The sequence below is a fragment of the Podarcis vaucheri genome (assembly GCF_965113315.1).
Source record: "Podarcis vaucheri genome assembly, chromosome: 16".
Classification (NCBI taxonomy): Eukaryota; Metazoa; Chordata; class Lepidosauria; order Squamata; family Lacertidae; genus Podarcis; species Podarcis vaucheri.
In genome coordinates this window covers 10,856,783-11,097,039 of record NC_138754.1, presented here as the reverse complement: position 1 = coordinate 11,097,039, position 240,257 = coordinate 10,856,783, and the positions used below count along the sequence as shown (strand labels likewise).

The 240,257-nt window shown below is 45.8% G+C and overlaps 9 protein-coding genes and 1 long non-coding RNA gene across 19 annotated transcripts in view; 5 read left to right on the top strand and 5 right to left on the bottom strand.

Moving 5' to 3' along the window:
• Positions 1–11,310: 11,310 nt before the first annotated feature.
• Positions 11,311–25,519, bottom strand: RAB1B (RAB1B, member RAS oncogene family). Its single transcript, XM_082202580.1, has 6 exons — positions 25,363–25,519; positions 18,504–18,576; positions 15,968–16,063; positions 15,654–15,749; positions 14,714–14,845; positions 11,311–13,199 (listed from the first exon to the last, which is right to left on the bottom strand). Exons 1-6 carry the CDS (start codon positions 25,374–25,376, stop codon positions 13,005–13,007), a joined length of 606 nt encoding a protein of 201 aa, XP_082058706.1. The 5' UTR covers positions 25,377–25,519; the 3' UTR covers positions 11,311–13,004.
• An 8,546-nt stretch (positions 25,520–34,065) lies between these two features.
• Positions 34,066–54,795, bottom strand: KLC2 (kinesin light chain 2). 2 transcript variants are annotated; one of them, XM_082202218.1, is made up of 16 exons: positions 54,674–54,795; positions 48,638–48,894; positions 47,649–47,879; positions 46,155–46,227; positions 44,700–44,922; positions 43,788–43,875; positions 43,364–43,465; positions 41,896–42,069; positions 40,852–40,951; positions 40,199–40,248; positions 40,016–40,089; positions 38,786–38,894; positions 38,157–38,306; positions 37,825–37,949; positions 37,438–37,498; positions 34,066–36,518 (listed from the first exon to the last, which is right to left on the bottom strand). In XM_082202218.1, the coding sequence occupies exons 2-16, from the start codon at positions 48,884–48,886 to the stop codon at positions 36,438–36,440; spliced, it is 1,890 nt and encodes a 629-aa protein (XP_082058344.1). In that variant the 5' UTR covers positions 48,887–48,894; positions 54,674–54,795; the 3' UTR covers positions 34,066–36,437. The 2 variants fall into 2 exon arrangements, with proteins under 2 accessions (XP_082058344.1, XP_082058345.1); XM_082202219.1 differs by having other exon boundaries at positions 48,638–48,888; positions 54,674–54,779.
• A 3,624-nt stretch (positions 54,796–58,419) lies between these two features.
• On the bottom strand, positions 58,420–128,417 carry PACS1 (phosphofurin acidic cluster sorting protein 1). Of its 3 annotated transcripts, none has more exons than XM_082202104.1 (24): positions 127,820–128,417; positions 98,275–98,362; positions 97,597–97,686; positions 95,817–95,942; positions 94,857–95,001; positions 90,560–90,651; positions 89,186–89,266; positions 88,064–88,120; positions 87,113–87,273; positions 83,665–83,758; positions 82,717–82,797; positions 82,490–82,605; positions 79,846–79,984; positions 78,817–78,924; positions 77,404–77,510; positions 73,039–73,193; positions 71,927–72,037; positions 71,135–71,237; positions 70,098–70,140; positions 65,610–65,652; positions 64,818–64,953; positions 64,117–64,343; positions 63,797–63,916; positions 58,420–63,383 (listed from the first exon to the last, which is right to left on the bottom strand). In XM_082202104.1, the coding sequence occupies exons 1-24, from the start codon at positions 128,191–128,193 to the stop codon at positions 63,271–63,273; spliced, it is 2,910 nt and encodes a 969-aa protein (XP_082058230.1). In that variant the 5' UTR covers positions 128,194–128,417; the 3' UTR covers positions 58,420–63,270. The 3 variants fall into 3 exon arrangements, with proteins under 3 accessions (XP_082058230.1, XP_082058228.1, XP_082058229.1); XM_082202102.1 differs by having other exon boundaries at positions 88,064–88,123; positions 127,820–128,416; XM_082202103.1 differs by having other exon boundaries at positions 78,817–78,921; positions 88,064–88,123; positions 127,820–128,416.
• Positions 128,418–131,592: 3,175 nt separating this feature from the next.
• Positions 131,593–136,899, bottom strand: UQCRQ (ubiquinol-cytochrome c reductase complex III subunit VII). Of its 2 annotated transcripts, none has more exons than XM_082202681.1 (3): positions 136,743–136,899; positions 135,582–135,749; positions 131,593–131,803 (listed from the first exon to the last, which is right to left on the bottom strand). In XM_082202681.1, the coding sequence occupies exons 2-3, from the start codon at positions 135,733–135,735 to the stop codon at positions 131,709–131,711; spliced, it is 249 nt and encodes an 82-aa protein (XP_082058807.1). In that variant the 5' UTR covers positions 135,736–135,749; positions 136,743–136,899; the 3' UTR covers positions 131,593–131,708. The 2 variants fall into 2 exon arrangements, with proteins under 2 accessions (XP_082058807.1, XP_082058808.1); XM_082202682.1 differs by having other exon boundaries at positions 135,582–135,744; positions 136,743–136,896.
• A 176-nt stretch (positions 136,900–137,075) lies between these two features.
• NDUFS2 (NADH:ubiquinone oxidoreductase core subunit S2) lies at positions 137,076–154,171 on the top strand. The gene is made up of 14 exons (XM_082202339.1): positions 137,076–137,258; positions 140,366–140,469; positions 141,468–141,658; positions 142,327–142,447; positions 143,417–143,529; positions 144,726–144,800; positions 145,023–145,100; positions 146,075–146,160; positions 146,304–146,423; positions 147,820–147,949; positions 148,391–148,486; positions 149,659–149,742; positions 152,559–152,616; positions 153,932–154,171. The coding sequence occupies exons 1-14, from the start codon at positions 137,173–137,175 to the stop codon at positions 153,967–153,969; spliced, it is 1,380 nt and encodes a 459-aa protein (XP_082058465.1). The 5' UTR covers positions 137,076–137,172; the 3' UTR covers positions 153,970–154,171.
• A 5,684-nt stretch (positions 154,172–159,855) lies between these two features.
• On the top strand, positions 159,856–173,960 carry FCER1G (Fc epsilon receptor Ig). The gene is made up of 5 exons (XM_082202656.1): positions 159,856–160,092; positions 167,784–167,875; positions 169,960–170,007; positions 170,762–170,782; positions 172,381–173,960. The coding sequence occupies exons 1-5, from the start codon at positions 160,038–160,040 to the stop codon at positions 172,480–172,482; spliced, it is 318 nt and encodes a 105-aa protein (XP_082058782.1). The 5' UTR covers positions 159,856–160,037; the 3' UTR covers positions 172,483–173,960.
• Positions 173,961–178,435: 4,475 nt separating this feature from the next.
• KHDC4 (KH domain containing 4, pre-mRNA splicing factor) lies at positions 178,436–199,416 on the top strand. 5 transcript variants are annotated; one of them, XR_014214255.1, is made up of 14 exons: positions 178,436–178,569; positions 179,521–179,761; positions 181,567–181,695; positions 182,615–182,694; positions 183,213–183,265; positions 184,630–184,796; positions 185,844–186,055; positions 186,536–186,596; positions 187,447–187,504; positions 188,778–189,028; positions 191,261–191,419; positions 193,712–193,796; positions 195,845–195,930; positions 197,843–197,906. XR_014214255.1 is itself a non-coding variant. In XM_082202223.1 (14 exons), the coding sequence occupies exons 1-14, from the start codon at positions 178,523–178,525 to the stop codon at positions 198,040–198,042; spliced, it is 1,848 nt and encodes a 615-aa protein (XP_082058349.1). In that variant the 5' UTR covers positions 178,436–178,522; the 3' UTR covers positions 198,043–199,416. The 5 variants fall into 5 exon arrangements, 3 of the variants coding, with proteins under 3 accessions (XP_082058349.1, XP_082058348.1, XP_082058350.1); XR_014214256.1 differs by having other exon boundaries at positions 197,852–197,898; XM_082202223.1 differs by having other exon boundaries at positions 193,684–193,796; positions 197,852–199,416.
• Positions 199,417–200,179: 763 nt separating this feature from the next.
• Positions 200,180–211,743, top strand: RIT1 (Ras like without CAAX 1). Of its 2 annotated transcripts, none has more exons than XM_082202573.1 (5): positions 200,180–200,255; positions 205,580–205,636; positions 206,607–206,680; positions 207,209–207,400; positions 208,540–211,743. In XM_082202573.1, exons 2-5 carry the CDS (start codon positions 205,582–205,584, stop codon positions 208,771–208,773), a joined length of 555 nt encoding a protein of 184 aa, XP_082058699.1. In that variant the 5' UTR covers positions 200,180–200,255; positions 205,580–205,581; the 3' UTR covers positions 208,774–211,743. The 2 variants fall into 2 exon arrangements, with proteins under 2 accessions (XP_082058699.1, XP_082058698.1); XM_082202572.1 differs by lacking the exon at positions 200,180–200,255 and adding an exon at positions 202,908–203,166.
• A 3,928-nt stretch (positions 211,744–215,671) lies between these two features.
• Positions 215,672–219,247, top strand: LOC309520761. Its single transcript, XR_014214387.1, has 2 exons — positions 215,672–215,765; positions 219,217–219,247. It is a non-coding gene; the product is annotated as an uncharacterized lncRNA (long non-coding RNA).
• The window catches only part of SYT11 (synaptotagmin 11), a 33,721-nt gene continuing 9,234 nt past the window's right edge, over positions 215,771–240,257 (bottom strand). The window contains exons 2-4 of the mRNA XM_082202356.1: positions 237,706–238,520; positions 222,544–222,667; positions 215,771–219,725 (exon numbers count right to left, since the gene is read on the bottom strand). Coding sequence (XP_082058482.1) covers positions 219,415–219,725; positions 222,544–222,667; positions 237,706–238,520 — 1,250 coding nt within the window. The 3' untranslated portion in view covers positions 215,771–219,414. The remainder of the gene's footprint in view (positions 219,726–222,543; positions 222,668–237,705; positions 238,521–240,257) is intronic.

The following is a 240,257-nucleotide window of genomic DNA, read 5'->3' as shown; positions in this document are numbered from 1 at the left end:
CCCATTCATTTCAGTGGCTCTGCTTTTGAGTAGAACTTCGTTGGAATCCGCACTTCCCCATTTATTGCTCGGAGCCCCGGAATGTTTTATGTACAGTGGTACCTCGGGTTACATACGCTTCAGGTTACAGATTCCGCTAACCCAGAAATAGGACCTCAGGTTAAGAACTTTGCTTCAGGATGAGAACAGAAATCGTGCTCCAGCGGCGCGGCAGCAGCAGGAGGCCCCGTTAGCTAAAGTGGTGCTTCAGGTTAAGAACAGTTTCAGGTTAAGAACGGACCTCCGGAACGAATTAAGTACTTAACCTAAGGTACCACTGTAGTGGCTAACAAATCTGGATGATAAATGCATAATACAAAAATGAGAAGGGGAGGAAAGAAATTGGGGAGATGCATGAGGAGGCAACTGGCTTGCCTACGCGCCATACGTTTAAAGCACATGACTCCCCACCACCAAATAAACTGGGAACTGTTGTTCGCTAAGGGTGCTGGGAATTGTAGTTCTGTGAGGAATAAACTGCTGTTCCGAGGATTCTGTGTTTTAAATGTATTGCAGGTGTGGGTGGGTGTCAGACAGAGGAGAATGGGGCACATATCCTGTCAGGAAAGAGTGAATGGGAAAGGCTTGTGTAGGAGTGTGGATTATGAGGAGAAAAACAGGAAAGGCAAATGTGAGGAAGCAGTGTGCTTGTGCTATGATGTACCAGGCTCTTCCTCACACCTCATTCTTCTCTTTCCCGCCCAAATCCATTCCTATGTCTCCTCCTGCCTCTCACCCGTATTTTCAGTAGCTCCCTCATATTCACGGTTTCCTCGCAACGTCTCTCTCATGTATGCAGTTGTTTCTTTCATCTCTCTCTTATGTATGCAGTTCTTTCTTTCACTTGCAAGCGCTCTCTCTCTCTCTCTCTCTCTCTCACACACACACTCAGTGCCTTCACCACAGGCAGGACGTGTGAACAGACAAGGGTTGGGGTGGAAAACAAGAGAGGGGTGTGTTTGTGTGTGTGAGAATCGCACGGGGTCTCTGTGTGAAGGAAAAGGGAGCCGAATGGGAGGCCAGGGCAGCTCCATTTTGGTGTGCATGGGCACACTTGTGTAAAAACATGAGGGAGACAGTGTTGTGGCTGGCAAGGAGGGAGGGAAAGTGGTGCGACTGATTGACAGAAGCGCAGTGTGAGAGAGGAATGTGTGGTGTGTTAGGACCGAAAGATGTTATGAGAACCCTTTTTTTTAGTCAACAAATTTTTAAGCCAGCAAATATGTACACATAAGATAGGTACACGGCGTGTTTTATTCAAGAATTCCTACATAGAAGTGTCTTCTGTAAGGTACAAGGGCAGCCAACATGATGCTGACTGGATGCTGTTGAACTAAAACTCCCACCAGCACCAGCCAGCAGGAATAAACTACAGGGGTACACTACAGTTCCCGGGATTGTCAGGAGGAAATAATGTGTGTTCAGTATTTGGAGTGTCCACAGCCCTGGTCACTGTGTCTGTCTCTCAGTGTGTCCTTCCCCCCATAACTCTTAAAAAAGACAGACGGCTCTTAATACACACATTCAGAGCTTCTTTCCTCACATGCTGATGAAATCTGACAAAATGTTCTATTCTGTCAGAAGCATCGATCAGTTGTCAACAGGAGCTGCCAAAGCAAGCTGTTGGATCCCTTTTTGGAGATTTGTGGGTTTTTTTAATGGGGTGGTAGTGTCTGAGTGTTTGTGCAAACCCCCCCCCCCTCCTTCAACAGAACTTCAATAATACATGGTATTCTAATTAAGATTATTGCTCCAATGAATCAGTGGGTAGTTACACACAATAATGAATATTTTATTCATTTAAGTTGTGATTGGAATATGTGTGCCTGTGTGTGTCTCTCTCTCTTTCCTCAAGGATATTCCAGGCTCCTTCCTGAACGTTCATATTCCATTCTAAACAAAAGACAAAAGTCTTGTCCTACCGCAGTTTAAAATTCCAAATCACAACTTTTTTAAATGGAGGCAGCCTTAAGAGGTATGTGGTATAGTGGTTAGAGCGCTAGACTCACAACCCCAACTTTGACCAGGGTTCAAATCTGCATCCAGCCCATGATTGTGGGCCATTCACTGTACTTCAGCCTAAATTATCTCACAGGGTTGCTGTGAGGATAACATGGGGAAGGGGGAGCCATGTATACCACCTTGAGCACCTTGAATGAAAGATGGGGGTATAAATGTTATAATAACTGAGGGCTCCTTCAAGATGCAATTCTTTATTCCATTTATAACTCTTTCCTCCAAAGAGTTCAAGGTTGTTCTCTCCATCCCCACGTCTTTTACCCTTCAGTCTTCCGAACAGTCTTATGAGGTAGATTAGGCAGAGAGTTGGTCCCTGGCCTGGGATCACCCGATGAGCTTCGTGGCTGAGCGGGGATTTGAACCCAGGTCTCCCTAATCCTATTTTGACCATTCCAACCACCTGCCTCAGAACCAGGGTGATTCTATCGCCGCATTTTAATAAATGGGGATGAAGCTTATTTCAGGGAGGCCATTTTGGTTCTGGTGTGTTAGTCCAAAAGAATGGGAAATGGTAATGCAAGAGGACTATCCCCTACAGCAGGCACGTCCAACAGGTAGATCATGATCTACTGGTAGATCACTGGACATCTGTGGTAGATCACTGGTCGATGACTGGCTCCCCCCAAAGAACCCCAACCACTCTGGCTCCCCTAAAAAAGCCCTCCCTCCCTCCTAAAAGAAGCTCAACAACTTTGACCTGAACCCCCAAAAGGGGGGTAGATTACTGACAGTTTTTAACTCTGTGAGTCCCTTGGGAGTTGGCCACCTCTGCCCTACAGTAACGTGCAGCAGCTTCTGCAATTCACTTGTACCTTCTCACACTTCTTCCCAGTACCATGTTTCTAGAGATCCTTTGGACAAGACCCCATGGCCTCTCTCCTTCAGTGAGTCACTCCTTTACAGCAAGCCTTGCTCAGACTTCTGCCTTTGCAACTGGAACCTCAGCGTTCCTGAGGACTAGAAACCTTCTTTGAAAAACAAAATGCCCAGCCATACCAACCATTGATGCCAGCCTTGCAGCACTCAATTATATCAAAAAGCTACCTTTACAGCTTGGGACCAGGATACCTGAAAGATTATATACCCAATTGATCACTGTGCAGCAGGAGAGGGCCTCTGGCAGATATCATCTTTTGATATAGGAATTGGGCCTGTGTTGTGTTGTGTGGTAGCTACCCCTTTGGATCACCCTCCCATTAATTATGGTCTCTCTTGCCATTCCAGCAGCTGCTGAAGACCCTTTAACAAGCCTTTTAAGATAAGATATTTCCCATCTGTACAGTACTGGGATTGTTTGGAAGGTGTTTGTGTGTTTGCTGCCCTGGACTCCTTCAGGAGGAAGGACCAGATGTAAACTTAAATAATAACCACAATAGAATCTCCCTCTTTTAAAGGCTTAGAAATGGATTCAGATTTTCTGCATGTGTGGGTTCATATATTGCAAATGTTTCATCACAATAACAACAGCACTGATATATATATATTGGTTTGGGTGGTACACATGTGCATTTAGCTTTATTAACTGATTGATCAGCTGCAAGTGATCCAAATTAAGTCAGCCAAAAAAAATAAAAATGCCCTAATCAGTTGACAGGCCAGGGAGGTGGGGTAGGGCACACACAAGAAGATGCGGTTTTCGGCACATAACATACCTTAGAAAAACATCGGCTCTAAACCCCATGCAAATCCCTGGAATCTGGGCTTTGTACTCTGGAGGCTTTGTCTACTTGTTGTTGTTGTTGTTCAATTTGTCAGAAACACATTGGGGCTCCCCCCCCCCACCTTCCCCCAAATCCCTCAGTATTGTTAATTCAATTTTGAGCCGTTCTTTCACGCAGGTTTTAAAGGAACTAATCCCATCTCTTGGATTACACGATGCAAGAACAACATCGAGATCCACCCACCAGCCCCTTCCTCCCTGCCCAGAGCGCCAAAGTGAGGTAAGAACCTTAGGGAAACAGCAGTCGCTGGCTTTAAGACCATGTCACTAACCGAAAAGCGATGGGGTTGGGGGAGAGGAGGCTCGGTTTAGGTTGCCCAGGCAACTGAAATCCTCGACTTTGCAACCTTTATAATCTCACAGGCTTTGTTCATGCAGCCAAGTTCGTGCGGATGCATCCGATGTAAACAATGGTGACTGGTGTGTCATGGGGACTTGTGGGGCAGAAGGCAGGGAGCCCCAAAGCAGGTGGAGTCAGAGCCAAGGACAGGCAGAGCCAGCTAATTCCAGCATTGCTCACATCCTCTTCGCTAAGCAACACTAAGACTAAGGAGGAAGGCGGCAGGCAGGACCCACCATCTTAGGGACTCTGGTTTCTGTAGGGTTTACTCCTTAGCCCAGAGGTTTTCAACCTTTTTGAGTCCATGGCACCCTTGACCAACTACATTCTTCCTGTGGCACCCCTGTGGGGCTCAGGAGCCCAGTTATGTCACCCCTTGCCTGCAATGCTGGCAGTCTCTCATCCTTTTTTGAACACCCTTCCCTTGTGGAGTTTCCTCAGTCTCCTCTCTTATTGGGAGTCCTCTGGGCAGCAGCTGTTGCTGCTGCTGCTGCCGCCCCTGGTCTCTGATCTTAAAGGTAAAGGGACACCTGACCATTAGGTCCAGTCGTGGCCGACTCTGGGGTTGCAGCACTCATCTCGCTTTATTGGCCGAAGGAGCCGGTGTACAGCTTCCAGGTCTTGTGGCCAGCATGACTAAGCCACTTCTGGCAAACCAGAGCAGCACACAGAAACGCTGTTTACCTTCCTGCTGGAGCGGTACCTATTTATCTACTTGCACTTTCCTGTGCTTTCAAACTGCTAGGTTGGCAGGGACCGAGCAACGGGAGCTGACCTTCTGAACGCCAACCTTCTGATCGGCAAGTCATAGGCTCTATGGTTTAACCCACAGTGCCACCCGCGTCCCTGTCTCTGATCTTACCCCACCCCAAAGAGATGTGGTGTTATGTGTTCAGTGGTCTGTGTTTGCCTGAGCTAGAGTCTGGACTAAGGATTCTGAGCTCCTGTGTTCTGATTCGATACATGATGTCCAATCACAGAACATTTCAGGATCTGGGCCTCTTCCATTGGCCCTTGAACTCTGAGTCGTGATTTGCAGCTTGGAAGTTTAGACAGCCAATCACATTGTGAGTGGGAGTGGCCCAAGCTTTCAGAAATGTATATAAGCGATTGCTTTGCCTGTTTCCCAGTTATGTAGTTCAATAAAGGTTCCTGCTGTTATGATTGTGTCTTACCTTGTGGGAACCCACCTACACTTCATGTGCCTCACACTGTCCTTTCCCAACAGCAAGGGCTGGAGGACTGGCTGGCTGGGTTCCCTTGCCTGCCTGCCTGCTTGCTTACTCCGAGGCTGCCTCATCTTCTGGCAGCCAGCACCCCCTCCCAAGCCCCAGAGGCACTATTCACTTGTGGAGCTTGTAGCCAGGGCCGCTGCAACAAACAGCTGTGCAAGCCTTGGGGAGGCAGAGATACGAGAGGGCATCAGAAGCGGGAGGGAAAGAGGAACAGAGTCCAGTGTTGCCTGTGGCACCCCTGACCATCATTCAAGGAACCCCAGGGTGCCACGGCACACTGGTTGATAACAACTGCCTTAGTCTTTTCTTCTCCCAAAGATATCTCGCAAGAGTCAGAGCTTTCCTTTTCCTAGATGGGCTACCTTCCCAGCCCCATCTGCCCCCCACTTCCCTCTACCATATTGGGCACTACAGTGGTACCTCGGGTTACATACGCTTCAGGTTACGTACGCTTCAGGTTACAGACTCCACTAACCCAGAAATAGTGCTTCAGGTTAAGAACTTTGCTTCAGGATGAGAACAGAAATTGTGCTCCGGCGGCGCAGCAGGAGGCCCCATTAGCTAAAGTGGTGCTTCAGGTTAAGAACAGTTTCTGGTTAAGTACGGACCTCCAGAACGAATTAAGTACTTAACCCGAGGTACCACTGTACATTGGCTACGCTATAAAGAGTATCATGCTTCCTATCTGTATTCTTCTCTCAAGTGTTCAAAGCACTTCTCATGCCCAGATGTTGTGCAGCAACACTTCCAGAACCAAAGGTTCCCCAGCCCTGATAAGCACTGTGCCTGTTGATAGCAGCAGTAGTTGTGTTGCCTTCACTCTTTCTAGCTTTGTTGCCATTAACATCCATAGCAGCTTCACTTATTTCATGGAAAATCTGCTGGGACTCTCGTAGCACCTTTACTTTTTTTTTAAAACAGCCAATGCTCTGGAACGTTATGCAGATACATAAGCACTGGCACTCAAGAGAACTGCTTATTAGGGCATATTACAGTATTCATTAGGGAACAACTAAAGTAGCAGTAGGGAATCTTTGGCTCGCTGGATGTTGCGGAACTACAACTCCTATCATCCCTGACCGCTGGCTGCGCTTGCTAGGGCAGATGGGAGTTGTAGTTCAGCAACATCCGGAGACCCAAAGGTTCCCTGCACCTGAACAAAAAGGTCACAGTGAAACAAACAAGCATTAATTTATTTATTTTAAAAAAACAAAACCTTGAACACAAAAGCTGGCTTTCTCCTTTCTCCTATTTTAGCTGGTCTTAATAGAAAGTATTAGCAGTGGTGTAATGACGAGGGAAAACAGCTCTGGGATTACTTCTGCCCACTAGAGCAGGAGCAAATGATGTAACCTGCTGGTTGAAGCATTGGCAGTGTTAACTTTTCTTGTTCTGGCAAGTGAGTGAAGTGTTAACGAAGCTTTCAAATTTGAAACAGATTAGAATACAGTGGTACCTCGGGTTAAGTACTTAATTCGTTCCGGAGGTCCGTACTTAACCTGAAACTGTTCTTAACCTGAAGCACCACTTTAGCTAATGGGGCCTCCTGCTGCTGCCGCGCCGTCGGAGCACGATTTCTGTTCTCATCCTGAAGCAAAGTTCTTAACCTGAAGCACTATTTCTGGGTTAACGGAGTCTGTAACCTGAAGCGTCTGTAACCCGAGGTACCACTGTAGAGGGAAACAAGAGGCTAGACACTTCTTTCTTTTCCTTTGATGAGGTCCCAGCTTCATGCCAGCAGTTTAGATAATAATGCCTATTTGCATTTCTAATTAAAAGCTAGAGGTTGCATTTCAGTGGGATGAAGACCTTTAAAAGATGCCTGCTTCATAAGCTGAACCCATTCAGTCAGAACTAACCAACACTCCTAAGAAGCTAGGATTGCAGTTGTTCTCATCCTAATAATGACTATATGGGCTACCAGAATAGGCACCTGCAATTCAAAATTTACTACTATGCCCTCCATCACTGCCGGATTGCTCAAGGTAAAGAAGGCAGCTACATAATATTTCTAACAAATGTCCAGCTACTTGTTTAGAATTAGCTGGCATAGTTATATTCTGTTACAGAGGATTTTCATACTATGCTACAAACTTTCCATACGGTAGTTTTTCTGGTTTGGTATTCTGTTATATTGCAATGTCATTAGACCATCATGAAAGTTGTTCTAAATGTTGCTTTTAATGCTGTAACCTGCTCTGGGACCTTAGGGTGAAGGGCAGGTAATAAATTAACAATAACAACAAGTATTTATATACCTGCTAAACGAGGATAACCCTTTATGCAAACTGCTACATAAGCTTTCGCCATCATAAGCATCTGTTATTTTTTAAGCTGCTACAAAACTTTTAATTAGTTTTGCTGTAATTCCTCTAGAAGGTTTTGCCTTGCAGGGTATGGTGTGTTTTGAGGGTACAGAAAATATAGTGTGGGCATCACTGTGGACATGTAGACTTTTCCCCTGTGTAGAAATGCTTTGCTGAGTCTGCTCCCATTGCCTTGAACTGACCTTAATACTTGCCGGCTGAGGGCTTAAAATAGAGACTTGGGGAGAAACAGGACAATAGCATATAGATCATTCACACTACCAAAGGCAGCAGAAACAGCCTGTTCCGCGGCGGCCCAGTCCCTCACCGGCTGTTCTGAGGCACCCTGGCACAGGACGGGCAGGCTGCAGGTTGCTGAGCAAAGCAAATTCTTATTCTCTCCCATATTCAGCTTTATTTCCTACCTAAGAGCAAATTGGGTTCACAATGGGGCAATTAAGATTTGGTTGGAAAACGTTGCTGGTGGGTTGGCACCCTCTAGTGGCTCCTTTGGGGACAGCTTAGGACAAGGCTGTGTACACACTGTACATTCCCGCCCCCCTCAAAGAATTCTGGGCGCTGTAGTTTATTAGGGGTTGCTAGGAGCTGTAACTCTGGGAGAAGAAAATTACAGTGCCCAGAATTCTATGAGGGAAAGTCTCTGTTTCAAATGTGCTTTTAATGCCAGTGTGTACAAAGCCTATACAGTGGTACCTCGGGTTACATACGCTTCAGGTTACAGACTCCACTAACACAGAAATAGTGCTTCAGGTTAAGAACTTTGCTTCAGGATGAGAACAGAAATCGTGCTCCAGCGGCGCGGCAGCAGTGGGAGGCCCCATTAGCTAAAGTGGTGCTTCAGGTTAAGAACAGTTTCAGGTTAAGTACGGACCTCCGGAACAAATTAAGTACTTAACCCGAGGTACCACTGTATACTGTTACAAAGGTTGCACACCACCCCAATCGCTGCCAAGCGGCAGCAAATTCCCAGGGGGTTCCAGGTGCTTACCCGGGTCCTGTTTCCGTTAGGAATTCAGGCATGTAAGAGACTGTAGCATTTTAAGATATATGGTTTTACACCTCTATACACCTGGATCTAGGTAGAGGAAGAGCATTAGCGGGGGGCTTGTTCCTCACAACAACACAGCACTGGAGCTCATGGCATCCGGCACAACATTTCCATGCCTTTTTCTCAGCCTGCCAATATGGTTCTGCCCACCTGGCCTCTGCCTGGAGCTCTGGCACCTCCTTCTCCTTCCCAATAACACTTGCTAAGCAGCCTCTCTGTTTTAAAAGGGGCACATTTTTCCTGTGTGGCACCTTGCCACTGCCCCCCATCACTTTGGGCAACCGCCCAAATCTCCTGTCTGCGTCTACTCCTCAGAGCAGGAGGGAAGGGTAGCTTTTTGCATTGCCAATGGCCCTTAATAACCCATTACCTGACTCTCCATTGTTTCTCAACGACTCTGCATTTAGCTAGCCCAGCAAGGCTCATTTGTGTAAACCCAGGAACTTCTGTGTGTGGCCCACTTCAGAACTGCTGCAGCCTGTATTTTCCATTCAGTATCCCAAATAGTACTGTATCTAAATTCTACCATTTTACTAATTTCTGACATTCACTAACTCTTAGCAGTTATGAGTGCCCTTGCATCCCTAAACTCTGTTACCCCTAAATCTGTAATAATACATTAAGAGCTTTGTGGTACCCTAAAGGCTTTGGTCGCCTCCACACCATATATTTAAAGCCCATGGCTTCCCGCAAAGAAGCCTGGGAACTTTACCTCCCACAGAGCTAAGTTCCTAGCACCCGTAACAAACTACAGTTCCCTCTAACTGAAGGCATGTGCAATAAACTATTTTGGATTTAAGGGTAGTTCAACAACAGCACGCGATGAAGGCTGATATAGTGCAATTGTTGCCTAGTCTAGGGGTGTCCAACATCGTCCCTGAAGAAATCTAAGCCCAAGGTGATCCATTTGGTCAGAAACCCTGAAGGCGTCGCCATGTCGTCCTCTCAGTTCTAAGCATGGCCAATTTCTTCCATCACCCTGGCTGCTTCCATGAGAGTCTCCTCAGCTATTTGGATGGCACAGTGCATTATGGCTCCTGGTTTGAGGACACCAAAGTCTGACTGAGCTGCAAGGAGGAGCTGGAGGTTTCCCATGCCACCTATGATGATCTACATGAGAACCTGGAGGACTGTGCAGCACGACTGGGTGCCTTCCTGGATTCCACCTGGAGGCATTGCAGGTTCGTGAATGGTACATGCATCCCTCATGAGATGATCGATACAAGCCTGTTCATGAGGAAAGGCATTGCTGGAGACTGGAGGAACCACTTCTCCTGCCCACTGCAGGCTGAGCTCTTCGACAAGAAGCACCAGCAGGTAACAGGAGACCACTGCCTAAATTTCATTGACGGCTGCATGATCAAGGAGCTTGACAAGTGGCTGGAGGTTCCCAGTGTGTTCCGACAGCCACATCCTGCACAAGCTTTGCCAGAAGAGCAAACCCCCTGTATGGAGGCTTTGAAAGCACCTTTTCCCATGCCTGATAACAGGTAGGTCCGTGGTCCACATAACCAGAAACAGTCTACTTCATCCTTTCCTAGGCTGGTGTGCTCCAGATGTTTTGGACTGCGGATCTCATCAGCCCCAGCCAGCATAACCATTGGTGTCAATAAGAGTTGTGGTCCAGGGCTTCTGGATGGCACTGTGTGGAGCAGGGGTGGGGGAAGCCTACCATTTTTCTCTCATTCACACACACAGGTTTGACATAGCTTTGAAGTCTTCCCTGCCCCTAAGTCCATTATACCACATTGGCTACAGCAATTCTAGGGTGCGACCTGGAGGATGGGCAGTGAGAACCTGAGCTCTCTGAATCCCACTTCATGAAAGGCCAGGAGCCAGCACAGTCAGCCCCGAGCCACAGTTAAAAAGATAACCGGGTTTTGTTAGCAAAAGCCACAAATCTACAGATAACCTGGAAGTGTTTGCCTAATCCATCTTGCACAATCAGGCTTCCTGCGTTCTGCTTTTCAGCAGTTCTGTGGAATCATGAAAGAAAGAGTACCCGAGCCGCACCCTGGAGTATCAACTCTGCCTTGCACAATAAAGTCACAGATGGAGGCTGATTTTACCAGCCAGGATGAGGCACAAAAGCTGACACGGCACTGGCTACACCAAGCTAAAAATGAACATTAAAAACTAGTGGCTCTCAGCTGGAAGGCAAATCTTGCCATAGGGAGCCCAACAGGATGCAGAGACACGTTCCCACCCACAGTTTACTCTCCTCAAGAAGATGTTGAAGACCCAAAGGAACCTGATTTTTCCTGATTGAACCAAGAAAGGGACACAAGACTCTTGTCTGGCACGCTCTTTCAGCTGACACTTATTTTCCTGCAGCCAGAAATGAGATGGCAACATTTTTTCAAATTCAGTTGATGGCTTTTCATCAGGGCAGGGAAAGGAAAGAAGAGGAGATGCCTGGGGTTACCAGCATAGCTGTGGGAGTTAAGACCATTAACATCCACCACTCCTTGGGTGCAACATTTCAAGAGTGCAAACACACCACCACCCCAACAATCCATAAGCACAGCTCAACCCTTTTGAATCCCTTGCAGGAAGGAAGATAAGGACTACACAGCCAAGCCTGAAAATCCCTCATTTTGCAGAGGCTGGTTATGTTTTATTGGATTTTTTTCTCTTTTCCTCTCATTTGTGTTTTTTTAATTTCACTTGTGGAAAAAGAAGAAGCTGACGAACACCTTCCACCCACTTCCTGGCCCAGCGGGGTCCCTGACGTTCCTTAAATAAAGTGGGGGAAGGGGAAAGACAATGGGATGAATGTAGTAGTGAAGCAATATGGAAAATGCAGCTTCCTGGTGCTAAAAAAAAAAAGATGATACAGCATTCTTGGGAGCCAGAGCCCAAAACCGGGGGTAGTGGGGGCGACAGGGGGGGACGGATGGGCCTTGGTTTGGTCATGATCCAGGGAAGAAAGATGGGTGGGTGGAAAAGAATAGGGTTTGGCTACACGGACCTGCAATATCAACAAGGGAATCAATGGGTGGTGTGGGAGGAAGATCAGGGCCAAAGCATGCCAAGATGGCCATAGGTGAGCGGGGTCCTGCTCAGACCACACCTGAAGCAGACTCACAGAGTTTGCCCAGCTGTCCAAAAGATACATTCATCAACTGTGGAATGCAGGAGCTGGGAAGCCCCCCACGACCCACCTTCCTCCCTCCCAGTAGTTCAGTCTTGAGGAAGGATTAAATTAGATCAATAAACCACCCGCCACTTGGGCGAGGGGAAGAAGCAGCAGCGCTAGTGATGGAGGGATGCCATATTACACATTTCTCCTCCCACTAGAGGCCAGCAGGATGTCTGTTCCTAGAGCAGGCTGGGAAAAACGGGGCACAGCAGGGAGAAGACAGCTAGGAAAGCGAGGAGCTGTGAGACAGGGTGCCCTGAGAGGAAAGGTTTTAGGGGTGGCCGGGGCGGAAAGGATGTGGTGGTTGAAAAAATGGCAAGGAAGCAAGGGACACCAAGCCCCCGCCCCTGGCAGAAAAAGAAAGCAGTTGCTACATGCAGGGGAATGAGTGCGGTGGGCCACACAGCATCTTGACCAAATGGGGCCTGGAGACAAGGGGCGGGGGGAGATGCACAGACACTTCAGCCCTTTGCCAGCTAAACCCTGCCTGCTGACAAACCAGACAAATGCCAGTAAGAAGGACAGGACACAGGAACTCAGGCTTGCCCTAGCAAAGTCCAAAGACTCATGGGGGCAGGAAGCAAAGGGAGACTGAAGCGAAAGATAACCAACGCTCTGCCCCGGATTAGAAACACAGTTTTGGAGGTGGGGGAAGAGAAGGGAGGGCAGCGTAACGAAACCAGCAAAGAGAACCATTGCCCAGGCCTTGCCTACCTTGGGGGGTGCGGAGGGGGAAGGAGGGCCCCAAGGCAGGCGAGCATGTCATCACCCCCCACTTCCCCCTGTTGTAGGGAAGCTTGCAACCTGTACAGAGCCCACCCTCAGCCCAACCCACTGCCTCCCGCAACCCCAATACCCCTCCCACACAAAATCCCCTACAGAGTTAAGTGACAAAACAAAACAAAACCCCAAAACCAAAATAAACAGGCCGAGGATACTCAACAGCACTTGGAGCAGCTGAGCTGGAAGGGGAGGGAGGTCCCGTCCCCCTCCGGCGAGGTATCATCCGGGAAAGCCACCTTCGGAGAAGAAAAAGAAGCAGGAGGTGGGGCTGGACCAGAAGGGGAAGGGCAGGCCCCCTCTCCCCACAGCCTGCCCCCCGCCCCCCCCCCACTATCCTCATGTCCCTCCTCCTCAGCAGCAGCCACCGCCTCCTTGTTTGACCGGAGTGCTGTCAATTTTCAGGTTGGGTCTGTCGCCTCCAGCCGTAGCACCCGGGCCCATGCGTTTCTTGATCTCAGCCGCCATAGTCATGAACGACTGCTCCACATTGGTGGCATTCTTGGCGCTGGTCTCCAGGAAGGGGATCCCAAGCGAGTCTGCGAATTCCTGCACGAAGAAAAGAGAGAGGGAAGGTTAGGAAGGAGCAAAGAGTCCCAGGTTTTATTATATAGGTCAGAGGCTCCTTGCAGGACCTCAACTGCAAGGCTAGCAGCTGAACCATCTCCCATAATTAATCCACATGTACAATGAGATTGTTGCCTGAGGCCTTTCTTCACATTCTCCTTGAATTTGTTGCTTTAATTTGTTGTATTTATACTACTACTACTACTACTACTACTACAATGTACTTTGCTTCTTACTATTATTGTTAGCTGCAGTTCTTTGTTACAGTTATTTTCCTCCAAGGAGATTCAGGTAGCGTACATGCTTCTCTTCCGCCTCGTGTTATCCTCACAACAACCCTTTGGGGCAGCTTAGGCTGAGCATGTTTTGCTGAGCAGGGATTTGAACCCTGCTCTCCCAGGTCCTAATCCAACACTCTAACCACCATACCACCACTGGCTTTAGGTTGAAGGTGTGGGATATAAATAATGTAAATCTGCAGTAGCCAACATGGTGCCATCGATGTATTGCTATACTACAACTCCCACCATCCTTAGCCTTGCTCACTAGGGCTGATGTGCTACAGTCTGGAGAGCACAATGTTGGCTATCCCCGATGTAAGCAAATAAAAGCAAATATTCCAGAGAAGGGCCGGGAGGTTCCCAAGGCATTCTGACATTCAAAGATATGACCTAGACACCTGTCTGTGCCATAAGAGCAAGTATAGTTTGAAAGCTAAAATAAACAGAACTCTGCCTCTATTCGGAGCATCTGAAAGGCAAAAGTAAATAATAATTAATTTGCTGATCCAGGACAGCTGTTTACAATGGGGCGTTTGAACTGAATTGCTTTGCCTTCCTTTGCTGAAGTGTTACATGCAAGAACCAAGCCTATATAGAATTCTGTGTTTTTAAAAACATTTCCCCCCACTAAACTATGCCTATGGCTGCTAGGTGTTTTGTTTTTCGTTAAAGACTATTTGTGCCTAAGCTGCCTGCAGGGTTATGCTGAAGTCCTTTCAACAACATTGTACTCTGTCACATGCAGACCAGGCCTGATGATGCGGTGGGGAACTTCAGGCCTGGAGTCAAATGTGCCTCTCCAGGCCATCTACCTGGACCACTGAATTCTCCCTAGGCTACGCTTCTCCCACATCTTCCTGGTGTGCTTTTGCCTGGCTGGAATTGTGTTGAACTCTGTTTGGATTGAGGTTAAAGGAGGGAGAGTGCCTTGAGGATGAGAGGGAAAAGGTTGTTGATTTGCAGGGTTTGCTTGTGCCTGCCTGAAGAACCTAAGAAATGCCTGAAGAGCATAAGAAGAGCCTGGCTGCTAGATCAGGTCAGTGGTTCATTTAGTCCAGTGTCCTTTTCTACCGGTGGCCAACCAGATGCCTGTGGGAAGCCCTAAAGCACAACAGCCAACTTGCTATTCTTCCCAGCCACTGGCATCTGACGAGATCGGGCATGTTCAGGGTAGTATGGCCGTAGACTGCATCTGCCTTGCCTTCAGCGGCTCACCTTGGCAGTTGTGTAGTCCACCACTTTTTTTGTGGTCAAGTCGCACTTGTTGCCCACGAGAAGCTTGTTGACATTTTCACTGGCGTAGCGCTCGATTTCCTGCAGCCACTGCTTCACGTTGTTGTAGGATTCCTGAAAGGTGGGAGCCCACAAGAGGGAAGAGGATGAGAGGCAGCAGAGCTCAGACTTCCAAGCCTGGCCATCAACCTGATTATCCCTTGGCACTGGAAAGGGCCGCAGGCAGACTAGACAGCTTCATCAATGGAAAGAATCTCACAGAATACTTAGTGCAAAACTCAGACCCCCCAAGAACTTCTGCCTTAAGGAGAACCTAGGAAATTATGAGCTCTCCGAAATTATGGCCCTAGGGTTGTAGGCAACTTTAGTCCTGTTCAGAGAACATCCACTGAAATTGATGAGCATGACAAACTTAGGTCCATTCATTTCAATGGGTCTACTCCAAGTAGGACATCATTGGATCCAACCCATGCATCAATTCACAAAATACATCAAGAAGAGAGGTAAAAATGTGCTGGAATGGAGCTTTGCTCACTCACTCCAGTTAACTGTTCTGCTTTCATCATTTTGGGTGTTTTGACTTTACAATTTGAATTGCTCCTGTTAATTGGGGATGGAGAGATAATTGCTTCTCATGGTCTCTAGTTAGACAGAGCTGCCTTTTGATTCAAGACACCACTACCAACACAACCTCTGGAAATGGGAGCATTTGGTCCACCCTTCTGAACAGATGTCAGCCGTAGACCAGCTTCTGTAGAAACGAGGTGGGTGATTGGCTTTTACACTCATGGTCCCTCTTTCCCACTGTTCCTCCTCACCCCCGGAGCTGGATACCCTAAACAAACACACACAGATTTTTTCATCTTCCCCCAACTCATCTCCCACCCCTGCTCTAACCACCACAATGCAGCCATTACTCTACCTGATCCGTTACGTCGTACACCACAATTATTCCATGTGCCCCTCGGTAGTAACTGGAGGTGATGGTTCGAAACCGTTCCTGCCCGGCCGTGTCCCACTGGAGAGGGAAGAGATGATAACAGTTGTGGCTCAGCACCATTAGATTACAACCCATGGATGAAACTGGATCTTGCAAAACCTTTAGACAGAGCTATAGGAATATGAGTCATCTTCTCCACAGAAGAATCAATGAACAACCCAGAATTCTGGGATTAGTTCCCACATCCAAAAACTCCTCTAAAGACACTTTTGAAACCAAGAGATTTACAGACTCACAATTTGCAGCTTGATAGTTTTGCCATCCAACTCAATGGTGCGGATTTTGAAGTCCACCCCAATGGTGCTAATGTAGCTTTCTGTGTAGGTGTCATCCTAGGAAAGAGAGTGTTTCATCAACAATAAGAAGTTGCAGACAGAAGTCACCGTTCCTGTTCTCAATTCTCTTTTTTTGGGTGGGGGAAAGGTGTCTCAAAATGCAACCAACAATTCTAACACTCAAGATTCCCAAACACACATGAAACAAAAGCAGTGTACATTTTAGGTAATGGCATTCATATCCAACCAACCTCGGCCAGCACATCCATGCTGGGTGGGGTTATTGGGAGTTGTAACCCAAAACATCTGAAGGGCACAGGGTTGGGGAAGGCTGGCATATGCCTAGAATGCCAACTGGCGAGGAACAACTGTAGTGTGAGACCACTGTATAAACCACACATTACACAGTGGAAGGAGGGGGTGGAGGAATGCACCAAAACCAACTTTTCCCATGTCTTCCTGCGCAGTCTAGACCAATGATTCCTCACCCCAGGACTGTTCCAAGTTCAGAGGTTCTTCAAGATCCCATTAGGGTTTCTCAATGGGAATAAGTTCAGCAGCAAGAACATCACAGTTAATAAAGGTTTTCTTGTGGCTTTCGACAATCAGTGTCTGAGTCTGAAGGTTGGGGAGGACTGCAGGCAGCTAGTACTGAAATGGCCACCCAACTCCAGTGCAATGGCTATTCATCCCGGCTTTCTCCAGTTTGATTCTCCTCCACCTCCTGTTTTGCTTCTACCTTCTGACTGTAAGCCTGCAGGCAAGGTGGTATGTCTAATACAGCACTCAGAAATGGGAGATCTCTTACTGGTAGTAGTACCACTGTGATTGCCTTTAAATGTTTTTAGATAATTTTTCAAATGTTTTAAATAGGTTATTTTATTTTAAATTGCATTGTTTAAACTGTTTGATGTTTGCCACCCTGTGCTTCTTTGGCAGGAGGGGTGGGATAGAAATTTAATAAATAATAGAATTTTTAGGCTCATGACAACTACTCGATTGTGGGGGGAGTCTGTTTCTTAATCTGTGCTCAGCTCACGTGAGCAATGCATTTAGCAAAACTCTCTACACTGCAAACTAGGGTTCCTTGGCAGACATGTTGGAATGGAAGAGGGATTTCCTAAAGACCAGAAAAGTTTAAAAACTGTATCACTATAGCTGCTCATCCTGAGGGGCAAACAGAGAAAACAAAGCTTCCTCACAATGGATGTTGTATTTTTGTGTGTGTTAAGGAGGGGGAGGGGTGAGATAAGAGATTCCAAGGGGATTAGTCACAGGTCTTGTGCCTCTTCTGTTGGCTCAAATCTCCTGAAAAGCTTTAAGAAAACTCATCACCAGGAGGCAGCTCCAATCAGTTGCTTTCTCTTAGGCTCACTAACGATAGGCTAGGACAAGGGTTGGGGAAACCCCTTCACCCTGAGGACTGCATTCCCTTCTAGTAAAGCTTTTGGAGGTGACATGCCAGTGATGGGTGGGGAGAAAGGCCAAAGTGAGCAGAGTAGCCTCCATCCAGAAAAGAGGGATGTGCAGAGTCAGGGGTGGCCCATCCCATTTCACCACCTGAGGTGAAACAGGAAGGTGTCCTCAACTCCTACTACTGCCCCTGCTGAAGTCTCACTTACTAGGGATCAAACTCAGATATATAAGCTAGGCACCAAATGGCTCCTTAAGTCCCCAAAATGGAATGTCTAGTTGCCATTTTGCGGACAGATGGCTTGAAAGTCATATTATTCAATACAAATTTTTGGTTCCTGAATTTTTTTCTGATTGTGTAGATAAAATATCATGGATAGAATTATACATGATGTGTGTGAAAACAGGCAAGATCCAAGGATCCCCTGGCGTGCATCTTCAGATGGTGGAGATGTCAGGTGCCATCCTGGTGCCTGGGCATCTTCACTGGGTCGCAAGTGGCTGGTAGCCAGGTGCAAAATGCACTGCTGGTGGAGAAGCTACGGTTTTCAGTAAAATCCTGCAAGGCTCTTGTGAGATCTTGTTGGAAGCTGTGGTAGTCAGCACAACTCTTCTCCTATGGTGGGGCACCACCACTGGAGAAACAAGAAGAGGCAGTGGCTTCTGGCATGATCTTGTGGACCTCTCAAAATGCACCTGGCGTGTGGCGAATTTCAAATGCTGCATTTTGAGAGGTCCACAAGATCTTGCCAGAAGCCACTGGCTCTTCTCCTTGTTTCTCCAGTGGCGGTGCCCCACCATGGGAGAAGAGTTGTGCTGACTACCACAGCTTCCAACAAGATCTCACAAGAGCCCTGCAAGATCTCACCAGAAGCTGCAGCTTCTCCACCAGCAGTAGGCAAGGCACCCATGCGGCACCCATAGTGCCATCACATGGATTCCGCCACTTGAGGCAGCTGCCTCAAGGAGGATGTGGTCTGGCCTGGGAAGCATGCCATAGACCAGACAGGGAGCCCTGGAGGGTTGCATTTGCTCCCCAGGCTAGGAAGAAAGGTTGCCACTTATGGCAAAAGTAAATACTTACAGCAAACCGCAATAAGAGACATGACTTCCCCACACCGGAGTCACCAATCAGAAGCAGTTTGAACAGGTAGTCACTGGAAAATAGAAAGAGGAGAACAGACAAGTTTTGTATGGATAGAAAAAGTATCGCTCATCATCATCATCATCTGAGCTAATTTGTTTCCTCTCCAGACACTGTACCTGACTCAGCAGTGAGGACATTCTTATACTAAGCTTGAGTATTCTGAATATTACAGTAATATAGCACAGGATCTGGCTGCCCCAGAAATCCAAGTTCTCTTGTGAAATCGTTCAAGGGAGGTACAAAAACATCTTGATTGTTATCTACTGAAGAAATCAGGAGCCAGAGCAGGCCAAAGCAGAAACCATTAGGTCCCAAGTGGTACTGCCCCCCCGGCCCCCAATTATCAGCCTCCTCACTGTTCTAGCTCATGTCCCAGCTCACTCAACAGGAAACTGAAATCTGTCTTATGCCAAGTCACACCACTGGTCCACATGGCTCAGTAGCATCTACACTGCCTGGAGACAGGTCTCCAAACTTTCAGGCAAGGGAATGTTCCCAGCACTATCTAGAGATGTCAGGGATTAGACCAGGGACTTTCTGCATAAGAAGCAGGTGCTCTAGCACTGAGATATGGCTATACCCCAGATTATCTGTGGCCAGGAGGTATTCTGTAAAGGAGCACCTCTACACAAAGTGAAACGTGTATTTGAAATGCAGCAAATTGCATTAAATACCCCACCACATTTGTTTCTTTGACAAGGTTATCATTTAGATGAGTTTGCTGTGTATGCACAAGCCTTGAGCAATGTTTGAATGTTCTGTTTGATTGTTCAGGTCTGACTTCACTATCCAAATAAATCATCTTTGCAGGAACTGTCACAATGCACTACTCATCGAAAGCAGATACTTCCTTGGAAAGTCATAGGGTAGGGCTCTGTGTATACGCCATGATTGTGTACTCTGCTGGGTTTTAGAAATGTTGCTTGGCCTCGGCACTCACCAGAGACCCAGCCCTGCCCTTATCCCAAGGTGTGGGTTAAGGTCTCCGCTCCAATTTTCCAGTGAGCATTGGAGGACCAGGGAAGGAGGGGAGGACTTATAATGCTAGCTTCAGAAGTGCTTAGAACAGGGCAGGGAGCCTGTGTACTCCAACCCCCATCAGCCCCAGCCAGCATAGACAGTGGTCAGGGATGATGGGAGTTGTAGGCCACAACATCTGGTTTGCCAAAGATGGGTTGTGGTGGAGGCACTAAAAAAGCAGTAAGAAGTTCCACTGCTTTCTGAGAGCCTGAACTTCAAGGTGAGCATCTCCTTCCCTTTTCCAGATTTGACAAGAGGGGCAGAGCCCCTTGCCCAATTAAAAGATGCAGTCGCCAGTGACAAATGCAGCAGTGGACTTCTGGCACTATGTCTACTAATTCCTATGAATCAGTATGGTTAACTGGCACTAGGGACAGTAAGGCCCAGTAGAAACATAATTCTCTCAATCTCTTACTCATGGTTAAGCAACAGGGAGTGAGTCAGGGATTCATGCACTCTCCTCCCCACACACCCTAGTGAAAATTTATCCCTGCCTTGCTTCACTTTTGTCAGAGCTAACCTACAGCAACATCAACTCTAACCATGGTTAGCTTTAACCAGTGTTTGCAAACTGTTTCAAACACAGGCTCAATTTTAAATCATGGCTAACTCCTGCCACCTGGAGCAGCCTCCTCTAACCTGGTGCCCTGCAGAAATGTTGAACTACAATGTTCTGGCTGGGGCTGATGGGGAGTTGTAGTCCTCCACAGAGAGACACATCTAGCACCATCACTATACATCTTTTATTTGTAGGCTGAAGATGCCTGGCCTTTTTGCACTTAAGATATAGATATTTTAGGACCCACACCCGTTGTGCTTGTAAATTGTTTTAAACTGTTTTCAATGTTGTATTTTACATTGCTGTGACCTGCCCTGGGACTTTGTGATGAAGAGTGCATAATATATCTAAGCACCATCATGCTCCCAGCTGAGTCGCTGGGCCTTAGAATCAGAGAATTGTAGAGTTGGAATGGGACATCTAGCATCCATGACAGATGGTCATGCAGACTCTGCTTAAAAACCTCCAATGAAGGAGAGTCCACAGAGGGAGACAGTTCCACTGTCTTACTCAGGCCCTCTGTCTTACATCGTTCCTGTTCCGAAAAGCCCCAGAATCACTTCCCATTATCCTCCAACTCATCTGAAGTTGCAGCTCAGGGGACTACCACAGAAACCTTCTGGAATCTGTTTCACAACACCACCCCTTTGCCACACCACCAGCACTGCTGCCAAGGATCCCCCTACCCCAAAAGCACAACAGGGCACTTGACTATCAGGCTGTTCTCTCCCATGTACCAAACTGTAAGTATAGCCAACAGTCAGAAGGAAGGAAGTTTCTTAATTGGAGTGTTTGACTAGTGTGCGGGAGAGGTGACAGGAAGCAGGCGAGTCACGAGATGGTGTGCTGGCACTTTTCCTGATTAAGCACAGAGGGAAGGGACTATCCCTAATCTTGGGGGGTGGGGGAGGCAATGCCATTCACAAAGCAAATGCATGCCAATAAAATCTAAAGTCCCAAGCCTCAGTCATGGACTCAGGTGACCTTAGGAATGCCACCAATTCCCAGCTGTTCCTCACTCACTGCAGGTTTGAGAAAGGAAGGGCAAGATATAGACAAGCCCTGGGCCCAAAGGGACAAACAACTGCGAAACAGACTTCAAAAGGTTTTAGCCTGAGCTAGAGGTAGCCCCAATTCTGTTGAACCTAAATTCAGATTAAAGGCATCTGACCCAGATCACATGCTTCTGATCTATTTGCCAGATTGCACCACAACCTAGAACGCATCTGTTTTTCCCCAGCCAACTCACAGCTACCAGGGCAGGGGAGTCAGCAGCTGCTAAAGAGGCAGTCAACAAACTTGAACTGTGAAGACCAAGGTGTCCTAAAAAGTTAAGGGCAGCCAGACAGCAAATCCATTCTGCCAGAAAAGGATGGCACATGATCTTCAGGTCATTTCTTTGAACACTTCCCATGAAAGAAGACCCTGGAACTTAAGAGAGACCTCAAGATTGTTTTTCAGAGTAGTTATGACAATCCAACCACCTTGTTGACACTTTATATACACTTATCTCTCCCTGCAAGACCGAAGATGATTTCTCCTTTCTCCTTATTTTAAAACTACACCCCTTTACTTCAGAACACCAGACCTCTATAGGACGTAACCAACATCCTTTCAAGGCTAGAAACCTCTACCAATTTAAGAAAAAGGTCTGTACAAAGCCAAAACCACCACTGTAGTTCTTAAGGTGCCATCCATAGTAAATGTTTACAGATCTAAGCGTCGAGCAACCCAATATTTCTGCCAATGCAGCATCATGTTCCACCTTCACCCCTAAAAACAGGAGGTTCCTGTTGTAATGTGGGTTTACCAGCAGAAGATGCTTTCTGGATTTGTGCAGCCAAGCACTTAATGCGCTGATTAGCATGTAGCAAAGTGCTACACAGACATCTTATCAGTAATGTATACATCAGTCCTGTAAGGTAGATCAACATTATGATTCCCCACATTGCAGCTAGAAGGCTGAGAGTGTCTTAGCTTGCCCCTAATGAGTTAACAGAAGAGGCAAGATTTGAATTGGGAACTTCTTGTTTCCACAGCTCAGTTTCTTGGCCGCTATGCTAGGTTAGCTCTCCACCACAGTAAACTATATAGCCTGGGCTCAGCATTCAGAAAAGATACTGCTGTCCTTGGCGTCAATGAAACAAAGTCTGGCCACTGAGTCTGCAGCCACTACCAGTTTTAACTTTGCTAACACATTACCTCAATGGTAACGGCATTCATGACCAGCTAAGTAAGAGCTGATAGAGAAGAAACTCCTGTTTTTTAAACCAAAGGTACCAAAGCTGACCCGATAAGCTACAGTAGCCTCTGCAGAGGCTATGGCAACCACAGTCAACCCTGGATAATGAGGGTGAATGTTTCTGAGGATGGCTCAGAGTAGCCATTCCCAAAAGGTGCAGCAGATCATCCTGATGGGTAGCTGTTAATCCTTTGCAAACAAAGTCCACAGAAGAAACTGGCCCAAAGAAGGCTGTTCTAGCCTGCTTGCCCACACTGGAAAACCAAGAGCTTAGAATAAAACATATGCGGGGAACCTGTGGCACTCCAGATGTTGCTGAGCTACAATTCTTTTCAACCCTAACCATTGGTTGGGGCTGATAGGCCACAGGCTCCCCATCCCTGGAATGAATGTAAAACCAATGATCTCCTGGTTGGTCTCATGGAAGCATTATTTATTCTCTACAGAACATCTGGCAAGTAATTCTTTTACAAGTCAGAGCTAGCCAGAGATGCAGCAGAAAGGACCAAAGATCCCAAAACTATAGTGGCCTCAGGCCCACTATTGCCGGGCCTGAAGATTTCATGAGCCCATTTTGAGATTCATGAGTCTCCCGTGCTACATACAATGGCCAGAACTCTGTATCTCCAAGAAAGTGTGCCTTTGAGCACCTGCATAGTGCTTTCCCTTCACACTCAGTGACTAAAAGCCCAACTACTTGACATCTGGGAATTAAACAACAGCATATTCTGCTCAGAGTCTTAAAGGGATGTCGCTCAATAGTTAAGTACATGCTTTGCATGCAAAAGATCCTAGGCTGCATGGGAAAGTCTGAAGAGCCGCTGCCAGTCAGCATGGACAAAATTGAGCTGGGTGGACAAATGATCTGAGCTAGCTTATGACAGTTTCTTATCTTCTATGTACGTTCTTTTGTCCAACCTTGGTCCAATGTTGGTCGTATACAGTAATGCCAATGGGTCTACTCTGTGCAGGACTAGCTAAAACAGATGGGTTTGAAATGTGATTGTGCTAGCCAATAAAAGAATAGCTTTCAAGCCAGTGCCTCCACACAGTAGTGTGTTAAGGGGCTCTCCCATTCTGAGCAGATGGGAATACAGATGCTCCCAAATACCTGTGCTTATTTGGTACACAGTTTGAAATTACTGTTTTTACAAACTACTTCAGTTTAACAAAACTTGTTTCAAGTTCTTAACAGCTTGAAAGAAGCAGGAGTTTGAGTTAATGCCTGAATCCCTGCTTGCTTGCTTGCTCATGAACTTTACTTGTAAAAGCCCCCCCCCCCCCGCTCTTTTCTACCACAGTTGTAGGACTATTTACACAGCAGAGAAAGTTACCAGAAACAACTTTGGGATAACCTCGTAAGGCCTTAATGAATGTGGTCAGATGAACAGTGTCAACTACAGAAGCTAGGCCAGGCCAGGCCACCTAAATAGCTTCTACAGAAGACAAACTCCAGCAAACACAGAGCATCTTGCAGCACCTTAAAGACCTTAATTGTTCACTGTGGCATAAGACTTCCTAGGTCAGAAACCACATAATGTGGCAAGTGGTCACTTAAGGGGGCAGGTATATAATATAGGAGGATCTAACAGCAGATTTGGAAACAACTACTCACCTGATTGGGTGGATACTTTCCTGTACAAAGTAAAAAAGACATGACAATATAGTGGGAGCACATGATGGAGTTGGAAGATGTTTATATGAACTCGAAGACTATTCCACTGAACAGAAAGTGAGATAGACACAGGAATTTACATCCTGATTCTATGCTTCTTTACTTGGAAGCAAGTGTCACTGAGTAAAACAGTCAACTTTCAAGCAAGGGTGAATAGGATTACAGGTGTTTTTTTCTTTGAAGGGGTGTATAAGAACAGACTCTTCTTAGCTAATGAGGACATACACAGAAGCTTAACTTTATATGGGGTAGGGATCCTACAGCCCTGCAGATGTTGTTAGACTCCAACTCCCAGCAGCCTGCATCGTCAATGGCCAGGGGTGATGGGAGTTGTAGTCCAGCAAAATCTGGAGGGCCAGATTCCCCATCCCTGCTTTACACACACACACACACACACACACACACACACGTACACCTATATATAACATTTATGTATACCTCACTTAATCAGTAATCGACCTTTCATCTTCCTCTTCCACCATCCGTTTGTCTATCATACATCTTAAGGAAACACTATCTGCTTTCAAACACCCTGTGAACCCTTAAAAACAGGCTAAATCTCTCTTTTCTTAACTGCACACATTGTTTTAGATATTTCACAAAACAAGTGAACTAAATGCATTATAAGCGAAACAGAGTGGTATGCAGGTGTGTAAAAAAGAAATGGAAAGGGGGGAAATCATGAACACTGGGGGTGGGAATACTAGCACAAGATGCTAGTAGTTGCAAGGGGAGGGCGGAGGCAGAGGAGTGGTTGTGGGAAAACACAGCAGAAAGTTAGGGAAAGACAGACAAGGCAAGTGGGCAATTTGGGGGCAGGAGGAAGAATGGCGCAAGACCAATGTGGGGTGAAGAAGACTAGCAGGAGACACATAGTGGGAAGTTGGGGACAGACATTAAAAAGCCACCAAGGACAGGAGGCACCATAGCGCAACAGGGCTAAACAGTTCATGGGAGAGGAAGGGGTTGGCACAAGAGTCGAGTTTCTGTCGTTCCCTCCAACCAGTTATATGTATACTACTCCCCACACCTATAAGGAATGGGCTAAGGTGTATGTACATGCGTATTTGTGTGTGCATATATGTATATATTATATGTATATATATTCAGCCTCTTCTCCCCCACTCGACACCTACTGTCACCGGCGCCCTTAGGAGAACCGGGGGAGGGAGTCTATCTAGGCCTCATATGGGGGGGAAGGAAGAAGAGAGCCCGGAACTTCAGCCCCTCCCCTTCCCCAAAGTAGAAGCCAGCCCGCCCCCTCCCTCCCTCCGGCCAGGCCCAGCAGAGAAACACTCACTACTCGGGGTTCATGGCGGCTCCTCCGCGGTGGTGGGTCGGCGGCTGACTAGCTGCTTCCCTCCCTCCTTCCTTCCTTCCTGGCTAAGCTGGTCCGGTCTCTCCCTCACGCAAGATGGCGGCCGCTCCCTCCTCCCCTCTTTCCCTCAGGTGCGACTTCTCACCGCGCAGGCGCCCGGGCGTAGAGCACGCCGGGAGATGTAGTCTTTTCCCCCCCTCCCGCTCTCCAGAGCAGTTTTCGAGGCGCTTTTGCTCCCGCAGCCCCACCCGTCGCCCTCCTGGCCCCGCGAGGCATTGTGGGAAAGGGAGTTCTAGGCCGTTCGCATCCTACGTCAGCCTCCCTCTCGCGCACGCCCCGCCTCGAGTCGGCTTTCACACCGCGTGACCTGGGCGCTCGCCCCTTGCCTGCGCAAAGGTGTCTGGGAGATGTAGTTCGCGCTGCAACGCTCAACTGAGCAAAAGTGCAGCAGACTCTCTTTCTGGGAGTGCAGAGTTGAAATTATTTGACCTTACAAACGCAGTACTAAGAATGTCTACTCATACATTTCTGACTTGAGGCCAATATAAAACTGGAAAATATAACAAATATAGGCATGCAGTTATCAAAATTAAAAAAATGGGGGTTTTGCTAGACAAACTATCTCTGCTCCAGTACATGTAAAATAATTCAGACATTGGGATGCACTGCCCTTTTGATTTTTTGCAATAATTGCTGTTGTCTAGTTACATGCTGTATATTGACTCTGCTGCATCTGCAGTCCACTGTGCTTGTTATAACAGCTTATTTTCATCCACTAGAACAGTGTTTCCCAACCTTTTTTGGGCAAAGGCACACTTGTTTCATGAAAAAAATCTCGAGGCACACCACCATGCCAGATGGGGAAAGGCCACTTTTTACTTATGAAAAAAAAAAAAAAAAGTAACAGCATAGAAGGTAATGGTTAGGCTAGCATCCCTCTTCCAAATATGCTAGGTTTTTATTTGCAGGGACTGTTCTACATGGGAAGGGGAAAGGAAAGTTAATAGAAGGAAAGGCGGGTGGGAGAGAAAGAGAAAGAAAGAGGGAAGGAAGGGGGGAAGAGAAGTGGAAAGGAGGGAGACCGAGGCGGGGGAGAAGCGTCTGGAGAGTTGCTCCGAAGTTTGGGGGGCCGCGGGGGTGGGCGCGCGTCCCAGGAGGCGGAGGCCAGCCCGGGCTGGGAGCCGCGCCGCAGCCCGGGGGCGGAAGGCGGACCGCGGCTCCTAGGATGTGGAAAGGGGACGGCGGCACAGGGGGAGGAGACCCGCACGGCTAGGGCAGCGCGCAGGGGGAGGGGAGCGGGCCGGAGGCGGGCGAGGGGGGCCGTGATCCCGCGCGCTGCGAACATGGCCTCCTTCCCCGCGGGCCCCGCCGAGCCCCCCGGCCGGGGAGGGCGGCGCGCCCCCACCGCCGGATGAGAGCAGAGGCAGGAGGAGGAGGACAAAGGCGCTGCCGAGGAGGCGCGCCAACTTCTGCCAACTTCGGCGCCCGCCCCGTCGCCACAGGCTCCTCCCGGCCGAGAGCCAGAGGACGGCGGCGGAGCAGGAGGAGGAGGATCGGGTTTGGCGACGGCTGCTGCGTCCTCTCCAAGCGCGGGGCTGGCCTCCGCCGTGCCCGATCCTCCGCGCTCGCCACGCTTATCGGCGGAGCAGGTCTCGTGCGTGTGCGAGGCGCTGCTGCAGGCGGGCGACCCCGGCCGGCTGGGCCGCTTCCTGGGCTCGCTGCCGCCCGACGCCGAGGCGCCGTGCCTGGAGGCGCAGGCGGGCGAGAGCCTGGCCAAGGCGCGCGTGCTGCTGGCCTTCCAGCGCAGCGACTTCGCCGAGCTCTACCGCCTGGTGCAGAGCCAGCGATGGGATGTGGGAGGGAGCTCGCTCGCCCGTTACAGCCCCGTGACGTCAGCGCCACGCAGGCAGCCGGCAAGAGCCCCGCGCTGGGCGGCCTCTCCTCGCTGCCGCCGCCCCGCCTCTCGCCGCCCGACTCGCCCGCCTCCCTCCCACGGCACACCACGCAACGTCTCACGGCACACTAGTGTGCCGCGGAACACCGGTTGGGAAACACTGCACTAGAACCCTTTCAGTTGGGAGGGATCATCTGTGACTCATCTAGCTTGTGCATTGGGGTAGAACTGATTTAATTATCTTTAAATATCACTGATAGATGGGTGTCAAGAGAGAGAGCTCTGCTTTGAATCTCTGCAGAGTTGCTATCCAGAAGTGCCCTTGGCAATTTGTCCCACTGCCTGTCACCAAGTGATTTTGTCACGTTCAATGTGTTTTTATTTTTGTGGTATGAAGGACTCCAGTCTTGTAGGCTTTTTTATAACCTAGCAAATAATACCCTTTCCTTGATGTAGGGCAGTGGATCACTTCCAAATTGCAGAGCCCAACTGATTTCATTTGGGTCTAGCCCATGGGAAGGCAAACTAAGGCCCGGGGGCCGGATCTGGCCCAGTCGGCTTTTAAATCTGGCCTGTGGACGGTCCAGGAATCAGCGTGTTTTTACATGAGTAGAATGTGTCCTTTTATTTAAAATGCATTTCTGGGTTATTTGTGGGGCATAGGAATCCGTTCTTTTCCCCCCTTCAAAATATAGTCCGACCCCCCACAATGTCTGATGGTCAGTGGACTGGCCCCCTGCTGAAAAAGTCTGCTGACCCCTGGCTAGCCTATGCATAGGTGTCTAAAGGATAATGTTTTAATGATATATAATGAGAAGCTGTAATTCAGAAACTGGATTTTCTGTGCCCAACTGGCTAGATGAGATGAGTGCTCTTTAAGTTAGTTTTAACATTGTTCATGTTATGTGCTGAAGTTCTCACCCTGGGCCAGCAGGGGGATACTGTAGATAGTTTTCACTCAGGTCCACATATGCAAGTAAGGAATTGAAAGTGACGTTCAGTGATTGGATAGTTACAGAAAGTTGTTACTGTTGCGTTGTAGTGGAGCTCTATATAAGCAGGCTGGCTGAACCCTTCAGTTCAGTTCAGTTCAGTTCTGTGAATAAACAAGAGCTGTTGAAGAATCGCTGTGTTCACCCACAACTTAACAGTTCATAAGTAGGTTGTTTGAGAAACATATAGCTACCACCAACATCACAGCTTTGATGGTACGGACATGTTCTGGAAGCAGCTATGCAATTCCAAATGAAACAAACGAGAATTCTGAAAGAGCATGTAAGCACATACAGAGAGGGGTAGCTAATGTGGCTGAAGACAGAATCGGGATTCAAGATGACCTTAACAGAATGGAGAACTGGGCCCAAGCTATCAAAATGAATTTCAATGGGGACAAATGTAAGGTTCTATACTTAGGCAGCAATAACCAGCTGCACAGATATACAGTAAGATATTAGACACCTGGCTTGCCAGTAGTGCATGTGAAAAGGATGCTATATTGTATGTGAAAGAAATGAATGAATCATTGTGTCTTATGGGAAAGGTTGCTGGCTCTCAAGTTAAAAGACAACATAGGAATCTAGATAGGAAGCTGGCCTTATATCATAGCAAACCACTATTATCTACCCCACTGTTATCAACACTGGTATCAGCAGCAGTTCTGCGGGGCTTCAGACAGAGAATATACCCATTCCTACCTAGAGATGCTGGGGATTGAACCTGGGACCTCCTGCTTGTAAAGCAGTTTGCCTAATGCTAATTTATCAACATCCTTAAACCTGGGAGATGTGCGTTTCATATTGCATTTAAAAGGAGATTGGGGTGGTAACTTCTCTTAGAAATCAGGATAATCTGAAATGGAGATATGAATATGAATAGAGATGTTTCAACAAGGTGTTTCAGATCAGACAAACTATCAGGTGCCTCAAAGTTCTGAAGAAGCATCAAGACTGAGGAGCAGTTGGGTTGTCAAGGTAACAGTGACCTGCCCTCCTTTGTGACATCTCTTTGAATTCTGGCTTAGAAGTCACAAACCAGAGGTGTCCAGTCCAGGAGTCAGGAGTCATAGGAGCAGTGTGAGAGTGTGACTGTGGGTGTGTGAGAGAGGATAAGAGGATTTATATTTTGTTTTGGTACTTACACATTTTCATTGATATTTTTATATAATGCTTTCCATAGCTTTGTATATTTTTAGACTGATATTTAGGGGTAGGGGTTGGAGTAGCTTACGTGGTTTTTAGGGAGGTAGAAAACATAGGTGCTGGTTGTGTGTTTTAAATTACCTTTCTACAGAGAAACTTCATAATGTGAACTTCAAAATGTAAGTAGAAAGAAAATGTAAGTAGAAGAAACTTCAAAATGTAAGTAGGATTTCTTCTACTGCTACTCAAAACTTGGCGTGAGAGGACAGGGGTCACCCATGTTGCCTTGGCTCTCTCTTGGCCAGTTGCTCCCCTGTGATACTGAGGCCAGACTTCATTTAATGCAGTGCTTTCCAAGGTGTATGCTGCAACAAATTAGTGTGTCGGCGTGTCATACAAACGCTCGCTTGCTCGTCCTGGGGCTGGAAATGGGTTAGTTTAACCTCCAGTTTGCTAGTAAATCTGAATTACTGTGTCACGAAATGACGCATATCTAAAAAGTGTGTCACCAACATGAAAAGTTTGGAAAGCTCTGATTTAATGATTCACATGAGGCCTGCCTGCACCACCTACTGAGCTACAGAGACCAGTAGAATTATCCCGCCATCTTTTTATTTGAGATCTAGATAAGACATATAGAGTGAGATAGTCTACCTGCCTGAGGCGGACCTCCCAAGTCACAGGGACCTCAAATCCCAACCTGTCACAGAGGTGTTTCTCTGAGGAAGCCTCAGGTGTGGAATCTGTATTCGCCACCCCCCAGTGTAAAACCCAAACCTTAAAGGCTCATTTATTGATGCCATATGGCCAATGACACTCCTGCCCCCTTGCTAAGTCCAGGTTGGCATCAGGCTTAAACAGACCCTTGGCAAAGTGGTGCTGACCAACCTGGGCCCCCAATCCCATCAGGCAGTTGCTCCCACCATCACCAATCATACGCTGGATGGGAAAGTAGGTGCTGGGGTGGGGGTGCTGCCACATTTTCTTTCCCAAAAGGCAGTCTCAACATCACGGTCAGGCACTGCGTCTTGCTGGCTGCAAATGGAGATGCCTGGGGTAGGTGGCAGCCCTAGTGGGCCCAGTGGGGTCATTTTCAACCGAGCAGCTGCCTGAGTCTGGGCTTGACTAAGGTCAAATACAATTTTTGAACATTTGGTTTTAATTTTATGTATTTTTATCCTGAGACCTTTGAGTGAAGGCCAGAACATACATATGGTAAATAAATAACGATTAAAGCTGATATAATTCAGTCTCTTTTTCTTCCATCCAGAGGAAATACTGTTCAAAAACACTGAAGATTATAATGAGATCTGAATCTGACCAAAGTGGACCCTAATGTTATACAGTGGTACCTCGGGTTACATACGCTTCAGGTTACAGACTCCGCTAACCCAGAAATATGTTCTTCAGGTTAAGAACTTTGCTTCAGGGTGAGAACAGAAATCTGGCTCTGGTGGCGCAGCAGCAGCAGGAGGCCCCATTAGCTAAAGAGGTGCTTCAGGTTAAGAACAGTTTCAGGTTAAGTACAGACCTCCGGAAGGAATTAAGTACTTAACCTGAGGTACCACTGTATTTGCGTGGCTGTGATAAAGAAGAAACAATCACCTGTTTGTTGTTTGCCCGCCAGGGGGTGCTGCACCCTCCCAACAGGCAGTCAACATCCTGAAATTATATACCACACACACAATTAGGTACCTATCACTTTTTTCTAAAAGTGTATTATCCCCTAGTAGGTTTATATATAAATGAAAGAATAAATGAGCAGCTTAAAAAGGTGGAAGCCAAAACGTTTTGCTATAGAATTTAAAAGTCTGTTTTGTTAGTCACCATGTAAAATAAGCACCCTGCTATAATCCTATAATATCCTTGTAAAGGATAATGGGTTGCTTGCAAAATCAATTTTAGCAACAACAAAACACCTCCCTTCATAGCAATTAAATTTTAATTAAGTTATCATACAATGTCTTAATTTCACTTGTAAGAAAGAGGGGTGAAATAATGTCCAAGAGTTAAGATTCCTTGCTTTGAAATTGTGAATAATGAAAAATAGTATTATTATTTATTTTTTTTGCAGCACTGTATTAAGCCTATAAATGGTGAAAGCTGAACGGTATCTCATTGAATTATGGGTACAGCAGAATTTGGACAATTTCATTGTCAGAAAAATGAACTGATGTGAGTAAAAAGGTTCAGGGAAGGTCAGACAAGGATCCTTTCCTTACTGATTGCTTGCCTTTTATTCAATATATTAATAGTTCTAATAAAGCAAGGAAACCACTTCACGCACATGGCCAGCTCTGGAGGGATCTGAAGAAGTGTGCATGCACACGAAAGCTCATACCAAGAACTAACTTAGTTGGTCTTTAAGGTGCTACTGGAAGGATTTTTTTTATTTTTATTGTTATGGTTATTATATCCCATCTTTCCTCCCAAAGGAGCCGAGGGTGACAAACAAGATGTCATTAAAACAATAAAAATATATTTAAAGCAACTCCAGTACAAATGCAAACCGGGAAAGCTCTCAGTTTAGATTTGTTGAGCAAAGAAGGTCTTCAGGTGGGTACTTGGGCATGAAATGGATGCCAACCCTAGAGCCAGGGTGAACTTTTAAGATTGTTGGCTTAGTGAAGGGATACTGTATACATAGGGGAATACTTATATTTACATTGGGGTGTTAGAGATGCTTGACAACAATTTCTATAGACTCCACCGTTGCCCCTAAGTGGAATTTACCTCAGGCAAAATCCCCTAAACCTCCACCCAGCCAATAACTCCCGCAGACCGTTACCAGCCAAGCATTAACAACACACTGATCACTAATATATTATTAATTTTCAATTATTAATCCATCCCCACCCCCCTCAGCCGTTCTCTGGTCGCATTCCCTCACATTTCCCTCCTCAACCACTTTATTTCCACCGACTCATCAACTGCCAAAATCTCAACGGTCTCTCTCAGTTAAAGCCCAACTGACTGGAGGCTTCAGCCAATCAAAGAGTCCGTTGACACCCAGACCGAATTTACCTGATTCAGACCCTGCCTAATAAATTATCTGAAGTCCCTTTGGGTTATTCTTTGAGAAAAGCGACTAACAAACTTAATAGTACAATAGTCTCTCTCTCCTGTCAGAATTAGTCATCAAGAACTACTGCCACATAGGCTTGCAATGTTAAGAGTACAAGGCCTCAAACTCGGTCATGGAACATTTCCCGCCTTATGAACACAAGAATAAGAAGAGATACTTTGTGTGTGTGTATATATATATGCACATACATACAGGTAACTCTCAACTTATGTGGGGGTTACGTCCCAGGGATAGCGAATTCAGCCAAATTTGCATATAGTCAAAACATATTGGGTGCAATGGCAGGTGGGATTGTAGTCATCCCCCCCCCCATCCCAGATGCCCACCTCCTTTTATTTTTTATCAATTGCCAAGCACATAAAGCTGAATGTGCACACGTTAAATGTGCATAAGTTGAGAGTTCCCTATACACACACTTCCTTGCCCAAAGGGTGCAATTCTACACATAATTCCATATAGTTCACCTGGGATTAAGCCTCAGTAATTGCAACAGGACTTAAAACCGGAAAGGGGGTGTTCTACAAAAGCTTTGGAGGCACCAGATAAGACTCCTAGGTCAGCAACCCACCCCACTATGAGTACATCCCACTTTTCTACAGGACTTTTAACACCCAATTTAACACCCAAAGTAAAGTAAGTTGTATAGTCATTGTCAACCGATATGGCTTGCTTTTCTCTAGAATCATCCAGTTTATCTCTCCGCCCACCCCTTTGTCAGCTTCTTTGCTGTAAGCTGCTCGGAGGCACACAATTGCCTCCAACTAAGTCTTCCTCAGGGCAGCTGATCCTTGTTGGCAGCCGTTCCCTGTTGGCATCCCCCTGTCATGGGAAGCAATGGAAGAGAGCGCCTTCAAGTGTGAAGCCAAACTGTTGTGAGAGTTACAGTGCTTGCTGTGGCTTTAGAGATCAAATACATGAGACATGTTTTGTTGCATCCAGTTCTTCAGATGCAGGCACAATATGGTATTTCTTCTCTCTGCGCTCCTCCCAGTGGTCATTCCTCCTCTGCTCACTACTATGGACACACAACCTGTCTGTCTCCAGGAGCTGTGGTCAAGTGCAAGGGATTCCCACATGGCAGGGCTAACGTTGCCAGCCTTTGTGTCACATTTGCAGACATCTTTGGAAGCAGTTGGCTCTGCCAACGGACCTGGTGGCTGAAGCCAGCTCCCCACAGAGCATGTCCCTGGGGATCCTGCCATCTTCCATTTTGTGGACGTGACCAAGTCAGCAAAGACGTTGCTGAGACAGGAGTGTGAACATGCTGGGAATGTGAAACAGCGATGGCTTTTACAATTGCGATAAAGGTCACACCCACACATAGTTTATAGCACTCATATCATGGCTTCTTCCCCCAAAGAATCCTGGGAGCAGTAATTTGTTAAGGGTTTTGACCTTCCAGAGCTACCGCACTTACTCAGCACACTTAAACTACAGTTCCAAGGTTTTCCCATGACATTTAAAAGTGGAATAATAGTGCTTTAACTGTATGGTGTGGATGTGACCTGAAAGAATGGGGCAAAGTTGACTACCAGAGAAGCAGGAAAGAAAAAACCAGGTACAGTAAGGAGCTTTCATTTTTTTATTATTATGTTTTCTACAGCAACATCATTAAATACAGAGCAAAATTTGCCCCATCCCATTTATTCCCTTCATCTCAGCCCATCCCACCCTAGAGCAGCTATCAGGCTATCCACCCCCACCCCCCTCACTCGATGTTAAGTCGCTCTGGGCCCTGCCCATTTGTATGTACTTTCCTGAAAGAGAGGGATACAGTCAGGTGAGAGGGCCTGGTTGTATTATTGTCTTCTTTTGTTGGTTTAAATAACATTTTCTCGCTTAAATACTGAGCTAAGAGAGCAACTAATGAAGAGGCAAATTAAAGTCGCCAGCTTTAAACTGCAAGGACCCCCCACCCATGCTTTTTAATAGCTGTGCAGGAAGGAGCAACGCCAGCTGAGTTTGCCTCCCGACCGAGGCAGAATGGAGAATTTGCAACCACTGAAATGCTCGCCTCTTAAAACAGCTACTAAAAAGGCACACAGATCCTTGGCCTAGAAACTCTAGGATAGCAGCAGACTCAAAGGAGAAAGCTCTCCTGGAGGGGTGGGTCAATTTAGAACAGAAGTGGTGATCTCCCCCCAAGCACTGCTGGACTCCCAATTCCCCATCAGCAAGTCCAATGGTCGGGAATGACTGGGGTTGAAGTCCAATGTCACATGGAGGGGGCAAGCTTGGCTGCCACTGAGAGAATGGCTCAAATTCCTTACTCTTCCGCCACACATGCCAGGTTGCAGCTGCAGCTTAAAACCTTCACCAGGAAATAAGGCAGCTCCATTTATAGTGCTTACAGGTCTTAACGTGATTTTTAATAAGGTCACACGATAGAGTGAGGGGTTGGGCTAATATTTTCCAGCACTGATTTATGGGGATTATTACAAGGAAGAACTTTAATTTCCACCGTCCATCACCCCATACCTTCATGCTCCCAATGCCATACTCCTCCCAGCAGACGGGAAATGCCTGGAATCCAAAGTCCCCTACACTGCACTCCCGTGCATCGGTCTGATAGAAACAGAGACAAATATTCCAGGAAAATTTGTTGTCCAGTGTAGAATGACCCAGAAAGTGCAACGTCCAGCGCTGAAGGCCAGCCATTCCTGCTTCACAATGCCTTGCTATTGCTCAGTCCAGAAGGAAGGGGAAACAGCAAATGCCATGTGGTCAAGTTTTGTTGATAGAAGAGCGTGGGTGGTAGTTTTGCTAGCTTGACAGCACCAGCATCCATGACACAGGAAACTGTGGAGCTAGATTCCACAGCTGCCTTCTTCCCCTGGCCCTAAACTATTTTAGGGGGGTTGGAGACGGAAAGGGCAAAACTGGCAACAGCTGTTCTGTGCACAAATGACATAGCCCCGACCGAGCAAAACAATTATGAAAAGCCAAAAGAATTCTTAAGAGGCTGCTGTACACAGGCAGAGTAGAGACTGGGGAGGTTGGGTAGAGAAGAAGAGGAGGAAAAAATGGGGGAGAAGAAGTGAATAAGGGGGGGTTGGGACTTTGAAAAGGAACAGCGATTCCCTGAGGCCAAAACAAGAATGCAAAGCAAAGAGATGGGGAGAAGACCATAGCGGGAAAATGAAAGAGAGACTTCACATGGCAAAGGGTAACTGTAGGTGCCCTGGGAAATGCAATTCTTCCTCTTCTGGGGACAAACAAATCAAACTGAATTGTTAGGTAATTCAGCCCAGGCACAGTTCTCTCAGAGGTTTGCTACAGTAGGGCATAGCATTGCTTATTTAGGAGCACTGTAAGAAGCCTCTCTCTGCCCACTCATTTTTTTTTGGGGGGGGGGGTTCTGAAAGACACAGATTCCTCCTCCCCACCAAAAGAGATACATTCTTAGCATTCACAGGAAGGGGGCACTTGAAAAACATATAGTGCATACAGTATATGCATGAGGAGTGCAGCCTAGGGGTTCCTTGGCGCAGGTGGGATCACCTTATCCTTTACAAGAAGCTAAACTGCTGGCAGAGGAGATGGACAGATGGCAGAGTTAAGAGCCACACTCACCCTAGCAAACTACAGTTTCTTTTCCAGTAGCGAAGTACAACAACGAGGGTGACAGCAGCATGCTGCAGTGGAGAGGAAGACATAGGCTGTGTGTGTGTGTGTGCATGCGTGAGTGCATGCACACGTGTGAGAAAGTGTGTGAGAAAGTGCACACTGCTCCACACAGGGCAAATTGTGACGGGACATCCCTGTACAAGAGGGTGGGCGATTCTTCTGCTGCTAGACATGGGGGCAAGTGGTCACAGGCAGAGCAGCACAGAGAGAGAGAGAGAGAGAGAGAGAGAGAGAGAGAGAGAGAGAGAAGGCAGAAGGTCGGACGTGGCCCAGGTCTTCAACAATGCAACGTAAGTGCAGGCCAAGCTGATCCTCACGCCAGCAGAGAGTTCCGCCGAGAGAGGTCTACGTTGCTGGCGCTAAGGCCACGGCTGTCAGATAGACTACTGGATGCCTGGAAAAGGGAAAGGGAGACAATGGTCAACATGTCAGAGCAGGGGTGGGGGACCTTTTTCAGCCAGAGGGCTGCACTGACTTGTGGGCAACCATTCATGGAGACAACAACACATGCCAGTGGGTGGAGCTATGGGTGCAAGGCATACTTTTGTAGAATAGGCCAGCCACTCAAAAGCCAGGGCTTTATAAACATCTTCCCTGACCCTTGGCTATGTTGACTGAGGCTGATGGGAGCTGTATTCCCACATCTGGAGAACACTACATTGGCTACCTCTGCCTTGAAGGCTCCCAAAGATTTAAAGCAGGGGTCAGCAAACTTTTTCAGCAGGGGGCTGGTCCACTGTCCCTCAGACCTTGTGGGGGACCAGACTATATTTTGAAGGGGGGTGGGAAATGAACAAATTCCTATGCCCCACAAATAACCCAGAGATGCATTTTAAATAAAAGGACACATTCTACTCATGTAAAAACATACTGATTCCTGGACCGTCTGCAGGCCAGATTTAGAAGGCGATTGGGCCGGATCTGGCCCCTGGGCCTTAGTTTGCCTACCCATGATCTAAAGCACCCAGTCTTGGGTGGATGAGTCTGTTTGCTGTGCCTCTGCATGATCTTTTGATCTGAATGTGCCTTCTCCCTATCAGCCTCTGCTAGGGATGGACAATTCTGTGGCGCATCTGCACTGAGTTTCATTACAGAGATGCAACATAAATTACCGGTACTATCCCTTGTATATGAGGTTGCCTGGTGTGCTTCTGGATGGGTCCCTGCTCTGCCCTTTCAATCAGGGCTTTGGAAGTGGTTGGGAAAGAACATCCTGTGATGTCTCAGTAACCACACTTCCTTCCCCTACCCAACAGAGAAACAACTCAGAAGGGAGAGAGAGGCGGGCTGTGATTTGCAGTCTGTGTGTATACCTGGCTTGCCTCCTCTTCCACGCTCTTGTTGAGGAAGTTAAGAGAACTGGCCCGCTTCATCCTGCAGGGAGACAAAAAATAAGTGCCAAAGGAGTTAGGCCTTTTGGTCACCGATCTATGGCCTTCTCTAGGGTTTCAGGCATGTGATATTCCCAGGCCTGCCTGAAGATACCAGGGATTGAACCTGGGACATTCTGCATGCAAGGCAGTTGAGACACAGCCCCTTTTGATATTCACTAAGGGTGTTGTGGGTTTCTCCAGAGAAAAGCAGCTAGCTATATACTGCTGAAACAATAATAAAAAATATTGGGCTGGCTAGACCTTGGGTCTGCAGCACATCCTGCCCACCCCAGGTCCCAAAGCAGAGCCACTAGACGGAAGAGTTACCCTGGGTTCCGGGGCTCCTGCGGGCTGCTCCCCTGCAGCTTCTTCACCAGCATCTCGCTGCTTCGTCGCAGGGCGTCACGCAGCTTCCCAAAGGAGCCGCTGCGTCGCAAGGCTCCGGAGCCAGCCTGGGAAGGCGGGGAGAAAAGAAGAAAAGGGATCAGCACCAAATGTCTAAATCAGCATCCTGTTCCCAGAGAGGCCAACCACATTCCTTGAAGGGAAGCCTAAACACAGGGCCCATGGGCCAAAGACTCCCCACACCTTGTTGGATAGGATTGCACTGAATTGTCCTCCATTTTAGGATTAATTTGTAAAGTTTTGCTGCTTCTTACCCCGGACCACTCAGCCGCTCTGTCTTCCGGGTCAATCCCGTTTTCACACTTGTTGGAGCTGAGGACCCCCTCGCAGTTTGATCGGTGCTCGGAGCGGTTCCCATCCTTCAGTAGTTCTACAACCTTGCTCTGGTTAATAGCGTCCATGCCCTAGTTGGAATACAGAGATTATCTACTGGGGCATCCAAGAGCTAGATGGCCTAGCATGGGGGAGCAGAATTTTTTTAATATCCCCCAGCACACATTTCCGTCCCACTGCTGGAACAACACTGCCTATCCTCAGGGGCAGTGTGTGTGAAACGGTAAGTGCTGTTTTGCCTTGCTTCTGCTGCCACTGCCTGCTCTGTCACCACTGCACACCCTGCCACATCAAAATAGCACCACCATCAGCGCTGATTTGAGGAGAGATCTCACCCAAAATCACTTGAGATCTTGCGGAGCACACAAGATCTTGAATGAGTTTGGGTGAGATCTCATTCCAAATGGCTGCGATCTTGCCCCAAATCAGTACTGATGGAGGCAGGGCACCTGTGAGCGTTCTTCTGTCTGAAGCAGCGGCCTCACCCTGCCTAACAGCTGGGCAGGTTCTGCCTATCCTTCTACCGCCAACCACCTGATGCAGCACTTGCCTGCTTGCGGGTTTTCTGGGCACACTCCTCCAGCGTCTCTGCAGCCTCCAATTTTCCCTGGCGCCGGTAGAGAGCACCCAAGCTTTTCAGAGTCGTGTTGACTGTGGGGCTGTGGGTGGAAAGGAGAATGCGAAGACAGATAGGTCAAGAGCGTTCTTTGTACCCCTTGCACTTTTGCTGTCCTCTTAAGGAACTTTTCACAAAATAAAGTTTCCATTAAATGGTCAAATTTCTGTCTTTAAAAAAAAAAAATCAATCAATTGTCATTTATGCATCTTATAACTGTTCTAACATAATTACTGTTAGAACTGTTCTAACATAATTACAGTTAAAGCTACTGTGTTAAGACAGACACACTGGGCTAAAATATCGTCTCAATTTAAACCACTGGATTGCTTTGCCCAGCAATAGGTCACCTATGCTGTTCCCACACTTTGCTCCAGCCTTTTCTCTGCATTACTGCTGCCAATACTGTTGTACTTGTGTTGGTTCTTTTATGCAGAAACTACAGTGGTGTCTCGCAAGACGATCCGTTCTGTCTAGTGGTTTTTTCATCTTGCGAAGCAAGCCCATTGAAGGATTAGCAGATTAGCGGCTTTTAGCGCCTTATCTGCTGATCGGATCAGCTGATAAGCGGCTTAGTGGCTTAGAGGGGGGGGGGGGAGGAAAAAAACCAGCAGGAACTCGCAAGACATTGTCGTCTTGCGAAGCAAGCCCATAGGAAATTCGTTTTGCGAAGCACCTCCAAAACGGAAAACTCTTTCGTCTAGCGAGTTTTCCGTCTTGTGAGGCATTCGTCTTGCGGGGCACCACTGTATCTTAAATGATAAGCTGTAAAAGCCACCTGTTAGATCACACAGTTAAGTACCAGTTGCTGGAAACCACAGGAACAGCGAGGGCTCTTGTGCTTGGATCCTGCTTACGGGTTTCCCATGGGCATTTCATTGGCCACTGTGAAAGCAGAATACTGGACTAGATGGGCCACTGACCTGATCCAGCAGAGCTCCTCTTATGTACTTAAGTTCACTCGTCTTATCAAGACAATCAATGAATCCTAACCATTGTGAAATAAGGAAACTACGTCAGCCTTAACTTGCAGCAGCAGCAATTTCACTCTTCTTCTTCTTAAGCCTCTTGCTTCTCTTTCATTTCAAGCTCCTAGCCCCAACTCAAAGTCAGGAGCAACCTTTTTAAAACCTTTAAAAAAAGAAAAGGGGGGCTACCCCTTACCTGTCCACCTTGCAGGCTTTGTACCAGCTGCCATACTCCCCATAGGGGGCGCTGTCTTTCTCCTTGCGCTTCTCCTAAGGGGGAGGCAAGGTTAAAGGTTAAAGGGCAGGGTGTGAGTCAGACGGCTTGGATCCACCCCCAAGGGAAAGTCGGGTTCCCTTCTCCCTCCCAATGCAGAGGTACCTTGCTTTCCTCTCGCTCTTCTGCATGCATCCAGATCGGCTTATTCTCTCCTACAAAGAACGGTGGTTGGGGGAAGAACAGAAAAGAACTTACAGCAGTGAAGAACCTGCCTTGAACCAGGGCAGACCATCAGTCCACCTCGTGGGACTCCTCAGGACATTAAAAATATTTCTTGTACATTTGCATAATTATAAATAAAAGTTTGACATAAATTTGTTATAAATAAAACTCAGGGGTGTGTGTGTTATGAAATATCCACATTTCAACGCACCAACCAATTTGCCAGTCACGCTCTCTCAGCCTAACCCACATCGCAGGGTTGCTGTGAGGAAAAAGGGGGAGAAAGGGGAGAACTGTGTATGCCAGGTTGAGCTCCTTAGAGGAAAGATGGGATAGAAATGTAATAACAAAAAAGTCATTAAAACCATGTGGGCAAAGGCACAGTGATTTGCCAGCCCTGCCAATCAGCTGATGGTCAGTGCTAGCAAAGGGCATGCTTTTAGAGGTGCCCCTGATCAGTTGATTGATAGCAGCCACAACCCCTATTTTGTCCCAGCTGTGTCTTTTCCTGCCCCACACCTGAAATGCATAAAATAAAAGGAAGCAACCCTTCTCTGTACACATGAGGTCCCACCACCTGTTTCTGCACTCACCATTGACTGAGCCAAACTCTCTCTCGTGTGCTCGGGTCAGGATCTCCTTGTAGAGGGCCTCAGCATCCTTGTATTTGCCTTGTTTGAGGTAGCAGGAGGCCTGTGGGGGCATATTCTGAGGTCAGAGGGACAGGCTGTGGCAACAGGGATCAGGAAGCATTGATGCCTAGCAAAAGCTGGATGTTACATACACCAGGATTCTCTACTAGCAGCATAACTCTATGAAGTGCTGTCCTTTCTCTTGCAGAGAGAAGAGGCAGACTGCACAGACCATTATTCAACCCAGGTGGTCAGTCAGGGGATTAACCTGTCTTCCAGTGGCATGGCCAATGATTGCAAAGTAAAACAGCAGAAAGGCACCAATCAGGAGTAGGCAGGGGAGGAGGATGGAAGGGCTCCAGGGGCACCTGAAAGTTGCCTTCCTGCCTCCCTTCTTCCCCCCAGCACAAAGGCACTGATGTAACTGATGAGCACTGTGCAAATCAGGGGCTACAGAAGCTGCCATTGTCTAGAACAGGCTTCCTCAACCTTGGGCCTCCAGATGTTTTTGGCCTACAACTCCCATGATCCCTAGCTAGCAGGACCAGTGGCCAGGAATGATGGGAACTGTAGTCTCAAAACATCTGGAGGCCCAAGGTTGAGGAAGCCTGGTCTAGAAGACATTGAACTAAAACTCCCATCACCCCCTGCTGGCTGGGATTGCTGGGAGTTGTAGTCCAACAACATCCGGAGGGCTGTAGTGCCCCAAGCCCTACAGTAAACATCATACTGTTAAATGTCACAAAGTTAATACGGACTTTAAAGCATTTAATACAAACTTTATAGCATGCTATCCATGTTCTTCAGCCTTGGGCCCCCTGTTGTTGGGACTAAAGCTCCCATCATCTCTAAACATTGGCTAAGGTGTCGGGGGATAATGGGAGTTGTAGTCCAACCAAAATCTGGCATGGAAGAAAACTGCTTAGAATAGATTCCACCCCCCGCTTAAACCATCCCCACACCCCCAAAGGTTTCTCTTGGACTTTTCCAATCAGCCCCTCTCACCAGGTTGTTTTTAGTTTTGGCCACATTGGGGTCGTCTGGCCCGAGGCGAGACTCGTAGATCTCCAGGGCGCGGCGGTAGTAATATTGAACCTCCTCGTACTTGCCCTGGTTCTGGCAAAGGAGAGCCAAGTTGTTGAGCTGCTTGGCCACATCTGGGTGGTACTTCCCCAGCACCTGGGAGGTTGGGAAGAGGAGACACTGATCACTTAAAAAGAAAGAAAGCAAAGTTTGTCCATGCTTCTGCCAAATCCCAGTTCCCAGTGCCGATCGCCCAAACCATCAATTTCACATAGGAAATTACTTTAAACCAGATCAGGCTATTCATCCCATCTGACTGGCAGCAGGGGTTATTTCCTGAAAATGTCACTGAGGATTGAACCTAGGACATTCTGCATGCAAAGCAGATGCTCTGCCACTGAGATATGGCCACTCTTCCAAACAAGATTCTAGTCCTCAGTGTTCTGAATAAAGGAGGACAACAGACAATGAAGAGCAGGGTGGGGAAACAGACAGCCTGGAAGAGACGGGGTTAAATAGAAGCAACTTGTTTAACAAGCGCAGTGCATGTATTGCAATTTTTGTCAAGGGAATATGACTTTGAGCAAAAGGGTGGGGATGAAGATCCCTGACAACAGAACAGCAACAAAGGTGTGTGGAGTGGGGAGGGTGAAGCCATAGCCCACAGGCAATGGCTCTGCAGGCCAGGGACTTATCAGATCTTCCAGCATTTTGTTTTGTTTAATAGGTTTTTTTCATATATTATTTGTTTATATCCTGAACATTTTCCCCACGCAGATCAGGGTAACTTGCATCAGAAAATTTTCAGTTTGCATTGGGAAACCATTACGATATCCTAGAAAGTGATCTAATTTACCATGTTCATTTCACTTGAATTTAGTACAAGCTAAAAACTTGTACAATTTAGTACAAGCTAAAAACAAGGGACACGGGTGGCGCTGTGGGTTAAAACCTCAGCACCTAGGACTTGCCGATCGAAAGGTCGGCGGTTCGAATCCCCGCGGCAGGGTGCGCTCCCGTCGTCCGGTCCCAGCGCCTGCCAACCTAGCAGTTCGAAAGCACCCTCAGGTGCAAGTAGATAAATAGGGACCGCTTTCTAGCGGGAAGGTAAACGGCGTTCTGGGTGCTGCGCTCGCTCGCCAGATGCAGCTTGTCACGCTGGCCACGTGACCCAGAAGTGTCTTCAGACAGCGCTGGCTCCCAGCCTTTAGAGTGAGATGAGCGCACAACCCTAGAGTCTGGCAAGACTGGCCCGTACGGGCAGGGGTACCTTTACCTTAAAAACTTGATCATTGAGAAGTTTGCCTTATATTGTGTTCATAGTTAGCATCCATGCATTGTAACAGATGAACTTTGGAAACTGCAAATTTTCTGCAGAAAAAGAAAGCACGGGGGGCGGGGCGGGGATATGCCCCAAGTATTGCTGCCTGTAGCGGCCTTCTTTAAGTACCTTCTCTCGGATCTCCAGAGCCCTCTTGCACAGCGGTTCCGCCTCCTTATACTTGCCCCGCTTACCGTACAGCACGGCCAGATTGTTGAGGGTAGCAGCCACCTAAGGATGAAAAGGTACATTGTACAACTCAAAACTCTGGGATATGATTGCTGTGTGAACCTCAGAACTCTACTTCAGAACAGGTTATCACAGCAGGCTAGCAGATTCAGAATCAAAGGTGATCCATTAAAGAAAAAGGAGGCGAAGAGAAGATCTAAGGTGCTAGTCCTCATCGTTATCGAGGGGGAGGGGGAACCTCAAGCATCCAAATGGTTTTTGCTAGAGGCTCTGAAATGATTTATTTATTTAATAAAATTTATACACTGCTTGATTGTCTTAAAAAAAGACCTCAAAGTGGTTTGCAAAAAATCAGGGTGCTTACAGCAGGGTGGTCCTTTCCCAAGGTCTTCTCCCGGATGGCCAAGGCATCATTGAGAAGATGAGCAGCCTCCTTGTACTTATTTTGATCCCTAACAGGAAGAAAAATAAGTTATTATTTTGGCCAGAGAGAATTCCAAAGCAAGGAGTGCCTATTACTAGTTTAGGCTGGTGCACCAACTATGTCCTTTCCTGGACAGAGGTAGCTTAGCCACTGAGATTCAATGCGTTAGGAACCTCATGACTGGACTACTGTAATGAGCTCTATGCAGGGCGTCCCATGCGATTGGTCCGGAAGCTGCAGTTGGTGCAGAAGGTTGTGGCCAGGGAGCTGAGTGGCTTTCCCTGACCCATAAGACTGGGCCTATTTTTATGTAACTGAATGCTCTGAATTTTTGTTTCATTTGTTTTTAATATGCTTTTACAAGTCTTTAGACTGCTGTTTTATTGGTTTCAGGTTGTACTTTTATTCTGATTATATTTTTCATTTTTATACTGTATAGATTAAAAATATATACAGTATATGAAGCTGTTTACAAATGCTATTAAGAACATAAAATAAATTATAAAAGCCCACATCTGAATGTACAGTACACAAAAGGCATGGGGTACAGTCCTTTCTAGACTGCACATTGTCAGGCTAGGGGGTGGCTTCTGATCACGTCTGAATACTGTTCTCCAAGGAACTTGGAAAGCTAGTCATCTTCCTAACAAGCTAACTTTCAAAAAGCAAGGAGCTTTTCCGAGTTTCTTTTATTTCAGCATGAGAGCCTGCAAATAAGCAATTCAGTAACGGCAGCCTAAAGTGATACAGTCTCAGCAGGGCAGCTCCACACGCTTTCTCTGCATGTCCAAGTTAGATCTAAGGTCAAAAAGCAGTCCCCTGCCCTCAGCCCAAGTCAGCCAAGCCTCACACCTGTAAACCAGAGCAAGAATATTCAGCATGGTAGCCACATCGGGGTGGTCATGTCCTGAGGTCTTCTCAAGATCCTCCAGTGCTTGCTTGCAGAGCGGTACAGCCACCTCGTAGCGCCCCTGGGAAGCATATTGGATCACCAGGTTGTGGAGTGTCCGCAGCCGTGCCGGAATCTCGTAGCCACCATGTTGGGCTGCTGCGTCTCCACTACCATGCGTCTGCCCTGGAGAAATACATTGGCATCATCAAAGGGGGGTGGAATCTGCTGCCCACACCCTCCACAAAGCAGTTCTTCAGTATGCTATACATACACACTCAAAGCAGGTGTATATGCACATGCAAACACAAACACCTAGACACGCTTAAAATGAATAGGCAGCAGGCTCAGGACAGAGAGCTAGTAGACTTCTCCACATAATGCGCCATCATCCTATGGAATTTATATGATCACAGTGTTTCATGGCTGGAATTAAGAGCTACGTGAGGGAAGAGAAGTCAGGCTAAGAATTTGGTAAATGCACGGGACAAGGGGCCTGAATTTGTGTATTCTCCTCTCCCCTTCCCTCCCCTCCCCCTTTTCACTTTGTGTCGGGTCTTTGAACGTTGTACACATGAGGGGCAGGGATTGTCTTGTTTGCAACTGATATGTAAACTGCTCTAGCAGCCTTTTCAGATGAAGAGCAGGGCAAAACAGCTTTCAGATAAATAAATAAATGATCATTCCTTTCTTCTGTCACGAGTATATTAGCCAACCTATCTGTGGTTGAGATATTGAAAAGTATTTATGTCTGCTAGACATGGGGTGATGCCCAACTAAGTTTTACTCAGAGTAGGCCTACTGGAATTAACAGGCCTAAGTTAGTCATGTCTATTAATTTCAATGGGTCTACCCCAAGCAGGACTAGCACTGCCTACAACCCTGAACATTTTTAGTTTCCTCAAATTTTGGTGGAATTCCAACAACTTTGGGGTTTGCCCATGTCTTGTACTTTTTACTCCAGTACCTGTGATCATCTAACTTGAGAGCGGGGGGGGGGGGGGGCTCCTGACCTTCTAGATGTTCCCTCCTTCCCATCACCTTGCTGGATAGGGCTGATGGAAGCCGGGAGTGCAGCAACATCTAGAAGGCCACAGGTTCCCCATCACTAATCTATTTCCCTGGTGATCTCCTTAGCCGGCAAATCAAGTCATTATTATACAAGATATTTGCTCCTAGGTAAGTATTTCTGGTCTATTGACGTTAACGAAGATGATGACTCTGATACAGAACACTCCTAAACAGAACAATCCTTGCCATTCTAGCTTTAAGGAGCAAGCTTCTAGTCCTCATGCAGTTATTGACAGCCTGGACGGATATGCTACAATCTGAAGGCCACTATCTCTAGTATTCTGACTCCTTGCTGTAAGAACTGACTTGCTGGATCAGAATGGTCTACTTAGCCCAAGGTAGCTCACCTTGTCCCTGGTCATCATCGTTTGGGAACAGATCATCTAAGGAGTCTTTGCCCGTCTCCCCATTCTTCTCATCCTGGGCAGAAAGAAAAAAGACAATCAGGGCTTGAAACTCTCCTACCATTTCGAAGACAAAAGAAAATGGTAAGAATGCCCAGCACCATCCTAATCACCAAAGCTCACATCTCTGATTCAGTCCTTGGGGATTGCCGAACCTGCAGTGTTCCACTCCCAATTTGCTGACATTCATGTATAGCAAGGATGGGGGAACCTTTGGCCCTCTAAATATTACCGGACTACAATTCCCATAATCCTTAATCATTGTCCATGCTGGCTGGGGCTAATAGGAGTCTGACAACATCCAGACAGCCACAGGTTCCTCGACCCCTGATTTAAGGTAGATGCTACTGTTGAGAGGGCTGGAGCGGGACTTCTCTTTACCCATTTTCTCCACTCCATGCCTAATTTTATATACTTCTATTATGTCTTCTCCTACTCGCCTTTTCTCTAAACTTAAAAAGCCCCGAACGTTGTAGCCTTTTCTCCCACGGGAGTTGCTCCAACCTGTTGATCATTTCCCGTTGCCATTTCTCTGAACCTTTTCCAGCTCTACAATATTCTTGGTGAGGTGAGCAGAACTGTACACAGATACTGGGCTCTCTCAGGTACAAAGACAGTGGAGGACGAACACAGCCACTGTGACTTTTATTTTATTTTATTTATTTATTTATTAATTACATTTTTATACCACCCTTCATCCAAGGATCACAGGGTGGTTTACAATATAAAAACACAACAGTACAGAACATAGTAAACAAAAGCAATACTCCCCCCCCCCCAGCCAAAGGCCTGGGAGAAGAGGTATAGTTTTGCCTGGTAACCTTATCGTTCACAAATCTGTCTGCCTGTGTTTGTTTCTGCATCCAATTCAAGGTGCTCATATTAATATTTAAAGCCCTACATGACTTAGGCCCCAAATACCTGTAATACCGCCTCCTTCCCTACAGATCTTTCTCGGCGGCTGAGAATGGCAAAGGAGGCCACCTTGGCAATTCCTCTGCCCTCAGGGGTTTAGGGGCCTTTGACACATGAGTTCAGTGGCCTAGCGTGGGGGGTGCAGGGGGGGCCGGCCGCACCGGGCGCAACATCTGGGGGTTAGGGTTAAGGGGCACAAATCCACGAGTTAGGGGGCGCAAATTACTTGCCTTGCCCCGGGTGCTGACAACCCACGCTATGCCACTGCATGAGTTCTGTGCTTTTAAGACATACCTTATTTGTATAATGTTAAGTTGTTTTAAATTGCTCTTGTGTTTTAGTGCTGCAATCTGCCTTGGGACCTTCGGGCAAAGGGCAGAAAACAAACAACCAATCACCCGCTTTTAAAGCCATCTAGGTTGGTGGACACTGCAAGCGCAGCTCATTCTCTAAATATGGAGGGTCACGAGTAGGAGAGCGTAGGGTTGAGAGAAATCAGAAGAAGAAAGAGAGAAGGCTCACCGATGGCGAAACATCATCATCAAATTTCTTAATCTGGTTCATGAACTCCAGGTGCTTCTTCTCCTCCTCCAGCTGGGCCACGGACTGCTCGCTCCGCTGCAACTTCTGCTGGGTCCCCGCCAGCTCATCACGCAGCCACTGGTTCTCCTGCACCAGGCGCCGCACCTGAGCCCGCAGCTTCTGCTTCTCCGACTCCACCGCGCTCAGGTGACTGGAGAGGGCAATGATCACCTGTAACCGGAGACTTGGTGTGAACACAGGCCTGTGAAATTCCAACTAGGAAAGGGGACACAGGTGTCAAAGCCCCAGGAACCTTTGTGTTAGCGACACTCTGGCCCTCCAGACACTGCTGTGACTCCCATCAACCCCAGTCAGCTCAGCAGGCACCGAGCGATCCAGTCAGTAAGTCACTCAGTTGAAAGTTGGCGTTAACTCTTTATTAGTAAAAACGTGATCTTTGCAGACTTGGCTGAGTGCCAGGCCTAACGAGCGCAGCCATTCATTCCCTTACTCCACGAAACTAAAGGTCTCCACCTCCCCACAGCCGTTTAGATCTCCTCCTCTCCAGGGCTTTTTCCAAACAATCAGAGACTGTGCCTGCGTGCAGCCAACCTCTCCTCCATGCTTTTCATGACTCTTCTGGTTCTGGGAGATAAGGGGGGAGAGGAGCTTGTCACAGCAGGTGGGAGAGACACCTGTGACTCTTCGCCAGCCTGACTTATCTCTGCCTCTTGGCCTCCCTCATCCCACTCCCCTGCTTCGGCTTCTGTCTCTGATTCTGAGCTTCTCTCTGCCACAGACTCTCCCAGCTCACTAAGCCCTGTTACCTCTTCAGCTCCTCTCCCTCTGGCCACTCATCGTTATGCCGCCACCACCACTTCCCAGGCTCTCAGCCTTCTTCCCCCCAGCTGGTTCCTCCCACCATTTCTCTGCATCCAAACATCCAAAGGGCCCACAGGGTTCCTCATCCCTGAACTAGTGGCTGTTACCTGAGCCTCCCCAAGGCCCAGCTCGATGGCTTCCAGAGATTTGCGCAGGAGACTGGCCTTCTCCTGGGCGGCGCTTGTTTCGTGCTGCTGCTCCAGGCGGTTGACGGTGTCGAGAAGGGCGGCCAGCAGCGAGTGGTGCTCAGTGCGCAGCGTCTCCAGGCCTTGCACCACTGCCTTGGTGCCCAGCACAATCTCATCCTGGCTCATCTTCTCCAGCTTCTCCTCACGGGGGTACAACATGGTCGCCATCACTGAGCCTTCACAAAGCGAGAGAGAGAGAGAGAAAAAGAAAAGAATATGGGGGAGAGAGTTGGAATAGGTCCACTAAGCCAGGCTTGTTTTCTTTGTTTTAATAATGATGGCTCTATCACACTCTTCCCCAGAGTAGGTCAAGGTAGCACACATGACAACAATCCTATGAGGTAGGTTAGAATGAAAAAGGAAGCGCAGAAGCATCGCACAAGTTGGTTTTCTTGTCTTAGAAGAAATACATGACTTTTGCTGGTATACGAGTGCATGTGAACAAGTGAATTTGTATGGGTTAAGTAATTATTATTATTATTATTAATTAAATTTACACCCCACCCTTCCACCCCAAGGAGCCCATGGTGGCAAACAGACAAGCAATAAAACAATGAGAACTTAAAAACAGTTCTAATACAGATGGAAACTGGGATCTTAATCTCTATTTAAAAGGCTTGTTGGAAGGTCATCCCTAGCTAGCAGGATGAGTGGTCAGTGATGATGGGAGTTGTAGTCCAAAACCAGCCAAGTTTGGGAAACCCTGCTCTAAAGCATAGGCACATGAGAAAGAACATTACTACCTGCTATTCCCACATGGGGAAGCCACTCGTACCCTTAGGCAGCAATCCTAAAACATACTTACAAGGGAGCAGCCCTACCATCAAACAACCACAGTGGGATTTGACTTCTGGAGTGCAAAGGACTGTGCTCTAAGTGACCCAGATGACACCTGAGCTTTGCATACCTGCGGCGAGGATGTGGCACAGGGTGGGGTTTAATTTGAGGCCAGGCTGAGCACCAGAACCTGTTAGGTATGCTCGAGTTCAACTTTGGAATGGTTGTAGTTACAACACGGGGGCGATGAGTCACAGCCCCATCATAAATGAGGGAAAAGGTCTGGCAGAAGGTGCAGTTGCCCCCCCCCCCCAGCATTTCGGGAATCAAAGAACATCAGAGACTGTTGGATCAGGACAATGGCCTATCTAGTCCAGCATCCTGTTCTCACGGTGGCTGCCCAGATGCCTATGGGAAACCTGCAGAGCAGGACCTGTGAACAAGAGCACTCTCTCCTGCAGCTGGTATTCAGAAGAATCACTGCCTTTGACTCTAGCAGGGGTCAGCAAACTTTTTCAGCAGGGGGCCGGTCCACCGTCCCTCAGACCTTGTGGGGGACCAGACTATATTTTGGAAAGGAAAAAAATGAACAAATTCCTATGCCCCACAAATAACCCAGAGATGCATTTTAAATAAAAGCACACATTCTACTCATGTAAAAACACACTGATTCCCGGACCATCCGCAGGCCAGATTTAAAAGGCAATTGGGCCAGATCCGGGCCCCGGGCCTTAGTTTGCCTGCTCATGCTCTAGAGCAGGGGTCAGCAAACTTTTTCAGCAGGGGGCCAGTCCACCGTCCCTCAGACATTGTGGGGGGCCGGACTATATTTTTTTGGGGGGATGAATGAATTCTTATGCCCCACCAATAACCCAGAGATGCATTTTAAATAAAAGCACACATTCTACTCATGTAAAAACACGTCCGCAGGCCGTATTTAGAAGGCGATTGGGCAGGATCAGGCCCCTGGGCATTAGTTTGCCTACCCATGCTCTAGAGGCAGAGCATAGCCTCCATGGCTAGCAGACCCTGATAGCCCTCTCCTCCATGAAGTTATCCAATCTTCTTTCAAAGCGACCCAAGTTGGTTGCCATGCCTTCCTCCTGGGGAAGCGAGTACCATAGTTCCACTATGCGCTGCGTGAAAGAGGACTTTCTTTTCCCCCAACTGAACATTCAGCATCATTGGATGTCCACGAATTCTAGTGTTATGAGAGAAGGAGAAAAACTTTTCTGCATCTACTTTCTCCATGCCAGGCATGATTTTTCTAAACTTCTATCATGCCACCTCCTCCTCGGCTTATATCTCCAAGCTCAAAACGTCCCAAATGCTGCATCTTTCCTCATAGGGGAGTCACTTCACCCCCCTTGATCTTCTCAGTTGGCCTTTTCTGAACCTTTTCTATTTCTACCATTTTTGAGATGAAGGAAAGGAAAAGTGGAAGCGGCAGGGAGAGAAGAGGGGCAGAGAAACCCCCCTTTTTCCCCCTCCTGTCCGGCTGTCATTGCATTTCCCGGCTCCCCCAGTAGGTGGCTGGCTCAGGCCCCGGCAATCGAGACGCAATGCGGCGTGGAGTCCCGTGCCCAGCAAACCAAACTGAAGCCGCAGCGCAATAGGGATCGCTTTAACCTCTCCCACGCACACGCAGGATAGAACCAGACACACTTCTTTTCCCTTTAAGTTACCAGACTGCCATTTCTAACAACTCACTTTGCCCGTCTCTACTTGATCTGAAAGAGAGCTGAAACTCAGAAGTCCTTGTATCCAAATGTTGAGAACTGCACTGACCCCTGCCCAAATATGAATGAAGTGTGCTCTGTCGTCCGCCCCCCCCCCCGTCATATCTGCTTATAAAAGGATTTCTCCCTCTCAGCCTACCCTTTTATTTTCAATCTCCTTTCCATTGCCCTTTTAACATTCTCTTTATCAAGAGGAGAGGGGAAAGGATGAATGATGGACTGGTGCAACGTAACATCCCCGCCCCTTGAAATAAGGAAGGAAATGCTTTCGGCCAGAGGTTTCAGAATCTTTCAAGGAACTTTGGGCAGTATCTCCCATTTTATAAGATTTGCTATTTACCTAGGGCAGGTACAGAAGCAAAAAAAAAAAAGGAGAGGGGGACACAAGAAATATCCACCCATCCACTCCACATCACAAAGGGCAGGGAAGCTTTGCATATCTGTTCTTTCACACAAACCCACCCACCTCAGTTGTAAAGTATTCTGCAGATTTGATTTTACACTCTGGGGCTTTCTTAGGGCAAAAGTAGAGACCTCTGTACTCTTTTCATCTTTAATTTTGTTTAAAGGAAATCCCTCTTTACCAACAAACAAGCATGTCCGTCATTTCAAGAAACTGGATAGTCAGGATTTCTGATGAAGATCACAACAAAGAAAAAAAGGAAGAAACAAGACTTGAACTTCTGACTTCTGAACAGATGGCCCTTCCTTGCTGTATGATCACACAGGCTCAAGGTGCACATATATACATATACATACATACACACATTAGGCCCACACAACTGTAGAGAAGCACCTCCAAAATCAAGTGTAAGATGCAAGGGAGATATAGCCAAGTCCTCAAGAGCATTCTATGTGCCTTTTCCAGAATTCTTGGCCTATAAAAATACCTCTTGTCCAGAAACTCTTCCTTTTAGCCTTGGATTATTTCTGGGAATTGGGGGACATGGGACTACTTTTTCGTTCCACCCTCTCAAATTTCTCCCCTTCCACTTGAGTTCTTTCCAGAGCATTGAAATGGTACTGACTCTGAGGCCTTCACAGATTTTTTTTTAAAAGAGTTGGGGTTCCACTCCCCTTAACCCAGATTGTTTCTGTCCTCTGATGTTCAAGGGATGATCCTAATTCATTCAATATTATCTGCTTCATCTTCTCCTCATCTCCAATTAGACTGGGTTGTCTCCTTAGCCTGATCTTCAGGCTGGTAGTCTTCATGAATTATGGGGCTCACCCCTCTCACCTATTCCAACCACCCCTTAAACCTTTAGGAGGGTCATCTCATTGATTGAGTTACCTCCTCTATGCCTTTGAGGCATTGCAGAATGCCCTCTAATTTATTGGGGGGGGGGTTTCAATCCTCCTGCTTTCCCCCCTTTCTTTTCCCAACTTCTTAACCAACCCACCATGCCTCCTTTTCTCTCAGCCGTCTTTGCCCAACCAGTTAGCAACATGCCTCCTTCCTCCTCTGCAGGCCTTGGCTGTGCTCCTTCAAGGTACATCAAGTCTCTCCTCTCTTTGATCATACTGAAGGTAGGGTACTACCTTAACCTCTACCTTAACTTTGTGGAGATCCTAATAATGCCTCCCACCTTCTTATGGTAAGGCAGGAAGGAGGGCGATTCCCTTCTCCTTCATCACCTCCCTAGACACCTGTCTCACATTTTGAAAGGGAACTCCTTGTTCTTTTGTTTATTTTTATTTAGGAGTATTTATACCTGCCTACTAACCAAAGTTCCCAAGGTGGTTTATATTATATATATTTTTAAAAATTAAAATAGACGGCGATACAAGAGTCACTACAGCAGAGCAATGATGTATACAAGTCTCCATTCCTCTTCTCTGGTGGCCCAGCAAATGCCCTTCTGCAGGTAGATCTCCTGCTATTCAAATATTTTCTCACCTTCACACATCACCTATATAACACCCCCCCCCTCCTGGGAGCCTCCATCTCTTCTTTCTGGGATAAAAGTTTCTGAAACTACACCGGATTCTCTACTTCAACTCCAGAAGCATTTTCATCCATGATTACTTTGTGGCTGGGGGAGGGAGGGAGAAGAGTGCCACACTTTACGTCCGTCACCCTTTCCTTGAAGGGGGTTGTCTCAAATCAACCCATAAGGTATCCACACTCCCCCCCCCCGAAGATACACACAATACGTTAGGTCCCATATTTTGGACACTCTGCAGCCCCTTGCTACAATAGTGCCCCTCCACTCTCTTTTTATCAAGAGAACTCTAATAACTTCTATCTCCCTCTACTCTATTCCTGCTCGCAGAAGATTTGCAAAAGCCTCTTCCGACATTTCAGTGTTTATGAGGGACTTAGGGGGTCCCCTCTTCTACCTATTCCTTTTGGGGAATAATTGTCTCCTTTTCTCAGGTACCTCTTGTCTTGAGAGGACTCACCTCTTGACCAACTCCTCGTCCAGCTGGTGGAAGGAACCCCTTTTGGTTTATAGAGGCCCTCGTTTAAAAAGTGTCTAATTAGCTCCCCCCCCCAACTTCTGAATACCCAACCCTGTATTTTTTTTTGCTGTGTGGGGGAATCCCTTACAAGGCTCCCCTATAACCACATTCCTCATTCTTGTGGCTTGGGAAAACTCATCCCTCCATTTAAGGAGGTTTTGCCCTTGCCCACCCCATCCCACCCCCATCTTTTTGGAAATACAAAGGAACATCTATCTTAGGTCCCTCTCTTTCGTCTGGGATAACTCACCCCCCCCACTTTCTGCGGGCACCTTTATGAAATTGGTGGGGGTCTCCTCTGCCTGCCCCATTGGGCTTCTTGAGAAGCCCTTATAACAAGCCGAAGGAACTCGCCCACCAGTTGGAGGAAGATTTGAGAAGGACGGACCACAATTTACTTATGGGGGGGTTAGCAACACCATACATTCCTCTGCTGTGGGAATTCACTCACCCACCTGGCCGCCCCCTCATCTCCATCTTCTGCCAAGGGGCAGTTTTTGCTCAAGTATCCCACTAGCCACCCTGCATTTCATCCTGGGGGGGGGGGTGCTGTCTGACAGGCCACTTCTCACTTATATCCTGGGCAGCCACCCTCCCTCCTTTTCACCCTAAGCGGTGGAGGGGGGGTCATGCAGAGAAACACCCCCCCTATTTCCACCCTATTGACGTAGAGGGGGGAAGGCTTTTACATGGCAGAAGGGAGATTCCCTGCCCAACCAACCAGCCACTCGGGTACCTTTTTGCTTGGGGGGGGGCACAAGATGACTCGACGAACGACCACCCACCCACCCCTCATTTCATCCTATAGGGGGATTTTACTTGGGGGGGGGAGGACGACTCCTTACCTGACCCCCTCCCCTCACTTACTCTCGGCGCGAACACCCACCCCCTCGTTTCCGCCATATATGGGGGGGGGCTCTGTCGACCGAGGAGGCCCACCGCCCACCACCACCGCCGACACGACGCAACGCACCTGCGCGCGCCTCCCTCGTCCTCGCCGTCGCCGCCGCTTCTGCTCTTTCTCCAGCCACCGGCGGCCTCACATCCTTCCCGGCAGGCACTGCGGCACCGGCAGCCGCGCGGCCCCGCCCCAAAACAACCGCCTTAAAGGGGAGGGGGCAACCTGGCCGGCCGGGGAAATAGTGCCGGAGGACAAATCAGGAGGAGCGCCGCCGCCGCCGCCGGTCGTGCCTTCCCGCCTTAAAGGGGATGGGAAGGATGCCTTGGCTTCTCTTTCCGAAGTTGTTACCGGTTTACTTGGTGCTTTCCCTTTGGTATTTTTAATAAGTAAGTCCTAGCACGTGTTTTTATATGTCAGTAAATGTGGCCGGAAAATAATAAATAAATAAATAAAAGTAAATGTGGCCGGGTGGGGCAACGGGCCCCTCCACCTGGAGGGGTGATTCCCCCCCACACACACACTTTGTTAAATGAGCGGGAAGCGGTGCGTGTTTACGAAGAGAAGTCCCGCTGTGTTTAAAGGGGCGGGGGGGGGCTCTCGTTTTATTTATTCGCTATATTTTATGGTTATCGCCTCATACCAGGAGTTCTCTGGAGCAACAACAACAAAACGCAAACAGAACACAATTCGCAAATTAATTCTTAAAACGGTGAGCCAACCCGGCCGCAGGGCGATCCTATCCTAGGCAAGTTTGCTCCGAAACAAATCTCCGTGTGCGATGCGGTGCATAGATCGCCTCCTCCTCCATAGATCGCGTGCAAAAAGGTCTCCTCCCAAATCTCTTTTTTAGGGGGAAAGGAGCCTTTTCTTCCCTTTGGCTGCGTTGAGGGGAGGACTCTTACTCTGGCGTCCGGTTAACCCCCTTGCTTAGGAATTTGTTTCTTAGAAGGCGGGCGGGAGGGTGGGGGATTGCATGATCCAACGCAGAAGGACCGCTTCCGTAGGTCGGGTGACTTAGTTACAATTGATTTTGGTTAAGTTTTCCCTATGAAGATCAAGTGATTGTTAAGCCACTCTGAAAAGTGTCATTCTGGTAGGGGAATAAGGTCTCCTAACAACTTTCAGCACCCTTAAACTACAGCTCCCAGAAATGCTTGAGCGAACCCATGGCTGCTTAAAGTGGCATCATAGTGCTTTATGTGTACAGTGTGAATGCGGCCACGTATGCTGAGAGAAGTGGCTGGCCCAAGGTCACGCAGTGAATTTCATGAAAGGTTAGTGGGGTTTTAAACCTGGGCACCCCCTGGTCCTAGCCCAGTGCTTTAACCACGACACCACACTAGCTTCCATGTACCAGTTTTCCCCTGTCTTCACTCCCTCAATGTATACCTGAATGAGTACAGCAACCATCCAATTTAAATATCTTCTTGGTTCACAAAAAATGTGCAGTCTTTTTTTCTTTTCCCAAACCGTAAAGTCTTTTTTACATTTGATGTGAGACATTATACAGAATAAGGTGGGAGAAGCAGGAGGGGAGAGAGAATGGGGAGAAGGGATTGTGGTGGCAATATTTAGTATGTTTGTGGGTGAGCCTGCACTTAAAAGTAGGTAAGAACTTAGTGCTTTTCCTCCACTTCTTTTAGCTGCCTACTGCTGTTGCCCCCCATTTCTTTTTATTTGCTCAGTGGCAGCCCCCCAGGATGGGATTTCTCTTTTTAGAGATACCAAAGACAATAATGCCAAACACACTAACAAGAGAATCAGTTTCGTTGAACTCTGAGAGGTTTGCTGCTTGCATAAACGTTTGTGGGATTATACTGCAAGTTCCTCTCCTCCTATGCTTATTATGTGGGAAGTTTAAATATTCTCTTCAAAAGAAGCTCCTAATATCTACACAGCAGGACCAGTTTGTTACTTGATTAGAAAACTTTCTTATAATCTGAAAAGGTATTTTAGTAGACAAGTGTTTTAAGTCTTTGTACTGAAATAATTATCCCAGAAACCCCATAGGGCACCTGCAATTTTAAAAAAGGCAATCCCATTCTTTCATGGGTGTGAGGAGGAGTGTCAGGATAACGTATGTGTATGTTGCTAAAGGAATTATCTAGCACTGTACACTCTTTCCTACAGTAGTTTTATTTGTGTGCCTTGTTAGCTAACCCAACGTGAGTTTTATAACATGCATTACTGCTGCTGCTAAGTTCATATCCTAACACTTCTTCCAAAGGAACCCAGAATGGCAAACAAACCAGCAATAAAAACAATGTAAAATTCATTTAGATAATGGACCTAGCAACGTGGTTTAATATTGCATATCTTTTATGTATTTATCTAGATTGCTTTATGGCCATGTTTATGGCTTCCTGACCATATTAAAGATAAGGATAGTTTTTGACTGACGTGTCATGAAAACTAGTTCAGAAGCAGCTGAAGGAACATTTGTTTCTTGCGGAAGCATACAATCATGATGAGCTCTGCTCATCTGGGCTGAGGTTCTACAGCAAAGGGGAACTTTTCCTACTGTGCGGGTTCCCAATTCTTTCTAGACTGGCACCAGTGCAGGCAAACACCTGTTGTATAAAGCTGTGGTTTTCAACCAGAGTGCCATGGTGCCCTAGGGTGCCTTGAATGATGGTCAGGGGTGCCATGGGCAACACTGGCCTCTGTCCTTTCCCTCCTCTGATGCCCTCTTGCATCTCTGCCTCCCAGAGGCTCGCACAGCTGTTTGGTGCAACAGCCCTGGCTACAAGCTCCACAGGCAAATGGTGCCTCTGGGGCTGGCCACAGGGTGCTACCCAGACCCTTGTGGGACAGTGGGAGGAGGCACCTCCCTTTGGGGTGTGGTTGGGGGAAAGCTCAGAGACCGGGGCAGGAGCTGTAACTGCCCAGAGGACTCCCAAGGAGAGGGGAGAGGAGAGGAGGCTGAGGGAACACTCCACAAGGGAGGGTATTTGAAAAAGGGTGAGAGACTGCCAGCTCTGCAGGCTAGGGTGGCATAATTGGGCTCCTAAGCCCCACGGGGGTGCTGCAGGAAAATGTAGTTTGTCAAGGGAGCAGTGGACTCAAAAAGGTTGGGAAGCTCTGGTATAAGGTAAAGGTAAAGGGACCCCTGACCATTAGGTCCAGTCGTGGCCGACTCTGGGGTTGCAGTGATCATCTCGTTTTACTGGCAGAAGGAGCCAGCGTACAGCTTCCGGGTCATGTGGCCAGCATGACTAAGCCGCTTCTGGCGAACCAGAGCAGCGCATGGAAACGCCGTTTACCTTCCCGCCGGAGCAGTACCTATTTATGTACTTGCACTTTGACATGCTTTCGAACTGCTAGGTTGGCAGGAGCAGGGACCGAGCAACAGGAGCTCACCCCGTCGCAGGGATTTGAACCGCTGACCTTCTGATTGGCAAGTCCTAGGCTCTGTGGTTTAACCCACAGCGCCACCCGCATCCCCTGGTATAAGGTATAGGAGAGCTTTAAATTCCACACTGCTGTTACCCATGGCCAAAGTGTTGGAATATTTTTGCTTCTGTGATTTATAAGCTTTTGTTTTCCCCCAGAGGACTGTTGTGCCAGTTGCAAAGTATTCACATTCTTTGTGCATTTCCTTAAAGCAAAGAAAAGCAAAACATAGCAAGTTGAAATGCAGTTTCTCCATTCCAACTATAAGGCCTCCCGCCCCAGTTCTCTGCTTTTAGATTTTGGAAAAGTGAAGTCTTAGTGGCTGGTTCTCTCGTATTGCCCCTTTGTTTTTCTCATGTGGACCATATCCAAGGAGCTTTGAGGAGAAACTAAAGCGTAAAGTGATCAAGCTTGAGATTTTAAAGTATTATTTTAAAAAACACAATTTATTTAATGAAAAACTCCAAAAATAGTGAGTGGGAGTGGGGAGACAACAGACCCCACCCGCCAAGGATAGAATGCATCAAATACCAACAAGGCTCCAAAATTTTAACAAGCAGAGATTCTTAATGTGGATCGTTTTGGAGCCTGCAGTACAAACCAAGAGAATCAACACACTTACAAAAAGAAAGGAGAATAAAATGAGATTATATACAAAACTCATATTTATGTACAGTGGCTGGGATACATAACAGACACAAAAATCCAGATAATCTGAATTTATAGACAAAAGTTCCAGAATGTGCAAAATCCACACAGCAAAAACAGGAAACACAATGGTCCTCAGATGGACACACTTACTGTAACAGTCGAGACATGAGAAATTAGGCCTGAGGCAAGGCTGTACGGAAGCAATGAACAGAGACCTTGGACAGCTCCCTGGAGCAGAGTGCCTCCCCACCGTGGCTCTTTCCTGGGAGTGTCATTCCCTGGGGAAGAGTGTACTCTTTGGTAGGCTCTTTCGTGGGGGCTGGCTCAGGAGTGGTAGGTGGGTACTGGGGCAAGGAGGAACCAAGTGAAATGATGCTCAGGGAATGAATATGATGTGTGTGGTTCTTGGAGTTGCTAGCCCATCTGCATGTCCCTGAGGCAGGGTGATTTTCCTTCCATGTTAGGAGTCTGTGACTTTCACCTTTTGCTAGGCACAAAGGACAAAGTGCTTAATGTGGGTGCGACTCCTGCCCATCCATCCTCGGAGACACATCCATTCAGCTTAGCCTGCTGAACCTGCATTCCTCAGGGAAGAGAAAGGGCCACCCACTTAAGAAGGGGAGATGGTAAGCCAAGGGACTGGATAGGGTGTCAGGATCCTTCCTACAGTGCCAACATTTTGCACTGGGAGGATGCTGCATGCACACCCATTCCAAAGCAAGCAGCTGCAGGACTTGGTTTCTAGAGCTATCTGGACAGCTGCTTCTTGGAATGAACTTCCCTTCCACTCCCTTGTGCATTATGGGTGAAGGAAGGTTAAACACTGGGGACCATAAAGGGAAAGGGGGGGGGAGCCAAGCCAGCTGTCTGCCCCTAGTCCTGCAAGTGGTTTCACAAATTCTAACAAGCCCAAGCTTAACAAGCCCTCTCTGTCCCAGACCACAGCTGTGAGAGCAAGAGTGTGTGTGCGCCTTTGCAAAGCATGAATCTGAACAGCCAGGCCACAAAGAATAATGCAACACGTGTGAGGCGGTCCTGCGCTGGTTTGACTGACAGATGGGCACATACGGTGTCAACACTACACCAATCTGACTTGTGGAGTGGGCGGGGGCACTAGTGTGCACTTCTACAGAAGCCCAGGATGCAGCTACAGACACAGACTTCTGTCACTACTTGCCCTTCTCCCACATCCATTTCCGATTGGCCAAAGGCAACCAAGAGGAGGTCATGAAAATTAAACCATGGTGAAGGCAGAGCTGATTGGCTGCTGAATGAATCCCATCCACTCGTAAGTTCCACCCTGTTCTTGACATGCACAGCTTGTTACCCTGCCCACCACCACCACGGACTGTAGCCTGCCAGGTGCTCAACAATCTCTCCATTTTTAAAGTTGTGAACAACAATAGCAAGCTTACTGAGCTCCTGGTGGGCTACCACGTGCTGCTGGTGGACCCCACTCAGTTTAGGGAAGGTTGTAAGTTTCACAGGCCGAACCTAAAAAACCGGGATCTTAAAATGGAAGCCCATTAGGGTGGATGTTTCCATGGCAAAGTGTCAAAGAATCCTGGACGTTGGCTACTTGGAGCCAAACTGCTCCCTTGCTTCTCCCAGCTTGGAAATGGGTTGCCTTTTGCAGGCTCTCTCAGACCCTCGACCTGAAGCAACTGGACTGGAAGTGACATTTGCTTATGGATGAAGGCAAATGAATATGAAAATGAGACAGGAAGCATTTCTACAGAGCAAGTAGGAAGAAAATATTCAGAGTTGTGCTTATTTAAATACCCCGTGTTCTGGGTGGCACCCTGCTCCCTTTCATGCAGAGGAAGCAGCACCTGCCCTCAAAGCCCGTGGGGTAAGTGACATATCGCTATAAACCTCCTTTCTCACATTTGAGCCAAGGAGTTTATTCAGGGGAGGACACAAAGAGAGATCTAACTCAAAAGGAAATATGTAGCATGCCAAGATATCTGTGACATCTCCTCCTTGAGGCAGGGGGCTGCAGTGTTTAGGACAGACGCACAAGATCAAGTTCACTTTGTGGCTCTGAGAGCATTGCTTGGGACAGAGTAGTACAAAAGCCACATTTGTAACATAGCCACAGCAGCAGGAGCCAAGAGAAGGAAATGGGGGAAAGTGCACAGGTTTTTTTTATCTGCCACCGAGAATCCACGATGAGGGGGATGCAATCCAATCCAGGGGATCACTGCCAGTTAAGCCTCGGAGGGGACACCCCACCCAGGGGCATGAGGTGAACGAAGCTGCTGGTACTTATGGTCATTCTTCTTGGGATCTCTCTCTCAAGAAACAGCTGCAGTGGCTCAAGGACAAGCCTAAAAGAACTGGCCTCGGGGAGAAACTTTTTGAAGGCAAACAGCTTGCCTGGGTCCTCTTTCAATCTGGGAAGCAGAGCAGATTGCTCAAGAGTTATTTATAAAGCCAGCTCTCTCCCTGCCACCTCCACATTTCCCCTTCCACTGTAATAGCCTAGAAACCAGAATCACCACTTCCAGCTAGACAAAATTTCACTCTGCTTACACACACAGTTACTTTAAGCTGAATTTTGGGGCCTCTGAAAATATATGTGGATTCAAAAATCTAAAAACCATCTAAAAGACTGAATGTGGATTGTATACTCCACTGTTTGACAGAGCCACACTGTATGCTACGAGCAGTTAAGTGCTTAAGCATTATGATGGCCCCAAAGCCGTTTCGAACAGCCAATAAAGTGGGCTGATGATGTGTTGCCAAACCCCACAGTAGGGGTGGTTTGATTTATTGCTGGTCAGGAACAGATAAAAAGCAGCACAGCTCCCTGGAAGCACCTCAGAGCTGCTGACAAAGTGCTCTAGGAGAGGAGGCAAGGTGGCTCCCATTTGTCCCCTGCAATACCAGCTTCAGGGGCCCCTGTTTGTTTTCATGTTTTACTACCTTAGCAAAAAAAAAAAACAGAAAACAAAACAGGAGTGCCAATGCTTGGAGAAGGAAGGAGTGAAGGTCTTTGAGGGACAGAAGTGCATATCAAGCACACAAAAACTGCCCTCTGAAGTGCAGGCTTACTACACAAAAGTAGCCTTTTCTCCAGCCTTCCTTAAGCATCACTATGTTGCAGTTGGTAAAGCTATTTTGCATCACTGTCAAGGAACCTCTGGTCTCAGCCATGCATCCAACCCCTGCAGCTATTCAACTTGCTCCCTTCAAGACTCAAGGCAAAGGCTGATCTCTTGCCTGCCAAGGCGAGCGCTCAGAAGATGAATGCTTGGCAAAGTCTGCTGCTTCTGGTATGGCACATAGAGTTCCCAGAGGCTCTGCAACATGGGGCTACTTCAAATAAAAACCCCAAAACTGAAATGCCAAAGGGGAAGGAATGTTGCTGGGATCCCAACCTTATAAATGGCTGTGACAAGCAGACTGCACAGATGGCTGAGCAGATCCCCCCAAAGTATCTCCTTGTGCTGAGATGCATCACACCACAAGGCAGGCTCAGGAGCTAGAAAGAGGGCAGAGGAACAAGGTGTAGCCTCTCCTCTTGACTGTGGCATGTGGCTGGGAGTACACACCTCTCAGAACTGTTGCCAAACACAGATGAACAGGGTGAGTTTCAGGACAGGCTGTCTAATGAAGTTATCCAACTCTTCAGTATGGTGGACAACCTTCCCCACCTCTCACTGCACTGTGATGCCACACTAGCAAATGGAGTCTTACAAAGAAATGGAAATGTATCTTAGGTGACCTAAGTTCTTTTAAAAGAACTTGTGGTTCTTTGAAGGTGAGATGAGGGGAAGTCTAAGAAAAGAGCAGTACAAACATGACAGAGTGAAGGGACACAGCCATGGGAGAGCAGTGGGTGTGCCTGTTCAAGAAAAGTGTCTGCTTCTAGCTCCCTACAACTGACTTTTCTGCTCCTCATCTTTGCAAGGAATGGCAACAGCGCAAGATTGCTGAGGCTCCTTCCACCATCCTGGCACGTTTGACCTAGCAATGTGACACAGGGTGGGTTGGCAGCAGGAAAAAGGGCCTTGCCTACTAATGGCAAGAGCCAGATGGGGTTGAGTTTGGTTGCTAACACAACAGCCAATGTGGGCTTTGCAAGCTTTGTGCTTTTGGAAAGGCTGAGGTTGAAAAGGAGAACTTTGAGAGTGGGTGCTCAGTAAAGCTCTCGGTTGGCTCAGCAAAAGCTAAAATGTAAAAAAGAACAATATTGTTAAAGGCGAAGTTTTGTGGACCACAAGTTCTCAAACACATTCTTCAGGAAGACACAGGCATGCCAGCTCAGAGAAGGAGTGTGCGCCAGGAATTATGGGAAACCAGGAGAATCCATATATTTGGGGATTCGTTCCCAAAATGCAATGCACTCAGCACAGATGGAGGCTGGACACCCACGACACGATGTGGCAGAAAAATATGAGAAAGCAATTGGCGGGCGGCTCCTTGGCTGGAGACAAAAATGTAGCATCTCTCTTGGCACCAGAGGCTGGTCCCTCCCTGGCGAGACCAGATCAACACACAGTAATGCAACATGGGTGAAGTTACCACAGGACAGCTCTGATTTGGCTGATGGTTTGGACAGAGGTGATGCCGCATTGCAGCAAAGTGATGAGGACACAGGAGGGACCACCGTGTTGTCATCAGGCCGGTTTCGAGCCAAAGAGTCCGACAGGGAAGTGTTTCACATGGGTTGGCCACTGGGCAGCTAGCTGGAAAAACTTGATGTCACTCCACTCCACACCATCAATGGAAACTAGAGAGAAGAGAGACGATTCCTATGAACATAGGAAGCTGTCTTATACCAAGTATTCTTCATTGGTACATTGAACTCAGGATAAACTGTCTAGCAGTGGCTTTCCAGGATGTTTGGGGCAGGGACCTTTCCCATCCCCTATTGCTTGGTTCCAGTTATTGAATCTGGGACCTCTTAAATCCACTGAACTCTGTTCTGTTCCCCAACAGAACAGCTGTGCTGAGAAATGAAGAGTTGGTCACTTCTGGATCTGGCTCTTTGGTTGGATCCAATTCCCTACCCCGCTATAAATTATTATAAAGAAATAATATAATGAAATCCCTTCTAGTTTATCAAGTCCCTCACCATTTTGAAATCCTTCCCAGTCACCTTCAGTACCATCAGGCATCCCTGATCCCAGGGGCAAGCATTACCTTTCAGCATAGTTTGCTGCTGTTTTGCAGAGCAGATCAGCCGGCTGATTCCATCAATCATTTGGCTCTTGGAATCTACTTCTCTCTCTTTGGGTTTCTTGCTCAGAAAAATTGTGGGAACTAGAAAGCACAAGGACCCCCAGTTAGTGAAAACGAGTCTCTCTCTTAAAACACGAAGTAGAAGAGTTGGCACGCTTATGGCAAGACTTGCAGGGTAAGTCTTCAGCAGTGCTAAATGGTTCAAGGGGCAGGCCATCATGCAAAGGCCTCCAGGAAGGAGCACCCCCAGTAAAGAGGAAGTGCCACTCTCCATAACTCACCTTTCTTGTTCTTCTCTTTGGTGACAACAGTCATGGCCATGGTCCCAGACAACTGGGTTTCCCCACTGTTTGGAAGCCGTGACACCTGCACCGAGCGGAAGACACTCTTGAGTGTATTTTTGGAGCTGGCGTCTTTTTTCTCCCCTTCCTTCTTTTTTTCCGTGGCCTGAACTAGCCAATAATCCACCTGCAGCCCAATGACATCGCCATAAGGGCTATTGGGGGACCTGTGATCAAGTGACAGGAAAAAGTGGAAAGAAACATGAGCAAGTTTTGCATTGTTGAAAAAGCTATTGCTAACTGACATATTTGCATTGACAACACAGATATTTGAAAAGGGGACTTTCGGACTTTCGGGGGAAGAACATGGCGGATTGAATGTCTTTTGTTGGCAGGCTGCCAATGGAGATAATTATGTGGTGACTGATGATAGGCAGGCATAAATCTTGGCTACTGAATTCACTCTGGAGATAAGAGTGAACAGGGGATTAAGCTCTGATGCCATGATACTTCGGGAGACTGACTAGAATAGTATTTTAATATATGATCACAGTAAAGAGACAGTGGTGTGTACACCGTCTGTGGCATTTACTTTGCTCTTAGGATCTTTCATAATTTATTTTCCCAGCAAATGTGTCCATGATAAGGAGAAATAGCACAACCACCACCCACACAAAGTGTCTTCATACTCAGAGACTTACCCCATGACAGCCAGTCCACTAGTCATAGAGGGAGATGATGGAGGGGTGGCAGTGACGTCTCTGGAAAGCCCAGAGGAAGAAGGGGGAGAAGTGGAGGGAACTGTGAGGCTGATGATGGGAGAATCATCTCCCTCTCCTGCAAAGGAAGGAAATCATGAGATGGAGAAGGAGAACACATTTTGCTTACCTGCTAAATAGAAGCAATGTTAATTCTCAGGTTCTCTTGCTGAGCCTTTCAGTTTTAGTTACAAGGCATTTATCATAAGTTACTCTGGCACTAATACTTATGCCAGCATTTCCCAAATGCTCTCAGGAATGGGATTGGGGGTTTCTGAGCAATAGATATGCACGTGGGATTTATTCCACACTTTTCAGCTGAATAGCAGGCTGCATCCCAGGACATCTTTATCCCCACCCGCCTCTTAAGATGCCCTTGCTCGGTGGCTGGCAGAGAGAGGTGGGATCAATGCTGCACGATGACCTCCCCACTCTAGGCATAGAGTATTGGATGGATCCATCCTGGAAGCTTAAGTTTTTACAGGCACTTTTAAGACCCTTCCTAGCACTCCAGCTGGTGAAATCACTGCTGGCAGATACTGTACAGCTATAGCATACTATAAAAAGCATAGGTTTTTCATGCTTTGTCAAGCTGTGTCAGCTATTTCCTAGTCAATATTACTGAAGCAGATCACCCAATTTCATGCTTGTATTCACTTAACGGAGGAAGTAGAGTAACTAGGATAACCAGTCTTTGCTCTAAGCAGCACAGGGATATTAGGGTGTGTGTCATACCTGTAGCCGCAGGCGAGTCTTCAATGAGGCCCACTTTAACCACCTGCAGGGGGCAGGGAGTGAGAAGGAGAGCGCAAACAATGAAGGCAAATCACTTCAAAAACAAAGCCTGACAAATAATTTAGCTACAGGTGGAAAAGAAACACATTTGACCTTCCTGAGGAAAGTCACTTTATCTCAAAGTTATAGAAGAGAAGCACAAGACAGTTAACCCTTCCATAACTATAATGAAAACATGGCATTCATAGTATACGCCTAGGGTGTTTCTTCCCACCAGCTCAGTATTTACTATTAGCTGTTTGAGGCCTGAAACTGAGACCTAGTCCAGGAAGCTGCTGGAGCATAAAAATCTATCTCCCCCTCTCCCCCTCTTTCTTATTCTAAATAGTAGAAGTGTGGCCCTCTGCTCTTGGCCTGATCTGTTGTTGCTGGCATCCATCTGTCTTAGGAGACAAATGGAAGAGTGCGCCTTCAGAGAGCCATTGGAGAGTTACAGTGCCTACTGTGGCTGTAGAGACTGATACGGGAGAGACATGTTTTATCGATGGTGGGGCAGATGAAGATGTCCAGTTTGGCTGCTACAGGTGCTCTATGGCATATCTTCTCTCTGTGCTCCTCCTAGTGGTCATTCCTCCTCTGGTCACTGCTGTGGATACAAAACCTGACTGTCTCCAGATACTGCAATCATCTACAGTGGAAGGATTAATGTTGTCAGCCTTCATGTCATGTTTGCAAACATCTTTGCAATGCATAGTTGGTCTGCCAACAGGCCTACTGCCTGAAGCCAGCTCCCCATAGAGCATACCCTTGGGGATCCTGTCATCTTTTCCATTTGTGTACATGACCAAACCAGCATAGATGATGCTGAAACGGAAGTGAGAACATGCTAGGAATGTGGGTTTAGGTCAAGCTGAAGGCATAGGAGAGCAACAGGAAGAAGAACAAGCCAAGGAGAGTTGGAGTGAGAACACAGCCCTGTTTCACACCACTCTTATAAAGGTGTCTGAGGATGAACTGTCATACTGCATGGTGCTGTGCATGTTCTCATGGAAGGACATGCTCATCTTGTGGAGCTTAGGTGGGCATCCTATCTTGTTGAGAAGTGGACAGTCCTTTTGGGCTGACAAGGTCAAAGGCCTTTGTCAGGTCTATGAAGGCGATATACAAAGGTCCTTTCTGCTCTTAGCATTTCTCCTGCAGCTGGCGCAGTGAGAAAATCATGTTGATTGTTCAACATGAGCTCTGAAGCATTGTGACTCAGGATAGACCCTGTCAGTGAATAACACAGTACTCAGCAGGAAGATTCCACGGTAATTGTTACAATCATGGTGGCCACTTTTGCTCTTATAGAGGGTCACAATGCTGGGGTCACACATCTCTTGTGGCACAGATCCTTTCCCCCAACTCTGCAATAGAAGACCATGGAGGTGCATAATGAGGGAGGAACTGAGACCTGCTTTCAGCACTTCTGTTGGGATTCTGCCCTGTCCTGGGGCTTTACCACATGCCTGAGAGTTGATGGCATTCTTCAGCTTGCCAAGGGAGGGAGAGACATCTAGCGCTTCCAAGACAGGAAGAGTCTGGATGCTGTCAATTGCTATGTTGGAGACCATGTTTTCCCATGAGGACAGTTCTTGATAGTGCTCTGCTCATTGCTTCATCTGCTTGCCGCAGTTTGTGATGATCTCTCCAGACAAGGTATTCAGTGGTGCAGTCTTCCTGATTGTTGCTCCAAACTCCAAAGGCTGTTTTCATGCATTTGTACATTTTTTAAGTGTTGCCACTGTCAGCAGTGACAGTGTAAGCTCTGACACAGCTTTTAGCCAGTGGTCACTAGCACATCATCCGGCAATCTGCTTGGCACCACTCCTTGTCTTTCTCAGTGCAGCAGGCGTCTTGTCACAGGCTTCATGCTTGCAGTTCACAAGAGCCTTGCTCTCTGCAGCAATAACAGGCATAATACCGGCCTCAAACCAGTTGGAGATCTGCTGCTCCCTTTCGCCAAAAGAGATCATAGCTGTGTTGTAGGTTACATCTTCGGTGTAGGTTCCACCTTGTTTCGACACTGTCTCAGGTGCAGTTCCTTAGAGCTTCTTTGATGGAATGAGAGAAGTGTTCACAAAGTTCAGGTTTGGTTGTTCTGGCAGTGCTGATTCAAGGCCACACTTTCTGCTTTGTGCCATGAGTCCTCTTTGGCTGGAGAAGGATTTTGCTTGCCACCAGGTGATCTGTGTTTCAGATGTGCCCCGCAACCAGGAGGTCTGCCTGATATACTTGCCAAGATTTCTAAAAAAGCTAACAGCCTGAAATGTGAAACTCTCAGGCTCCCCACACTGTTCCATCAAATAATGCACAGATTTTTACTTTCCTTCTGTAAATAGCACGGGGGCTTGAGAGCATTCTAAAAACTAATGCATCTGAGGTTTCGCCTTAATTGGTTGTCATCACATCAGCAGTTCCAATGCACACTTGTGGGTCACAGTCTGCTGAGTCACTCCCTCCACCCCTGCCTGGTTCAGATTGACTCATATTTCCTCTGTGCTTTAAAAAGGAGAGCAAATAAGCTTTTTGCAGGGTTTTTTTTTTGGGGGGGGGGTATTGCCTTTCTTGCTAGGCACACCAGTTCCTTTGCAGGGAAAGAGTTGTCCCCAGTGGCCAGTATCCCTCATGTCTACCTAATGGTCACACTAGCAAACACAATGAGCTTTCTTTAACCTTTAAGATCCTCCTCTGTGTCAAAGCAGAGGTTAGTTTGTCAAACATAGCCCAATGTGTTTGAGTGAGGGTGGGAAGAGAAAAGGGAGAGCAATTTTGTTAGCAGAGACTTTGAGTGCCAGGCAGGAGCTTATGCACAAGAGAGGAAAGATAACTTTTTGTTTGCAGGTGCCCTCCCTTGGGAGATCTGTGCTTTGAAACAGATTTAATTATTGAGGATGCAGCAGAAGCCTGCAAGTAACAAATCTCCAAAAGATTTATAACACCACAATTGCAAAAGCTGAGACAGAGTGCCTTGGCAAGAGAAAAGGTTTCTTCCAAATAATTATTTGTGACCATCTACCCCCCCCCCCAAAATCATGAGCAATAAAAGAGTCAAGATAATCCTAGACCAGTGGTGATGTAGGTGAGGCAACAGTTTCCCCTCTAACCATTAAAATATAGTCAAGTACACCCCGCTTGGCCTTCCTCAGTCACTATCAAAAATCACAGACAGACAGATGCTTCAAAAAGCCCCCACTTCATGCTTCATTAATTGTACAGGATGTATTTTCATGTAACATTTCAATTTAAAGTGAGCTGCCTTGTATATTGCAATTGTATATTGCAAGGGCACAAAGTGGCCCATGGAAACAAAAGGGGGGCATTGATCTCAAATGTGCAAGCTTATTTATTTTATTTGAAATGTTTACTTTCTGACTGACAACAGGCACTTTATAATAAAAACAGAAATGCAAACCCAGTAAATGTTAAGAGCTTTTTAAAAAAAGGCAGTGGTGACAAAAAGGCTACAAGCACTGCCCATCAAAGGTTGCACAGTGGCCACAAGGGAATAAAGCCATCTTTTCCCAACATGATTTCATCTTTGCTTGGGGCTAGAGCATCTCCTCATAGGCAGCTGCATAGTTATTGACCTCTGGCATTTTCTTGGCAGCAGTAACCAGTGAAGTGTCAAAGGGATGGTGATGTTAACCAATATCTAGCAGATTGCAAGTGGATTGCAACAGTGCTGCTGTCATCATTTCCTTATTTTGCTTCTGACCGTCAGGGATGAAGTGAAGTTGGGTGTTAAAAAAAAAGAGCTACATTCACTTTACAGCGATCTGCAAACTTAATGCTTTGCCCCCTGGTGCAAACATAGCTGTGGATAAGGATTACCCACAAACCAGGAGGTGAAACCATGGCTGGAATGTATGCAAATTAACTATGGCATTCATTAATTTGCACTAAGGAAACCATGTTTCAGGTATGCAGCCTCTCTATTTGCAAGGTGACAAACTGGCCAACCGCCCCCAACATTCTGCTAGCTGCCTGAATTTAGGGACAGTGAAACTGGTATTTAAAAACCAAACAAACAAGTCTAATTTTATGAGATCTTCAACACGGGAAGCCTGCTTTCACTTGTTTATGACTTCACCACTCATCAGATGGGATCCAGTCAGGCTTACTGCCAAGTCCTCGACTCAGAAAGATAAATTTAGCCCAAGCTAAATTACACAATGTCATTTGATTAAATACCACCACATCTGAATTTTAACCACAACTTCCGTTCAGCATCAGCAGGATAAGGAACACAGTAGGTGAAAATGATAGTTCTGCAAGTGAGGTGGCTGCCAAAGTTAAACTACAGCTACAGAAATGCACACACATTTGTTTTCGAAAAGTAGGCTTTATCTAAGTAACCAGAGCTATAAAAGAGTTCAGGTAAACTGGCCCTGAATAAAATAAGTTCGTATTCAGAGATGAAAAATCCAAGATATGTAAAACTCTTACCCCAATGAAAGGGATGAACTTCTGGTAAGAATCTTCATCTTGGCTGTGGGTAAAGAAACAGCCATTAAAAATCCAAATGACAGGAAAAGAGAGAACAAGCAATGCTGAAAGGCAAAGGCTTTCTCCACCTTCTTTTCTATTTTACGTATCTGACAAATGAAAAGAACATAAACTTAGGGCTTCAAGACACAGCATTCTGCAGGCACACGAACAGACAAAAAAGAACATGAAGACCAGAAGGTCAGTCCTATCACATTACAGCCTCAGTATGGAGGATGCTTCCATTTGGCAACAGGTTTCACATTGGGACTCTTGACTCTTGAAAAAAGGGTACGACATGGGCCCAATAATTCCATATGCAAGAGATTCCAAAAGAATTTATAGCTCTGATTGTTTTACAGCAGCTTCACATGGGGAGGGGCACACAGTTAACTTTCTCCCTAGCTAACCCCCCTCCTCAGCCACACACAATTAGGCTTGAAAGAAACCTTCTACTGGCTCCAATAGAAGTTCTTTTTTCAGGCTTAATTGCTGTGTGTAAGGAAGTGACCTTCCTGGAAGCTGCAGCTGAGGAGGGAAGAGTGACTTGTGCCTCCCTAGCAATACTCTCCAAGAAGATAATCTCTAGCTGCATTAGGCTTGGGGGTGGAGAGAGAAAGCCAATGCACTTTTTTCAAACCTAATTGCTGTCAGGGAGGAAGTGAGTACGCGTGTGTGTGATTGCAATGTGCCCACAACACTTTCACTAGGACATCGCAATGCACAGAACTGCCTTCCTTGAGAATCACCAGCAAGCCACCTTCCACTTTTTTACAGTGGTTTGTCTCAGTCTTGCTTTGCATACAAACAAAATGAAGACTGAGAAAGGGCATGCCAAAGGGGATTCTGAATGAACTTGCAATAAATACAGACACAGCAAACATTATAGTTCACATTTAGGGTTCTTCTAGCTATGTGGGTGAGGCAATTTCAGCCCACTCACCCACCACGCTGAAATCCAAAGCCTGTGGCAGAGGGGTGGATGGGGAAGGACTTACAATTTGTGTTTGCAGGTCAGCATGGCCTCGGCCACAGGCAGCTGGTGGGTCACGTTTGCTCCACTGACATACTGCATGATCCGGCCAACCACATCAAAAGGCTCTGAGAAAGAAGATAACCCAAAGAGAGCGTCAAGCAGGAAAGGCACACAGAGTATTCATCATTACCCAAGCCAGCAAGTGGGAGAACCTTCAAGATGCTGGCTTTAAGATACACATGAGTTGTTATCTGCACTGAGGCACAAAGAGTGACAAGTCAGAGAAGTGGCTGATGGGGAGAGGCAGGCAGGAGAACTTGGATTAACAAAAAGACGCACAAGCGTTAAGTATGGACCCCATCCTGGTGTGGTAAGCATCAGTGCTAAATGCCATTATTTCGCCCCACCCAATTCTAGCTGCCCAAATTTGCCACCTAGTCCATAATCCTGCTGATCAATGTGTAGTTCACTGTTGTCCTCAAACTTGCAAGGGTTCTGGGAAAGGTGACTTTGCATCTTGGCTGGAATTGCTCATTCTAGCAAATGACATTATGGTCTACCTTTGACTGCCAATGACAACATTGTCTTATTAAACACTAGCTGGACACAGGGAGGGGTCCACATCAACCAAGCACTGGTTTGGTGTAATACCAAAGGCCCATACTAAATCTTTGGCTTCTCACCTTAGTTTGATTCTAACTTACATAAAAGCAGCACACATACAGAAGAGTCCTCAGTCTGGCAAGACAGAATGAAGACCTTTCTGAAAGATGTTACTTCCATCACTCACTGTGAACTGAAAACTTGCTCTTACCTGTCATAGGTGGCTCAGATTTGCTGAAGAGTTCTCGCCAGGTGGCATCAAGAAACATACCACTGTATCTGCTATCCACAGAGCCCATGTACTTGGCTACCGGGTGAGAACCTGGTGGAGAAATGAGAGGAAGGCCTATTTATTATTATTATTTAAATCTATATACTGCCCTACACCCGGAGGTCTCAGGGCAGTTCATAACATAAAATCACAATATAATAACACAAAATACCTAATAAAAACAAAAACAACCCAATAATCCTGCCTCTCCCTTTGTGTTGCTATGATTTTCCTTGGCAAGCTACACATATCTAGCACCGACAGATGGCTGCTGAGGCAACAGACCCTTTGGCATCAGAAAGCCATTGACTCTCCAAAAAATAGAAACTGCAACTGTCTTTACCACAACACTCCTTTTGTAGAGTGATTCTTATTATTCAGAGACAAAAGGGGTAATCTCTCTCTTTCTAGCGAAAGAAAACTACCCCCAATGATTGGGAAACTCACTCTCCTTTAAGTAAACCATCGCATATTTCACTACAAAAAAATGAGGCTGTTCAGCAATTATTATTTTTGTAATTGATTACCAGCTTTAGCTTAAACCTAAGCATTTTCTTATTCCCAAATACTCAACAAAACTGACTTTAGAAAATACTTAGGTATGAGATAACAAAAGATGTCACTCATTATTAAAAGGAAACATCCTCCTCAACATTTTGCCTTTCATTCCCTACTTCAGTACCACATCATAATGAAAACACAGCCTCAAAAACTGAGCAAGCATGTTTTTAAAAGCTCAGACCCATCAATTAAATTTTGCCCTCAAAAACTGAAACTGAGTCCACTGCTTCTGAGGAAGGGTATCATGGGCTGTAAAAAAAACCAGACAAAGAATGTTGCATTGAGTGAGCTTTTGGCAAGTATTGGTGGCTTCGGTTCTTGGACTGAGTGGAGGAAGGTAGGTCAGTTCAGCTCATTCATTCTGTTTGTAAGAAGAGAGCTACTACACCTGGTGGCTTTTGGGTCACTGAAATGTAGAACTATTGGGTTTCAGATGTGTAACTCAATAGCCACCTACCAAGCGAGCGAGCCACAGGCACAGGTGGTATTACCTAGTGGGATGATGAGAAACTTCATATAGCTCAGCCAGTCTGATGTCTTGTTTGCCAATTGCTTCACAAAAAACCTCAAGATGGAGCTGAGATAACTCTGCCCTCCGATAGACACCACCTTGACAGGACGTGGCATGGAGGAATTACAGTTGCAGCTGATGGGTGGAAAGAAAGAAGAGGGCAGTTAAGATAGTGGTACGTCAGGCTCTGCATTTATAGTAGTATCTACTTGTAGAAGGCAAAAAACAGAAATGGTGCAACTGGGAATTCTATCTTAGTGTTGAAAAGAAAACCATGCATATGATCTACCTACAGCCCATCCAAGCAGGGAGTTGCAAGGAACTGTCCTTAAAATAGGAGGTGCCACAGCAATACAACTCTGGTTTCTTCAGACTAAGGACTATATAACCACAGACCTTAATACATGCCAAGGCTTAATGAAAGCACAGTCAGATCTCTCAAAGGGACCTTTATTTCATTTATCTCCAATTTTTCCTTGTAGACAGCCCTAAAGGACTTGCAAGGTTCTCTCATTCAGGCACTGATCAGGACCACAGTCACTTACTTCCCAACAATCCTATGGCTCCTAGGCCATTAATTTAAATGCACTGTAATTTACTAGCTTGTCAACACCTACACTCAGCTAGAAGGCTGTTTCATACTTTACGGGAAAACATGAGCTCTCATTTAGCCACCACAGGTTCCCATGGTGTCCACTAATGTGCATAGGCCAGGTATGTGTGATATCACATATGGTAAACATGCACTCAGAAGCTATGATCTGCACTGTCCAAGCACATCTTAGGAGATATAAATATCTCCCTGTCACACATTACAAGCCACACAGTGGTGAAATGGAAGCTGCACCTTTTTTTTTACAGTGTGCCGACAACCTTCTGCAGACCATATCCCAGCTCTTAGAAACCTTGCATGCTCCATACATCTGAAGGAGCAATTTAAATGTATTTTATGAGGGTGGGATGGATTCACTTTTTGTGAACTCTAAGCTCCTTCATGCTGAACAAGTGAGCACTTCTTCAAAGCTTCAAGCATCCATCCTAACATGTAAATCAGCAACATGACCAAAGGCCACTAGAGGGCACTGACGAGCTGGAGAAAAATGCATTTAAACCCTCAATGATGCCTACAGCTTTACTGCTTCTAGACACAACAATGAGAACACGTAACACAGTATTTTTGTTTTAAGCAGGACAAGGAAAGCTTGCAAACTCTAAGAACCTGAACATTTACTTTTCCAGGTGTCAGCAAACTTTTTCAGCAGGGGGCCAGTCCACTGTCCCTCAGAACTTGTGGGGGGCTGGACTATATTTTGAAAAAATAAAATGAACGAATTCCTATACCCCACAAATAACCCAGAGATGCATTTTAAATAAAATCACACATTCTACTCATGTAAAAACACCAGGCAGGCCCCACAAATAACCCAGAAATGCATTTTAAATAAAAGGACACATTCTACTCATGTAAAAGCACGCTGATTCCAGGCCTCGTCCGTGGGCCAGAATTAGAAAGCGATTGAGCCGGATCTGGCCCCTGGGCCTTAGTTTGCCTACCCATGACTTTTACCCTCAGTGTGCAGTCTATGAGGATCAGGAACTTCAGGGAGATATGAGGCAAGAGCCAAACCTAATCCTTGACCTCCAATCCCACAAGCACAGAGATGTCTTCTACCTTGAATTTCAGTAAGGTGTAGTCTCAGGCAAATACATAGGCATCTTTACTTTATAATGCAGAATTTGAAATTAACAACAGCCAAATTTCTGCATGTATTGCTTAATTTCTAAGAGGTGCTGGGGCTCAATCCTGTATGGCATTGCTTTTAAAGATCCGTTTCATGTTTGGTAGCTGACAGTGGGCACTCAAGCACATGCTCAGAAGGCACTCATTACTATTCTGTATGTATTGAGGCCTGTGCCCTGGCATTAGACAGCCTCCAGAGCTAAGTGATGACTCCAGTTAACCTGACAAAACAGTATAGTGTGAATCATGTCCTGGGAGACTTGCACTTTGCCCTCTCCAACCACTGTCATCTTGCAGTGACAAAGAATACAGTGAAGAAAGGTCCTTCTAATTATATGGGCATTGACTTCCCATCATGGCTGTGAGAGAGGAAGATGCTGGAATTTGAGTGCAGAGCCTCTTTTGTAGGCAGCCAATCATGCTGGGAAAGCAGACCTGCATTTCAGCAGCTTCCAGGATGACTCTGGCATGAAAATAGCAAAGAAGCCCAGGGGAGCCAGGAGCACACAACTAAATCTTATTTCTTGGATTATGTTGCTGGGTAGAAAGAAAAATTGAGAGCTTGTCTTTATGTTACTGAAACAACGTAGTTGCTGTTCCTCTGGTGACTCAAGCCCATGTAACAATAGAATGTGCTAGAGAAAGGTTGCATCTGCATTTAAGCTTAAGAACTTCAAGGCCCTTTCCTGAGCACTCTCATTTTCTGAAGTCAGGCAGATGGCAACTGTGAAGCAGTGGTGTAGGAAGGGGGGCGGGGGTCGCCCAGGTTCCATCCCTGACGGGGGTGACATCACCGCGGGCGGCACCCCTATTGGGACGCTTGTGCGTGGGTGGCATGCCACCACCACCCCGCTCCGGGTGGCAAAGCCCCTAGCTCCGCCACTGCTGTGAAGGGTGTATTTTTGGATGTAGAACCCACCCTGGAGGCTGACCTGACTCTCATCCTCACTGTCGTGCTGGGTTAAAGCCTTTTGTTTTCCCAAGCCTTTCAAAAGCAACTGTGTATCTGAAGTGTGTGTGCACACAAAAGCTTATACCCAGAACAAACTTAGTTGGTCTCTAAGGGACGCGGGTGACGCTGTGGGTTAAACCGCAGAGCCTAGGACTTGCCGATCAGAAGGTCGGCGGTTCGAATCCCCGCGACGGGGTGAGCTCCCGTTGCTCGGTCCCTGCTCCTGCCCACCTAGCAGTTCAAAAGCACGTCAAAGTGCAAGTAGATAAATAGGTACCGCTCCGGTGGGAAGGTAAACGGCGTTTCCATGCGCTACTCTGGTTCGCCAGAGCGGCTTAGTCATGCTGGCCACATGACCTGGAAAAACTGTCTGCAGACAAACGCCGGCTCCCTCGGCCAGTAAAGCGAGATGAGCACTGCATCCCCAGAGGCGGTCACAACTGGACCTAATGGTCAGGGGTCCCTTTACCTTTAAGGTGCTACTGGACATTTTTTTTAATTTTTTTATTTCAAAAGCAATTTAATTATTCTAGTTAGCCCCACCAATGATGCTGTGTTTGCTTCTGTGGTTTTTAATAGATGGTTGCTTTTTGTTAAAATATTTTCCAATAAGTTCCACAGTGGCTGTCCTGGAAGCTGCTTTTACCGAAGGTGCAAGAACTAATGATTAAACAAATAAAATATTTTTAGGAATGAGGGAGAACACTAGGGGGAGGCCGATGTATGTGTCTACTCCAGCTGCAGCAATGCCCTCAAGCTGCTTTGCTTTTCATAATACTAGAGCAATGTGCAGTGGAGCCATCAGAGATCTGTGACGATGCCAATCCTGTATGGTAGGAACTGGGTTGTCATCAATGAACTGTTGTTTGGCAAGGTGTCTGCTTTGCTTGACCTGCAATGTGTCCTCTTTGAGTTGTGGTCATAAGAACCGTAACTTCAGAACACATATTCTCAATACTGAGTGTCCTGCAAGAGGCACTGGGAAGAATTTGAGACTTTTAAAATGTGGAGAAGGGGCACAGATGCTCCTCATCTGCAGCTCATCTATGTATAGGTTATTGACTACAAGGCATCAAACCCAGATGGGAGATTTGCGCGCTTACACTGAATTCTTCCTCCCTCCCCCTTTCTTACTCTGCATACAGGCAGCTTTCACTATAGGATTGTGCTCCCTTCCTATGGCTGAAGTCAAAGCATGCCTTGTACACAACCGTTACCTTCTCTCTGTGCAGGCGCCTTAGCAAGGAAGCAGGCACCTTTGTAAACACATTTGAGTACTAATAAAAAAAATTCCTTCCAGTAGCACCTTAAAGACCAACTTAGTTGGTCTTTAAGGTGCTACTGGAAGGAATTTTTTTATTTTGACTATGGCAGACCAACACGGCTACCTATCTATAACATTTGAGTACTGAAACCTTGCAGATATAAAGACCATCCTTCCCCCATCCTTCCTGCCAGAGAAGAGTCTTTAGTTCTAAGGATTAAGTGATGTTTCAGTTATTCAAGTGCAGACAAGGATGGACAGCCCTAATCAAAGTGGATTGAGGCATCCTTTTCAAGCAATTTGGAATCTGGTTTTCTTTCCCATTTTCTCAGGGCAAATTCCATAGTATAAAAATGGGGACACCACAGATATAGCTTTGTGCACTCACTATCGCTGGATCCTCGTGAGGATTGCAGAGAGGACAGCTTGCACTTCAATTGTGGAGCATGTGCAAACAACTGGCTTCTTCTGGTCCTGAAGGAGATCAGCTACATACTGGAAGTAAAACAAGTAGTAAGCAAAGCAAGCAAGCAGTGGAGGGATTTGGTGCTCTGTTTACACAACTGCCACACAACACCCCTTCTTCCCTGATTAGCAATCACTGGCCACATGACCTCAGACAAAAGGTTTGGTAACAGAGCACCATTCAGCACCCTGGATACAAGCTTAACAAGACACAGTTACGACTCAGGTGATGGAAATCTGAAACTCATCTTATTGCTGCCCTAGTAGGTACGAGTGGGGGAAAGCAATCAAGGTGCAATGGGACAACAATGGGTATGAAATATTGTGTGACAGACCCATTTGTTTTAAGATGATTCCCTCCTTTTGGAGGATCTTGTTCCAGTCACTTAAGGTCCTGGCTTATATGAAGGAGGGTTCAACAGGACAAAGCAGAATCCCAAGATAATCAACCCAGGCACGGCCTCTCACTAGCCCCAATGTACCCTTCCCCTTTTCCCATTGGCAGAAACATTCAGTGACTGCATGGCATTCAGTGAAGAATCTGGGTTAGCTGTCAAATTCTGAATATGCTAATTTTCATTCTATATAAGACACCTGACTTCTAACCAAATGGCCTCAATGATATAGTTAAGATAAATAGATTTTCTCTACATATTGACATGAGACAGGGCTTGGGATGGATTTTAATGGCCAGTTGAAGGGGCAAAATTTCTTCCTGGCTCTTCATTCCTACTGCTTATCCTCTTGCCAGTATTGCACAGTCCGCTTGGTGCTTAATTTTCCATGTAGCTTAGCTTCAGTGACACAGATTAAGCACAACCACTTCCGATTGCCAATAATGCTAAATTGAGTTTACCTAATAAATCAAACAACAATGAAAAAAATGTGCTTAAAGTGAATAATTTATTCTGCTGGGACTGAATTGCAGGATCTGGTTCTGATGGTTGGGGAAATCACCTTTATTAACTAGTAATAATAGGACATCCCCACCCATTATCTTAGTACTGTTAAACATTTGTATTGGAAGCTTCATGGGGTAGGGACCTACCTATTTTTTATGTTATTATGTAAATTGTTACATTTACCAATGGTGCATAAGAGTATTACTCTTGTTTTATTATTATTAAATAATAATAATGACAATACTTTGCATTCCTTAATATTTGGGGAGCAAGTCTAGGTTTCTACAGGCAAAGCTACATTCTGCACTCAGAAAATGGAACCAGTTAGGGACAACAGCACACATTCTTTTTTCCAATTTACTTAATTCTGTTGACCAGAGACTGGGATGGTACAAAGAACAGGACAGACACACGGACAGCAACAACCTCCTTACCTGGCCTTGCCAGTCAATAGTATTCACTAGGATGATGTTTTCTGGCAGGGCTGAGTCTGACACCAAGATTTGATTCAGCTGATCATAAACAATCTTGCGAGGAATCTGCTGGGGGAAGTTGCATGGTTTTTTAAGCATGGTTCATTGACATAACTCCTAACTCAAATATAAAGCAAAATAATCTTATCTCCAACATGGAGCAGGAAGGCATATGTCATGAGAGGGGATTCTTGCTGTATGACAATACTTCTAAGATCACCTTTTAATACTATGGGAAATTACATTCTCCCCCACAACTTATTTACTCCTCAGCAGGTCACTATTATTTGAGAAATGCATATTCCTCCTGCCTATATTTATTGGGCAGGTGAAGGGGAAAATACTTGTAGCCCTTGTGGCTGAAAAAAAGAAAAGTTCAACATAAGTGGTTGGTATCTGGAGAAAACTCAGAAAATAAAAAGAGGACTTTGGACAAGCTTCCAAGTCTGAGGGATAGTGGGGGAAAAGGTTTTGTGTCTCTCATAACAAATGCGCTTAACCCTTTACTAACCATTTGGCTCCAATCTCCTTCCCTTCTTGGATTTAAATTTAGAAGCAAAAATTCCAGTGTGGTGATTAGAATGCTAGACTAGGAGGTTGGATACCAGGGTTCAAATCGTAAATCAGTCATGAAGCACCCTAACGTGACCTAGGATTAGTCACTGTCTCTCAACTTAACCTACCTCATAGGGTTTTTGTGAGGATCGCATGCATGGGTGAGAACCATGTATGCCACCTTGGAGCTCCTTGGAGGAAAAATGGGATATAAATGCAACAAACAAACAACTTTGTCTACTTGATTCTTTAGAGCTGACTACATACAACTGGAAAGATACTGCAATACTTCAAATAAGCTTCCAGCAACTAGCTACTCCAACAACAGTTGGCTTTTATAAAGTCTGTATTTAAGGAATGCCACCTCCACTCCTCCTCCAAAATTAGGGAAAGAGTGTTTAAGCTCCAGAGCTGCAATCTCTGAATGCTGGTTACCTGTGTACTATGACCCAGATCTGGTGACCTTTCACTGTCTGAACTGTTGGTTCTTTCACTGAGGGGTTTTGACAGCTGACGCTCTTTGAGTGGGGTGCTGCGTTTCTGCCGGGGTGTGTGTGCAGCACTGTCCATTTTGCTGTGAGCGGTAGAGAAACAATGATATTAATGCATCATCTTCTCCAAACTTACTGAACATGGAAAGAAGAATGCAAACCGTGTTATACCTGCAGGGGAACACAGAAACTTTGATCCAAGGTCATTGCAAAGAAACTAGCAGAGTCTCAGAACTAACTGATCCCATCTTACATTTAATACTTGTGAGGAAGCAAGCCAGCCAGCCAGCCAACAGAGCCTTGGATTTTTTTTTCTAGCTCCACTAAGTTGAGACAATAAATTATTTGCAAGGTTGTGTTTGTGCCTGCAGGCTTACTACCATCGTGTGACATCTAATATCTAACATCTTACAACCCCCAAAAACAACACACACTGCCTGGTTTTTAGCCCTCATTACTGCAGAGAAAAATGAACACCCTTAAGGCTATATCAGCTATGTAAAGTGAATGTTCAGAAACATAAGGAACCTCATGGCAATGGGAGAGAAAGAAGGCTGCACACAACCTTGGGTATCAATTATTGCAAGTTCATGATATGGAGAAAGAGAGCAACTCTCAGAGGAATCACAATGCAAGCAGGTAGAAAAACAGCTGTAGATTCAGTCTTGAATTGGATGCTACAAGGAAACCCCCCTCTATCCAGTGACATTTCCCAGAATGGTAATGAGCCTGAGGGAGCCCGAAGGCACACCCAACCTTCTGCTGCCATCTGAGGCATTCAGCAAAAGGTGCAAACTGAAGGACAAAACCATGTGCTTCATTCTGAGAATTTGCTGCCCTCTGGAAATAAGTGGATCATAGAGCTGCCGCCACTGCTGAACAAGGAAAAAAAGGAAACAGAGAGAGGAGGAGCTGAGCAAACAAACATATAGTGCTGCCAAGCATGTCTGTTACTAAGCGTCTGCTTTGCAAAGGGAGAAGCAGGAGGGGCCCTGGAAATGTACCACTTTTGCATTTAAGCAGCAGTCATCTGCTGCCTCCCCAAGCACCACAGAGAAAGGCAAATGTGGCACATTTCAGGTAACAACCAAACAGCAAAGACTTCTAACAGAGCAGAGCACTTGGGGGTCAAATTCTTATCCAGGTGCCTGAGTCACAGGAATTTAGCTGAAGCTGCAGCGTTTGCTATCAGAAGCTGAGTGCTGAACTCTTGTGATTGAAGAGTCACTACTAGCCACAAGAAAACTGAACAATTCAACTGAGAAAGACATGAGGAGCAATGGGTGGTGAAGGCCCACTTCTTTTGCATCTAGGCCATGGTTTCCATTCCTTGGCAGCACTCCCACAGTGCAACATTTAGGCTTAGCACAAGTGAGGCCTTCCTTCTAAAGCATAACTGCCATGCTGGGAGGAAGGAGGTGGGAGAAGAGGAATGGAATAGGGACAGTGTGAAATGAATGGAAGGCTGATGAATGGGGTGTGTGGTGGGATGGGTGTAAGTGTGTGGGAAGCTGCATGGGTTTGCCTTACCCACTAAGGGAACACAGCTCTTGGGAGAGGGAAAAGATTCTCCATGCATGACATATGAGCAGCTAGTCACCCTCCTCACTCCCACTCCAAAAATATATACATTTCCATGAACATTCAGAATGCACAACAGGGGGCAAGTTCTTGAGCAGCCACCAGCCCAGTGAATCTTTCCATGCTCACCCACCACCACTGCTCGGTAGCAAGCATTCACTGGAGAACACAGAATGAATCAATCTTGGGAGAGGCAGGTATGGTTTACTCAGTGTTGATAGAAAGCATTCTGAAAATAAACTCTGCCCTTATGCCTTGTTATACCTTCCCTCACCTGTGACCTGCCCTGGGCTTCCTCCTCATTTATACAACTCACCCCTTTCTTCCTTTTATGCCTTGACAAGGCTACGTAAGCCATGCCTCTTGCCAACCCCTCCTCAAAACCCTCCTTTTCTGTGCTGCCTTTGGTTTACACCCCCCCCCCCCAAATCCTCAGCTCCTATTGAAATGAAACCTAAATATGTGTGTCTGCAGTTTGCTCATATTTCATTCAGTGCATCTTCCATTGTCCCTGGTTGTTGTGACTTAAAAGTTCATTGAGGTAGGGACACCTCCCCCCCCTTTGTGTTACTCAAATCATGTATGTATGTAATCTAGGTAAATTACTCATGAACAATTTAATAAAATCTCTTTTCAAGATAGCTAAAGAATTTGATGCTAACCTCCCAAGAAAAGATGGCAGATGCTCTTCAATTGCAGGGAGGAGGAAATGGCCTTTTTTATCCTCATCTTTATCCCTTTGGCAAAAATACAAGCTGCTAGTTGCCCTGCCACAGGAATTTCAGATATACTGCTGCTAAAGGAAGGAAGGAATCTGTGGCCCTACAGATGTTGTTGGACTACAAACTCCCATCATCCCTGACCACAGGCCATGCTGACTGGAGTTTATGGGAGTCCAGCAACTTCTGCAGAGCCACAAGTTCCCCAAACTTGCTGTAGTTGACAGAGTGCTCTGACCAATTTTCAGAATAGCAATATGTAAGCAAGCAAAACCTGATGCATACTACCTAGGTGATGCCATGCTCTGAAGATCTCCCTTGCTGGTCTTCATAGGTGTCTTGACTTTTTCTGGGATGACCAAGGTGGTGGTTGAGTCTCCAAATGTATCCTGACCGTTTCCTTCCTAGAGAAGGGAAGAGGAAGAGCATTCAGAATTAATATTAGTCATAAAAGTCGGTGATTACTGCTGTTAGCAAATGTCCTCACCAATAGTATAAAGGACAAATGTACCTACCAGTGTGTCTCCTTCGTTGATACTATCATCTGCGTTTTTATTCCGGGTAGGTTTCAGTTTGTCCCCCATGGATGCTTCCATCTGGATAAAGAACAGCATTGGAGAGAAATAGGGAAAAAATGAAAAAAGCAAGCTGTGATTCAGAAGGATCATATTTACAATCACTAGGTGATTTGTTGTTTATGCAGATTATAAAACTAGGACCTTTTTACTTCCTTGGAAATGACAACAATTGCTCCTTAGCATTGAAGGTAAATCACCCTTCAAATCCCTGAGAAACCCAGTTTCCAAACAGAGGTTTCTAGTCCTTCAGGAAGGGAACTTGTGTTGGAGTTAGAAGAAGAGGAAAGGCAAAGAGTTTTGAGGTGTCATGTGGCCCTGCAGTAGTTGTTGAACTACAACACCCATCACCACTGATCACAAGCCATGCTCTAGAGGGGAGTTTTCTATGAGAAGAACCTTCAGTGCTGGGGCAAGTTTTCCCATTTTCTTTGTTACTAAACTTTAATTGTAGGATTAACAGCACCTAAAGAACTCCTTCCAAATTGCCCTGCTGCCCCATCCCCTTTTAAATATTAAAATAATAAATATAAATATAAATCACAGGAACTGTTACACCTGGCCAATTTGCCCTTCATTGGAATACAGGTGTGTGCATGCAAATACACACACAGCTAGAGGCAGATTGGGGTTCATCTTAGCTTTGCAAGCAGCATGTAGACAGAAGACAGACCAATCTCATTCATTTGAGACAGGACACAGCAATCAGTTCACAACAGTGGTTCTGAAAAACATTGTTTCCACATGGACACAACCAGTAGATTATGGTAATACTTCTTGTAAAAGGCTGAGATTGGTTTCCTTCTAAATTAATTACAATTCACCATAATCATAAGGTTGGTAGAGTGAACAAGAACAATCTATGGCTCCCCCATCCTTGTGACTTACTGGGCTGGTGGCATCCTTGCCGAGGCTCCCTTTGCTGTTAAGGCTTCCAATTTCAGTCTGGGAGCTTGACTGTGACATTCCCTCAAAGAAAGGCCTAGTATAAAACAAAGCAGTGAAATCAAGAGGGAAGTAGAGAGAGACATTCTTACGGGGGGCAGGGTAAAAAAGGCTGACTGACATTCTTAAAAAACAAGGTAGTTAGATCACAGCAGCTATTCTTCTCCGTTTAGAACTTCCACCTGCATTAATGGCGGAACAAACCATGACTTTCTTTTATAGATGATCTACAACAGGGATGGGAAACCCTTTTTATACACACCTCTCTCTGGTCTCCATTCATGAAAGGAAGAAGCATTATCATAGTTCAAGAGCAAATTCCAACCAGGCAAACATGTTTGAAGAGGCTGTGGAGCAGGGACAGTGAGAGATGTGGCACAGAGAGAGCCCCAAGTGACAGAGAGGCCTGGAGGGTTGCATTCAACCCTCAGGCTTGGGGTTCCTCACTCCTGTTCTACAATATTGTTTACTCCCTCCGAAGGGCTGAAATTTGACTTCTCAAATAGTGCACTGGGGGAAATACTACTGCAGAAAGCCTCTGCCAAATTTTAACTCCTCACCCCACTGTTTCATTTCTTTATAGCTGATGACAACTCCAAACTCTTGTTTCAGAGTTCCGATTCTCTCAGGGTGGCAAATAAACATAAAATGGGGAGCCAAGGCAGAGAAAATAAGCTATCTGGGACAAACTACAGCTCTGATGCCTTAATACAAGCATAGGAACCTTCAGGTAAATCAGGTCCACACTGTGCATGACAACTTTCACCTTGATCCTTCCCTGTTGGGTTGTTTGTTTGTTATAATCCAATTTAGGAAGATTCATCTACCATGAACTAAGACTTCTGAAGAACAGGAGGGGGTTTCCTAAGGAAAAATCCTGGAGATGGGAGGGACCATGGCTTCAGGAAAAGGACAGAAGCTGTCTTGTTACTAGGGAGAAACTGAATCCTTTTCAGCCGTGAGATCATTTTCACCAGACAACCCATGAGAAAGTTGCTTTGGCTATTGCTGCTTTCTACTGTGACCAGGTACAAGGCAAAAACAACAACAACAACCCAAACCTGCCCCAATCTACTTTTGAGTCTCAAGCTTCATTTTCCTGTCTCCAACAGAAAGGAACTCTGCTAGCTAAACAAGGAGCTGTAACTGTACTTCTGCTGGTGCTGGTCCAGACTTCCTCCATAGTAACTTGCATGCGTTTTAACCTCTCCATTGGGAGCTCCTGTTCTGCTATATTGAAATTTGGTGGGGTGTTCATGGTAGGGGTTACCAAGGACCTTCTAAAGAGTGGCATGGGTGGTTTAGAAATGCCACTCCCTTTCAGATTCATTTTTCGCTATCCTATTCCACAAGACATTTGGGACTTTATTAGTTTGTAGGAATCAACTTTCCTGATCAAGTTTTATCTTTCTGCTAGGTGTTTGTTTGTTTGTTTTTTGTTTACTGTTGTTTAATTAAATAATAATAATCAACTTATCTGTACTACATTTGTGTCACATCATTATGTATTTTGCTTTTATTGCGCTTGCTGCCTAGTAAACAAAAACTGCTTTCTAATGTAACAAACCATCCTTGGTTGAAAAGGGGCAAGACACAAATAGCTAATACAAGTGTGCAGTAGATATGGTTGTGTTTCTTTTCACTTTTTGTTTTCTGCCTGGTCCACTAGCTACAATTAAATAGTGGCAATGTGGCCTCTAGACCCAAATGGCATGCCTTCCCAACCTAGCAAAAAGCAGCTGTTCCTTCTCTTTCATCATCCACATCCCAAAGAAAAATGTTCTGTAAGCCTGACTGACATTTAGCTGACTTTAGCTACACACGTGTGTGTGTATAATAACAAAATGAAATTACAGTGGTGCCTCGCAAGACGAAAATAATCCGTTCCGCGAGTCTCTTCGTCTAGCGGTTTTTCCGTCTTGCGAAGCAACCCTATTAGCGGCTTAGCGGATTAGCGCTATTAGCAGTTTAGCGGATTAGCGGCTATTAAAGGCTTAGCGGCTAAAAGGCTATTAGCGGCTTAGAAAAAGGGGGGGAAGCGGAAAAAAATCGGAACACTCGCAAGACGTTTTCATCTTGCGAAGCAAGCCCATAGGGAAATTCGTCTTGCGAAGCAGCTCAAAAACGGAAAACCCTTTCATCTAGTGGGTTTTCCGTCTTGCGAGGCATTTGTCTTGTGGGGCACCACTGTAAATATATTTTTAAAAATCAGCAATTTTTTTTATTTTATTTAGCTGACTTCTTAAGTATTCAGTTCAAGTGGATAGGAGGTAGAGACATAGGGAGAAAGCTTTGACTGGCTTCAATTATCTGGGTAGGAAAAACAGGAAATCAGAATGGCTCACAGGCAAGCCACGCATGCTGAAGTTGGGATCAATTGTTTTTTTTGACAGAACTGTAACATAATCCAACCACAAAGATTAAGCTTCAGTTTAAAAGATAATCACTAATATGATTCTGTAAAAGGAAAGGAAACAGGAGAAATACAAATCCCAAAATCAGGGAGGGGTGCAAGGTCCACCCTTCAACACACAGACAGACAGACAGACACACACACACACAGAGGGAGAGAGAGAGAGAGAGAGAGAGAGAGAGAGAGAGTGCTATGGAACAGAATGACTGCACAGGGAGCTGAGTGGGTTGGCAGCTACAGTGGAAGAATTCTGTTGGAAGAGAATGTGTTTCCTTAGAATAGAGGCCAGAGGAAGAACTCTCCCCCTCCCTGCCTCAATTATGCACAAACTTCACTTTTCTTTTTCCTATTGCATGCTTAGAACTACAGAACAAGGTTCTGCACATTTCATGCAGCCATCCAAATATGACAGGGAATGGAATTTAAGAGAGACACAGGAGTGCTTGAAAATAATCCACCCCTAAAAGTGGACAAGTCTGAATATATGTCATGCATGTCAACAAGCATATCACACAGCATGCACATATATTTTCCACATAATTCAGCTTTATGAAAATCTTGGGGCTTTGTATTTTAAAGTTGCTGGGTCTCAAGGTGGCAGGGGAAAGCTTTAACAGTAGTGGGCATTATTGACAAAAGGTTCCAGAATCAAACCATAGAAGTCAGACAACACTTTCCCAAGGGCTGATATTTGGTTAAAGAGCCCTAAAATTTTAACAGCTGACAGCAACCCTGTATCATCTTTATGCATAGTGATGCATTCTGTCGCCTCATTCAGTCAAAAATTGAAATCTTTTTGATGTTGAAAGAAAACAAAACTTAAGCATAGTCACTCAGGCTTCAGATTTTTGTGGAAGAACAGCGTATCAGCAATTTTATATCTCGCACAGGAATCTTGGTTCCCAACACACTCTCTCTCTCTCTCTCTCTCTCACACACACACACACACAGGTGTCCAACTTATCCAGTCACACTTACTTCAGTTTTGGCTTTGGTGTGCTGAGGATGCTCTCTGTATCTTCCATCTCAGGGCCACTGTCACTGGGGTTGTACATCTCCAAGCTATCATAGAGCTCATCCAGATCCTCTTCTACCTCCCGAATCTGCTCCCTGGAGACATGTTCCAGTCCAAAGCCGACCTGTTAAAAAAGACATAGTTACCAGGGTGCTCAAAGCTCCTATGTTCCAAATACACTGCTTCCTATTCTTTAAGACAGACCCAGAATTATTTGCTTCTCAGAGGGGCAACTTTCTGTTAAGTTCTATGCTGTATCTTCTTTCTGCATAGTGATGCAAATGTGTGGTATTTGAAACTGGGGCATTGCCAAGCAAGCATCAGTCAGCCAGTTTCACCTGAAATCTTGCGTCTTCCTTCAGGATCACACAAACAAAACTATATTGCTTTGTATTCTTAAATAGGTAAGTGACAGACACATCTTATAATGAAAATGCAAGACAAAAGCAGCAAGGCAAATCATCTTTTGATTGTACCCACACATGCAGACACCTGAACCATACTTTCCAGAGGTAAAAGGAGCTCCTGCTGCTGTGATGTAAGCAGGGTTCCTCCTGTTTTCTCCAGGCCATACCAATAATCCCAAAACTGCCCTCATAAAACTGCTTAGGAACTTTGGAAGCTGCCTTATACTTCCAAAGTAATCCATCTAGCCAGTATTGCCTACACTGACTGGCTTCCAGGGGTCTTTTCTCAGCCCTACCAGACGCCAAGGATTGAAACTGGGATCATTTCCAAGCAAAGCATGTGCTCTACCACTGAACTTCAACCCTTCTCTTTAGACCAAACATTGCCAGCTACATTTCATGTGGAAATTGTCATCATGGAATATCCACTTATTACCACGGTTTTTTTGTAAAATAACCAGGAACCACACTTACAGGAATCTAGACCATAAATGTTGTCATACCTACCTCATCCGATACCTTGAACCGCTTCAGTAAAGCCACAAACTTCTGCTTAATATTTGGCTGCTGTGAAAAAGAGGTACCATTTACTTATTAGAAAGGCCACCTATCAATTGACTAGGACAGGCACAAGCAGAGTTCTTGAGACACAGTGCATGATGAGTACTGAGGCTGGGAGAGTGAAACACACACTGAAAATCCTAAGGCAATTCTCCCCACAATTTAGCACCCCAACCACAAAACATGATGGTAGCAGATTTGTCAGAACACCACGCCATATATAGCTGAACCCAAGTACCACAGTGTGTTCAACAAGTCCATAAACCTACACCAAATGGGAGGGGGAAATAGTAGCTCTGCAGCACAATGCCAGAAAAAAACACCTCTGCAGAACCTCTGCATTACTCAAACTCTTCTTCCAGTAACTGGTCCAGAGCAACACTGCTTAGCTTGCAAACTTGATAAGAATGCAGCTCTCAACAGTTCAGCTTTAAAGCGTACATATTTCATGAAGGTAGCTCAGAAAGTTAGTTCTCAAAGACTCATCTTCAAAGCTAAGCATTAAGGAGCAATGCATACAAGGGAGGGAAGATCTTATAAGTGCTTAATTTATTAAAAAGCAGGTCAAGACTGCCTGGAAACTCTGCAGCTACCCCCTGAGGTGTGGGAATGTGGTGGTCAACTAATGGTTGTTCTCATTAAGCTCTGCTTGAAAAAAGCTCACAGATTCTTTTTGGTAGAGTATCAAAACTCAACATCAAAGGTCAGCTACTCATTCTGTATCTTGGTACTAAAACAAATCTGGTAACAAGTCAATTAGGCAGGTATGGCTGAGTACCAGCATGGGAGACTCCTTTTTAATACAGCTTCTAATCACACACAAACCAACAGAAGTTTAATATTTGGCACATTGTGGCCACACAATACAGGAGGTAAACATTTGCTCTTCTTGAGGCTATGAAGCATCTTCACCTCAGTGTGTTACAGCCACATAGTGGGTCTCACCTATGCCTGGTCTCTTGGGATTACCAAGCAGACAGATACAAGATGGACTGGAAGATGGGGGGGGGGGAGAAGAGGCAGGCCCCAAACTCCTCACCTGACAAGTCCACTTGCAGTGCTACTCACCCGAGTAATTGCAGAAGCTGAGGTCAGTTTCCTCCTAGTCTTCTTCACCTTCCTAAGGTCCTCCTCTTCATAAAACAAATCCTAGGGGGTGCGGGGGAGAAACCACTTCAGAACACAAAGAACACCCAGCCACAGAGTTATGAACAAGGTCCTCCAAAGCAGGACAAAATCTCATTCTTTGCCCATGAAATGTTAGGGATACCAGGCTTGGCATTTTGATCTGGCTTCGAATGACTGAACACAGCCAGACATGAAAATTCCAAGATGGCCAACACTGGCCAAAGCTACTTAGGAAGCCTACGTATCTTATTCTCAGCCATTCCTATTCAGGATATTAACTGGTAACAGGTTTGCTTCTTTTGTCTTTTAGTTAACCTCTTCAGATCTATGACACTTTGAGTTGGCCTTCAGTATTAGAAATGCCATGGTCTTGTCCCACTTTTGGCTTGATGTAGTAACAGAAAAAAAATATGTAACAAGCTGTTCTTTATCAGTGGATCCATTAATCCCTCCTGCTGGGTTATGTTAAAGATTCAACTTTAACAAACAACAAGAGATGGTTCTTCTTTTGCTGAATGCTGCTCATATAACATTTGCTTATAATATGAAGAATTCCTGGCTTCCAGTATTGGTTGGTTAAATAAAGCATGGAGTATAGTTTGTATGGTCAACCAAACCATCAAGAGAGAAGGCAGACAGCATTATGATAAATTGGCTGAAAAATTAATCACTTTTGTTATCTATTAAGTGAATAAGGTTCAGGAATATATAATTTGATACTCATTGTTGGGAGTGCATTAAAGCCACGTTGATTTTTTTTATATTGCAAACAATGCCAAAGGAATCAAAATAACATACAATTTTGTATTCTTTGTGTACTGTGTAAGTGAAACTACTTTGTTAGAGATTTGTAGTGAATGATACAGCAGTGGTTAACTGCTTGTTGTTGCTGTTTTAATTATTTGTGTTATTATGCTAATCTGGTTTTTGTGTTCATGTGGTATTTGTATAATTTCGGTTGGAAGACTCACTTTCTTTTTTAAAGTGCCATACAGCCAACTCCCATGAACTCTTTTCTGCTACACTTTGTTCTTTCTAATCAGCTTACATCAGGATTTGGTGAGCAACTATTTTTAGAGGGCTCACCTGGCTCCTCCTCGGGTTTCCAAGTCAGCTTTAATAAACAACTAGAAAAGGTTAAAATGAATCTAATGCAATAAGGGATATTGGAGAGGGAAGTAGTACACAGGAACTATGATGTAATCATCTGTGAACAGGTGTCAGAGTTCCCAAGTTCCTTTAGGAGTCTGCTGAGCAATCCATTCTCAACATGCCCTCACAGAAGGGACTGACTAGGTGAAAAGAGAAGCTTACCTGTCCATGTAGGGGGTCATCACTCCCCTCCTGTTCAGAAGAGAAGCTCTCCTCTTCCTCCTCTGAATAGTTGTCAATGTCAGGAGAGCGATCTGGAGGATAGTTTGAGAGTTAAGAAATGCCAACTTGCCAAACTTGCAAATAAACTGAATATATTTTCATTCGCAAACTGGAGTCAAGGCTGCCCCAGTGTGAAGGTTCAAGGGACAAAGGTCATGCAAATTCAGCAGAATGTAAAGCAAGAAGGCAGCTGGTTGTTGAGTGGCCAGCATGTTGTGCGCCATCATAATATGTAACTTCCCCCCACTTTTCATTGGTCGTCTTGTCTTACTGATTATACATGTCATGAAAATCAGTTCTAGGAGTCTCTTGGTGGATTAGTAAAGTGTTTCCTGCACACAGCACAATAAAGTGGTAGAGTCCCAAGGTGTACCACTTCAGGGTGCAGGTGAGATATATCCCTTTTTAAAAATTCTTCTCTTATATAAAAAAAAATCCAAGTACTTAAAAAGTTTATTTCAATATGTGCATGCTGCCTTTCTGTGCAAAGTCCTCCCAAGGCAGAAAGCATAAAACAAATAGAAAACTAACTAAACAGGGAGTGAGCTGGATGAATCTCTCTCTGCTTGTTTTCTTTTTCCACTTGCAGGGAGGCGGGCACTGTTTGTTATCAACTCAGATAGCAGGTGAGAGAACGCCCCCCCCCTTTATGCTCTCCAAATTAAGCAAACAATCTACTCTTGTTACTTCAGGATCCTATCACCTCACTTGACTGCTTGTGCAGACTAGATTAGATCTTAATTTTTGAACTGTCAGGAATGCCAACAATTTTAACATTCACAGAGTCCCAGAAATACAACAAACACATTAGGTGAGCCAGTAATAAATAAAATTGCCCCATTAGTACTTGACAGCCATAGTTAGGAACTCCACAAACAAGCAGCTTCAACTCATGGTTTGCTTAGAGAAAATATGAATGATGAGTACTGGGCCACATGTAATACTAAGCCAGTTGCTCTATCATTTGTTTTTCAGCTCTAGGCGGGGCAGAGCAAAATGGGGATAACTGAGGAGTTTGCACTAGCATGCTGCTTGTTGGCAGGAAGCCTTAGCTTGTTTCCTACTATGGCTTACTGTGTCCTTCAAATCAAACCAATATGAGCCTTTTGAATCATAACTGAAGAACATGATATTTCTGCATCATATCAGGGAAATAAAGCAACCGGAGGGATCTGCAGTTAAATATTCATCCAAAGGGTCAATCCAAGTCGGACCAGACAGCATAAGTAGCTATGAAAATCATTGCATCTGCATAGCCCCCATGGGTGACCTCAAACTTGATATTTCTCATTCACACTGACAGCTAATCATTCATTCTTGAGGATGGGGCTTACCAGCAAAACAGCACAATTCAAGATTCACAACTGTCCTCTCCAATCAGCCAAATGCTTCATTAAGCCTAATACACAGTCACCAACAGCAAACATTTCCCAGATATTTAGGGGAAGTAATTAAAGAGACTATAAACATAGGCTAGAGCCATTATTTAAGGCAGACATTTCACAAATGAAATCTGCTTTTATGGTGAGCCTGACAAAAGCAGATCCCCCCCTCTTTTCAGTGTGTCCATGTGCCATTCAAGTGACTTCAGCTATCTGAATGAGTTTTACAATTTGAACTTGCTCGTCTGCTACATTCAGTAGGGATTAGGAAATGGAAGTATATTATGCTGGCCTTAGTGGGATACCATCTAACACATGGGCTTAAAGCAGGACTTTTGAATCTGCTTGACTGCTGCCCCTTCAACTCAGACCTAAGTCACCAAAGTCTATCCCCAAGTCTGGCAGTAGGTGTTGCTTTTAACCAAGCTTGAATCCTGATTAGTGAACAGTATTTGAATGACAGGCTTTAAGTCTCACAAATGCAGACAAAAAGGACAATTGTGCCCAAATCCAACCCCATCAGCATCATTCTCACTGAAGATGGCCTATATGGAATAGAAAGAATACTGGGCTGGGTTTGCAGAGATCTGGGTTCAAATCCTTACTCAGCCAAGTAGCCCACTGGGGAAACCTTGGGCCAATCACTCACTCACTCATTCTCTACTTAGCCTAATTCACAAATTGGTTGCAAGGGTAAATATCACAATACCGTATTGGCCCGAATATAAGCTGCACCCAAATATAAGCTGCACCTTTAAAATTGATGGGGGGAGGGGGGGAAAGGAAACCCCCCCCCCCGGATATAAGCTGCTCTATTTCTTGCTGTTCCTGGCTGCATGCTGGGGGTGTGTGCGTGCGCAGCATTGTCGGCAGCCTTTCCCCTTCCTCGCTGTCTCCCTTCTCAGCCTTGGGGGAGAGAGTGGGGTACTACGCGCAAGGCAGGCACGACTTCACCACGCTCCTGCCATGGTTTGCCCTGTGCTCCTGGCTGCATACCGTAAGGTCACAAATAAAAGCCGCACTTCAACTTTTCATGTTCAGAATTTTGGGGGAAAGTGCGGCTTATATTCAGGCCAATCTGGTACCTCACCACCACCAAAGATACACAGGCATGCCACCCTCAAGAACAATACACAAATGTAATTTTTAAAAAGCTGTCCCCATCTATTATATCCATTTAACAGTGGATATTAGTTTACTGTATCTTGCGTCTTTCTCCACTATAAAGAGTATAAGATCATTTTTAGATTAAAACTCTGACACTATGCAACTAAGTGAACCCATTTCCATTATTCTCAGATAAAGGCACTAATAACACTGGAGCCTAGTGTAATGACTTCATCTCAGTTCCCAGCTTTCCCTCGCATCCGGTCACTCACAACATTGCTGGTAATAAACCCAAATATTAGAATAAATCCAGCACAGAGTCTACATCTCCATCAGTTTCCTTAGCAACCAGATTTATTGCCTAGGCAGCCATCCAGGAGGGAGTAGCATAAAGCAGAAAAATCCAAGACAGAAGGCTAAATATAGCAGTGTTTGAAGGAATTAGGTTGGATTGTCAAAACAAGACACAGCAAGAGTGGACATTACTGTACTAGATCCAAAAAGCATTGGGATTGCTCTCCTGAAAAATTGCACACTTTAAGACTAACAACTGAGCACACCACAGGCTGCCAAGCACCAGCTGTAAGCTTGCTGCTACAAGCACTCCTTTGCTTTCACTGTGCCTCAAGCATCCATATTATTGGCACTAGGACAAAATCAACCACAGCAGGGAATCCAACACAAGATTTCCTCTGCTTTGTATGGATACATGTATGCACTGGAGAACATATGAAGTTGACTTATAACCAAGTCAGCTCAGTGCTGCTCACTCTGATTGGCAGCCCACTGACTGGCAGCAAATCACTAAGATCTCAGCCACAGGCTTTCCCTAGTCCTGCTACCAGATGTCTTTTCAACTGGTGATGCCATAGATTCAATCTAAGATTTTCTGCATGCAAAGGCAGCCCTCAGCCACTGAGCTATGGCTTAGCCAATCAGCACAAAACAAGAGGGGAAAACCAACAGAGCAGAATGCAGCTTTGACTGGCATAGCAGCTATATAACACTGCACATGGGCAGAATAAGCCAACTGTATTTTGGAAAGTCACAGATTTATAATTTCATTTGGGCCACATTTATCACTCCGAACCTAAAGTGGTTTAATAGGCATGGTCTCCCTCCCCAACACAAGGAACTGTGGGAATTTCAGCTCTTAGAGAATATTGTGAGTCCTCTCTGTAATAACAGATACTTTATGTGTCCCATCCCCTTCTCCTGCTCCACTACAAAAGACACCCTAAACATTTGGGTGCTGTGGAAACCAAAGGTGCATACTCAAAGATGCAGCAAACAACAAATTTCTTGTGAAAAAATGATGAATCATATTTCAGTCCAAATACTGCAGATATGTTTTGGTTTGCTTCTGTTGAGAAAAGGTTGTTAAGATGGCCATGGAAAAATGGTTGCTCACTCTTGGTTCAATGCAAATATCCAAAGGAAGCAGAGCAACTGCACCAGGAAATCAGAAGCAGAAAGCAAGATACAGGGGTAGAAGTCTGGGCAGAGAACCTTCCTGCATCTAAGACCTGGAGTTTCCCATGGTGTTTTTATATTGTAAACTGCTCCATGATCCTCGGATGAAGGGTGGTATAGAAATTAAATTATATAGAATGGTAGTATACAAATTAAAAGTGAAAGAAATGAAATGAAACTTTGACAACTGTTTGAGGACTGTGTCCTGCATTAGTACATGTCAACTACTGGGACTGCTCAAAATCCAGAAACTAAAGTCTTACAAACATTCTTACCAGATAATTTTGATTTTAGTCCTTCATGGTCTATTGGTTGGCTGGACAGGGAATAGATTTTAATTTCAGCAACAGGGACAGAAACATCTTTCACGTTACTGTGGAGTCCCAGCACCAGGGCTCCTTCACTTGGATGCTGCATAACCTGGAGAAGAAAAACAGTACAATTTCAGGAATGCAGCCAGAAAGCTTCAATACAGAGAAAACAGCAATAGCAAAGTGGCTAGATGATCTGATTACATTTCCTGAAAATTGCAAAACTAAAATGCACAGCAGGCAATTTTGTAAGTCAATCTTCTAAAGAAGAGAGATTGTTACAGCAAGGAATGTGAAGCACACACCAATGTGAGCCTAAGACAAAAAGCTCAACCAACTGGGAAAGCTCATTCCTGTAAAGGAGACTAAACATGCAAAATAGTGATGGTGGAAGGGAGAAGATAGGCAGTGCTATGGATGCAAGTGTCTCCAACCTACATTTGGCACAGCATTGCTAGCGACTGAACTTAATTTGATGAAACCTTTTGAATTCCTACCCAAACACCATGAAACAAATTTACCTCTCTTTGCTTCTCCAAATATCTGTTTATAGTGCCACAACTTTTGTGGAGGGAAATATATAAGAATATAGGAAGCTGCCTTACACCAAGTCAGGCTACTTGGTCAGTTTAGCTCAGTACTGTCCACACTAATTAATAGTGATTTCAGACAGAAGTCCCTCCTAGCTCTACCCAGAGATGCTGAGGATTGAACCTGGGGCCTTCCTGCATGCAAAACCTCACTGTCCAAGCCTGCACTTCCCCAAATCAATTCTCACACTGTAGTGGTGGTGGGGAGGTGCTCACTTTTTAAGTCCCCTTCAAAAAATGTAGTGTGCTTTCCCAAGAAACATGATCCAACCAGGAGGTATAAACAACATCTATTATTTTTCTCAAGAAAACCAGTTCTCTCAACTTCCCTTACCTCAGCCATGTTAATAAGGCCAACAGCTAGAGTTTTGTAGCCCAAAATGGTCCTGTTTTTGTACCGTTTCCTTCGCTGCAACATGATCTGCAGCTTGTTGGCATCTCGCTTCAGGAAGTGGGGATACTGCAAGAGGAACCCAAAGGAAATGGCATGTAAATAAGTTGCAGACCAAACTTGTACAGCAGTAAGTCCCGATAGAAGGAGATCAGGCTGAGTGTAATGTTTTCTTGAACCAACTTTAGTACAAGAATTGTAAGTCTTCAGGTTATAGATCGCTCAATACTAATCTGTAGCTATTAACAGCATTTTTAAAAAAAAATAAATTAGGAATTTAAACAAAACATACTATCTTAAATCATATCATCCTTAATTCCCCCCCATTTCCCCCCTCCCCCTCCCATAAAACAACCCACCCTCCCCACCCTCCCCACTTCCCTCAGTTCCAATCTCTGGTTTCTCTATAAATGCTATTATATTGACAGCATATCAAGATGGTCAAGACAGTAAGCTTCAAAGCAGTACTATCAGCCAGCTGGCCCCACGTAACTTTCCCAAAACTCATAATCTTTATTAGCTAAAATACTCTCCAGATGATTAGGAAACCGTTTCAAATGGCCCAATCAATATATTCCATTCAATTCATGCCTTCAAAAGGATTTTAAAGTGTGAGGAAATGTCCCATTGTATAGTTGCTTGCCATTTCTTAGAGTCAGGAATGACGTTCCAAAAATGGTTGCCACTTCAGTATAAAGGACATGGTCTAAAAATGGATCCAACAACTGTGCAAGTCAAAAACTTACTTCCCCATGCAAGACAGCTGGTTCAGGAAGAGGTAATGTCTGAACTATTCTGAAAGAAAACTCGTTAAAACAAATTGCACGTCACCATCCCCCAAACACCCAGATTCATCACCTCCTGGCTTTGTGATTGCACTGGATTTTACTAGCAAGGAGAAGAGGATAACATATAAATCCTCTCCGTCCCATCTTAGATAAACACTTCAGATGCTTTAAGAATGTAATTCACCCCGTAAACAGCAGTGAAGCTGAACAGTTTAATACAGATTGCATACATTTTACAGTTCTCTACAGGTCCAATGCTTTTTAACACCATGTGCTGAGAAATGGCTATTTATGTAGCATGAAAGGGAGAAAAAGAAGTTGAGCATTTTCCCTGAAGAAAAGGAGCACAGAAGAGAAATCCACTGGAAAGCTATCTTTGACACATTGCATAAGCCTCACATTCTCAATCTGAAAAGCTATCATGCTAGGCACACAGCAGGAAGAGTGTGGCATTGCTTCCTAGGAATATGAAAGTGTGGGTGTAACGAGATTTGAAATTTCACAGCAATCTCTCTTCAAATATCCCCAAACCACTGTAAAGTTATTAAGCTTCTTGTTTAGAAAATCTGAAGCACACTAACACTATGCTATTTCCAAAGGAGTAGCCATGTTAAACCTATTACATTAAAAACAACAGAAGTTTTGTGGCACCTTAAAGACTAAGGATTAGATGCTAAGGTGTGTTTTTAAAAGTTTTTTTTAATAAAGATTTTCTTGGTTCACAAACGTACATGCCTTCTCGCTTTTTTCAGGTTGTACAGTCTTTCTAACAAATCACTTACATTTCTTGTGAGATATTAGTGTTGAGTACAGTATTAGAGAAAGATCCTAAGGTATGTTGATGAAGTTTATGGAGAAAGGGTCTTCTATCCCTTCCTTCCCCCAGCATCCCTCCCCTCTATGCACCCCCATTAATTTAGTTAAACTGTATTTACCTGCAAGGAGAAAGTCAACTGAAGCTCCGTTTCCACAAGTCCACTGACAGGTAAGACAATCTCGTTGGACCTCAGAATCCTTTTTGAACCCTGCAACTCGCACAGAACAAGAGGCGTGCATCATTGTTTTCAGTCTTCAACATGGGGATACTTGAGCCCCAAACAACATACTGAAGAAACTGGCACAAGAACACTAATACAGTATGTACTAATTTTTTAATCAATCCAGGGAATTGGTCTATTTTCAGAGCCATTTTCAGGCATTCCTCAGGGTGGGTGCTACTACCAAAGAAGCCCTCTGCTTGGATCTCTGTGACTGCACTTCTTGCAGTGAGGGACCCGCCAGAAGGCCCTCTGAGCTAGATCTCAGTGTCTGAGATGAATGATGGGGGTGGAGATGCTCCTTCAGGTATATAGGGCTAGGATGCTAGGCACGGCACAGTAAGTTAAATTTGAACATGAAGTTCCACATAATGAATTAGAGAGTCCAATGCTCCAAGCCAGACATTTTGCCCATTCCACAGGAAAATGGAAAAGCTTAACACTACCACCACCCCAACCCCAAGAACAGGAGAAAGGGAACTGGGTCTCTCCAGAGCTATACACAATTGGCAAGCCTTGCAATTGCTATGGCCAATATACAGTTTGAAAAATTCCTTGCTCCCTTATTACACGTACCTGCAGTTTAACTGCAATCACCACAGAATTTAGATCTTTGTCCATCTCTTTCAGCATGATTAACTTTTTCAAGGTCAAGCTGAACAATCTGTCAAGTAAAATGAAATAAAAAACATAGATTATAGGTCAGGAACTCCTGAAACAAAAACCTTTACATAAATACACTTGCCCGTTGTGAAAGAACACAAGGTTTACCCTTTCTTGAACTATAAAGCAGCTGGAACAGTCTCTCCTCTCCACTTCCAGCTCCCCAAACAAGGCTGTTGAAATCAGTATTTTACTGTATATTTCTACTAAGAAAATGATCAAGAACAGCACACTCTTCCAGCCTTCCAGAACACAAGGCAGCTTAGGAGACAGGGCAGTGCTACCAACTTTGTCCTTTACGTACCATGAATTCTCCATGTGTAGGCAATCTGAATCCATTTGGCTCAGATTGAAACTTGAGTGAGACAGACTGTTAGCTTCAAGTATGCCAAGAGGCACAGAAAACAGATTTCCAAGTGGCACTTGCCAGGAGGATAAGTCCTTTTCATTTCATTTTTTCAACACATACATGCACATCTCTTTCTATGTGTACTAGAAAGCTTTCCATTTTGTCAAGATTATAAAGTTAATATAATAATGTAAGCAGAAGCTAAGAATTCATGCTGGAAATGTTATATAAAGGATAATCTCTTGTTGCACTATTAACATTTCTACAATAATAAGCCTTTTATCTGTTTAGAACTTTCTCGCTTGCTTAACCCTAGAGGTTCTGAAATGGTAATACTAGGTTTAAAATATGGTACAACATTTCATTTGGATGTTTTATGCATAAAGTATTAATAATTAATCAAGTTATTTGCGTGTGGCTACTTCAGGACCTAGATGACTACAGGGAAAGTGGAGGTCAAATTTGAGAGTCAAAAATGCAACCTCACACAACACAGAAGGAGAGAACTCACGTGAACAGGAAGGAAACTGGGTTCCTAACTTGAACACAAATGTCATCACAACATTTCAAAACTTCATGAGATTTAATTGCTCACCAGCAGGAAGCTTGTTTTCACAGGTTTATTTCCTGGATAAATTAATGTTTAAGTCATTTGGATATTATGCAAAGGAACTTTATTTATTCAATTTCTATTCTGACCTTCCTCCTAAGGGAACCCAGAATCTCTGACCTCGAGACTAGAAGGGAAGTTTCCCATGCCTGGATGCTAAAGTTATGGTTGCTCTTGTTTTCATTATTTTAATGCAGTCATTACTAAATCTGCAGGCATATACTCTCTCCTGGCGTTTTGAATTTGCCCCATTCTTCCTTGTCAACAAGCAGTCCTTGTCAACAATACTGACAATGGTGTAGCAGAGTTTTCAGAACATAAAAACAAGTCTGTGGAAAAGATGCTATTATCAGAAATAGCTGTACAAATTTTGGTTGGAAATAGGTCTTAATTCCTCCAGCTGCCAACCTAATTCTTCCTGGGTCCTGAACTCTTGATACTGTCTTGGGATTGAATTGACAAATCCTGGCTTTGAAAAACCTGGATCCTTGAAATATAGTCTGAGTGGAAGCATATTTTCCTCATCGATGGACCACCACTGGAGCCAACAGATCAACACCTTCACCTTTGCAAAATTACCCTTTGGAACCTCAACACCACAGCACAGGTTTTTGCAGCCCTTTCTATTACTCTGCCCATTCACTGCCTGATACAAAGTTCACAGTTCCCACTGGTATTGAATGGTCTTCCTTCAATGTTACATAGCTCAAGTCAATTCTTCCACACTTCTGGGGTGGGCTCATTGTGATCAAGGTTAAAAACTTATAGTCCAACATAAAAGCCCAGACATTTTTGCAGGAAGTGCAAAGAAAGAATGCAGCTATGACAGAAAATTCAAATATGTCTAGCTCAAATTGGTAAGATCCAGACAAGTGCCAGCAGGATTTGAACACAGGGCGGAAACTCAGTACAGGGTGGCTCCAACTCCACCCAGAAATTACCGGTACTACTGTACTTTGGTCCCCAAAGCTTTCATTTAAATTAAGAGCAAGGTCAAGTGTAGGTTAGCCGACAACTAGCCTTTCCCTTGAGAAGATGCAGTTAATTACTGTAAGGCATCTTTTAGGAATGTACACTTTAATCTACTGATTAATCAACTGAAGCATTGATATCCAATTAATGATATCCATTTATCAGTGGTAATGAGAGCAAAGCAGAAATTCAGGGCTACAAGATTCACTCAGGCCACACAGATGTGCCGTCTTTCTCCTCCCTACATCCAATTTTATGCAAAAGGGAACTAAAGTATGACTTCTTTCCAGTCTGTATCCAAAGTGAATTCAACTTTCAAGTGATGTTTCTATGGCTTCTCTTCTAAAAATAAGACCAGATAGCTAAAATCCATATTCATCTTAAAACCTCAAGTCTCCCATCACATTGAAGGGCCTTTAATTTGCTTATTTGTTGAGTCAATATTAACAGTGTTATTTTCTTTTAGCAGGACATGCAATATATTCTGTTGTTAATCTATAAATAAGTTCTCACACTTAAAGAGGAGACACAGTTTCTTTCAGAATCCCCAACAGGTATTTTTCATTAAGGTTTTTTGATGTGTTTAAAATTAATAAAATTAGTTTAAAAGCCAAAGGGCTACAGAATAGTGTGTGTTACTCAACAGCAAAAGCTAACAAAAACAGAACTGAGTGGGAAGTGCTGCAAGTGACTATCCTGTTTTACTTTTAGCATTTTTAATTCCACCATTTTATAAACAATATATTCAAAGTAGTATACAATGGAACCTTGGTTCTTGAACGCCTTGGTACTCGAACATTCCAGCTCCCGAACACCTGAAAACCCAGAAGTAAGTGTTCCAGTTTTCAAACACTTTTCGGAAGCCGAACATCTGATGTGACTGTCGGCTATTGTTTCTAGGGCCCCTGCACCAATTGTTTGCAGGGTGCCTGCACCTTGGTTTCCGAACATTTCAGAAGTTGAATGGACTTCCAGAACGGATTATGTTTGAGAACCAAGGTACCACTGTGTAAGAATAACATAATGTATCAAAAATCAATTTTAAAACCATCACAGAAAACAAATCAGTCTGCGACAGACAGTAGCAGTAAAACCTCTGCATTAAAACAGTATAGCAGATAATGCCTGCCAGAAAACATATTAATCATTTTTTTAAGGTTAGAGGCAATGAGGCCAGACAGGACATTCCACTGTCTCTGTGGCACCAAAGAATAGGCCATTCTCTCATATTTACCCACCGTTCTTCCACTGACAAGGAGAACGCATAGCAAAATCTCACTAGATCTCAAGGGTTAGGTAGATTCATATAGATGGAGGTGACTTTTGATGGTCCATTAGGACTTGGAAAGCTTAACACTTTATACACTGACTAACACATTCTCCCTTTAGGAAAGAGGTTTTTGGATAGATGGCAAGTTGACAATAGCTAGCTTAAGCCTAGGTCTAATGTGTGGACCACAGGAAGGCCGTGAGGAGGAAGGGAATTTTTTGTTGTTGTTAAGGGTTCTGTTATCCATCTTTGTCAGTGAAGAGGAAAAGGGGTGGGTAGGCTGAAAAGGAAAAGTTTTCTGACTGCACCATTTATGTACCAAAATCATACCTAAGCCTTCCATGGCCCATCTTTCATCTGCTCAAATTCATGAACCTATAACAGCAGCAAATTCTAAAGGGCAGACAGGGAAAGAGACTGATCAACACCAAGAAGCAGGGAGGCATGGAGCTGCATAGTGAGACTGAACTGCAGAACAGATGCTCTGCTAACCTACATCAAACATAAGTCAGAAGCTGACTGCAGGAGCAGAACACTGCCCTCACTGCCCATTGTAGCTTGTCAAGCTGTGGATTGTGTACCACAAGACTCAGGATTATGTTTTCAGATCAACCACAATTATCTACATATGCATTTCCTACATATACATTTTCTAAGGTATTTGTGCCTCATGTATGATTATTGTTTTATTTCTAATTTTATTGTTTTATCTTTTTTGAAAACCACTTAGAGGTTTTCTCACAATCAAGAGGTGTATAAATTTTAGGAAGCAGGCCTTCTCTGGAGTGGCCTATAGCCTACAGAATTATCTGTCCTTTGTAGAGTAAGAGCCACCAAGCTACTTCCTGGGTTATATTTTGCTGTCAGAAATGTTTGTTTAATTTGCTTTCCACTCAGACAACAAAGTTAATGCCATTTTCTTGTTTTTACTATGTTATTTGGAATGCTATTGTTTGTATTAAAAAAATGTTGATTGCTGTTTTTGCTGTGATATCTGGGTTTTATTTTCAAAGTTGTTGTGTTTGACACAAAAGGAACATGTCATATAAGTGAAAGTACCAACACCACCACAGGTTGATATAATAGACGAAGATTGGGATCCACCCACCGCACCCCGCCCAGCACTTTAGAAACTGAGAGACATCTCAAAATAGTTTGCTACATGGCTCTTGAGCTGGAGATATGTGTGTGTGTGTGTGTGTGTGTGTGCGCACACACACACACACAGAGCTTTAATCTGTGACAATTGGACTGGGCGTGTCCCAAGTAGCTTTTTGGATCCTTGCCAAATCACTCAAAGAAACCACAAGGTAGTTCTGTGAAAGTTAAAGGCTTTTATTCAGAATCACATAAATACTCAACCTGTAGTTCACAAAAATACTCAGCCTGACATCCTGAAGCAACTCTATATATGAATCTTTTATAGTAACCCAGCCTGAGTGTTTCTGTTGAAGAGCGGTATAAAGTGGTACCTCGGGTTACAGACGCTTCAGGTTACACACTCCGCTAACCCAGAAATAGTGCTTCAGGTTAAGAACTTTGCTTCAGGATGAGAACAGAAATCGGGCTCCGGTGGCGCGGCAGCAGCAAGAGGCCCCATTAGCTAAAGTGGTGCTTCAGGTTAAGAACAGTTTCAGGTTAAGAACGGACCTCCGGAACGAATTAAGTACTTAACCCGAGGTACCACTGTAATGTTTATTAAATAAAAAAACAGGGTAAGAAACCTAATATTGGAAGGTTGGGGAATGCAACCCCCAGTTATTCAAAATCAAGAAAAGAGCATTAGAAACACCTGATCTGATTGAATTGCTTAAGGGAAAGATGTCTTAACATCCACCTTTGTTATCCAATCTAATAATATTGGAACAATGCTTTTCTATCACTTTGAGGGCATTTTGAATAAGAGAACACCACAGACTTACTTAACAGATGGGAAAACAGGACCATTCTGAAACATTGGGTTTACAGCTGTCCCAGCAGTCATAATTCCCTAAGGGCTGATCTTAAATATAACTTGATTTAATATAGAAAATGAATGTCTCTCTGCTTGGAGCACAGCTTCCTCCGGTGTTCTTCAAACTTGGGGCTTCCGATATTGTTGGACTGCAACTCCCATCAGCCCCATGCAGTTTAGCCAATGGTCATGGATGATAGGAGTTGTAGTCTAACCACATCTGGGGACCCAAGATTGAAAAACATTGCAGGTGGTGCCCTATTTGATTTAGTACATGCTACAGATTCCCAAAATCATGTTTTCTCAGATCCTGGGTCCAGGACGACACAACACGCCAAACCATGACAACCTTCCAAACATAAACATAAAGCCATAGTTAAGAGCTGTTTACCTGCTTTCATTTTTTACCAGGTCTGCTCTCCTGATTCTGTGGTGCAATTGCATCCATGGGAACAGCAAAAAGATACTAACTATAGTTTCTCCATTCAAACATCACGCCAAACCATGCGTAACCCTCCTTAACCATGGTTTGTTGTGGCATCCAAAATTGAGCCATGATGAGTCTCATCAGCCAAAAAACCCCACAAACCTTGTTCTTACTGCAGTTACTATATTTCTTTTTATTGGATTGAAAGAGGGGTTTTCTGCAAAAACTTAGAACCCCTGTTCTAGAGCAAGCTGAGAATTGGACCCAGGCTTCTTTCATATCGAAATCTAGTAGGCCAATATATCTGCCTCTCTCAAGAGGACCTTGTCTGTGCCAGTTACTGGTTGATCAAAAAGAGCAAAATCCAGACCTTATCAATCAAACTCTTTGCTCACAAGGCTACGTTTATCCTTTCTTCCATTAAAAATGGAACGTAGAGCTTTGGGGGGGGGGGCGGGAATTAACCAATGCTCTCTTCACACTTCATTAAACCTCAGGCTTGAGAGAACAGCCATTCTGGCAATTTTTACATTTTAAAAGGGGAAACTGGCTAAGTGGATTTTGAAGGGCTGGCATTCAGCCACCTATGTTTAAGGGCAAGTGAAAGTTAAATATAAAAGAAAGAAGGACTTGGGAAACAGCAGCACTTAAAAACAACACCATGCTAAATGCTAAAAAGAATAACCCACGGGCAGTGTCTGGGACAAAGATTTCATAGGGCAAATATCCCGACAAAGTGCATCCTCATCACATGCAGCACACAGGCAAATTTGCATTAAGCACTGGCTGAGAGGGACTTGGTACTAGTAGGCTATGTGTGAAGTGGTGGCTGACTGCCCAAGTCTACTATCTTGTATACATAAAGGCTTTGGGGAGATTTAAAAACGCTTTCCCCCTCCCAGTCAGTTCAAAATTAATCACTTATGATGGCTCCCCCACTTCCAGCTCAAACCTCATGTTTTGTCTCTTGTGTTTTCCCTGCATAGGCCACATAGCCTTAGGAAAATGTAGCTAAAGTTGTTAGATCATAGTACAGGCTTGCAAATGTTGTTCACCTGGTTCCCTGTGGTAAGTAAGAACTGCCTTCATGCATTCAGGCAGAGAATCTTTAAAGTGACTTAGGATGTTTTAGGCCACAAAATGGCTAGCACATGTGCAGGCAGGTAGGCTAGTCCACTTTTTAAAAAAGACGTCCACTGCAACACTCGTATGCTAGCAATGAATTCGAATTGCAACAAATTTGTTCAAAGGTACACAAACATTTACAGAGGCAGGTAGTTAACATTATATTATAATCTGAAGGGAGGGCCATCCTCAGCCTAACCAGAGCTAACATTCTGTCTTGTGACCTGCTTTTTAAAAAAATCAGAGAAGACAAACTAATTGTTGCCTGTCCTGGGTGGTATTCACTGAGCCTCTTTAAACAATGTTATATGGTTGCCTGTTATGGATTATTCTTGTTTATCCATTTACTTCATCTTACTCCCAACCAGATTCATTATTCACTTCAATCTGACAACTGTAGCCACAGATGGTAACACATATCTCTTGTAGTAGGTGGAGAAAATTCATTACCTGTATACATACTTCACATGTAGTGGCTTAAGCAGCAGAGAAAGATTAAAGTCAAGTGCTTGTCTTCTATTTGCCAGCAAATGTTTAAGTAAATTTGTCATTGTCCAAGTTGGATGTTACGACTCCCAGATGTAGCAATTTGTGTTTGTATGTTGGTATATCCGTTGGTCATCTACTTCAGATCTAAAGTGGACAGACTTGGCATTGCTTATAGTACACTATATTAGGGTTGCCATATTTCAAAAAGTTTTTGAGCCTTTTTCAGTTTTGTATACTTGCGGCTGCAGTATTCTGAATATGTCCGGGAAATTCCGAATGTATGGCAACCCTAACTATATATCTTCTGCTCTGGCTCCAGGATAGTAATAGCATAACAATGTCCCCCAGCTGAGAATCCTCATTTAAATGTACAAGTGCATGTTTTACTCCACTCAAAAATCAGTAGTTTTGTCAATAAGATGTGACAACAATGCATTCGTTGCCATTTTTTTTACCACCCTACTCCACATTTTGCATAGAAATATGAAGCTGCATTGTACAATCAGAACATGAAACCATCTAACCCATGGATTGGGAACAGCTTGCCAGCAGGTTTAATTAGGTCAGGATGTGCCCCCCTGGGCTCATGACACCATTTCCCCCAAAACACACTCATATGTGATGTCAGGGGCAGGGCAGGTAAAGACATGGCTTGAGCAACTGGGTTCGTAAACTGAGTGCCCAAGTGTTGATCTGCAAGTGGTACTTTCTGCTAACAAGCCCCAAAGGGAAACTCCCTAGTGCAACCGAGGAAGCACAGCACTTTGCAACTGCTGACCATCATGGCATAGGGTTTTCCAAGGGCTCACGATCAGCTGATCACGAACACCTGCAACTAACACCATGTGCTTTTATCCACATCAGTTTTTATTTCAAACCATGCAGGAAAGGAAAACTTTCCTACGTGTCAAAGTTTGCCTGTTGCTGGGGGTAGAGTGAAGGAAATAAGGATTTGACCCACCACTGGCCAGATCCAGTTCTCCACCCCACTTTAAGATCATACATTTGTGAGTAACACGCTAAAAAATAAACAATGTATATATCTGAATACTTATCAGGAATAACAGGAAAAACAAAAACATTCTGCTACCTTGAGGAAGCACAACCAGATTTTTCCAAATACATCAACTTAATTCTGCCTATACATGGTCTTGTCATTTACCACACAGCAACAACTGTTCCATTTTTGCACAACTAGCATTTAAAAGCTGGTTCTACCCACATTGTAGATTATGATTCCATTACTGTGAGATGTGATCTAGAATCAGAGCTCATAAAATCAGTTTAGAAGATAGCATTAAGCTTAGGCAAGTCAAATTTGCTAGTTCCTCCAAAAAATAGTGAAAGCAGTGAAAGCAGAAGAAGGGGGTATGTGGTGTAATAGGAAGGTAGCTGTGTATCCTTCCAGGGTCAAAGAAAATTCAAGGAGAATGGAAGAGTGCCATTTAAAAGTAAAGGGGGAGGAAAATTTTAAAACAAAACCAAAATAGACTGAAGAAAATAAATACCTTCCTTCCTTTGCAACATTCCAGCTGTGATAGACATGCAGAGTTTTTGTCTTGTGCTAAGCATGCCTTAGATTATAAGGAGAGCACAACAATTGGGAAAACTGTTGACTGGAATGCCTACAATTTTTTCAGACACTTACAGTCTAATTATCCTGTAAACTTCGAAATGCTTTTCATTTGAGTGTAGCAGCAGAAATGGGTTCCTGAAATGGAAGCTATTTTAATAGCTGCATTAACTTTAGAGCTGGGGGGAACAGGACGTGGCTTGAGGGATAAAAGTGACAGATTTTATGTTAAATAATATAAAATTATTCAAGTCATGCCCTGTTGCCCGTAAATGTAGACAAAAGACACATCATCAACACATCATCTTGTGCTGTGAATATACATCCCAGTTAACTACAGTATTTTTTGGTTTATAAGACTCACTTTTTCCCTCCTAAAAAGTAAGGGGAAATGTGTGCGCGCCTTATGGAGCAAATGCAGGCTGCACAGCTATCTTAGAAGCCAGAACAGCAAGAGGGATTGCTGCTTTCACTGCGCAGCGATCCCTCTTGCTGTCCTGGCTTCTGAGATTCAGAATATTTTTTTTCTTGTTTTCCTCCTCCAGACCTGTGGTCTGGTGCGTCTTATAGAGCGAAAAATACGGTACATTGCTCTTTCTCAAACCATAAGGAGAGCAAACTGAATTCCATCTCCCCTAAGGTATTGTACTTTAAATTGATCATAAGGGACAAAAAAGCATCTTGCCACTTTTGGGTAGCAGTGTACTCAAGGTCTCTTCTATAATGAAGCTCTTGAGAATGTTATCCTCAAATTCAAAGAAATTTGTTTGCAGAACGTACATCAAGCAGTGCAATATTAAATTCAAGATCTTTACTTAATTTCTTGATTCTAATCCTTTAGCAAAAATTTTGCTCCATCTTTCCACTAGGCATTCCAAATATTGCTCACCCTGGCCTAGGATTACTCTATAGAGCAGAACACAAGCATCAGTAAATTAGGACACAATACTGGAAAGCAGTGAGATACTAAGCATCAAACACAAGTTCCACTTTTCATCTATGCTCAGGGATAAGACAAATTTGAAAAACCACCATCACAAAACAAACTCTGAAATGAAAGGCTTCCCCCTGTCCCTAACAACATGAAGAGTTGTAACACACAACTGGGCATTCATTTGTCCTTTTGAAATAGTTGAATTTAATTCTTACAAGAAGGTGATGCCTAACACAGCAGGCTCAAAGAAACAAGCCAGAGGCCACTGAACAGCCTTTATTCAAAAGCTTTGCTTTGTATGGCCTATACCAGGGGTCAGCACCCTTTTTCAGCCGTGGGCCGGTCCACTGTCCCTCAGACCTTGTGGGGGACCGGACTATATTGGGGGGGGATGAATTCCTATGCCCCCACAAATAAGCCAGAGATGCATTTTAAATAAAAGGACACATTCTATTCATGTAAAAACATGCTGATTCCCGGACCGTCCAAGGGCCGGATTGAGAAGGCGATTGGGCTGCCTCCGGCCCCCGGGTCTTAGGTTGCCTACCCCTGGCCTATACAGTGCATTCACCATGATGCATTCAACTTCTCTCCCGGCTCCCCTCTGCTCCAATATTAATCAGGAGATCAAAAACTGGGAAATTTATGTATGGTATATTCTATGTTATTTTTGCTACCTCCTTCAAAAAGAGTTACTTTGGTATTTTAGTTACAGATAGGTAGCCGTGTTGGTCTGCCATAGTCAAAATAAAAAAATTCCTTCCAGTAGCACCTTAAAGACCAACTAAGTTAGTTCTTGGTATGAGCTTTCGTGTGCATGCACACTTCTTCAGATATGTATCTGAAGAAGTGTGCATGCACACGAAAGCTCATACCAAGAACTAACTTCGTTGGTCTTTAAGGTGCTACTGGAAGGAATTTTTTTTATTTTGGTATTTTAAATATTCAACTATGTTATGTTGCTCTGTTTTCTCCTCCTGGTTCCTCCCCACTCCATTAGTACTACTCTGTCGCACTAGGCATGACATTTTAATTCCCAGTTCACAATGAGACAAGAGACAACTTACTTTCTCATGTTCTAAAGCAACATTTCCAAAGTCAAACACAACTTCCACATTAAACAGCTGCCAACAAGGTCATTTCAAGGACTTCTCTTCCCTTGCATTCCAAGCTATGACAAAGCCAATTAGCCACACTAAGCCAAGCCAAAACATGTCCTGAATCGGCAACAGGGCAATTCACAGATCAGGATACTGAACAGAAGGTCTGTTCAGACTTGCACGTTTCTGCATCAGAAGAAAACCCCGTGTCTCAATATCTTTTGACTGCTGACAACCATGGAAAATAGAGCAGGCAGAGGAGAAGTTCAGAATACTTTACTTTTCTGAAAGTGCAGATTTCCCACCACCACCCCATATACAAATAGTCAGTAGTGGTGACTGGTTTGATAACCTAACCTAACAAGCTTAATATTTTCAAAAGTCATGCTGTATATAAGAAGGCAAAGAAGTACAGCTTTTAAAGAGACTCTCACTCTTTGTACTACACATATGAAAGATCCTGAAGTCATCTCCATTGATTCTTAGATCTATTAATGTGGGTGTAGAAAATACCAACAGGAGTTAAGCTGCCACAAATTAAAGGCTAATAGTAACTATTATTTAAGTTAATTTAAATATGATAATTGAAAACTATCTCAATGCCTCACAGGCCTTCCACCTTGTAGTATCCCAAAAAAAAAACCACAATTTTAACATTGTGTACTGGCTTAAGTCACACGCTGTTAGACTTAAGTTGCCATCAACCTGTCTCTTAATAAAATATTTTCCAGATCCACATGAAGTATCTATAACAGTCCTCAAGACCTAGATCACCTTTGCCCCAAAGTAGGGAACTTTCAAAACCACACATTAGCCACTCTGCTCCCAAGAATGAATTCTTACTATCTAAACTGCAATGTACCAAAAGGAGAGAACACAGGAGTCCCAGATATGTCTCTAAACCTCAAGAATTATACAAGATGGGCAGCTGGTTTCTTCATCACATGCTGTAGGGGAAGGCACATACAGACTGTGGCTCTGTAGATGAGAACCCAGTTTGCAGAGCTACCGTATTTTTCCATGTATTAGACAAGGGTTTTTGACTCAAAAATCATGTAAAAAACCTGGGGTCGTCCAATACACGGATAGTGGCGTGAGGGGAGGGGGGAGCTGGTTGGCAGGCACGCAACTCCCCTCATGCCGCTGCTGCAGGAGAGCGTTTCCCACAGCAATGTGGGAGGGAAGATGTGCACCCGCCAGCCAGCTGGTTTGCGGGCACACAACTCTCCCCCATGTTGCTGCAGGAGGAGAGTGTTTCCTGCAGTGGCGTGGCAGGGAAGCTGTGAACCCGCCAGCCAGCTGGTTTGCGGGCGTGCAACTCTTCCCCATGTTGCTGCAGGAGGCGTGTGCTCTAGGGAGCGTTTCCCGCAGCAGCGTGGAGCGGAAGCGGCTAAATCCGCCTAAAAAAGCTCAACAACTTTGGGGCATCTCCCCTCATTTTCTTTAAATTTAGTCCCCAAAAATAGGGGGCCTCTGTCTTATACACGGAAAAATACGTATATGCTGCTTGATCAAGTCCTGCTTTGGCTCTCCTAACAGCATGCATAGTGGTCAGTGCATTAGAAACTGGGTTCAAATTTGTGCTCAACCACTACTGACCTTGGGCCAGTCACACACACACACACACAGCCTGACCTGCAAAGATAAAATAGGATCATCACAAAAATATACACACAACTGGAGCCAAGGCAGTCTCTCAGATGTGGCATTACATCGATGAAGGGGAGTTTAAGCGATTGAATTTAAGCTACCACCTGTTTCTTGTTTACATAAACTCTTCATTATTCTCCCTCTGCACAGGATCTGTACAGAGTCAAGTAACCTGCTCTTAATAATTAGAACTGATACAAGTCAGCAGGATTCCATTAGCTTCGAAATAGCATGTGGCCATTTTAGAAAACAAATCACATTTCACTCAGCCAACAGTAGCTCTTTTTAAGTGTTGAGGGTAAATGGAAGAAAGCCAGAATCAAATACACACCAGCACAAAAATTATGACAATTGAAACCAATGTCTTAACAATGAACACAGAACCCTTTTCATATTAGCTCTTATTTGAAGAAATATTAAGTGTGGGTATGTATCAAAGGTGGGAAGAGAACTGCATCATTTTAGAAGGAAATTCAAGAGTCTTGGTCTCAGCAGCTGCATACAGAAGTTAAAACAACCATGTTATAACAGCTTGAATGACAGTGATTTAGTAGTTTGGCATGTATACCCCACCAGCTTTGACACCTAAAAGGCAGAGAGCCTGGTCAGTCCTTTTTTGTATACCCTGTATAGAGAACAATACACTTCATATGCACACCTGCCCTGTTCTCACCTCCATTCCAGGTAGAAATTCATGCTCCTTTCTATCCTGTTATCTATTTCTGTAGATAGCTGTATAAAAATTACTTTTTACCCAGGGAGAGGCATGGACACACCAGAACAAAAGCCTCTCTTCATCTCTTACTAGAGGTTTAGAAAGTGACATTCAACCAAACCACACAGAGAGAGTTTACCCATTGTAGAAATGCAGATACTTCATCTGGGACATGGAAGCTCCCATTTTCAGCTGTTCAAGCCATATTCCCAAGGTCCCCATTTGCTTGATTAAGTTTCAGACCTGCCGATCAACCATACTCTTGTGAAGCTCTTGAGGAAAATGCTGCTTTGACTCTTTTGTACACCACTTCACACACCAATAGCAAAAGGCCAATGATAAAATGCATGATTAAGCATTAGCAGTTTCTGCATGATTACTACACACCTCATATGCTGACTACCAGGAAGCAACTGAATGGCCTATGACTTCAGCAACCTCAAGAGTTCACGCCTTCACTATAGCTGCACAAAATATATAAGCTAACCAAGAACAGTGAAGCACTCTGCACTTAAAGATCTGTACTATGTTCACTGGGAAGGCCCAGAGGGACATTTAATAAGCAAATCCTTCCACTTCAGGAAAAATGAGCTATCTAATACATGTCACCTGTGTCAAAACTTTATACTGTGGTCACCACTGTGAGAATTAATCTCATGTTAGTGATAGTTTGGGGTCTACTTCCAGGTAAGACTTAGTGCGGCAGAGAAAGTTTATGCATAATTATTTTTGTACTAATTTTGTTTCCTGTAGTCAAGCAGCTACTTTCAGTTACACAACATATCTTAAGGAAGCTCTTGAGCACAGTCAATGCTTCACCACTGAATCTTGAACCAACACATTACTGCCTAGGTTTAGCCTAAGAATCTCCACTGGTCCCTATGATTTCCCAGGCCAGTTTAATATTTTAATCTGAAGAAAACCAATACATTTCAATCCTTGCCACCATCCCTTGCCTAGGGGATCTCCTACTCTAGGCAGGATCTTCAATCATACCATTACTGTATAACAAAAAATACTTGCCCACACATGCTTATGCTTTTTATTTATGGCGTAAATGAAAGAGCTAACCTTTGAAAAATGTTTGCTTGCGTGGTTAACTGCAGAAGATTCCTACTTGTCATTGGGGGACTAAGGATTTTTTATTTTTTTTTTACAAACCTACCACATTCTCACAGAAAGTAAAATATATGCTTTATTTCAATACCCTCACAGCTTTGAGGCCAGGTTCCACAGCACTCCCAAGAACAGATGCTGCATGATCACTTTTTGAAATTCTTATCTCATGACCCTACTGGGGAAACACACACAAAATAGTAATCATTGCATTGTTGGAGAAACTTCTTTGACCATATACGTGCAGCTTAAGCAGTACCGTAAATGATCCATCACACAATACCATTTCACCCATCAGCCTATTGTGTTTGTGGATTTACAGAATCAACGCAACATATGTTGTGTTGACTCAGCTTATGATGCACAGAAAGACAGCAAAGCTCTGTAAGTAAACTCAGGTAGTATTGTTCATGCTGTTTCTCGGAAAGTAGACTACCTCAAAAATAGCTAATGGTTCCTTACCATTTCATCATCCAGGGTGAGTTGAGGCATGTTTTTAGGATCATTGGCAAACAGCAAGGATAAAAAATAACCACCAGGAAAAAATTAATTTAGAGCAGTGCTCACCAAACCACAGATCATTTTTTAAAAGACAAAATAAAGCAATTCTGAAAGCTAGGGTTTTTCCACATGCCTAAAATCTCAGGAGCCCATTTCTGCAGAGTCATTCTTGCCATCTAGTAATAAACTTCATAAAATGTTTTAGTAATTGCAGTTTCATAAGTAGTACATTAAGGTTGGCTGGAGAGCTGCTGCATCATTTATTCATTGCCAGATAGTTCTTCAATAGTGCATGGCCGCACCATTATACAAACTAGAAAATTTGCAAGGTGGAATCATGAAATATGACAGCCAAGAAATTGTAACAGGAAATGTTAGGTAGAACAGCACTCAGGAGGTTCTGCTTGGCCAAGAAGTGGATGAGCTCAATACTGTTTTCATGCCTGCCAGGATAGCAAGTTGGAAACTGTTCCTTGTTCTAATTTGGTTGTTTCTCACCACACTTCTAGCCTCACCATTATTGCTACATTGCTCTTTTGGTTTCTAGTGAGTTTAGAAGTGGGAAGCCTGCTTCAAGCTCCACATGATAAAGGTTCCAAACCATGTGGGGAGCTGTACACAAGTACAGCTGACTTCCCACTACATATACTTGCCCTGGGAAGTCCGAAGAAGCTGCATGTTAAAATGGAGTCTGGGCAAAAGGCATGGCCCTACAACCCCTTTGTATACTCCTAGATCCTTTTCACATGTACTTTTAAAGTGAACTCATCTAATTTAGCCAGTTTAGTACAGAAAATCAAGTTTCTGAATTACTAATTTTTATTGTACTTCATTAAAAACTTATCCTGTAGACACATATGCATGGACTAGACCCAAATGAAGTCAGTTGGGCTCTGCAATTTGGAAGAAGCCTGTGATCCACTGCCCTAAATCAAATAAAGGACATTATCTGATAGGTTATAAACAAGCTTGCATGACTGGAGTCCTTCATCTGAAATATCACAATAATAAAAACATCTCGAACGTGACAAAAATATTTGATGCCAGGCAGTGGGACAAATTGCCAAGGGCACTTCCAGATAACAGCTCTGCAGAGATCCAAAGCAGAGCGCTCTCTCTCGACACCCATCTATCAGAGATATTTAAGCATAATTAAATCAATTCTGCCCCAACGCACAAGCTAGATGAGTCACAGATGATCCCTCCCAACCCAAAGGGTTCTAGTGGATGAAAATAAGCTGTTATAACAAGCACAGTGGACTGCAGATGCAGCAGAGTCAATATACCAAGCTTGTAACTAAACAGCAGCAAATGTTGCAAAAAATCCAATAGACAATGCAACCCAATGTCTAAAATATCATACATGTACTTGAGCAGAGGTTGTTTGTCTACCAGCACCCTCATTTTTAATTTTAATAACTGCAGAGCTATATTTAAGTGTGGTATTTTCCAGTTTTATATTGGTCTCATGGCAGAAATGTATGTTTCAAGCAGCTTTCTTATCTTTAAAAATAAGGAAAGGACTCTCCATGCAAAATTACTGTATATACGCAAAGCCCTGCAGGAATTCTGGGCTTCCCCAATAAGGAAAAAAGTACAGTGTTTTAAAATTATAACAAAGTCACTTCTGCTTTAGTGTCTCTTCAAGCAATATGAGAACGCTGTAACAGATTAAATTGTGCTTAATGTCATGATACAATCTAGTTCTGTAACACTGATTAACTAAGAGCAAAATCCCAACCTCCACTGGAATGCTTTACAAAAAACCTACAATTCAGTCCTCCTGGTTTGAAAGGCAAGTTTAATCAAAAGGGTATGAAATTACCATCTCCATTGCACTTTGAGCAACTGCACACTTCTTGTCTCTACATCAGGGGTCAGCAACATAGCACCTGAAGGTACATTTGTGCTTACAGAGGTCTTCAATAGTACCCACAGGATTACCCCTTCTGCCCCTCCTCCCACTGAAATTAGTACATTGAAAGCAGCATTCTGTTGAACCCAACACAATAGATTGTGATGGGAGCTTAGGTTAAGATGAGTACCTTGGGTTAAGAATTTTACTTCAGGATGAGAAGAGAAATTGTGCTCCAGCAGCATGGTGGTAGCGGGAGGCCCCATTAGCTAAAGTGGTACTTCAGGTTAAACAGTTTCAGGTTAAGAACGGACCCCCAGAATGAATTAAGTTCTTAACCCGAGGTACCACTGTACATGTGTGGTGTACATCAAAGTCTCTCCAGTTTGCAAATGTGCCCATGGACCAAAAGGGGTAGTAAACCCTGCCATATATGATTAAAACATAGCTAAAAATGGACAAAATCCAGTGCATCCCACTTACTCATATTAACTCCATGGGATATGTTTGTTTCTGGAAGCAACAAGTGGATACAAATGCACTTTCAATGATGAAAGCCAATACCACACCAGAGGCAAACTAAGTTGCAGCACTGTCATAGCCTTCATGTTGAAACTACCCACAGGGAGGATTAACAGTGAACTCTTGCTTTGTATGAAGGCAAAAAGTCCAGATTCAGAGATATAGTTATAAAACACAATCAACTAAGCCACCAACATCAGAACAACAAAACAGCAACACAGAACAGTAGTGCACGGCAATGCTCAGCAATATCTGCTACTCTCAATATATTAACTAAACATTGTACTTATTTTAATTAAATTTTTGTAATGTCTTGGAATTGGAACCTTTTGATGAAGGATGGACTATAAATACAAATAATAAAATAGCTGTAAAGCTCTTTGTGCTGTGATGAGTAGAATCAGCTGAAATCTAGCAACAATTTTCACTAGAAATGTTCATAGTGGGTGTACTCCTAAAGAATCTCAAATATATGCAAGAGCAGCAATCAACATAAAGCAGAACAGTTTCATTTTCAGTATCTGCCTCTTCAAAAATGGAATGGGGGAAGTCTGGCAAGCTAGGGTTACAATTTAAATAACCCTATTACAGCAATCTATTTTCACTCTACATCACAACCAAAGAGGGATTTTAGAAATGCAAACCTTCAAATCAACTGCTGTTAATTATCATTTTCCTTCCACAACATCCATTTCATTATTATGTTCTTGTGGTGTCACTGGGCTAAGTAGTTCCGACCATGTATTTCTCCCAGAGCAGCTTAAAGTCATTTGGGAGTATTTTGCCAGCCAAAACAAATCCCTGTCGTTTTTGGCCCTATCGGTGCTATGTCAACATGATGTTATTTGAGTCTTCTTTTGTTCACATTAACAGAAAATGTCAGAATAAGCACAATGCGATCCTAATTACAACATCTGCTAATATTCCAGAAAATACACATGGTAATTGAAGTATAGCCGACCATGTCAAAAAGTCTAAACTGGTGATGCCCAGAAAGCCATTTCTTTTGAGAAGATGATTTATCTTAATATACAGAGTATTCAGACATGACGGGTCTGGTGAACTCATGCCGCCTTATTCTCCAATATCTTTAAATTCTTTCCTTTCACATTTCTGAAAAGCCTTAAACACCACTATAGTTACTTGAGCTTGTTATCTTATTTAACTGTGGAATATTAATATTTGTTTTTAACTTCTGGGTGAAAATAAGTATTCTTTGACCTTGAGCCATCTTTACTTTATTCCTACGTTGCTACTTCCTAATATAGGCTTTCAGGGAAACAACAAGAAGCACTTGAGTGAACCATAGAAATGTGAACTATTTTTCTAGCTCTGAAAAACTTCCATTATGTTTTTAAATAAACAAACCATTTTTGTATTGTAATCTAAGCACACTTAAAAAATAAATTATAACATGACATTTAAGACTGTGCACCTTAATCCTCACTGAAATGACCTTAGATTCAGAAAGAGCAGCCTTTTAAACAAATGTTTAGGCTGTAGTTCTAGTTTAAATAGATATTCAAATTAAACTGGATCAAATCTATTCAAATTCATTACCAGCTACCATTCATCTTCATATTTTCATTAATCCTGCATAGCATTTTTAAATACCTAGGCTAAACTGTAAGTTCAACTTGCTTTGAGAAATTTATAATTTAGCAAAGCCCCAAATAAGACCTGTTAATATAGAAGGCATTGATTTTTTTCCGTGGTTGCATGCAATGCTAGTCCATGTGTGAGAGGAACAAATTTCCACCTATGCAACAGAAGTTCACTTTCCTCTCCTCTCTTCAGGTTCTCCATGTGCCCTCAAAAAAATGCTCCAGAGGGTTGATGAATGCACTGGAGCCAATTTGCAGGGCTTGCAAGGGGGAATATGAAGTCCTGCTTGATTCCTCCCCAGAAATTTAAATTTCAAGGTTTAGAAATGTTAACTCACAAAATGTCTATCCGTGTTTGACAGACAAGGTATCTTTATCAATATCCAAATTCTTTTATAACAAATACTTAACCCTTCTGGGGAAAAAATTATACCCTTCCTTGCCCAAATATTTGTTTTGCCTAACACAGATCACATAGGTTATTTTATTTTATTGTTTTGTTGGAAGCCACCCAGAGTGGCTGGGGAAACCCAGCCAGATGGGCGGGGTATAAATAAAAAATTATTATTATTATTATTATTATTACTACTACTACTACTACTTTTTGTGATAAAACAGGAGACATTCAGTTCATGTATTATATTTGCATTCAATACTACAGTTATGAATGTGAAGCTACAAAGTGAAGAAACCTCTCTAGAAGGCTTTCCAACGTATCAGAAAAAAGGATGCACAATGGCTCTTATTACCTGTACATTAAATTTTGCCTTCCACGATTTAGAATGGAGATGAATATCTGTCTAGTGGTCATTCTCCCAAAGACATTTTTTTTATTGGCAATGGTACTAAATTATAACAAAGGTTTCCAAAAGTTGTGAGAGAAAGAGAAAGATCAGTAAAGTACTTGTTTCTTCAGGTTTTTGTAGGGACCGGCAATGGGCACGAAACAGAGGATGGCATGAAATAGAGATGGGGAGTCATTTACCTCAAGGGAGGTAAAGTTTTTGGGGAGGTCCTCTATTTTATCCTCACAAGCACTGACCCAAGGTCACCAAGCCTGCAGGGCTAAAAGAAGCAGAAGTGGTGACATGGGATGCCATTTTACATCCCACAATGCTGCATCATAACAACAGAGGCAGATTTAGGGTAGTGTGACTGATTCAGCCACACAGTGCATGTGCCTCAGGGACAGCACAGGGATTGCCACAACTATGATAAAAAATGGAAGGTGAGAGGCAAGGGTGCTGAATTCTGGTGTCACACAGGGCACTGCTGAAATTTGAGACCTCAAGGTTCGCCTCTGGTAATAGTGTCGTTGTATTTTACTTTATAGTTCTGTGATATGACTGCTGCCCTGTGCTAACATTTTGTGAGTGGTTCTGCCTCTGTTCCACCATTTCAGTGGCGAGGGGGGTAGAACTTCTGAGAAACCCTGTTATCACTGGTGGAGGAAGAGGAGTGCGGGGAGAGCGCACCGCCCCCAGCAGTGCGATCCTGGCAGGCTGCCATCGCGGCTGCCCCCCCCCCCCGTGCTGGGACCCCCGCAGGTGGCACCCCCAAGACACGCACCACCACTGCCTGTTATATCCACGTAACTAAGCAATTCTTACTGCTAGATGGCTCCATCTCAGAACTTGATCTCCCATGTGGGATTAAAACATGCACGGCAATAAACACTTCTGGGCCTAAGCAGGCATGTCCAACAGGTTGATCGTGGGGTGCTCCTGGTCGATCTTTGGGCCCTTAGTGATATTCACCCCCAAAAAAGCTCAACAGCTCTGACTTCCTAAAAAAAGCTCAGCAACAACTCTGGTCCATCCTCCAATGACAATGGGTAGATCACTGCCTTTTTTATATACTGTGAGTAAATCGCTATCTCTTGGGAGTTGGACGTGCCTGTTCTAGAGCATTTTGATATTTAACATGAAGGGTTTGCTTTGTGTCTACTAATGCTACTGCAGTGCAAACGTTCCTGTAAACATAGCCTACTATTAGTTGGTGGAGAGAGCATCCAAAATGAATTTTCCAGCAAAAAGCCATTGCTTTCCCAAGATGTCTGTAGTTAGGTTAATTACGCGTAGGCTAAAAACTGCTCAAAGTTTGAGAGTGGCACGAGAGCTCTTTTCTTTTCATCTAAAATGAAAACAATTAATAGATCCCATTTACAATGTTAGGCCTATCCATGCCTATGTTTAACTTCAAACACTATTGCTCCCTGAACAGAGGTCAAATAAAAACTGAGTCACCAGAAAGCATTGTTGAGGATTAATTGTTCATTTTGAAGATTAGATACAATATCAGAAAAGCCACTGGCCTCAGTTGAATTAATTGTTATCCAGAAAGTCTATCCACAGCAAAGAATTCAAAAAAGATCCAAGGCAAATGAGACACAAAACGATAGGATGAAAACAGGATTCAAGGGATATATAAAAAAAAATTAGTAACAAAAGCTTCTCAAGTCACATAAACACAGAATTTTGACAACAGTTGTGTATACATTTTATGGTATATTTATTGCTGGATCACGGGTGGCTAGCCTGCATTAAACCCACTTTTAGTTACCACTAGAGTAAGATCTTAATTCACAAATCTTGTGAACCCTGAAGGGCCCAACTCAAAACACTTAACATTCATATATTTCCATTTACCTCAGAGGGACCACACCAATGTAAAATGCCAGTCATTACCCTAAGCCTGAAAGGGACACGGGTGGCGCTGTGAGTTAAACCACAGAGCCTAGGACTTGCCGATCAGAAGGTCAGCGGTTTGAATCCCCGCGATGGGGTGAGCTCCCGTTGCTCAGTCCCTGCTCCTGCCAACCTAGCAGTTCGAAAGCATGTCAAAGTGCAAGAAGATAAATAGGTACCGCTCCGGCAGAAAGGTAAACGGCGTTTCCATGCACTGTTCTGGTTCGCCAGAAGCGACTTAGTCATGCTGGCCACATGACCCGGAAGCTGTACGCCGGCTCCCTCAGCCAATAAAGCGAGATGAGCGCCACAACCCCAGAGTCAGTCACGACTGGACCTAATGGTCAGGGGTCCCTTTACCTTTACCTTAAGCCTGAAGGCCTACATAACCTGTTTCAGAATAAGATTAACTGAACCCAATAGACCTTATTTTTAAAATAATTTTTATTAAAGACTTCTGAACTTACAAAAATATGTGCATCGCCTCTTTTTTCAACTTGTTTTTTTCCTACAGATCTGTTTCATTTTTGGGGAGACATTAGTGTTTAGGCTTGCCATACATCAGGAAAATTCCTGACATGTCCTGGCTTTGGTGTATAAAAATAGCATTGGGGGGGGGGAGACACCTGGATGCATGCCAATGCGATGGAAACAGCAGCAGAAAAATCTCCGAAAGCTGAAAATTACTATTTTAAGTTTTAAGTGGAGGTTTCCCCAAAAAAGCTCAACAATTTTGGTGGGTTTCTTAAAAAAACAAAAACAAACCTCAGCAACATCCTGTTTGAAATATGGCAACCCTATTAAGTGTTCATGCAGTATAAGGTTGGGAAGGAAGGGGGGCAAAGAGGAGAAGGGTGGGGATGGTGCATAGGGTGGGGTGGGTGGCAATGCTTATATCCTTTTACTTAGTGTATGTGTGGGGTTTTGTGTCAGGATCACTTGTGTGGGTTCTCTTTTTATTCGCTTGCTATATTTCTTTGGTGGAAATAGGCCTTAATCTGAGTAAACATGTGCAGGATTGAGGTGCCAAGAATAGGCCTTGTTTTTCCTTGATTCAAAACACTTCCAGAACAGATTAATTGGCTCAACAATAAAGTTCCTATCACTAAGCTAACAACAGACAAGGTCATTCAGGAGAGCAATAAGTTACTACAATAATATTGAAACACACTGTAGAAAAGAGTTACTGTTAGGAACTGAACATGTGAGAAAATTAAACTAATGGAACCAAACTTCTAAGCCAATTTGCTTATTTCTTAATGCAACTTTGAACTTTCACAACTCCTGCCAGAAAACATTTATGGAATAGGACTGCAAGCTTTAAAAATCAGCAAATCTGATACTTTAACAGGGTTAATTTTAATCAAAAAAAGAACAATTTAATTGTATTAATAAAAGCAATTGGTGAAACCAAAATATAAGGGCAAGTTTGTTTATTTTTTTGAAGCTATTTTAAGCCTTGTGTGCTTTTGTTGGGAGAATCAAAATATTAAATGCAGTAGCTTCCATTTACTAATTTCTCATGTACTGTACTTCACTATCAAAGAAAAAAAGTTTTTCTTTAATACACATATTTAAAATTGGTTAAAATGTAGGTGATTAATCAACTAAAAATTAACTAGGCATGCATCTTACTATAAAAGCTTTCTAATATTCACAAAATCAGCAACTGAAATAGCACCTGGCAAAAGATCTGATCTGCCCATATTTCTTATCCAACCCACTGATAACTTACAACTATTTTTATAGATGATTGGTTAGATCATAGACAGCTAACATATGCTCCTCCAGGTGTTATTGGACTCCAGCTCCCATCAGTTCCATCCGGCATGGCCAATGGTCAGGAATGCTGAGAATTGGAGTCCAACATCTGGAGGGCCATAGGTTCCCCATCCTGGGGTAGATGGCCATATGTTATATGGAAAAAGATGTAATACTTAACATGCTGTGAAGTGCACTGACCTTACTAAGAGTTTTCTTCATTCAGTGTGACAAAATCAAACCAACAAACTGTGTCACCTCCTTAACAAGAAAAATCGTTATGGAAGTAAAGTATTATAGCAATACCTTTGGGGTGTTAGGGAAAACTCACTCTGGTGGAAGTAAAAGCAACATTTAAATGCTATTTGTTCCACAAAGCACACAAAATGTGCCCTGTATATGCCAAAAGGTCTTGAAGAAAAAAAATTAAATTCCAGGTGGTCCCAAGTCATGCCCCATATTCCACCCCAATAGTAAAGTTGGTAAGTAAATTACAAATCATGATCACTGAGGGAAGCCACCCAGCCACATACATAATGGACCAATTAACCATCAAAATTGCACATCATATCTGACACCCATTTAATTAGTACAATGAGAAAACAGTGATCCCCACAGAATGGTGGTCTGCCACATTTTGCTACCATAATTGCAACATGTCAAGAAGGAGAAAAGCTCCCCATATTATATGCAACAAACCAGGCATTTTTTCCAGGGAGAAAAACCAAATCACAACCTGAAATGGCCTGATCAGTATCAAGCATAACCATAACTAAAGACTGCAACAATGTTTGGTTAAAGCAACTACACTAAGTATCTAAATTAAAAGGGCCAGATCAAATCTATATTCCCTGCTTTAGAAACCATCAAGCACTTTGTTACAACTTTCTGGAGTAGTGGGGAATTGCTGGTATGTTGTTTGTCAAAGACTTCATAATATTGTAGATTATACTAATACTAGACAGTGAAACCTTTCAAGAATCATAAAAGGTTTTAAATTTTAAAAGGAGATTTAGATAATAGTGTGGTTCAAATGCATGCACACTCTGAAGAAATTTTATCTCCACAGAAAGTTTCTAATATTACTCTAATGCTCTCACATGTAAAAGAAGAGTCACAAAAACATGTAACTTGGATAAATTAAGCTGTTCAGACTCTGAGTTATATTATCTACTATAAAAATATGTTGAAGTTCTATTTACAAGTGAATAAACTCAATGGAAACATTAAGAAGTTACTTTTTACTGAAAGGGGAAAATGTAGCATTGACAGAACTTGTCTTTCCACCTGCTACAGTTACTTTTGCACTAAGGAAATCAGCGGAGCCCTTCAGCTGGGAGGAAACGATGAGAACAGCAAATACATATTTTATACCAAAAAGTGCAATAGGAGAAGAAACAAAAACAAAAAAGGAAGTGTTGTCAAATTCTATTATCCTGGAACTACACAAAGAGGGGATTGATATATTGAGCTAATGTTCCAAATGACCTAGACTGAAATTATCTACCCTTACCTGGGTGTACATCTGATGTAACTCAATGAGAGTTATTTTTGAGTAGGCATGCACAAGATTTTACTAGGCCTATTATGCTCAGTAAGACTTACTCCCAGGTGAGCATACAGTATAATAATGACATGAGGTGTCAGACAAGTGGTTGGATTAATAACAACACAAATATATGTATTTGCCCTAGGCAAAGGATTTATTTCAGGCCATCTCAACTGTGTCAGATACTGCACATCCAAATTCTTTTAACATGATGTTAAAATATCCCTATAAAAATGGCAAAGTGTAAGAGTCAATCACTACTGACACCTCTGGAATGGGAAAGACAGTAACTTCCTCTGTGGCAGGAACTAAATTCCTGTATTAGTAAAGCATGCAACATGCTTTCCGGTGTCATGTAATAGAGCTCAAGAGCCATGTGAAATAGGAGGAGCTTATCTATGAAACTTTTGGCTGTTTCATAGATCAACCAGAAGCAATACAGAACACAGGAGGACCAATTGCTAGTACAACTGAGACACAGACAGAGATCACCCAAGAAAAAGAAAATAGCTCACACCTCTCCAGTAACCCTCAGTCTCAGAGCTATTGCTTTCAGACAGAGAATTGTGTTTTATTCAAAAAGTAAACATGGCAAGATATTGCACTGGAATGACTGTTATGACCCCTTGTGGCCTTAAACCAATTTCTTATTTAGAGCAGAAGCCCTTTTTTTTTTACAAGAATACCATCTTACAGTAAGTGTACTTTTGATTACTGTAATCACAGGCAGATTCTTGAGTCATAACAAACACAGCTATCTCAGAAACAGGGTGAGGGAACTAAGCTGCATCTGCAAAATAAGCCCAAATCATTAGTTAGTCCACCCCTTCATTATAAACAGACAATAGACATGGATCGCAAAGCCCATCTGGGGTACATTCAGTACTCTGGACACTAATTAATCATTCTGAATGCAACATTAAAAATCAGGATACTGGAAGTTTTAAAATAACCCAAATTTCAGCAAAACAAATGATTCAGTTATATGACCACAACTGGTGTGTTTGTTTTAATATGGTGAGAAATAATTGTTAATATATTGGACCTTTTGTTTTTGCATGCTGGATGAAAGGGGTTTGCTCTTTGCTGTATTTCAGTTCAAATCTGGCTAGGATTATTCCCTACAGCTTTCAAAAAGCTATTTGAACTATGTACTGTATTTAAAAGGTCCTCCCCCAAATGGTGACTGAGCAGGGAAACAAAACCATTAATTCAAACCAAGGGGATGTAAAAAAAAAAAAAAACTACAGCAAATTAACATTCAGCTTTTGAAGCAAATTATTCAGCTATTGAGACAAATCCTTCAATTAAGCTTTGTCTAAAGATTAGCAATAGACCCATTATTGTTTGATTCTTGTTTAAGAGGTGGGTTGGAAAAATACTGCCCTTGAGACAAGTCTCAGCTGTCACAACACAGCATCATAGATGTTAGAAACATGCTGATATTATGCTTGTTAGCAGAAAAAATATTGGCCAAGTCTCATGTAGGTTCTGAACAAGGGATTAGCATAATAATTCCTGTAACAAGCATGGTGTCTGTTTGAGAGAAGAATAATCAGCCACCTGGGCTCTTCAAGATCAAACAGGTATAGGCAGACTAAAAATAAACAGTAATCAATCAGTTTGAGCTAGCGGCTCATCTCCCAGTAGACAAAAACTGCTGTTTCCTACTTATGCCAATTTTTTGCCACCCAAAGAGAACAGAGTGGCCAGTCTGTCTATCTTGGCTGTCCTCAGAACAGCAGTAGTTCAACACAAATAATAAATATCATTTAACGAAGAGAGACAGGGGAGGAGTATGTCTTTGCTTTAAGCACAAGGAGGAAAAGGAGGAAAGTTGATCTTATAGCTTAGCCGGTTTCACTTCATGCAACTAAAAGGGGATATATAGACAAAGTCATTACAAGGACATTAAACTATACAGGTCATTTAGGATAGAAGAAACTCATTTAGTGGAACAAGTGCTCATCAACACAGGTGAGGGAGACTTTCAGTAATTGCAGAAGGCATTTCATTGTTTTTTAGTTCATCAGGTTTTAAGTTCTGCGCACTACCCACAGTATATCCAGATGAAGAAAATAAAGCTACAAATGCTGTAATAAAAAGCAGCCATACTCATGCAAAATGTTCCATTTGGGGTTATGTTGAGCCTATAACCTGCAGACAGCAAACTCACTCTCACAGGCGATTGGAATAGCAAGGCGATTGGTCCATAACCAACCAAGTCCTATGTACAGGGCTTGTTAGATACAAATGACAGGAATAAGGGAATGACCATAATGACAGCTCTGTTGGACAGCGAAGTTCTTAAGGTTCCCTTAAATTATAGAACATTATAAAATAATTATAAGACAACTCCACATACGGTAAGCTCTTACCTTGTTGCACAGTAAAAGTTCTGTTGTAAGACAGTGACATTTTTGGCTTTTGAAAGTGGTTTGATTTCTGGATGAAAATACAAGACTGCACAAGACTGCCTTGGGGAGGGGTACTGAAAGGTCTTAAAACTAAGACAGCATTGGGTCATTTTACCTCTTCTACACTCCATAGATGGAAAGATCCAGGAAAGCCACTTTTACTAATTCCCCTGTCAATGAGGCAGTAAAGTGGCATGCAGAATGGTTTCTAGAGGAGCTACTGTTGCATATATTTCAGCTGAGAGAAGCTCAATGGAGCCAGAAAAGTTTTGTTTTAATGTCTTAGGTGGTTCTTTTCATATTTACCTGAGAAGCATCTATCAAGCAAAGAAGAGTATATGGAGAGTTACCATTGTATCAATAAAGCATCTTTATCAGTGGTTGTTTTAGGAACCTCACTGGGAAGTAGCTGCCTTTATAAGATTTCTGAAAGAATCATCACAGGGAAAGGGCAGAAGTCCCAGTATCCCCTAAGGGAAAGTTTAAGTGGTAAGCATTCTTACTAACACCTAATGGAAAACCCCCACAGGAAGAACAGAGCTCTGTTTCACTTCAAAAGGCCAAGGTCACTCATTTGGAATAAATGAAGGCAAAGATGGGGTGGTGCAGCTTGCTTTCATAATAAGGAAATGATTTTGCTCATGCCTTGAAGCAGGGTATGCGTATGCAAATCAGAATATAGTATCTACGTGAGTGAAGACCTTACTCTCACCAGGGAAATCATGTCAACTTTACCAAGTGAGTGGGCTGTGGATAATTTCCTTTTATTAGGCAGAACATCTTCCTACTTAGTCAAATTATATTCTGGAAAAGGGAGAAATCCTCTTCTTTCCTAACAAAGAGGGGTGGGGTGTTAATTCTCCTTTTGATGGGGGAAAAGCTAAACCTTGAAGGGTAAAAGGCAAGTTCTCCATTATGTGAGGAAGGCTGACTTGTCCTCTATTATATGTGGTCAGGGACACACATGTTTTAAAATGAGCTGCTTCTTATGTGTATGGATGACTGTTGAAGGAGAAACAACTCCTCAACTTTGAAATTCCAACGCCCACCCTCACTCTTATATATTTCTCTTAAATATCATTTAAATAACCGCTCCACTTTGAAAAACCTACATCCCCAGCACACATAGGGGCAAGCCCCTCCCCCATAAGCCTACTGACTTCTAAAGGAGGAGAACATCCCAAGTCCTTTACATTTGCTGGGGGAGGGTTCTGGTTAACAGAACCTCATTCACCTTTACATGGGTGGGGACAGAAGTAAGTGTTCCAAGATGAAGGGGCTGGTTCTGTTTTACGTGTACACAAGGGGTTAATTTATTCTGTTTTAGCCTTTTCCAGCTTTTCTTTCAAAATATGCACTCAAAGCAGGATACAAATGTTAAAATAGCTACACCCACACACAGGATGACACCCCCTTCTTTATGCACAAGGAGGAAGATGGTAGCTAAAATATAGTAACTCATTCTCTTTGAAGGCATGCAGGCATAGATGGAAGGGGGTATTAGTTCTCCGCAAAGGTCGAGGACCCTAACATATACTCATGTAAGAAAACTTTTGGGTGCAACTGCCCCCCATGGAGAGGAACAAGCGACCTCTCACTATGTACAGCCTCCCTCGATTTCCCACTCCTGCTTAAACATCAACCCACAGCCCCACATAAAGGCAAACCACTCTAACATTCAAGTGTGTGCGATTAAAAGAAGCAATTTGCTATCATCCCCCCCACACACTTTGTAAATATGGGGAACAGATAAATGACGTCTAAGGGTTAGGTTTCATCCTTTATTCCCCAAGGAGGAGGGACGTAAATACTTAAAATAGGGAGGTGCCTTCTCTCTCTCTTTTTTTTCTCCTTTTCCCTTTTTGGCAGGCGATAGAGCAAGTAGGTCTTAGGGAGTGGGTGGGGTCGGGCTTGACTACCACACCTGCGAAGGTAAACGGAGGGAGATAACGGGGTGAGACGCGGGGGGGGGGGGACGTGGAGAAGAAGATATGAGGTTGGAGGGAAAGAAACCTTGCAGCCCAACAAAAGCAGATAAACGTGCTAAGCCTCCAGCTTGCCCACAAAGACGACTCCTCTTCCTCCTCTGGTGTGTGTGTGTTGCTGCTGCTGCTGCTGCTGCGACACGGCTACTACTTACCCCTCAGGGAATCGGTTGATTAAATGCACATTTCTATGCCACTGAATTCATAAAATCTGTACGGTGGCGGTACCAAAGAATGTAAAAGGAAGGAAAGAGTCCCTCTCTCCTCCCCACCCCCCACCCCCACTTCCTCACCTGGGCACGCAGCTGGGCGAGCTCCGGTCCACCTCCCAAGTGGCGTAAAGGTTCATCTGGACCGGGCGCCCCCCTGCCGCCGTCGCTGCCGCGCCTGACCCGGGAGCCCCCGAGCCGCCTCCCCCCGGGGCCAGAGAGCCTCCTCCGGGGCCGAGAGCGGCCGGCTGAGACAACGAAGGCGCCGCCGCCGCCGGAGGAGCAGGAGGAGGCGCCAGCTGCTGCTGCTGCTGTAGCACCGCCGTCGGCGGCGGAGGCTGCCCCGAAAGGCTCTGTGCAGCCGGGGACGCCGAAGAAGCTGAGGCGCTGGATACCGGCTGGTGCAGCGAAGGCGTGAGCGAGCCCCGCTGGCCGCCGAGCGCCCCTCTCTCCGCCATGGCTGAGGAGGAGGACGACGACGACGACGACGAGAGTCTCCCTCAATCCCCGCTAGCGCCTCAGCCGCCGCCTTCTTTCCCCTTCAGCCGCGCGGCTGGGTTTGACTCCTGTTGCCCCTGCAGGCGCGCTCCCGAATAGGAGGAGGAGCGAGCGCGAGGCCGCTGGCGGAGGAGGAGGAGGAGGAGCGCGTGCGCGAGAGGCAGCGAGCTTGAGGAACGGTTGCTTGGCAAAAGGGCGGGGAGATTTGGGGGGAGGGCGGCGGCGGCGGCAGTGGCAGTTGCGGGGCTCAAACCCAAATTAAAGGGGGCGCTCGCGCGCGCGGGAGGACGGCGATTGGGCGCCTTGACGGCTCTGCGCGCGCTGATTGGGTGGAGCGATCTATGGCTCGCGCTCGCGCTTTTACAGTGTGTATTTCTCTCTCGCGCACGCCTTTTCCCCGCCCTCTTCTCTCTCTCTCTCTCTCTCTCTCTCTCAAATTCTTTTCTCCTCCAATCGACCCTCACTTCTTTCCCTTCCCTCTTAACAGGGCGAACTCGACGCCCTCCTGGCTTAGGGGGAAAGCTCACGACACACGTCCCTGTATACACGTTAAATTAGAAACGGGTGGGGGTGGAGGGAATCCGTATTGTGAAGGGGGATAGGGTATATACTGTATTGTATTATTCTTTAAAAGGCATTTATATACTGCTTAGCATTACAAAAAAAAAATCTTAAAGCAGTGTACAGTATAACAACAACACTGAACCAAAACACAGCCAAAAACCAGTAAAATACAATAACAAAAGAATAAAACAAATTCGGAAGATTCAGGGAGGTAAAACAGGGTCCAGCCTTGCAGGTCAGGGAAAGCAGGGCAGAGAGAGAGAAGTCTTCACAATATATCTGAAGCAACTTGATCATTGCTGCTTCACCCATGGCAGAGAGGGAATGATGATTATTTTTTATGTATTTATATGCTGCCCATCTGACTGGGTTGCCCCAGCCACTCTGGGGGGCTCCCAACAAAAAATAGTAGGGAATGGCATACTGTATATTTCCCACTTTCTGCAAAAGCCTTCAAAGCCAATTATGACATTTATAACGTACATAGACTGTGGCGGCGCAAGAAGAAAATGGGGGGGACACAGAAGAACCAAGTATATTTCTAGGTGGACAAGTTGTGTCCCACATGTTAAGATCTCTGAGAGAAAAATAACAGTCTATGTTGAGGTAGGAGCACCACTTCCTAGTTTGATTTGCTTGCCCTCTCTCCTCTCCTATGGTACCACCCAAGTGAAAGGAAAAGGGGCAACTGAAATGTAAATGCATAATTAGACATAAACACAGCATATATTTGACGCCGGAAGGGGGAACAATACAGTACTAATGGTGATTTCCACCCCCACCCCCCTCAGTCCAGTTAGCACTACTTGTCCTCAAGAGCGGGAAACAGTTAAAAACATCAACACACATTGCTATTATGCAGTGCCTATAGGACCAAAGAGGTTTCCAGCATCTTAAAACCTCTCAGTTTTCTTATGATATAAGCCGGGGTGGCGGACCTCAGTGCCAAATGTGGCCCTCTGAGCTTCTCTGCTTGGCCCTCAATACTCTCCCAAGGTAACCCTGCCACAGCCCTGCTCTACACACATTTGCATCAAGGGCAGCAGGAGGAGAGATAAATGTGTGGCAGGTGTAGAAATTTATGGCTTTTGTGTGTCTGGGAATGTACCCTACTGTAAAAAGGGCCAAAGTCACACATGTTGCTGCATCTACTTTTGCCGCTTGGCCCAACCCACCCCTGGCATATGGTCCTCATATGTGTCAAGAGCCTGTTCACCAAGGAGAGGATCCCGATTGGCCCAGGATCCCTCTTGCATGGTAGAACTATATATGTATGATGTATAGCCATGTATAGCACAATGTGGCTGCCAGGCGTCACCTCACCCAACCTAGTTATCTACATGCTGCCAGGTATAGTCATAAGGAGTTTTTCAGTGTATTGTCATCAGTCTACCACTGATACACATAACACTATTTTTCAATTTCCTCCCCTGTAGGTGAGGTGATAGATGTACTCACTGATCATGTGCCTAGTCACAATGATGGACTAAACGAGGACCAGTCAACTGAGGCTCAATCCAAAGATGCTGTTAATAGGTGGTTCCTCTGGTCAGATGAGTGGTGTACAGCCCTACCAGGTTCAACTGGTGGCCCAATTGCTCCTCTATCAGGACAGTAACCTGTGCTCTAGTAACCTCCCGATTAGATTACTGAGATGCATTATACATAGGGCTGCCTTTGGTGAAGAATGCAGCAACAAGATTGCTGACAAAAATGAGGCAGTATTGAGCATATAATGCTAGTTCTGGCACAGCTGCAGTGGCTGCCTATACATTCCCAAACCCAATTCAAAGTGTTGGTTTTAACCTACGCAGTCCTGGAAGCCTCTGGAAATCAGTCTCAATTCAAAGCACCAGTGATTTACCTTTGAAGTCCTATATATGGTTCGCAGCCAAGATCTGTAAAGAACCACATGATCTTGCCTACCCAATTAGGCCACCAACATAAGCCTCACAGCTAAAAGAAGTGTGGTTATTTGGAACACAAGTGTTTTTTGGTCTCCTTACTTGGAGAGACCCATTCATCAGCATTCAGTTCTTCAGCATTCAGTGCAGAACAGTCCAGCTTTGATACCTTTTCAGTTATTAAGTTTTGTTCAGGACAGAAAGGAGGGAGATAAATATGCACCAATGAATAAAGTAATAAAAATTGCCCTTTTTAGATTTCATTTACCAAAAAGCAGAACAGAGATCAGGAACCCATAGCCCAGGGGCAAGGAGCCTTTTTCAGCCCACATATTCCCTTATGGGAGTCAGATACCAGTGGCAGGAGGGGTCAGACATAAAAATGGGTGGACCAACAGATTTGATTTGATATATTTCTATTCCGCTTTTCCAACAACAAAGCTCAAAGCTTCAAATGTGAATCTTACCTTGGCACATTGGGTTAGATTCTACACACATTTATACACCCTCCTCTATACTCCATCCAGGCATGCATTACAGCAAGGTAAAAATACCCAAGGCAGGTGCCTAGTGAGTTACAGGACCTGGGAAGTGGGTGTGGCCTGGGGAGAGTACCAAGGACTAGCTAGAGTTGCCTGGAGGGCCACATTCAGCCTCCAGGGCTGAGGTTCCTCATCCCTGCTGTAGCCCTCCAGATGTTGCAGGACTGTAATTTCCATCAGCCCTGACCACTGGCCATGCTGGCTGGGGCTGATGGGAGATAGAATGCAACATCTGGAAGGCCCCACAGGTCCCCTATCCCTGGAATAGCTGAATACTAGACAGCAGCAAAAACAGCCCCATGCCTGCAAATTGAGCTTTTGGCAAAGCTTGAAGAATCACACTCACAAGTAGAACAGGAAGAGAGGTTTATTGAACCAGTGTTATTTTAAATATTTGCGTATTCATGTCAACAAGCTGAGGCCAAGAATAAATGCTGGCAACTGTTTTCTTTGTTATCTGTCAGATTATTCATCATTCTCATAGTCAGCTGGGTTCTTCCTTTTAAGACGTTCAAATTCTTCGGTTCCCCAGGAATAGATGACATAGGCCGCGACAAAGGCTTAGGAGGTTAAAAAAGAAACACAGTTAGCTTTACAACTACAATAAAAGCAACCAATACTTCTGTTTATCCAGTTCCACCATTCTCAGTGGTCCCAAAGGTCTTCTTGCTCCCTTGCACATGACTCTGCCCTGTCTCCCTTGCTGTCCCTTATACCTGGAATTGCATCCCAAATCACCTGAGTGGTATCTTTCTCTCTTACATCCTTCAGAACCCTTATCAAAATCACTTATTTATCACCCTATTGGCACAGCCCTTAAGTTCCCATAGTCTACTGTAACAAAGGCTAAATACATGTTACTAAAATAATAACATATTCTTCTGCTATGAAGTACCATTACAGGAAATAGTTGGGAATGCAGTACCATCTTTTATAAAAGGGATGGAGAACCTGTGGCTCTCCAGATGTTGGACACCAACTCCCATACACCCTGGACAGCATGGCCAGTGGTCAGGAATTATGGGAATTGTAGTCCAGCAAGATCTGGAGTACAAGAGGCTCCCCCACTCCTGCTTAATAACATGTACAAGTAGGAGTTTTATAATCATGACAGCCCAGGATATGTGGGCTCTGACATTCCTCTTTTCCTTAAAGATGCACTGTTAGCTCTACATATATTTGTGTGGCCTAGCCCCATCTGTCTTTTTATTTCTATCCCCCTCTTTGGCTAAAGAGAAAGCCATTTCCAATCATTGTTTTTAAGAAAGAAGAATAGTGTTGTTTTTTAAGATGCCAGTTTGTTTGTTGCCATTTTCTTCTGCATTGATGAGTTTTCCAAGAAAAGTACTGCAATGGAAGCAAATAAACTTATGTATTCACACATGAGTAGCCAATGTGGTGTCCTCCAAATGTAGTTGGATTACAGCTCTTCACCCCTTACCACTAGACCCTTAAAAGTTACTAACCTGCAAAAGATAGATAGATGATAGATAGATAGAGGTGTGTGCGTGTGTGCTGGGGGTTCGCAGAGAGTTTTTTCACTCTTGCAAGAGCATGGTACATTTCTTTTTTAAAAAGTGTTTTATTGATTTTCAGTTACAAATGAGTTAGATATAAAAAAGAGAAAAGAAAAAAGAATAACAATAACAAGTTGGAGGAGCCTAGCAATGTTTTATGCTGCAAAGAGGAGGTTTCTCTTTTATGGCAGCCCACTTGGTTTCAATTCTTGGCACAGAGAAGGAATAGAATCTGGCCCCACTCTGCAAGCCCACTCACTCGCCTGCACAGAATTACTTGTTGCCTACGGCTACCAGGCTGATACATAAAGACAGGGGTGTGGAATCTTTTTCAGCTGAATTCCCTTCTGGGGGCCACCAGTGGTGGGTGGAATCAGAGGTAAAAGTGGGTGGAGAAATGAATGTAAACGTTTGCCTCTGTATGCTAATTAGTTTCTAAACGCGCGCGCACACACCCTCTCTGTCCTCCATCCTGACATGCAAGAAGTGGTGTCAGAATTCAAGGATATAATCCAAGCCAGGGAGAGCCAGTCAAGGGGGGTGCAAAGCAGAGCCAGGAGGCGAGCGGTCTGGAGAGTCCCAAAGGCCAGAGAGTGCCTGAAAGGCTGCATTTGCCTCTCAGCTCCAAGCTTTCCCACCCCTGCATAAACTACTAAGGCTGGATCCATCTTTTCACTGAATTGTTTGCTATAACCTGTAATCCAAAATACTGTACTTTTAAATAAGTCCACCATCATCACCTCCTTCCACTGGTCCCTGTCAACCTGGCCTTCCCATAAAATTGGCTGCTGACGAGTAACATTTTGGTATCAATATTTTTAGGGGAATGATGAAGACTTTATTATTTTTTCTTTGTAGCTTTCAGTGGCTTGTGTAAAGTGGGCTGCAGTGATGATGTTCTAAGCTGCCGACAGAATGCTGAGCTTGTGCCGTACTAGTTCATTTTTTTGTGCTGATTCTTTAAGATCACCACAAAATGTGATTTTATCCAACTCACTTATAGCAGCCAAGTTCATTGATTTCCGTGGGTCTACCACTCCAAGTATGTGTTAGTTGGATGCAACCCAGTGTTTTAAAAATATAATGAAATGTGGTTGTATCATATTTAATTCTTTTAAATGGTATTCAGACTGGTTGTCTCTGCTGTTGCATTCCACTTTGGAAATATATATATATATACAGAGAAAGAGAGAGTAGTTTTTCTCTCTGTAGCATTTTTAGTGGTTGGTCATGATGCTGCGATGACAGTACGAGACACTAGACAATTTAAAAGATACTCAGATGGAGCAGGGGCTTGGAAGCTGGTCCTTACAGGGACCCACCTCAGAGCCTGAATAGGTCATCTCAGGGTTGAGGAGAGTACAGCGGGAGAAGGTAACACTATGCAAAAGGCTGCTAGCACTAATATAAAACCCGAAGACCTCAGGACTTCATAAACTGCTGTCAATGGCTGCAACAGCATATGAATTCGTTGAACTATTGAAATGCACTACTTAAATGCTAACTATCATTGTCACTAAGGCTAAAGATGACTAATTGCTAACGAGATTTTGTAATTACACTAAGGAGATTATAATTCCAGAACACGTGGGAGAGTAGACTGTTATTGCCACTGTGTACTGACTAAAGGAGATTGTCACCTTGCTCTGCTCTCTTGCTCCACCTAGTGCTTCCAATGTAGAGCAAAGAGAACTGTCTTTTGTAAATTGGCACAGGCTGCCCAATAGCCACCAGGCTAAGTTCAAGGTGTTGGCACAAAACCCTGTATGGCTCAGAACCAGGATACGTAAAAGAGTGGTTCATCCCCTATATACCCAGCCAGTCACTGTGTTCTACAGGAGAGGGCCTTCTGAAGATAACCATCTCATCAGCAGGTCTGTCCTGAGCAATGCCAGAACTGGGAACTTCCCCCACCTACATGTAAGACAAGCATCATCTCTATTGTTTTTTCAGTGCCTGCTGAAAACTTCTCTATTTCAAGAAGCCTTATAAGTGGAATTTTTTACCCCAGTTGCTATCTGCATTGGATCTGAAATTCTGGGTTCTTTAAATTCTGGGTTTTTAATTTTATTAATTACCTGCTCTTCAACCCAAGATCCCAGGATGTGTTACAACAATTTAAACAATTTATAATCCAGCTGGATACTATCCTGGATTGAACATTTGACCAATTTGAAGAACTCTAATATATATAACCGACAGATGGATAGTTGGAAGTCCTTTAAACCTATTTCTTTACTTCCTTTATTAGTATACAGTATTATTCCTTTAATATTCTTATCTATTTGTTATCCTTTCTTTTCTTTTCTACTTTCTTTTTGGGGTTAGCATGCAGATGAAAGTGATGGATAGTGGATAAAAAACCCTGTTTGGGAGGCAGGGAAGGGAAGATCTCTCATGATGGGAGGCTGGGGAGAAGAAAATACCACTGTTTTAAAACGGGGCTATGTGAGATCTAAACAGTACTCCATCTGATAGTCTGGCTGAAGCATTCTGGAACAACTTAAGTTTCCAAAGTAACTTCAAGTTAATTCATAGGAAGCTATTCATAAATGAAATAAATAATAACAATAATGAAGTTCATCTAATCTGCTCGATGCCCTCTTTGCAATATGATGGCAATGAAGAAACTGCTCCCCCCCATGCCATATGTTGCTCCAGAGATTGCCTTCTTCTGAAACCAACATCCTGAGTACTTCCTTTGATCTTCACATTGAACATCAATGCACTAATCCTGGAGAAAGAACCAGCCCTCAAGGGTAACACAGCGCACACAAGCAAGAAGCAGAAGAAGGAGCCGCCTAAATAATTTTTAACTTACGAGGCACCACCCGGAAGACCTGTGTACTGAACCGCCTCCAGACATTAAGAATTCCTTTGGAGAAGAAGTGTGGGAAAGCTCTTTGTTCAAATGGAGACAAGCTGTAGGTGATCACATGCCTTACTCTCTCCAAGTTTCCAAAGTGAATACCCATCTTGGCAGGCTGTTCTGCAAAAGGAAACAGGAATGACAGAAAAGTATAGGATTAGCAAAACACTGCTGAAGTGGAGTGCATTCTCCCAACATTTTAACTTTGCATAGGGAGGTTTCCAGTGACTCACTTGCAATACAGGCTGAAGCAAGACCAAGTATCAACCTTTGACTACATCTGCATGACAAAAAGAGGTTGGCATCTCAGAACCACATGGACCAGGAATGGGGAATCTCTTGCCCTCCAAATGTGGTTGTGCTACAACTCCTACCAGTGCCACCCAGCAAGGCTAAGGGTCAAGGACAATGGGAGTTGCAGTTTTTATTATTCCTGCAATTTATTACCTATTCTTCACCCTAAGGTCCCAGAGCAGGTTACAACTCTTAAAACACCACTCGTAACATTAAAAACACAACATTACATAACATTAAAAACAACTTTAAAATTCCAGAAATAGGGTGGGCCCTAAAAAAGATACACATCAAGTGTCAAAAGCCAGGGTAAAGAGGTGCATTTTTTCCAGCATTCACCTTGGTGGGGGAAGCTGCCCTGCTTGTAGTCCAGTAACATCTGTGTAGAACAGCCTTTCCCAATCTTGGGCCCCAAGGTGATGTTGGACTACAACTCCCAGTAGCCCCAATAATCAGGGATGATGGGAACTGTAGTCCAACAACGTATGGGGACCAAAAATTGGGTAAGGTTGGGGAAACAAGACAGAGCCAGACGGACTCATGGTTCCGGGAAGCTTCTAGTGCAGGCATCCGGCCCTTCAAATGTTTGGGACTACAATTCCCATCACCCCTAGCTGACAGGTCCAGTGGTCAGGGATGATGGGAATTGTAGTCCCAAATATCTGGAGGGCCGGAGTTTGCCTATGTCTGTTCTAGTGGGTGCTGTTTACACCGGAGTAAAGAGAGACCGAGGACCCTTAACAGGGGACTCCTGAATCCTGAGAGTATAAAGGCCGGCGTGATAGAACCCTTTCCAACCACATTCCCGCTTCTACGCACCCGCTCAGCTCCTTGCAGGAAAGGTCACCGCTTCTCACTCCAGCATCAGAAAAGGCAACAGGTCCTCCTTTCCCTTTCCGGTCCCAGAAAGGTCACTTCCGGTTTAAACGACTCTATAGAACGCTATCAGGTCAGCCAGCGCTTGACGTATTGCTGGGCATGCTCACTAGCAACCGCTGAAGTCGACTCCCGGCCCTCACACGGCGGACGCGCAGAACGTCGGTTTACGGCAACTTCCTAGTGCTCTTACTACGCACGCGCAGCTCGCTCCGCGGCCGCTGTGAAGTCGGCTGCCCTTCTCTCTCCTTGGCATCAGAGGGGAAGGATTTCCCCCTTTGCCCTTACCTGCAATGGCGGCTCCGAAGCTCTGCAGTAAAGGGGAGCATGCGCGTATTTGACGTCTGTGGGTTGCCGCAGCCCCGCAAGGAAGATGGCGGCGCTCAGGGCTTTGTGGAGATTGCGGGCACCTTCAGGGTCATGGAGACAGGGGATTGCGCTGGGGGCGGCGCCCAGCAGGTAATACCCCCCACCCTTTTCACACCACCCTGGAAATAGCTTTTCCCTCTTTTCGTTTTAATGGCTGAGGGTCTACCGTTACGGCTACACGGCTCCCTTCCCACCCCGGTGAATTTCTAGAGAAATGTCAAGGTCCTAGTCCTCATGGAAGCCGTGCTATGACGTGAGACCTCTGCCCTCCAATCGCCTTTGCTGAAGGACGCTTGTGAGGAAAGGCGCCGTCTGCATATGCTCAGAGGCAGCGTCTCTGTACGTCGCACCGTGCGTTTCTGTTCAGAGGCCAAAGACTGAAACAAGTTTGGGGGAGAGAAGAGATGAACCTCAGTTCAAATGACGTTCTGGGTTGCATGTAGGGCAACTGCTTTTGTCGCTGGGGGTGGGAGTGGGGAACCATATGTTGGACCATAGTTCTTAACATAAATACAGCGGTACCTCGGGTTACAGACGCTTCAGGTTACAGATTCCGCTAACCCAGAAATAGTGCTTCAGGTTAAGAACTTTGCTTCAGGATGAGAACAGAAATCGTGCTCTGGCGGCACGGCAACAGCAGGAGGCACCATTAGCTAAAGTAGTGCTTCAGGTTAAGAACAGTTTCAGGTTATGTACGGACCTCTGGAACGAATTAAGTACTTAACCTGAGGTACCACTGTACACACACACCCGTCCTGCATAGCTGTCGATGTTTTCCTTTTTTAAAGGGAAATTCCCTTATTCCAAATAGGATTCCTCGCAAGAAAAGGGAAAAGTTGACAGCTATGCTGTCCTGACTGAGGCTGATGAGAGTTGGAGTCCAGCAGCATTAGTCCCCGGGCCTGGATTCACTTTCTATATGCTCTTGCATGGTAAGGTAAATGTATAAAGGTAAAGGACCCCTGGATGGTTAAGTCTAGCCAAAGGTGACTATGGGGTTGCGGCACTCATCTCACTTTCAGGCTGAGGGAGCCGATGTTTGTGCCAGCCTGAGTAAATCGCTTCTGGTGTTTGTGGCCAGCCTGACTAAACCGCTTCTGGCGCAACGGAACACTGTGATGGAAACCAGAGCCCACGGAAACGCTGTTTACCTTCCCGCCATGACGGTACCAAACGCCGTTTACCTTCCCACTTCTACCCACCCACTCAGCTTCTTGCAGGGATAAAGGGGGGCCAATTCTCTCCCCATTTCCCAACTTCCTCTCTAAGATTAAATTCCAAAACAAAAAGTCCTTTCCCACCAAAGAAAGGTAATATTTTGGCTGTATCAGTACTTTGTCAAGGCCAATTCACTATGCTCAGTAAAGGAAACCAGTACTTTCAGCCTCTTCCCTCCCCCCCTTCCACTTTACTCACAAAGCAGATTTTAACAGTTATATATTCCCGTCTTTACACCCATTCACATCAAAATGATTTTTGATTACCAATGTAAGTAAAACTATAATATTAATGTTATTTTAAAGTCTGATTTAGTCCATTATTAACAATGAATATTATAGTCCTCTTTTTTATCTTGATTTTTAACCAGCTAATATCTTTTAATAAAATAAGTCCACAATTATAATTCCATTAGGTTAGATGTCTTCAACACTCTGGAAGATCAAAAATTTCTTTCCCAAAAGTAGCGTAGATTCAGTCAGTCCAATCTTTCTTCCAGAGAGGAAATTTGTAGTATTCTTCCATTAAATAACATTGCAATCCTTCTCTGCTTTGTCCTCCATTTTATGTCAGGTTCAATCACAGCATAGGAGAGATTCAAGTTCAAATTGAGTTCAAGTCAAGTTCGATGTTTTAAAAAATCTTGAGATTAGTATAAACAAAAGCTATGTGTAATCTTTTAATCCTTATTGTTCATTAGGTAACTTATCTCCCAAGGAAAACTTCATCAACACTTCACTTGTATGTATTTCGTGCTCATAGCACCAGGAACGGGAGCAAACTTCCTTTTAACACTGCCGTTCTCCCTCTACCCCACCGAATCAATCAGATTAAACAGTCCTCACCTTTGCAGTCAGCTTCAATATACTGGAATGGTAACCGCTTGTGGCTGGATCAGAGGCTTTGCTTCACGGAGCTGCAATGGTTCCTAGTTCACCAGCGCTTTCACTTGGCTTCACCCCCACTCTCTGCACCTCTCGGGATGGAGAACAGAGACCTGCAATGCCGAAGCGCCGTCTGTGAACAGCAGGACCCAGAGACACCCCAATGCTCCTCTTGGTTTTTTGGGGGGAAGCGCATCACCTTTTCGCTCCTCCCCGGAAGCTGTGTGGGGCCAAATCTCACAAAGCTGTCAGATCTGCGGTTCGTCCGCCATGTCATGGGAACCCGGAAGTGATGGTTTTTCATTCTTTTGCATGGTGCAGGCTCCCTCAACCTCGGCCCTCCATATATTTTGAGAATGCAGTTCCCATCATCCCTGACCACTGGTCCTGCTAGCTAGGGATCCTGAGAGTTGTAGGCCAAAAACATCTGGAGGGCCGAGGTTGAGGAAGCCTGGCATAGTGTAGGCGCACCTTGTGGGTAGGTTCGTTATTTGCTTGTCTTTGTTGGCAGTGCGAGAGGTTGGAATCTATGTTTTAAATTTTGTGCATAGCGCGCTTTTATTTTCGCCCCTGTAAACTGCTTTGAGATGTGGTGGAAAATGTGGTATAAATTCCTTAAATACAAAAATCAACTTGTGTTGAGCTGCCAGTAAAATAAATAAATAAAAATACAGTGGTACCTCTGGTTACAGACGCTTCAGGTTACAGACTCCGCTAACCCAGAAATAGTACCTCAGGTTGAGAACAGAATGAGAACAGAAATCGTTCTCCAGCAGCGTGGCAGAAGCGGGAGACCCCATTAGCTGAAGTGGTACCTCAGGTTAAGAACAGTTTCAGGTTAAGAACAGACCTCCAGAACGAATTAAGTTCTTAACCTGAGGTACCACTGTACAGTGTTGGGCTGGTCTTACAGACAACTGACTCAAAGCCAGGAAAACAAATAGGAGCCAGATCTGGTGGATGTCTCCCAAGGTCAGCATCTATCCTAGTGCCAAGGCTTGCCCTACAACACAAGCTAGTCAGCATCCTATTTTCTGGTTCATACTGAGTGTTGCTTCCTGGGCAGATCTTAACATTTCTTCTTCCCTTCCTTAGAGGAAAGCAGTGGCAGCCTGATGTGGAGTATGTCCAGCAGTATGGAGGCGCCGTCCTGTATCCCACGAAAGAGATGGAAAAATGGGTCCCTCCTCCCTGGAACGGTCAGTTTCCTCCATAGAACTGAATAGAGTCTCCCTCTCATGTGGAGTTTCTCAACGGGATGAAATATAGTATTGTTCTGCTGTATTTATTAATGTAGAAGTGTTTCTCATGCTTGGGTCCCCAGCTGTTTTTGGACTACTGCTCCCATCACCTCTGACCACTGGTCCTGCTTGCTAGGGATGATGGGAATTGTAGTCCAACAACAGCTGGGGACCCAAGTTTGAGAAATACTGATAGGCTGCACATAACTAACTCCTACTCGGAACAGACCCATTGTAAATAGATGGCAGTGACTGACTTACCTCAATTGATTTCATGGGGTCTGCTCTTGAGTAGGTTGGCTTCCATGCCGGATCAATTACAGAACATCCACACGTAATCAAAATAAAACAATCTCATTAAAAAACAAACACAGTGTGTGAAGAAAGTAGCTTTAGAAAGGTAAAATTCTCATTTGTTGCTATGCCCACTTTTGCCTCTGGCCTTGCTCACTACTGGGCAACCCAATCAGATGGGTAGCATTATTTTATTATTATTGTTATTGTTGTTGTTATTATTAGGTGGCGCCTGGAAGGTTCCCCCTTCTTTGCCCTTACCTTTGTACAGTAGGCTACCTTCAGCCACACAAAACCCCGAGGTTTCTACACCCACCCACCCTTCTTTGTCTCCTGGTCAGCAAGGGGCATCATCACAGTTCAATGACACATTCTAGCCAGAAAAAAATGCTTGCAAAAGAGACACAGCGGGGCTGGTAAGCAGTGTGGCTTGGGAGGGTGTGTGGCCAGCAGAGAGCCCCAAGGCCCTCAAGCTTGAGTTTCCCCATCCCTGGGTAAAAGTAATATCCCTTGCTCCTCCCACTTTTGCTTCTTGCCCCACCCACAGATGTGTTTCCCCAGTTGCTGGCCTACGAGTAAGTGCAGCCCTTAGGTTGAGGAAGGGCTCCCTTCTCCTGCTTTACCAGCAAGATGTCTCACATGTGCTCTTCTGACCCCAACAGACAAGGACCCGCCCTTTGAGAAAAATGTCTCCAATCTGACCATCAACTTTGGGCCTCAGCACCCTGCGGCTCACGGGGTCTTGCGTTTGGTCATGGAGCTGAGCGGGGAGTCCGTGAAGAAATGTGACCCCCACATCGGCTTGCTTCACCGGGGCACCGAGAAGCTGATAGAGTACAAGACCTATCTCCAGGTAATCGTGGCAGGAGCTGCTCTTGCACTCTGGTCCCGCTTGTGGGATTCCCATCACGGGCCTCCAGTTGGCCACTGTGAGAACAGGACATTGGGCGAGAGCGACCACTGGCCTGATCCAGTAAAACTCTTAATAGGAGTTAATGGGAGTTTTACTTAATAGGTCCCCTCGTACCTACAGGACCGCCTCTCCTGGTATGTCCCACAGAGGAACTTATGGTCTTCAAATAAAAACATCCTGAAGGTCCCAGGCCACAGAGAGGTTAGGCTGGCCTCAATCAGAGCCAGGGCTTTTTCAGCTGTGACTTCAGTCTGGTGGACCGCTCTGTCACAAGAGACTAGGGCCCTGCGGGACTTGATATCTTTCCGCAGGGCCTGCAAGACAGAGCTGTTCCACCAGGCCTTTGGCCAGGGCACAGCCTGACTCCCTCCTTTGGCAATCTTCACAGAACTTTAGCTTAATGGTTGCCATTAATTTGATTTTAATTAATTTTTATAATGAAATGTTTTTAGAATGTTGTACTGTTTTATTGTTGTTAGCCGCCCTGAGCCTGGCTTCGGCTGGGGAGGGCGGGATATAAATAAAATTTTTTATTATTATCATTAATATGTTCTGAAGATCCTTGAGCAAGTCTCTAGCTGCTTTCAAACTATCCTTTTCTGGCCCAGGCTCTGCCCTACTTTGACCGGCTTGACTACGTCTCTATGATGTGCAATGAGCAAGCCTACTCCTTGGCGGTGGAGAAGCTGCTCAACATCCGCCCGCCCTTGAGGGCTCAGTGGATCCGAGGTGGGTAAGCAAAGCAGGCAGCTTACGAGGGTGTGTCTCGCAGCTAGCAAATGAAGCAATGCCACTGAACTTCAGCCCATGTTTCCTCCTTGGTTTGTGTACCTTTAAACAAGCCAACATCAGGGAAGGGGAACCTGTGTCCCTCCAGATGTTGTTGAACTCCGGCTCCCATCATCCCTGCCTATTGGTTGTGTTGGCTGGGTGTTGGGGTCAGGTCAGCAATAACTCATGTGTCAGTGAAGTTAACCTTTTTATTCAAAGAAACAAACACAGCTCAGGCCAGTGAGCACAACAACTCTTCCCAGCAAAACTAGTCCCAATGAGGCAGTTGCGAGGGCAGATGCTCCCCACCTTCCCACCACTCCTTAAGTGCCCCCCCAAGTTCTGAGGCTCCTTCGTCTTGTCTCTCTTTCCTCCACCCTCTTCATGTCTCGGCAAAGTTCTGTGAGATCAGGGTGGGGAGCTGCTCTTTGCCGTGGCTTCTTCAGCAGCCTGCCTGATCTCTGCCTCTTGGCCTCCCTCCTCTCCAGCCACCGCTTCTGCCTCTGATTCTGGACTGTTCTCTGACATAGACTCTTCCTGCTCCCTAAGCCCTGTCCCCTCTTCAGCTTCCAACACCTCCTGCTCCCAGTCCTCCTTTCTTCTCTCTCTGATCACATATCATTATCCCACCACCAGGTCTTCTTCCCTTGGGGGGTTCCCTAGCTAGTGTCTCCCACCACTCCTCTGTATCCAGCCAGCCCATCACATTGGGGAGGATGTGAGTGGGTCACGGGTACCTCACCCCTGCACTGGGTCCTAGGCCTCAGTCCTAAAGACACTAAGGAGTGAACCCCTTTGAGTTCTATGTGGCTGTGCTTAGGATCGTAGCATTTAATATGTGCCCTATCCCCCCTCCCCATCCGTTTCCTTACATGCCCCCGGTTCTGCCTTCACAGTAGCTAACCTGAGTCTCTGCCTCCTTTCCAGTTCTCTTTGGCGAAATCACGCGTCTCCTGAACCACATCATGGCCATCACAACCCACGCCCTGGACATTGGGGCCATGACTCCTTTCTTCTGGATGTTTGAGGAGAGGGAAAAGGCAAGTACTCTTGGATCCAGCGCTGTCATCGGAGACGTGAGTGGCCTTGGTGGAATGGAGTGCCATCTGCCAGCTTCATCACCGGCTGCCCATTTGTTCCCAGACAAGTTTCAGAGTTCTGGTTTTGAACTTTTAAATACTCATGTATCAAAACTGCCTAGGTGATCATTAGGCAAGCCCTCAAATCCTGCCATCTCCAGTAGACGGATAAGACTACTGGCGTACCTTCCCAGATCATTGTTAGGGTGACATATAAGAGGGGACTGCCTGCCTCTGCTCAGGGTTGTGTGTATTCTCTGATTCCACACACATACCCAAAAAAGGTGCCAGGTTCATTGTCCTGAGCATATTAACCTTTGTTTTTAAAAAGTAATTGACGAGGTTTCTAGTCCTGATGATTGTGGAAGCCTGCCTTAGAATTCTGTGCACAAAGTCAGAACCCAAAAAGAGTTCTTGGGGTGGCGGCACGAGGCATAAATGCCCTCCTGCACCTTGCATCTCCTGCCAGTTTCTAAATTACGCAAAAGAAACAAGCCTGTGCAGATTGCATAAAACCCACAACTCTTTCTGGTCCCTGTGGCACAGCGTACACGGAGAGTTAGAATCCTAGAATCGTAGAGTTGGAAGGGACCACAAGGGTCATCTAGTCCAACCCCCTGCAATGCAAGAATCTTTCGCCCAATGTGGGGCTCAAACCCACAACCTTGAAGTTAAGAGTCTCCTGCTCTACTTACTGAGCCATCCACAGGGCTCTTGCTCAGTGGTGTAGGAATGTTATTCTCTCTTATCCCAGGGCTGCCTGCCGTGATGTGCGGCAACATCCTGACACCTCAAGCATGAAGTTCGTAGCTGTGTGAACTTGAGATGTTGGGGATGAAACCAAGAAACCTACAGCCTTTGACAGTCTGGTGCCTTCTAGGTATTTGGGACTGCACCTCCTATCAGCCGCAGCCAGGCCTAGTCAAAAACACTGAGCGTTGCATAACATCATAGAATTGTAGAGGCCTTGAAAGGCACACCAAGGGTCATCTAGTCCAACCCCGCTCTCGTCAGCCCCAGCCAACCTTAGCCCAAAAGAAGGCATCAGGTGGGGAAGCCACTGGGCCATGGCAGAATGGGAGAGGCCAGTTGGGAGCTGAATGCAGGATTGCACCTGTAAAATGTTCCCCTTCCCTCCCTCTTTGTCTGCCTTCCAGATGTTTGAATTCTACGAACGGGTGTCTGGAGCCCGGATGCACGCTGCTTACGTCCGACCAGGAGGGGTACACCAGGTGAGAAGGCTGCTTTGTGACCAGACAGGTGGACAGCCAAGTTGGATTGGGCAGGTCTGAAGACTTGTTTTTCACAGAGACGGGAAGACCACTAGTTCTCCAGGACCTCTCTCTCTCTTTCCATGGGTTGTATCCACTGTCGGTTCTAGTCTTAGTTGAACACAATCCCAAAATGTCTTTTCAGCATCTGCTCCTCTCTTCTTCTCCATCCCTGTCACTCAGGACATGCCTCTCGGGCTGATGGATGACATCTATGAGTTTGTGAAGAATTTCTCCATCCGGATAGACGAGGTGGAAGAGGTGAGGCGTTGTTGACAAACGGGGGGGGGGGCAGCCCTTACCATGAGGTTTCTCTGTGACCACCCAAGCTACTGTGGCAGGCTCCTGCTGTTTGGGTTTTTTAAAACCCCTCTTGAGGGTGCCAGTCAAACAAATGTGCTTTCTTTCAGCCATCCTATGCTCCTCCCCTAGTTTCCCCTCCAACAGGCAGGCAGTATTTCATGCTTACTGAGCACATTCAGTTTTCATGGGAGTTGGGGGGGCACTCCTTGAGATTGTTTGTTTTTCCCCCAAAGATCTTTTGTACTTGTAAAAGATGTATCTTTTCACTCAGATTCTCCCTGAGCCAAAAGATCAGACCCTGTTTTCATCTGTATGAATTCCTGCTTTTGTTTCAAGGGTATTAATGTTGTATTTTTGTTTCAACAGTGCTGTTTTTATGTTGTACACCACCTAGAGGTTTCCTTTTTAAAGAAGTGGCTTTAACTGCTTGAAATAAAATAAATACTTCTGCAAACCAGAGTTAAAATTAACCACAGTTTCAGGCTCTAGCACCCATGCTAAAGAAGGAGCAGGGGAAGAAGAGTCCTAGGCTTGTGCTGGTCACAGTAAACCATAGTTTATTGCATTTAAGCTATGGCTTATCATGCTTAAACTATGGTTTGTTGTGACATCCACACTCTCTGTTCTTCTCCATGGTTTCTTCCTTTTAAAACAAGGTTGGGGAGCCTGTGACCCTCTAGATCTTGTTGGGGTCCAGCTGCCTGTAATCAGGATAGCCCAATGGTTGGGGATGATGGGAGGTATAGTTCAATAGCACCAACCCTATCCTAAGAGAAATATAAAACAGAACCTGATAATTGTGCCATGAGCACAACTGCCTAGTTGGAAATCAGTGATCTGAAGGGGGAAGAGCTGGTTGGGGTTCCCCACTCCTCCAATATAGATTCCATGGCTCAGTTAGTTGTATCTTTTCTTTCCCTCCATCCCTCCAGATGCTGACAAACAACCGAATCTGGAAAAACCGGACAGTTGATATTGGAGTGGTGACGTCAGAGGAAGCTCTCAATTATGGTTTTAGGTAACGGAGCAGTGAAATCACGTGGTGAAGCTGGTGTCCACCAGGATTAGGGCGTCCTGCATTGTGTGGGTACTCACTTTAACCTTGGGCACAAAAGCTGCGTTTTCCCTCCTGCATCTCTCCTCTTCCTCTTTCCCCGTCAGCGGAGTGATGCTTCGTGGCTCAGGGATCCAGTGGGACCTTCGCAAAACCCAGCCGTACGACGTCTACGACCAGGTGGAGTTCGATGTCCCGATTGGGTCGCGAGGCGACTGCTACGACAGGTGTGGTTCCACTTTCTGGAGGGGGGTTTACCTGCACTTGGTGGTCTGCATGCCCCCAAGAGCTTGTCCAGCAACTTCTCAGTAATAGTATGCAATGCCTCAAAAAGCACAGTGTCTCTCTCGTCATAAGAGCAGTCAAAATGGTTCATCCAATGTCTTCCTCTGCTGCGATGGGTCGTAGATTCCTTCCAAAGCCTCCCACTTTTGAAATATTATCTCACCTGCCTACAGATTTTGACTTGACTTTCTAGCCAAGTCCATTATGAGCTGTCACTGCCGACCCCTCCTTCCCCCAATTCTTGTGGCAACTGCAGAGAGCTTGGATTGAAAAGAGCCATGCTTGTGTTGGCTTGGTTCGATGCAGGATCCCTGGGAGAAGGAGGCTCTGCCGGTCAAACATTTCAGGACCATGGAGAACTCCAAATGAGCAACTTGGCTCCTTGGAAGGGTGGGAGAAGAATAAGCCTTTTTAAGCTCCTGCTCTCAGGCTCCACCTCTTTGTGATGAGCTCTAGATTCTTAAAGGGCCCACCCTCTGGCCTGAAGGTGGGCAGTCTGTTCCTTAGCTCCCTTCCTGGTGTGCTCTGTTAATGGGACCTTCCTGGGGTTTTTCTCTGTCTGGTTCTTCACTATCTAGCTCCCTGGCTTGTTGTTAATTTTAATATTAGCATTGGGTGGTACCCAGCCAAGTTCTGTATAGTATTTGATTATATCCAATGTTAGTCTAGTCAAAACGGACCCATTGAAATTAAACAGCATGTATAACTTAGACCCAGTGGGTCTGCTCTGAGTAGAATTTAGTTGGCCAAAACCGATTAGCCCTAAGTTATTCATGTTGATTTATTTAAGCAGGTCTTTTCTAAGTAGGACTAACATTGGGTACAAACCGATAAATTTATATCCCACCTTTCCTTCAAGGAGCTCAAAGTGGCATGTGTGGTTCTCCCCTTTTCCATTTCAAGGTTTTTTCCCAGCCCCCCACTTTATTCTCACAAAACAGCCCTGCGAGGTAGTTTAGACTGAGAGACAGGCACTGGCCTGGTGAATTTGATGGCCAGGTGGGGATTTGAACCCTGGTCTCCCAGCTGCTAATCCAGCACTCTAACCACTATGCCACACTAGTTGCTCAAGACTAGTTGGGTCTACACCGTTGTGTTTTTTTTACTAGAATGCACAACGTTTTATTTATTGCATTTGTATCCCACCTTGCTGCCAAGGAATGGAATGTGGTATTTGCCCTTCTCCTCCAATTCTGTTTCATCTTCACAACAACCCCCTGAGGTAGGATGGGCTGAGAGACCATGACCACTGTCCCACCCCCACCCCCCAGCGAGCTTCATGACTAAGTTAGGGGTTTGACTTGTCACCTTTAACCATTACTCCACACTCCCTAACAGGTACCTGTGCCGAGTGGAGGAGATGCGCCAATCCCTCCGTATCATCTTGCAGGCCCTCAACAAGATGCCCGAGGGGGAGATCAAAGTGGACGATGCCAAAATCTCCCCTCCAAAGCGGGCAGAGATGAAGGTAACAAAACCACCCCTGAGTTGAGGTGGCACCTCCTAGTGGTGAAACGAGAAAGCTCTCTTCTTTGTCTGGGTTTTACAGTACAGTGGTACCTCAGGTTACATATGCTTCAGGTTACAGACTCCGCTAACCCAGAAATAATACCTCAGGTTAAGAACTTTGCTTCTGGATGAGAACAGAAATTGTGCTCCGGCGGTGCAGCGGCAGCAGGAAGCCCCATTAGCTAAAGTGGTGCTTCAGGTTAAGAACAGTTTCAGGTTAAGAACAGACCTCCGGAACGAATTAAGTACTTAACCCGAGATACCACTGTATCTGAAGAAGTGTGCATGCACACAAAAGCTCATACCAATAACAAACTTAGTTGCCCTCTAAGGTGCTACTGGAAGGAATTTTTTTATTGGGTTTTACAGTGTGTGTGTATCTTTTATTCCCCCTCGCCAGACTTCCATGGAAGCCCTGATCCACCACTTCAAGCTGTACACAGAGGGCTACCAAGTGCCTCCTGGAGCTACGTACACAGCTATAGAGGCACCCAAGGTACCGTCCTGTGCTCTGAGCAGTTGGAGGGAACAGCAGATCGGGAACAAAATGGAGTGCTCCCATTCTGGGCTCCAGCCAGACATGCCCTTTCCCTGGATATTCTGCCACTCTGATCTCCCTCTTTCCCATTGCTTCTTCCTGCACCAAACCGATATCCAGCATTCTGTATCTACTGAGCATGCTCAGTCCACGCTGGGCTGTGGTTGGGTTTTCTTGGTGCATTTTAAAGATATTCCCCCCACCATCACCAAAAAAAGATTTGTCCCCTTACTTCTTGAAGCCCCAGGATGCTTGCAAGTATGCCGATTCCTCTTTCTTCATCGTAGGCCCCATTTTTACAGCAGGGTCGCCAGCCAAATCTTGCCCTCTGGTATACCTCCTTCTTACCATGAGAGCATCTGTGGAGCTTAATTCTCAGCCTGGACTCACAGTTCCCAGGGTTCCCTGGGAAGAGAGAATGATTGTTAAACTACTCTGATAATTGTAGCTCTTTTAGGGGTGTCCTAACAACCCTCAAAGGGACGCTGTGGGTTAAACCACAGAGTCTAGGACTTGCCGATCAGAAGGTCAGCGGTTCGAATCCCCACAATGCGGTGAGCTCCCGTTGCTCGGTCCCTGCTCCTGCCAACCTAGCAGTTTAAAAGCACGTCAAAGTGCAAGTAGATAAATAGGTACCGCTCCGGCGGGAAGGTAAACGGCGTTTCCATGCGCTGCTCTGGTTCGCCAGAAGAGGCTTAGTCATGCTGGCCATATGACCCGGAAGCTGTACGCCGGCTCCCTCGGCCAGTAAAGCGAGATGAGCGCCGCAACCCCAGAGTCGGCCACGACTGGACCTAATGGTCAGGGGCCCCTTTACCTTTAACAACCCTCAGCAGCCTCAACAAACTGTAGTTCCCAGGATTCTTTGCGAGGAAACCGTGACTCTTTAAAGCAGTACAATACAGCTTTGAATGCATAGTGTGGACGTGTCCTTTTTTTATGTTGCCTGCCTCTTCTCATTGGAGTCCCAGAATCCTTTGCAACTCTCTCATTGGGGAAGTTCTAAAGCCGTGCTCTGCTTCAAGCTCTCTCCCCGCCCTCTCACACCCCATGTACCATGGTAACCCGGCTTCCCAATTTGGGTCATCTAAATCTCCTCTCCTCTGCTCCTCTTCACTCTCATCCTGCAGGGGGAGTTTGGTGTGTACCTGGTCTCTGATGGCAGCAGCCGGCCCTACCGCTGCAAGATAAAGGCTCCAGGATTCGCCCACCTGGTAAGAGGGACAAGGGAGGAAAGGGGGAAATGGCCCGTGCCCATTGGGACTGGCGGGGTGGGAGGCAGGCAGCCCAACAGTAGGTGGCGCCAGAGCCAACCAAGGGCAGAACCAACTAGCCCTATGTTCTACAAGGGGAACACTGAGATTGAGAAGGAGGAGGAAGCTGATAGGCAGGGTCACCCTCTGGGCTGGATGTAAGAAAGAAGGCAGGCAGAGGGGCTGGAGGGGGCTGGCTGAGGGTCGAGTGAGGCTGGGGCAGTGCACCCTTTGTCTGTCCCAAATGAGGCACCTGTAGGAAACCCAACAAAGGAAGCTGCAATGCGCTCTATGTGGGGCTACCTTTGAAGGTGACCCAGAAACTACAACCAATCCAGAATGCGGCAGCTAGACTTTTGACTGGGAGCAGCCGCCGAGACCATATAACACCGGTCTTGAAAGACCAACACTGCCTCCCAGTACGTTTCCGAACACAATTCAAAGTATTGGTGCTGACCTTAAAGCCCCAAACGGCCTCGGTCCAGTATACCTGAAGGAGCGTCTCCACCCTCATCGTTCTGCCCGGACACTGAGGTCCAGCTCCGAGGGCCTTCTGGCTGTTCCCTCACTGCGAGAAGCAACGCTACAGGGAACCAGGCAGAGGGCCTTCTCAGTAGTGGCACCCGCCCTGTGGAACGCCCTCCCACCAGAGGTCAAAGAGAAAAACAACTACCAGACTTTTCGAAGACATCTGAAGGCAACCCTGTTTAGGGAAGCTTTTAATGTTTAATAGGTTATTGTATTTTAGTGTTCTGTTGGAAGCCGCCCAGAGTGGCTGGGGAAGCCCAGCCAGATGGGCAGGGTATAAATAATAAATTATTATTATATTGTTATTATATAAGCTTCTTGATATCAGTAAGCTAGGGTGGGGAGGGTCATGGCAAGCCCTGCCTCTCCTCCTTTGCCTTGGGAAAAGCAGATGGCAATACGTCATGGCCTTCAGATTTGGTTAGGTGTCCTTGCTGCATGTTTTAATAGAACGGCACTGGAAATATTTGCTCAGGGGGCTGGCAGGGGGAATTTCCCGGCTCTTCCTTGAACTATTTCTGGTAGTCATTCTTCCTTAAAGGCTAGGAGAGTTCAGCTTTGCAAAAAGAGGGACTCTATGCTTCTGCTGATTTGTTTGACTGGCATGTGTTTGTTTTTGTTTGTGTGTGTGCTTGTGTGTGTGTGTGTGTGTGTGTGTGTGTAGGGGATGTTTCCTTCCTCTCTTGCGTTCCTCTTCTCGTCACCTAGAGTTGGGAAAACTCTGTGTTTCGGTTGTGGTTTCGGGTGCACATGCAGGGAGGGTAATGTGAGTTCTGCACGGTACAAAAAAACTCAATTCAAAACTTGTCGTGTTTCCAGAAAAATGCTGACCCCTCTGAATCTTGTCTCCAAGTTAAGCAAATTCCCGTGTTTCTTTCTACATGATTCCTTTTCAGTTGAACTTGCAAGAGAGGCAAATTGATCTCTCCAGATCACTGGGCCTCTCAACCACGGAAAACCTAATTCACAGCACAAACTTACATGTTTCTTCAGAAGTTGGTCCTGTTGAGTTCAGCGGGGCTAAGCCCTGAAAAGTAGGTGCAAGTTTGGAGTCTTAGAACTGGATTAATAGAATTGTAGAGTTGGAAAAGGGACCCTGAGGATCATCTAGTCCAACCCCCTACAGTGCAGGAATATGCAGCTGTCCCGTATGGGAATCAAACCTCCAACCTTGGCATTTCATGCTCCATGCTCTAACCAACTGAGCTATCCAGGCTGGCCTCATATGACTTCAGCAGGAATTCTTTGCTTGGTGCATTTGGTTTTGGTTTTTTTTAAAACCCCTTGAGTTTCTAAATCTTGTGAAATGCTTTTTAAAATCAAGGCTGAGATTCCTCAGCAAGTTAAATTTGGTTTCCAGTTCTGCTTTTTCCCTCCTGTCACATTTGTGGTGGGAGGCTGTTTAGGAGAACATGTTGAGCCAGGTGTGGTGAACCTTTGGCTCTCCCAGATGTTGCTGGACTACAACCCCCATCATCCCCGACCATTGGCCGTGCTTGCTGGAGCTGGTGGGAATAGTCATTCAGCGACATCTGGAGGGACAGCGGTTCCCCACATCTGGTGCGAACCACCTGTGTGCTGTTTTTATAGCCCTGGCTTGAGATCATTCCACTTCCTGACACTTCTAAACCTTAAATTAAGGATGGGGAATGCATGACCCTCCTTGCACACACCCCTCTCCATCCAGACAAGGAAAAGGAATGATCAGAGTTTAGGCAAAAAGACTGAAGAAAAGTACAGGGCCCTTGGTGGGGTGGGTGCAGTGAGAGTCCTGAGGGTCAGACAGAGACTTTGGGGGCCGCATTTGGCCCCTGGGCCTGAGAGTCCTCACCCCTGTACTGCAGGGAGGATGGTCTGACCAGCTCTTTGCTTCTCCTGATCTTTTTCTCTCCTTGCCCCATCCATCTAACATTTAATTCTATTGAAAACAAGAAGAAGAGAAGAAGAGTTTGGATTTGATATCCCGCTTTATCACTACTCGAAGGAGTCTCAAAGCGGCTAACATTCTCCTTTCCCTTCCTCCCCCACAACAAACACTCTGTGAGGTGAGTGGGGCTGAGAGACTTCAGAGAAGTGTGACTAGCCCAAGGTCACCCAGCAGCTGCATGTGGAGGAGCGGGGAATCGAACCCAGGTCACTAGATTACGAGTCCACTGCTCTTAACCACTACACCACACTGGCTCTCAAGCAAACAAACACCAAATCCATAGACATTCTTAAATGTTTGCCCCCCCTATCCATTTCTGCAGGCTGGGCTGGATAAGATGTCGCAAGGTCACATGCTTGCGGACGTGGTGGCCATCATCGGTAGGTCTGACTTCCATTCTTTTCGTTGGGCTTTTTGGCTGGCGGAGGGAGAGGGGAGAGGGAGGGCAGGCAGGTGGGAAGCAGGTAGCTGTAGCTCTGTGAGGTGCACCTGCCTGGAGATTTCCAGGACTGAACCTGGGACCATTTGAATGCCAAGCAGGTGCTGATAATCCACGCAGGCAGAATGACGCCCCTTTGGCAGAAGAGATAGCAGCTTGCCAGTAGCAAGATGGAGGATTCTGGTGGCGGAATTCCCAGGGGCTCGGTCTGCAGTGCTCACTGCGCCCACTCAGAAGCAAGTCCCATTAAATTCAATGGGACATACGTTCAAGGAGGTGGGGTTAGGACTGCAGCCTCAGTCTCTCAGCTGCTATAGGAGGGTTAGGAAACCTGCAGCACTCTCCAAACGTTTCTGGACTTCAGCTCCCATTATCCCTGACCATTGGCTGCACTGGCTGGGGTTGCTGGGAACTGGAGTCCAATAACAACTGGAGGGACATAGCTTTCCCCATCCTTGCAGGCCTCCTATCCGGGTATAATTTAAGCCACAGTTGAGCCAGTCTCAGTCTACCTCCTCCATGGAGGATCTGACTGTCAGACAAGAACAGGGGTCAGCCAACTTTTTCAGCAGGGGGCCTGTCCACTGTCCCTCATACCTTGTGGGGGGCTGGGCTATATTTTTTTGGGGGAATGAAGAAATTCCTATGCCCCACAAATAACCCAGAGATGCATTTTAAGTAAAAAGACACATTCTACTCATGTAAAAACACACTGATTCCCGGACCGTCCATGGGCCAGATTTAGAAGGTGATTAGGCCGGATCCAGCCCCCGGGCCTTAGTTCGCCTACCCATGGACAAGACGATGTTTCCCCCTGAGCACATTCAGAAAGTGTTTCTCTCATTGTGGAACGAGCAGAGGGAGTTGACTCGTACCAAGTGTCAGAGGAGGTGTGGGGAACCTCTGGACCTCCAGATGTTGCCAATGGCCAGGGGTGATGGGAGCTGTCATTCAGGAACATCTGGCGAGTCCACACTTGGGAGAGTTTCCATAATGGAGTTTGTGGGGTGGGCCAAGTTGCCTGCTAACATTTGATGATGGGCATCCCGTTTTCCTAAAAAGTGAAGCGCTGGGTTGCAGCAGCACAGCCAGCTTCCTAGGCATGCTTCGTCCAGGGGCAAGTCCCACCCCATTGTGAAGTGTGGCTAGGACTGCAAGCCTTCAATGCCCTCCGCTGCCAAATGTCTAACATGAAGGCTGTAGGCACCATCCCTGGCAGCTTTCACACCTCTCCTCCTCCTCCTCCTCTTCCTCAGGCACCCAGGACATCGTCTTTGGCGAAGTGGATAGATAAGCATTGAGCCCCCTGGAGCGAACCACAGCGTCTCCTCGTAGAGGGGGATTCCCTCCTGAATTGGCACCTCCCAGCAAGGACCGTTGATGCACCGTCCTTCCTCTCTTTTTTCGGTGTCTCTTTCTCTGTGTACAGTCTTGTGTGGCCCTCCTTGCACTGCAGGCAGGGCTTAGCTATAATTAAACAAAATGCTCTCAGCAAACTCAGGGTGTGTCTCTGTGTGTTTGTGATGAGGAATCTGCCAGCGGGGCCTCACCTCTGCCTCCTTCTGCTTCCTCTTCCTTTGCTTAAGGTTGAAGCTCTGAGTTCTCTTTTTCCCATTCTCTCTCTCTGTCAGCGCTGGGCCTTTAAAAAAAAAAAAAGCAAACGCATACACACAGATATCATTTTGCTTTGCAGACGGAACAGGCTGCGTTCAACCCTCGGCAGCTCCTGTGAGAACAAACAGTGGTTGGGAGCCAGCCTGCAGCAGCTGGGCCTAATTTGGCCATGTTTATTTCTTCATTATTTCCATTTCTATGTGAATTACTGTCTGAAAAATTCATATACAGTGGTACCTTGGTTTACGAACTTAATCCGTTCCAGAAGTCTGTTCTTAAACCAAAGGCGCGCTTTCCCATAGAAAGTAATGCAAAATGGATTAATCTGTTCCAGACTTTTAAAAACAACCCCTAAATCAGCAATTTGACATGAATTTTACTACCTAACGAGACCACTGATCCATAAAAGGAAAGCAATAATCAATGTACTGTACAGTGGTACCTCAGGTTACATACGCTTCAGGTTACAGACTTTGCTAACCCAGAAATATTACCTCAAGTTAATAACTTTGCTTCAGGATGAGAACAGAAATCGCGCGGCGACGGCACGGCAGCAGCGGGAGGCCCCTTGAGCTAAAGTGGTGCTTCAGGTTAAGAACGGACCTCTGGAACGAATGAAGTACTTAACCCAAGGTACCACTGTACTATAAAATAAAAACAGTATTGTAGATGATAAAAATGAAAATTAAAAAAAATTCTTACCTGCCCTGATGATAGTGATTGTTTGGATGGGGGGGCTTTTATCCTTTTCCACAGTGTCACAATCAATCAATCAATCAATCAATCAACCAACAAGTAGCTGAACTGGAATCCACACAGATCCCCCCGTGCTGCTGCGGGAAATGCTCCCTAGAGCGCATGCCTCCTGAGCAGCATGGGGGAGAGTTGCGCTCCTGCAAACCGGATGGCTGGCGGGCACTCAGCCTCCCTCCCGCACAGCTACAGGAAACACCCCCCTTCTCCACTGCCAGGCAACAGAAGTGTGGCACTCAAAACAGAAGTGCACCCCCAAACGGAGTACATTCGGATTCCAAAAAAATTTTTGTTAACCAGAACACCTTCTTCCGGTTTTGAAGTGTTTGTGTTCCAAATAGTTCGTGAACTAGACTGTTCGTAGACCAAGGTACCACTGTATTTCTATCCCTCCTTTTTCTCAAGGTTGCATGCGTGGTTCTCCCCTTCCCCGTTTAATCCCCCACAACAACCTTACACGGTAGGATGGGCTGAGTTTCTTGGCTCAGGGTCACCCGGTGAGTCTCATGGCAGAGTAAAGATTCGAAGCCTGGTCACACAGCTCCTAGTCCCACACTATAACCACTATGTCATACTGCCTTGAAACATCTTGAAGCAGTTTACAGTAGGCAAATACGCAAAATCAATATGGTAAGTTCAGTAAAATCGCGTCAAATGGTTCACATAGCAAAATACATAAATATCCATAAACATAAAACCAGAGAGCACGACAAGGCAGTATAATATAAAATTTCAATAATTTATCCAATCTCGCCATCCATTTCCTGCAACCTCTATGACCATTGCTTGAAGTCGTGAGTCAACCATTCATACATAAACTGCTCACACTCAACAGTCTTGCAACCCACATGCAAAGGGTCACTCTCACGCATACACAAAGAAAGTACAATCCTGACACCTGAAGCAGTAATGGATATGTGGTTTGCAACTCAGGCAGGAGAGCCTTGTTTCACAGCCTCTCAGAAATCGCCCCCTGCCAAAGATGGCATAGGTAAAGGTAAAGGGACCCCTGACCATTAGGTCCAGTCGTGACCGACTCTGGGGTTGCGGTGCTCATCTCACTTTATTGGCCGAGGGAGCCGGTGTACAGCTCCCGGGTCATGTGGCCAGCATGACCTGCTTCTGGCGAACCAGAGCAGCACACAGAAACGCCGTTTCCCTTCCCGCTGGAGTGGTACCTATTTATCTACTTGCACTTTGACGTGCTTTTGAACTGCTAGGTTGGCAGGAGCTGGGACCGAGCAACGGGAGCTCACCGCATTGTGGAGATTCGAACCGCCGACCTTCTGATCAGCAAGTCCTAGGCTCTGGTTTAGCCCACAGCACCACCTGCGTCCCATAATCCTATGACCATAATTATGTCTGAATGCAAAATGTAAAAAGAGTGTTTTATGTTCATTCTACAGCCTTTACTCTCTGCCCCACCCCACTGCCCAGTTTTTGTCACGTTCCATATTTCATTTATGTAGCAAAACTTACATAATGCTTGATTGCAACGAAACCTCCAGAAACAAACAAAAATAATATCAATAAAAGACAGTTAAGAGCAAGTACTTAAGAATGCTGAAAATACAATTCAAATCAACAGTAAGATAAAAGATAACCAAACATATGGCAGTAGTCTAACATCTCTGGATAAAGGTAAAGGTAAAGGTACCCCTGCCCGAACGGGCCAGTCTTGACAGACTGTGGGGTTTGTGCGCCCATCTCACATTTATTGGCCGGGGGCCAGCGCTGTCCGGGGACACTTCCGGGTCACGTGGCCAGCGTGACATCGCTGCTCTGGCGAGCCAGAGCCGCACACGGAACGCCGTTTACCTTCCCGCTGGTAAGCGGTACCTATTTATCTACTTGCACCCGGGGGTGCTTTCGAACTGCTAGGTGGGCAGGCGCTGGGACCGAACAGCGGGAGCGCACCCCGCCGCGGGGATTCGAACCGCCGACCTTTCGATCGGCAAGCCCTAGGCGTTGAGGCTTTAGCCCACAGCGCCACCCGCGTCCCTACGAACATCTCTGGATAGTCTTGCCCAAACAACGGTGTTTTAAGCAGGCGCCGGAAAGAGTACAGCAGAGGCCCCTGCCTAACATCAAGAGGCAGGGAGTTCCACAGTATAGCTGGAGCCACACTAAAAGGTTGCTGTGGTTTTTTTTTTAAAGAAGTGTGAAAGGAGCATTATTTGGCACCTGATACAGGATCAGCACTAGGCATCAAGAGACCTTTGCCACCCTTAGTCTGCGGCACATCTTCCAAAAAGAAGAAGAAAAGTGTTTTGCTTTGGTTGGCTGAAGCCCGCTGAAGCGTGTGCCTATATTGGAGGATTTGTGGCTTCTGTGGGTACCGTGCAATGAGTCTCTCAGCGTTCACACTGTGGGCCTAATTTGAAGGCAGGCAGGCAGGCAGGCAGGCAGGCAGGCAGGCAAACGTCCAAAGGAAAGCAAGAGTAATTTTTCTCTCTCTCTCTCTGAAGGAGACAGAGCTCTTCTGCTGCCTGTCTTGGATGGAAACTCTCAAGAATAGGCGATTTCAAAATTTCCAGATGCTGAATGTGATAAATCAGATACCAATATCTGATTTCACTCCCCCGCCCCCACACACATTGAGACTGTTTTTGTAGGGGAAGAGAAAGACCAGCAAGCAAGAGAGAAGCACTTTTGCAACTGTTTTTTTCACTCTGTATCTTTCTGGGTTTAAAGCATCCATTTACTGGCGCCGCCTGTTATCCTTTTTTAAAAATGTAGGGAACTCTCCAGTAAATGAATTGCTCAGTTGAGATGTGAGCTGTTGCCATCTTCTTTGAACAGCCTGGAAAATGCATTAAAGCTATTAATTTTTTTTAGGAAACAAAGACAGTGAATAGACACAACGGAGCCTGTCCTCAAGGGTGTGATTTATTTGTTTTATACCCTCCAGATATGTTGGACTACAGCCAGCCGTGCTGATGGAGACTCATGGGAGCTGTAGTTCAAAACATCTTGAGGGCACCAGGTTCAGGAGAAGCTGGCATATAGAGCCTTCAGAGTAAGGGATCTCTGCCCTGAGGAGCTTACAGTCTAAAATGCAGTTAACTGTCTATGAAATGTTTTGGTACAGTACTCAAAATATGGTCGCATACCCTGGAGGAGGGGGAATGCTCTCAGGTGCGAAGGCCTCAGTTCCAGGAGGGTAAAGGCTTTTACCAAAACACTTTCCCGAAATCAGAGTTCAAGGTGCCGTGTAGTCTCAGCAAACCAAGCTAAAGCGCTGAGACTTGTATTTTCAGCAATGGGAAAGCTCAAGAGGCGGAGCCTTATACACTGAAAGAGTGTCAGGGACGGCTTACTCAGAAGTAGGCCAAAAAACGCTGGGTCTGTAGAATTCACAGGTTGGCTTAACATTCAATCCCTTTCCCCATGAAACACTGGGGAATTAGCTCTGTGAGAGAAATAGATGTGCACATTTACTTACAGCACATTTACCAATGTCAGCTCCCATTATTCTTTGTGGGAGATCCACGACTGTTTAAAGTGGTGTTATAGTGTTTTAAATGCACACCCTGCAAGTGTTCCTGTTTTCCAGGGATTTACAGAAGCCATCCCGGTTTCTGATTTGATCCCAGAACATCCCACTTCTACTTAGGATATCCCTATTTTCATCAGATAAATGTTGCAGGGCTGGAGTTATGCAACCCCTGAGCCAAGGGGATAAGTAACTATACAACCTTTAGAAGACATTTGAAGGCAGCCCTGTATAGGGAAGTTCTTTGATGTTTAATGCTTTATTATGTTTTTATATGGGATGCGGGTGGCGCTGTGGTGTAAACCACTGAGCCTTGGGCTTGCCGATCAGAAGGCCGGCGGTTTGAATCCTGCCAACCTAGCAGTTCGAAAGCATGTCAAAATGCAAGTAGATAAATAGGTACCGCTCCAGCGGGAAGGTAAACGGCATTTCAGTGCACTGCTCTGGTTTCACCAGAAGCGGCTTAGTCATGCTGACCAGAAAAACTGCGGACAAACTTCGGCTCCCTTGGCCAGTAAAGCGAGATGAGCGCCGCAACCCCAGAGTCATTCGCGACTGGACTTAACTGTCAGGGGTCCTTTACCTTTTTTAAAAAGATGTTTTTATATAGGTTGGAAGCAGCCCAGAGTGGCTGGGACAACCCAGTCAAAGAGACAGAGTATACAGTGGTACCTCGGGTTAAGTACTTAATCTGTTCCGGAGGTCTGTTCTTAACCTGAAATTGTTCTTAACCTGAGGTAGCACTTTAGCTAATGGGGCCTTCCACTGCCGCTGAGCGATTTGTGTTCTCATCCTGAAGCAAAGTTCTTAACCCGAGATACTATTTCTGGGTTGGCGGAGTCTGTAACCTGAAGCGTCTGTAACCCGAGGTACCACTGTATTATTAAATAGGATCTTCCACCAGACTTGCACCAGAGTGACAGGCCAAAAAATGGGACATTCCAGGATCCAATCAGAAGCAGGAATGGTTTCTGTAATTCCGGGATGTCCTGCTTAAAACAGGGTGGTTGACCATTTGCAATTCCCATCTCAATATGGGTGCATTCGGGCTTAGCCGATTTTCCTTAGAAACTCGGGGAGTGGCAATTATGTTGTGAAGTGTCCTGAGATCTACAGATGCTGGGTAGTATAATAATAATAATAATAATAATAATAATAATAATCCCTTCTTCTTCTTCTCCTCCCTGGACTGCATGCTTCTCAGTTCCTGAACTGGAGAAAGGGGAACTTCAGGCTGAGCCCGATGATCGGCTATCATGAAGCGAGAAGTTTACGGCCTCAAAAGCAGGAAAGCATGTGTTCTGTGGTTGGTGGGCAGTCCTGCTGAAGACTTGAGCGCTGCAGAGCAGAGGCTCAGCTCAGACGCTGGACACTCCTGTCTTGGGAGGAAGGCGTAGGCAAGCCGGATTCAGCCAGTCGCTCTCGCCTCGCGTCTCCCTTGACCTTGCCCGTTGGGGAGGGAAGCTCTGCCACTCGACTGGACCTGGTACCTCTCCAGGATGAAGGTGTACATTTTGACAGCCCTCCTGGTTCTCCTGGCAGCGGAGGAAGCAGGTAAAGCGGGTGGGCTGGGAGAAATGGCCTTTTGCTCATCTTTCCGCACGAAAAGAGAAGTGAACGGAGATTGTAGGTTTGAGAAATCAGCGCCTTCCCTCAGTCCTAGCGACTTCAGAGGCCTGGGAGACGGTGGCAGGAGGGAGAGCCTTTTCTGTGGCTGCTCCCATATTGCGGAATTCCCTCCCAAGAGAGGTCAGACCGGATCCCTCCTTGTTATCCATCTGCCGGCAGGTTCAGTGCGCCCTGTTCAGACAGGCTTTTGAAAATGACGGGGCTGAGAGTGCTGATCGCTGGGTCTCTTTGTCAGGGCAAACTGGACTTTAATTGCCGGACCTCTAAAAATACATCAGAATTGTGTTCTGATGTATTTTAATTATTGCTTTTAACTCATTTGTCTTTATTGCTTTGTATTCTACGTATACGTTTTTAAATGTTTCTCCAGGAGAAAGGAGGGATATGAGTACACTAATTGGAAATATAATAATAATATATAATAATAGTAAATTGCAACAATAATAGCAGCCACTAAGTTTGCCTCACTTTAAACCCACTGTGTGTTTACAACAACTTGTAACTGATTACATTCTCCACCTCAGATGTTCAGGGTGGCAGAAAAAATGGCCCTCATCTGTTCTATTTTCACAACAACCCAGTGAGGTACTTTAGGCTGAGAGAGAAAGTGGTTGATGGGGGTGGGGTGGGGTAGGATGTTTGAATCTCTCCCCCCAAAAAAACTGCTAGGCCCCCACTATAACCAATTACCCCCCCCCCACCAAAAATTCTGATTCTGCTGTACAGCTGTGTTGCAAGCCTGACTTGGTAGATTAATCAACTACAGTTTCATTTGATCAAGCAATAAGGTCGGTTTCATGTGGTGGGACTGTAAGACCACACTTGGTTGTTGTTACCCCTCACATCCCCCCCCCCCATCCCTGGGTCAGGGAATGGAGGGGTGGGAAATCCCTTAAATATGGCCTTTCTAAGTGGAAGTGGTAAATTCATACCTTAAATAGTATGTGGAAAGGCATTTGTATTGAATTTTTAGTAACATGCAACTGTTTATATTTTGACCAATTAAAAAGGGGGATACTGATCCACTTAGAAATTCTTTAATCTGTGAAGCTGCAATCCTGCGTATCCACTTACATGAGTGTAAACCAGACCCTCCACATGTCCCTATTTTCCAGGGACGTCCCTGATTTGGAGAAGCTGTCCCGGTTTCTGATTTGATCCCAGAATGTCCCACTTTTCCTTAGGATGTCCCTATTTTCCCTGAAGAAATGTTGGAGGGTATGGAGTTATCTGTCCCCCCAAGCCGCCTGAAGGCGATCCTGTATAGGGAAGTTTTTTTAATGTTTAATGCTTTATTAAGTTTTCATATATGTTGGAAGCTGCACAGAGTGGCTGGGGCAACCCAATAAGATGCAAGGAGCATAAATAGTAAAATTATCGTTATGGAATGGGACGTCCCTGTTTTCATCGGAGAAATGTCGGAGGGCATGGTAACCGTGACTGAACTCAGTGGCACACACTTCTGAGCAACATTAGATACACCCAACTCATTTCGTCTCAGGGTGGGCATATGGAAATTAATGAACCTAAGTTAGCCATGCCAATTAATCTCCATGGGTCTACTCTGAGTAGCTAGCATTGGCCAGAACCCCATGTATAGGATTGCAGAGATGACGGCACATGTTCACTAACACTACAAGTTAGGCCGTGCTTAATGAAAACTAATGTTGTGCCAGCCAGTTTACTCCTTTTGTAGTCTATCTAGTCAATTGCTAGATAGCATCGTTGTGCTAAGATACAGGATCTGTGTCTGCCATCCACAAAAAGAGGGAGGTTTATTTTGGGAGGGGTGCCAAGTTTTACAGTATGGTAAACTTTCTTGTATTAGAGGCCAGTTGCGGGCCGGATTGAGACGGCGACTGGGCCGCATCCTGTCCCCGGGCCTTAGGCTGCCTACCCCTGACGTACAGCCTCTAAACTTGAAAGGAGAACATTGGTCTCTTCTAGGAAAGCAAAACTGATTCCCTTAACAAGGGTCACCATCGGGCACAACCACCGTCTGCTCAAACCAGATGACAGGCAGGAGTTTCGATTCTTAAAAGGGGCATCCCACACCTTGTCTGTTCCTGCCTCTCTGTGGCTTTCGGATTTTGTTCCACTGTGCTCACGACAGGATCAAGGGGATGTGGCCAAGTGGTAGAATATTTGTGTTGCAGGTGGAAGCTCCCAAATTTAATCCCCAACATCTCCAGCTAGGATAGGGGGAAACGCCTGTCTGAAAACCCTCAAGAGCTGCTGCCAGTCAGTGTAGACAATACTGAGCTTGGTGGGTCAGTGGTCTGGCTTGGTAGAAGATGCTCCCTGTGCAGCACCAGGCTAAGGCACAGTCTGTAATATTGTAGCTCAGCCATAGATCATGTGCTTTGTGTACAAAAGGGTCCAGCATCAATCCCTGGCATCGTCTCCGGGTAGGAATAGGAAAGGCAGGACCCCGGAGATCAGCTGCCAAACAGCACAGGTAGACAGTGCTCAGCAAGAGCTCAGCAGTAGCATAGAGCAGCTTCCACAACAGGGATGGGCAATTGTGCCAATTTAGCATAGCTGTCAACTTACAGATTTGAAAATAAGGGACCAGCAGCCTCAAAAATAAGGGATCTGAAGCCAAAAGAAGGGATTTTCCGGGCACAGGTATGTTCAACTTCTGAGCCCCTCTGAGCCAAAGGCAGAAAGCACTGCCAGCAGCCAAATGAAGCCTCATCAATAAGGGACAGCAGTGGGACATGGCTCTGGGATAAGGGACTGTCCCGCCAAATAAGGGACAATTAACAGCTATGCAATTTAGGTTTCGCTGAATTTCTCCTTTTCCCAGTCTTCAGTTCTCCATCAGCTTGTGAATATATATATACAGTGGTACCTCAGGTTACATACGCTTCAGGTTACAGACTCCGCTAACCCAGAAATAGTATCTCGGGTTAAGAACTTTGCTTCAGGATGAGAACAGAAATCGCGCAGCGGCAGCAGCAGGAGGCCCCATTAGCTAAAGTGGTGCTTCAGGTTAAGAACAGTTTAAGGTTAAGAACAGACCTCCAGAACAAATTAACCTGAGGTACCACTGTATATTTAAGTGCATTGCCCTCATGTATGTATTTTTCTGTGCCGTTTTGTCTACATACACGTTTTTGCAAAGCCACTTCCCCATATGCAATGCATTTTTGTAAGTTGCTTTTAGTAACACATGCATTTTAGACACACAGTTTACCCTAGTAATAGAAACATAGAATTGTGGAGCTGGAAGGGATCTCAAGGGCCATCTAGACCTATCCTCTGCCATGCAGGAATCTCAACACACGGACCCCCATCTGTGCATTTTTTGTACACATCACTTGTCTGGAGAACTGCATTTCAAAAATTTGATGAATGCAAATTTCACATGGTGGTTGTGTTTCGACTTGTGTCAAATCTGGTAAGTCTGAAATGCAAGCTGAAGTCAATTCCCACCCCCACCCCTTGTCCGAAGTAATGCAATTATTTATTTTTAAATGTCTTTTTATTTAATTTTATGTAACCCATAAGAACCAAGAACAGAATGCACATAAACAGAACAGAAAATACAAGTATGGAATCCAAAATATCCCAAAGATTTCCAAAGAATGTAAATAACACAAGGCAAAAACTGTGAGGGCCAAATACTGAAATTATCATCTCTCCAGAGCTGGCCATGTGCGTGAAGTGGTTTCCTTGCTTTATTAGAACTATTAATATATTGAATAAAAGGTAAGCAATCAGTACGGAAAGGATCCTTGTCTGACCTTCCCTGAACCATTTTAGCCACATCAGTTCATTTTTCTGACAATGAAATTGTCCAAATTCTGCTGTACCCATAATTCAATGAGATACCGTTCAGCTTTCACCATTTATAGGCTTAATACAGTGCTGCAAAAACAGACTAAGCAAGTGCCTAGGACACCAGCAAGCAGGGGCATGCAAACAAAGAGATTTTTTTAAAAAAATAAATAATTCAACATTTAATTAAGGGGGGAAGCGCTGAATTTTGCAATTGGAAAATCTAGAAACAATCTATTTTATTTTCAGCATGCATGTAAGTAAAGTATCATTTGAAAAAAGACAATTCCATATTGTTTTTATTTTGAATTACGTATGGGCGGCCCATCATAATATTTTCAGTGCTTTGGTTCTCTAACAGTCTTAATCCAGCCTTGTCTTAATACAGTTATTTCTGAAGCTTCTCAAAAATCACCATCTTGTGTGCTGTCCAAAACCTGTTCTGGAAAAGACAGGGCGGCTTGCCCACATCTCTAGCAGAGGCATCCAAAATAGATATCCCGTGCGTACACATTGCCCTGTAAAGTGTTGGTGGTCTCAGATCACAGGAGCTGCGTAGCCTCTCTGCTCTCCCCCCCCCGCCCCACCCTCTACACTTTACATTTGTGTCCTATCAGTGGTATGAGATCTGCTACAACTGCTACCTGTGGTTTAGCGAAGTGTTTGCTAATCTGATGCTTTTTCATCACCACAAAAAGGCGATAGCAGCTAATTTATGTGCTCAGCTCTTTATCCCTTCTTTGGGTCCCTGGAATGAATACTTACAGAAACAGGCTTGTCATTACACACATACATTATACTAATAGACTTTAAAAACTTGGTCCTTTGTACAGGGGTGCCTTGGTTCTCAAACTTAATCCGTTCCGGAAGTCCGTTCCAAAACCAAAGCGTTCCAAAACCAAGGCACGCTTTCCCATAGGAAGTAATGCAAAATGGGTTAATCCGTTCCAGACTTTTAAAAACAACCCCTAAAGCAGCAATTTAACATGAATTTTACTATCTAACGAGACCACTGATCCATAAAATAAAAGCAATAAACAATGTACTGCAGTCACACAATCAATCAATCAGTGGCTAAACTGGGTTCCACACAGTCACAGAAACAAAACAAAAAAGCCGCAAAAACAAAAATGCAAAATAAATCGCAAAAACAGACAGACCTCAGTGTAACACTCAAATGGAAGTGTGGCACTCAAATCGGAAGCGTGACACTCAAAACGGAGCACGTTCAGCTTCCGAAAGAAGTTTGCAAACCAGAACACTTACTTCCAGGTTTGCAGTGTTTGGGTTCCAAGTTGTTTGAGTACCAAGGCGTTTGAGAACCAAGGTAACACTGTACTCACCTAGTCAAAAAACTGCGTTTTGAATGCCTTATAAACATGTAACACTAGATAACACTGGAGAACAATTTTGTTCAATTTTCCGTAGCGTTTTTCTTTTCTTGTAACGATTTAATTTCTGACTTATTTACAGCGTTTCCCCCCCTGTGTGTAGATGCAGCCCAAGTCACATAGACCACGTCATGAAAGAAAAAAGTTAGAGGGGAAAATGCTGCCAACAAGTATAGTTCCAAATTTACCAGGCTTGTGACAATATGGTTTTGTCAGGGCTTTGGTTTCCAGCTTGAACTCACAGGAACTCAGTTCCGGCACCTCTCAATATAAGCCATTGCTATTATAAGAGAACAAGGGAGGTGCTAGTGGTGAGTTCTGGCATCTCCTTTTCTATAAAAATAGTACTGTTGTCCTGAAAATGCAGACTCTGTAGTAGAATGTAATAAAGGAATACCAAATCATATAAAAAGTGTCTGGAGGTTCTAGTCCTTGTTGAAATCTCAAATTTGATTTTCTCCATTATAGCTTATATCCCAGAGTGAGGGGCACCAAGTGTCCAGTGTAAGATTTGGGGCTGTTTTCCCCTGAGTTTCACCAAGGGCAGCAGTTAGTTCAGTTGGTTTGGAGCATGGTGCTGGTAACGCAAAGCTCGTGGGTTTGATCCCCTGATGTGCCACCTGCGTATTCCTCTATCGCAAGGGTGACCCTCGAGATCCTTTCTATAGATCTAGGAATCTATAATTCTACTATTCATGCTACCTGAGAAATGTTGTTTAGTCGTGTCTGACTCTTCGTGTCCCCCTGGACCAGAGCACGCCAGGCCTTCCTGTCTTCCACTGCCTCCTGCAGTTTGGTCAAACTCATGCTGGTAGCTTTGAGAACACTATCCAACCATCTCGTCCTCTCGTCCCCTTCTCCTTGTGCCCTCCATCTTTCCCAACATCAGGGTCTTTTCCAGGGAGTCTTCTCTTCTCATGATGTGGCCAAAGTATTGGAGCCTCGGCTTCAGGATCTGTCCTTCCAGTGAGCACCCAGGGCTGATTTCCTTCAGAATGGATCGGTTTGATCTTCTTGCAGTCCATGGGACTCTCAATAGGACATCCCTATTTTCATCAGAGAAACTTTGGAGCGTATGGAATAGGACGTCCCTTTTTTCAAAGGAGAAATGTATGAGAGCTGTGAGGGGAAAGGGGCTTCTTCTTATTATTGTTATCAGTGCTTTTTTTCTGGGGGACGCAGGGGGACGCATACTCCTAAACATTTTGTGACTCTAAGTTTGGCCTCATTGAGGGGCAGTATTTCAATATGAGTAGGAAAATGAGAGTACCCCTCAACATTTTTTAAAGAAAAAAAGCACTAATAATAATAATAATTTTATTTATACCCCACTCAACTGGCTGAGTTGCCCCAGCCACTCTGGGCGGCTTCCAACACACACAAAATTAATCATAATAAAACATCAAACATTAATAGTAACAGTCAGATCCTATATAAAAAGTTACAATAACTTTAAAATAAACAACTTATACCAAATAAAGCAATATGCAATGATGCATTAGAATCCAACAGTAAACACTAAAACAACAGCAAATAATAATTAGACAGTTTACACTTATTACAATAAAGAATTACTCATCTATAATCGATAAAAATAGCAACAAATCACAATACATAAAATGCCACAAATCATACAAAACGATGTAAAAGGATTGTAAATTAAGAAACAAATGCATACAAATTATAACATTATTTAAAACAAAACAAAACAACTCTCAGCACCCACAACAAACCATAGCGCCCAGAATCCTTTGAGGAAAACCATGACTTTTTAAAGGGGTATGATTCTGCTTTAAATGTAAGGTGTAAATGGGGCCTAGATGGGCCTTTGGCCTGATCCAGAAGGGAGCGCTCCTGATGTTCCAACATTAAGAACAAATCCAGTATGCGCAGGCTGGTGGCGCAGTTTTGAAGACCTTGAAAGACCTGCATTGGCTCCCAGTACGTTTCCGAGCACAATTCAAAGTGTTGATGCTGACCTTTCCAGCCCTAAATGGCCTCGGTCCTTTATACCTGAAGGAGCGTCTCCACACCCATCGTTCTGCCGGGACACTGAGGTCCAGCGCCGAGGGCCTTCTGGCGAATCCCTCACTGCGAGAAGCCAAGTTACAGGGAACCAGGCAGAGGGCCTTCTCGGTGGTGGCACCTGCCCTCTGCAACGCCCTCCTATCAGATGTCAAAGAGAACAACAACTACCATTCTTTTAGAAGACATCTGAAGGCAGCCCTGTTTAGGGAAACTTTTAATGTTTGATGTATTGCAGTGTTTTAGTATTTTTTTGGAAGCCGCCCAGAGTGGCTGGGGAATCCCAGCCAGATGGGCGGTGTATAAATAATAAATAATAATAATAATAATTATTATTATTATTATTATTATTATTATTATTATTATTATTATTATTATTATTGAAGAAGTAACAAAATGCACCTTGTTTCCCTGCAGAGGCGCTGAGGGAACCTCAGTTGTGCTACGTCTTGGATGGGATCCTGTTTGTCTATGGTATAATCCTCACGTTCCTGTACTGCCGGCTGAAGGTAAGTCTTTTTTTTTATTAAATGGCTCTCTGAGATGCATATGTCTTGATCTTAATGCAAGGGACGGGTGATCTAAAAGTTAAATGACGTACGCATCAGTCAACTGAAGGAAAATTGTCACAGAAGTGGGTTTTTTGCAGGGAGAAGTTCATTTATCAATTTCTTCACGAATAAAGGTATGAATGTGCCACAAAAGATCCTCTCCTGTGCATCACTGAAAAAGAAGGCAGCGATTTCCATTCAATTTGTATATGCTAACTTATAGGCATAATGCAATTAAAAATAATAATACTGTAATTTAAATAGGGTGGAAAGACACCATACCATTGGGAGTTGTGCTTTGTGCCTGCTTAGTCTGCTATCCAACTGCTGACTTGTTGCTGGGCATCTTCAAGGCCTCATCCTGCTCTCCCGTCTTAGGGTTATTTAGCCCCTATCTGCACTATACATTTAAAACAGTACCATACCACTTTAATCAGAGTGTTTTAAAACGGTATGATACTACTTTAAATGTACTGTGCGGATGCAGCCTCGGTTTCTTCCCATTGGCCAAAACGATGTGGATTGTAAGCTCCTGCAGGGCAGGGACCTAATGTGCAGAATATCTAAGTAAACGAATACTGCTTCATGAACACATAATTTAAAGAGTTGCTGCCATTTAAATGTTGCCTTACTGGCTGTATTTATTTACCTTAATAATAATAATAATAATAATAATAATAATAATAATAATAATAAATCCCACCCTTCCTTGGTGGAGCTAGAGCAGCATACAGTGGTACCTCAGGTTAAGTACTTAATTCGTTCCGGAGGTCCGTTCTGAACCTGAAACTGTTCTTAACCTGAAGCACTACTTTAGCTAATGGGGCCTCCTGCTGCTGCCACGCCGCCAGAGCACGATTTCTGTTCTCATCCTGAAGCAAAGTTCTTAACCTGAAGCACTATTTCTGGGTTAGTGGAGTCTGTTACCTGAAGCGTATGTAACCTGAAGCGTATGTAACCTGAGGTACCACTGTACATTGTTTTTCCTTCCTTCCTGTTTTATTCTCACTAGAACCCTGTGAGATACACCATACTTTGGCCACATCTGCGCCAGACATTGAAAGAAGCCCTTTAAACTGTCATGGCTTTGTCCAAAGAATCCTGGGGAAATGTTGTTTGCTAAGGGAGCTTATAGTTGTTACAGTACACCCACCCATCCACCCCACATTCCCCCACAGAGCTACAATTCCCAGAGTTCCCTGTGAGGAGGGATTGATTGCTAAACCACTTTGGGAATTATAGCTCTGTGAGTGGAATAGAGGTTGTCCTAACAGCCCTCAAGAGCCTTGATAAACTATAGTTCCCAGGATTCTCTGGGGGAAGCAGCAACTGTTTAAAGTGATCGGATACTGACTTTAAATGAACAGTTCAGATGAGGCATGAGTGCGCATGTGTGTGTGAGAATGAGTGAATGAGAATGAGTCCAGGGTCACCCTCAAACTTCATGGCTTGAGTGGGATTTTGAACCTGGGTCTCTGCAGCTTAAATCTGCCACTCAAACCACTGCAATCGACACAAGATAATATCACCAAGGCAACTATTTGTGAACAAACAATAAACGTCCCTAAATATGGACACACCTAAAAATGGCAAGAGTAGTTTCTTTCCCACATAGGTTTTATCTCACACAACGGCAAACGCAGAAAATAAAGAGTCCACCTGTGATATATCAGTTGGTTCAGTGCTCAGACGTCGTTCCGGTAATCAGATGTTTCATCACGAAAGAGTTTAGTCGTCAAGCTTTGAAGTAAATAATATACATGAGAAGACTGTATGCAAACGACTTAAAGCAGGGCTATGTCTGTCCCCATGTGCATGTTTCCATCGGAAGGAGCATAGAAAGAGGACAATGTCCTTCAGTTTGTTAAACTGCAGGCTGTCTCTCCACAAGTTGCTCCATAGTTAGTGAATGGCCCTTCTGTGACACTCAGAGGGATTAAAAAGAAACGAGGGAGACGTTTGCTGTGTGGAATTAATGTCTGTTGTTACTTTAAGTTTATAAATGATTTATTTGACTCTGTTTATATTTTTTAACTCTTTAGATCCAATATCGAAGGAAATCGAAGCTTCCCCCTGCTTCCGAATACGAGGTGCCTCTTTGCTCCTTTCACTTAAATAATATTTAGCATTTATATGGCATTTGCAGTGTGTCAGACTAAGGATGGGCTGATAGGCTGGAAGCAGACAGACTTGGTCTCCTAACCATTCTCAGCACCTGTACCAAATTCCAGTTCCTGGTGTTTATTAAAGAGGGCCTAAGACCTGTTAATGAAACTGTAGGCAGAAATTCAACTGGAGGTGTTTTTCTTAGCACAGGAATGGAGCAATGGTGACAACAGCACCTGTTGTGTCGCTGCCTGTTAAAGACATAAGAGTTGTTCCTGTGCACCATAGAAAAATGAGGGGGGTAGACAAAGAAGACTGTGATTTGTTTAAAGAAGTTATTGTGGCTTTTGCACCCTTGCTGCTCCAAACAGAGATTTAACACATTCATGGCTTGAACCTTGCTTTTGTCTTTTCTTCTGCTTTTATTTCATCCTTCTGAAAAAAAGAGCAGGGTTGGTGGGTGGGCATTCTTCCTTTAAAGCACATTCGAGTGATATTCTCTCCCTCAAAGAATTCTGGGCACTGTAGTTTGCTAACAGTTTCTGGGAATTGTAACTCTGTGAGGGGTAAACTACAGCACCCAGAATTCTTTGAGGGAAAGAATGAGCTTTAAAGGTTTGGTGTTTACACTGGTGAAGATGCAGAGAAGGGAAAGGGAAAGGGAAGGGGGTGCATTATATTGTTTCACTTTCTGTTCCTCGGAAATCTCATGCCATTCTCTGTCTTCCTCTTTTGCAGAAAGTGGAAGGAATCTATACCGTAAGTGTCTGCCAACGATTTTCTGGGGCTGGCTGGGATAGGAACACAGGAAGCTGCCTTCAATCTTAGCCAGACCTCTGCTCCATCTAGCTCATTACTGCCAACACTGACTGGCAGAAGCTGGGTTTCAGGCATAAGAACAAAGCAAAAGCCTGGCTGTGGGATCATGCCAATGGCCCACCTAGTGCGATGTCCTGTTCTCACAGTGGCCAACCAGATGCCCGAGGGAACCCCTATACCCAGCAAGTGTCCCGGAAAAACCAGAACATCCCATTTTCCCCCAGCGAGAGCATGGTGGCTATTTTGAGATCTCACCCTGGAAAAACAAGCTTTTGGGGTGGACCATGATCTTGCATGGTTCTGTTATGAGAGAGCACAGTTCCCCCCAAAGCGCATATTTTTGGCTCCATAATCTTGTGTGGGTCACGCAACTCGTGTGGGAAGACAGCCGGGAAGATGCACATCCCGGTTTTGGGACTCAGCATGTTGGAGGGTTTGAGGTCCCGAGCTCAACAGCAACTCTCACCCCTTGTGATTCCCCTCCAGCACTGGATGAAGTCCATAGCCATTGATAAATCTAAAGGGTAAAGGGACCCCTGACCATTAGGTCCAGTCATGGCCGACTCTGGGGTTGCGGCGCTCATCTCGCTTTATTGGCCGAGGGAGCCGGTGTACAGCTTCCGGGTCATGTGGCCAGCAAGACTAAGCCGCTTCTGGCAAACCAGAGCAGCACACGGAAACGCCGTTTACCTTCCCGCCGGAGCGGTACCTATTTATCTACTTGCACTTTGACAGGCTTTCTAACTGCTAGGTTGGCAGGAGCAGGGACCGAGCAACGGGAGCTCACCCCGTCGCGGGGATTCGAACTGCCGACCTTTCGATCAGCAAGTCCTAGGCTCTGTGGTTTAACTCACAGCGCCACCCGCGTCCCTTCATTAGATTGATAAATCTAATCCCCCATAAATTTGCCTAATCCTGTAAAGACGTAAGCAGAACCTGCTGAAAAAGGCCAAAGCTGCTCTAGTCCAGCATCCTGTTCTCACAGGCCCAGTTGGCTATCCCTGTGTTGTTGTTTTTAATGCTTAAAGTAGTGAACAAGCTTCAAAAGCAGATCAAATCAAGTATAAATGGCGGCTGGTTATAAATATAGCCGTGTTTTTTCACTATAGTTGGAAGACTTGTGATCTATTTATCATGCTATCAATCTTGTTGCCAACCAGGTGTGTGTGTTTGTGTGTGTGTGTGTGTGTGTGTTTTAAATCAGTTAATAAGTCTGTTTTACTGAACAATAGAATGACCACAGGGAAGAAGCAATGTGCTTTTGGTACTGTGGAGAAAGTTTTCAGTTCAGATCCGCCTTGACAGGGTGTTGGGGGCTTTGAATGACAAAAGTTAGGGGATGGCATAATTGCGCCTCTCTAAAAGTCGGGGTGCTGGTGGTGGGAAGGCCAGCTCCACTCAGCCGGTATCCACACTGTACATTTAAAGCACCACAATAGCCCATCCTCATGAAATTTCATATGCGTTTTAGTGTGAGTTTCGCCTAACTTAGGCATGTTTGCTTTCCCTGACCTGTCTCTCTATCTCTTCATTTACAGGGTCTTGGCCCTCATGAGCCCGCAACTTATCAAACTCTTACGCGCCCCAAAACTGACCCGAAGGAGCAGCCGCCTGCAGAAGCAGAAACCTTCGTGGGATAGGAACACTGTCTTGTGGAGACCCCCTTCTCAACATCTGAAATTACGCAACTATATTTTGACGTCAGAAGAAGGACTGTCTCTGCGCCCTTTGCTGTACCTGCATGGAATATGCCGGCACATCACTTAAAGTGATTTTGATGGCGCAGTAGACCAAGAAGGGCCCTGCAGATGTTGCTGGACTACAACTCCCATCATCCCTGACCGTTGGCCATGCTGGCTGGGGCTGATGGGAGATGGAGTCCTACTACTCATGGCAGACCACAGATTCCCCAGCCTACCACAGATCTTGCCTGTTGTATTAGCAACCCTTATGTTTGCCGATTTGACGTCTTCCACAGCGGGACAGCTTGAGGGTGGGCAAGAAAGAAGTGCCAGCTTTTATTAATCTTTATTTAAAAATAATACTACTTATGGCTCTGTTCTCCTGCTGTTTTTAAATATCATGTCCATAGCTTGTTTGGAAAATCATGTCAAAATGTCAATAGCTTAGCAATGTAAGTGCAATCAGGATTCCTGGCTGGGAGTTAGAGATGAACAAATTTGTCCATTTTGGTTCTCCAAGTTCCTCATCTTCCCAGTCTTCATTTCTCCACATTTCCACAACAGTGGGGAAGAGCCTCCTGTATTAAATCCTGAACAGCTGTGGCTAGATAGACCAATGGTCTGACTTGGTATATTTCCTTTGTTCCTAATTTGTTCCTAATTTACAGATTATTATTTTTTAAATCATCAGCATCTGAGTAGAGAATTCTCCTAACATATTTTTGTATGCAGCTTTGACTAATATAGATATTCTTGCAACAAATTTTCCCTAACATTATGCATTTTTGTATGTTATTTTCACTAAATAAATATTTTTTTTACGAATACTTTGCCCTACTGTATGCCTTTTTGGCAGAAAGGGTGAAGAGACTTTTCAGTGCATAAAATGCTCTCATTTCACCCTGATTGGGCAACTCCTGGACTCTTCTTGGACCTTGCTGCAGATATAGTAGCAGGGTCTCCAACCCCGTGACCCCAGACCACACCACCTCTGGTTTGCAGGAAGGCTATATGACAAAGTGCACTCCTCCTGGTTTGCTTGTGTTTACTTATCTTCCCATTAGCCATTTGTTCATCACACACTTTTAAATGTACTTTCCGATCACTTTCCATGTCATAAAAAGTCTTTCTCTGTGGGTGGGGTTGTTGTTTTTTAAAGTAGTTTATTTGCACTTCAATTAAACCTACCTACCTGTCCAGTTTGTGCCTGAATCCTTCTCACAAAATATTGACAGTCTGCAGACGACCTAAGGATCAGTACACCAAGAAAATCCTCCTTCTAAGCCTGTTTTAAAAGTTGCTGATTTGATTATGTTGGAGACAACTATCTCTGCCCTCGTCTGTTTCACTAGATTGCTCTGTATATATATATGATTTTATTATTTGTTGCAAGCAGCCCTGAAAATGCTAAATAAATAAATGTAATGAAAAGTCAATGTGTTCACTGCCTCTCTCTGTTTCTTTATTACATAGCTGTCCAACACCTCCTGCCCCAACACAAAATACTGAAGGAATAGTAATCATAAATTGTGAAACGTGCTTATTTGTGGGTTTCAGTTGGAGTTTGTTCATTTATTTATTTTTATTGCATTTATATCCCACCTTTTCTTCCAAGGAGCTCAAAGTGGCATGCATGTTTCTTTCCCTCTCCCTTTTACCTTCACAACCTACCTGTGAGGTGGGTTAGTCTGTGAAACAGTGACTGGCCCAAGGTCACCAGTGAGCTTCATGGCTGAGCAGGAATTCGAACCCTGGTCTCCTAGGTCTTAATCCAGCACTCTAACCACTACACCACACTGGTAGAATGCCTGGTGCAAACAGTTTGCCATGTAGTATTATTTATGCAGAAACGAATTGAATTCTGGCAGTGCCTTCTTGATCGGTCTACAATAACCATCGTGTTAATTTAGGTTTCCTAGAACTTGATCGTATGTTATTTCCTAGGCATTAAGGCCGAGTATTGTTTTATTTTTAGGTAGTAATGGTCACTAACTTGGATGGCTTTAAAGAAGATTAGACAGTTTAATGGAGGAAAAGGCTACCAATGGCTACTAGCTGCAATGACTATGTAATGCTCCTGAATGCAAGTTGCTGGAACTAGTGTTCTTCAACTCTAGGTCCCTAGACAGCTTTGAATTACAACTCTCATCATCTCCAGACTTGCTTAGCCAATTTTATGGGTGATTGGAGTTGTAGCCGAAGGCTGAAGAACACTGTTAACTAAATGATAATTTGCTTGCAGCCGTGTGTCGAAGGGCCTGTGCCGAGCAATCATTTCTATGACCCAACGGCTGCTAAGCCTGTGGTTCATTTACGGCAGGTTGCATTTGTCAAGTTTCACAGAATTTGACCACAGGCATTGGTAGTCTGCAGGTAGTGGTTTGCTTTCAAAAGCCCCGAAACAACAGCAAAGAACATTGAGGTAATGCTGGCTCTCTAAACGGGTCGGAATTGGTAGCTTACTGAATGCTGCCATCTCCTTTTCGTTGAATTTTCTCTCTGGAGGAGACCCCAACGCATTGAGAGCCAGTTGTTAAGACTGTTGGATTAGGTCCTGGGAGGCAAGAGTTCAAATCCCCACACAGCTCATTGGGTGGCCTTGGGCCAGTCGCACACACTCCCGGTCTTAACCTGCTCAACAGGATTATTGTGAGGATAAGATGGAGAGGGTAGGAAAGGTGGGGTATAAATGCAGTAATAAATGGTAAAACATGTCCTTATCTCCTGACAAGAACTAGTACAAGCAGTCATCTCAGATGCCAGAGAGGAAGAAGGGAAAAGCCGTCCCAGTTTCTGATTTGATCCTAGAATGCCCCGCTATTCCTTAGAATGCCCCTATTTTCATCAGAGAAATGTTGGAGGGTATGGATTTATGCAATTCCAGAGCCAAGGAAATAAGTAGCTCTGCAACCTTTAGAAGGCAGCCCCGTGTAGGGAAGTTTTTAAAATGTTTAACCTTTTCATATAGTGGTACCTCGGTTTAAGAACTTAATTCATTCCGGAGGACTGTTCTTAACCTGAAACTGTTATTAACCTGAAGCACCACTTTAGCTAATGGGGCCTCCCACTGCTGTGCGATTTCTGTTCTCATCCTGCGATTTCTGTTCTCATCCTGAAGCAAAGTTCTTAACCCGAGGTACTATTTCTGGGTTAACGGAGTCTGTAACCTGAAGCGTATGTAACTTGAAGCGTCTGTAACCCGAGGTACCACTGTATGTCGGAAGCTGCCCAGACTGGCTGGGGCAACCCATAATGTATGGTGTAGAGGGGGCCCTGTCAGGCAAAGGCATGAAAGGAGATTTAAAAAGGTGAGGTTCATTTCATCTTGAATTTTTCAGACATAAAAGTTCCGCACAATCTGTGGCTTATACACACCCTCCCTGGCCTGGTCGCAATAAAGAACATGGACAGGAAGAGCAGAAGCGAGGGGTTTGTGTGTCTGTGTGAGGAGATGTGACTGAATGTGAGTCATTTCCTTGGCTTCATGTAGCTCAAGTTTATTTTAGTGTTACTTCCTAACCGACAACGAAACAAGCGACAACCTCCAGTCTGGTCCTATGACTTCAGGATTGCAGGCAGCAGCTACAGACAGGCGAGTGTTTTAAAAGAGATTTGGAAATGAATACAGAAGCATCCCTTCCCACGATGGACACATTTGTTTATTTTTATATTTTTTTGCCCAATCTTCTTTCGACATTGATCAAACAACTTTTGTGGGCCCTCATGCAGTGGTAAATATTATTATATCTCAGATATCTTCACAGGAGGTGGCACACATAGTTCTGCCTCTCCATTTTTATCCATATGACAACCCTGTGAGCAGTGTTAGAAACGGAGATATGAAAGCTAGGAGCTAAATGGCACCTTAAATCTAGGTTATGGGCACAGCAACAGTGCAGCTAAAATAGTATGTTCGTTTTTCACATGGTCTAGTCCTTTCCCTGCCCACCCCAGTAATATTCTTAAGGGGGTCTCCAGTCTTCAGAGAGTAGCTGGAAGTGGGGAGGCAGAAAAAGGTCCTCCTTTCCTTCCACTCTGCAGTTTTAATCTGAAATCTTAGGCACAGTACTGCGCCCAGAGCTCAGAAACTGCTTGCCCTAATGAAATTCCCCCATTGCAAAATGCGCCTAGAACAATGGGAGTTTTGAATGCTGGCTGCGATGTACGTTTAGGCTGAAAGAAGATGACTGGGTCAAGGTCAAACAGTGAGCTTCATGAGGGTAAATGGAGATGGTTGTTTCAAGGGGGGGGAATGGGCATGTATAAGGAGAATTCCCCAGATGCCAAGCGGTTGGAAACTGTTCACGGGATCTGGTGGGATGGCTTCTGCTAGGTGACTGTGAAGGAAGATCAGCTGGAATCGCCCTGCTTTGCTTCAGCCTGCAATATTGCCCACTGTATACTGTTACCGGAAGTGGTTTATGACAGCCCGGCAAAGTAGGCCAGTGCCAATATTATAGGTTAAATCAGGCCTCCTCTCCCTCAATTGTCACCTAGGGGTGGGCAGACTGCCTCCGTGGAGATGGGAAGCTGGGCTCACCCCATCAGCTCTACTGAAATATCATCTCCATCAGGCACTTACTATCCTGCAAATGTGACAGCTGATCATTATAAGAACAGCTGTTTAAGAATTGGTGCCTATCTTTTAAATCTTTTAATGTTTCAATATTTTAATGTTGTATTTTTTAATGTTGTTTTTAAGTTGTAATCATTTAACACTGGGAGCCAGTGTGGTGTAGTGGTTAAGAGCAGTGGACTCGGAATCTGGTGAACCGGGTTTGATTCCCTGCTCCTCCACATACAGCTGCTGGGTGACCTTGGGCCAGTCACACTTCTCTGAAGTCTCTCAGCCTCATTCACCTCACAGAGTGTTTGTTGTGGGGGAGGAAGGGAAAGGAGAATGTTAGCCGCTTTGAGACTCCTTCGGGTAGTGATAAAGCGGGATATCAAATCCAAATCCAAACTCTTAACTTGTTTTTATTATTGCTTGTAAGCCGCTCTGAGCCCGGCCTTGGCTGGAGAGGGCGGGGTATAAATAAAAATTACTGTATTATTATTATTTTATTTTTCCCTCTTCCCTCCCTGTCCCTTTCTGCTTGTGTGTCTTCTTCTTCTTCGCCTGTAGGCAGGGATTGTCTTGTTTTAATTGATTGTACGTATGGCACTTTCTCATCCTTTTCGACTGAAGTAAAAGACACTGATGTCTTTGTGGTCCCAATCCAGCGCTCAGTTACATGCGGAAGCCTTATGCTCTGTTGGCTGGCATGCAGACACTTACGTTGAATGTTTGCTAACACCCACCCACTCACCCCAAATCATAGTGAGCAATAAAACACTCTGATTAGAAACAGCATAAACCCTGAATAATGACTGGCAATAATTAGCTGCCTCATATCTCTTGGAGCTCACGGTAGGAAAGGTCAAAAGGAGACATTTCCACCGGAATTCCCTTCTTACAAATTAACTTCTATAGACAATTCCCACTTCCATAATTTATTAACTGCGTTTTCGTTTCAATGGATTTTGGGTTTATGTATGTATCTATTGTTTAAGAGTTTTCGTTTCTTTTAAATATATATTATCGTTTAGAAATGTCTGCAAATAAATAAAACGATAAATACAAAAAACTACATCATAAAACAGTAAGCAAACAAATGAAACACTAAATATGAAATAAGCAAAAAAAAAACAAACCACAGTAAACAAATACAGTAAATGAAATAATAAAATAGCAAGAATATAATCAAAATATTAAATCAATAAGCTCTACATGTATACGGCCGGAAACTGAGAACACGTGCGCCCCTCTACCTTTTTTACTATCGCTATGGTGCCAGGGGCATTCTCTCTCCCGAGCAACCTTTCACCGTCGCTACGACAACGAGCGGAAGTGACGTTTTCGGCGGCAGCGGCGGCGGAGCGGAAGTGACGCGAGGGAGGGGAAGTTTCTCAGCAGAGCGGAGAAGGCGGCGGCGGCCTGGAGAGGGTCGTCTGAGCCATGTCAACGGGGAGCTCGGGGCAGCGAGAGCATGGGGCCTCTGGAGGGTGAGGAGGCCGCGGCTGCGAGGCCGGGCGAGAGGGGAGGCCGGGAAGGGAAAGTTGAGGGAGAGGCCTGGCGGAGGAGGAGGAGGAGCCCATTTATGGGTTTCGCCCGTGCCGGGGCCCCCTTGAGGCCCTCCAGACGTCGCTGGACTACCAACCCCCGCCAGCCCCCAGCCAGCATGGTCGCGGGGATGGGAGTTGTGGTCCAGCAACACCTCGTGGGCCGCAGGTCCCCCACCCCAGGCTTATGAGATCAGAGAGGCTGTGAATCTACCTTAAACAAATACAGTGGTACCTCGGGTTACAGACGCTTCAGCTTACAGACTCCGCCAACCCAAAAATAGTACCTCGGGTTAAGAACTTTACCTCAGGATGAGAACAAAAATCGTGTGGTGGCAGCACAGAAGCAGCGGGAGGCCCCATTAGCTAAAGTGGTGCTTCAGGTTAAGAACAGTTTCAGGTTAAGAACGGACCTCCGGAACAAATTAAGTTCTTAAACCGAGGTACCACTATATGAAAACGTTAAACATTTTAAAAACTTCCCTACACAGGGCTGCCTTCTAAAGGTTGCAGAGCTACTTATTTCCTTGGCTCTGGAATTGCATAAATCCATACTCTCCAACATTTCTCTGATGAAAATAGGGGCGTCCTAAGGAAAAGCGGGGCATTCTGGGATCAAATCAGAAACTGGGACGGCTTTTCCCTTCTTCCTCTCTGGCATCTGAGATGACTGCTTGTACTAGTTCTTGTCAGGAGATAAGGACATGTTTTACCATTTATTACTTATCTTCTAAGGCTGCTGTTGCTGGGATTATTGAGAGGGCACTCTCGGCTGTGTTTTTGAGCCATCGAGATGTGTTACAAGTGCTAAGCCTTATGGAGTGAGGAGATCAAGGAACAGGCACCAGCCCCAGAGGGAATCTGAATGTTTAATTTGATTTTTTTTCCCCCCAGGCGACGCAGCAAATGGGACCAGCCTGGCCCGTCTCCGGCTCTCTTCCTCCTTCCTGCAACCACTCCTGTGGCTGGCCGGCCTGTCCAGGGCAGCGGAGATAGTGTATCTGGGATGTCAGGGTCTGAGGGCTCAGCGGCCCCGCTGGGAGCTCTGGATGCAGCCGCTGCAGTGGCAGCCAAAATCAATGCCATGTTAATGGCCAAAGGGAAGCTGAAACCAACGGCGAATTCAACGGACAAGGTCAGTGGCTGGCAGGGTGAAGGCATCAGATTTCGAAAGTAAGAAGCCATTTAACTTTCATGACGGTTGAGAAAAGAAAGCTGTATACACACCATATATTTAAAGCACACCTCCATAATCCTGGGAATTGTAGGTTGTTACGGGTGCTGCGCTTTGTAGCTATGTGAAGGTTAAATTTAAGTTCCCAGGATTCTTTGCAGGGAGCCATGTGCTCTGATGTGTACACAGCTGAAGTCTCAAATTTAGGATTTGGACTTGTTCACTCATGCTATTAACTATTTGCCCATTGTTTCCTGACTTCTGGCCAAATGTGTATTGGGGCATATCAAACCCATTGAAATTAACTGCAGTGGGTCAACATGGTTGGCTATAACCCCTTGTGTTAGCTATCAGTGAGCTGTAATGAAGGTTTGTTCTGCAATCACCATGCCCTTTTTTCATTTGTCCGCTTACCCTTTAATATGTGTTGTGGTCAAAGTGGTTTGCCTTAAGAACAAAACAAAATAGCAATTGTGAGATAGGCAGATCTGTAGCAACATATCACAAGCCACAAACAATGATATGAATGCAGTTCAAAATGAGCACATAACAAAATGAGCACATAACAAGCGATCTCCCCGCAGCCCCTTGCTTCAAAAGAGGTCCGGGGACTGCAGGGAGAAGATCGCTTCTCCCCGCCGCCCTTGCTTCAAAAGAGGTCCGGGGACAGCGGGGAAGAAGCGCTGCGCTTCCCGCTGTCCCCGGACCTCTTTTGAAGCAAGGGGCGGTGGGGAGAAGCGATCTCCCCGCAGCCCCTTGCTTCAAAAGTGGTCCGGGGACAGCGGGAAGCGCTTCCCGCTGTCTCCGGACCTGGGGCTGCGGGGAGAAGATCGCTTCTCCCCACCACCCCTTGCTTCAAAAGAGGTCCGGGGACAGCGGGGAAGACCCGCTGTCCCCGGAGCTTGCGCGGCAAGCTTTGTTTTGCGAAGCAAGCCCATAGGGAAATTCGTCTTGCGAGGCAACTCGAAAACGAAAAAACCTTTCGTTTTGTGAGTTTTGTCTCGCGAGGCGTTCGTCTTGCGGGGCACCACTGTATGCCTGTACACAATGTATGAACTGCACTGCAAAGTTAAGACTACAAAGGGTGAATGAGCCAGCCAGGTTTGTTTTAACTCTGTCATCCTTCCAAAGAAAATAATTTGGTTTCCCCTTCTTGTCGGTAGTGAACATTTTGGAGCAATCTGGACTGGTTCCATGAAATCTATCCCTTGGTTCAATCGCATTTGCTTTCAAAACAAATTGGCGAGGGTGGGGTAGGGATTTTAACGTACCAGTGACTTCCCCTTTTCTCTTTGGATGCCGTAAAGTCTGGCTTAATAAGCGAGACTCTACTTGCTTAGCTTGTGACAGGGTTGGGGAACCTCAGGCCCAGGGGTCAAATGCAACCCTTCAGTTGCAGCCATGAAACATCGCTAGTTATTTCTTATCATAAGAAGACTTTCCACCCTATCTGGGAATAGGTGATTATCATTGTATAAAATGTTGTATTAGTGAAAGAAATGAATGTCTGTAACTGAAAATGCAAAAATAAAAGAAAAAACCAAACAAATGCAACCCTTCAGGCTTCTCTGTAGGCCCTTGGGACTCTCCCCAGGCCTCACCTCTTGCCAGCCCTGCTTTACACCCTCATGGAGTGTTTCTGTCTGGCTTGAATGTACCCTTGAACTCTCATCATGCCGCCTCCTTGCCCGGATGGAGAGGGGCAGGTGAGTGTGCAAAGGGTGGGGCTTATGTGTCTTGATGCCCATTATCTGATCTGTTAACAGCTTCAGGCTCCTGGAAAAGGACCGGCTGCGAGCAAAAGCAAAGATGATCTTGTCGTCGCAGAAGTGGAGATAAACGACGTGCCTCTCACGTGCCGAAACCTCCTGACGAGAGGGCAGACGCAGGATGAGGTCTGTGCTGCTTGTGGCTAATTGGTCCTATGGGTTTCCAGGTGGCTCTGGGGTACTTTCCAGCTGATATGCCTGGTGCTCCTGTTGAAACCCTGTCCGACCTCTGGAACAACTGGGTGTCGATAGCTGTTAAGCGAGTCTTGGGGGAGGGAGCATTAGTCCAGCTATTGGTCCATTTAGCTCAGCATTGTCAAGGCTGACTTGCAGCAGCTTTTCAGGGTTTCAGATGGGAGTTCTCTTCCAGCCTTATTTGATGCCAGGGGCTGAACTTGGGACCTTCTGCATGCAAGCAGACGCCTTGCCACTTTGCTTTGGTTCATTAAATATTGGCAATCCTAGCTAAATGGAAGCTCCAGAATCAGTGTACGTCTTAGGTCCTCGTTGCACCATACATTTAAAGCAGCATTATACCAGTTTGAACAATCATGATTCTTTCCCCCCCCAAATAATAATAATAATAATAATAATAATAATAATAATAATAATAATAGAACTGTAGTTTGTTAAAGATGGTGAGATCTATTGGGAGATAACTATTCAGCTCACAAAACTACCGTTCCCAAAGTAGTTTAGCATTTGCTCCCTCTTTCCAGGGAACTCTAGAATTTGTTTCTCCGTACTGGAAATAGGAGGTCTTCTAACAGCTCTCCGTATCCTTATGTCATGACACATAACACAGTATCTTTATGTTGTGCAGATGGGGTCTGCTTAACAGTAGCTGAGGACAAATAGGTGGCGTATGAATGGGTAAAGGAAGGCTATTGCCTACAGGCCTGACTTGTGAGCTTCCCCTTGAGGCTTTTCAGGGGCTGCTGTAGGAAATTGGGGCTGCTGGACTACATGAGCCTTTTTCCTGATTCAGCAGGGATTTTACTGCATTTCCCAATCTGAGCAATGCTTTGTCCCTTTGTATCTGCAGATAAGTAGGCTGAGCGGAGCCGCAGTCTCAACTCGGGGGAGGTACATGACTGCAGAAGAGAAAGCAAAAGTTGGACCTGGGTTTGTATCTTCTTCAATTTCCTCCTCTGGTTCTCTCCAGGATTAAAAAATCTGTAGAAGAATGAGTTCTTATGGATTAGATATTGGACCTGAATGAGCAGAGCAGCTACGTTTGTGCATTTTTGTAATTTTGTAAGCTATGTGACTTGGCTGCTCGCTTGATCGAGATGTGCAAAGTTAAAACTGCACAAGTCAAATGTTACTGGATGGAGGAAGCAACAAGCAATCCTCTGCTCTTCCACCAATACCATTCTTCATTTTGCAAAACCAGGAGGACTCCCCCCCCCCCAAATAGCTACCTTCCTGCAAATCCTTTTTAATGGGAGCAAACACACACAGTGCCCCATGTCAAGGACAGAGAGCCCTCACCATAAGAGTGTCCCCAAGCGCAGCATTTTATCCCCTATGGGGCTGACTACAGTTTATTTCCAGAGTCCCAGAGACATTGACTGCCTCCAGTGGAGACCTTTGTTTCAGATTAAAATATATAAAAACATATTAAAACTTGTGTTTTGCAGAGATCGTCCATTGTACTTGCACGTCCAGGGGCAAACGCGAGAACTGGTGGATAGTAAGTAAGCTCTGATTCAACACCCTGGGTAGAGAATGGCTGTGTCTGTGCTGTATCTATAAAGCACATTATTTCCGTCAAAAGAATTCTGGGCACTGTAGCTTGTTAAGGGTTGCTGTGAATTGCAACTGAGGGATAAACCACAGTGCAACTCTTTTAAGGGGAAGAATGCATTTAAAATGCGCTTTTAAGGTATAGTGTGTACACAGCTGAGGTTAGTTAGTTCACTTGACTAAGGCACCGTTAGCCTAACAGGCACAGAGTTGTTGTTAAATATGAAGTTGTGTTGTTGCTTAATTTTTTCGCTGGGCAGCCATCTGTTAAGGGTTGCTGTGGTTGCTTCCAACATTATAAACCTTGCATTAAGGAAGGTGTTGGACTATATGACCATCAAGGCCTTTCCCAGCTCTATAACTGCATGATTGGAGTATAGGCAGCTGCCTTATGCTTGGGTCAGACCACTAGCCCATGCAGCTCAATATTGTCTACCCTGACTGGCAGCAGCTCTCCAAGCTTTCAGACAGGGAGTCTCTCCCAGCCATGTCTGGAGATGCTGGTGGATTGAACCTTGGTGCTTTTGCTTGCAAAATAGATGCTCTGCCACCAGACTGCAGACCTTCCCCTCAAAGAGCATGTCCTTGGGAACATAAGGAGTTGTCTTATGCCCACTGGTCCATGTAGCTCAGTACCATCTACACTGTCTGGCAGCAGCTCTCCAGGGCTTCATGCAGAGTGTCCTAATCTTCTAATGCAGCAACAGCACCTACATGAAAACAATTCAAATCCAACACAGATAACTCTTCTATATCCTTAATGAATAATGATTGTGAAATTACCTGTCAGGGAACTGACATCGGAGCAGAGGGGGAAGGCGGTGCTTCCAGACTCTGCAGAAGAGGGAACGAGTAAGGGTAGAGAGAGAACGTCATCTGGGGAAGAATGTCCAGGTGACACCAGGAAGAAGGGAGAGGGAGAAAGCATCTCAGAGGAGAGGCTCCGAGACTCTGGCAGTGAAGGCAGTGAGGAGGGTGGAGCGGCACCACTAGGCACACCCACTCTGCGCAGAAGGGTTACGCGCAGAGAGGTGAGGCGAAGGTTGTCCGTCAAGGAGCTCTTATGCTGGAGGAAATTTAGGAGACGCCCACTCACGGATACGTCGAGCGACTGAGCAGCAGCAGCACCCAGGCTGCTCAGTCAGGGAAAGACACAACCGCCCCTAAGCAGTTTGGAACAGCTAGAGGTTTACACACAAGCAACCCCAATTCCCGTGACATTACCCTAAATGTTTTCTTCTTCTTCAGTAGTAACCACGATGTCCCTTCTTTTCATAGGGCTAAAGTCGTTTATTTCTTTTTGCCTTACAGGAGCAGTAAACCGAATCAAGGAAATCATTACAAACGGCGTCGTGAAAGCTGCCACTGGATCCAGCCCAACTTTCAACGGAGCTACAGTTACCGTCTACCACCAACCTGCCCCCATCACTCAGCTGCCTCCGGCTGTTGGCCAGAAGCCCTCCTTCCAGTCTGGAGGAGTACGTATTGGCCAAGTCCTTGTGTCTTTACCCTTGCATCAAGTGTTAGAAACTGAGATATGAAAGCTAGGAGCTAAATGGCACCTTAAACCTAGGCTATGGGTGCAACAGCGGAATGTCTAGGCATGCTTTTTTAGTAACAGGAATACAAAGCTGAAAATGCATGAACTGCAGGTAAAATCTTATGTTCGTTTTTCACACTGTCTATTCCTCATACAAAGACTGCAAAAAGCAAACACACGCTTCCCCTGCCTGTCCGCCCCCCTAAGAGGGCCTCTTCTCCAGTCTTCAGAGAGTGGCCGGAAGTGGGAAGGCAGAAAAGGGTCTTCCTTTCCTTCCACTGTGCAGTTTTAATCTGAAATCTTAGGCTCAGTACTGCACCCAGAGCTCAGAAACTGTTCGCGCTAATTAAATTCTCTGTCACAAAACACACCTAGAACAATGAGAGTTTTGAACACTGCCTTGCATTTTGCTTTACACTTGTTTGCCTGTTGAACTGTCCATGTCTGCTTATTCCCTTACCTAGAGGATTAAGAAGGCAGAGCCTGTACAGCTGGGCTCTGTCGATACCATCCTCTTAGAGAAACACGATGGAGAGAGGGGTTCAGCTTGCAGAAAGAGTGGAGACCTCACTGTGCCATCGGACAAACATGTAGCCAGTGTGGTGCCTGCCAGGTGATGTTGGACTACAGTTCCCATCGGCCTCAGGGTGGTCAAGGATGATGGGAGTTGTAGTCCAGCAACATTTTGACAGCACCACACTGGCTACCCCTGTCTATACACACCTTATACCGAGTCAGATCACTGGTCCATCTAGCTCTGTGTTGCTTACCCTGATTGGGAATGGCTCTCTAGGGTGTCAGACAAGGTTGTCTCCCAGCCCTATGCTGAGATGCCAGGGACTGAACCTGGGACCTTCTGCATGCAGAGCAAATGCTCTGCTACTGAGCTATGACCCTAGCAGGGGACCTCTAATCCATTCCCACCCCTTCCTGATTCTGGTGTCAAATGCAACACCTAAGAGTGTCTCTCTCTGTGTGTGTACAGATGCACTATGTCCAGGACAAATTGTTTGTTGGCTTGGAACACGCTGTACCTACCTTCAACGTAAAGGAGAAAGTCGAAGGCCCAGGCTGCTCCTACTTGCAACATATCCAGATTGAGACCGGCGCCAAGGTGTTCCTCCGGGGGAAGGGCTCTGGGTGCATCGAACCTGCCTCTGGCCGAGAAGCCTTTGAGCCGATGTACATTTACATCAGGTAGGGAGCTGGGAGCCCGTTGGGCTTTGTCACCGGGAAGGAATCGGCTTTTTGTGTGCCATCCCAAGTGTAAAGTTGCAGTGTCAAGCTTGCTGAGCTGGCTTAGTTTAATTACGAAGCCTTTCTGATCAGCTGAATGTGGGATGGGCAGCAAGCAGGTTGGGATTTACTAGTGGCTCCCTGGGTGATTTGAAGCAGGTGAGCAAGGACACCTGACTCCTAACATTGGAATAGCAGGGTCGGAAGTGAGCCCCGGGGGACATCTAGTCCAGTGTTTCCCAATTCCCATCATCCCTGACCACTGATCCAGGTAGCTAGGGATGATGGGAGATGTAGTCCAAAAACAGCTGGAGACCCATGTTTGGGAAATGCTGATCTAGTCCCACCCCCTGCTATGTAGGAACCTTTTGACCATCTTTGTGGATGTCTGGAGTCTGACAGGAACGTGTGTGTCAGTGTGTCGTATTTCCTCTCCTCCAGCCATCCAAAACCAGAAGGCCTTGCAGCTGCCAAAAAGCTTTGTGAGAACCTATTACAAACAGTAAGTAAGCCCTACTTTTTTTACTGTTGCACTCTCTCGCCAAAGCCACGTGAAGTGCCCATCTCTTTCTGCACTTTATATACAGCTTTCCTGGCAGTGGTGGCTGGGGCCTGTTGGGAATCTGAGTCCAGCATCCTTTGGTTGTGGCAGCCCCTGATGTCCCAGCTGCGTGTTGACCCTCCTAGTGAGAAGGATTATTGTTGAGAACAAAGCAGCATGTCTTCCATTTTTTGCTAATTTGAAACCCTCCCAAACTGGCCAGCTGTCATAAAATCATAGAATTTAGAGTTGGAAGGGACCACGAAAGCCAACCTGGTCCAGTTCTCTGCAACTTGGGGCTCGAAGCCACGACCCTGAGATTAAGTGTCTCATGATCTACCAACTGAGCTGTCCCAGCTGTCGTTACGGTGCAGTTGCTTCGCTTAGTAAAACATCTCATACTTGGGAATCAGAGCTGATGGTTGAAGCTGACTATTTGTGATTGTGCTGTTGTTTTAATGCAGTCTCCCCCAACCTGGTGCCCTCTAAACATTTTGGACTGCTGCTCCCATCATCCCCTGCCCATTGGCCATGCTTGCTAGGGGTTGGTGGGAGTTGTAGTACTACAGCAGCATCTGGAGAACCACGGGTTCCCCATGCCCGATACTGAAGAAGCCCCTCCCCTGCCCCCGACTGACTCCCACTTGTAGCATTGGGCAGTAGAACCAATCCAGACAGGAGGAGCTTAACAGTTTGCATACAACTAGGCTCACCTAACCAGGGCTATACGGTCTCCCACTAGAGCAGTCAGTTTGCATAAGTGTCCTTTATTGAAACCGAAGCAATCTAATCCCGCTTTATCTCTTCCAAGGTTCATGCTGAATACTCGCGATTTGTGAACCAGATAACCACGGCAGTCCCCATAACAGGTGTGTATTGACAGCGTGCAACACTTAGTTTGGCGGTGGAGTGGGGATGAAAGATGGAAACCGGAGACTTTGGGGTTAAATTTGCCATTATGAAAGCCCACAGGTGGAGAAATGGCTCTCAGCCCTTTCCATTCCCTGCGGGGGGGGGGGGCTGCATCACAATGGTGGGTGACGCAGTTCTCTGTTGCCACCTGGTTGCTCCCTGTTGTGCTTGCAAGGACAGGGTGGGGAACCTCCGGCTGGGGCGGGGGATTATAGACCTGGAGATAGCTAGGCCTGGAGGGCCACATCTGTTTTCTTGTGTTACCCAAGCCACACACCCTCTGCCCAGACCACACCTCTGCACGGGCCTTGCTTCATATACCCCTTGAGTGCTTTTGCCTGGCTGGAATGTGTCCTTGAAGTCTGGTAATGCCTCTTGTTTGCCCGAATGGAGGAGCGAGAGGGCTCTGTGTGTCTGCGTGTAGAAACTAGCCTGTTGTTGTTGTTTAACAACCCTCCCTTCACTCTTAAGGTCTCAGAGCAGGTTACAACAATTAAAATACAATATTAAAGACAGTTTGAACAGTTTACTGTGTAAAATTTGGATTCATTGCTCCACCTGCTTTTCTTTCTGTCCCCGCCCACATGCCCACCAGCATGTTAATTTTAAATTTAATTTAATTTATTATTTATACCCCACCCACCTGGCTGGGGTTCCCCAGACACTCTGGGCGGCTTCTGACAGAACACTAAAATACAATAACCTTTTAAACATTAAAAGCTTCCCTAAACAGGGCTGCCTTCAGATGTCTTCTAAAAGTTTGGTAGTTGTTTTTCTCTTTGACATTTGGTGGGAGGACATTCCACAGGGCGGGCGCCACTACTGAGAATGCCCTCTGCCTGGTTCCCTGTAACTTGGCTTCTCGCAGTGAGGGAACCACCAGAAGGACCTCGGCGCAGGACCTCAGTGTCCAGGCAGATGTTAATTTGGAACATTTTCCTATTTCGTATCAGACAGTCACCATCACTTTTCAGCATCCGTTGAAGGCTTTCCTTTTTCAGCAGGCCTTCTAAGAGATATTTTTATTTGTGCCCTAGGTCACACTCTGTATTGGTTTTGAAACTTTTTATGTGTGTGTGTTTATGTAAGAATTTCAACTCTTTATATATATGCAGTGGTTTTCTATATTTTTACTGTTTTGTGAAATTGCCTTGACATGCTTCAATAGGAAGTAATTCATGTATAAAAGAAATAATAATAATTACTTTCTTCCTCTCCCCACCCCCATAGGGTTTGCGCAGCCCGCAGCTTTAACGACTGTCCCTCCTCAGCCACCGTATTACCCCCCCAGCGGCTTTCAGGCAGGCTACCCTGTGGTTCCGCCCCCTCAGCAGCCGGTACAGCCTCCTTATGGGGTGCCAGGCATTGTGCCTCCTGCGGTTCCGTTGGCGCCGGGAGTGTTAGCACTGCCCACCGGAGTCCCACCTGTGCCCACCCAGTACCCGATTACGCAAGTGCAGTCTCCCGCTAGCACTGGCCAGGTAAGGCAGGGAACGTTGCCTGATGACTGGTGAGGAGGGGGCACCCAGTAGTGTCTAGGGCAGTGTCCTTGAATCCCCAGAGATTGTTGGACTGCTACTCCCATCATCTCTGACCGTTGGTGAAGCCGGCTGGGGATGATAGGATTTGTAGTCCAGCGACATCTGGAGACGCAAGGTTGAAGAACACTGCTGTAGGGGTGGCTGTTGTTATTTTTTAGACTGTTTCATAGACGCTTTAAATTGCTTTTCAGAAGTTTTTCAACTTTTTTAAAAAAAGTTTTAATTGTAGTCTGCTTTATGGGTGAGCTTGCCACCCTCTCGTCCTTTAGGAGGTGGCTTCTAAGCAATTTACAAGCGGTAAATAAAAAAAGTTTTTTAACCACACATAAATGAAACATACAAGAAAACAACTTCATCAGAATAAACATTGGCAATTAAAATGCACAATGAAACGAGCCCATTAAAGCAGCACAGTGTTAAAAATGGCAATTAAAGCAGGAGATCAAAGGTATGCAGGTGTGCCTTCAGGAGCTGGCAGAATCCTAACACAGCTTAGTGGTAGTGGCGGGGCTTTTGTATTTTAGCAGGGGAGGGGAGATTTGATAACATTAACCTGTGGAGTATATCTCTTGGAGTCTGAATGAGAAGTTACCAGATTTCACATCTTTTTCTCTCTTTTTAAAAATCAAGGTCATGCTTAGACTCTTAATCTCAGGTTCATAGGTTTGAGCTCCGCATCGGGCAGAAAGTCGCTGCATTGCAGAGGGTTGGACTAGATGGCCCTTGTGGTCCCTTCCAAATCTGTGATTCTGTGATGTGTTGCAGGTGTCATGCATTACTCCATTCAGGGGGGGGGGGGACTCACCTGCTGTGGGTGGGGGTAGGGCAAGCTGCCCATTCATGGTAAGCCATGGTGAGCCAGTAAATCCGGGTTCTTGTTTACGTGAGAAGTGCACAAAGCATCAGGGAGAGCATTCGGTTTTGCAGGGTGTGGGCCTTCCATTGCTCCAATTACAGGGGAAAGGTAATAATAATAATAATAATAATAATAATTTTTTATTTATACCCCGCCCTCCCCAGCCAAGGCCGGGCTCAGAGCGGCTTACAAGCAATAATAAAAACAAGATGAATGATTACAACTTAAAAACAAAAATAAAATACAACATTAAAATAATGGAACATTAAAATATTAAAATGTAGCCTCATTGCAGGAAAAGGAAAAGAAAAAAGAAAATGGGGGGGAGGGAATCAAATTGGCTCCAAGCCAAAGGCCAGGCGGAACAACTCTGTCTTACAGGCCCTGCGGAAAGAAATCAGATCCTGCAGGGCCCTGGTCTCATGAGACAGAGCGTTCCACCAAGTTGGGGCCAGGGCTGAAAAGGCCCTGCCTCTGGTTGAAGCCAATCTAACTTCCTTAGGGCCTGGGACCACTAGGGTGTTGTTATTTATGGACCTTGAGGCTCTCCGTGGGGCATACCAGGCGAGGCGGTCCCGTAGGTACGAGGGTCCTAGGCTGTGAAGGGCTTTAAAGGTCAAAAGCAGCACCTTAAATCTGACCCTGTACTCCACTCCAGGTAGTGAGGCTCGTAAGGAATCCAAACGTTCTCATTGGTCTCTAAAAACATGAGCTTGAGGCCCAGCACAAAAATCCCTGCCCTTCTAATTTGAGCACTGATTGGTGGAGAGAGAGAAGGAGGCATGTAGCTAAAAAGTGAACCTGGCTTGGGAGCCTTAGCAAGAGCCTTAGCAAGACCAAATAGAGCAGTGCAGAGCTGAGGCCCGACTTGCCTTTCACAGCCACAAATGTAGCCCCATGGAAGCAGATTTAGTTAGTGGTTGGTTGTGGGAAGGGGGCTCTGAATATGGGCTGAATTGTGACCCCCAGTAAACACTAGCTAAAGGTGCCCATCACAATTGGATTAGACATTGTTTTCATATATTGAGTTGTTTTACCTTTTTGTTTGTTGCTTTGGAGTTTAGTGGATATAGAAAGAACAAAACGCAGACAAGTACAATAAATACATGTTACTGTTTCAGGTGTTGGTGCTTAAGAAGTTGCTTTTCTAATGGGCGATTTTATTGTCTCAAATTGCTCCCGCTTTTCACAGGAAGCGATTTCTAAATGCAGTGAGATTGTGTGCATGTTTCTAAGATACATTTTCATTTTGTTGTTACTTGTCTTTTATCAGTATCGACATAACCCCTCTCTTCTTTTGCCTGCATGGTTTGTAGACGCCGCTTAGCGCCCCTTTCCTCCCGGCCGCCCCCGTGAAGACGACCTTGCCGGCCACCACACAGCCGCCAGGTCAGCCCCAACCCCAGCCGGGCCAGAAAAGGCGTTTCACCGAAGAGCTGCCGGATGAGCGGGAATCTGGGCTGCTGGGATACCAGGTGGAGTGACTCCCTGCCATTTTACTGCCTCCCCTGCCCCTCTTTCCTTTGGGCACAGAGCTGGTTCCACACCTGGATTTTGGGGTTTTCCCCACAAGCCTCTACGGGTCAGATACAGTAGAAGCTAGTGTTCCTCAACTGCCCTGCCGTCAGGTGGGCCCTGGAGGGTCAGGACCAACAATCTGCCAGTTGCTGGAAGCCGCAGGCTGGGAGAGATGCTCTTTTGCTCGTCTCCTGCTTCTGCATTCCCGACTGCAGCATCTGAGAATGGGGTGCTGAACTAGATGGGCTGCTGACCTGATTCATCAGGCTCGTCTCTAGGCAGGCTTTGCGTTCCCAAGTGAGGTGTCCCGCAGATGTTGCTGGACTACAATGCCCATCGTCACTGGCCGTGCTGGCTGAGGCAGATAGGAGCTGTAGTCCCAACATCACATGGACCCTTTTCCAGGAGTCCCAAGCAATTGCTGGGCGAGGTGGTTTGCCAGCCAAGAGGTAGGACCCTGATTTCTCATGGTTGTTACAAAAAGGAACCTTGTGACACTTTAAAGCGGTGGTGACAGAACACACAGATTCCTGGTATTGTTGGACTCTAACTCCCAGAAGCCACGGCTAGTAGTCAGGGCTCATGAGAGTTGAAGTCCAGCACTGTCTAGAATGCCACAGGTTCCCCACCCTGCAGTAGAAGCAGAAAAGTATTCATCACAGCCCTTTCCTGATCTTGTAACTGTCTGAGCTCTGACCAGGAAGCTTGGAATCCATACCACATGAATTCCTTAGCAGTTTGACCCTATTGTTTACATTTTTTTTGCAACACCTGGTCCCCTATCCCAGTGACCTTCAAAATATATTTTGCCTTGCTACCTGCACCATTGAGGGACCCCACTAGCTGTCCCAGTTTGCATCTTACTCTCTGCTGGGTTTTGAGGCTTTGTGGTAGTGATCGAGGACTGAGTGTTTTTTCCTTCCAATTTCAAACTTTCTAATAGTTTCCTCTTTGTTTGCGTTCCATCTCTAAACTAGGCTTGTAAGTAAGTCAACACAAGTGACTAGCCTGTCTGCCCACATGTGGGAGGGGCCATAATTGAAATAGAAAGGCGCGTTCGTTTGAATTGAGAAGGTCCCAGGTTAATAATAAAAAAAATATAAATTTTATTATTTATACACCACCCATCTGACTGGGTTGTGCCAGCCACTCGGTGGCATCTCCAGTTAAAAAGTCACGTTAGGAGTTGATGGGAGAAGAACTTTCTCTGTCTGAGATCATGGAGATCTGCCAGTCAGAGCGGGCTGTGCTGGCTAGATGGTTTGGCCTGGTCTAAGGAACTTTCCTTTGTTCTCATAATAAAAGGCAGCGGCTAAGATATAAAGAGCCACTGAAAATTAGTGCTGAGTTTACATTGAGCAAAAATACTGAGCAAAGAAGAATGTTCATAGAAGATCTAGATTTAAACTAAAGTGAATGGTTAGTTAACAGAAACAGACACAGATGATAATGCTGTATTTCATTTCAAGAGTTGGAACGGAAGGGCCTGTTGGTTTTAGCAGGCACCTTCCTCTGTTCTGACCTGGTGTAGGGCAACTTCCTCGTTCCATACTTAGGTGAGTCATTTGTGACATTTGGACAGCTCGAAAGGAGGAGAAGAAAAGGGAACCAGCTCTGTTTTCTTAACTTCCCTGGCAGCTGTTCTTACTTGCCACAGGTGGCACAGGCTGCTACAGTCTCAGTTATGAGGCTGGTCTGAAAAAGCTGTTGAGTCTTAACAGCCCTTTAAAACAAAAAAACTGCTCCCTGTTACCTTTTCCTTTGAAAGAGAAGTAAATATTCCACACACCTGAGTTCAAATCCTGGACTGGCACAGAACCTGAGCTATGTGTTGAGAAATCCCCCCGTTCAAACCTCACCTTGGCTGTGAATGACATCGGCCTCCTTAGCGATTTGCTCAGCCTCAGCCTTCCCATCTGCAATATGGAAACAACAAAGCCTGGCCTACCTTTCAAGGGATCTTGAAAGGATTGCACAGAGTATCTTAAGCCATGATACGCTATGCTCATGCTCCCAGGTGGTTTGGGCATTGTTGTGCAGCAAGCTTTCCAGTTTACCATGTGCAAAATGCACAGCGTTTTAAGAGGCCTAGAAAAAAACGGAAGCATGGCCTGTAATGGTGTGTAGAGAGACTGGGCCTGCTGCAAGTTTTCATTAAGGAGCTGATAGCTTGTGTCATAGTTTTAGATTTGCTAATGCCGCTGTGTTTTTCTGCTCATAGCATGGACCCATTCATATGACTAATTTAGGTACAGGCTTCTCCAGTCAGACCGAGATGGATGGAACGGGTTCGAAGCCAGCAAGTTCCTCAGGAAAGGAGAGAGAGAGGGACAGGTAGGTTGTGGCCGTGGCGCCCAGCTTTGCTCTGGTGCAGTTCTGAGTGGGAACTGCAATGAAATGTGTTTCAGTGTGGAAGTGCTCCTCAGGCCCTATCATTAGGGGAAGTGAGGTTGCTGAGTTTTGGGGTATTGTAAAAAGACGGAGGGACACTGGTGGCGCTGTGGGTTAAACCACAGAGTCTAGGGCTTGCCGATCGGAAGGTCGGCGGTTCGATTCCCCGTGACGGGGTGAGCTCCCGTTGCTCGGTCCCTGCTCCTGCCAACCTAGCACTTCGAAAGCATGTTAAAGTGCAAGTAGATAAATAGGTACTGCTCCAGCGGGAAGGTAAACGGCGTTTCTGTGTGCTGCTCTGGTTCACCAGAAGCGGCTTAGTCATGCTGGCCACATGAGCCAGAAGCTGCTGGGGCTGATGGGAGCTGAAGTCCCAACGATATTTCCAAAATGGGGGGGGGGGTAAATAGATGTTGAAGGGACGTGGGTGGCGCTGTGGGTTAAACCACAGAGCCTAGGACTTGCCGATCAGAAGGTCGGTAGTTCAAATCCCCATGATGAGGTAAGCTCCCGCTGCTCGGTCCCTGCTCCTGCCAACCTAGCAATTCGAAAGCATGTCAAAGTGCAAGTAGATAAATAGGTACCGCTCTAGCGGCAAGGCAAACAGCGTTTCTGTGCGCTGCTCTGGTTCGCCAGAAGCGGCTTAGTCATGCTGGCCACATGACCCGGAAGCTGTACACCGGCTCCCTCGGCCAATAAAGCGAGATAAGCACCTCAACCCCAGAGTCGGCCATGACTGGACCTAATGGTCAGGGGTCCCTTTACCTTTACTAAAAAGAAGGGGGGAAATTGTAGACCATGTTGTTAAATTTATTACCCACCCTTCAACAGCAGCTTACTACAAAATTTAAAAAAGGGACATATTGCACATGACAGTACTAAGCTAGATGGGATCAATGGGCCAACATGTTATAAGGCAGCTTCCTACAGGTTTTATCCAGCTAAGAGTAGACCCATTGAAATGAACGGACCCCGGTTAGTCACAGCCCTTCATTTCAGCAGGCCTCGCTAACTATGGGAGAAGATGGTTTTTTTAAGCAACCTGGTCCCAAGCCAGTGAGTCCCAATTGGGAAGAGTTCTTCTTGCGCTCAGGACCTGCATACAGGCTTCCCAGAGCCTTCAGGTTGGCTGCTGTGAGAACACGATCCTGGACTAGATGGGCCTTTGGCCTGATCCAGCACCCAGGCTCTTCTTACGTTCTTAAACCATTTATTTATTCCACAGGATTTATATATTGCTTAATCCTCAAAACCTCTTAGCGGTTTGCAAACCAATACACATTAAGAATACAGTGGTACCTTGGTAGTTGAATGCCTTAGTTGTCGAACAAATTGGCTCCTGAATGTCACAAACCCAGGAAGTGAGTGTTCTGCTTTGCGAACATTTTTTGGAAGCCAAATGTCCAACACAGCTTACGCGGCTTCTGACTGTGTGCAGGAAGCTCCTGCAGCCAATCGGAAGCTGCGCCTTGGTTTTTGAACTGTTTTGGGAGAGCCAAGGTACGACTGTACTGATAAAATAGTATGAAAACAAATTGAGCCACAGAATTTCAAAATAAAAATTTAATCTGCAGTCTTAATACACTTTAGTTTTGGAAATAAGCATTTGGACATCTCTTGAGATACCGTGGACAAATTTTCATGATGATGGAGGAGCAGGTTTCTGTCAATGTTTGTATACAGCTGGACACCATTTGGAAGGAAGATGGCGGGCTGAACCTTTCAAAACTACACTGATACTAACCACTGATTTAAGAACTGCCCTGAGAATCTGCACTTAGAATCCCATTGCAGAGCCAGGTGCGATACTGCTGGGTATAAAATAGAAATTCCATATTAAAATGTGGCTAAGTTTGCCCATGCAAAACAGTTTTCAGCAGGGGCCAAAAATAATATAAGGAAGGCACCTGCCTAATATAAATATTTAGGGCTTTAAAACCAGGATTTTTAATGGGTTGAATAAGCTTGAAATGCTCTTTGTTTCCGAACAGGCAGCTGATGCCTCCACCGGCTTTACCAGTGACCGGGATGAAGGTGGAGCCTGACGACCGGAACGGGTCCTTAGTGGGCGGCAATGGTGAGCGTGGGCGGCCGGGAGCCGTGACTTGTATTTGCATTCCATCAGCCGGCCTAGCTAACTTTAGGCTGTTCTTCCCAGTGTCACCTCCAGGTGCTAAACTCTTATGTGCACAACTTACTTTCAGTTCCCAGTCTTCTGAGTTCTGTTAGTAGCTAGGAAAACTAAAACTAAGAGTAAATCAAACCTTTATTCTTACACGAACTCTGTACAATTACAGAGTGGTAAAGCTAAGGGTACAATTTGTCTCTGAAAATGCACACACCCTTAAAGACCTGGAGTTCCAAAGAGCTCCGAGTGTGAATGTCCTTCCTGTTCCCACAATGCACAGCTCTGCAGGGAGAAGCTTCCGAATACCACCCGTCTGTCTCCCATGGATGCCATGTGGAGGCCCTTGGTATGAACACCGCCACATACGAAAGAGCAAGCATTTAAAACATGGCACCCGGGCTTGTGTAATCCGCAAAGGTGCCTGGGCAGGAGGGCAGAAAAGGGGTGAGAGCGGGCAGAAGAGGAGACCCCTGCTTTGCACACACAAAGGCCTCTAATTCAATCTCCAGGTTAGACTAGGAAAAAGACTCCCTGTCTGAAATCCTGGAAGAGGCTCTGCCTAGGTTGATGATATTGAGCCAAATGGACCATTGTTCTGACTCAAGGGAGCTTCCTCTGTTCTTCTTTAAATCAGCCCTTTGTTTTGAACCAGGAGGACTGGAACCTTACTTTATTTTTAGGGGAGGGGCTGCGGTTCAGTGGTAGAGCTTTGCATGCAGAAGGTCCCAGGTTCAGTCCAAAAAGGCATTTCCAGGTAGGGCTGGGTGATGTCCCTTGCCTAGTTTCTATGTTCCTAAGAAGGATGAGGAAGCTGTAAGTCATCCCTCACCAACCTAGTTCCCTCCAAATGTTTTGGATGAAAGCTCCCATCAGCCCCAGCCAGCCAGATGTGAGTTTTACATCTGGAGGCACCAGACTGGTGACAGATGATGCAAGCCATCCATTTCCAGTTCTGATCAGGAGCGTGGGCAGAACAATAGAACTTTTTCCCTTCTGCACTTGGATCTGCTGTTCTTGGAGCTAATGTTTTTCTTTGCTCAGACACCGCAGGGAAAAGAACAGTGTCTCCTTCTCAGGGCTCAGGGCTGTTGCTTTGGTCTGATTTGTGTACCCAGCATCCTAGCCCTCCTTCCCAGTTACTGCTGCTTCCCCTCTTTTTCTCTCTCTTCCTTACATCCTCCTCCACCAAGCAGTACATCATACTCCTTCCTCCTCAATACCCAGAAAAGCAAAATTCTGCATTTCAAGCAGGGAACCTTAGCTTTTCCTGTGATGCCAAGTGAAATTGACATATAGTCAGTTGATTTCCGCTCCTGTGCTTAGGTGCTCAGCGTGGCTTTTCTGCTGGTAGGACATCCAGCTTGAATTGGACACTTCTAACAGGGAGGCATAACATAACACTTCTCTCCCCCCCACTTTCTTAAAAGTTTCCCTTTTTAAAAAAGATAGTGGGACACTTTCAACCAGCTCCTGTTTTTTTTTTTAACATGTTGTTCTTTAACGGTGAACTTGCAAACCCTGTTGCCTCATTTTTGCTAACTTGACTTTTCTTTGTCTTTTTGTGTTTTTCTTTTTTCTCTCTCTCTCTCTTCTGTGTTCTCTTACATGGCTCTGACGGATCACACTTGTGCTGTTTGCCGGTCCCGTATCGCCTGACCTCCCACCCGGGGTGACCGTTGTTGGCTCTGTGACCTCAAAATGGTGTCCGACTAACTTTTTTTTTGGAAAAAAAAATACATTAATGCCTCTCATTTGAATTAACATGTTTTTGGGGGATATTTTTTACCTTTCTCTTTTATTTTTTCCTGGGGCGGGATGTCTCTCTTTTTTTTCTCTCTCTCTCTCTGTTCATCATCATTAGATCACCCAGCTAAGAAGATGAAAACCGGAGAAAAGGGATTCGGCCTGGTGGCTTATGCTGGCGACTCCTCGGATGAAGAAGAAGACCACGGGGTTCACAAAACCGCAAGTAGCTACTCGCAGACATGGAGCTTAGGATACCAGTACCCCTCGTCGCAGCAACGGGCAAAGCAACAGATGCCATTCTGGATGGCACCTTAGCTGCTGCAGCTGCAGTTGCCTCCGCCACCTTCCACCTGTTGTCTCTCTCAAGCAATAACACGTGTATATTATCAAAGAATCTCTGCAAAATGTACATCGGCCCTGACCTCTTTGCACAAGCTTCTGAGATGCAGTATGGCCCTTTCTGTGCCAGGGGCTCTGTTTTTGTGTTTTCGTTTTATTTCTTTAAAAAACAAACAGACAAAAAGAACTTGCTATTATATCTGCAGTGGACTCCTCCATCAAAGGCAATTTGAAAGCTGCAGGCTTAATGGAATACAACTGCAGATAAACAGTGTCAGCATTACACTCGCAGGGAATGTCTCCATTATCTCTCCCTTTCTCTCTTTTAATGCCCCCCCAGCTTATCATGCACCTGTTCTTGGCTTTGGAAAAGAAGCCAGCCAACCAGCGAAGTTCAATAACTTAAGCCTGCTGCTGTTCTGCTTGTATTTCTGTTTTATAACTGGATTTTACTTTTGTGTGTGTGTGTGTGTAATGCTTGGTCTTCTAAATAGGATTGGGGTGGGTGGGGGAAACCTTTGCCTGAAAAACCTGTTTCCTGAAAATCACCTTCTTTAAAATCTCTTTCTGTTGGTCTCTTTTTAAAAAATAATAATCCGTAATGCAGTTTTCCAAAACAACTTCAGAATTATTTTGGCAAGCGGGTGGTTTGTTTTCTTCTTTGTCTCTCTAATTTCATTTGGCCAAGTCACATTTGTCAGGGAAGACAATGTATTACTTTTTCTCCCCTTGCTGTGGGATGGGGGTGGTTTTAGTAGTAGGTGTTAAAATCTCGAATCGGTCCTCCTGAGGTAATTTTTCTTCACCCCGTTGTGCTTGGATCTTCAACTGGTCGGCGTGTCGTTACTTCTGCAGCAATGGCATCGTTGCAATCTCGTTCCGTTCCGAAAAACCACCTCCAACCAGACTTCTTTGCTTTGTGGCTGTCTTGCTGATAAGAGATGCATTGAGCTTGGGACATCTTTGGGTGCTGGTGACATGCAGCCACGGCCGAAGAGGAAAACACAAAACTTGTGGGATTGTTTTATAGCGACTCAAAACTGTAGCGGGCTCTTTCCTGGGCCTGTTAGGCTGCTATCAACCAAAACACTTGCAGTCAAGGGCAGAGACGGAGGGGGCACCACTGGACCTGAAATTTTGCTGTCTTGTGTTCAAAGGGCAAGTAAAAGTTTGAAGTATTGGAATAAGTGTTCGGAGGTGTTTCCCCGCCCCACAGAAAATGATCTGGTGGAGCTTGCTTTCACTTTAAAAAAAACAAACCAACAACCACACTATTCTCTGATTTTGTTTTTCTATATGTTGTAAATAAATTCAAACCATAATTTCATTATAAATGTACAAATAATTCTACTTGCTTCTCCAGATTCTTCTTTTTGTTTGGAAAGTCAGCCTTGGGTGTATGTGAGCAAAAAGCCAGCCCACACTATCAGCCCTGAAAAGTTATTTGTGGCTCAAGAAAGGACCATTTCTTTTTCATGGAGCATAAAGCCTTCAGTGGCTACTGACCAGGCTCCTCCGCTGTTGGAGGCAGTATGTCTCTTATTACCAGGTGATGGGAATCGCAGGTAGGGATAGCCCTGCTTGGGGGCTTCACATTTAGGCATCTTATTGGCCACTTGAGAGCACAGGATGTTGGTCTAGATCAGGGGTCAGCAACCTTGTTTCAGCTGTGGGCCAATCTACCATCCCTCAGACCATGTGGTGGGCCGGATTATTTTTTTTGGGGGGGGGGATGAACGAATTCCTATACCCCACACATAACCCAGAGATGCATTTTAAATAAAAGCACACATTCTACTCATGTAAAAACACGCTGATTCCCAGACCGTCCGTGGGACGGATTTAGAAGGCAATCTGGCCCACGGGCTTTAGGTTGCCTACCCCTGGTCTAGACGGGCCATTGGCCTGATCCACCTGGGCTCTTACGTGCATTGTTTTGTAACGCTTTTCAGCTTTGGCCCTCATAATAGACTGACCTGCTGGCAATTGGGCTAATGCTTTTTATGCAAACCTCCTTTCAAATGATTGAAGAGAGGTGATTTGGCAGAAAATGCAGAAGTCCCTGCTATGAAGACCTTCAATCACAGATGGCGATCTAGCTGTCCCAACTGCCCATCATCCTTGACCCACTGCCTGGGTTGGCTGAGACTGATTAGAGTTGGAGTCCAGGGACATCTAGAGGACAGCAGGTTTCTCCACCCCCACCCCCTTTTCTGGAATATCTCAAGCCTTTACCTGCCCCTGTGTGGTTTTCAAGTTACAATCACTAAATATGGGTCAGGGTACTTGTGTCACCTGTTAAGCAAGCATTGAAAGGGTGAGGTTGGGAGCGTGGAGGTGAAAAACGTTTAAATTTAGCAAAACCTGTTAAAATGATCTTGAAAAGGCACTGCTATAAGTGCAAAAAGACGCGGTGGCGCTGTGGGTTAAACCACAGAGCCTAGGACTTGCCGATCAGAAGGTTGGCGGTTCGAATCCCCATGATGGGGTGAGCTCCCATTGCTCGGTCCCAGCTCCTGCCAACCTAGCAGTTCGAAAGCACGTCAGAGTGCAAGTAGATAAATAGGTATTGCTCTGGCAGGAAGGTAAACGGTGTTTCTGTGCGCTGCTCTGGTTCGCCAGAAGCGGCTTAGTCATGCTGTCCACATGACCTGGAAGCTGTACACCGGCTCCCTCGGCCAATAAACCGAGATGAGCGCCGCAACCCCAGAGTCGCTCACAACTGGAGCTAATGGTCAGGGGTCCCTTTACCTTTACCTTATAGTGCAAAAAGGATAGCCTTTCTCCTTGAGTGAAGGACTCCATGAAATACGTCATCTTGGGGGGTGGGGGAAGGGTTTGTTTCACCACCCTGTACAATTTCCCATCAGTGTGTTGCTTTATACCTTGCCGTTATGAACACTCCCTCACTCATTCAAATAGTAGTTTATTGCACTGGGGGCATAAAACGCAGTTACAGTCTCATTGCTTTTTCCTAGGCCAGGCATGGGGAACATGACCCCCAAATGGAAGTACTGTCAAATGGCTTCAATCTAGTGTCTCTGCCTAGAACTTTGTCATGGTTCTTTTTACCGCTGTGACAACAGCGTCCTGTCCGTAAATCCAAGGCCGTTTAATTCCAAGTAAATACGAGAGGTTTGCAGACACGCAGAGCAACCTTATAAATGTCTACCCGGAAGCAAGCCCTAAAGGCTAGCTTAGCTTTTGTTCCTCAGGGAGGTTTTGCATATCTTGCGTATGCATCAGGAAGGACGCGTTGGTAATACAGGCATGCGGACAACCGAAGAATGCAAATCCGCAGAGACAAAAATCCTCCCCTTTGCAATGCTGTGTCTTGACCGGCCAGCTGAACTTTCAGCAGCTGCTGCGCCTGCGCAGAAGGAACGCCGAGTACTAAGTTCGCACAGCTCTCCCGGCCAGAGCTCTATCCAGCGCATAGAGTCACGCACAGCCGAAACTTCCGGGATTCAATCGACATCGCTCACTGATCGTGATTCATTATCTATGGATGTGGAATGACCTCTTGCCTCTTGCCTAATTCCATTGTCTTCTGTTGTGCTCACCGCTTTGGGAATGTTTTTTTGTTGTTGTAAGCAATCCTGTGCATAGAATCATAGAGTTGGAAGAGACCACAAGGGCCATCGAGTCCAACCCCCCTGCCAAGCATGGTTGCCCCAAGTTCAGTTGAGCTCAATAGACGGACTTCCCTCTGAATTGACACATTCAGGATTTCACTGTGTACATAAACATATCCTCTCCATTTAGTATTGCGTTTATATCCCACTTTTCCTGAACTTTGTAGCTGAGAGGGGATTTGAACCCTGGTCTCTTCCGAGCCCTAGCCCAGGGCTGGATTCAGGTTTGATGAGGCCCTAAGCTACTGAAGGTAATGGGGCCCTTTATATGTCCAGCTGTGCTTTGTCAACAACAAATTGTCACTGTTTTTTTGTGTTGAATCTACATAGTAATTTATGGACCTGATAGGTATCTAAAGTCATTTGCACATAACAAAATATGTCGTGCTGCAAATCTGTTCCTCTTCAAGCAGGAATGGGGAAAATGTGCCCTTGAATACTGGCCCCCCCCCCCAGATGTTGGAGGTGTTGGACTACAACTCCCATCACCACAAGCCAGAAGAGTCAGTGGCCAGGAATGTTGGGAGTTGTAGTTTAACATCTGGGGAGCCAAGGTTGAGAAAGGCTGTTCTAGCCGATTCACTTTTTAAAAATAACAGTCAAACAAAACGCGTCCCCCGGGTTTCTTTGGGGTATATAAATTGAACTGGAGAAATGATCAAACAAATGTGATCTCCCTCAACCTCCCTCGCCTAATGTAATGTTGAACTACAGCTCCCACAATCCTTGACTGTTGGCCGTGCTTGCTGGGGGTGAGTGGAGCTGGAGTCCCAACGATATTTCCAAAATGGGGGCGGGGGGGGGGATAAAAATTGATGTTGTTGGACTCCATCAGGCAACAGTCACGAATGAGGGGAACTGGAGTCCAACAACATATGGAGGGCCCCAGGTTGGGGTAAGGCTGGACCTACAGGTTCAGGAAGGCTAAAATAAAGAAAAGGAGGCTGTTTACAAAAATCAACAACCAAAACCTACAGCTATGGGCACCGGTTTTGCTTATGGATTTATTCGCAAAAGAAGAATGCAATTGCGAGCCGGAAATAATCGAGGCTTTGATGGCGTTCCATCCTCTTTGGGCACCCCCCCCTCACACTGCGGGAGGAAGGGAGGCGACGAAAGAGGCGCTGCCCCTCCCCTTGCGACGCGTAGGGGGCGTGGCCACGAACGGCCCCTCCCATTCCCTCTGAGGCGGCGGTTGGAAGTCAGCCGAGCCGGCGCCATTTTGTTCCGAGGTGGGCGGGAAGGTGAGGAAGCGGCGAGGGCGGGGGATGCCTCTGCTGCCGCCGCTCTTGTCCACCGGAGAGGGCGTCTGAGGGGAGCCGTCCTCGGGCGGCTATCCGTACCATGGACCCGACTGGGCCGCGGGGGCCGACTGGCGGAGTCGGGGGGGCGCCGCCTCCTCCTCCGTTGCAGCCCCGGGAGTACAAGCTGGTGATGTTGGGCGCCGGGGGCGTCGGCAAAAGCGGTACGTTGAGGGGAGGCTTGAAAAGACTCACGTATGTAGGCCATTGAGGGACGGGGTGGGGCGCGGGAATGATACGAAGGGCGTGGGTTGTTTTTTTTTGGGGGGGTGGAAATAGGAGGAAGGGGCACCTTCGGAACTCTCTGCCTCATGATATGGGGACGAAACATACCTTCGCTGCTTGCTTAGTCCCCGGGCCCAATACTCTCTCGCTCACTAAGGTCTTTGGTAACTGGCTAGCCTCTTCCTTTCTTATTTATTTATTTACTAGCTCAGGCATGTATTGATTTATTTATGAAGTCTTTTTTATATACCGCTGCATCCTATCGCAGCGGTTTATAACAGCAGTGTCAAAGGTATAAAACCAAATCGTAAAATCATTGAAAGTTAGAAGCAAGAATATAAACTGAAAACGGACACCAGCAAACCATTGTGGAAGGATGTGCTCTGCATAGGCCTGGCGGCACAGAAAACTTTAGAAGTTGGCACAGATTTCGCCCGCTGATGGTGATGCTTGCTCCTTTGTTGGTGGTGCGGGTAGGGCTCACCCTTATTGTTGTTGTAATCAGCTTGTTAAGCTGTTCTTAAATACTGTGCTTTAATGTTGTAACGCGCCCTGGGATTACAACATCAAGGGTGGGAAATGAAAATAAAATAAAGAAAGAACCCTTCTAAACCACTTCTCAAGGCGATTTACACATAAAACAGTTAAAATAACAACAAGTACATTTAACACAAGACTAAAACCCTAACAGGTTTATTATGTTACTGGAACTATACAGTGTTGTATTTTTTTCTGGTTTTGTTCTTAACTGGTATGTTACCTCGTTAAATTGCTTTGAAATGTGTCCAATAATTAACAATAAAAGTATTATCTGGTAGGAAGGTCGCTGTAATGTTTTTATTAGCTTTTAAAATGTTATTTATAATGTGATGCATACTTATAGAGCAGGGGTCAGCAAACTTACCACGCCTCGGGCCGGTGTCTCCAGCATCGATCGTGTGGTGGGCCGGAGCACTTCCGGCTGGTGCACTTCCGGGTTGGAGAAGGTTAGGAAATTTGCACAAAATGAATGTAGGGGCAGCTGTGTTAGGTTCCTTACAGTCAAAACAAAAAGGAGTGTGAAGCAGGGAACTGAACTGGCATAGTTTCATCAGTGCAGTTCTTCTGTATGTATGTCTATTCAGAAGTAAGTTCATTGAGTTCAGTGGAACTTTCCATTGAATTCACTTACTCAATTCACTTAGGTTGCAAACTCATATTCAGGAAACTATATTCAGGAAACTGAATATAGGTGTGCAGCCTAAGAGACTCACCTATGAATTGGGAAGTCCCCCTCCTGAATCTTTCTTCTGCTGGATCAAGCATCAGTGGCCCATTTAGTCCAGCACCTTGTTCTCACAGTGCCCAGTCAGATGGCACTAGGAAGCCAATAATCAGGAAGTACAGAAGCCACTCTCTCTGTTGGTGGTTCCCAGCAACTGGGATTCAGAGGCTTTTTGCCTCTCAAGTGGCAACAGGAACAACATAACCATCCTGGCTAGAAGCTATTGACAGCTTTGGCATTTATGAATTTGTCTTATCCCCTTTCAAAGCAATTTTTGATGTTGCAGCTTACCCTGAGGCCTCCACGCGCCTCCACACGGATGTGCAGTTTTCCTCACTTCAATTCTGTACAGGGCAACTTCCCTCTTGTCTATTATGACTGGAGTGATTCTCATGTGGGACTCCCTGCCACAAGATGAGGGGACAAATATTCTCATGCTCTAGCGTGTAATATGAAAGTAGCTGTAATGATTCAATTGGTTTTTATCTACTACTTCTGTTTTATGTTATTACTGCTATTATCTATAAATCTGTTGAAGGACGCTACGCTCTGTTAGACAAATTTAAAAGGAATCAAGGTTGACTCACAGACTTTCATCCTAGAACTTGCTTTATTTTAGCGGTATTTGTTAGTTTTTTGAAAGCAACCTTGAAGTGCTTTCTGTAAGCAGGAAAATACTTTCCCCAAACCAACATGAAGGTACATTACGCAGTTAGAATATTGGTGCATCTTGCGCAATACTGTTTGCTCCTAACTGGGAGCGCCTCTCCAAGGCCCCTGATGGGACGATTTTTATAATGTATTTTTCTTACAGCATTTGCATACTCCTAAGTCTTATAGAGCTTTAATCGTCAAGGCCAGCCTTTTGAATGGTGCCTGGAAATGGATTGGGAGCTGTTGTAATGTTTCTCCCCTTAAAAAACCATGACAAATTATATTTAAAATGGCATGTCTGGTCACATTTGTGGCATGTCCTTTTTGAAATAAACTTAAGGCTTTGTGCAGAGTTATCCCAGTAGCACGTGCTACATCTTGTGATGATAGCCATTTCTGCCTTTTGTTCATTTTAATATATTTGTGCCTTTCAGCCATGACCATGCAGTTCATTAGTCATCGTTTCCCAGAAGACCATGACCCTACCATCGGTGAGTGTGTTCTTCTGCTTCCTCTTCCCACCAGTGGTGTGCTGACTGAAAAAGAAAGAAAAAAATCTGGGGCTGGTAGCAACCCCAAACCTGCAAAATGGGGAAGCCTTTCTAGTGTTGAGATTAAAAGTGTCTTTTAATTTCTGGACCTTTTCCCCCAGACAATATTAATGATAGTCACCTGTCTGTGATACTAGCTTTGATTGGTAGAAATGTTATCTCTCTTTTTTCTTTTCTTTTCTTTGTTTGTTTGTTTGTTTGATTGATTGATTTATATGCCACCCTATACCTGCAGGTCTCAGGGTGGTTTCCATTCCCCCCTCCCTTCAAAAAATAATGCTGCTAGGTGCATGAAACTTCCATTAGTCTTTGGCAACAGCACTCTGGTACCTGAGATTAATCTTTTAAGTGGAGAAGTTGAGAGTTGAACTTGGGTCTTTCTGCTTTACAAAGGCCAGGGCTCTGAAACGTGAGGAGCTTCCATGAGTACAGGAGGCTCTCTGCGTCAGCGGTTTACTCTCCCAACGCGGAGGAGCTCTGGGCATTCCTATTCTGAAGGCAGCAAGGGCAGCCTACTAGCTGGTAAATGGGCTATGGGCCCCAATGGTACACTGCAAAGTCGTGGGTGTGTAATTGAAAGCAGAATTTCATCGTAACTATTAATATATTAAGTATTTTTTCAAGAGGTACTTGTGAGCCACAGGTGGAAGTTCCCAGGTATTATTAGTCATTCACATCAGTGCCTGTATCAACTGGCAAAAAACAAACAAACCATGTTTGTGAGAGTTGTTTTTTAAAATAAAAACACAATAACATTTGAGGCAAACCATGAGCGTAACAATCACTTAAGCAGTAACTATGGGTCTCTGTTGTGAACACGTCTGAAGTTGTCCTTTGCTCATGAAGACATTGATATCTAGACCGTACTGAATGTTTGTATTTCTATTTCTTTTTCTTTCTCTTTCTCTAGAGGATGCTTACAAAATGCGAATAAGGATTGATGATGAACCTGCTAATCTGGACATTTTAGACACAGCAGGCCAGGTATATAATAACCACTGTACATTTTATATTTTGCTTTTACTCATTCAAAGCAGTTTACATACATTTACCTTACTGTGATCCTTAAAACAGTCCTCTATGGTGGGTCAGTATTATCCCCACATGGATGGCTGAGAGTGCTATCTGGCATCTTGTTCTATAAGTATTTTCATATACTGAAGACACACTACTTTACCCTTGCACTGCCAGCAGGGAACATTGATTTTATAGCACCTGTGTTGTAGGCACAGGACAGAAGCTGGTTTGCCCAATCCATTGTAACCCTGGGCATTTATTTATAAAATTACTTACAACAGTGCATACAATAAAACACCATAACCCAGTACAAAATGGTAAAGAGTTGCATAGGCCCCTGTTTACATAAGGTCTTCAGATGGTGATAGAAAACCATCTATTTGCCTGCATGTTGATAGTGAAGCACGCTTACAGACCTTTTGCTGAATGGACAGGCTTATGGTATTCCATAAAAATCCTGGAGCTGGAATATACTCTTGTTGTTTTACTTCCTAGGCAGAATTTACCGCCATGAGGGACCAATACATGAGGGCAGGCGAAGGGTTCATTATCTGTTACTCAATCACAGACCGCCGAAGCTTCCATGAAGTGCGTGAGTTCAAGCAGCTTATCTACCGTGTTCGGCGAACAGATGAGACTCCCGTGGTTCTCGTGGGGAACAAGTCTGATCTAGCTCGTCTCAGGCAGGTAAAGAATGCTTCAGAATTAATTCTTTGCTCAGTTCCTTTTCTTGTATGTTGGTGATTTCCAAACGGGATGATAGGAATTGAATCAGATCTTTGGATGTGCTCATATCGAAAGGGAGGCAAATAGCCTTCCCTTGAAGGTGAGGTTGTTGGTTAAAGAATTTCTAGCCAGTCTTTCAGGACACTTAGCTCTCACAATTTTGTTTTCAAATAGACATGGTAGTTGCATTCCCGCAAGCCCCAGGGATACCTTCAGATATGCTGTCTTGGTCCCTTCCCCCTTGTTCTTGCTGCTGAGTAAGTAGGTTGCTGCAAGAGGCAGGGAGTATGTTGAAAAACAAACATTGGGAACAATTGGGACTTCTCTCAAGATTGAAATAGGATTGGGAAAGTGCATGCAGATACCAAATGTGTAAGTAAGAAAGCAGAGCAGAAAATGCACATGCTAGGTGAGCATTGAAAGATGCGGAAAACAATAAAGCCATGCCACACAGCAGGTATGGAAGAAGTGTGCTAAAATAAAATTAAAAAGTGTATGTAATAGAATGTGATATGTAGCTTGCTACTTTGTTGAGGCTTCCAATAAAGAGGAGTGCCCAATAAAATTGCACATAAAGCCTTCCTTCCTTCCTTCCTTCCTTCCTTCCTTCCTTCCTTCCTTCCTTCCTTCCTAATCTTAGTTATTGGGAAATGGACATTCACATACTTTGAAGGACTTGGCAGAAGTTCAGGTGCTGGGAATGCCACCAAGAACAGACAGTGACCATGTTGAGATTCGTAGAGGGGAGAAAAGAGAACTTCTATAGCTATATATTCCCAATAATGTTTCATTGCACCAAAATCCAGTGCTTTCTGAGAGCTGCATGATTCCTACTGTAAAAAACCTTTAACATGAAAGCATGGCATTTCCTTTTAAATGTTTGAAAGATCAGGAAGAGCCTCTGCATAAAGCAGGAATGTCAGAAATATATAGCAAAAGATGGAGGTTGACGATGAGTACAGAGAGCGAGGCATGAAAGGACAGTATTACAGGAATTTTCAGGCTGTGTGAAGGAGTCTGTAAAAAGCAAATGTGGGCTTGGTTAGAAGAAATGGCCGCCTCTCCTGTTGCTGACCAGCATGTGCTTTTCTTGTTGCAAGGTCTCCAAGGAAGAAGGTTCAGCCTTGGCACGCGAGTTTGGCTGCCCTTTCTTTGAAACTTCAGCTGCCTTTCGCTACTATATCGATGATGTGTTTCACACTCTGGTTCGAGAAATCCGGAGGAAGGAGAAGGAAGCGGTCATGGCGCTGGGGAAGAAATCCAGGCCTCGGACGAGTGTGTGGAAGAGGTTGAAATCTCCCTTCCGGAAGAAGAAGAAGAATTCTGTGACATGAATCAAATATGTCTGTCAGCCAAATAACTGTGTGGTTTGCAGGAGAACCAAAGCAGTCCAGCAGCCCTTTGGAGCCTTGTGCTTGTTTCTGCTGACCGTGCCAACCGAGATACTTTTGTGTGTTCAAAACTGGATGGAGTGATTCGGCCCTGCCATCAAGAGTGCCGCGCTACATTGTGTGCTTTGAAAGTTTGTTTAATCTGTTTCTTCCTGGAGAAGACTTGGCAAAGAAAAGTAACAATTGATCCAGATGTCCATAAATCAGTTTTGCAAATAAGTGCAAAATGCATAGCCAACTACTCTGCCCGCATGTATTTTGTGCCTCGCAAGGTTGGCTTGTGCCAGTTGGTCTGATATTTTAAACAGTTGCCAACATTATAATACCTTTTGGATTTGGGTGTTGGCGTCTCAACAGCATTTCAGAGGGTTATAGTTCAGAAGCCTTGTTGCATAAGCTATTTTTTTTTACCCCTAGGAAGGTAGCAAAATGTACATGAATTTGATGAAGTTGATCTGTTGGGATTCATGGGCCACTCGTGTAGCAGGTTTGCTACAATTGGTTGCTTCAAGTGTGGGGGAGGAATGCTACAAGATTTGTGCCAAATCTTTATCCTTGTGTATTTTTCCACTAACTTGATTCGGGGTGGGGATGAGCAGATCAGTGTCTGTCAGCGAAGTTGTTGAAAACTTCAAAGCACAGGAGACGCCAAGAGTCCTTCAAGTATGCACGACTGTTGCACAAGTTTCTTCGCACGTGCAATTTTGACTGTTTCTGTAATAACTAACACTCCAGATGCATTGGTAGTCTCTCTTTTAAAAACTTTCCCCAGTGCCATATTCTTTTAGATTTTGCAGCAAATGTTACCCTATTTTCCCTTCCATGGGGGGTACTGGATTGTGCAGTATTAACTGCAGATAAACTTGCACCACTTTTCTGGGATTCTCGTGCCAGTCTCTGAAATTCATAGGAAGCTGCAGGCGAGAGCTTGCTTGCCAGGAAGTTTCCCTGTCTCCTTCTGAGGGGTGGTGGTGATCTGTGACCAGTGAAAAATAGAAAGGCGCTGCAGGAAGGGGTTGAAATGGGAATAGTGGTTGTTACTGGGAAGTCGGAGAGTGGTGGTGTCAAGTTGCTCTTGTGAAAGGGTGATTGTCGACGGACTGTTGGTTGGAAGACCCACTGACCCATGGCACAATCGGGTGGGTGGACACAGCAGCTGTCTTCGCTGTGAGAAATCCAAGGTCAGTCCAGTCCAGAAAGGATCTTTGGTAGCAAGGCTGGGAAAGACCCCCTCTACTACCTCCACTGATGGTAGCAGTGTGCTTCAGAATACGGTTGCTGGAAAACCCAGGAGAGGAGAGTGTCGTCGCTCCCAGGTCCTGCTTGGCCACCGTGAGAACATGATGCTCGACTAGCTGGTCTACTGACCTGATCCAGCAGGCTTTTTTATATCCTTATGCTGGGAACCTGGAGAGCCATTGCTACTCAAGAGTGGACAATTCTGGGCTAGGTAAAGGGATGGTCTGATTTGGTATAAGGCAGCTAACACATGCTTGTATCTCAGGCCTTAGTTCTAATCTAAAGCATCTGGGTCCATGGTTCATACCTCAGTGTTGACATCCTAGCAGGAAAGTGTTGTACGCGCACGGAGTTGTATTGGTGCTGATCGTAAAGTGAAAGATTTTGTACTGTGATTTTGGTGCAGGGGGAACACTTTGGAAGGAGCGCAGAGAGGGTTTATTCGAGACTCGAGCCTGTACTTGAAAATGTAGCAAACCCCATGGGGAAAGCCACACAATTTCTTGCCACTTCCTTGCATTATTTTTTTTCACACACCAGAAGAGCCGCGTGCCTTGGAGAGTTTAAACATTACCTGGTATTTTACAAATACATGGTTTTTAAAAACCACCAAGCCAATATCATATCGTTTGAGTGTCAAGAATAAGCAAATCCATCTTGAATTAAATTCCCAAGTGCCTTCAGGAAGTCATAGAGTGGGTCCTCTTTTAGCTGGTATCAAACCTGAATTTCTATCCCCGGGTTTCAGTTACTATACTACAAATGTGATCATTTTGCAAAATATTTTAAAAGGGAGGGGGGGTCAGATGATACAATTAGCCAGCTGGATACATCAGCCTTTTCTCAAACCTCCTGCCAAGTTTCTTTGCTTGATCTCCCTGGTCAGAGAATGACAGGAGAAAGAGTTAAAATCTTTCTGTTACTTTTTAGGAAATTAATCAAGCAATAATAAAATAGAGGCACTTCTTGGGTTCTTGAAGTATATTTTGTATTGCTCTTGAATTACCAAGTTGTACCAGTTGTAGTATTTTTAATATATAAATCTTATTTGCATTATGAATTCTACTGAGCAACTGGGTGTGTGTTTTTTGGAGGCGGGTGGAGTCACACATTCCATTTAGCAAGGAAGATTTCAAATGTATTTTATTGAGTATAACAATATATGTGTATTTATATTAGTAAATTAACTTAATGATCAATTCTGGATACTTTCCATAGCTACTAATTTAGAAACAGATCACACCTATATAATTTAATAAATTTTATTTAGTGTTGAATCAGATTCTTTTGGCACATGGTGGATAAATCACAGATTTTCTTAAAGGAAATTTTCATGTTCTCTTTAATACTCAAGTCAAAGTGACTTAAAATGAGATGGTTATAATTCAAAACCTGCAGTTTACTGTAGGAAGCAAAATAAAGAACAAATGGAGCTAAGAGACTTGCCGTTTGGGGAGAGTGAAAAGCTTTGTGCCTTAAATTTGTGTTTTTTCAGAATTCATTGTTACATTTTGTGCTAACTTGTGAACATGCCTGCTCCCCATTTTCCTTATCATAATTACATCTGAATAATAAGCACTTGGGGGGGGCGCAATTCATGATTTTTATGTTCCACGTACACTTTTGTACCTACAAGCTGAGAATTGCATTATAAAGAATTTGTTTTTGTTTTTAGTCTCTGCCTTGCTTTTTAAAAAAATGAATAACGAAGAAGTCTTTTGTTGGTGCCTGGAAATAAATGGTGCAGACGGGATGGGAAACGTATGCTATAAAGTGTAAGTTGGGCTTGTTATTAAGGAAATTTATTCAAAATCAACAGCAACAAATTTGAGATTTAAGCTCCACCAAGGCTGCAATCCTGTACCTACCATGTGGGAGTAATCTCGGTTAAACACAAAGGGACTTACTTTAGACTTGTACAGCAGGGTTGGGAAACCTCAGACCCAGAGGCCAAATGCGACCTTCCAGGTGTCTCTGTTTTGCCCTTTGAATGATCAGGCCATGCCCCTCAGCAGCCATGTATCACACCCTGAGTTTTCTCTGCCTGGCTGCAATGTGAACTCTGATCATACAGCTCTTGCTTGTCTGGATGGAAGATAGAGAAGGGGTGTGTAAGCCTTCTGTACAATCTACCTTGCTGTATAAGAGGTTACAATTTACATTCGTTGCTCTGGCCCTGCCTATAACTGAAAGGAATGCGGTCCCCAGGTTGAAAAAAGTTCCTCACTTCTGATGTATATGATTGCATTTTAGGGTTTAAATGGTATAACACTTGAGAATTCTCACTTGCTTGCCACCCTTGTGTGCACAAATTTGTGAGGCGCTGGCAATTAAGCAGGGCCTTTGGTCCTGACTTTAAGCATATTTTTATGTCTCAAAATACATTTCTCTGCTGGTTGATCATGTATTCAGGACACCCAAACTGCTGTGTCTTGAAATCCCTGAAAGGAAGCAAAATACTGACTTTTATACTAAAACATAGCAGCGCATCCTGACCCTCTTGCTTACCGAATCCACTGACTCAGACCAGATCTGAAAGAACAAACACTCTTTTTTAGGCTGCGTGGTGCTCTGTATCACCTCATCTAAAAGATTTGTTTGAATCACCTTTGAAACGTCTGCTCCCGGTTTTATTTCTCCCTGTGTTCCTCGATCCAAGAGGCAGAAGATTTTGAAAGAATGGGCTGTAATTTCTACTCAGAGTAAACCCATTGATATTAATGAACTGCATTATCCATGTATATTGATCTCAATGAGTCTGAATTGGACTAGTGTCAGATACAACCCAATTGCTCTGTTTTCTGTTACGGATTACACGTTTTAGGAGCTTGTTAACATTTCCCCTGCTTCAACATTCTGTAGGCATTGAACTGGATCTTGGCTAAGAGATCTTGGGGAGGGTGGCTCTGAATGTGACAAAGGCTTTACATTTTGACCTGTATCAATTTGATTCCGCGGCGATGGGCAAACCCATAAGAACAATTTTAAAAAACAAACACATCCATTAAAACTGCATTTATTTTTAATTGGAAGAATCGAACTGAACACAGCAAATGGCTTTTTCCATGCTAGGCATCTTGCTAGTCTTTTTCTCCTGCTGGGTTTGAAAATAGTTACCTATTCATTTCACCAACAAGGGGAGGCAGGAGAGAGAAGGGAATCTGTGTTCCATCCCTTGGGGGAGTTCGATGCCCCTTGTCACGGCAGACAAATAGAACTGAAAGTGGATGAGGTAATGCTTTCCAAGTGAGGCTGCGCGGCCGACGTTTGTGTGTGTTTTGTGTGCGTGAGTGTGCGTCGGATGCACAACTGCATGTGACAAGGAGCTGAACCGCTAGATGGCTTCCCCTTGAGGTGAATGGCAAAAGGGTTCATTGATTTTAAAAAACCATGCAAATTCTGCTAGGAGAGAGAGAAACAGGAAAAAAGGGATGAGCAGAAATCTTGAGCAGGCAGTGAGCAAGCACTCTACAGTGGTACCTCGGGTTAAGTACTTAATTTCGTTCCGGAGGTCCGTATTTAACCTGAAACTGTTCTTAACCTGAAGCACTACTTTAGCTAACGGGGCCTCCTGCTGCTGCCGTGCCGCCGGAGCAAGATTTCTGTTCTCATCCTGAAGCAAAGTTCTTAACCTGAAGCACTATTTCTGGGTTAGCGGAGTCTGTAACCTGAAGCATATGTAACCCGAGGTACCACTGTATTGTTTTGACTTCCAATTAGACATGCATGCCATTTTTGCACCAGGTTTGAAGCCAGAATGTGTGACCCCATTCTTGACCCTAAATGATGAGCTAGCTTGTGCAACAGAATGCAGTGATAGAATGGCTTGTCCTCAGTGCGTTTTTTCCGGGGGGGGGGGAGCAGGGGTATGCATACCCCTAAACATTTTATGAATCTTAAGTTTGGCCTTATTGAGGGGCAGCACTTCAATATGAGTAGGAAAATGAGAGTACCCCTAAACATTTTTGTAGAAAAAAGCACTGCTTGTACCACCTCGAAGTGCAGGTGGATTTCCCCCCAAAAAAGTTTTTTTGAATAGTCCCCCTTTGTAAAAGTGCCTCCAAAGATAAAATGTGTGTTGCACGAGAGGGTCTGCCCCAGCCTGCTCTCTTAGAATGAAAGTGTGTGTGCTTTTGGGTGGGGGGCTTGCAGACTTAACTAGTCCGTACCCCTGATGGACGCAGGAAATCTAGAGCCGCTTGAAGATCACTGGGGCGGGGGACGATCACCCTTCCAGGTAATACGTAGGTTCCATTATTGAGCTGTTCTTCTTGTTAACAGGATTTGCCTAATAGTCTGCTGAAATCTACCCTCCTTTACCTCAAGACCATTAGGGTCACATTTGAACCATACGTCTAAAGCACTGCAATGCTATTTTAAACAAGTGCAGTGGTACCTCGGGTTACAGATGCTTCAGGTTACAGAGTCTGCTAACCCAGAAATAGTACCTTGGGTTAAGAACAGAAATAACGCGGCGGCAGCGGGAGGCCCCATTAGCCAAAGTGGTACCGTAGGTTAAGAACAGTTTTAGGTTAAGAACGGACCTCCAAAACTAATTACGTTCTTAACCCAAGGCACCACTGTAAGGATGTCTCCTGAGAAATTCTGGGAGCTGTAGTTTGTTAAGGGCCGATAAAAGGAAGTCCTCCGTGCAGCATGTAGTTCAACTATGGAACTCCCTGCCACAGGAGGCAAGCTTTAATGGGCAGTAGTAGCTCTCCTGTTGTCTTTGTCCATGGAGTCAGGCTTGAGAGTCCCATGGACTGCAAGAAGATCAAACCTCTCCATTCTGAAGGAAATCAGCCCTGAGTGCTCACTGGAAGGACAGATCCTGAAGCTGAGGCTCCAATACTTTGGCCACTTCATGAGAAGAGAAGACTCCCTGGAAAAGACCCTGATGTTGGGAAAGATGGAGGGCACAAGGAGAAGGGGATGACAGAGGACGAGATGGTTGGACAGTGTTCTCAAAGCTATCAACATGAGTTTGACCAAACTGCAGGAGGCAGTGGAAGACAGGAGTGCCTGGCGTGCTCTGGTCCAGGGGGTCACGAAGAGTCGGACACGACTAAATGACTAAACAACAACAACAAGTAGGTCTTCAGCCACGTTCTTCCCCCTCCTTGCCCTCACTTCCTCTCTGCCATGTGGGATCCTTTCAACAGGAGATGTTGGGGACTGAACCGATAATGTGCGTGTCAGGGAACTGACATCGGAGCTAGAGGCGGAGGGAAGGCTCTCAAATGATGCTGGAGAAGGGCCCAGCAGGGAGAGAGGCAGCTCCGCAGATGGGGAAGCAAATCAGCGCAACACCAGGGATATAGAGGGGCTGATGGGGGAATGGGCGAGAGGGCGAGAGGGCTCCAGGACTCTTCACCGGACACCAGCGGGGAGAGCACGGGTCCCCCGCGCAGAGAGAGTAGGAGGAGACTGGGTGTCAAACAACTTTTATGTTGGAAAAGATTTAAGAAACACCCACTGACAGATTCTGCTAGCGACTGAGGCAGCCACGAAGTGAAGGGCTGCCCAGACTGAAAGGTTTAGCAAGGCAACAAAGCTTGGAGAGGCGGCAACTTACGCACGAGCAACCCATACACATTACAGTGCGCAAGGCAAGTGCTCTACCACCGTGCAGTGGGAACCCTCTGCTGATGAAAGTGTGTGGCTCCAGCAACCTCAAAATAATTATTTTGCGATCAGTAAGTAAAGTTAAAGTGACTCCATCTTTATTTGAACGCTCAATGTGCGTTAAAACAAATTTGACATTACAGGTAGCATTACATATTTGTTAGGTTAGCATTACAGCATTATGCAGTTGTACAACGGTTCAAGTTATTTTTTTTCTTACTTTTTTTTTGTTTTGTTTTGACACCAAGTTGTAACTTGTCCAAGTTATTTTTTTTTTCTTTTTAATTTTACAATAGACACGAGGTGAAAAGGAAAAAAAACAAAATCCCAACCGAAAATGACCCAAATTTGGGAGATATTACAGTGAGGCAGCTGTCAATACATTTTTTAATAAAAACAAACAAACCCAAAACCCGACTGTTATCTGACCCTCTTTATTTCCCCATTATTCCTGAGGAGTAATGGATCTCTTCACATCTGCCCAATAAGCCTAAATCTATTTTAACCCTGAGCACATTTCCTTGACAACAACTTCATTTTTTCCCCTCTTTACAGCTGGAAGGAGAGATTATTTAGGCTTAAGAAAGATGGGTTTTACTTGCATTGAAAACTTTTTTTAAAAAAAGTGGGGATAATTAAGATTGATAATTCAAGATGAGCCCTAATCTATCAGTAATTGGGGTCAAAATTGGGTTGAGGAGGAAGGGGGTGATGTAAGGATTAAGCGTCAAGATGATCAGTTTGAATTCCAAATTCGGCACCAACCTGGCCTTTGCAGAGAAGAGGTCCTAATTCTCCCAGTTCTGAAATGGTTCTGAGTGTCTGTCTCTCAATAAATCTTACTCCTGGGCTGGGGGAAACCCTCTTAAGCATTGCTGTACTACAATTCCCATCACCGCCTGGGCATTGAGCCATGGCACTTGGGACAGACGGGACTTGCAGGTATTGAGGCCACCCACCTATTTTACAGCAGTGCTTCATAGCTTACCCTGCAACACATCCTTTAGGGCAGGCGTTGGTAGGCCTCAGGCTTGTAGGATCAGCATTCTTCACTACTGTGTTCCGCATCCCTAACCAATGGCTAAGCTGGCTGGGCATGATGGGAGTTGTAGTCCAGCAACACTCTCCTGCAGCCTTCCTTAACCTGGTGCCCTCTGGATGTTTAGGACTGCAGCTCCCATCAACCCTAATCAGCATGAGGAAGGCTGATCTACTGGAACCCTGATAACCCCCCCCCCCAAAAAAAAAATAGTTGCCAAGGCTGGCAGGCGTACCCCCCCCCCCAAATTAAACAATAAGGTGCTCGGTCTTTGAATTTGTGGTCAGTTCTGGACCCAGGGCCCACTGACAAAAAAAGCTAGAGTAGACTCATCAAAGTAGGTTCATTAATTTCACTGGGTCTACTCTGAGTAGTACTTAGTTGGAGACAACAGCTCCCCCTCCAAGGTTCTATTTCTGAGGGGTGAAGTTTTTGCTATTAGCTAAGTGAGAAGCTCTTGCCAACCAACTGCGAATCAACAAGAGATCTACCTGGTTTGACGTTAGGTGGAAATGGGGGTGAGCTGGGCATTGATCCCTCTAGCTCTCCTGGACGGGGGTGGGGGTTTGTATGTGACTCCGTTTCCAGACTCAGAAACTAGAGCAGGCATAGGCAAACTCAGCCCTTCCAGCTATTTTGGGACTACAACTCCCATCATCCCTGCCCACTGGTCCTGTTAGCTAGGGATGATAGGAGTTGTAGTCCCAAAACAGCTGGAGGGCCGGAGTTTGGGGGTGCCTGAACTAGAGCAAGCATGGAAGGAAACTTGACCCCCAAGGGCTTTTAGGGAGGGAATGGCTGGGTTTCCAGTAGTCTTCTTTCTCCCCCAAACACAAAGTTGCATCCAATGTTAGACTTCCATGGAGCGGACCCATTGAAACTGATGGACACAACTCCCTTAGGCCCCTGAATTTCAATGGGTCTGCGCTGAGTGAAATGGAGATACCTCCCACGGGGCTGTGCCGAGACAGTTCACCTCTCTGCGGCCAAGGCGCCTCCCCACCACTGAAACGACTTCTCCTAGTTTTTGTTTTAAAGTATGATACAGTATTTACAGCATACAGGGCACAGGATGAGTTAAGTGCATGGATGTGACTTGGTGAATACTGAAATACCCATTTCCCATGTGGCTTCCCCCTTAACTTGGATCTGCCTTGCTTCGCAAATGGCTTACGGGTTGGTCCTGGGAAAGGAGGCTGGGTAGGGGAGATTGACTTTTCTTTCAGCCCTATCTGTTGATGTGGAAGTTGCAGGCTTCTGGATGACGCAGAGCTCTTCAGCAGACAATCTTGACCTGTCTGGGGACGGCTTCTGTGTCAGCTTGAAAGCTTGTGCACTCCGTCACCAATAAATGTTGGTGGAGCATTTCAGGTGCCCAGAATGTTGCAAGGGGAGGTTGTGGAGCTGGAAAACTCTTGCTTAGATATAGATCTCCAGTGGCTATTTATTTCTATCGGCTGATCTAGCTGTGAAGCATGCACTGGAAGCCGACCAGGCTCTAATTAATGACAACAGTAATAGTAAATAAACATTGGTGGTGGGTTCTTTGTGAGAGTTACCTGCTTGCCACCCTTGTAGGCATTAGGATCAATGCACATGCAACCCTGTCTAGTCGCCTATTGGCCGGGCCGGGTCTGCTACATCCGTAGCCTGCACCACTGCTTCAGGCGGCACAGCTCAAGGGGCACTTTCCTGCTTGAGATGAGCAACACCTAAGAGGCCCGCTTTCAAATCATGGTAGAGGCAGGACAAAGACTTGGCTTGAAAGATTAAGAGGGAGATAGATGCCTCCTGGTCCAACTCCAAATGAAGTCTTTTTCTTTGAAAGAGACTGCTTCGGAAGTGGATGGAGTAGAGAGCATCTTGCAATGTTCTGGACAACAAGGACAAGGAAATTATTCCAGGATCCTGTTTTACAGGGAGGGAATTGCTTTCAGCAGCACTTATAATTCACAGGAACCATTTCCATCCACTCTGAGATCTCTCTGATCCAAGACAGGTGCCCCCAAACCATTGCATGTACACCAACGGCATTAGATCACCCAAGTCACAAAGAATTGCAAAGAATCAACAGGAAGGGGGTGGGCAGACGATGTCAACAAAGAGCCAGCGATTCAACACCAGAATCCAATATTATTATTATTATTAAAAAAAGAATAAATTGGGAGAGAAGCTGAATAGGCCAATTGAGGTGAATTACCAACAAATACAGTTCAGCACAAAACACGACTTTCATAGTGACAGATAAATCGTATTAAAAACTGTACTTTTGATATTGGTAAAGTTATATTATTATTTTTTTGTTGTTTTTTAACTTTTGTATTCGGCATGCAACAGTGCGGTTACACCTTTTTATTTTATTATATATATTTATATATATATATATGTTTTGTGGTATTTATTAAAATTAATGCTCTTTTTTTTGTTAGGTTTTGTTTTTTAACTTTTTGTAAGTTCCTTTTTTCCCCTTTTTCTTTTTTTAGAACTTTTAGTGTGCCCTGCAAAAGTTAAACATCACTAGAGAGAACCGATCAGCTGCTTCGTACGGAAACCTTTAAGTTTCTACGACTAAGACGGAAGGCGGGAGGAAGAGGAGGAGGAGGAGGAGGAAATGAAAGGCCAAGTGTCTGTTTGCGCAGGGGCGCCTGGTGCAAGCGCCCGGTGCCCCCCCGCTCACCCTGCTAGTATTCGCTCAAGCTGTGCCATTTGGCGATCTGCTTCCTGGGGCTCTCGCACACTTCCCGCCAGTGTTCCACGCCGCCCGCCGTGACGCTGTGCGCTCCCAGGATCAGCCGGCCCACCACTTCGTTTTTCGTGGTGCGGTCGAAGTCGATGACCAGGAATTCGATGCTGACGTCCGGGAGGAGATCCACGGGGATGTCATATATGAAGGATTCGTTGAAGACGGGATTCAAAGTGCACTTCTTGACGTGAGTTTTCTTTTTGGCTATGCGCTTTCTGCCGTAGTACACGTTCACCTTGACGTAGGGGTCTGCCGGAAAGAAGGGAGAGGAGCAAGCCAATAACACAGGCCAATAACTGGCAGTACCACCCGAGCGGGATTTTTTTTGGGGGGGACAGAACTCTGGGAACCTCCCCCCCTCAGCAGAATGAGCAGGGACCCCCCCTCACCCTAATTGGAGTGAGATTGGCTCACCATGTTTATGAAGAAAGTGAAGGAATAATGATGGTGGTAATAATTTTTATTATTATTTATATCCTGCCCAGAGTGGCTGGGTTGCCCCTGGCTTCCAACAGATAGAAAACGCTAACCATTAAAAAAAAAAATCCCAATACAGGGCTGCCTTTAGGTGTCTTCTCAAAGTTGTAGGGTCTCAGCCAGCATACCAGATGGAGCTGGTAAACAGCTGCCCTGAACACATCAGAATAATAGAATTGTAGAGTTGGAAGGGACCCCAAGGGGTCATTCAATATACCTGTATACCTGAAGGAGCGTCTCCAACCCCATTATTCTGCTCGGATGCTTAGGTCCAGTAGAGGGCCTTCTGACAGTTCCCTCGCTGCGAGAAGCAAAGCTACTGGGAACCAGGCAGAGGGCCTTCTCGATAGTGGCACCCGCCTGTGGAACGTCCTCCCACCAGATGTCAAAGAGATAACTAACTACCTGACATTTAGAAGACATCTGAAGGCAACCCTGTTCAGGGAAGTTTTTAATGGGTGACATTTTGATGTATTTTTAATCTTTGTTGAAAGCCTCCCAGAGTGGCTGGGGAAACCCAGCCAGATGGGCGGGGTACAAATAATAAATTTTTATTATTCGAGTCCAAACCCTTGCAAACCCAGGCAGGGATAGGAAAGACCTGGAGAGAGCTGCCTGAGGCTCTGCTGAGAGCTCCTGACAATCACTGGAGGTTTTTAAGCAGAGATTGGAGGGCCCTCTACAATGGATGCTCCCTTCAACTCTATGCTTCTATGAATCAATGTTTCTATGATTGTAGACAATGCTCAGAGCTAAGCCAGACCAAGGGTCTGATTCAGTATAAGGCAGATTCCTGGAGGATGTGTGTCCCTCCAGACGTTGCTGGACTCCAACTCCCATCATCCTTGACCTTTGGCCATGCTGGCTAGGGGCTGATGGGAGTTGTAGTCCACCATCAATCAGGAAGGCCACAGTCTTCCCCAATCCCTGGCTTCTCTGCTTCTCTCATATGTTCCCGAGTCCTGGAACGGTGCTGAATGTAAAAACATAAGAAGACAGACTAAAGGTCCATTTAGTCTGGCCAGATGTCTCCAGGAAGCTCAGAACCTGGGCCTGAAGGGCAACAGAATCTCTCCCATGATGTGCCCCTAACAACTAGCATTCAGAGATACAGTGCTGCCCCGCAAGACGAATGCCTTGCAAGACGAAAAACTCACTAGACGAAAGGGTTTTTCGGTTTTGCGTTGCTTCGCTAGACGAATTTCCCTATGGGCTTGCTTCGCAAGACGAAAACGTCTTGCACTTTTTTCTTAAAGCCGCTTGAAGAGGCGCAGTTGCGACGGACCGTGCTTCGCAAGACGAAAAACATCGCAAGATGAAAAGACTCACGGAACGAATTATTTTCGTCTTGCGAGGCACCACTGTATACTGCCAATCCACATGGAGGCTCTGTTTAGCCCTTGGCAGACCTCTCCTCTTCTAGGAATTTGTATGATGGTAGAGTTTCTGGGGCATGGGTGCGGACCCTGAAAAGCAAGTAGCTCAAGATGAGGCAAGCCAAACCATAACCCCAATCTCCTAAACACAAGGTCGCTAACTCAAGAAACCAAGGAGAACGTTTTCTTCCCTGACATTCTGTTAGGGGTTCATGAACCAGAGTTCGCGTTGAGGGAGGTAACTGAAAAATAAAGCAAAGCCACTGAAGGTTGTGATCCTGGTCTGTGCAGGTCAGGGATGGAGAAATGCCAACTATGTCATGCCATCCAGCCCTCTGGAGTCTCTTCAGGCCACGCCCCCTCTTCCCAGGCCACACCCCTCACCAGCCCTGCTCCGTACCTTCCTCGAGTGCTCTTTGCCTAGCTGGAATTTGTCCTCAAAAGGTGTGAACATCAAATGAAGGATCAAGTTGTGTCTTTGGGGCTTTACATTTCAAACACCCTGGAGATGTTGGGGTGTTTTTTTGTTTTGTTTTTAATGCTTGGGGCACTTCACAGTGCAATCTTTTTGGGCTGCCACATAGAAGAGGGCAAAGAGTTGTTCTTCGCTGCTGTCCTGGCCAGGATTAGAACTAGTGGGCTTTAGTTGCAGGAGAGCAGATTTGGGGCAAACATTAGGAGAAAGGGATGGCTGCCTTCTGATCTCTCCAAGGATGCACAGGATTCATAAGCTGGCTCAGTGGTTACAAATGGGAGGGAGGGAGAAACTCAGTTTGCATTTAAAGGTGGACCTACGAAATCCGCGTTCTCTGAAACTACATGAATCGAAGCACCGCCGTCCTTTGCAGCTCTCCAAATTTTTCAGCACTGTGTGTTCTCCAACAATGTGTACGAAAATGCATGTACCGAGTGTGCATAAACTTGCATACAAAAGCGGGAAAATTGCTTTGCAAAATGCGTCTATTAGGCAAAACTGCAAACAGTTTTTTTGGGGGGGGGAATTGCAGTAAAATGCTGACAAGTTTTCACTAAAAAAAAAAAAGCAAATCACTGCAGAAATGCAGGGAACTGAATTTAAGGTTGGGGGGAAAAATGAGAAACCAAGAGGAACCGAAATGAACAGATCCATCCCTCATTAAAAAGTAACATGAACAAAAGAGCGTTCAAAGGGGCACACGAGGAAAACATGGAGATGAGGCGGAGTAAATAGCTTCTACCTGAGAGGCCGGTGATGTCCATCTTGGGCAGATGTCTCGCCTTCAAAACCACCACAGTCATCCTCTGGGCAACAGGATGGTAAGACAAGGAAACCTGCAGCTCCCCTCTGCTGACGCATTTCTGGAAAGAGATATTATTATTATTATTATTATTATTATTATTATTATTATTATTATTATACGGAACTATGGTCTAATGGTCTGACACAGTACAAGATAGCTTCCAGTCAATATAAGTAACGCCGAGCTAGGTGGACCCTTGACCTGACTTGGTACCTCAGGTTACAGACGCTTCAGGTTACAGACTCCGCTAACCCATAAATAGTACCTCGGGTTAAGAACTTTGCTTCAGGATGAGAACAGAAATCATGTGGCAGCAGGAGGCCCCATTAGCTAAAGTGGTACCTGAGGTTAAGAACAGTTTCAGGTTAAGAACGGACCTCTGGAACGAATTAAGTTCTTAACCTGAGGTGCTACTGTATAAGACAGCTTCCCATGTTCCTATTTAAAATTAGCTCTTTGTGCAGAACAATGAGGACTAGAATCTTGTATTTCTAGGGGAAGGGCTGTAGGTCAGTGGGAGAGCACCTGCTTGAAGCGAAGAACTTCCTAGGTTCAATCCTTCAGGTAGGGCTGGGAAAGACCTGTCACGTGCAACCGTGGAGACCTGCTGCTGCCAGTCAGTGTGGGTAACCCCCTGCGGGGTCTAGATGGACTCCGTATAAGGCAGCTTCCTAGGCCCACCTTTGAAGGGGACCAGAATCCTGACCTCCTAGGAAAGAGCAACTTCACCACTACCTTAAAAAGCAGGTTCGAAATCGCCAGCGAACTCTGCAATCGGGGAGGGCGTGGTGTTTTATTGTTTACATCCTCCGTGCTTCCGCTGCTTAAATGCTTTTCGGCGGTAGATGACTTGTCCATAGTGAGTAGGTCATTTCTTCTTCTTTTTTAAAGGAAAGACATGGCTGTGTTGAAAGGGAGTTAATACAGTGGAAATAAAACAGGGCCTTGCCAAGTGTTTTTAAAAAGCCGTTGTTAAGGCTGTGAATAGCAGGCCGGGTTGCCATGGCCGTCGTGTCCTAGATTCGGCATTTTGGGAACTGCCCGGGACTCTTGAGTTAACGTTTATCCAAAGCCAGTCCTCCTCCTTTCCCTTCCTCCCGGAATCACAAGTGGAAAGTGCCCCGTTTGGGCCAAACGACTCTTCGGCATCTGCACCATACAGTAGTACCTCAGTTTAAGAACTTAATTTGTTCTGGAGGTCCGTTCTTAACCTGAAACTGTTCTTAACCTCAGGTACCACTTTAGCTAATGGGGCCTCCCGCTGCCACTGCATCCTGTTCTCATCCTGAAGCAAAGTTCTTAACCCGAGGTACTATTTATGGGTTAGCGGAGTCTGTAACCTGAAGCGTCTGTAACCTGAGGTACCACTGTATATCAAGTCAGGTCAAGGGTCCACCTAGCTCGGCGTTACTTATATTGACTGGAAGCTATCTAGCATCTAGATCAAGGGAAGTAATAGTGCCACTGTATTCTGCTCTGGTCAGACCTCACCTGGAGTACTGTGTCCAGTTCTGGGCACCACAGTTCAAGAAGGACACTGACAAACTGGAACGTGTCCAGAGGAGGGCAACCAAAATGGTCAAAGGCCTGGAAACGATGCCTTATGAGGAACGGCTAAGGGAGCTGGGCATGTTTAGCCTGGAGAAGAGGAGGTTAAGGGATGATATGATAGCCATGTTCAAATATATAAAAGGATGTCACATAGAGGAGGGAGAAAAGTTGTTTTCTGCTGCTCCAGAGAAGCGGACACAGAGCAATGGATCCAAGCTACAAGAAAGAAGATTCCACCTAAACATTCGGAAGAACTTCCTGACAGTAAGAGCTGTTCGACAGTGGAATTTGCTGCCAAGGAGTGTGGTGGAGTCTCCTACTTTGGAGGTCTTTAAGCAGAGGCTTGACAACCATATGTCAGGAGTGCTCTGATGGTGTTTCCTGCTTGGCAGGGGGTTGGACTCGATGGCCCTTGTGGTCTCTTCCAACTCTATGATTCTATGATTCTGCTTATTTAAGCAGTCGTGGCTTTCCCCCCCAAAGAACCCTGGGAATTGTAGTTTGTTATGGGCATTGAGATTTGTTAGGAAATGCCCCTACACCCCTCACAGAGCTGCCGTTCCCAGTATGGTTTAGCAACCAAACCAATTCCTCTTCCTGGGGAATTGTAGCTCTGTGAGGTGAATGGAGGAGTCTCATAACAACTCTCAGGGCCCTTAACAAACTACAGCTCCCAGGATTCATTGGGGGTGGGAGAGCCATGACTGTGATCAAAGCTAGTGGGTGTTGGAGTCCAGCAATGTCTGTAAGGCATCATGCTGGCTGACCCTGCTCCATTTCACTGTAGGGGCGCTGTCAGGAAACATGCATGAGGCTGGTTCGGATGTCGCACCAGACGTGAGACGGACCCTCTCTCCTCCCCTCATCCGCAGTGATTCCCCCTGCCCAGCCTTTCCTGCTTTGAGGCATTTGAACCAGCAAAGTCTGGTTTGCACATTGGGATTGGAAACTAGGGCCCCATCTGCACTATACAGTGGTACCTCGGGTTAAGTACTTAATTCATTCTGGAGGTCCGTTCTTAACCTGAAACTGTTCTTAACCTGAAGCACCACTTTAGCTAATGGGGCCTCCCACTGCTGCCGTTCTCATCCTTTCTGTTCTCATCCTGAAGCAAAGTTCTTAACCCGAGGTACTATTTCTGGGTTAGCAGAGTCTGTAACCTGAAGTATCCTCAAGTGTATGTAACCCGAGGTACCACTGTACGTTTAAAGAGCTCTTACACCATCTTTACAGTTATGACTCCCTCCCTGCAAAAAAAAAAAAAAAAAAAAAAGGAATCCTGATGTCAGGGGTTCAGGAGCAGAGACGCAGAGAAGGGAGGAAGCAGAGAGCGAGGGGGAGGAATCCGAAGGGAAAATGAGTGATGATGACGACCCGAGATCTCCAAGCCTAAGCAGTGAGTCAGAGGACTCCCAAAAGGGAGCCCCAGTGAGCAGAGCAAGGGGGGGATCCGGGGGGACACCCCAGGAGGAAGGGAACAGAGGAGATTCAGAGAGCAGCAGCTGGAAGTCGGGACCCACGCTCATAACTGAGGGCGGCAGCAGCTGGAAGTCGGGACCCACGCTCAAGACTGAGAGCAGCAGGGAGGAAGGTAGCCAGGCATCGGGTTCCGGAGGCTGTCAGCAGGAGGGAGGGCACGAGTCAGGGGTGGTCACGCCCTCCTCAGAGAGCGAGGCAACGGTTAAGAGGAAAGTAGAGAGTTGGGCGCGCGCGCCAAGTTCAAATGCAGCGGAAGCTGGAGCAGTAAGCAGCCCGGAGAGTGAGCCAGGTCCTAAAGCCCGCCGCAAGGAGGCAGAAGGATCAGGGGGGTCAGCGTCAGAGGAGAGTAGAAGGGAGGAGGCCCAGGGGGGCAGAAGGACCCAGAGACGTAGGGAGAGGCGAAGGAGGTGGAGCAAGGCTAGGGTATTAAGCTGGTGTGCAAGAGGCGGGGACTCAGACGGGTCTTCGCCGACCTAGGGCAGAAGGTGTAGAGCTGCACGCTGCAGTTCGGAAATGAAACCTGTAACTTAATAAAGACTCTTATAAAGTGAACGCTGGCGGACTTGGTCCTATGTGAGCTGGGACTGGGTGGCAGCTCTGACAGTAAGACCCGTCTCCTAAAAGCTTCGGACACCTGATATCTCGCAGCGGAGAGAGAGGCAGCTGGAGGAGGGGATCGGTGTTTGGGAGCAAGCTCACGACGGTTAGCAGAGATGACGGAAGCAGAGAAAGTTGCAGCGCTGCAACAGGCAGTTACCCAATTGAACGCGGAGGTACTGGGCATCCAAGAAGAGGGAGGAGGATGCGGCAGCCGCCTACAGAGATCTCCACGCCAGGTTTGAAGCATGGGTTAAACACGGGCAGCCAGGACCCAGACCGGAGGGGGTTGGGTTGGCACGGAGAGCAGGAGGGCTTGTGGCTCACTTCGATGGGAATTTACAACAGTACCCCAATTTTCGAGCTGACGTAATGTGCGCACTGCAACTGCTGGCAAAAGACTTTAGAGATGAGGAAGAGAAAGTGGGGTTCATACTATCCCATTTGCATGGGGATGCTAAAGCGTGGCTACGCAATTTGTGGAGGGATAAAGATCCGGCGCTTCAGAATGCAGATGCCTTTATCAAAGCGATGGATGCGTGTTTTTTGTCTACTATTGATGTGGATCTTGCCCGACGGGAGATTCATGGACTGAAACAAGGGAGGGCAAGCGTCCGGCAGTACCACGCCCGCTTTTTTGCGCTGGTCAGTGCCTTAGAGTGGGACCGGGATTCGCCCCCTGTCAGAGACCTGTTCTGGGAGGGCCTAAGCTCAGCGGTCAAGGATGAAATTGCAAGGGGGGAGAGGCCCCGAAGCACGCAGGAGGTGGTCCAAAGGGCGCTGACTGTGGGGGTGAGGCTGGAAGAACGTCCCTGGTGCAGAGATGAAGGACGTGGAGGGCGCGAAGCAGCGAGAAGTTTCTCTTTCGTTCCAAGAGAAGCAGCGCGTGCGCAATCCACACCTCCGCCAGGAGGGGGAGGGGAACCGATGGAGGTTGGAGGTGCAAGGGCTCAGTCAGCAGCCAGAGCCCAAGCACCGACAGCAGTGAAAGCGAAGCCTCCTAGAGGGAACAGGAAGTGTTACATCTGCGAGGATCCAGGCCATTTGGCGAAAGAGTGTCCCCGGAGGCTCCACAAGCACACTGCAGCCTCAGCAATGGTGACTGCAGCAACGCAGCAAGGGGAACCACAGCAGGGAAACGACGATGTCTGGCTGGAGACAGAGGCACTGGGGCCCAGCCAGACGCATCAGTGAAGCAGTCCCCAGCGATCTTGCAACCCACGGACCCCCTCCCACCCAAACCAGTAGTGCAGCTCACAGCATCTCTCCAGCTACCCGATGGCGTCACTATCGAAGTGCCGCTTTCTGTGGATTCTGGAAGCAACGCAGACTTTATAGCGCAGGATTTTGTGGAGCAGCACGCTATACAGCTACTGCCTGCCACTCTGCCCCTGCAAGTCGTCACAGTGGATGGCAGAGAGTTGCTAGGGGGGCAGGTGGTGAAGCAAACGCCACCGATGGTGATGCGCCTTGGCAACCACAGGGAAGTCATCAGTTTTAATGTCACCCAACTGTCGGACACGCCCATTGTGTTGGGCATGAGTTGGCTGGACAGGCACAGTCCGACACTGGCTTGGTACCAGAGACAGCTGATCTTCGGCTCCTCTTATTGCGCAGAACACTGCATCCTGCCCAGACAGGAGGGTGAGGAGGAGGAATCACAACTGCAGTTGGGAACGTTGCAAGCAGTCCCCCACAAATACGCGGACTTTCTGGAGGTCTTCTGTGAGAAAGAGGCTGACAAGCTACCACCGCACAGGCAATATGACTGCAAGATTGACCTCCTACCAGGGGCGACGCTGCCGAAAGGGAAGCTGTATTCCATGTCTGAGGACGAATTACAGGAACTCAAACAGTTCATAGATCACAATTTGCAGCGCGGTTTCATCCGGGAGTCCAGGGCAGTAGGGGGCAGTCCTGTTTTCTTCGTGAAGAAGAAGGACACGCCCCAGAAAAGACTGGTGGTGGATTTTCGCCTCTTAAACAAGATGACCAAGCCTTCTGATTTCCCCATGCCCAGGATTGACGACCTGCTAGCGACGGTGCGCAAGGGACGCGTGTTCACCAAGTTGGACCTGCGAGGTGCGTACAATCTCATCCGCATGAGGGAGGGCGATGAGTGGAAGACAGCCATGTTCACGCCTCTGGGCACCTACGAATACAGAGTGATGCCGTTTGGATTGCAAAACGGTTCTCACTGTTTCCAAGCTTTCATGCATCATGTGTTGGCGGGACTCCTTTACAAGAAGTGCGTCTGCTTTCTGGATGACATCCTGATATTCTCCGACTCGCAGCAAGCCCATGACCAAGATGTTCGGGAGGTGCTGAAGAGGCTGCAGCAGCATAGACTGTACGCCAAACTGGAGAAGTGCCAGTTCGACACGACGGAGGTGGATTTCTTGGGTTACAAGTTGTCGGACAAGGGGCTAGCCATGGACAGCGCCAAGGTTCGTGCGGTGTTGGATTGGAAGAGCCCGCGCAATCGGAAGGAGGTCCAGCGGTTTGTCGGCTTCGCCAACTTCTATCGCAAGTTTATCAAGGGGTTCGCGATGCAGACGGCGGCCATTACGGACACGCTAAGCTCCAAGAAAAAGAAATTCATCTGGACGGAGCAGGCGGAGCAGTCCTTTCAGGCACTCAAGCGTCTCTTCGCGTCGGAAGAGCAACTGCTGCATATCGACCCCAGCAAACCGATGCGGGTAGAGACAGACGCGTCCGATAGAGCAGTGGGAGCTGTCCTGCTGCAAAGGGACCCACAGGGGGTCTGGAGGCCGGGAGCGTTCTACTCCAGAAAGCTCAGCAAGTCGGAGCAGAACTACACCATCTGGGACAGGGAGTTGCTGGCCATTCATGCAGCTTTCAAGGCGTGGAGGCACTTCCTGATCGGCGCCAAGCACACGGTGCAGGTCTGCACGGATCACAAGAATCTGGAGCACTGGCGCACGGCTCAGTTCCTGAACCAGAGGCAGATACGTTGGGCGGAGTTCTTTGCTGACTTCAATTTCCGAATAGAGTACGTCCCAGGCGACACCAACGTCATGGCGGATGCACTGTCCCGCAAACCGCAATACCTCGAAGAGGCGACGCCAGCGGCAGCCATGCACATCTTCGCGCCAACAGCGTGGGCGTGCGCTTCAGCCACAGTAGACCTGGATGCGGTGCGGCGGGCGTTGCAGGACGACTCCTTCGCGCGGGCGAAGATGGCAGAGGTGCACAAGGGCACGGCGAAGGGCGACGAGTTCCAGATACGAGACGGCTTGCTCTTACGTAAAGGGGCCATCTACGTGCCGGGAGACGAACTTCGCGCCAGGGTACTGCAGCAGCTGCACGACGCACCCACGGCCGGGCACTTTGGCACGGAAAAAACGGTGGAATTAGTCGCAAGGGACTTTTGGTGGCCCAGACTGAGAGGGGAAGTCGCGGACTACGTTGCGAGGTGCGACACCTGCCAGAGGGCCAAACCGGTGCACAAACCACCGGCGGGACTGCTGGAACCGCTGCAAACGCCGTTTGAACCGTGGGAGAGAGTGGCCCTGGACTTTGTTACGGATCTACCCAGCTCGAGAGGCAAGACAGCTGTACTAGTGGTGGTGGACTTGTTCACCAAGATGGCACATTTCATTCCGTGTGCGAAGGTGGCCACGGCGGAACAAACCGCCAAACTGTTCATAGATCACGTGTTCAAAGTGCATGGTCTGCCGCGGTCTATCCTGTCCGACCGCGGGCGCCAGTTCGTCTCGAATTTCTGGCAGAAGCTGATGAGTTTTCTAAATGTCAAGGTCGATCTGGCATCAGCAAGACACCCGCAGACCAACGGGCAAGCAGAGAGGGTCAATGCCATCATGCAGCAGTACCTCAGATGCTATGCCAATCAACAACCTGCGACCTGGGTGGATTACCTGCCGCTCGCCGAGTTCGCTTACAACAACACGAAGCACGTGTCCACAGGGGTGACGCCGTTCTTCGCCAACAATGGGAGGAATCCCAGAACCTTCCCGGGACGGGAGAGAGTGGGGGACGGAGAACCACAGACGGCGGACGCGTTCGCGTCAGAGTTGCAGGCGGTACACGATCAACTCAGACGGCAGCTGGAGCTAGCTAAGCACGCCTACAAGGTGCAAGCTGACAAGCACAGGCGGGTTGGCGAAGAGATCCAAGTGGGAGACTGGGTCTGGTTGGCAGCCCACGCAGTGCCGACCAGGTCACTAGCCAAGAAGAAGTTGGGGCACAAGCAAATTGGTCCGTACCAAGTCGAAGCACAGATCAACCCGGTAGCCTTCCGACTGGCGCTGCTGGAGGGTTCCAGAATGCATCCGGTGTTCCACAGGTCGGTGCTCACTCCCTACAAGGCACCTCACAGATTCCAGGAGCCAGGGACGGCACCGAGTCCGTTCCGGGAGCGGACGGAGACGCGAGGGGTGACGCAGCAAGACCCCATCAACGAGGTCACGGAGATTTTGGACTCCAGATGGGGAGAAGAGGGAGTCGAATACCTCCTAGCCAGAGAGGGCACCCGGGCCAGCGCCAATAGCTGGGTGCCAGACTACGCTTTGGAGGAACCCCTGCTCAAGGACGAGTTTCATGCCCTTTTCCCACACAGACCCATGCCAGCGAGCTTCTTCGACGACTGGCTGTTCACGCCCACACTTTCTTCCAGCACGTTCCATGGATTCGACTCGGACGGGGAACCAGCACTGAGCACCCGTTCCCCAGAAGGATCGCCGGCGGGTTCGGCGTCAGACACCTCGTATTGGTGGGACGATCGACCGGAGGAGCAATGGCGCCGGAAGTGGCTGGAGATGCCAGGTCGAGCGACCGACGCAGAGACTGACATGGACGTGTTCGGGGAGGACCTTGGGTTCGAGCACGGCGGTACAGAGATGGAAGCGGAACAGGTCAACGTCGGCGACCGCGAGGAGGAAGACTCGGAGGTCTTCAGTTGGCGGCCACCCACGGGGAGCGAACTGTATCCGGCATTCCCTCCCGTGATGATGGAGCACCCAGCACCCACACCTGAAAGCGGGGAGGGGGGAAGGGGGGGCTTCGAGGGGGGGATGGATGTCAGGGGTTCAGGAGCAGAGACGCAGAGAAGGGAGGAAGCAGAGAGCGAGGGGGAGGAATCCGAAGGGAAAATGAGTGATGATGACGACCCGAGATCTCCAAGCCTAAGCAGTGAGTCAGAGGACTCCCAAAAGGGAGCCCCAGTGAGCAGAGCAAGGGGGGGATCCGGGGGGACACCCCAGGAGGAAGGGAACAGAGGAGATTCAGAGAGCAGCAGCTGGAAGTCGGGACCCACGCTCATAACTGAGGGCGGCAGCAGCTGGAAGTCGGGACCCACGCTCAAGACTGAGAGCAGCAGGGAGGAAGGTAGCCAGGCATCGGGTTCCGGAGGCTGTCAGCAGGAGGGAGGGCACGAGTCAGGGGTGGTCACGCCCTCCTCAGAGAGCGAGGCAACGGTTAAGAGGAAAGTAGAGAGTTGGGCGCGCGCGCCAAGTTCAAATGCAGCGGAAGCTGGAGCAGTAAGCAGCCCGGAGAGTGAGCCAGGTCCTAAAGCCCGCCGCAAGGAGGCAGAAGGATCAGGGGGGTCAGCGTCAGAGGAGAGTAGAAGGGAGGAGGCCCAGGGGGGCAGAAGGACCCAGAGACGTAGGGAGAGGCGAAGGAGGTGGAGCAAGGCTAGGGTATTAAGCTGGTGTGCAAGAGGCGGGGACTCAGACGGGTCTTCGCCGACCTAGGGCAGAAGGTGTAGAGCTGCACGCTGCAGTTCGGAAATGAAACCTGTAACTTAATAAAGACTCTTATAAAGTGAACGCTGGCGGACTTGGTCCTATGTGAGCTGGGACTGGGTGGCAGCTCTGACACCTGGGAACTGTAGTTTATTATGGGCACTGAGATTTCATATGAAACTCCCTATTCCCCTTACAGAGCTACATTATTATTATTTTTTGCGGGAGGGGGGCAAGCAAAGTTGATTTTGAGCTATTTCTTTAGGAAAACTGGCAAAAACGACACTGCCGACATGAGTTGTAATATGTCCGGATTTCCCTGGACATTTTGCATATTTCTGCCCAGACACTGCTTCTGACTACAGTATTCTGGGTATATCCAGACGTATGGCAACCTTAGGAGGGGGCCTTGAAATTGCTATAGCATAAGCATCTAAAGCTGCATACATATCATACATGGCTGGTATTTAGTGGTGCCAGAGCTGGAAATGAATGGGGCCATTGCTTTTCCCTCTCCTTCCGTCACCCCCTTTTCTCTTCCTCTCTCTCTCTCTCTCTCTCTCTGTGTGTGTGTGTCACACTTTCTCCTCCTGTCTTCACAAGTGTCTGAACTGACCACTGCCACAGGCTGTGCTCCCCTCCTCCTTCCATTACCAGTTTTAATTTTCCTTGCCATATTTTCCTCTCCCTCCTCTTCTCCCATTGAACTCTCTTCCTACACACGCACATGTCCTAAGGTCAAGGGCCTTCCAAGCTTCTCTGCCCAGCTTTTGGGACCCTTGGAAACATAGGAAGTTGCCTTTCACTGAGTCAGACCATGGAGTCCACCCAGCTCAGCACTGTCCACACTGATTGGCAGCAGCTCTCCAGAGTTTCAGGCAAGGGGGCATTCCCAGCCCTACCTGGAGATGCTGGGGACAGAGCTTGGGACCTTGTGACAGTTGTTAAACCTCTGAGCTATGGACCCATGCTGGCTAGGGGCTGGTGAGAGACATAGCCCAACAATATCTGGAAGGCCATGAGCTCCTCATCCCTGCTTTACATCTCTGCTGTAAGTGCATTTAATGTGTGATCCCTGATTGGCTGGGACATGTGCCTAGGAGAGGAGTGTGGAGGCTGTGGCTCTCCAGGTGTTGCTGGACTCCAGTCCCCACGATCTCTGAACAGTTGGCTGTGGTGGCTGAGGCTGATGGGACATGGAGAGCCACACAGATTTCCCACCCCCACCTCTTTTTACTCTGATAGTGAAAACCTTCCCCGCCACCCCGAACAGCAAAGTACAGCGGACGCTCGGGTTGTGAACGTGATCCGTGCGGGATGCACGTTCGCAACCTGCAGCGGCACGTATGCGCATGCTTGGGTTGCAACCCGGAGCTTCTGCGCATGCGCAAAGCGCAATTTGGTGATTCTGTGCATGTGCCACCGCCGAAACCCGGAAATAACCCATTCCGGTACTTCCGGTAATTCCGTAACCCAAAAAAATGCAACCTGAAGCGTCTGTAACCCAAGGTATGACTGTAGTTTACAAAGGCAGCAGGTAGTTTACAAAGGGGCTGATGGGAACTATTGTCCAAAGATATCGGAAGGGGGAAGGCAGAAAAAGGGAGCCTTCATTGGATTGGCTTCCTGTTGTCTCAAGGAGCTCTCCCTGGTCCTGAAAGATGCGACTCCTAACAGCTTGCCTGTAACTCACTTTCTCATCCCTCTCTGCATCATAAGAACGGCCCGCTGGCCCATCTCTAATCCAGCATCATGTTTTCCCAGTGGCGAATCAGATACCCATTATGGGAAGCCCACAAGCAAGACGTGCCAACATTTCCAGTTCTCAGCCGCAGGAATAACTGCATGCCAGTCGCTTTCTGTTCCAGTGTCAATTGCTTTCTGACTTTGCTCGAGGGGAGGGGGACCCCCTCCCCATCACAGATCCTCAGGCCAGCTAGAACGGGGCAATAGTTGCAGCTTGGAAGGCAGACAGAAGCAAGGGAAGCTTAACTGCCTAGAAAGCCCGACAGCAAGACACAACAGCTGGTTTACGAGCCCAAAGATTTTATTTCTCCCCCTCTAATTGTGCAGAGAGGTGTGTCATCCCATTGAAGCGGGATTTATGTATTTATTTGAAAGCCACCCATCCTGCCTAATTAAAGAAATGTCTAGACAACTCAAAGCAGAAGCCTAAGATTTGCCAGAGGAGCTTGCTTTTGTGCCAAAGATGGAGAATCTCTGGTGTGGCCCCTCCAGACCTCTCCAACTGGCCCTTGGGTCTCTCCACATGTGTTCCTTATGTACATTCCTTATCAGGCCTGCTCCCACGGTGCATCTGCCTTGCTGGAATGAGTCCTTGAACTCTGCTATTCCTTTTTACTTGCTTGGATGGAGCATAGAGATGCGGGTGAGTGTAGAGAAGCAGCCTATTGTACAAAGGAAACCTTCGTTGCTTTGCCCATTCTGCCTCTTGCTCTGCCTGCCCTTGGGATGTGGCTCCTGGAAGGATGCTGCTGGACTGCAGCTCATCCCTGACCATTGGCCCCTCTTTCAAGGGCTGCTGGGAGTTGGAGTCCAACAGCAGCGTGGTGTAGTGGTTAAGAGCGGTAGTCTCGTAATCTGGGGAACCGGGTTCGCGTCTCTGCTCCTCCACCTGCAGCTGCTGGGTGACCTTGGGCCAGTCACACTTCTCTGAAGTCTCGCAGCCCCACTCACCCCACAGAGTGTTCGTTGTGGGGGAGGAAGGGAAAGGAGAATGTTAGCCGCTTTGAGACTCCTGAAGGGGAGTGATAAAGCGGGCCACAATGTCACACACAGCATCTAAAGGGTCACAGGCTTCCCATCCCTGAAGCAGACCACCGAAGCAGAGGAAACTACCTTTTGCAGAGTCAGAACATTAGCCCATCTAGTTCAGTATCATCTGCACTGACCTGCAAGAACTGTCCAGGATTTCAAAAGCAGAATCTCTCCCAGCTCTATCTGCAGGTGCTGGGATTGAACCCGGGACAGATTCCCTGCCACCGTGCTATTCCCTTCCCCCCAAATCTGCCTGTTACGTTTGTTTGGGAGCTAAGCACACACACAGAGGAAAAAAACACGTTAGATTGTGTATTGCCTGAGCAAAAATCCACATCCTGTTTATCTGTCGTAATGTAGCCCAGTTTCCCAAAGCGCCCTCCTCCATAGTGCTGATCTGGCTGCTTTCCAGCTACCACTTTGAAGGCGGCTGACCCCAATCCTTGCTCTGATTACTGTCCTTGCCAGCTCTGCGCTTGTTTGCATTACTGCTCGCGCTCCCGGGGAGTCTGCCGCTTCCTCTGGCTGGAACAATGCCTTGCAAAATCCCAGGTTACAGAACAGATGTTCCTCCTCCTCTTTAGAGAAGGAGGAGGAGGAAGAAACATGCGCAGAAAACTGGAATCGCGCCGTTCTGAGCTTGAGATGCACCCTCTCATGCAGAACCCAGGAGTTTCAGCAGAATACAAGGAATCTGCGGTTAGGAAAATATGAAACAGTCCTTCTGGACCAGGCAGAAAAGGCCTGTGCTCGGACAACAGCTCTCTTTGGATCTCCTGAGAACAGCCCCAGTTGCTGATGTGGTGAACCTTTGCCTTGTCTCCAATTCCCAGAGGTGCACAGTTACCGTATTTTGTGCTCTATAAGACTCACTTTTTCCCTCCTAAAAAGTAAGGGGAAATGTGTGTGCGTCTTATGGAGCGAATGCAGGCTGCGCAGCTATCCCAGAAGCCAGAACAGCAAGAAGGATCGCTGCTTTCGCTGCACAGCAATCCCTCTTGTTGTTCTGGCTTCTGAGATTCAGACTATTTCTTTTCTTGTTTTCCTTCTCCAAAAACAAGGTGCGTCTTATGGTCCGGTGTGTCTTATGGAGTGAAAAATACGGTGATACTTGTTCCCCAGCAGCACAAAATGACACTATGGAATTCACGTCCACACGAGGCAGCGATGGCCACCAACTTGGAGGGCTTTCAGAGAGGATGAGACAAGTCTGTGGAATGCTTTCCCCAGGGAGACATGCCTGGCGCCATCCCTGTCGGCCCCTGGGAGCCAGGCTGATACCTTTTGTTTACTCCGACCTTTGGTTATTTAATGTTGCCTCATGCACTGGTGCTCATCTTTCAGTTGGGGGTGGCTAGGACTTCTCCTTATTAATGTGTTACTGGGCAAACATCTTGTGCATTTTGTATTCTTCCTGTTTTTTTATTATTATTACTATTATTATTTTCTGGTTTCAGATCTTTTTACGTGTTGCATTTTACCATATCAGGTGTCACTCTGACGCTTTCCCTTTTGTATAAAGCGGCTGGTGGGTATAATAACCGGCGCTGTTGAAGCTGCCACATAATACTTGGTCTGCATTTGTAAGAAAATCCATCCTTTTTAATGGGGCTACATCCATACTTGGGAAGTCCCTACTTCTTGACAGGCGCCTTTGCTGCACTCATTTCAGCACCTGCTAGAAACATTCTTTTGTTTAGGCAAAGCCTATCGGCACATAAAATGTCAACACATGATTTAATCAGCTTTTTAGCTTATTGTTGATTTCAGTTATTATTATTGAATACTTTAAATTGTATTTTACTGTATAACTATGCTGTGTAAATATGACTGTATTTTACTAGTAATTTCATTGTTTTATTCGTTTTGTGAACCGCTTTGAGGTTGCTGGGTGTTTGTTTTTTTACAATCAAGCAGTATATAAATTTTGTGAAATAAAATAAATGAAAGATTCACTACGGATCAGGCTATCTCTGGTTCCTTGCCATGATGGCTGTCTCCTCCGTGCACCATTGGTGGCAGTCTGCTACTTAATAGTTCCAGGTGGGGAGAGTCGCTCGCTGCTGCGCTCAGACCCTTCTTTTGGGTTTCCTTCCCTTTAGGGTAGTGTTTCTTGAACCTGTGTTTCCTGCTGCTGTTGGACTATGTAATTCCCACCATCCCTGACCACTGGTCCTGCTGGCTAGAGATGATGGGAGTTGTAGTCCAACAACATTGCATTAAGGCATCTGTTTGGTTGCTGCTAGAACAGGCTGCTGGACTTGAGAGGGGCAGTCCTGGTCCATGGTCACAGACCAGTTCCCCTTGGCTCTTGCATCGGCACACCTGTCTTGTGGGTCCTACCAGCAGGTACAACCCCTACTGCTGGCTCACAGCACCAAGCTCGCTTGGATACCAACGGCAAGGACAGGGCATGAAGCAACATAAGCGCGTGATTAGGGCATCAAGGGAAGGAGGGCACTATATAAATTTTCCATTGCCAGATTTGCCACGGTGCAGCGGAACCAGGTTCCACGAAAAAGGCTCCCGCAATAAATGAAAAAATTGCATACAAATATTGCAAACGATTCGGCTGGGCGTCCATTTTCTCAGTCGATGTATATTTAAGAAACCCCAACAGAACAACTATGCACCAAGGCAGGCAACATGCCTTATCTCTACTAAGTGTAGAAGCAGATGCGTTACGTAAGGACCTGATCAAAGACTTTGCAATTAGAAAAACGAGGAGAACTTTCCCCCCAAATATAAATAAGGTGAAAGCATGCAAAAATAAACGTTATTTTCTATCTTACTGTAGGTTTCTTTTCGAAAAATCGTTTTCTAGTTTGTTATGGTTTATATTTTGAATTTGATATATAGGGGGGTGCCAAAATATTTTAAGTGCCTAGGGTCTCTATAAAGGTCTTGTACCAGGAAAGGGAACTTGGACAGTCCCCCTAGTGAAACCCCCAGGTCCCAGCTCCCCTACCTGTATATTCCTTTTGATGATCTCCCTGGTGAGCTGGACCTTCCCTGTGCTTGGGTCCACCCCGGCGAGCGGCACCATCACCTCCCCGATGACGTCGTCTCGAGAGAAGCGGTCGAAGCTCAGCACCAGGAAGTGGAGGACCAGGTCCTGGAGCTGGCTGTAGGGGATCCCGTAGAAAGTGAAGGTCTCGTCGAAGACGGGGTCCAGCGTCTTGCGGAGGACGCGCGTCTTCACCCGGTGCCTCTTGTCGGGCAGGATTGTCATCTTGATGTAGGGGTCGGAGCCTTGGTTTTGCTCGTCCATGACTGGCAACCCGCGGGCTTCTTGGATGGTCACGACCAGAGCTTTCTTGGGGAAGTTGTAGTCCACGGAGAAGGTCAGCGTCCCCAGAGTGACCTCTTCTTCCGGGGAAGAGGGAGAGGAAGGCTTGCTGCCCGCCGGAGTCAAGCTCTGGTCCGGGCTCAACTCGTCCCCATAATCGGCTTTGATCGGGAGCTGCTTGACACAGGGAGCTGCGCTGGAGATCCTGTCGGAACCCACCAGGCCAGCTTCTGCCGCGTCCACCAGAAGGTTGCCTCTTCCATCTTTCATGGCAGCTCCCGTCTTGTCTCGCCGGATCCGTATGATTTTCTTCTTGTTAGTCAGGGTCTCTGGGTAGATGCTGATGCCTTTCAGCATGTGGATGAACTTGTAAGGTGGGGTCTTGTGCTTTTTTTCCGCGTGCTGGTGGCAGCAGGTCCACACGAAGACCGTCATGGAGACGGACACCACTAAGACGGTGGCGCCAATCAGGCCCGCCACGATCGGGGAGACATCTGTGGGTGGGGAAGAGTGAGGTGGAGAGGAATGGGGAAGGGAGAGGGGATAAATCAGTGGTTTCCGAACTTTTTTGAGCCATCAGCTCCTTGGTTTCCATAAACTCATCCCCACTAGAGCTGGGCGACATCTGGTTTTCAACACTGCGATATCTCACCAGCTAAACATCATGATATACGGATATATCACAATGCCTGAAATAAGGACTGAGTTACGTAAAGGCTGGCTTCACAGTTTCCCCCGCATTGTGGTTTTTTGCATAGCACCCTTCCCCACCCACACCCTGATTTGCGATATATTGTCAAGCCTAAAATTACGAAACCAGCACCATGACATAGATTTGAAACTGGATTTGGACGATATATCAAAAAAGCATTATTCAGAACACCAGTTTGCATGACTTGCTAAGGTTGATAATGGCGCCATAACATTGAGAACAGTAACAATTAATTGCACATTTATTCAAAATCCAATTAAAACTATTTAGGTTAATTAATTCAACAAAACTGATGAACTTGATCCACAGATACCGGCTTTTCAAAGTCTGGTAGTCATTTACACCTTCAGCACCCCCTTGCCGCCCATTCGCCTTCTAGGGCTGCCCTAGGTAATCCCAGTACCCCCTTTGGGGACCACTGGGATAGATAATCTATTCAGCCAGCTGCTCTTTATTTATCCTGAGCTCCAGATGAGGAAAGTCTCCCTGGGGCAGCTCACAAATAATAGTGATAAGACAGTCCTTGCCCCCAGGTTTTAAAGGCTACGTACACCCCTTACATTTAAATCACATGCCTGCCCCCCAAGAATCCTGGGAATTGTAGTTTAGCCTTCACAGAATGACAGTTCCCAGCATCCATAATGAACTATAGTTCCCAGGATTCTTTCGGGAGAGCCATGTGCTCTAAATGTATGGCCTTCAAAGACATGGCACATTCTTTCCCTCAAAGAATTCTGGGCGCTGCAGTTAGTTAAAGGTTGCTGGGAATTATAACTCTGTGAGGGGTAAACAACAGCGCCCAAAATTCTTTGAGGGGCAAAATGAGCTTCAAAAGGTATGATGTGGGTGAGACTGCAGGCCCGTGCAGTGGGGCAGGGGGCAAAACACAGACCCATTAAGTGTCCCTGTTTTCCAGGGACAGACCCAGATTTGCTGAAGCCGTCCTGGTTTCTGATTTTATCCCGGAATGCCCCACTTTTCCTTAGGACGTCTGTGTTTTCACTGGAGAAATGTCGGAGGGTATGGAGTTATCTGACCCCCGAGCCATCTGAAGGCAGCTCTGTATAGGGAAGTTCTTAAATGTTTAATGTTTTAGTATTTTTTGTTGTTGTTGTTCGAAGCTACCCAGAGTAGCTGGGGCAACCCAGTCAAATGGTGTGTGTGTGTGTGTTATAAATAGTAAAATGATTATTTTGATGATGATGGAATAGGATGTCCCTATTTTCATTGGAGAAATGTAGGAGGGTATGCAGCCAGGTACACTTGCCCTAGGCCTCAGACAAGCTCTGCATGGGCCTGTGTAAGCCTTTCAAGTACCACAAGACTCTTAATACATTTTTTAAAGCTGCGTACACACTTATGCCTTCAAAGCCTATTCAAAACATGCTTTACTTCTACCAAGCATTCTGCACACTATGTGTAGCTTGATAAGGGTTTCTGGGAATTGCAGTTCTACGAGGGGTAAACCGCAGTGCCCAGAATTCTTTGAGGGAAATAATGTTCCCAGGATAGCTCAATC

Excerpts from the sequence above, each read along its gene's own strand:
- KHDC4 (XM_082202222.1), top strand. The coding sequence starts at position 178,523 with ATGTCAACGGGGAGCTCGGGGCAGCGAGAGCATGGGGCCTCTGGAGG. Across the intron at positions 179,762-181,566 it reads CGGCGAATTCAACGGACAAG|CTTCAGGCTCCTGGAAAAGG; the intron begins GTCAGTGGCTGG and ends ATCTGTTAACAG. Across the intron at positions 186,056-186,535 it reads CCGATGTACATTTACATCAG|CCATCCAAAACCAGAAGGCC; the intron begins GTAGGGAGCTGG and ends CCTCTCCTCCAG.
- RAB1B (XM_082202580.1), bottom strand. Across the intron at positions 16,064-18,503 it reads GTCTCTTATTGCGGTTTGCT|GATGACACCTACACAGAAAG; the intron begins GTAAGTATTTAC and ends TCTCTTTCCTAG. Across the intron at positions 13,200-14,713 it reads TGGACTACACAACTGCCAAG|GAATTCGCAGACTCGCTTGG; the intron begins GTGAGCCGCTGA and ends TTCTTCGTGCAG.
- NDUFS2 (XM_082202339.1), top strand. The coding sequence starts at position 137,173 with ATGGCGGCGCTCAGGGCTTTGTGGAGATTGCGGGCACCTTCAGGGTCA. Across the intron at positions 137,259-140,365 it reads CTGGGGGCGGCGCCCAGCAG|AGGAAAGCAGTGGCAGCCTG; the intron begins GTAATACCCCCC and ends TCCCTTCCTTAG. Across the intron at positions 149,743-152,558 it reads CTCCAGGATTCGCCCACCTG|GCTGGGCTGGATAAGATGTC; the intron begins GTAAGAGGGACA and ends CCATTTCTGCAG.
- UQCRQ (XM_082202681.1), bottom strand. The coding sequence starts at position 135,735 with ATGGGTATTCACTTTGGAAACTTGGAGAGAGTAAGGCATGTGATCACC. Across the intron at positions 131,804-135,581 it reads GGTCTTCCGGGTGGTGCCTC|CCTTTGTCGCGGCCTATGTC; the intron begins GTAAGTTAAAAA and ends TAACCTCCTAAG.
- PACS1 (XM_082202102.1), bottom strand. The coding sequence starts at position 128,193 with ATGGCGGAGAGAGGGGCGCTCGGCGGCCAGCGGGGCTCGCTCACGCCT. Across the intron at positions 78,925-79,845 it reads ATCTGGGTCATAGTACACAG|CAGATTCCTCGCAAGATTGT; the intron begins GTAACCAGCATT and ends AACTTCCCCCAG. Across the intron at positions 77,511-78,816 it reads CTATTGACTGGCAAGGCCAG|TATGTAGCTGATCTCCTTCA; the intron begins GTAAGGAGGTTG and ends TTTTACTTCCAG.
- RIT1 (XM_082202572.1), top strand. The coding sequence starts at position 203,046 with ATGGACCCGACTGGGCCGCGGGGGCCGACTGGCGGAGTCGGGGGGGCG. Across the intron at positions 206,681-207,208 it reads TTTTAGACACAGCAGGCCAG|GCAGAATTTACCGCCATGAG; the intron begins GTATATAATAAC and ends TTTACTTCCTAG. Across the intron at positions 207,401-208,539 it reads ATCTAGCTCGTCTCAGGCAG|GTCTCCAAGGAAGAAGGTTC; the intron begins GTAAAGAATGCT and ends TCTTGTTGCAAG.
- KLC2 (XM_082202218.1), bottom strand. The coding sequence starts at position 48,886 with ATGGCGACCATGTTGTACCCCCGTGAGGAGAAGCTGGAGAAGATGAGC. Across the intron at positions 47,880-48,637 it reads TGGGCCTTGGGGAGGCTCAG|GTGATCATTGCCCTCTCCAG; the intron begins GTAACAGCCACT and ends CTCCGGTTACAG. Across the intron at positions 43,466-43,787 it reads TGGGAAAGGACCACCCTGCT|GTGGCTGCTACCCTCAACAA; the intron begins GTAAGCACCCTG and ends TTTCATCCTTAG.
- FCER1G (XM_082202656.1), top strand. The coding sequence starts at position 160,038 with ATGAAGGTGTACATTTTGACAGCCCTCCTGGTTCTCCTGGCAGCGGAG. Across the intron at positions 160,093-167,783 it reads CCTGGCAGCGGAGGAAGCAG|AGGCGCTGAGGGAACCTCAG; the intron begins GTAAAGCGGGTG and ends GTTTCCCTGCAG. Across the intron at positions 170,008-170,761 it reads CCCCTGCTTCCGAATACGAG|AAAGTGGAAGGAATCTATAC; the intron begins GTGCCTCTTTGC and ends CCTCTTTTGCAG.